General features: G+C 43.2%; 7 protein-coding genes across 12 annotated transcripts in view; 5 read left to right on the forward strand and 2 right to left on the reverse strand.

Annotated features, from left to right (window-relative positions):
• Positions 1-7350, forward strand: part of LOC139320593 (protein FAM47E-like) — a 20971-nt gene extending 13621 nt beyond the window's left edge. The window contains exon 7 of the mRNA XM_070948979.1: positions 6954-7350. Within this exon, the coding sequence (XP_070805080.1) occupies positions 6954-7122 (169 nt within the window). The 3' untranslated portion in view covers positions 7123-7350. The remainder of the gene's footprint in view (positions 1-6953) is intronic.
• Positions 7351-10493: 3143 nt separating this feature from the next.
• JCHAIN (joining chain of multimeric IgA and IgM) lies at positions 10494-25261 on the reverse strand. The gene is made up of 4 exons (XM_070948559.1): positions 25056-25261; positions 13486-13618; positions 12805-12885; positions 10494-11265 (listed from the first exon to the last, which is right to left on the reverse strand). The coding sequence occupies exons 1-4, from the start codon at positions 25117-25119 to the stop codon at positions 11067-11069; spliced, it is 477 nt and encodes a 158-aa protein (XP_070804660.1). The 5' UTR covers positions 25120-25261; the 3' UTR covers positions 10494-11066.
• A 13046-nt stretch (positions 25262-38307) lies between these two features.
• Positions 38308-39965, forward strand: UTP3 (UTP3 small subunit processome component). Its single transcript, XM_070948331.1, has one exon. The coding sequence runs from the start codon at positions 38400-38402 to the stop codon at positions 39888-39890; it is 1491 nt and encodes a 496-aa protein (XP_070804432.1). The 5' UTR covers positions 38308-38399; the 3' UTR covers positions 39891-39965.
• Positions 39966-46522: 6557 nt separating this feature from the next.
• On the forward strand, positions 46523-126957 carry RUFY3 (RUN and FYVE domain containing 3). 6 transcript variants are annotated; one of them, XM_070949039.1, is made up of 19 exons: positions 46879-46899; positions 54343-54427; positions 82103-82276; positions 83712-83829; positions 85745-85846; positions 87703-87826; positions 90508-90569; positions 92951-93016; positions 93115-93184; positions 96101-96193; positions 98007-98090; positions 101871-102038; positions 103919-104016; positions 110796-110915; positions 113520-113643; positions 115827-115903; positions 117581-117608; positions 121864-121932; positions 124845-126957. In XM_070949039.1, exons 2-19 carry the CDS (start codon positions 54406-54408, stop codon positions 124986-124988), a joined length of 1743 nt encoding a protein of 580 aa, XP_070805140.1. In that variant the 5' UTR covers positions 46879-46899; positions 54343-54405; the 3' UTR covers positions 124989-126957. The 6 variants fall into 6 exon arrangements, with proteins under 6 accessions (XP_070805136.1, XP_070805137.1, XP_070805139.1 ...); XM_070949035.1 differs by lacking the exon at positions 54343-54427 and having other exon boundaries at positions 46523-46899; XM_070949036.1 differs by lacking the exons at positions 54343-54427; positions 101871-102038 and having other exon boundaries at positions 46523-46899.
• Positions 126958-131271: 4314 nt separating this feature from the next.
• On the reverse strand, positions 131272-149364 carry GRSF1 (G-rich RNA sequence binding factor 1). The gene is made up of 10 exons (XM_070948230.1): positions 148951-149364; positions 144358-144511; positions 142171-142326; positions 141918-142061; positions 140423-140558; positions 139991-140169; positions 138066-138187; positions 136612-136747; positions 134518-134604; positions 131272-131440 (listed from the first exon to the last, which is right to left on the reverse strand). The coding sequence occupies exons 1-9, from the start codon at positions 149269-149271 to the stop codon at positions 134555-134557; spliced, it is 1398 nt and encodes a 465-aa protein (XP_070804331.1). The 5' UTR covers positions 149272-149364; the 3' UTR covers positions 131272-131440; positions 134518-134554.
• Positions 149365-155538: 6174 nt separating this feature from the next.
• MOB1B (MOB kinase activator 1B) lies at positions 155539-212025 on the forward strand. The gene is made up of 6 exons (XM_070948250.1): positions 155539-155617; positions 195518-195684; positions 201193-201286; positions 202680-202813; positions 204297-204460; positions 207018-212025. The coding sequence occupies exons 1-6, from the start codon at positions 155604-155606 to the stop codon at positions 207093-207095; spliced, it is 651 nt and encodes a 216-aa protein (XP_070804351.1). The 5' UTR covers positions 155539-155603; the 3' UTR covers positions 207096-212025.
• Positions 212026-216919: 4894 nt separating this feature from the next.
• Positions 216920-223531, forward strand: DCK (deoxycytidine kinase). Its single transcript, XM_070949172.1, has 7 exons — positions 216920-216983; positions 219163-219278; positions 219513-219706; positions 221121-221268; positions 221912-222027; positions 222981-223080; positions 223505-223531. Exons 1-7 carry the CDS (start codon positions 216920-216922, stop codon positions 223529-223531), a joined length of 765 nt encoding a protein of 254 aa, XP_070805273.1.
• The last annotated feature ends 4495 nt before the right edge of the window (positions 223532-228026 follow it).

Below are 228026 nucleotides of genomic sequence, written 5' to 3' on the forward strand. Positions count from 1 at the left end.
CAATGTTTCTGAGAAAATCAGTTTGCATAGGTGTGTCACATGTTTTGGCATTATTTAAGTTACATTTGTTTAGGAGTTCAATGATTTTATCTTTCTGAGTAAGTTTGAATCCCCTTTTTGTTTTGTTAATTTGTACACCAAGGTATTTGTTCACTCTACCTAGTGATTTCAATGAGAAGTGTTCGTTTAACTTATTTACAAAGATTTCCCTGCTCTCTTTATGCTTTCCAATATATAATATATCATCCACATAAATTAATACAAATTCAATATGATCATTACTCTTTTTTACAAAGAAACAGTTATCAGCAGTGGTGGCGTTGAAATCCATGGTTTTAAGTACTTTTACCAAACAATCGTACCATCTTTTTCCAGATTGCTTCAATCCGTACAGACTCTTATTTAATAACCAAATTTCGTTCTTATTAGTGTATTGACTGTGTGGTGCTCTTACATATATTTCCTTATCTAATTTTGCGTGTAAGTATGCAGTCTGTATGTCATATTGAAACACGTCTAGATTGAGTGCAGATGCTACTACAAGAGCTGTTTTGACACTCTCTGTTCTCACTGTTGGTGAATATGTGTCAGTATAGTCTTCTGGATATTTTTGTGCATAACCTTGTGCAACTAGTCTGGCCTTGTATAAGGTATTACCTCCTTCTAAATTCTTAATTTTATAAATCCACCTGGTACCCTATAATTGTTTTATCCTTAGGTGCGATTGCAGGTGTGAATACATTTAATCCTTGTAAACTTTCCATCTCTTTTTCCATAGCTAGTTCCCATTTTTCTCTTTCTTCACGGGGAAGTTTCAATACTTCCTCATATGTATTAGGTGTTATTTGTTCTCTATCCATATGCATTATGTAATCTTTGTATTTATTTGGTATTTGGTTTCTATTGTTTCTAATATTTCTTTCAGGTTTGCTATGGTTGTCATGCAAATATCTAGCTTCCTTTTTTGTTAATGTGTCTGTCTTTATTTTATGCTGACTATTTGTCCAAGTTTTGGTTTTGTTCTTACTTTTGTTAATATTTTGAATTTCTGTTGTTCCTTCCTTGCAAGATATATTATCTTTGCTTTTATTAGGAAATATTTCATTAAGGTGCAATTTAGACCAATTTGGCCTGCTCATGGAACACAGCTGTTCTGGATACTATAAATTTGTTATTATTATCAATGAATCTGTACCCTTTGGTTCCAGTTTCGTATCCCATGAATCTTAATCTCCTGGATACGTTTTCTCCCTTTCTCCTCAATTGTTTAGGTATGTGTACGTCTGCAGTAACTCCAAATATGTGCATGTGTGCTAATTTGGGTTTTCTATTGTACATCACCTCATATGGTGTCTTATTCACAATACTGGACCATGTCCTATTTTGAGTGTAATTTGAATAATGTAAGGCTTCTGACCAAAATTGTTTGCCTAAACCAGCATCCTCTAATGTGCATCTAATCATGGTTTGTAGTGTGGAATTCTTTCTCTCTGCAATCCCATTTTGAAATGCAGAAAATGGATTGGACGTGAAATGTAGCATCCCTCTATCCTTTAACCATTGGGAGAATTCTTTAGACATGAATTCACATCCCCTATCTGTCATAATTTGTTTTATTCTAATATTATGTTGTGTTTCTATGCGTTTGTAGAATTCCTTAAATTTCTGAAAGGTTTCATCCTTGTGCTTTAATGTGTAAACAAAACCATAGCGACTGTAATCATCCACTATTGTTAGGAAGTAACGTTTTCTATAGGTAATTGATGGAGTTAATGGACCAACTAAGTCCATATGTACCAAATCAAAAATATTGTTGGTTGATCTGTTAGATTTTTTTGGTCTGGGACTGGTTTTTAGTTTGGTGGATTTACATACTGAGCATTCCAAATAATTTTCACAATTTTTTATTTTGACACCTTCTGCGTGTTCAGTCATTTTTTGTACTACAGGAAAGCTTGCATGTCCTAACTTCCTATGTAAGATGTGAGCACACTCATCATGAATTGGTTTACCTATTTTTGGTTTCTTCTCATTGTGTGTATTTTTGTTATCATGAGTTATTTTACATTCATCATTGTCACTGTTACTAACATTTTCATCATCTGCTTCAATACAATCTTCCATATTTGAATCAATGTTATGTAACCATCTTTCTTTGGTTATCAGATAGGGTAGACCCCCTTTTATCATCACAGTGCCTACATTTGTTTTGTTCTTTTCTATAGTTGCTTTCCCCTTTGAGAAAACTATATTGATGTCAGATTCTCTGCTTAGTTTTATAGCACTCAATATGTTGTGAGGTATTTCTGGGATTAATAATACCCCCTCTATTTTCCCTAAACCAGGCAAGGTCACATTTCCTCTGCCTAATACTTGAACCTTTTCTTGATTAGCTACCTTTATCACAAACTTATCTTCTGTAAATGAAGATAATATACTTTTGTTGTTAGTGGTGTGATTTGTTGCACCAGAATCAATAAGCCAATTATTGTTCTCATCTTGTTGTGTTCTGGTGCTGTCTTGTTTATTTAGCCCATTTAGTGACCCAGATTTTCTCTCTTTTGAATTTTCTCTACCCCCTCTACTTTCTCTGTAATTTGGTGGACTTCTATATTTGTGTCTATCTGTGGAAGATTGTCTGTAATTGTATTTGCTCCTGTATTCTGGCCTATGTCTCTCCCTTGGGACTTTGGGACAGTCTCTTCTACTGTGTTCCCTGGATCCACAATTGTGGCATCTAAAGGCCTCATTATATTTATCTTGGAAGACTACTTTCCTAAAAGATTTGTGTTCTGTTTGGTTACTGAAACGATTTTTTCTTGAATTGTCTTCTGCTATCAATTTGTTAGATAGACTTTCTATTGATAAATATCCCAAATTAATGGTATCTAAGTGTGACATAAAGTTATCCCATGATGGATCAAGTGAATTGATAATAACACTTTTCATTGTTTGATCTGAAATCACTTCCCCCCTCAATTGCAGCTCAGCTCTTATTTTGTTTAGATTTATCAAATGCTCACTTATAGAAACCCCTGGTTTCACTCTAGAAGAAAAGAAATCCTTAGACATTCTTGTGGTTGTGGCTACGCTATCGCTGTGAAATAGATTAAACATGCATTGAATTATTTCTGATACAGTTAGGTTTGGTTTGATGCTATGATACATTGCAGGAGACACGCTAGAAATTATTATGAAAAATGCTCTATGATGTAAACAATCTATTTTTAAAGTCCAAGGTTTTCTTGGAGGACTAGTTATAAAGAATAGTAAATTTTCTTTCATAAAAATAACCTGAAGCTGTTGGTACCACTCTTGTAAATTAATGCCATCAACTCTAAGTTTTGGGAAGTCACTGGGTAAATTCCCTACATTATTCTGTCCATTACTTACAACCTGAGGCAGTCCGTGGTCTCTCAAGTGCAGGAAATTACAGAACGGCATTGGGATGCTTGTAACGAGTCTGCGCGGTTCTCTGGCCAGTTCAAGTCTTTCGGGGCCGTCTACGTAGTTTTGCACATGCGCGTTGCTCATTTCTTCTTTGGCGCCGTTGTGGAAGGTTCTCTCCATTTCAGCTCTCTCGATCCGCTCCTCTTCAGATGAGTCGGTCTCTGGCTCGGTTTTTGGGGCTTTGGTGATGGCGACGGTTCTTCTCTTTCTCTTGTGTGCGCTGGCACTCGATTCTGTCTGCGGTGTAGGACGGAATCGGCATGGCTCTCTGGGCTCGGGTGTCGTCGTTTTCGAAGTCAGGATGGGAGCGTGCAGGTCTTGAGTTGTCGGTTTGATTTCTTGCTTCTTTGTTGATGTCTTGGAAATTTTCAATCTTGGCCCAAAAGCAGCAAAAAGCGTTTTCATTGCTGACTTTACTTGAGACTTTGTTAAATCGTCTTCACTTTCTGATTTTGGTTCATCTGAAGAGTTTGAGACTTCTTTTTCACTTTCTTCGTCTGATAGCGTTTTTCGCGCCAGAAATTTTGAACTGAGCGTTTTGATTGGCTCTGCTTCACTCTCTTTTGAAGTTCGTTGAAAACAAGATGGCTGCCATTCAAAATTTCGCGCGATGTCACATCTTTTCTTTTTTACAACTATTTTCTCAGTAGTCATTTCACTCACAGTTTTTTGATCTTTGGGTTTTTCTTTAATGACGTTTTTCTCTCTCGCTGCTCCGCTGTTTCTCAGCATCTCCTGGAGGTCCGCGATGAGGCTTTCATCATTCTTTTGGCTTTTTAGTATCTTTAATATCTCTGACCTGAGTTCGTTATTTTCTATCTCGATTTCTTCCTGGTCGTTATTTTCACTCATCAGTTCTTCTTCTTCAGTGGTGTATTCTTCGGATTCTCTCGAAATCGCATTAGTGGATTCGTTGATTGTCTCTTGATCAGTTTCTATTTCTTTGCTGTAGGCCCTGGTGTTGGGCCTATCTTTTTTGGACATTTTTAATTACTTATTGAGTCAATTAACCATCCTCTGCTACCAGCTTGTGGCAATATTTTCAGGATCAGACTCAATAAAGATAATAGAAGTTAGAGATTTAAATATATTTCTCTTTAATCATAATAGGCATTCTATATTCGCTGAATATTCAAGATAGAAGCCATGAAAATGGGGAGGATGGCTCCTTATATATACAAGGGGTGGAGCCAGGAATGGGAGTGGTAAATTATGAATACATTAAAGTCCAAAGAATAAGTTAACCCCTGATGTTCCATATATACATTATTTACACATTAGAGAATAAGGCATTTACATCTGACACTTCCTTCCTCCCTCCCTTCCTTCCTTCCTCCCTTCCCTCCTCCTGCTCCTGCTCCCCCTCTTCCTCCCTCCCTCCCTCCCCTTCCTTCCTTCCTCCCTTCCTTCCTTCCTTCCTTCCTTCCTCCCTTCCTTCCTTCCTCCCTTCCCTCCTCCTGCTCCTGCTCCCCCTCTTCCTCCCTCCCCCCCCTCCCCTTCCTTCCTTCCTTCCTTCCTTCCTTCCTTCCTTCCTTCCTTCCTTCCTTCCCTCCTCCTGGCCTGCAGCCCTCAACATCCCTACTCAGATGGTATGTAGGCCAGTGGTGGGTTTCAATTTTTTTTACTACCGGTTCTGTGGGCATGGCTTGGTGGGCGTGGCGTGGCTTGGTGGGCGTGGCGTGGCTTGGTGGGCATGGCTTGGGCGTGGCAGGGGAAGGATACTTTAAAATCTCCATTCCCTCCCCAATCCAGGGGAAGGTTACTGCAAAATCCCCATTTCCTCCTGATCAGCTGGGACTTGGGTGGCAGAGAATAGATGGGGGCGGGGCCAGTCAGAATTTTTACTACCGGTTCTCCGAACTAGTCAAAATGTCCGCTACCGGTTCTCCAGAACTGGTCAGAACCTGCTGAAAACCACCTCTGATTAATCATTCATTTAGGAACCATTTGAAGTTATAGAGGCACTGAAAAATGTGACTTAGGAGTTACAACCATTTTTCACACTTATGACGGTTGCACCATCCCCATGGTCACCTGATTAAAATTCAGACGCTTTGAAACCGTTTCATATTTATGAAGTTGCAATGTTTCGGGGATCCCTTTTGCAACCTTCCGACAAATAAAGTCAAGCCAGATGCACTTAATAACCATGTTACTAACTTAACAGCTGGAGTGATTCACTGGACAACGGTGGCAAGAAAGGTCAGAAAATGGGGCCAAACTCACTTAACAACCGACTTGCTTAGCAACGGAAATTTTGGGCTCCGTTGTGGTCGTAAGTTGAGGACTACCTGTATTGCAGCTTTTGAACAATGCTCCAGAATTTCTGCCTGCTATAATACATAGGATTCTGAATATCAGCTTTTATTTCTAATAGGTTGCTTTCTCAAAATCCCAAGAAATGCTCATTTTTAAAGAAAAGATCTATATACCGTGTTTCCCCGAAAATAAGACCCTGTTTTGAACCCCGAAATAAGCACTTGGCCGTATTTTCGGGAATGTCTTATTATTTTGGGGCGCGTGGAACAAGACGGGGCTCCTCTTGCCATCTTACCTGATTTCCAGCTCTGTCTCCCTAACCCTAACCAGAGGAAATGGCAGGGACCGGCTTATTTTTGGGGAGGGCTTATTTTTTTGGGGGGGGGGTTATTTTTAGCGCATGCACTCAAAAGCCCGAATGGGCATAATTATTATCAGGGAATGTCTTATTTTAGGGGAAACAGTATATATTTTTGGCACTTAAAACTCTATTCTTTTTCCAAGGGGATAAAATTGTGTCCATGTCTCTAAAATTAGTTTGCCTTTTTGTAATAGCAAGTTGCTAAAGTGTAGGTCTTGATAGGGCTACCAGATCTCCTGGAGATTAGGTAATTGCACCTGAAGAGATTCTGCCTGAAAAAAAACCCAGCTGATATTCCCCTTACCAAGCAGGTGACGACCCTGTCACTGCGTTATTTTATTTACCAGCTGAGCTTCTCATTTCTGGACTATCTGACTCTCCGTACCTTGCCAAGAATTGTTATCAAAAGCTACTACGCATGTCCATCCACCCACATTCCTTCACACACTCTTTCCTTTGTTCTCCTGCCAGAGAGGTCCGTCTTGGACCGGCAGGAGACCTCGCTTGCCAAAATGTAACAATTAACTTTTCTTAGTTAGTGAGGTGTTTTATTTTCTTTATAACAAATAAATGAGTTTTATTAGAAATTTTTCCTCGCGTTTCTTTTCAGATTATTGCAACTTGGAATAAGCCTCGATTCATCTCCTCTAAACCAGGGTAATTAGTCCCAGAGCCAAACATGGGATTAATAAATGCCCTGACAGATCCGAATTGTGATAGTCAGAAAAAGTTTATATTCCAGGAACCTGTTGCAGGGGGGACTCTAGACCCTGCAGCCACTTGGAAGCCTCGTGGCCCTTCTATAAAATCAGATTTCTAAAGTCTTTGGGTCAGCAAAAATTGGCTCGCCGAAATCTGTTCCTTTCAACCGTTGAGTGACATTGTATGTTTTGATTCAGTTTTTGCAGCAGATGCTGGAGGAACAAAATGACGTTGAGCCAAAAGTGGGAGGTTTGAAGAACACCAAGGATGAACCCCAGAAATGCAAAGAGCTCAGAGAAGATTATTCAGCAGTGGTGGGAAACAAATACCAAGACCAAAGAATCCAGTGATCACGAGAACGGAAGCCGACCACAGCTCTGTCTACGATGTTATTTGAATAGGAATTCTTTCTAAGGACATGTACCTGGATGAAATTTTCTGAGCAATACCCGGTGGGGATTCCCTACCTAAATCCTTTGCCGCTTTTTGAAACTGGTTGGAATAGAAGTTGCCTTCAAAAGTTGTGGGAGCTTCATCAATGGAAGCTTTCAAGAAGAGATTCGACTGCCACCTGTCAGAAATGGTGTAGGGCCATGATGGCGAACCTATGGCACGCGTGCCACAGGTGGCACATGGAGCCATATCTGTGGACACGCGAGCATTGCCCTAGATCAGCTCCAGCACATATGCGTGCGCCGGCCAGCTGATTTTCTAGCCTTCTGGGTCCACCGGAAGTCAGGAAACAGGCTGTTTCTGGCCTCCAGGGGAGTGGGGAAGGCTGTTTTCACCCTCCCCAGGCTCCGAGAAAGCCTCTGGAGCCTGGGGAGGGCAAAAAATGTGCCTACCGGGCCCACTGTGTCATTGTGTGCCAAAAACAGAGGAACCGCGGGGGGGGATCGCAGGTGCATGCGTGGGGGGAGGGGCACATTGAATTAAGGGTGTGGGCACACTCACGTGCGACCCCCTGCATTCCCCCCACTTTTGGCACGCGATGGCAAAAAGGTTAGCCATCACTGGTGTAGGGGCTCCTTGAGTGGGGTGGATGGGTGGGGTTGGACTAGATGACCTTACCCTTCCAACTCTGTTAATCTGTATTAATCAGAATAAAAGGTGTAGTTGGAATCAACAGACCTGCTTGGTACACCTGGGAAAACCCAACAGTCACCCAACAACAGTTTGAATGTTTTCTTACACCAATTTGTTATTGCTGTCTCTAACCACACCACACACAACTGCTGCTTAGTTGTGTTTCCCCGCCCACAACTGGCAGGAGATCCTGGAGTCTTCAGTCTTATTGCCCCTGAAATATGTCCTTATTGGGCACCCGAAGTGGGTTTGTGCTGCGTTGCTGTCCATTCTGCTTTAACATACAACGTTCTAAAAGTTGTGATTGGAAAAAAATAAAAACATGGATAGTAGAAATAATAGATCAAGAAATTGAATTAGAACCAGAAGTTTTCTTATTAGGCATGATAAATAGGAATATTAGAAAAGACATAAAATATTTGATACTACACATAATTACTGGCTATAGCACAACTGTGGAAAACAGATTGTATGCCAACAGATCAGGAAGTAATTCAAAAAATCTACACATGCGCAGAAATGGATAAATTAACTCTAGAATTAAAAGACAAGGAAGACTCAAAATATTTTATAGTATGGAATAGATGATATAAGTGGATAAACCAAAGGAAAAAAGGGTAAAAATAAGAATTAGGGGAAATGCAAGTAATAATAATAATAATAATAATAATAATAATAATAATAATAATAATAATAATAATAAAAGCACTGTCAGATAGATAGAATAGGTAAATAAGTCACTGTTTGTATATTTGTATATATGTGTTTATATAATCACATGTATTTAGTATGTTAGTGTGGATTGAAACTGTAAATGTTATGAGTGAGAAAATCTGTTTATTTTCTCTTTTTTTCTTGTTAATATTTTTAAATTAAATAAAGTTTGTTTTTTAAAACCCAAAAAAAAAAAAGTTGTGATTGTTGGTTCCCTCTAATAAAATTCTGCCCCTATCCTAACTATGTGAGGCGAGTTTCCAATCCTCCCGACAACCACAAGAAATTTGTAGGGTGGGAGAACAAATGAACAACCAGATGGAAAAGGCTATGGAGACTCTCAGTCCTTCAGGTCATGGTTGTCCCAAAGGAGCTTTTTTCAGGAGGCAACTGGACTTTCTGGGTTTTTTTCTTTGAAGACGTTTCGCTTCTCATCCAGGAAGCTTCTCCAGCTCTAACTGAATCGTTCCCCACCATCCAGTCAGAGCTGAAGAAGCTTCTTGGATGAGAAGTGACACGTCTTCAAAGAAAAACCAGAAAGTCCAGTTGCCTCTTGGACAAGCAACTCTGGGACAATCAGATAGAAAAGAGTGGCTCCCCCAGAAGACCAAGAGAACCTAATTGGATTCACAGGTTCACTGCTGTGGGAGATATCATTCCAAGCAGATTCCTCCATTCCCACCACAATCTTACATTGTCCACATTGGCATCTTAAACTGGAGTAAAGAGGGGGAAAATTTAGGAGCTATAGGTTACAATGAGCACCCAGCTTACCAGGATCAACTCCAAAATATTTTGATGGAGCACTGGCCTTTGAAGAATATTTATTTACTTAATTTCCTGCCTTTATTATTTTATACACAGATACATATACAAAATCAAGGCAATGAACATATCTAATCATTCTTTTTCTTCCTATTTTACCCACAACAACGATTGGGCCGAGAGAGATTGATTGGCCCAAAGACACCCAGCTTCATCTCATGGTTGAGGTGGAACTAGAATTCACAGTCTCCTGGTGATTGGCCCAAAGACACCCAGCTTCATCTCATGGTTGAGGTGGAACTAGAATTCACAGTCTCCTGGTGATTGGCCCAAAGACACCCAGCTGCATTTCATGGTTGAGGTGGAACTAGAATTCACAGTCTCCTGGTGATTGGCCCAAAGACACCCAGCTGCATTTCATGGCTGAGGTAGAACTAGAATTCACAGTCTCCTGGTGACTGGCTCAAAATCCTCCAGCTGCATTTCATGTGTAAGGTAGGGCAAGAACTCACTGTTTCCTGGTGACTGACCCAATGTTACCCAATTGGCTTTCATGTCTAAGATGAGACTAGAACTCGCCAGGGGTAGGATTCAAAAATTTTAGCAACTGGTTCTCTGCCCAGTTGCTGGTCTGGCGTGGCCATGGTGGGCATGGCCTACTCGGCCTCCTGTACCGCGTTTTCACCCACCCCAGGCTCTGGAGGCTTTCCTTGAGCCTCCGGGAGAGCGAAAATGGCCTCCCCCAGGCTCTGGAGGCCCTCTGGAGGCCAACGGGCCTGTTTCTGGATTTCCGGGAGGCCCATTTTTCACCCTCCCAGAACCTCCGCGCGGGCCCTGCATTTACCTGGCATCCAAAATGGGCCGCGTGGAGACTCCTGGGGGGGTGAGGGGCGGGGTGGGCGGGGCCAGCCAGTCCTTGCAACTACAAGATGTAGTTTACAAGATGTAAAATTAGCATCTGATTCGCCTGAACCACTACGAACCGGCTGAATCCCATCCCTGAACTCACCGTCTCCCACTTTCTAGCCTGGCGCCTTAACCGTAGACCAAACTGATTCTTTATGCCGCTTTTATAGCAGTGAGAAATCTAACTCAAAAAGTTGAATTCCAATGAAATGACTATCGCTTTCTTGAAATATTATTTTTATTGATGACATGCAATGAATGAAAAGGGTAAGTACAGAATGCAGATAATAAGAGGAAAGTGGTTTAAATCGGAAGAAGCGTGAGGAAGAAATCAAGGGGGAGCATTCTGCTGATGCAGACGAAAAGATGGACAACTTTTAAATGTTTTTTTCAGCATTCAGAGCAACGGGGGGATGTCTACACCAAAGACTTAAGATGGCTACTCTCTTCCACCCAGGAGGACCGTGCTTCCAAGAGAAAGATCTGAAGTAAGATCCCTCAGGAAATTCTCACAGCAGCCAAGCCAAACTACAATTCCCGGGATCCTTTGGGAGAATATAGAATGTTCATTTGAGCTCTTTCTTCCCCTTCTTAATTGTATAACTTTTTAGTCCATGGATCAATTACAGATGCCCAAAATGGCAGGGAGAAAGGAAGGAGTGGAGGTGGTCCTTGCACATTTGAAGCTTGGGATATGTAACTGCCTCCAGCACCACCCCGAAATGAGATGTGGAAGCAATCACTGGCATAATAAGGGCCAACGGGCATTATCTGTGGTGTAGACATGCTCACAACGCTCAACAAAACACAACAGCTGTGTGGTCTAATCCGGATAGCAGGATTCAGGGGTTAGGGCTGTCTGAATGGTCGACGTTTTCCCCTTGTGGCTGAACAAGGCAGAGGCCGTGTAACACTTATTCCGGTCGTAGGTGTAACAGGGTTCCTGAGGATGACCACATAAAGTGCTTGAGCCGAACGTCACTCCCTTTACGGTTTTCGGGGGGACATTGCATTTGTCACAGCTGGAACAAAAGACGGGAAGAGAAACGTTAAGCCCAGGCGATGAAAAAATATCACGGAAATATCAATCAAGCTTCCCGTCTGTTGCCGAAAGTGCGAAATCATTTTTATAGAATTTCTTTCGCTTGCTAAGCAAATGAAATTCTATAAAAAGCATCTTGCCAGCAGCTCTTGCCTTGGTCTTTATTCATAGGAGAAGAAAGCTTAAATTTGCTCTAGGAGCAGTGGTGGGAGTCAAATAATTTAACAACCGGTTCTCTGCCCTAAAGACTGGCTGGGTGGGTGTGGCCATGGTGGGCGTGGCCAGGGGTGTGTGACAGGCAGAACTTGGCCTCCTGCACCCACCCCCGGGAGCAAAAACAGGCCGTGGGGGGAATGAGCCACCCTCCCGCACCCCATTTGGGCCTAGTAGGCCTCCCTGCAGCCTCCTGGGAGTGAAAATGGGCCATGGGGGGGCTGCGCCACACCCTCCGCACCCCGTGGGTCTCTCACACTTACCTGGGAGCCCAAATGGGGCGCATGGGGACTCCTGGAAGGGGTGGGGAGGGGAGGGGCAGGGCCAGCCAGCAATTTAACTATCGGTTTGCCCAAACCGGTTCAAACCGGCTGAATCCCACCACTATTTAGGAGTATATAGGGAGTCCTTCAGTTAGGACTGCATTTAAGCTCAAAATTTCTGTTGCTAAGCGAGACAGTTGGTCAGTGAGTTTTGCCCCATTGTACAACCTTCCCTGCCACCGTTGTTAAGTGAATCACTCATTTGTTAAATTAGTCACAAGGTTGTTAAGTGAATCTTGACCACGTGACCATGGGGATGCTGCAACGGTCGTGAGTGTGTAACAATAATCATCCTAAGTCACTGTTTTCACTGCTGTTATAGCTTCAAACAGTCACTAAACAAATGGTTGTAAGTCGAGAATTACCCGTATTACCTTCTGATTGGTCAGAAAAAAATGACAGGTAGTCCTCGACTTACGACCTCAAAAATTGAGCCCAAAATTTCTGTCGTTAGGCAAGGAGACATTGGTTGAGTAATTTTTGCTCCATTTTACGACCTTTTTTGCCACAGTTGTTAAGTGAAGCACTGCCGTTGTTAAGTTAGTAATACGGTTGTTAAGTGAACCTGGTTTCCCCATTGACTTTGGTGGCTAGAAGGTCGCAAAAGGGGATCACATGATGCAAGATCCTCTGATATTGCAACTGTCATAAATACGAGTCAGTCGTCAAGCATCTGAATGGAAATCATGTGACCATGGCTTAATAAATAAATAAACAATGAATAAAGGTTTGGGTGATGTTTGAACCACAAATAACAGAAAGTCCCGAAAGGGGCTTTTTTCCCAAAAGGCAACTGGATTTCGTTTTTCCTTGAAGTCATTTCACTTCTCCTCCAAGAAGCTTCTTCGGTTCTTCAGATGAGAAGCAAAACGTCTTCAAGAAAAACCAAAACCCAGCTGCCTTTTTGGAAAAAAAGCACCTTTGGGACAACCGTGACCTGGAGGACTGAGAATCTCCATAGAAAAAAGAAGAGAAAGGCTTACAGCTTGGAGATCTGGTAGACAAATTTCGTTCTCACAGGTGAGGTGGGATCAGAAATGTTCTCCCGGGCGTTGAGGGGAATCCTGTAAAAAAGGACATAATAAAAAAAATTGACTGCATATTAGTTTGGTTGTTCTCATGAAACGCAACAGGAATCTTTATTTGTGTTGTGGTCCGACAGCAGCCTGAGGAGCTGGCAGAGGAGTCGGACAGTGAGGAGGCTGGGGAGGACAATGGGCCAGTCCTGGAGTCTGGGGAAGGCCCGGATGAAGGCTCTGCATCGGAGGCAGAGATGGGGCCAGGGCCATCTGGGAGTTATGCGCGGACTCTGGAGCCCCCAGAGTCGGTACTGGAAACGGTAGAAAAGAGGGCCTCCGAAGCCTGGGGAGGCCATTTTTGCCCTCTCAGAGGCTCAAGGAAAGCCTCCGGAACCCAGGGAGGGCAATCCCCACCCCCGTGATGCAGGAGGCCGACTAGGCCACACCCACCATGGCCACACCTACCCAGCAACCAGGCAGAGAACCCCTTGCTAAAATTTTTGAAGCCCACTCCTGGGTATGGGTGAGCTCAGGTTGTCCCCGCTTGCTCCAGAAGGTCTCTCGTCCTTGCGTGCCTCCATTCCTTTTTTCTGAAGACGTCCTTCAAAAACGCAAAATGCAGCGGGAAGACAAAGCATCACTTACATGATACGGATGTTCCTCTCCAGGACTTTTTCTTCAGGGTTCTCTTTATCTGGGACAAATCTGGATGTCACCTTTACACACTGGCACTTGTTGTCCACCAGAACTTTCTCGTCATCTTCCTCCTGCCAGTAAGCTGAAAACAAATAAACGAATCGCGTTGGAAACGAAGCAAGGAGAGAAGCAAGCTAGAACTAAGGAGAAATTGCATTAGAACAATGAATTGATGGAACGTTGTTGTTTTTTTTCTCCTCCAGAAGTTGTGGGTGCTTCAACAATGGAGGTTTTCAAGAAGAGATTGGACAACCGTTTGTCTGAAATAGTCTAAGGTCTCCTGCTTGAGCTGGGGGTTGGACTAGAAGACCTCTAAGGTCCCTACCAACTCTGCCATTCTGTTATTCAAATGAAGTGCGTCAGTAAGACCGCAAGAAATGAGAACGTTCTTTAATAACGTCTTTTAATCCGGGGTTTGATTTGAATCGCGTGTGTGTCCAACAGTTATGAGACATCAAAGCTGGCTGAAAGAGAAGTTGGCCTATTAATAATATTGAGAAATGCATCTGAAAAGGGCCGGAAGCTAAATTTAGGATAGGTACAAAGGAAACCGAAAACTTTCAAGGTGCATTTTCAGACGCAAGGCAGGATTTTGCAAGCTCATCTTTCGTTGACAAACGAAGGCTTTGAAATTAGCTGAGTCACCTCTTTTTCTCGACGCTTTGTGCAATGCTGGCTGGGTATGTGAATATGGCATCCCCCCCCCAGATGAGCCAATCATATATTAATACATCGTCCAAAGCGAAGCCTCGTCATCTGGAGTTCCAACTTTCATTCCAAATCAACCTTCCCACATTCTAACGGACCCAAAAGGCAGAACCTGCGTAGACTTAATCAGAGACGTTCTCTAGAACAGGGGGTCTCCAACCTTGGCAACTTTCAGACTTGTGGACTTCAACTCCCAGAATTCAACTTCAACTCCCAGAATTCCTCAGCCAGCAAAGCAAAGCTGGCTGAGGAATTCTGGGAGTTGAAGTCCACAAGTCTGAAAGTTGCCAAGGTTGGAGAATCGTGCTCTAGAATCTTCCTCTGTTGAGGCTTCTGAATGCAGAATGCGTGCAGCCTCCTAAAAACTTGTGGGTCGCCTGTAGTTCTAAAGCTGCATTTGATTTGGGGGGGGGGGCTAATTTCATCTTGATGTTGCCCTAATGTCAAACACCCCCCCACCCCCGGTTACATGTAGCTCCTTCCCTGGAAGCTGCTATGTGTGTGAGAAAGAAGGGGAGGGAGGGAGGGAGGAAGAGAGAAAGAGGGAGGGAGGGGAGAGGGAGAAAGAGGACCAAAAGAAAATAGAATTTATTAAAAGAATGGCTGCCCCACAATCAGGCTACCTGCCTGATTCAGCCCTATTTATTGTGTGCCCCCCAACAGGGAGGGAGATGGGGAGGAATGGGAGAGGGAGGGAGGGAGGAAGAGAGAAAGAGAGAGGGAGGGGAGAGGGAGGACCAAAAGAAAATAGAATTTATTAAAAGAATGGCTGACCCACACTCAGGCTTCCTCCCTGATTTAGCCCTATTTAATGTGTGCCCCCCAACAGGGAGGGAGGAGATGGGGGAGGAAGGGGAGAGGGAGGGAGGGAGGGAGGAAGAGAGAAAGAGGAAGGGAGGGGAGAGGAAGAGGGAGAGGGAGGACCAAAAGAAAATATAATTCATTAAAAGAATGGCCGACCCACACTCAGGCTTCCTCCCTGATTTAGCCCTATTTAATGTGTGCCCCCCAACAGGGAGGGAGGAGATGGGGGAGGAAGGGGAGAGGGAGGGAGGGAGGGAGGAAGAGAGAAAGAGGAAGGGAGGAAGGGAGGAAGAGGGAGGGAGGGAGGGACGGAGGACCAAAAGAAAATAGAATTTATTAAAAGAATGGCTGACCCACACTCAGGCTTCCTCCCTGATTTAGCCCTATTTAATGTGTGCCCCCCAACAGGGAGGGAGGGAGATGGGGGAGGAAGGGGAGAGGGAGGGAGAGAGGGAGAGAGAGGGAGGGAAGGGAGAAGGAGGGAGGGAAGGAGAGCACTAAAAGAAAATATAATTTATTAAAAGAATGGCTGCCCCATACCTGATTCAGCCCTATTTAATGTGTGCCCCCCCAACAGGGAGGGAGGGAAGGAGATGGGGGAGGAAGGGGAGAAGAAGGAGAGAGAGGGAGGGAAGAGAGAAAGGGAGGAAGGGAGGAAGAGAAAAAGAGGGAGGGAGGGAGAGGACTAAAGGAAATTATAATTTACTAAAAGAATGGCTGCCCCACACTCAGGCTTCCTGCCTGATTCAGCCCTATTTATTGTGTGCCCCCCAACAGGGAGGGAGGGAGGAAGAGAGAAAGAAAGAGAGAGGGAGGGAGGGAGGAAGAGAGGACTAAAAGAAAACAGAATTTATTAAAAGAATGGCTGCCCTACACTCATTCTTCCTGCCTGGCTCAGCCCTATTTAATGTGTGACCCCCCCAACAGTTTACTTGAGAGGGAGGGAGGGAAATGGAGGTGGTGGGGGGTCAAGACTGACTCACATGAATGAGGCACAATTGAAAAAAGATGAGCTATCTCCATCCTTGACCAGATAGGTCAGTCAAAGGCTGGACTTTCTTAAAAGTTTTTTCCCCCCTCTAAATTGACACGTCTGGTGTGTGTGTGTGTGTGTGTGTGTGTGTGTGTGTGTGTGTTTTCATCTTTTCATTTTTTTCCCCCCCAAGGTCATTAACATCCGTTGGACTTTCTCCTGGGAGATACCATGATGGGGAAACCTTCAACTTGTTGCGTTGACTGTTACTTAGTCCCTATGATACAAAAAAAAAAAGATGCTGAGAGTGCAGAGAAGAGCAACAAAGATGATTAGGAGGCTAAACCACACGATGAAAAATTGAGGGAGCTACATATGCCTATCCAAGGGAAGGATTAGGCTATGATATAGTGGTGGGATTCAGCCAGTTCGCACTTATTCGGGAGAACCGGTTGTTAACTTTCTAAGCAGTTCGGAGAACCGGCTGTTGGAAGAAATCTTATTTTGTTTTTTTTTTTCCCCACTTTACAGGGCTAATCCTGTAAAGAAGGCAGGAAGGAAATGTTCTGGTGTTATTTCTAGCCTAATCCTTATGGCCCTGTTTACCGAAACTGCCTCTCTGCTTAACCCTTATTACATTGTAACAGTGAGTGACGTTGAGTTGGCCACGCCAACACGATCACATGACCAACGAGCCACACCTACCCAGCTGGTCATTAGGGCAGAGAACCGGTTGTTAAATTATTTGTGTTAAGTTGGGTGAATGAGGACGCAGCAAGCCAGAGTAGTTAGTGACAACAGCTCTTTATTATATGGTGAGAATCCAGCAACTGACCAGGGGAGCCAGCTCCCTTTATATACCTTGCAGCTGTGGTGGTCAGCCAATCAGCTGAGGGTCAGTTAATTCAAACTTCCCGCCAAACAAACCTATTTACATAACACTCCTCCCCTCCCAGAAGTCACTTGGGGTGTTATTTGCATACAAAGTCTCTCAGGTGACTAGGGCGTGTACGAGCCCTAGTTGACCTGCGCAGTTCAGTCGGAGGGGCGGCGTCGAGCAGGTCGGAGGGACTTTCTGTTTCTCCCTGCTCCGCCAATGAGGCCTCCGGGACCTCCTCGTGGGCGGCGACTTCTTCGGCTGCTGGGACTACCTCGATGGGGCGGCGCTGGATACCAGAATCCTCAGCTAAGTCCTCCGCTCTATTTGGGCTAGTGGTTTGTGCCTCTGGTTGGTAGTCGTGGTCGGAGATGGGGTCGTCTAATGCCTCGTCTGTGTTTGTGGTTACCCGTTTTCTTAATTGGTCAATGTGTCTGCGCCAAACTCTCCCGTCCCCCATGTCTACCCGGTATGACTTGGGGCCTGTGATTTCTGTGATTGTTCCTGCCTCCCAGAGTGGGCCCTGTCCATAGTTTCTGGCGTGTACCGGTGTTCCTATGGTGAACTCTCTAAGTTTCCTCTCCCCCCCCTTGAATACCTCTGGGGAGTAATTGGGGTTGAGTCTATCTAGTATTCCCCGGAGTTTCCGCCCCATTAATAGTTCGGCCGGGCTTCGGCCTGTGGCTGTACAGGGTGTGGAGTGCTGGGCTAGTAGGAACTTGTCTACCCTTTCCTGCCAGTCCCCGGGGCTTAAGCGTGAAAGGGCCTCCTTTGCTGATCTAACAAATCTCTCAGCCTGTCCGTTACTAGCCGGGTGAAACGGGGCAGAAAGGACGTGTCTGATCCCAAGTCCCGCTAAGTAGCCCTCGAACTGTGTTGCGGTGAACTGTGGCCCGTTATCTGACACTAGGATGTCCGGTAACCCATGTGTGGCGAATAATTGTCTTAGCTCTCTAATGGTTGCGTCGGTGGTAGTGGCCTTCATTAGCTTGATCTCCAACCATTTGGAGAATGCGTCTACGACGACCATGAAGGTCTGTCCATGGAAGGGGCCTGCAAAGTCAATATGTATTCTGGACCAGGGTCCCTGGGGTCTTTCCCACTCTCTCACGGGTGCCGTTGGCGGGTCTGATCTGGACTCTTGGCAGGGCTGGCATTTCCCCACCCACTCGGTAATGTCTGTATCCATGCTGGGCCACCAGACGTAGCTCCTGGCTAGCCCCTTCATTCTTACAATCCCTGGGTGCCCCTCATGCAACAACGTTAGAACCTTTTCCCTTAAGCGTGAAGGAATAACAACCCGATCGCCCCATAGTAAACAACCCCCTTGCATTGTCAACTCGTCCCGTTTTCCCGCGAATGGCTTAAATTCCCCGCTCCCAATCCTTTCCGGCCACCCCCTCATAACCCAACTTGCGACTGTCCGGATCACGTGGTCTTTGGTTGAGGCTCTCGCAACCTCGGCTGATGTGATGGGCCCAGAGTCCAAAACGTCTATCAGCAGGATGGGGATGCCGGGTGTGGGGTCTTCTAAACTGTCGGGTAGTGGGCATTGGCTGAGTGCGTCCGCGTTGCCCATGTCCGCCCCTGGTCAGTGTACCAGGCGATAAGAGTATGCTGCGAGGAAAATGGCCCAGCGTGTCATCCTGGGCGAAAGTGCTGCCGGGGTTGGTCGATCTCCCGCGAGGAGACCCAGGAGCGGTCGATGATCTGTGATCAATTCAAAGTCTCTCCCGAACAAGTACTCGTGGAATTTCTTTACTCCCGAAACGGCGGCTAGGGCCTCTTTGTCGAGCTGGCTGTAATTTCGCTCGGCACTTGATAGGGTTCGGGAGTAGTATGCGATGGGCGCCTCTAGGCCATTCGGGAGTCTGTGGCTCAGGACGGCTCCCACCCCGAACGGGGACGCATCACATGCTAGAACAAGGGGAAGCGTTGCGTTGTACTGTATCAGAAAACTATCGGCTGACAGCAGTTTTTTAATGCCGGCAAATGCCCTGTCTTCAGCCTTCCCCCATTTCCAAGTGGCTTTTTTGGTTAACAGTCTATGTAGGGGTTCTGCCACTGTTGCCTTGTCTTTTAGGAAGATGGCGTAAAAGTTTAATAGTCCCAGGAAGGCCTGTAGCTCTGCCTTGTCTTTGGGGGTGGGTGCTTCTTGGATTGCCCTGATCTTGCTTTCTGTGGGGTGGATGCCGGTGCCATCTACCCTGTACCCTAGGAATTCGACTGAGGGGACTGCGATCATGCATTTGTTGCGTTTTACTCTGAGTCCTGCATTCCTGAATTTCCTTAACACCTCCCTCAGCCTTTCTCTTAGCTGGTGCTCATTGTCGGCAGTGATGAGCACGTCATCGAAATAGGGTACCACCCCGGGGATCCCCTGTAGTAGCCGCTCCATGGTACTTTGGAATAGTCCGGGGGCCACGCTTACTCCGAATTGCAGGCGGGTGCACTTGAAGGCCCCTCTGTGGGTTACGATAGTCTGTGCTTCCGCGGTAGCGCCATCTACTGGCAGCTGCTGGTACGCCTGCGCAAGATCGAGTTTTGCAAAAATCTTGCCGGGGCCTAGGGAATGCAATAGGTGGTGAACGACGGGCACTGGATAGGCGCTCTGCTGTAGGGCCTTATTAATTGTGCATTTATAATCGGCGCATATGCGCACTGACCCGTCCGGCTTGACCGGTGTCACAATTGGGGTCTCCCATTTGGCGTGGTCGACTGGAACGAGCACCCCTTGTCTGATTAATTTGTCCAGTTCAATGTCTATTTTGGGCTTCAGGGCAAATGGTACCCGCCTCGGCTTTAAACGGATGGGTGCAATATTGGGGTCTAGATTAAACGAAATCGGGGTCCCCACATACTTGCCAAGCCTTTCGTCAAACACGTCCTGGAATTCCTGCATCAGGTCTTCCTTCAGGGTGCTTCGAACGTTCCTTACTCCGGTGAATCCCATGCCTAGGGCCCTGAACCAGTCCATGCCCAGGAGGCTGGGGAGGTTGTCGCTGACGATGGTGAGGGGCAGTTTCTCGGTAAACTCCCCGTACTGGACTTGGAACTCGCCTCTGCCTTCGACGGGTATGCGGTTCCCTTGGTAGTCCTTCAGTCTGCGTTGCTGCGGCTGGAGCTGTTGCTTGTGTACGCTGGGGATGACTTTCTTCAGGTTCTCCCATGACATGATGGATATTGGTGATCCCGTGTCTATCTCCATCAGGCACTCCCGTCCCTCGATCTCGACCGTGGTGTAGGTCTTTTCTCCGGGCGAGGTGCAGGTCTGTGCGATGCGTATGGTGTAGGCCCCAGCGTCTTCGAATTTCGCGCCCTTCCGGTTTCCGCCATCCCTGTTGGGCCTTCGGTGTGGCGCCGTCTCGGATTGGGCAGATTGGCCACGTGGTCTGTAGCTCTGGTGTGCCTTCGATCTGCAGACCCTCGCGATGTGGCCCCTCTTTTCGCAGGCACGGCAAACGGCGTCCCTGAACTTACAGTTTTGTCGTGAGTGGGACCCTCCGCAGCTGGCGCATCCGTCTCTGGGCTCCCTCCGGGCTGTGCGGGACTGCTCGGTGCGGTAGACCTCCTCCTCAGACTCCCCCTCGCTCGCGGTGCTCACGGCCTCCCGATGCACTGGCGCCATTTTCTGCGTTGTCTTGGTTAGGTGGGAGCTCTTTAATCTCTCGGCGGCCTTTACTGACGACTCTTGCGCTCTGGCTTCGTCTAGCGCGATGAGTAGGGTCAGGTTTGACCTCGCCAGCAGCCTTCTCTGGAGCCGGCCATCTCTTACTCCGCAAATTAGTTGCTCTAGGAGCATCTCATCGAGGTCTCGGTACTCACATTGGGTTGCGGCCTTATGCAGGGCAGCGACGTACTCGCTGATCGACTCGCCCTCCTGCTGTAGCCGTTGCCGGAATTCATAGCGTTGGACGTACTTCGATGGCGTTGGTGCATAGTGGTCTTTCAGCAGAGTCTGTAGCGTCGACCAGGAAATGTTGTGGACTGAATTCGGCTCCGACAATGCTTCGGCTGTGTCGAAGACCCTTGGCCCGCAGTGGCTCAGGAACAGGGCTTTCTTCCGAACGTCCGGTAGCCCTTGCATGTCGTTTGCCACCATGAAGCACTCGAACCGAGACATGTAGGATCCCCACTTCTCTTCCTTGGGGTCGAAAGGCGCTGGCGGGGTGTAGGCAGACATCGTTTCGGGGATTCTCCTGTGCTCCGCTCGCTCGCCTGGCTGGATTCGGTTGCGGTCTCTGGTCCCTTCTCTGAACGTGGCTTCAGCTCTTTCTATCGAGTGTGGCTTCAGCTCTCCTCTGCTTCTGGCCTCAAGATCCCACCTTCGTCGCCAATGTTAAGTTGGGTGAATGAGGACGCAGCAAGCCAGAGTAGTTAGTGACAACAGCTCTTTATTATATGGTGAGAATCCAGCAACTGACCAGGGGAGCCAGCTCCCTTTATATACCTTGCAGCTGTGGTGGTCAGCCAATCAGCTGAGGGTCAGTTAATTCAAACTTCCCGCCAAACAAACCTATTTACATAACAATTTGAATCCCACCACTGCTATGATATGATAGCAGTGTCCCAATATTTGAGGGGCTGTCCCAGAGAAGAGGGGATTGGCTTATTCTCCAAAGTGCCTGAAGGCAGGACAAGAAGTAACAAGTAGAAGATCACTAAAGAGAGATCCAGCCAACCTAAAACTAAGGAGAAATTTTCTGACGGTGAGAAGAATTAATCAGTGGAACGACTTGACTCTAGAAGTTGTGGGTGCTCCATCACTGGAGATCTTAAGAAGAGATTGAACAGCTATTTGTCCAGAATGGTATAGATAGAATCTCCTGCCATGGGCAACAGGTTGGAGTAGAAAACCTCTAAGGTCCCTTCGAACCCTATTTATTCTATGTTCTAGTTTTCAATTTTGAGGTTTCCAGAATTCCTTTATGTAAAAGGGTGCAGCTCTGTTAACAACTGCATATTTTTCTGTTTCTCCCTTTCGCACAAGGTTGTACAAACATCTGATATCTACCCATCTGCACATTTCTAAAGAGTTTTTGCAAAAAGCAGAAAAATGCATGATGTCAGCGCTTCAACGCTGGCATAGAGAGCAGAGGAGAGAGAGATAAGCTCTGAACTTTTGCCTGCTAAATCCCTTTGAAGTCGGGTTGTCGTGGAAATGAGGAGGGGGGACATTCCTGGGAAATGACGAGACAAGAAGTCTGAAGAATGACTTGGAAGATAGCCAATGAGAAGCAGAGATTTGGGGATCGGAAAGGGAGGGATTGGGGGGCAAAAGGTCAGTCTTGTCCGCATCGAGTCATGATCCGGTGGCTGTGCTCAATTAAAGAAAAGATTTCCTTAAAGATTGGCAGTTTGGAAATTCATTTATTTTGAGATAGCACCAAAGTCTGACACATTTATTATTTCAGGTTTTTTTAGAAAAAAACTGGATTATCAAAAAACTGTTAGGGTTTTTTTTTTTTTTTTTGGTATTCAAAAATCTATAAAATATTCTAAATGAGAGATCATTCTGTAATTGTATTTATGTTGGTTGCAAAGGAAATTGGAACCTTCTTTTTATTTTTTTTCCTTTTGATTCTTTCTTTCTACACTTTCGCTTTTCTTTCTTTTCTTTTTTTTTCTTTACTGTTTCTCCTCTGTGGTTAATTTGTCTTTTATTGTGTTTTGTAAAACTTTAATAAAACAGTTATATTAAAAAAATTAAATGTTCATCCATCTGGGTTGCTTTTCCAATTCCAGCTTCTGCATTTAGTCACCCTTCTAAACTTTTGGGGGGAGTTAAGAAATGCAATGAAGGGTGTTTTTAACAGAAATGAGTTCTAACAGAAGTCTGAAAAAAAGACACATCCACAGGGAGGATGGTAAAATATCGAAAGATATTGAAATTCACAAGGCAAAAGTGATATACTCCACCTGTCTAAGTAAGAAGGAAGGAGAACTTCACAATTTAGGTTATCCCATAAAATCAAACTTAAAAGTTTTGTTAGGATCAAGCATCTTGGGATTGTTATTTTAAAGCATAGCTATGAAAATGTAAGGAATGAAATTTTTTAAACGTACAAAATACCGGAATGCTAATTTTATTGCATTAAAAGTATTTAAATTAGGTGTCAGTCTCCATCTTCCCCCATCACTTTGAATCAGGATAAAATAAAGAATTTGGTTCCACATTTAACAAACAGCAACCTTTTTAAATGCAAGAAATACCAGAGTGCTCATTTTTATTGAATTAGAAGTAGTTAATGAATATTTGTACGTGTACCCTCTTCCTCCCATCACTTTTAAATCAGGATAAAATAATTAATTTTATTCCAACATTTCTTGCTTTTAACAAATAACCGTTATTAATTCCCCAACATTTTAAATGAGGATAAAATAAGCATTTTATTCCAACATTTCTTACTTTTACCAAATAGCAACCAGTAAAACTTTTTAAAATGCAAGAAATGCTGGAATGCTCATTTGGCTGAATTAGTTGATGAATATTTTTATGTGTACCCTTTTCCCCCCATCACTTTTAAATCATGATAAAATAAGTTATTTTATTCCAGAATTTCTTACTTTTAACGAATAGCCATTATTATCCCTACATCACTTTAAAGCAGGATAAAATAAGCATTTTATTCAAGCATTTCTTAATTTAACGAATAATCTTTATTGTGCTCTGTCGGTAATGCAAAGTAAAGTTTTACAACTGAAATTATAAACTCTTAAGATTATAGAAAGTTTCTACAAATTGAGCAGTTTTATCTCTCTCTCTCTCCCCATCATCTATTTATCCATCCATCCATCCATCCATCCATCCATCTATCTATCTATCATCTATCTCTCTATAATATATATCTGTCTATCTGTCTGTCATCTATCGTCTGTCTGTCTATCATCTATTGTCTGTCTATCTATCTATCTATCTATCTATCTATCTATCTATCTATCTATCATCTGTCTATCTATCTATCATTTGTCTATCTATCTGTCATCTACCATCTGTCTGTCTATCATCTATTGTCTATCATCTATCATCTATCTATCATCTATCTATCTATCTATCTATCTATCTATCTATCTATCTATCTATATCTATCTGTCATCTATCATCTGTCTGTCTATCTATCATCTGACTGTCTATCTATCTATCATCTATCATCTGTCTATCTATCATCTATTGTCTGTTTATCTATCTATCTATCAATATCTATCTGTCTGTCTATCTATCTGTCATCTATTGTCTGTCTATTTGTCTATCTAACAATATCTATCTGTCTGTCTATCTATCTGTCATCTATTGTCTGTCTATTTGTCTATCTAACAATATCTATCTGTCTGTCTATCTATCATCTATTGTCTATCTATCTATCTATCTATCTATCTATCTATCTATCTATCTATCATCTATCATCTGTTTGTCTATCTATCTGTCATCTATCATCTGTCTGTCTGTTTATCTATTATCTATTGTCTGTCATCTATCTGTCTATCTATCATTATCTATCATCTGTCTGTCTATCTATTGTCTGTCTGTCTATCCATCTATATCTATCATCTATCTATCTGTCTATCATCTATCTATCATCTGTCTATCTATCTGTCATTTATCATCTGTCTATCTATCTGTCTATCTATCTATCTATCTATCTATCTATCTATCTATCTATCTATCATCTATCTATCATCTATCTATCTGTCTGTCTGTCTGTCTTTCTTTCTTTCTATCAATCATCTATCAATCATCTGTCTGTCATCAATCTATCTATCTATCTATCTATCTATCTATCTATCTATCATCTATCAACACTCCTTATTTGGTAATACAGTTGGAAAAAGATACACACTGTTACTTTTACTAAATTACTGTTAAAAAGTCCCCTATAAACCACACCAAGAGATGAATATGGTATATCAGATAAAGCAATGCCTGTATGTGAGTGTGGGCCCATACACATGCACCCACATCTCTACCTTACAGTATTTTAAACCATCTAGCAAAATATATTAAGCCTCCTATACCAGGATTATTTATTTTTTTAAAAAAGTCTCCTAGGAGACTTATTCAGGGATGGACGTGCCAGTTAAAACAATGGGCAATTTCCCACCCACCCCTGGGCTGCATGAACAATTCTGCAGGGATTTCTCTTGATCAATTTCACTTACCAGTCGCCAGAACTAGACTGCAAAAAATGATCCCAATTCCATAGAACAGCCAAGAAGTTTTCATCTTTAAGTCTTGGGTTCGGGTGTGCTCCCTGCTGTGTGCTCCTCAACAAGGAAGGTGTGTGTGTGTGGAAGTGTTACACACACCAGTTTTTTTTTTCTCCCTGAAAGATCAAAGCTGATTACAGGCGAGATGCACTGAAGGCTGTGAGTAGACACTGTGAAACCACAATCTATGGTCGGTTTACTAATCAAAAAAGAAACCTCCCCGTTCTTTGAAAGCTGGACTAGATGGGAGCGTTTTTTCTTCCCTACTTCATTCAGGTTTTTTATTCATATTGATAGTAGTTTTGAGCATTGAGAGGGACACACATAATATAAATGGCAAAATATGCAACATAAAACGCATGAGGTTAGAAATGAGCTATGAGCAAATTGTGATCCTCTGGGACAGCGGTCAACAACTGGTGGTCCGTGGCCCACTGGTGGTCCATGAGAAAATTTTGGTGGTCCGCAGAAAAATTATTTGCATTTTTTTATATTGCACTAAATCAGGGGTCCTCAGACTACGGCCCCTGGGCCGGATACGTGCAATGAATGTTTGTGTTTATTTATTTATTTATTTATTTATTTATTTATTTATTTATTTATTTATTTATTTATTGGTTTGATTTATATGCCGCCCTTCTCTGGAGACTCAGGGCAGCTTACAATGCGTTAAGCAATAGCCTTCATACTTTTGTATATACCTGCTTAGTAGGTGTTCTTTTTTATACAAAGTCAGCTTATTGCCCCCACAATCCGGGTCCTCATTTTACCTACCTCGAAAGGATGGAAGGCTGAGTCAACCTTGAGCCTGGTGAGATTTGAACTTGCAGTAATTGCAGGCAGCTGGTGTTACTTAACAGCACTTTAGTCTGCTGCGCCACCAAGGCTCTCTGTTGCTGCAGAGAGTCTCCCCCTTTGGGGTCTTTTTGTGTGGGGCAGAAATTCCAACTTGGGATCTGCTTCGGCCTCCTGGTGTGGGGCTTTGGGCGAAGGCTGGAGGGAAGCGCCACTGTTGGCGAAGAGCCAGAGGACCTTGTTCTGACTGAGCATCTCAGCCCGCTGAGCCTCCCGGCGCTGGTCCCTGGCCTTGCACTCCCACAGATGTTCCATCTGCTTGGAAAGCCTATGCTCCTAGTCCTGAGTGAGGTGCTTTTGCTGAGCCTCCTTCTCGGTCAGATCCAATTTGAACTGAGCTGTTTAGCCAACACTTTCTCATGGTGATTGCTTAGCTCCAACAACTGCTTCCTGTTGGGGCCCTAAGGAGCCTGGGCGGACAGGCGAGGAATGGCTGGGAGAGGAGGAGTGAGTAGAGGCCGGCGAAGCGCCCCTCGACATGAGTGACATCGAGTTGGCCACGCCCACCCAGTCACATGACCACCTAGCCACGCCCACCCAGCTGATCATTAGGCAGATCGTATTAGCGGTCCACAGAATTTAAAATTATGAATTTAGTGGTCCCTGAGGTCCAAAAGGTTGGGGACCCCTGCTCTGGGAGAGTGTTTTTCAAACTTGGCAGCTTTAAGAGATGCGGATTTCAACTCCCAGAATTCCCCAGGAGTTGAAATCCACATCTCTTAAAGTTGCCAAGTTTGAAAAATGCTGCTTTTGGAACTCAACAAATTAATGTTGCCTAGTACAGGTAGTCCTCAACTTACAGCAATTCATTTAGTGACCGCTCAAAGTTACAACATCGCTGAAAAAAATGACTTATGACCGTTTTCCATACTTACAACCGTTACAGCATTTCCCATGGTCACATGATCAAAATTCAGAGGCTTGGCAACTGCCTCATAGTTATGACGGCTGCAGTGTTCTGCGGTCATGTGATCCGCTTTTGCGACCTTCTGACCAAGCAAAGTCAATGGGGAAACCCAATTCACTTAACAACCGTGTTACTAACTTAACAAATGCAGCGATTCACTTAACAACTGAGGCAAAAAAAGTCGTAAAGTGGGGCAAACTCCCTTAACAAATGTTTCACTTAGCAACATAGAGTTTGGGCTCAATTGTGGTCGTAACTCGAGGACTATCTGTACTGCTATACTCCCTGGGAATTTAATTTTTTCTGGAATACATACTATCGCTGAGAGACCACTGGGGCATAAATAGAATATCCTAGTAGTTTTCAGCTAATACAAAAAGACAACAATTTCCAATGGGATAGTTAATAATGTCTGTTATAGTTATAGATGGTTCCATTATTCTTTTACAGCAGAAACCACAAACCAATTGTGGTGTCTTAATTTTTTTAAAAAACAACCCTTCATAATGATAAATTGTTATCACGTGAAGGTTTTCTAAATCATTCTCTGCTTCTACAGCCCCTTGTAGAAGGGATGACATGATAGCAGTCAATTCCAATATCTGAGGGGCTGCCACAAAGAAGAAGAGGGAGTCAAGCTGTTCTCTGAAGTACCTGAAGGCAGGACGAGAAGCAATGGATGGAAATTAACCGAGGAGAGAAGTAAAGCTGAAGTAAACCTGACAGTAAAGAGAAATTTTCTGTCAGTGAAAATAAATCAGTAGAACGAGTTGCCTTCAGAGGGTTTTTTGTTTTTTAGAAGAGGTTGGACCACCAGGTATAGGACTCCTGTCTGAACAGGGGGGTGGACTAGAAGACCTCCAAGGTCCCTTCCAACTCTATTAAATGTGTGTGTGTGTGTGTGTGTGTGTGTGTGTGTGTGTGAGAGAGAGAGAGAGAGAGAGAGAGAGAGAGAGAGAGAGAGAGAGAGAGAGAGAGAGAGAGAGTATAAAGTATATACCAGGGGTCTGGCAATCGTAAACACTCAAAGAGCCATTTGGACCCGTTTCCCACAGAAAAGAAAACACCGGGAGCCACAAAAGCCTTCCCGTGTCTGACTATTTCTTGAGCGGCCACAAAACTAGCATGTGTAGTTGAATTAAACATTCTGTTTTCTTCTGAAACTTTTCTTTTCTTGGAGTTATCCGTGGTTGGCCTACCGGGGGTTGAAAAGCTCAATAAATCGCATGCCGGTGGGTGTCGCACATTGGCAGTTGTGATGCATATTTTGAGTGACAGGGAGCCGTAGCAGAGGGGTGAAAGAGCCACATGCGGCTCCAGAGTCGCAGGTTGCTGACCCCTGGTATATACACTCAACATACGTGTATATAAAGTATACACACACAATCTCTGTGTGTGTAGGGGAAGAGACAGGAAAGAGAAAAATGGGGCGGGGGGAAAGATGGCAGTTACAAAGACAAGCTGTGACACAGCTATTCTTGCATTGGCTAGCAAATTCACATGAATCCTGTGGTGAGGGATGCAATGGTTTTATTTTTATTAGAATAAACTGTTGCGGCCGGCACAAAGACAGTAATTTCTAACTAGATTTCAAGCTGCCTTTTTCAATCCTTCAGCTGTACAGTTCGGGGCCTTAACTGCCTCCAAGCACCCACGTAAAAACACCCACTTTCTGACCACAGTTTGATTTCTAAAGAATAAAGTTTCAGTTCCTTTGTTGGTTGTGTAACCACAAAAGACAGGCTATTTTGCCGAGGACGCCCCCAACTGAATTTTCAAACCAAGACTTCGAAGTAATATATTATTAGCATCAGGTGGGATGTCTTGGTCTTTTCTTCGGAAAAGGCCAGCGTAACACAGCTACCCACGACTAACCACAACTGGACTGATGGCCAAATATGGCTTTTTCAGGCTCGTGCCTTGATGTGTATATTTTCCAATGAGACAAACCGAGATGGAAAGATCATTTTATTACAATTTATCAGAATATTTCAGTCAAAAGGGATTCCTCGTTCCAAGAGGGAACCCCAATATTTTGCTTACATCCCCTTTTATAGTTAACATAACAAAGAAATCTGAAAGAGGGAAGTTGATTGGACAGGATAATAGCATACATGTTTATTAAAATGAGGTCTGAAGGGCAGTAGCGGGTTTCAATTAAGGTCACTACTGATTTGCTTGCGGGCGCGGGCATTCTTACACGCGGGCATGCATGCTCGCACACGTGTGTGCATGTGCAGAAGCTTCAACACATGCGCAGAGACGTCTGGCTGGGTGGGCGGAGCCTCTCACTGCTGGCGCTACCAGTTCGCCCAATCCGGGGTGAACCGGTAGCAATCCACCACTGCTGAAGGGGAATAAATTGTAAGGAGAAAGGTTGTTTCGGGTTCACAAAAGAGATAAGCCAGACCCTAATTTGTACTAACAAACTTTTCTTATCAGGAGCTAGTCTCCAGCTTGTTTATCAGTTTAGGAATGTTAAAAGCTAATAAATCTTGAACATCACTTTAAAAGAAAGAATATAAATCAGATTAAAATACAAAATAACTATGTTAGTTAACAAATTATAAAACCCATGTTATTTGCCCCTCAGGATCCAACGTAGTATACAAAGCAAGGCTTAAACCTCAAAGAAAGATATGATTATTATATTTCCACTAGGTTAAAAGCAGCCAAAGGGCAGAGAGGGTGTGACATGGACAGAAACTGCAGATCTTAGGGGAAAAGGAGTTTAAAAAAATATCCTCAACTTACGACCAGAATTGAACCCAAAATTTCGGCTGCTAAGCAAGAGAGTTGTTAAGTGAGTTTGGTCCCATGTTATGACATTTCTTGCTGCCATTGTTAAGTGAATCACTGCGGTTGTTAAATCAGGACCCTGGTTGCTAAGTGAATCCGGCTTCCCCGTTGACTTTGCTCGTCAGAAGGTCGCAAAAAGGGGTCGCATGACCCAGGGACACCGCAATTGTCATAAATATGAGCCAGTGGCCAACCATCTGGATTTTGATCATATGATCATGGGGAGGCTGTCAGAGTTGTGTGTTTAAGGATCAGAAGTCCCTTTTTTCCTCCAGGGTCATTGAATGGTCACTAAATGAATGGTTGTTAAGGCAAGGACAAACTGAAGCGACAAGAAGCTGACAGTCCATGGAGAGTTTACAGGGAGCACAAGTACCGTGTTTCCCTGAAAATAAGACTGGGTTTTATAGTAATTTTTGCTCCAAAAGACGCATTAGGGCTTATTTTCTGGTTAGGTCTTATTTTGGGGGAAATACAGTACTAAATGCATCCATGTGGCTGACAATCTTAAGGTAAAGGTTCCCCTAACACATACTGTATGTGCTAGTCGTTCCCAACTCGTTCCCGTTTCAAAGCCGAAGAGCCAGCGCTGTCCAAAGACGTCTTGGTGGTCATGTGGCCGGCATGACTAAACACCAAAGACGCACAGAACGCTGTTACTTTCCCACCAAAGGTGGTCCCTATTTTTCTACTTGCATTTTTTACCTGCTTTCGAACTGCTAGGTTGGCAGAAGCTGGTACAAGTCACGGGAGCTCACCCCGTTACACGGCAATAGAGATTCGAACCGCTGAACTGCCGACCTTTCGATCGACAAGCTCAGCATCTTGAGCCACCACGTCCCCCCTGACACTCTTAACTGGGGCTTATTTTGGGGGGTAGGACTTATATTATGAGCATCCTGAAAAATCATGCTAGGACTTATTTTCCGGTTGGGTCTTATTTTCGGGGAAACAGGGTAATAATGAATTTCTGAAAACATTAGGAATTCTGGTTGTCATCTGAAGAATGACACGGGGGAGAATTAAGCTTTTCGAAGCAAAGTTCGCCTCTCTGCTAGGTTTAACCAGTCTGAATTTTGTCATTCATATCTGAGCAAAACTGCCCTTTCTCCTCTATGTTTCCATTGGAGCTGGGTGCCTAATACACTTAAATAAATAAATAATAAATGTTTTCCCAAATTAAAGCCACAGTTGACAGATCCTGATTTGTGTATGTGTGTGTGTGTGTGCAATACAGGTCTTGTGCTAGTTACAAAATGCTTGTGGTTTCCTTTCAGGCTAATCTGCTTTTCCAGGAAGCTTCTTATTGCAAGAAATTTGTGCCGGAATAATTTCCGACACCAACTGCGTTACTTGCATCTTTTAAAACAGATCCATCGAGGTTGTATGTCCTCTACATACAATTGTTCATTTAGTGATCAAAATTACAACGGCACTGAAAAAAAGTGACTTATGACCGCTTTCCACACTTACGACCATTGCAGCTGCATCCCTGTAGCCACATGAACAAAATTTGGACACTCGGCAAATGGCTGCACTGCAGGGTTCTGGGTTCTAAAATTTTTACTACCGGTTCTGTGGGCGTGGCTTATTTTGTGGGCATGGTTTGATGGTCATGTGACAATTCTTTAGGATTTAGCAGAGGTACTGGTCTACCAGGTTTTTAACTGCTTGCAGAGCTGTACCGGTCTACCCATTTGTTTTTGGAGGCACCAGTCTACCCATTTGTTTTTTGAGCGCACTGGTCTACCAGCACCCTGCCTTTTAACACTGATCAGCTGTAGGGCGGCCCTTTGAAGCCCCGCGGCAAGAGTTTAAACAGTTTTTTTCCTTCTAGCCGATCAGCTGGGACTCAGAAGGCAGCAATAGATTGGGGGTGGGGCCAAATAAAAGGTAAGAATAACACGGGGGGGGCGGGAGGACCCAGCTCCCGAACAAAGAGAACCGGTTCGGTGACGTCATATTATCACCGCTACTGGCTCGGCTGAACCGGGCTGAACCGGGAGGAACCCACCACTGCTGCACTGGTTCCGTCATCTGACCAATCTTTGTAATCTTCCCAACCGACTTCCGACAAGCAAAATCAATGGGAGAATCCAGATTTGCTTAAGGACTATTTAACAACTGCTGTGATTTGCTTAATGCCTGGGGCAAAAAGGTCGTAAAACGGGGCAAAACTCACTTGACAACTGCCTGGCTTGAACATTGGAAAGTTTGGGTTCAATTGTGTCCGTACGTCGAGGACTATCTGCAAGGCTGGGATTCTACTACTCTGACTCCTAGCTATAAGAATGTTATTTAGTTGTTGACTTGCCATTTTATACAGCTTTTTTGCAAACATTTTCCCAACTCTCCTTGTTTTATTTTTGCCTGGAGGACACTCAGCTCAATTGAATTGTGTTAAAATGTGATAGAAGAGTTAAAATGCGGTATTTGAGATGAAAAGTCTGAATAAATAAGGAAGACAACCCACACACAAAACTTGTGTTCATTTTTGCCTATGTTAATCTCAAGTAAGCCTCAGGAAGTGGCAAGAAACCATTTAGCTTTGTCTTATCTAAATGGGATTGTCTTGGATTAATATTTGGATGGAAAGGCAGGAAGCTATGAACTAGGTGGGAAAGTTTTTTAAAAAATCATACAAGAAAATAATTGCAAACCCTTTGTGTATCGAACAGAATAATAGAATAACAAAGTTGGAAGGGACCTTGGAGGTCTTCTAGTCCAACCCCCTATACATTTTAGACAATTGGTTGTCCAATCCCTTCTTAAAAACTTCCAGCATTGGAGCATTCACAAGTTCTGGAGGCAAGCTGTTCCACTGGTTAATTGTTCTCAATGTCAAAGAAACTGTTATAATAATAATAATAATAATAATAATAATAATAATAATAATAATAATAATAATAATAATAATAATAATAATAATAACTTTATTGTCATTATACATGTATACACAGTATACCCATACAATGAAATTCACTTAACCCCCAAAGACCAGGTCCAACATACATAACAATCCCCAAACACACTCCCACCCACCACAAATTCCCCACCCCTAAACCACCCAAACATCCACACAACAGATCAAGAAATGCTGTCCAACAGCTCACTGATGGTGGCCCTTTAGTTCATTGTGGAGTGCAATTATAGCTCTGGGATAAAAACTATTCAGAAAATGTGTGTGGTCCGAGTTTTAATTGTTCTGTATCTTCTGCCCGAAGGCAAAAGTCCAAAAAGATTGTAAGCAGGATGGGAAGAGTCCCTGAGAATGCTATGCAACTTTCTCAAACAGCGAGATGCGAAGATGTCGTCCAAGGATGGTACCTGGAGTCCGATGATATTCTGGGCAGTTTTAATGATTCTCTGTAGAGCTTTTTTTGTCCGCTACAGAGCTGCTCACATACCATGCAAGAATGCCATATGTCAGGACACTCTCAATGGTGCTGCGATAGTAGGACAGAAGTAGATGGTGAGATAGATTTATCTTTCTGAGCATTCTCAGGAAGTACAGCTTCTTCTGTGCCTTCTTCGCAAGCGTGTTAGCATTCATAGTCCATGAGAGGTCCTTCGAGATATAAATGCCCAGAAATTTAAAACTACCCGCCCTCTCCACTTTCTCACCATTTATGTACAATGGTAAATGTACATCTCTCTTCCTCCTGAAGTCAATTATAAGTTCTTTAGGTTTTTTGGCTATCGAAATGTCCATGTAAATTATCATGTGTGTCTGTGTTCAACCCCCTTTTTGGGGTCTTCTCCAAAGCCTGAGTGTGAATGGCTGTCCTTCCTCCTCACCCACCCTCCCCTTCCAATCCTTCAAGCCACTTGTCACCTGCTTTGCAGTGTCAGTGCCTGAGATTTTATTTATTCAACCAATGGGTTGAAGTCTCTCCCAAAGGAAAGTTGTTTAGCTGAAGGTGAGTGCCAGCTAAAAAAAAACCAACAACCCAGCAAAGTGGTTATCAGATAGAAGCCTTGGCAGGTTTAATAGAATAAGAGAATTGGAAGGGACCTTGGAGGTCTTCTAGTCCAACCCCCTGCTTAGGCAAGGAAACCCTACACCAGTTCAGACAAATGGTTATCCAACATCTTCTTAAAAATTTCAAGTGTTGGAGCATTCACAACTTCTAGAGGCAAGTTGCTCCCCTGATTAATTGTTCTGTCAGGAAATTTCTCCTCAGTTCTAGGCTGCTTCTCTCCTTGATTAGTTTCCACCCATTGCTTCTTCTCCTGCCCTCAGGTGCTTTGGAGAATAGTTTGACTCCCTCTTCTTTGTGGCAGCCCGAGATATTGGAACACTGCTATCATGTCTCCCCTAATCCTTCTTTTCATTAAACTAGACATACCCAGTTCCTGCAAGCATTCTTCATACGTTTTAGCCTCCAGTCCCCTCATCATCTTTGTTGCTCTTCTCTGCACTCTTTCTAGAGTCTCCACATCTTTTTTACATCATGGCGACCAAAACTGAATGCAGTATTCCAAGCGTGGCCTTACCAAGGCATTATAAATTATGCAGGCATTATGTAAATTATCAATAATTCACTTCAATTAAAGCTACTTTACCTTTAAAGTATAATCAGATATAATCAGATTTTTTTTTCTGCTGTATGCCTCCATACAACCATGATAAAACTGCCACGTGGGAATATTTTACACAGCGCCTCTTCTCAATCGACAAAGTGCAGAAAGCCGAAAGAGAGACACACAACAACAGAGGAACAATGAGATGACTCCAAGAGTTGTTGTGGTGGAAAAAGAATGCATCCGATACCCACAAAGTGATATATTAGGCCGAACCCTGGAACCATTGTATGCAAACAGCCCAGGTGGCAGTTTATTTTTAAGAAAACCACAAAACAGGTGCAGCTGCTATAATTGAGGAGGAATTAAGAGTTAAATAAGCCAGGTTTAATAATTGGGACAAAGACTCAAAGCTGTTTAATCTCTCAGAAGAAAGCCATTATTTCACATCAGCTTTCTCATCTTCTTTGAGATATTACAGTAGTGGCCAGAATTGTGGAAACCTTTTGGGAAAAGTGTATTTTCTAAAAACTAGCTAATAACACCACTTTTTTTTTTTTTGTAATGGTAGTACCATAAAATTATATATCAATGGGAAGATAATTTAATCAAGAATGTAATGCAATAACTTTTATGAAGGATTTGCTGTTAAAATAGCAGTTACAGTATAAAGAAGAAAAGTGAAACACTTTTAGAAAAAACAAAATATACAAAAATTATCACCATAGAAAAAACGAGATATACAAAAATGATCACCATGTCAGTTAAGACTTAGTTAGGTAACCTTTAGCATGAATTACAGCCTTACAACGTCTTCCCATGGAGTGAACCAAGTCTTTTAGTTCTGCAGCTGTTATAATGTGAAACCAAGATAGAATGATGGCTTCTATTAACTGGGTTTTATTGCTGGGTCGCTTCTGACTAACAAGTTTTTTAGTCAGCTGCATAGATTTTCAATTGGGTTAAGGTCTGGGCTATTCCCAGGCCATTCCAGCAGTGGAATAGGATTATCTTGAAACTCCAAAAAAAAAGTGGTGTTATTAGCCATCAAAACTCAAAAATACACTTTTCCCAAAAGGTTTCCACAGTTTTGGCCACTATTGTCCATGTATCCATCCTATTTATTTAATGACCAAAGTTACAATGGCACTAAAAGGGGGGGGGGGAACGGGACATGTGGCCATTTTTCAGTTATGACCGTTGTAGCATGTAGCAGCGTTGTAGTTGGTAACTGGCATGTATTTATGACTATCCTGGGGGTCACCATTGGTAAACTTCCCAGCCAGCTCCCTGCATGCAAAATCAACGGGGAAAGTCAAATTTGTTTAACAACCACATGATTCTGTTAACAACTGCAGTACGCTGCTTAACAAGCGTGGCAAAAAAAGGTCATAAAATGAGGCGGAACTCACTTAACAACTGCTTCACTTGGCAATGGAAATTTTGGGCTCGATAGTGGTCATAAGTCAAAGACTATCTGTATGATCATGAGGAAAGGAGAAGAGAGGTTACACAGGCATTGTACCCTTGTGGATTGGCTTGGAGATCAACGCCCTGAGTTTTATCTCTTTGAAAACCTGTAACTGTTTCCATCTCCTGGTAGAAGATAGCAATAGCACTTAAGACTTATATACCGCTTCACAGTGCTTTTACAGCCCTCTCTAGCGGTTTACAGAGTCAGCTTATTATCCCCAACAATCTGGGTCCTCATTTTACCCACCTCGGAAGGATGGAAGGCTGAGTCAACCTTGAGCCGGTCAGAATCGAACTCCTGGAGTGAGCATTGAATTAACCCTGTAGTACTGCATTCTGACCATTGCACCACCATGGCCTCTAGTAAAATTCAACTCCTCACTTCATAAACACAAACAGGGGCATCGTGGTTTATGAGCGAAGCCAAAACTTCATGGTCACAGGGTTTTCATCACACAATTATGACTGTCATCTTGTATTTTAAGATCTCTCCTGCCAGCAGATCACATTGGAGGCAGTTTTCTTGACGACAAGATGGGCATTTGACTTCCCAAGCTACTCTCCATTCTTGGTCTTCCTTGGCGTTCTTGAGTTACTTACAAAGAAAAATGTCGTAATAAATGAATAAAAATACCAGCCATCTTAAATCTTGCATCACGTCCAAGTCGAGGAAAGATCTACCCCAGTTCCCTATGGACACTTATTTGGTGACAGTAAAGTTCAATTACATATTCCTTTGTCTGGCTGCTATTACTAAAGTTTGCAAATCTAAGGAACAGCAATAAAAAGCACGTAGTAGCCATACAGTATAAAAAAATGGACAGTAGAATCCATTGCAGTTGGGTGGCCAATTCTTTTAGATAAGACAGACAGATAGAAAGAGGTTGATAGGCAGATGGTAGATAATGATAAATAGATGACTGACAGAGGTAGCACATAGTAACTATACAGCGTAAGATAGATAGATAGATAGATAGATAGATAGATAGATAGATAGATAGATAGAAAAATAGATAATAGAAGAAGATAGAAAGGTTGATAGATGGTAGATAATAATAGATAGATGAATGGGTGGATGAATGATAGACAGAAAAAGGTTGATAGGTAGATGACTGACAGACATAGACAGACAGAGGTAGATAGGTAGATAATGGTAGATGATAGATGAATAGAATAGAATAGAATAGAATAGAATAGAATAGAATAGAATAGAATAGAATAGAATAGAATAGAATAGAATAGAATTCTTTATTGGCCAAGTGTGATTGGACACACAAGGAATTTGTCTGGCTGCATATGCCTCTCAGTATACATAAAAAGACACAATACATTTGTCAAGAATCATAAGGTACAACACTTAATGATAGTCATAGGGTACAAATAAACAATAGAATCATATTAGGAAACAGTCAATATAAATCGTAAGGATAGAAATAAGGATACGATAGATAGATAGATAGATAGATAGATAGGAGTGGGAAGCCCCCACCTCCCCCACCCAGAAGAATGAAACATTTTTGGAAATATTAAAAGCAGAATATATTTCCCCAAAGGGAGAAATGGAGAAACATGCTGTTAAAGAAAGAAAGCAGACTCAGTCTTTCTCTCCATGTTATTTCCAACTCTTTCTCCCAACTTGGAACTGAACCAGATGGATTTTAGATAGATAGATAGATAGATAGATAGATAGATAGATAGATAGATAGATAGATAGATAGATAGATAGATAGAGATGAGAGAAAATAAATCTAAATACAAATATTGATAGGTAGAGATGATAGGTAGATAGATAGATATAGATGAGAGAGAAAATAATATAAATACAAATTGATTAATATAGAGAGATGATAGATAATAGATAAGGTAATGGATAGATGGATAGATAGATAATGGATAGACAGATATGGATAGATATGAGAGAGAGAAGATAGATATAGATAGATGTGTGCGTGAGACAGACAGACATAGATATGGTATATAATGATAGATGATAGATAAGACAAAGTTTGATAGGTAGATGATAGGAAGGTAGTAGATAGGTAGACAGACAGGTTGATAGATAGGTAAATGGAAGATAATGATAGGTGATTAAAGCAGAAAGAAAAATTAAAATGGAAAACAAAGCCAAAGGCAGGCATCATTAATAATTTGTCGGCCTTCCAGAGGCAGATTTTCCCCAGATGCATAAAAAAGCAATATATTCCTTACAGGTGTGGGCAACTGTGGCCCTTTTACAACCTGTGGACTTCAACTCCCAGAATTCCTGAGACAGACAAGCTGGCTCAGGAATTCTGGGAGTTGAAGTCCACAGGTTGTAAAAGGGCCACAGTTGCTCACCCCTTCAAGGGGGCCAGGAATGGCGGCGGGCAAAAGAGCCAAAAGCCAGAAGGGCTCCACGCTGACGCCACGCCCTTTCATAAAACAGGCTCCCACTCTCTATAGTCTTTTTTTCAAACAGAGCGCCCCAAGCTCTCCACAACCGGAAGCTCAAAACCGCCGGAAGTTAAGCCATGGGAGGGGGAAAGCCAAGATTGGCGTACGGAACAGAGGCGACAAGTAACAGAAGGGTCACCTCTTTCCTTTCCCAGAAACCGGAAGCGGGCTCCGAGTTGGCCTCAACCTCGACCCGGAAGTCGTATCTTGGCCCCGCCGGCGTGACCGTTGCGACCGTTGTGTCACATTTCCCCGGTTTTTTTTCCTCCCCCCCACCTTTATTTTTGAGGGGTTCGGCGGCCATCATGGTGAAGGCACGCCGGAGAATCCCGCCGGCTTTGCGGGCCTCGGCCGGCCGCGAAGAGAAGATAGAGGAGCCGGAGCCGGGGGAGCCGCTCGTGACGGAGGAGGCGGACGACTTCCACGAGCGGCGGCTGGAGGAGGCGGTGCTGGCGGCGCTGGGCAGCGAGGAAGAGGAGGAGGAGGAAGAGGAGGAAGAAGAGGTGCTGGGCCTGCAGCTGTCTGAGAATAGCGAGTCTGAGGAAGAGGGGGACGCGGGGCCTGGTGGTGATGATGATGATGATGATGAAGAGGAGGACGATGAGCCTCTGGACATGGACAGCGACCTGGAAGAGCAGCGGGGCGAAGGCAGATGGGGCTCAGGCCTCCCCAGCGAGCTAGCTTGGGGTGAGAGAAAGAAGCTCTACTATGGCACCGACTACGAGGGGGCAGCCCGCCGTCCCAAAGCCCCCAAGAAGACCAAGGAAGAAGTGGAAGCCGAGGAGCTGGAAGAAGAAGCGGAAGCTCAGGCCATTCAGAGGAGGATGGCGGAGAACTTGGGCGAGGAAGACTACGGCTTGGATCTCCTTCAGGCTTACGCCAGGGCAGCGGAGCCGACGAGCGGGAAAGAATCCGGGCAGAAAATCGCCAAGGACTTGGCGTCCCTTTCTAAAAAAGAGCAGCTGAAATTGCTGAGGAAAGAATCTCCCGAACTGCTGGAGTTGATTCAGGATTTCGAAGCCAAAGTCCTGGAGCTCAGAGATGAACTGGAGCCCCTCGTGCAGATGATGGGGGACGGGGTCATCCCGGAGGGAAAAGGGAGCCAGTATTTGCGAACCAAGTACCACCTCTATCTGAACTACTGCTGCAACATCAGTTTTTACTTGGTGCTGAAAGCGAAAAGGATTCCAATCCACGGCCATCCCGTCATCGAAAGGCTTGTCACTTATAGGAACCTGATCAATGACTTAGCGGTGGTGGACCAAAAACTGTTGCCAGAGGTTCGCCTGCTTCTTAAGGAATTCCGTAGTAACGAGACCGATGGGGTGGAGAACAGGAAGGAGAAGAAGTCCACGCCGTTTGTTAGAAAAACGGTTCATAAAAGGAAAACGAAATCACCAAGCTTTACAAACGATGAGGCTGAAGACGAACTGGCAGATGATTCTGATTTTGATGAGCAAGCTGCATTGGAGTTTTACAAAGAGATGGAAGAGAAGATCATGCTTAAGAAGAAGAGGAAACGAGAAGAAAAAGAAGGCACGAGTCTTCCAGTCGTTGAAGAGGAAGAATCGGATCAAAAGAGAGGAGCAACGTACCAGATGTTGAAAAATAAAGGCCTAACGCCTAGAAGAAAGAAGATTGATCGTAACCCAAGAGTCAAACATCGTGAGAAATTCAGAAAAGCCAAGATCCGTAGAAGGGGACAAGTTCGTGAATTCCGAAGAGAAACGCAAAAATACGCAGGCGAATTGTCTGGCATTCGTGCTGGAGTTAAGAAAAGTATTAAGCTCAAGTGATCCACTGTCTTCCTTCTATTCACCTATTTGCAGACTAGTTGACGTGAACTTAATAAATGTATCTCTTTTTGAGAATTATAAGCTGTATTATTTTTAATAATGGTTCTCACTTCCTGGGTTGTATCCATTACAGGGGTTTGACTTTAATAGACAGGTAGTCTTCAAAGTACTTTTTTAAAAAAACTAACCATTTGAAGTTTCAACAGCACTGGAAAAAGTTGCCAAAAGTCTGAATTTTGATTATTTGATCATGGGAATGCTGCAACAGTTGTATGAAAACCTACCACCATTGCAGCATCAAAATTCAGACACTTAGCAACTGCCTCATATTTATGACGGTTGCAGTGTCCTGGGGTCACATGATCACCTTTTGGGTCCTTGCAAGTAAAGTCAGTGGGGAGGCCAGATTCAGATAACAACTGTGTTACTACCTTGACAGTTGTGGCAAGAAAGGTCGTAAAATGGGTCAAAATTCCCTTAACAACTCTTGCTTAGCAGCAGAGATTTTGGGCTCAATAATAATCGTAAATTGAGAACTATCTGTAGTGCTTAAATGAGCACTAGCTGGGGCACCTCCTTTTCTCAGGGGTGGGTTCTAAATATTTTTACTACCGGTTCTGTGGGTGTGGCTTATTTTGTGGGTGTGGCTTGATGGTCATGTGACAATTCTTTAGGATTTAGCAGAGGTACTGGTCTACCAGGCTTTTAACTGCTTGCAGAGCTGTACTGGTCTACCTATTTGTTTTTGGAGGCACCGGTCTACTCATTTGTTTTTGCAGGCACCGGTCTACCATCAAACTGTCTTTTAACACTGATCAGCTGTAGGTCAGCCCTTTGAAGCCTGGTGGCAAAAGTTTAAACAATTTCTTTTCTTCTAGCCGATCAGCTGGGACTTGGGGGGCACCAATAGATAGGGGGTGGGGCCAAATAAAAGGTAATAACGCGGGGAGGGGGCAGGAGGGCCCAGCTCCCAAACAAAGAGAACCAGTTCGGTGATGTTGTATTGTCACCGCTACCGGCTTGGCGGAACCGGGAGGAACCCACCACTGCCTTTTCTTCAATCATGGTTCATTTGGTTCCTTCCTTTGACCATTGATATTATTTCTGGAATAGAATGTGGCAGGACATAGCAGTGGAGCGGGGAGGTAAATGACAATATAACAGGCATTTGTGGGCAGAGTGTTGTCTCCTTGGTTTACCACTGGATACAACTACAGGTAGTTCTCGACTTACAACAGTTTGTTTAGTAACCGTTCAGTTACCACACTGAAAAAAATGACCTAAGACCTTTTTTTCAGAGTTACCACCTTTGCAGCTATCCCCATGATCACGTGATCAAAATTCAGATGCTCGGCAACTGGTTCATATTTATGACCGTTGCTGTGTCTTAAGGTCACGTGATTCCCTTTTGCGACCTGATAAGCAGTCAGTGGAGAAGCCAGATTCACTTAACAACCAAGTTGCTAACTTTATCAACTGCAGTGATTCCCTCAAACTGAGTCAAGAAAGGTAAAATGGGGCAAAACTCCCTTAACCAATGTCTCACTTAACGACAGGAAATTTGGGCTTAATTATGGTCGTAAGGCAAGGACTATCCATACTGGCCTTGTCAATTCAGGACAACTTTCCAAGTTGTTTCATACTATTGTAACCTTCCATAAAAGTCAAGTCTTCATGGAGTCAAGCTTCACTGTTGGTTACTTCTGATATATATATATACATGTATTTTTCTTGGCCACAGTACAAAAGCAGCTTGCTGATGCCTTCTGTGGGACTTCATAACTACTTTTCAGTCTGATCCTCTGGTTTGATATTGGCTGGTAGTTTCCTAATCCAAGTATTAGTTAAGTACCCCTCTGCTTAGATTTTAACCTAAAAAGTTTAGTCAGATGCTGCCACCTACTGAGAAAACTGTATTGTTACATCACATCTAGTCTTCCCCAAGTCATTTTCAGATGTTAATTTAAACCAATTCCCCGAACCTTCCAGCCAGGATCTGAAGAGTATCAAACATAAACCAGCATAATAGAAGGTAAAAAATTGAGGGAGATTGGTTTGGTTTGGTTGTTATTTTTAGAATATGTTCTTCGTTAAATGGTACCTGTCAGTTCCATTTGCCATACAATAGCAAAGTTACTGAAGAATTTGCAAAACTGGTTATTAAGTTTTGTGGATTCTTATTAGTTTTAACGAAATGGCTCAAAATTGACAAAAAAAAATAAAAAATTAGAAAGCACAGACTCCAGAAACTCTTAAAAATTCAAAGTTAAATTCTGCAAAATTGTACATTACTTTCTCACATTTTGAAAGGAATTTGGCAATCATCTAATCCAACTCCATTTTGTGCAATTACAGCATCGCTAATAGTTGTCCTGGTTTTGTTTAAAACCCTCCTGCAAGCTAGAACCTACCATCTATCATCTGTTCCAATTTCTGAAACTTATTTTTTCTTCTTGGTGCTATTTAATCCATGGAATTAAGAGCATATCGGACATTGGAATATGTCCTGCCATGGGGAAAATCAGCACTTACCAATTGTTAGATAAATATCATTGGACAGAGGTTGGAAAAAATAAAATTTACAATGCGTTATTTACAGAAAAGATCCAGGTGATTTTAAAAAAACGAGCCAAGTAATATTGCTATATAATGGGGAAAGGCAATTACACAGGCTTAAGGATATTGATTTATCTGCCAAGATTTCAGAAACAAGTTTTTTCAGGGGAGTAGAGTGGCATAAAACTTTAAACAGTAAATGAAAAGTGAATTTAAATCCAATAGAATACAAATCTCATTACTTTTTGTAATGACATTAATGGAAATGTAATTGTAAATTCTGACCTGAGAACACAGTGCATGCTTTACTACTCATTAACTACCGGTAACTACTATGAATCTTTACAAATTTACTATGCATTGAATTGAATATTATTTTCATTCATGGAGTAATATTGTTTGCTCAGAATTAAGTATTTCAGAGTTGTTAAAAGCTACGTAAACAGTACTGAACCTGCACAAGGTTATTTGGAAAGATTGCAGTATGTTAATCCTGTTGAGAAAGGTTGCATAAACTAATTAATTTTCCGGTTTGTGTTCATTATTTGTCCTATTTATATTATTGTCCTTGTTTATATCGTTAATTTATTTGCTGCTTCTCTCGCCATAGAGTTGTGGCGGCCCATCTTACAAAGTGACCAAGTGAAGTACAACAATAAAGCCATAAATATAGAAAAACAATAATTGGACTGGACTCCGACTGGGTAGATCCAGTGGGGATGACGGAGGCAGGTCCTGAGAATGTTATCTGGGATGAGTTTGACTCTGTGACCCCTGAGGACGTGGACAGGATTCTGGGTAGACTGAATGCGACCACATGTTTGTTGGACCCGTGCCCCTCCTGGTTAGTGCTGGCTTCCCGGGAGGTGACGCGAGGCTGGCTCCAGGGGATTATAAATGCTTCATTGAGTGAGGGTGTCTTTCCCGCCGCCTTGAAAGAGGCGGTGGTGAGACCTCTCCTCAAGAAGCCTTCCCTGGATCCGGCAATATTGGCTAATTATCGTCCAGTCTCCAACCTTCGCTTTGTTGCGAAGGTTGTTGAGTGTGGTGGCACGACAGTTTCCCCGGTACCTGGATGAAACGACGTATCTAGATCCGTTCCAGTCGGGCTTCAGGCCTGGGTACAGCACGGAAACGGCATTGGTCGCGTTGGTGGATGATCTCTGGAGGGCTCGGGACAGAGGTTGTTCCTCTGTCCTGGTCCTATTAGATCTCTCAGCGGCTTTTGATACCATCGACCATGGTATCATGCTGCACCGGTTGGAAGAGTTGGGGGTGGGAGGCACCGTACTACGGTGGTTCTCCTCCTTTCTCTCCGACCGGTCGCAGTCTGTGTTGACAGGGGGGCAGAGGTCGACCCCGAGGCCCCTTATATGTGGGGTACCACAAGGATCGGTCCTCTCGCCCCTTTTGTTCAACATTTATGTGAAGCCGCTGGGTGAGATCATCCGTGGTTTTGGGGTGGAGTACCATCAGTACGCTGACGACACCCAGCTGTACATCTCCACCCCAGACCACCCCAACGATGCCCTTGAAGTGATGTCCCGGTGCCTGGAGGCCGTACGGATCTGGATGGGGAGAAACAGGCTCAGACTCAACCCATCCAAGACCGAGTGGCTGTGGTTTCCGACGTCCCGATATAGTCAGCTGGTGCCATCGCTGACTATTGGGGGCGAAGCATTGGCCCCCACGGAGAGGGCTCGCAACTTGGGTGTCCTCCTGGATTCACGGCTGTCTTTAGAAGAGCACTTGACGGCCGTGACCGGGAGGATTTTTCATCAGGTTCGCCTGATCCGCCAGTTGCGTCCCTTTCTGGATCGGGACTCGTTACGCACGGTCACTCATGCCCTCGTCACCTCCCGTCTGGACTACTGTAATGCTCTCTACATGGGGCTCCCCTTGAGGAGCGCTCGGAGGCTCCAACTGGCGCAGAGTGCAGCCGCGCGGGTGGTGATGGGAGCGACGTGGCGCTCCCATGTAACGCCCCTCCTGCGCGAGCTGCACTGGCTCCCGGTGGTCTTCCGAGTGCGCTTCAAGGTTTTGGTTATCACCTTTAGAGCGCTCCATGGCTTAGGACCTGGTTATTTACGGGACCGCCTGCTACCACCAATAGCCTCCCACCGACCAGTACGCTCCCATAGAGAGGGGCTCCTCCGGGTGCCGTCGGCCAAACAATGTCGACTGGCGGCCCCCAGGGGGAGAGCCTTCTCTGTGGGGGCACCTACTATCTGGAACGAGCTCCCCCCCGAGATACGGAGGATTCCGGATCTGCGTACCTTCCGTCGCACGCTTAAGACGTTCCTATTCCAGCAAGCCGGCCTGACCTAAACTTCTCCGCTTTTAAATGGGAATTTTAAATTTGGTTTTAAATTATTGGGGTTTTAAATATGGTTCAGCCAAATTTATTTAATTTGTTTTATCTCTATTTTAAATTTTGTACTTTCATGTTTTATTTTTATGGCTGTTCACCGCCCTGAGTCCTTCGGGAGTAGGGCGGTATACAAATTCAATAAATAAATAAAAAATAATAATAAATAAATAAATAAATTAAAAATTAGGCACGAAAACTAGCCAAAAGGCTTTGGGCCAGTTGCTCTGAGCCTCTAGGAAGGAAGCAATGGCAAATCACTTCTGAAAATGATGCCATTTGATAAAATCTGTTGGATGGAAAAGGCTGCTTCGGATCCTTTTAAGACCCTACAATTAATGTTATTTTTTAAAATGTGCAATGTGGAATAGCATAGGCCAACTGAATAACACCACAATGCTGTTAATTGCTTTACTGATATATTTTTTTAAAAAAACTCCTTAAAATCTGAAAAAAACCTATCACCCACACAAACTATAGGGTGAAGAAGAAACAAATGAAATGGAAAATTAATCAAAACCATCCCAAAACCTAAATAAGAATTGTAGCAAAGAAATGCTCCAAGGAAATGAGAAAGAAAATGTCAATGCTACCATCACCTCTGAAAAAAACCTTATTTAGCCACCCAAACTACAGAGCAAAGAGGAAAATAATTTAAAAAGGAACATTAATCCAAACCCAAATAAGAATTATAACACAAAGAGGAGAAAGAAATCCTTCAAGGAAATGAAAATAATAATGATGATGATGATGATGATGATGATGGCAAAATTACCACCACCACGTCTGAGAAAAACGTTATTTCTCCATGCATTTCTAGGGTGAAGAGAAAAAAAATCAAAATGGAAAATGAACTGAAACTACCCCAAAAACCCAAATAAGAATTACAGGCAGTCCTCGACTTACGACCATAATTGAGTGCAGAATTTATATTACTAAGTGAGAAATTTGTTAAGCAAGTTTTGTCCCATTTTATAACTCTTGTCGCCACTTTCATTCGTTAAGCGAATCCCTGCCGTTACTACTACTAACTACTAAATTACTAACACGGTTGTTAAGTGAAGCTGGCTTCCCCATTGACTTTGCTTGTCAGAAGGGTCCCAAAAGGAGATCCCATAACCCGCCACCGTCATAAATATGAGTCAGTTGCCAATTGCCTTAAATTTTGATCCTGTGACCACAGGGGTGCTGCAACGGTGATAGGGTCATAACTCATAAATCACTTTTTTTCAGCGCCATTGTCACTTGGGACGGTCACTAAACGAACTGTTGCAAGTCGAGGACTACCTGTACAGCAAAAGAGAAAGCCATCCCCCAAGAAATTATAGAAAGAAAATGTGGGGCGGGGGAAAAACATCCCACTGCCAAAAAAATGGAAACTAATCCAGGGTGGGGGCAACCCCCCCCCCAAAAAAAAACCCCCAACATCCTCGCCGGACCAGCAAACGAGCCGATCCCCCCTCCCCCCCCCCCCCCCCGTCCCCAGGGATCTACTCAGATCCTGCCAGGCGATCCCGCCTCCTCGGGCTGCGCTCTGCCCCGGGAGCCGCGCCGTGCGCTCCGGGGAGGAGCCGGGACGCGCGCCGAGGAGGCCGGCCGAAGTCGAGGCCGGCGGGGTTGGGGCGGAGCTCGGAGCTCGGGGCCGGGTCAAGGCGAGGCTTTCCCTCCCCTTCTCTCCCCAGGCCGGCTGGGCCCAAGCTGGGTTTGATCCGCGGAGAGGAAGAGGCGGCGGTGGCGACGGGGCGAAGTTGCCTGCTTGGCTCGCCCGTGCGCGCTTGGAGAGGCCGAGGGGTACCCCGCGCTTGGCCGGCATGGAGAGCTCCGGCGGCCGCAGCGCCCAACGCCGAGAAGCCGGCGGGGAAGCGGACGGGGAAGAAGAGGAGGAGGAGGAGGCTCCGCCGCCGGACTCGCCCCCTTTTTTCCTCCTTTACCCCGGCCGGGGAGGAGGCGCCGCCACCGCCGCGCCCGGAGCGCAGCCCCAGAGCGCTTGGCGCGCCGCGCCGCCGGGCCCTTGTGGCGCCCCTTTGCCTGTTCTCCTCAGCTACATCGGGCCGGAGCCTGCCCAACCGCGAACCGGCGGCGCTCGTGAGTAGCGTCCGTCCCCCCCCCCACTTGGCCCGCCGCTCCCCAAAGGGTGGGATCTGGGCTCCCATTATCCCCAGCACGGGGTGGATGTCTGGGTAGAGAGTCTCTGCTGTCAAAGGGTTGATGCCTCTTTCTCGTTGACACACACACACACACACACACACACACACACACACACACACACACACACACACACACACACCAAATCCTTCAAGGGAAGATTCCCTTCCTACTTCTTCCTCAGTGTGTGTTTGTGTGTCTTTGTGTGTGTGTTCTCACCCCTTTTTGGGGGAGTCTTCTCCAAAACCTGGGTGTCACCGGTAACTCTCCATCCCCACTCACTCTCCTTCTGTGTGTGTGTGTGTGTGTGTGTGTGTGTGTGTGTGTGTGTGTGTGTGCACCCCTTTTTTGGGGGTGGTCTTCTCCAAAACCTGAGTTTGAATGGCTACCCTCCATCCCCACTCACCCTTCCTGTGTGTGTATATGTGTGTGTGTAACTGTGTATGTGTGTGTCAATCCCTTTTTTAGGGTCTTCTCCAAAACCTTGGGGTGAAATGGCTGTCCTTCCTCCTCACCCACTATTCCTCTCTGTGTGTATATGTGTGTTTTTTTTTAAATTTGATTTATATGCCGCCCTTCTCCGGAGACTCATGCAGCTTACAGTGCGTTAAGCAATAGCCTTCATACTTTTGTATATTTTTATACAAAGTCAGCTTATTGCCGCCACAAACTGGGTCCTCAATTTACCTACCTTAGAAAGGATGGAAGGCTGAGTCAACCTTGAGCCTGGCGAGATTCGATCTTACTTTAATTGCAGACAGCTGGTGTTAAATTACAGTGCTTAGTCTGGCTCCTTTTTTGGGGGGGGTCTTGTCCAAAGCCTGCTTTGTATGTGTGACTTTGGGTGTATGTGTATACGCACACGTGTGCACCCTTTTTGGGGGGGTCTTATCCAAAGCCTGGGTGTGAATGGCTACCTTCCCTCCTCACTCACGGTCTAATTTATTGTTTATTTATTGGTTCGATTTATATGCCGCCATTTCTCCGGAGACTCAGGGCGGCTTACAATGCGTTAAGCAACAGCCTTCATACTTTTGTATATACCTGCTTAGTAGGGCTTTCGGGCCCCCCCAAGCGGTGTTCCTTTTTATACAAAGTCATCTTATTGCCCCCACAAACCGGGTCCTCATTTTACCTACCTCGAAAGGATGGAAGGCTGAGTCAACCTTGAGCCTGGTGAGATGTCTTGCTGCGTATGTGTGACTTTGTGTGCGTGCATGCATGTGTGCTTGTGCACCAGTGGTGGGATTCAAATAATTTAACAACCGGTTCTCTGCCCTAATGATTTCTTCCAACAACCAGTTCGCCAAACTGCTCAGAAGGTTAGCAACCGGTTCTCCCGAAGTGGTGCGAACTGGCTGAATCCCATCACTGGTGCACACCCTTTTTGGGGAGTCTTCTCCAAAGCCTGGGTGTGAATGGCTGTCCTTCCTTCCTCCCTGCCCACCATCCCTCTCTCTCTGTGTGTGTATATATGTGCGTCACTCTTTATGTGTGTGTGTCTGTGTGTGTTCAACCCTCTTTTTGGGGTCTTCTCCAAAGCTTGGGTGTGAATGGCTGTGTCCTTCCTCCTCACTCCCCCTCCCCTTCCAGGCCTTCAAGCCATTTGTCACCTAATTTGCAGTGTCAGCGCCTGAGGTTTTCTTTATTCAATGGGTTAAAAGGAAGCTCTCTCAAAGGAAGTTGCTTTAGATGAAGGTGGTTGCCAGCTTTTAAAAAAATCCCCCAGCAAAGTGGTTATCAGAGAGAAACCTTGGCAGGTTTAATAGAATAAGGGAATCATGGAATTGGAAGGGACCTTGGAGGTCTTCTAGTCCATCCCCCAGTTCAAGCAAGACCCCCTATATACCAGTTCAGACAATTGGTGGTTGAATCTCTTCTTCAAAACTTCCAGTGTTGGAGCATTCACAACTTCTGGAGGCAGGTTGTTCCACTGAGGAATTGCTCTCGCTGTCAGGAAGTTTCTCTTTAGTTCTAGATTGCTCCTCTCCTTGATTAGTTTCCATCCATTGCTTCTCATCCTGCCTTCAGGTGCTCTGGAGAATCGGTTGACACCCCCCCTCCCTCTTCTGTCTGGCAGCTCCTTAGATATTGGAACACTTATTTGGAAATTGTCCTTCAAAGAAAGTGTCTGAGTTACAACTCTGAGTCTCCGTTGTTGTTGTTGTTGTTGTTATTTGGAAATTGTCCTTCAAAGAAAGTGCCTGAGTTACAACTCTGAGTCTCCGTTGTTGTTGTTGTTGTTCTTGTTCTTGTTGTTTTTTTCCTTTGCGCCAGTTTTCTTCAATCTTTTGGGAGAAAAAGTGGCTGATTTTGGAGAAAAATAGCAATCCAGAACGACTTCTGATGATAGTGGCAGATGCCTTGGCTCGCTGTGTTGTCATTAGGAAGACTAAAGATAGATCCAAGGAGAAGTATAAAGTAAATATCAGCCCTTTCCTTAAATAGAAATGATGATCGTACTGGCTAGTTAACTTTGTGGAGAAGTCTATACTGCTAGGAAAGGTGGAAGGAAAAAGAAGAGGTTAATGAGAAGAAGGACTGAGAGTGACATCATAGCAGTCTTCCAATATTTGAGGGGCTGCCCCAAATAAGAGGTCAACGTATTTTCCAAAGCACTTGAAAGCAGGACAATTAATCAAGGAGAGAAGCAACCTAGAAATAAGGAGTAATTTCCTGACAGTTTTTTTTTTTTTTAATTTTGATTTATATGCCGCCCTTCTCTGGAGACTCAGGGCGGCTTACAATGCGTTAAGCAATAGCCTTCATCCTTTTGTATATTTATTCAAAGTCAGCTTATTGCCCCCACAAACTGGGTCCTCAATTTACCTACCTTCGAAAGGATGGAAGGCTGAGTCAACCTTGAGCCTGGGGAGATTCGAACTTGCAGTAATTGCAGGCAGCTGAATGTTAATAACAGGCTATTAGTCTGCTGCGCCACCAGGCTCACCAGTTAAAACAATCAGTGGAACAACTTGCCTCCAGAAGTTCTGAATGCTCCAACACTGCAAGTTTTAAAGAAGAGATTGGACAGCCATTTGTTTGAACTGGTGTAGGGTTTCCTGCTTAAGCAGGGGGTTAGACTAGAAGACCTCCAAGGACCCTTTTAGCCCGATGACTCTATATGGTGGCTAAGGGTTGACATTGAGATGGTGGAATATAACAGCACCTAGAATACTTTGAAAACATCCACTTTAAACCGAACGTTGGGAAAAAAAAATAGTTTCTCTTTTTGGAATGTAGAAGAAACTTAAAATGTGAATTTGTCTGTGGAATCAAAGTTTCATTTTCTTTATCGATTGGAAAATTCCTCTTTAAGGGGTAAATCAGGCTTTAAAGAAAGAATAGGTAGTCCTTGATTTAGGACTACAGTTGAGCCCAAAATTTCTATTGCTAAGCAAAGCAGTTGTTAAGATGCTCCCCGTTTTATGACCTTTTTTTTTGCTACAGTTGTTAAGCGAAATATGCTGTCATTAAGTGAATCTGGCTTCCTCCCACTGATTTTGCTTGTCAGGAAGCCAACTGGGAAGGTTACAAATGGTGATCATCTGACCCGGGGACAGTGAAACTGGCATAAGTACATGCCAGTTGCTAACTGCTGGAAATTTGATCATGTGACCATACAGCAGTGTTTCTCAACCTTGGAAGCTTGAAGATGGGTGGACTTCAACACCCATCTTCAAGCTACCAAGGTTGAGAAACACTGCCATAGGGGAAGGCAGCAGAGGTCGTAAGTGTGAAAACTGGCCATAAGTCACTTTTTTCAGTGCCGTTGTAAATGACTCCCTAAATGAACGGTCGTAACTGGAGGACGACCTGTAATGACAAACCAGTTCTGTACTACATACCCAAGGAATCAATATGGAAATGTTTGTAAAGTAACTCGGATAGATTCAAAGCGAGTCTTTGCTTAAGAGGAGAATTGACTCTGAAAAAAAATTTTTTTCTATGTTTCTGTAATGTTAATTATCTTTTTCAATTGGTAGAAGGGCGTAGGAGTGTTCCAGGGGTGTGATAGAAACAGAATTTCGCTGTTTTTAATATTAGTAACTGATGGTATTCAGTGTGCAGGAACTTGTTTATAATCTGACCAGGTGTAACTTGTACTGCTTATGATGCATTTAGGACTTTTCAGTACAAAAAAATAGGTTGTTTTTTTTTTGTCCCTTAACAGACTTACGGTACTATCAGTCTCCATAAAACTGATTTTTAATTTGGGGGGATCATTATATAAATTAGTTGGGTTTTTTTTCCTTCTTCTTCTATTCAGCCGTGTCCAATTCTTGGACATTGCCTGGACACGCTTGTGCAGTATTCTTGGCAAGGTTTCTCCAAAATATTTTTCGTTCCTTTCTTCCTATGGTTGAGAGAAAGTGACTAGCGCCTAGCCCAAGGTCACTCAAATGGCATTGGGCCTAATGGAGGACTAGAACTCACAGTCACCTGGTCTCTAGTCTAATGCCTTCACCACTACACCAAATATCTCTCAGTATATTCAATTGAGGGAATCTAATATACAAAATGTTCCTAGATTGTGCTGCTGTTGGGGGGGGGGGGGAAAGGTTATAGATATCATGTAGATTAATTTTTTCCCCTTTTTGTGGATATAGGTAATCCTTGAATTACTATCACAGTTGAGCCCAGAATTTCTGTTGCTGAGCAAGACAGTTGTTAAGCGAGTTTTGTCCTATTTTACAACTTTTCTTGTCACGGTTGTTAAGTTGTTAAGTTAGTAAAAATGGTTGTTAAGTGAGCCTGGCTTCCTCATGGACTTTGCTTGTTAGAAGGATTTTTTTTTTTTTACTTTTCCTTCTGTTAGCTTTTGTGCGTTCTTTTGTCTTAAATAACCAGCGTCGGCAAAAGAAAGCAGGCAGGCTAAAGAATTTTAAGACTTTTATTATAAATGTATTTGTATACGTTTTATTTATACATTTATACAAATTATAAATATAATTATAAGAGGAAGAATAGCAAGAATTAAGAACATTTTTGTTGCTTTCTAAACATACGCTTCCAGATTTAGGTGGTTTCTTCATATTGGGTTCTGTTTGTAGCCAGTGTAAATATTACAAAGTGAATAAAACGTTCCCCCCCCCCCCCAAAAAATCGAACCACTAAAAACAACTTGCTTAAAGTAATAAAAAAACTTTCCGGGGATATAATATTTAAAGGTCTGACATGTCATGTTACTTTTAGGGGTTGAGAGCTCCTAGAGAACAGATTGATATGGAAGAACATGTACTTAGTGGTTGATTGATTTTGTGCCATTATCCAGGTGGTGCTGAATCTTATATAGATAGATCTTACCTTTGGTGGGCTTTAAAAGAATTTAAACAGCAGGATTATCAAGAGACCGGGCTAGAAAGCAGGAGACCATGAGTTCAGGTCCCACATTAGCCATGAAAATCAGCTGGGTGACTTGGGACAATCACCAGGAGACAGTGAATTCTAGTTTCACCTTAGGCACCAAAGCTGATTGGGTAGCTTTGGGCCAATCACCAGACAACAGTGATTTCTAGTCCCCCCCTTAATGCATGAAAGCCAGCTGGGTGACTTTGGGCCAGTCACCAGGAGACTGTGAGTTCTAGTTCCACTTTAGCCATGAAAGCCAGCTGGGTGACTTCGGGCCAGTCGCCAACATACCGTGAGTTCAAGTGGTACCTTTAGGCATGAACTTCACATGGCTGACTTTGAACCAATCACCAGGAGCCAGTGACTTCTAGTCCCGCCTCAGGCATGAAAGTCAGCTGGTTAACTTTGGGCCAATCACCAGGAGACGGTGAGTTCTAGTCCTGCCTTAAGCACGAAATCCAGCTGGGTGACTTTAGGTCGGTCAGCCCAGCCTACCTCACAAGGTTGTTGTTGTGGGGAAAATAAGAGGAGGAAGGTGTGGGATTGGGTATGTTCTTTGCCTTGGGTTGTTTGCAAAAATAATAAAGACGGGATATAAATAAATAATAAATGAGTGGTGCGGTGGCCTAGAGGTGGACCTCTCGCCTCCCAGTCAGGAGGCTGTGAGTTCGATCCTAGGTAGAGGTAGATTATTATTATTTATTTAATTTGTATTCTCCAACAGGACTCAGATATTTCTCTCTCTGGGCACAATGAGAATATATCTGCTGAACAAAACTCCTCATTGGTGACAGGAAGGGCATCTGGCCAGTAAACAGACAGCTCCATTCAGTTGCCCAGCTTTTACCCCGTAAGTGGGGGGTCATTAAAAGATGATGATAATAAATAAATAATAAATAAAAGTAATAAAAAAATGAATCAGTTATCAGTTGATTACGGCTATGTTTGCCTGTGATGCTTGTAGAGACAAACAGATGCACAGTAGAAGCTAACTGGCAGTTGAAATACAAGTTTTACCAGTCGGATATCATGTTGCTCATACGCTTGAAGAGTGAATGAAGCAGCAGGCTAATTTGGACCAACTGTTGGTGAATCAGACATTTATTTTTGTGAAACAGTTTGAGAAACTGAAGGGGAGAGCATATGTGTTCTATCTGAAGTCAAGGAAGGCGCCAAAACAAGAATGAAAACTTGGAAGATCTTAACCGCGCTTCTCTTTCGACATTATCTCCGTTTTGCCACATTGATCCTCCACTATTGTCTAGTATGAAATTGGTAGTTAATTTTATTAATGGGAAACCGTTAAAGTAGCATACAATGGGTAGCAGGTGTGTGGTAGGTTATTAAAAAGAGCCTTGGTGGCGCAGCAGACTAAAGTGCTGTTAAGTAGCACCAGCTGCCTGCAATTATTGCAAGTTCGAATCTCACCAGGCTCAAGGTTGACTCAGCCTTCCATCCTTTCGAGGTAGGTAAAATGATGACCCGGTTTGTGGGGGCAATAAGCTGACTTTGTATAAAAAGGAACACCGCTTGGGGGGGCCCGAAAGCCCTACTAAGCAGGTATATACAAAAGTATGAAGGCTGTTGCTTAACGCATTGTAAGCCGCCCTGAGTCTCCGGAGAAATGGCGGCATATAAATCGAACCAATAAATAAATAAATAAATAAATTTCAGGGGGCTGACTTTGATCATGTCAAAGTCCATGACTACCATCCATCTAGTGTTTACCGATTTTTTTTAAAACCTTACCCAATCCAAGAGCAATTTGTGCCAATAATTTTAATAATGACGAGGAGCCGATGCAAAATGGAAGGGTAGCATGGCTTGATTTTCAAGTTCTGTACAAATTCTATATATAAAGCCTAGATTTGCCCAAAGCATTTTGCTGCCTAAACAGTGCATTAAAGGTAGTCAGGTAGGTTTAAAGTGTTTTGACAGTCCATGTCAAAACTAATGCCCGTAACGTGCTTTTCTGCTTACGAATTAATTTTTTTTGCTACTTTTAAGTACTAGGAAATATTTTCTTTTCAGGGCTTAGCATCTCTAAATCAGGAAACATGAAGCTCTTCACGGCTGGGGTGTTTGAGAGCCGGGATGAATCAAAGATGCAAAATAGGTGGGACAAGATCTTCTCTTTCATGTGTGCAGATCGGTGGATTTCTCCAAGCTTTTCCTTGGAGAAAGATAGGAGACAGATGTTTAAGAGGAAAAGAAAAGAGTGGAACATTAAAGAACAACTGAAGAAGAGAGAGAGTCCCGAGATTGAAGAAAGTGTGAGAAAGAAACTCAAAATAACCCCACCTTGATTTTGTTGAGTATAACAGTTGAAAGGAATCTTGGGAGGTCTTCTCGCCAAACCCACTGCTCAAGCAGGAATCCCTACACCATTCCAGATAAGTGGCTGTCCCATCGTGGTTATCCCATGTTGGATAACCATTTCTCTGAAGTGGTGTAAGGTTTCCTGCTTAAGCAGGGGGTTGGACTAGAAGACCTCCAAGGTCCCTTCCAACTCTGCTATTCTATTCTATTCTATTCCATCTCTTCTTGAAAACCTCCAATTATGGAGCACCTACAACTTCTGGAGGCAAGTCATTCCACTGATGAATTGTTCTAACTGTCAGGAAATTTCTCCTTAGTTCTAGGTTGCTTCTCTTCTTGATAAGTTTCCACCCATTGCTTCTTGTCCTGCACTCAGGTGCTTTGGAGAAGAGCTTGACTTCCTCTTCTTTGTGGGATATTCTGAGATATTCTGTCCTGCTATCCTGTCTCCCCTAGTCAAAGGTATCCTTGATGCTAGATAGCAAAAACTTTGCAATATTTTAGAGCGTGTATGAAAAATTTTATCAGTAATTCGACAGCATAAAAATTACCTCAAGATCAGGACAGAGATGGGCTGCTACGAACCGGTAGTTCCAACCAGCGGCTGGGCCCGCCCCGGCGCTATCCCATCCTATATAGTCGCCATGTTTTTGAAGCCGCCCGTGCGCTCACATTTTCGGTGCTGGGCAAACCGGTTGTTAACATTATGTGACGCCCACTTCTGGATCAGCAGATTGATAGTAGAAGGGGAAGAATGAGGTTTTGATGCAATGTTGTATAAAATCTGCTGTGTAAAAGAACATGAGTTACATATTCTTCGTCTGATGTGTTACAGGGAGAGATACACTGAGGCAAGGACAATTTGCAGTACAAGCAGGGGTGAAATGCTCCCGGTTCGGACCGGATCGCCCGATCCAGTAGTGATGGCGGCAGGTGGTTCAGAGAACCGGTAGCAAAAATCCCTCCCCCCCCTCCATGCCCAGCTGAGCCGCGCAATCAGCAGAGGCTTTTTTAAAATTATTTTTAAAAGCATTTTTTCTACAACCTCTTCGGCCAAAAAAATGCTTTTAAAAGTAAAAAAAAAAAAAAAAAAGCCTCTGATGATCGCGTGGCTCAGCTGGGATCGTCAAAGGCTTTTAAAAGCATTTTTTCTACAGCCTCTTCGGCCAAAGAGGTTGTAGGGAAAAAAATGCCTTTAAAAGCCTCTGGCAATCCCAGCTGAGTTGCCTGATCGTCAGAGGCTTTTAGAAGCATTTTTTTCTGCAACCTCTTAAGGTTGTAGAAAAAAGGCTTTTAAAAGTAAAAAAATAAAAAGTTGGCCACGCCTACCCAGTCACATTACCCCTCACCAAACCACGCCCACAGAACCGGTAGTAACAAATTTTACATTTCACCACTGAGTACAAGTAATCCTCTACTTAACAACAGTTCACTAGCAAGCAGTGAATTTTAGTCCATCCTTAGGCATGAAAGTTGGTGGGTGACTTTGGGCCAATCACTAGGAGTCTGGGAGTTCTAGTCCTGCCTTAGGCATGAAAGCCAGCTGGGTACTTTTGGGCCTATCACTGTCTCTCAGCCCAACCCACCTCACAGAGTCGTCGTCGTGGGGAACATAGGAGGGTGAAGGAGTACTATATATGTTCTCTACCTATAATAAAGGCGGGATAATTAAATAAATAAATAAATAAAATAAAAGAGCCTTGATAGTACAGTGGTCTAAGCACCCTGTTATTAACACAGCTGCCTGCAATTACTGCTGGTTCGAATCTCTCCAAGGCTGAAGGTTGACTCAGCCTTCCATCCTTTCTAAGGTAGGTGAAATGAGGACCCAGTTTGTGGGGGCAATAAGCTGACTTTGTATAAATATACAAAAGTATGAAGGCTATTGCTTAACGCATTGTAAGTCGCCCTGAGTCTCCGGAGAAGGGCGGCATATAAATCAAATTTAAAAAAAAAAAAAAGCAAATTTAAGCCACTCATAAACCTGAGTGGCTCTTCTTCCAGTGAGATTGGAAGTGGATTTGAAACAACAATCAGAATGGTTGTTTTGAAGTGGAAGTGTTTTGAATGCAAAATGTTTTGTACATTTTGCTTGTTGTTGTATGTTGTAATGTTGTAAAGGGATGCGGTGGCTCAGTGGCTAAGACACTGAGCTTATCGATCAAAAGGTCAGCAGTTCAGCGGTGCGAATCCCCTAGTGCCGCGTGACGGGGTGAGCTCCTGTGACTCGTCCCAGCTTCTGCCAACCTAGCAGTTCGAAAGCACTTAAAAAAATGCAAGTAGAAAAATAGGGACCATCTTTGGTGGAAAGGTAAGAGCGTTCCGTGCGCCTTTGGCGTTTAATCATGCCGGCCACTTGACCACGGAGACGTCTTTGGACAGTGCTGGCTCTTCGGCTTTGAAACAGAGATGAGCACTGCCCCCTAGAGTCGGAACGACTAGCACATATGTGCGAGGGGAACCTTTACCTTTACCTTTACTAGTAAGTGTAAAATAAGATGTGAGATAGCAAAGATTGGAGATAGCGCTGAAGAAACCAAACTGAAGCCAAATGAAGTAATACTTTTATGAAATAACAAGCAGTTTCCTTAATTAGATAATAAACATAACATCCAGCTTCTACCACCTGTTTCTAATCCTTGAATACCCTTGTGGAAAGAATGCACTGACGTATTTTTCCCACCTGTATTACCGAATCAGAGGTAAAGAGAAGGAAGAATCAAGGAAAGATTATCTACTCTGAACCAAAATCAGAGCATTGATTTGTTTCTGATATATAATGATTTTAACATATGCTTTGTGTTACACCATTTCTGTGAATGTAATTCCTAGGAAAATTTTTACATCGTAGGAAGCCTCTAGTAAGGAAATTATACTTGCTAGCTCTAATATGTTTGCGGAAATATGATAGTCACCATTCTCTCACTGAATTACTTGGTTATAATTTTTGTGTTAAGAGTCCTTTGATTGTAAACTGTGGGAACTGAACTTACTACAAAAATAAAGCTGGAACCTTAGCATAATTTTGATTTGTGGGGTCTTAACGGCCTGGAAATTGTCTCCTACTTTATAGAAGGTGTGTGGAATTGGATTTATGAAAGATTACAGGTAGTCCTAATTTCTGTTGCTAACTGAGACAGTTGTTAAGTGAATTTTGCTCCATTTTATGACCTTTCTTGACACGGTTGTTAAGTGAATCGCTGCAGTTGTTAACTTAGCAACGTTGTTGTTAAATGAATCTGGTTCCCCCCATTGATTTTGCTTGTCAAGAAGGTCACAAAAGGCGATCACATGACCCCGGGACATTGCAACCGTCATAAATATGAGTCAGTTGCCAAGCGTTTGAATTTTGATCACATGACCATGAGGATGCTGCAATGGTCGTAAGTGTGAAAAATGGTCATAAGTCATTTTTCAGTGCCGTTGTAGCTTTGGTCACTAAATGAATTGTTGTAAGTTGAGAAGTAGCTGCATATTTACTTCAAGCATGTTCTTAATGGCAGATTCAAGCAAGATGTAAGATGACTTTGGAACAGCCGTCTTGTTATCCAGATTAGTCATTTATTCTCTGTATGAAGTGTCTTTCGATCATTCCATATCCATCCATTGATAATTTCTTCTACGGTCATCATATCTCAGTTTTTATGAAAATAATTCCAGATTAAACATAATAAGCAATAACGAGTGTCTCCAGGAACTGGAAATTGAAGTCTCTTTTTCCGTATTATTCTCTTGGGAGGTATATAAATCTGTTTACAGTAGCTGCAAACTGAGGTAAAATTTTACTACAGACTGAGGTTAAAATCATACTACAGAGTGAGGTTAAAATTTTACTACAGACTAAGGTAAAATTTTACTACAGACAGGTTAAAATTTTACTACAGACTGAGGTTAAAATTTTACTACAGACTGAGGTTAAAATTTTACTACAGAAAGGTAAAATTTTATTACAGATTGAGGTTAAAATTTTACTACAGACAGGTCTGTTCTGTTGTACCTGTGATCTTTTCAGACTAATTGGCATTAGCTACAAAATATGTTGTCACCCTCTTTGCAAACATGCTGTGGTTAGAATCGGTCCATTACTCAGCTCGCAAATAATACGTGTATGCCAAGCACTGGGTATTTAGCAAAATCGCTTCTCAATATTTTTTTTCCCCTGAAAAAAAATTGGTGTTAATTAATGTATGCAACGGATGCATTTAGGGGACGACACTCTCCCCATTCAGGAAATGGACCTCTTTGCAAAAGAATAAACGTGTGCTAAAGATGTTTTGAAACTGGTAAACGTGAGGTTGATCCCAAAGGTGTTTTTTTTTTAGGAGGCAATTGGACTTTCTTGTTTTTTTCTTTTGAAGACGTTTCACTTCTCATCCAAGAAGCTTTTTCAGCTCTGACTGGATGGTGGGGAATGGAAGGATTTATACACCTTGCAGACAGCTGGTCATTTGCATCCTTTTAGAGGGTCTTTGAAGCACCTGGAGATTTATCTGTGTCCTCAGGGTCACTTGAGTAGTGAAAATGGTTCCTGTAGTCTGCAATTATTCCTCTGGAAATCCATTCCTACTCCCACACCATTCAAAATTGTATAGCTAAAAGTCTGTAGAAATTCTCAGTCATCCAGGTCATGGCTGTCCCAAAGGTGCTTTTTTCAAGAGGCAACTGGACGTTTTTGTTTTGTTTTGTTTTTTGAAGATGTTTCACTTCTCATCCAAGAAGCTTCTTCAGTTCTGACAGGATGGTGGGGAATGGAAGGATTTATATTCCTTGCAGACAGCTGGTCATCTGCATCCTTTTTGAGGGCCGTTGAAGCACCTGGAGCTTTATCCGTGTCCTCAGGGTCACCTGAGTGGTGCAAATGGTTCCTGTACTCTGCAATTTTTTTCCCTCGGAAATCCATTCCTACTCCCACACCATTCAAAGGGTCTTCATCCCAAATTGTGTAGCTAAAAGGTTGATGGCAAGCATGTTTCTATCCCTTTGTGCCTGGATATGGGTTAGACTAGCCCTGGTTAAGCAGAAGGAGAGATGCTGAGGATGGAATCAGCTGAGTTCTTTCTCCTGCATCTCTAAAGCATCTCGGGAATTGCCTGCCGTACGGCGAGAGCAAGCTGGTCACATGAGTCTGAATTTTCATTTTAGTTCATTAGTCAGCCATTTTGGTCAACACCCTCTCTAACTGCGCACAATCCAATCCTATTATCTTTTCTGAATCTGGGTTGATCGGAAGGGGGCAAGAGAGAGAGAGAGAGAGAAAGAGAGAGAGAGAGCAGCTGTCGATCTGAGTGGATCCTGGATACCTTTCTTCTCTTTGTGGTTATTGTTCTGTTGTTTTGTAATTATTATTTTTTTTTAAAAAAAAGACAAGGGTATTTTTTTGAGATAGCCAAGAGGGCTGGATATATATTTCTTTTCCCTGCACTCCTGATGCAGAGGCCGTGCGTGAAGGGGTTATTCAGGAATAATAGCTCCTAGTTACATCGAGCGTGCGTGCACGGCTGTGCGGCTTTGCAGAAGAAAACCGGAGGAAGGAAAACAGCTGAGAAGGGGGTCTCTTTTCCCCCCCTTCCCCTCTGCCTCGCTTTCCTCAAAGTAGTGCATTGTCTGATCTCCAGCGAATCTTTCCCGCGACGGCGGCCAGCTATTGAATTTTTTTTTCTCTCTCTTCGAGGGGAAGGGTTTTTTTTTTCCTCCCCCTCTTCTTTTTATGGTTTTGTTTTTATTTTTGCTTTGGTTTTATTTTATTTATTTTTTCCCCCCCAAATCGGCTTTATTGTTGTATCAGCTGAGTCATCATGTCCGCGCTGACGCCTCAAAGCGATACGCCGACTCCCACCACAGACAAGATCACCCAAGCTGCCATGGAAACCATCTATCTGTGCAAATTCCGGGTGTCGATGGATGGAGAATGGCTCTGTTTGAGAGAGCTGGATGACATCTCTCTGACGCCTGACCCCGAACCGAGCCAAGAAGGTACGGTTTGCCGCCCCCCCCTCCCCCCGATCTGACAGGCAACCCTGGTTGTTGCAGTGCAAAGCGGTAGGGTTTCCGATATGTGTGCATTCCCACCCGCCAAATGTAACCGTTTTATTATACGTGGAATGACTTTATTTCATTTGAATGTGGTCCATGCTCCGGACTCTGATTTTTTTTTTTTTTAAAAAAAAAAACAGCCTCTTTGTGGAAAACGGAAAGGGTGGTTAAAAGCGAAGGTCAACAGCCAGGAAAAATGGATTATTCTGTTTTTCTAGGCACCTGTGCTCTTTTGCAGCAAAATAACCTGAGGGCTGATCCATCTCTTCTGCACAGGAAAGAAAATTCATCCATATGGAATCTCAGCCGCCTAAAACTACTACTATTATTATTCTTTTTTAGCAAAAGGGTTTAATTTTTTTGTAGAGGACAATGGCCGAAAATAATGTGGTTAGGTGCAATATTACATTATTAATTAATGTGATGTAATGGGGTTAGCTGTAATAATGAGGTTAGGGAACTGGAGGCTAAGACAAAAGAACGGTTGCAGGAACTGGGTATGTCTAGTTTAATGAAAAGAAGGACTAGGGGTGACATGATAAGCAGTGTTCCAATATCTTAGGGGCTGCCACAAAGAAGAAGGGGTCAACCTATTCTCCAAAAAACCTAAAGACAGGCCAAAAAGCAGTGGATGGAAACTAATCAAAGAGAGAAGCAACCTAGAACTAAGGAGAAATTTCCTGACAGTTAGAACAATTAATCAGTGGAACAGCTTCCCTTCAGAAGTTGTGAATGCTCCAACACTGAAAGTTTTTAAGAAGATGTTGGATAACCATTTCTCTGAAGTGGTGTAGGGTCTCCTGCCTAAGCAGGGGGTTGGACTAGAAGACCTCCAAGGTCCCTCCCAACTCTTGTTATTCTGTTATTCTGCTGAAGCAGTTGATCTAAAAAAAAAAATCTACGCCACTTATGGGTTATGAAAGGAATGATATGGTTTAAAATTTAGATGTCGTAAATAGATAACGTGTCATTTGGGACTTCAAGAGAGACTTCATGTCGGTCTGTTTTGACGGGAGAGGAGATAAGTAGGAAATTATAGGGGATACAGGATTATTATTTAGCAAGGGGATGTAGGAAATAAGAGTTGTGAACAGTAAAGGGTATTAGTTAATCTCTGGTTTAAAAGTTTCATTTTAAAAACAGGAAGCACCCAGTGAAGGTGATTTGAATTTCGTTCCCTCTTTAAATCTCTTTTTTATCGCAACATCTTATCATGCCCCAGTGTAATATTCACAGGTGTGGAAGCCACCTGCTGTTTTGACAGTTATCACAATGGGCAACTTTGCGTTACCTGAGCCCATTTCAAAGTGAGGGTGATCTGTATAAAATCCAAAGTTAGCTGAGGCCGCTTCTCCTTCTTTACTTTCACAGAGAAAGTAGCCGATTCATTTTCTTTGTTGATTCGCATCTCTGACCTAGACATATGAAGCACAGGTTCCCTGCCCCATCGGATGTGGCTTTCCCAAAGGTGCTTTTTAAAGAGGCAATCTTTTCTTGAAGACGTTTTGCTTCTCATCCAAGAAGCTTTTTCAGTTCCGACTGAATTGGCAGGGAATGGAAGAGTTTATATTCCTGCAATCATCTGGTCATTAGCACTCTCTCTGAGAGTCATTCGGGCCTCACTTGGAGGTTTATCTGTGCCCTCAGGGTCACCTGAATACAGGTAGTTCTCGACTTACGACCACAATGGAGCCCAACATTTCTGTTGCTAAGTGAAACAGAACGTTCAGTGAATTTTGCCCTATTTTACCACCTTTCTTGCCACAGCGGTTAAGTGAATCACTGCAATTGTTAAGTTGGCAACACGGTTGTTAAGTGAATCTGGCTTTTCCCCATCGACTTTGCTTGCTGGAAGGTCGCAAAAGGGAATCACATCACCCCAAGGACACTTGCGACGGTCATAAATATGAATCAGCTGCTAAGCTTCCAAATTTTGATCACATGATCATAGGGGAAATGTTGCAATGGTCGTAAATGTGAGTCATAAGTCGCTCTTTTCAGTGCCGTGCTAATTTTGAATGGTCACTAAATGGACTGTTCGTAAATCGAGGATTACCTGTATTGCAAAGAGGTGTGGAACTTTCTTGGGACTGCTGAAAGGACTGTGTTGTAAACAGGAGTTAGGTGAGTGTCGTTGAGAAAGGGCTGGTCAATTTTGACCCAGATGGCCTCTTCGACCCCTCTTTCTAACCAGCAGTCCTCTCTGTCCAAAATGTGGACTTTGCTGTCTTCAAAAGAGCGGCCTTTGTTTTCTAAATGCAGATGGACTGCTGAATTTAAATTGAACTGAAAAAAACACCTTTGGGATAACCAAGAGCCTTGGTAGTACAGTGGTCTAAAGCACCCTGTTATTAAGACCAGCTGCCCGCAATTACTGCAGGTTCGAATCTCGCCAAGGCTCAAGGTTGACTCAGCCTTCCATCCTTTCTAAGGTAGGTAAATTGAGGACCCAGATTGTGGGGGCAATAAGATGACTTTGTATAAAAATATACAAAAGAATGAAGGCTATTGCTTAGCGCATTGTAAGCCGCCCTGAGTCTCCGGAGAAGGGCGGCATATAAATCAAATTAAAAAAAAAAAAAAAACCACGACCGAGAATCTCTGATTCTGGCTGAGAACATTTCTGGAAGGTTTTGATTCATCATATAATGGCCATAAATTACAGATTCCTGATAAGAAAGCAGCGTCCTATTTTCCTTGGGGAAGTTTCACACTATAGGAAATCTAATTTTATCGTATGCCCCCCCCCCCCCCCCCGGTTAGGTACTTAGAGCATTAACGCTTTCCCTATATTTGAGGCATCAGGAAATGATTATTCAGTTCTTAACCTGGAAGGCAGATAAGAGGAAGTGGAATGAAAATGAGCAAATGATTTTAATCTGTGGAAACTTTATTTTGCAGGAGATTATCCTGCGCTTAATTTCTGTTTCATTCTTCATTGTTCTATCAGCCCATTGTAATTTTAAACCCTTTTACCGGCGGTATCACCTTGAAAAGGATATACAGGTAGTCCTTGACTTACGACAACAATTGAGCCCAAAATTTCTGTTGGTAAGTGAAATATTTGTTAAGTGAGTTTTGTCCCATTTTACAACGTTTCTTACCACAGTTTAGAATGGAATAATATTTTTTTTTTAGAATAATAACTTTACTGTCACTTTGAATGAGCACTAATCGGCATACATTAAAGTGAAATTTCGTTGCCTACAGCTCATCTGTAATATTCACTACATAATATAACAGAATAAATACATACATACATACATACATACATACATACATACATACATACAGATAAATACAGAATTATGCATATACCCATGAAACTTCTTTAGTTTTGATGAATGGCAGGGAATGGAAGGATTTATATTCCTTGGGGTCATTAGCACTCGCTCTGAGAGTCATTGGGGCCAGTTGGAGGTTTATCTGTGCCCTCAGGGTCACCTCGACTTACGACCACAATGGAGCCCAACATTTCTGTTGCTAAGTGAAACAGAACGTTCAGTGAATTTTGCCCTATTTTACCACCTTTCTTGCCACAGTTGTTAAGTGAATCACTGCAATTGTTAAGTTGGCAACACGGTTGTTAAGTGAATCTGGCTTCCCCATCGACTTTGCTTGTCAGAAGGTCGCAAAAGGTGATCACATGATCCCATATCATAAATGAATCAATTGCCAAGCAATCACATGACCATGGGGGGGTCATATGTGTTGCAATGGTCATAAGCGTGAAAAACGATCATACGTTACTTTTTTTCCAGAGCCGTTGTAACTTTGAACACTCACTAAACAAACTGTTGTAAGTCAAGGACTTACCTGTAATGGAGGTGCCACTTCCTGTTCAACCCAGATCTCCAGCTTGGATGCTTTTTTTTTTTAAAAAAAGGGTTTTATTTATACAAATTTCTTTGAGGTAGGCGGCCTGGCGTTGCTTAATTTCTAATAAATGTAGCATAGGTCCATTGTAAGTTTGAACCGTTTGTTAAGTGACTGGTCATTAAGCAAGGACTATCTATATTGATTTTGCTCAGCAATGAAACATGGAAATTGTATTATTTTCCAATCCTCTTCCACAAGAAATGTGCATTATTTCATTATTTAGGCGGTAGAAAGCCCTATAGGCCTCAGAGTGGTGAATTATTTACCGCTGTGTGATTTGTCAGTAAAAACAGCTAAGAGGTAACAGTAAGTTCACAGAATTTCTAATGCGGCCAGCACAGAGAAAAGCCTCTTATGGAAAACATTGCAAGATGGAAAATCAAAGGCTATTTTAAAACAGTGCAATTTATCTAATACGAACGCTGCTATTTATTTCCTCTTATCCAAACACTTTTATTTTTTAAAATCTTTTTATGGATTGCCAAGCTTATAAGCTTGGGGCTGCTCCTTTAAAAAAAAAAAAAAAAAAAATGTACTGTAGAAGTAGTTTGAGTTCACCTAGGCCAGGAGTGGGCAAATGTGGCCCTTTTATGACCTGTGGACTTCAACTCCCAGAATTCCTAAGCTATCTTGGCTGTCTCAGGTATCCTGGGAGTTGAAGTCCACAGGTTGTAAAAGGGCCACAGTTGCCCACCCCTAACCTAGGCCAGTAATGGCTAACCTTTTTCGGACTGAGTGTCCAAAGTGCACATACAAATATGCGCATGTGTGCTCAAATCCCCAAAATGCAATGCGTGCACGGCCCACCCCCCCGCATGCACCCTGCCCCCTGTGCGGCCCCCCTCATGTGCACCACGCCCACACATGCATGCGCAGCCCCCTGCATATACTCCGCCCCTCGTGTATGTGCAGCAGAGACCCGAAGACCAGCTGGCCAGCGGGAGGTGCGTACGCAGCAGAGCTGAACTGGGGCAATGGCTTGCGTGCCCACAGAAAGGGCACTGCGTGCCACCTCTGACATCATGGACCTAGGCCAAGGGTGTCAAACTCAAGCCTCGCGGATCCGGCCCGCAGGTTTCTTAGATTTGGCAATCCTGGAAACAGTGAAGGACTGTCCCGCGGATTACAGGTAGTCCTCGTCTTACAACAGTTTGCTTAGTGACCGTTCAAAGGTACAACGGCACTGAGAAAAAAATGTGATTTATGACCGTTTTTCACACTTAAGACCTTTGTCGTATCTTCATGATCACATGATCAAAATTCAGATGCTTGGCAACTGGTTCATACTTACGACCTTTGCTGTGTCCCAAGGTCATGTGACCTCCTTTTGCGACCACCTGACAAGCAAACTCAATGGGGGAAGCCAGGTTCACTTGACAACCGTGTTGCTCACTTAACAACTGCAGTGATTCACTTAGCAACAGTGGCAAGAAAGGTCGTAAAATGGGGCAAAATTCACTTGACTCAGGTCTCACTTAACAACAAAAATGTTGGGCTCAATTGTGGTCGTACCTCGTACGTCGAGGACTACCTGAATAAAAAAAACATGTCCATCAAGTTGGATTTGACGGTTGGTGGTGACTTCATGGACTCGACCATCGTTGTCTTCACAACAGATGGAAGTTGCTTGCTAGTGCAGGTAATTCTTGACTTAACAACTTCGATACTTCGAAGTATCAATGGTGCTGAAAAAAATAATGCATGACCATTTTTTACACTTGCAACGGTTGTAGCGTCCCCATTGTCACATGATCAGAATTCAGACTCTAGGCAACAGACTCATGTTTATGATAGTTGCAGTGTCCCTGGGTCCCTTTTGCGATCTTCTGACGAGCAAAGTCAATGGGGAAGCCAGATTGATTTAACATATTTAACAAAAGCACATTCCAGACATATCTCTCTCAAGGCTGTCTCCCAGGGTTATCCACAGCGGCCAGTGGGGAGTGATCTCTACAACCTGCAAAATTGCTCTGTTGGCAAATGTGACTGATGACATACCCTGGGGGAAGGGGGAAACAGGGTCAAGTCTCTGCCGTCAATTACATGGGGTCAGAATTGGCTTCACTTGAAACCATGAAGCTCCTAATAAATAACTGGATTTCGTCTGAAGCTTGGCTCAAGGCTCATGATTTAATTAGGGCATTACTAACTTAACAACTGCCGTGATTCACTTAACAGCTGTGGCGAGAAAGGTCGTAAAACGGGGCAAAACTCACTTAAGAGCAGACTTCCTTAGCAATGGAAATTTTGGGGTCAGTTTTACGTTTGTAGGTTGAGGACTAGCAGTGCAGTGAAATATCTCTTTCTTTCTCTGTAGCTATCCATTCTGATATTTCTCATTCTTAATTCTGACTTTTATCAGTCGCCATTTCATTAAAAATTTCAGGAAAAATCTGGGTGGCTATTGATCAATGAACATTATTTTGACTAGTTTGGAAAACATGCACTTCTATCATTATAAGAGCGATGTAGCCAAGTTATACATCTTTATTTGCAAAGTATGTGGACTAAGCAATATTTATTCTAAATTTCCATTTTTGTATTGTCTGGAAGCTGTTAAAATTGTAATTAGTCTTGCCGTTAAGCAAACACTTGGTTGAAACCAGTATTTATCATAGCAGCTGAAATGATATTGTTTTGGCAGGACAGATACTTCTTCCAACTTTTGTGCAGTTACTTACTGGATTCACACACTGAGCTAAGCCACAATGTCGTTTCTTTGGTTTTGTTTTAGCAAATTAGATGGATTTATTATTAAGGTTTGAAAACCGTTGTGTTTTTTTTTTACCATAATGCATAATCTCAGCTCCTGGGGAGAAAAGCCATGGCAAATCTAGACAGCATACTAAAAAGCAGAGACATCACCCTGCCAACAAAATTGCATATAGTCAAGGCTATGGTTTTCCCAGTTGCAATGTATGGCTGTGAAAATGGGACCATAAGGAAGGCTGAGTGTCAAAAAATGGAGGCCTTTGAACTCTGGTGCTGGAGAAGACTCCTGCGAGTCCCTTGGACTGCAAGGCGATCCAACCGGTCAGTCCTAGAGGAGAGCAACCCTGACTGCTCTTTAGAAGGCCAGATCCTGAAGGTGAAACTCAAATACTTTGGCTACCTAATGAGAAGGAAGGACTCACTGGAGAAGAGCCTGATGCTGGGAAAGATTGAGAGCAAAAGAAGAAGGGGACGGCAGAGAACGAGGTGGCTGGATGGAGTCAATGAAGCAATCGGCGTGAGCTTAAATGGACTCTGGAGGATGGTAGAGGACAGGAAGGCCTGGAGGAACGTTGTCCATGGGGTCGCGATGGGTCGGACACGACTTCGCAACAAACAACAACAACAATAATAAGTTTCTTTTGTTGGATCCATAGATTTTCCATTGGGTTAAGATCTGGGCTATTCCCAGGCCATTCCAGCAGTGGAATAGGATTCTCTTGAAACTCCCCCCCAAAAAGTAGTGTTATTAGCCATCAAACCTCAAAAATACACTTTTCCCAAAAGGTTTCCACAATTTTGGCCACTACTGTAATATCCATGCCTCAAAGGTCATAAAATCGGGTGTTGCTCGCTTAACAACTGCCTTGCTTCGTCCCAGAAATTCTGGTCGTAAGTCGAGGACTACCTGTCTTTATTAGCGGATGACTAAACCCCATATTAAAAACATTTGATGCCTATTCAGCAGAGTTGAAAATGTACAGGCAGCACAGTTAAATTTTAGAAGCCAGAAAAAAGTGATTGTGTAATGTTTTTAAATGGTCAGAGGGCAAAATGACACTTCCTGAGGCAAATAAAAACAGGAATTTGGGCCCAGCGCTGAACAAATGTCTGTTTCTGATATAATTGTAAGTTCATGCACGTGTACCGATAAGATTATTCATTTTTTTCTGAGGGAGGAAGCCGGAGTGGGTTTAAGTGTTTAATCATTTTTCCTATACAGGTAATCCTCGATTTACAACTACAATTGAGCCCCCAAATTTATGTCGTTAAATGTGAGACATTTGCCCCATTTTACAACCTTTCTTGCCACAGTTGTTAAGTGAATCATCGCAGTTAATTAGTTAGTAACACTGTTGTTAAGTGAATCTGCCTTCCCCATTGACGTTGCTTGTCAAAAGGCCTCAAAAGGGGATCATATGACCTCGGGACACAGCAACGGTCATAAGTATGAGTCAGTTGCCAAGCCTCTGAACTTTTGATCACATGACCCTGGGGAATGCTACAAAGGTCGTAAGTGTCAAAAATGGTCATAAGTCTCTTTTTTTTCCGGTGCCGTTGTAAATTTGAACGGTCACTAAGCAACCTTCGTAAGTCGGGGGCTGCCTGTACTAAGGAAGAAACTCTTCCCACAAGTCGTTTTGGCTACTTAATTGAGTTTGAATTAGGATCCCAGAAAGGAAAAAAATGGATTATCCCAGTAATTTTAATGTATAAATGCCTCCAGAAGTTGTGAATGCTCCAACACTGGAAGTTTTTAAGAAGATGTTGGATAGCCATTTGTCTGAAGTGGTGTAAGGTTTCCTGCCTAAGCAGGGGGTTGGACTAGAAGACCTCCAAGATCCCTTCCAACTCTTCTCTTCTCTTCTCTTCTCTTCTCTTCTCTTCTCTTCTCTTCTCTTCTCTTCTCTTCTCTTCTCTTCTCTTCTCTTCTCTTCTCTTCTCTTCTCTCCTCTCCTCTCCTCTCCTCTCCTCTCCTCTCCTCTCCCCTCCCCTCCCCTCCCCTCCCCTCCCCCTCCCCCTCCCCCTCCCTTCCCTTCTCCCCTCTCCTTTCCCCTCCCCTCCTCCATTCCATTCTCAATAGATTCTCTCTCCTCTCCTCTCCTCTCCTCTGCCCTCCCCTTCCCTTCCCTTCCCTTCCCTATATTCTATTCTATTCTATTCTATTCTATTCTATTCTATTCTATTCTATTCTATTCTATTCTATTCTATTCTATTCTATTCTATTCTATTCCATTCCATTCCATTCCATTCCATATTTTCTACTCCACTCCACTCCATTCTATTCCATATTTTCTATTCTACTCTACTCTACTCTACTCTACTCTACTCTACTCTACTCTATTCTGTAAATGGTTCTTAGATGATTCACCATCACTAAGATGGTGAATTATGGGTAATTTATATATTCCTGTCTTTTTGGCCATTTTCATTTCGATTGAACCAGTCTAGTATAAGATAGTCCATAGGTGGGTCATATTCATTTCGTGGTGCTGTACAGGTAGTTTTATGACAATAGCTGGGACCAGAAAATTATAGGTAGTCCTTGACTTACAACAGTTTGTTTAGTGACCGTTCGAAGCTACAGTGGCATTGAAAAAAGTGACTTATGACTGTTTCTCACACTTACGACCATTGCCGCATCCCCATGATCAAAACTCAGACGCTCGGCAACCGACTCATATTTATGACGGTTGCAATGTCCCGAGGTCATGGGATTCCCCCCCCCCTTTTGTGAAATTCTGACCAGCAAGAGTCAACCGGGAAGCCAGATTCACTCAACAACCATGTTACTAACTGAACGACTGCAGTATTCACTGGAGAACACAAGAAGTTGTAAAATGGGGGAAAATAAATTAAAAGAAACGTCTTATTTTTTATTTATTTTATTTTATAGTTGGATTTATATACCGCCCTACTCTCGAAGGTCTCACGTATCAACAGAAATTTTGGGCTCAGTTAGGGTTGTAAGTCGAGGACTGCCTGCAGTTTAAATCAAGGGGTCTCCAACCTTGGCAATTTTAAGACTTGTGGACTTCAACTTCCAGAATTCCTCAGCCAGCAAAGCTGGCTGAGGAATTCTGGGAATTGAAGTCCACAAGTCTTAAAATTGCCAAGGTTGGAGATCTCTGGTTAAATGATGCGGTTTTTTACAGAATTATTTTTTTGCCGTGGTCATTAAATGAGACATCATGGGAGCATGATTAGCAACTTCCTCTCCTCTACATTGACTTTGCTTCTCGGGAGCCAGTTGGGAAGGTTTCGAATAGCGACGGTGTGATTCCGGGATATTGCAATCATCATAAATACGTGCTGTTTGCAGGTGTGATTATCAGGTGATCATAGGGATGCTGCAACGGTTGTAAGTATGAGGACCGGCTGTAAGGTACAGGCAGTCCTCGACTTATAACAGTTCATTTAGTGACCGTTCAAAGGTACAACGGCCCTGAAAAATGTTATTTACGACCGTTTTTCACACTTACGACTTTTGCAGCATCCCCTTGTTCATGTGATCAAAATTCAGATGCTTAATAACTGATTCACACTTACGACCATTGCAGTGTATCGTGATCCCGTTTTGCGACCTTCTGACAAGCAAAGCCAATGGGGAAAGCCGGATTCACTTAACGGCCTTATCAACTTCAGTGATTCCTTTTAACAACGGTGGCATGAAAAGTGATAAAATGGGGCGGAACCCACTGAACACACGTCTCATTTAAGAACAGAATTTTTGGGCTCAATTGTGGTCGTAAGTCGAGGATTGCCTGTACTGTTGTTGTTTTTTTAGTGCTGTCATAATTTTGAATGGTCGCTAATTGAATGGTCCTAAGTCGAGAACTACAAGCACAGGTTGTCCTCGACTTGCAACAGTTCATTTAGTGGACTGTTCAAAGTCACAGCAGCATTGACATAAGTGACTAACGACCGTTTTTCACAGTTACGACCGCTGCAGCGTCTCCATGGTCATGTGATCAATATTTGGACGCCTGGCAACTGACTCATATTTATGACCGTTCCAGTGTCTCAGGGTCTGACAAGCAAAGTCAATGGGGAAGCCAGATTTATTTATTTATTTATTTGATTTGATTTGATTTCTATACCGCCCTACTCCTGAAGGACTCAGGGCGGTGCACAGCCAAACAATAAAACACATACATACAAAATTTAAAAGTAGAATAAAATCAAATTAAATAATTTTGGCCCCGACAAATTTAAAACCCCAAACTTTTAAAACCAATTTAAAATTGAATGTATAAAATACTAAAAGATATTTGAAAATTAAAAATCTTTTATAAAAGAGGGAGAAAATTAGGCCAGGCCCGCCTGGTGAAATAATAAGGTCTTTAAAGCGCGGCGGAAGGTGCGCAGATCCGGGATCCTCCGTATCTCTGGGGGGAGCTCGTTCCAGATAGTAGGTGCCCCCACAGAGAAGGCTCTCCCCCTGGGGTCCGCCAGTCGGCATTGTTTGGCTGACGGCACCCGGAGGAGCCCCTCTCTATGGGAGCGTACCGGCCGGTGGGAGGCTATTGGTGGTAGTAGGCGGTCCCGCAAGTACCCAGGTCCTAAGCCATGGAGCGCTTTAAAGGTGGTAACCAAATTCACTTAACAACCATGTTACTAACTTAACAACTTCAATGATTCACTTAACAACTGTGACAAGAAAGGTCATAAAATTCACTTAATCAATTTTTCCCTTTGCAACAGAAACTTTGGTCTCAATTGTGGTCGTACATTAAGGACTACCTATAATGAACATGGTGCTGTGTATATCTGTGGTATCATTTGTGCACCAATGGCTTCTTTTAGCAGAGAGATAATTATACCAGAAAATATTCTTTTTCTTTTATATTGAGGCCTCCAATAATTCTTTAGAAAGTAGTTTTGGAAACTGGTACAGGAGTGGCCAAAATTGCGGAAACCTTTTGGGAAAAGTGTATTTTCTAAAAACTAGCTAATAACACCACTTTTTTTTGGAGTAGAACCATAAAATGATATATCAATGGAAAAATAATTTAATCAAGAATGTAATGCAATCGCTTTTATGAAGGATTTGCTATTAGAATAGCAGTTACAGTATAAAGAAGAAAAGTGAAACACGTAGAAAAAACGGTATAGACAAAAATTATCACCATAGAAAAATCGAGATATACAAAAATTATCACTGTGTCAGTTAATACTTAGTTGGGTAGCCTTTAGCATGAATGACGGCCTTATGACGTCTTCCCATGGAGTGAACCAAGTCTTTTAGTTCTGCAGCTGTCATAATGTGAAACCAAGATTGAATGATGGCTTCTATTAACTGGGTTTTATTGCTGGGTCGCTTCTGACTAACAAGTTTCTTTAGTCGGCTCCTTAGATTTTCCATTGGGTGAAGGTCTGGGCTATTCCCAGGCCATTCCAGCAGTGGAATAGGATTATCTTGAAACTCCCAAAAAAAAAAAGTGGTGTTATTAGCCATTAAACCTCAAAAATACACTTTCCCCAAAAGTTTCCACAATTTTGCCCACTATTGTATATAAACATCTTAAAAAGTTGTATCCCATAAACAAGGCAGGTTACAAATTCGCCTTAAATCTCCTCCTTAAAAGTAATTTAAAACTTAATACACTTAATTATTTTTTTTTTTATTTTTTTTTTGACTCGGTTAAAAAAAAAATCGTTCTTTCCGGTCTCTTTAATGCTCTGTGTTACTGTGCAATACCGTAATTAAAAATACTTGTAAGACTTTCAACCTTAGATAATTCCAGTGTGTTTCCCGTATAGCAACCTCCCTTCTCTGTCGTTCGTTTCCTTACCTTGATTTTTCCCCCCCCCTCTCAAGTCTTTTCTTTGTATCATGGCTTCCATGACATTTTTTTTCCCTTTCTTTTCCCTTTTTTTGCTGTTTGCAAAGACTCTTGGGAGGATTTGACAGATTTGGTGGAGCAATTGCGCGATGATACAGAAGGTGCGTGCCACACCAACATGTGCTCTTCTTCACATTCCATTTGCCATAGCTTTTGTCGTCTTTTGAGCTGGGTCACACGCTGCTTTCCAGGGCTTGTCACTGGAGGGTCCATGCACATCTGCACCCATCTTGTTCTGCGTTTTCCCCGGTTAAAAACACGCATTTTCTCTTGATGTAGTCCGTGTCCATTGCATTCTTAATATGCACCCATACCTCCATTTATTTATTTCATTTCTCGGCTACTGTCGGTCACCATCGGAAGGAGCACATCCTTCATTTCCATTTAACAATAAATTTTAATAACCTTTAACAATAAATAAATAGAAATAAAATCCGTTCTGTACGTTGACGCTACATACTGTTTAATTAATTTAATTTAATTAATTCAATTTATATGCCGCCCCTCTCCGAAGATTCAGGGCGGCTCTAAAGGTTCTCCTCTAAAGGTTAATATATGCAGGTAGTTCTCGACTTACGACCACAATTTGATAAGTGAGTTTTGTCCCATTTTACGACCTTTCTTGCCATGGTTGTTAAGTGAACCACTGCAGCTGTTAAGTTAGCAACACGGTTGTTAAGTGAATCTGGCTTCCCTTTTGTTAGAAGGTCGCCAAAGAGGATCACATGACGCCGGGACACGGCAACCGTTGCCAACTGTCCAAATTTTGATCCCATGTTCATGGGGAATGTTGCAATGTCCGTAAGTGTGAAAAACGGTCATAAGTCACTTATTTCAGTGCTGTTATAACTTAGAACGGTCATAAAATGAATGGTTGTAAGTTGAGGTCTGCCTGCATACCAGAACTTCAGAAGCTGAATTCTCTATTTTACTTCGCTAGAAATATACAGATAGTTCTTGATTTACAATCATCCATTTGGAGACCGTTCGAAGCGCTGGGAAAAAGTGACTTACGACCAGTTCTCGCACTTATGACTGTTGCAAGATCGCCACAGTCCTGTGATCAAAATCCAGGAACTTGACATCTGGCATGTACTTAGGATCGCTTGGGAAGCCAGATTCACTTAATAACTCCGGTGATTTGCGTAACAATTGTGACCAAAAGGGTCATAAAATCGGGCTTGCCTCCCTTAACAACCACATCGATTAAGAACGGAAATTCTGATGCCAGTTGTGCTCGTAAGTTGAGGACTGTAACCTGTTCTCCAAAAAGAAAGTAGATCAGTCCCTAAACATCCAGAACCAAATCCTTAAAAACAGTGTTAAATATATAAATAACGGATACAGCCCATGCACCTGTCAACAGATAATAAAACAGCTTTCTAAATCTGATCATATCTGGACTGGAGCAAATAAATCTTTTAAGTCTTCAAAAAAATCCACCAGAAAAGAATCCCGGAATATTTTCTGAGAGGGTATGTCAGCGGTACATTTATTTAAGGTTCAAGGATTCATTAAATGGTATATGTCGTAAACCTTTTGCCACCTTATTTATATCCTTCATTCTTGACTGTTTTCTCTTTCATTATACGAAAGGTGTTAAAATCCTTTGACAGATGTTTGCTGCCTCACCCATGCACTTGTTTGCTTAGTTTCTTCTGTTCATTTCTTGCAGCAGATGAAATGTTTACTGCCACACCCATAAATAATAAATAAAGAGTTGGAAGGGACCTTGGAGGTCTTCTAGTCCAACCTCCTGCTTAAGCAGGAGACCCTATCCGGTTTCAGATAAATGGCTGTCCAGTCAGTTAAACATGGCTACCTCCAACTCGTATCTCAAGATTTTTGCCTTCGTCCTGTCCTTTTGGCGCATGACTTCAACCTATTTGGTGTATGTACTGAGTGCATATAGACAATTGTGAATATTCAGGATTGCTATAAGGAGAACGGCTGTAAGGGGGGAAAAAGAGTAAGAGCCTTGATAGTGCAGTGGTTTAGTGCACCCTGTTATTAACACAGCTGCCTGCAATTACTGCAGGGTTCGAATCTCGCCAAGGCTCAAGGTTGACTCAGCCTTCCATCCTTTCTAAGGTAGGTAAATTGAGGACCCAGTTGTGGGGGCAATAAGCTGACTTTGTATAAAATATACAAAAGTATGAAGGCTATTGCTGAGCACATTGTAAGCCGCCCTGAGTCTTCGGAGAAGGGCGGCATATAAATCAAATTAAAAAAAAAAAAAACCAGCGACATTTAAGAAACGTACAGGAAGTTATATTAGACATTCAGAGAAATGATTGCTTTTATAAGTGAATGAGGAAAAAACTGAGTGTGTTATCTGGCATTCCTAGGCTGCATTAACCGACGGATAGAATCAAGATCGTGTGAAGGCTTAAAACCACTTTATAACGCCTTGATAAGACCACATTTGGAATATTGCATCCAATTCTGGTCACCATGATATAAAAAAAGACGTTGAGATTCTAGAAAAGTGTGCAGAGAAGAACAATAAAGATGATTAGGAGACTGGAGGCTAAAACCAGGGGTGAAATGCTACCCGTTTGGGCCGGTTCGCCCGAACCAGTAGTAAAAAATGCTACCGGTTCCCCGAACTGGTAGTAAAAAAATGCTTTAAAAAGTTTTTTTAAAAAAAGTTCCAACGATCATGCATCGCATAGCTGATCTTTGGAACTTTTTTTTTTTTTTTACTTTTAAAGCATTTTTTTACTACCAGTTCTCCAGAATCGGTAGTTAAAAATGCTTTAAAAAGTAAAAAACAAAAGTTCCAATGATCGTGCGGCACAGCTGATTGTTGCACAGCTGATCTTCTGAACTTTTCTTTTTACTTTTTAAGCATCTTTTAAACTACCGGTTCCCTCCCCCCCTATTCTTCTACTTACCTTTGCAGACTCAGAAAAGGCTTCTTAGCGCCTGTGGTGCGCATGCACACAAAGCATGAGTTATGCACGCAAAGCACGCATGCGCACGCAAAGCAAACCGGTAGCAGACTTCAGAGCATTTCACCCCTGGCTAAAACATACAAAGAACGGTTGCCAAGAATTGGGTATAGTACTAGCTAGTTAACTTTGAGGGGAAGTCTATAATGCTAGGAAAGGTGGAAGGAAAAAGAAGAGGTTAATGAAAAGAAGGACTAGGGGTGACATGATAGCAGTGTTTATTTTTTATTTTTTATTTTTTTTATTTCAAATTTATATACCGCCCTTCTCCCTGAGGACTCAGGGCGGTGTACAGCCAGATAAAAACATATAATACAAACATTAAAAACAATTAAAAGAAATATCTCGTGTTTGGCCCCAAATTTAAAAAGACAAAACCAATTAAAATTATTAAAAGAATTTGTTAAGCCAGCCCGGCTTGCTGAAATAAGAAAGTTTTAAGGGCACGGCGGAAGGCACCGAGGTCTTGGATTCTCCTTATCTCTGGGGGCAGCTGATTCCAGAGGGTAGGTGCCCCCACAGAGAAAGCCCTCCCCCTGGAGGGTCACCAGCCTACATTGTTTGGCTGATGGCACCCCGAGGAGGCCCTCTCTGTGGGAGCATACGGGTCGATGGGAGGTCGTCGGTGGCAGCAGGTGGTCTCGAAGGTAACTAGGTCCTATGCCATGGAGCGCTTTAAAGGTGGTAACCAACACCTTGAAGCGCACCCGGAAGACCACTGGGAGCCAGTGCAGCTCACGTAGGAGCGGTGTTATGTGGGAGCGCCATGCAGCTCCCGTAACTACCTGTGCGGCCGCATTCTGGACCAGGTGGAGCCTCCGGGTGCTCTTCAAGGGGAGCCCCATATAGAGAGCGTTACAGTAGTGTTCCCATATCTAAGGGGCTGCCACAAAGAAGAGGGAGTCAAGCTATTCTCCAAAGCACCTGAGGGTAGGACAACAAGCAATGGCTGGAGACTAATCAAGGAGAGAAGCAACCTAGAACTAAGGAGAAATTTCCTGACAGCGAGAACAATTAATCAGCGGAACAACTTCACTCCAGAAATTGTGGGTGCTCCAACACTGGAGGTTTTTAAGAAGAGATTGGACAACCATCTGTCTAAAATGGTATATGGTCTCCAGGTGGTAGGACTGGAAGACCTCCAAGGTCTCTTCCAGCTCTTTTATTCTGTTAAACCTGCCCAGCAGAAAAAGCTTCTCTCCAATAACCAGTTTGCTGTTTTTTTAGCTGGCACCCACCTTCAGCTAAAACAGCCTGGTTTAGAAGACTTCCAAAGTCCGTTCCAACTCTGTTCTTCGTTTTGTAACTTGCAGTGCTTACTCACCCTGTGTACGTACCAATGGTGGTTAGCAAGATCACAGTTAAGCTTCACAAACTGTTGGCATCTTATAATAATACATGGAATAATCAAGTAACTAACCCTTAGCCAGCTCCTGCCAAAGCAGTAGGCTCAAATGTGATTGGCTGATTTGTGGTTGCATGTGTGATGTAAACGCAGCCTGTGTGTGATATGCCACAATTCATTGTGGAAAGGATGTAAACAAATGAAACAGCATCTGGTTGCAGTTGGGGAATTTTTTGTGCCGCACAATTCTAGGCAAGGAAACAGAAATGGATAAGAGTCTTGACGTTACAACAGAAAACTGTAAGCTTTCGGGTTTCGTGGATTTATAGTTTGGAATGCAGTAGAGTAGCTTTTGTGCATTTCCTCATTTCCCATGTTTACACCGGATAGGTCTGGCTTCAAAAGATAATTCGTTATCCGTGATACACTAAAGCTTTCTCTAACACCTTCTAATTTAATTGCGACATGTGACAAGTATGTTGTCCCACTGGGATGATCGAAATACAAAAAATGTGAAAAAATGGACATGATTTTACTTCTATTTCAGCATTTCATCTGTTACTAAATTTGAGACTATGTTGTTGTGGCCCACCAGCCGCCAACAGAGCTGGCAGCAGATTTGGACAGTGAGGAGGTTGGGGAGGAACGTGGGCCAGTCCTGGAGTCTGGGGAAGGCTCGGATGAGGGCTCTGAGTCGGAGGCAGAGTGGAGGCCAAGGCCATCTGGTAGTTCTTTGCTGCCTCCGGAGTGTCCGGAGTCTGACATCAACGAGGGAGAAGAACAGCTTGAGCCTGTTACCAGTGTGCGCATGCGCAGAGCTGCCAGGAGACAGGAACAATTAAGGAAACAGGGTTGACTTGGGAGTAAGGCTTGGAGATGATTGGCCCCTCCCATAAGACATAAAAGAGAAGCGAATGAGATGTGAGCTTTTGCAGGAAACAATTAGTTCATCGGGCCGATTCAAGATTTGAAACTTCTGTTTGTGACTCTGTGCCAAGTTTGGCCTTGCCCTGCACCTGGAAATTAGCTCTTTGGCAGCGTTCCACATGAGATAGGTGGGTGTTGATAACCTTCCTCTGAAAGACTGTTTATCAAGCCTTGCGGACTGTAAATGAAAATAATTTACAGCCGTATGAATGAAAGAGGTTTGCCGGGATTAAGTTTGTGCTGTTTAATTTCTAAGGAAGCTTATGTCAAAACATATGTATTTGCCAAGATGTGACTAGTTCTAGTTTAAGAGACAGTAATAGATTTGGACGTCCTAAAAGTGCTTTTTGCAAAAGGCAACTGGACTTTCTTGGGGGTTTCCACACACACCCCCCACTTTGAAAACATTTCCCTTCTCATGCAAGTTAGAACCGAAGAAGTTCCTTGGTTGAGAAACGAAACATTTTCAAAGGGGAAAAAAAAAAAGCAAGAGAGACCAGTTGCTTTTTGGAAAAGCTCCTTTTTGGAACAAGCAAGGCCTGGATATATGGGAATCTCCATAGACATCATGGATTTGGAATTCTTTGGAAGGTACGGGAGCAAAAATAAAGCCTCCGTCCAGTGGTGAAATCTAAAATTTGTTACTACCGGTTCTGTGGGTGTGGCTTGGTGGGGAGGGGGGTAATGTGACTGGGTGGGTATGGCCAACTTCTTTTTTTTTACTTTTAAAACCATTTTTTCTACAACCTCTTCGGCTGAAGAGGTAAAAAAATGCTTTTAAAAGCCTCTGACCATCAGGCAACTCAGCTGGGATCGTCAGAGCCTTTTAAAAGCATTTTTTCTACAACCTCTTTGGCTGTTTTGTAGATAGGCTGTCCCAATCTTTCTCAATGGGCACCAAATATCTTATTTGGGGGAGGGAGATTGAGTCTGCTTTCTGTCGTTTAAGAAAAACATGTTTCTTCACTTTTTTTTTTTTTTTAAATTATTTATTTCTTTACAACAAAATATTTACTCACACACAGATCGTGACGGGAGCTTTACAGAATATATTAACTTCAGTCAAGATATACAAATAAAAAATAAAATCTACACTAACCTTATCCTTTTTTTATTCTATTATTCAACCAAGTATACCATTGGTCCCAGCATTGAAAATATACGTTTCTCCACTTCTCATTTAGGAAAATATAATATTCTGCCTTTTTTAAAAAAATATCCCTCAAAATATTTCATTCTTCTAGGAGAGGGGAGTGCTAACTTTCTACAGGATTAGTAAAAAAAATTATCTGTATTCTTTTGGAAACAAACTCATTTCCTTAGAAGCAGTTCCTGGATTTGTCTTCATACCAGTTTTCTGGGGAGGGAAGAATTCTGTTTAGTGAGGAAATATTTCATTGATTCGCCTATTTATTCTACAGATCTTTAAACTCAAATTCTGGGGCCTTCTGTTTTGTCATGCAAGTCAGCTTTAAAACTTTTAAAAGAACTGTGCAATGCCCCATGCCCACTTCCACATGGCTGTGGGCGAATCGATAGAAACCCACCACTGGCTGGCTGGGGAATTTGGGGGCATTGAAGTTCACAATTGCCAATCTTGGATGCTGTGTTGTCTACAGAGATTCTGCCAACACAACCTGCTCCGAGTATAAAGCAAGCGTTATGCAGCTTGATTAAATCTCCTTTTGATTTGTGCTTGATTTGCAATGCAAATAATCATTCTTAGAGGAAGAAGAATTTATTGAATTAGGCAACCACGTTCCTTCAGTTTCGGTGTTTCCATTACAGAATTGTCAATATCAGTCCCTTGTTTTAATTGCAACCCACATTGTCTTGGTAAATAGGTTTGCAAATTAGGATTAGCGGGAGACTTAATAATAATAATGTTTAGTGGGGTTGTGCAGCGGTAAAGATTGAAGAGCCAAAAGATGATTCAGACCATGTTTAACAAACAGCATGTTTCTATTGAAGTGTTTCTCAAACTTGGTAATTTTAAAATGTACGGATTTCAACTCCCAGAATTAAGATGTGCAGATTTCAACTCCCGGAATTAAGTCCCAAAGATGCTTTTTTTTTTTTTTTTCAAGAGGCAACTGGACTTTTTGGTTTTTCTTTCTTCAGAGCTGAAGAAGCTTCTTGGATGAGAAGCAAAACGCCTTCAAAGAAAAAAACCAGAAAGTCCAGTTGCCTCTTGAAAGAAAAGCACCTTTGGAATCCACCAGGACCTGGATGACTGAGAATCTCCATAGACTCGCAGAATTAAGATGTGTGGACTTCAACTCCCAGAATTCCACAGCCAGCAAGGGTTGTATTTACAAAGGTTGCAGGGTCCTGGATTCTGGAATTGCCATTCACAATTTTCTTAGGGAACGTCTGATAAGTAAAGCCAGTGGGAGAAGCCAGATTCGCTTAACGACCATGTGATCCACTTAACAACTGCAGTGATTGCCTTAACAACCATGGCAAAAAGGTCGTAAAACGGGATGGGACTCACTTAACAGCTGCCTAGCTTAGCAATGGAAAATTTTGGGCTCCATTGTGGTCGTAAGTCGAGGACTATCAGTATATATAGTATGTCTTCTACCACCTGGGTGGAAATTTGGAGGACTTGGTCAAATTCAGTTTTTTGGGAAGCCTGCCTTAAAGTTTTGCCTGTTTTCTGCAAGGATTATTTTTAACTTTCACCATTCTTGAACTATTTCTTGGTAGATATGACCATTGTCATTCTTAATGATAAGGTAAAGGTAAAGGTTCCCCCGCATATATGTGTTAGTCGTTCCTGACTCTAGGGGGCGGTGCTCATCCCCGTTTCAAAGCCGAAGAGCCAGCGCTGTCCAAAGACGTCTCCGTGGTCATGTGGCCGGCATGACTAAACACCAAAGGCGCACGGAACGCTGTTACTTTCCCATCAAAGGTGGTCCCTATTTTTCTACTTGCATTTTGTACATGCTTTCAAACTGCTAGGTTGGCAGAAGCTGGGACAAGTAACAGGAGCTCACTCCGTTACACAGTGCTAGGGATTCGAACCGCTGAACTGCCGACCTTTCGATCAACAAGCTCAGCATCTTAGCCACTGAGCCACTGTGGTTTTTTATATTTTTTTATATTATTTTTTATATTAATGATAACAATACAATAAATACTCCGTATTTTTCGGAGTATAAGACATACCGGAGTATAAGACACACCTTAGTTTTTGGGGAGGAAAATAAGAAAAAAGCTGATTGGTGGGTGGATGGCTTCCTGGAATACCCCCACTCAGCTGTTTCCAGAGGTGAATTTTAGCAACAGGTTCATCGGCTGTGAGCCCTTGCCTTGCTTTTTTTTTCTGCCTCTGTAAATTCTGAAACCTGGTTTCAGAAAAAACTTTTTTTTCTGCCTCTGAAAGCCTCCAAAACAGAGCTTCAAAAAAAAAGAGCTTTTTTTTCTGAAGCTTCTTTAAGAGGCTTTTTTCAGCTTCTGAAATCTCCATTTGCGAAGCTGGGCGGGACTACATTCGGAGTATAAGACGCACCCAGATTTTCACCCTCTTTTTTGGGAGGGGGGGAAAGGTCCTTATACTCTGAAAAATACAGTATACAATATTCTTTATATTAATGTTCCATCAAGTCAGTCCCAATGCTTTAGCGATCACATTAGATAGACTTTTTCTACTATGATCTGGCCTAACCTGCTCCTTTAGCTCTTACAGCTGTTATCTCTGTGTTTTCTTAAGTGTTTTTTCAGTCGTCTGAAATTACGATCTTATTAAATCGTGTATGTATGTTCTCTTGCAGATCCCAACTATGTCATGGCCAATGAACGCATGAATCTGATGAATATGGCAAAATTAAGCATAAAGGGCTTGATCGAATCCGCTCTAAATCTTGGGAGAACCTTGGACTCCGACTATGCACCTCTTCAGCAGTTCTTTGTAGTCATGGAGCACTGTCTTAAACATGGCTTAAAAGGTGGGTGTAGATTGACAGAAGATCTCCTCTAGGGATTGTATCCACATTCTTAAACCGGAATAAACTAGTAGATAGGGCAGTATGCTTTGTTTTCTAAGACTTTTTCGTAGGTAAAATACTGATTAACACAGAGAGTCTCCAAACTTGGCAACTTTCAGACTTTTGGACTTCAACCCCCAGAATTCCTCAGCCAGCTATGCAAGAATACAAAATGCACAGGTACAGTATATGTGGTACCTCGCTCAATAGAAGCAACTGTGAGAGGGATCTTGGAGTCCTAGTGGACAACCATTTAGATATGAGCCAGCCGTGTGCAGCAGCTGCCAAAAAAGCCAACACAGTTTTAGGCAGCATTAACAGGGGGATAGAATCAAGATCATGGGAATTGTTAATACCACTTTGTAATGCCTTGGTAAGGCCACACTTGGAATACTGCATCCAGTTTTGGTCGCCAGGATGTAAAAAAAGATGTTGAGACTCTTGAAAGAGTGCAGAGAAGAGCAACAAAGATGATTAGGGGACTGGAGGCTAAAACATTTAAAATGGTTGCAGGAACTGGGTGGGTATGTCTAATTTAATGAAAAGAAGGACTAGAGAAGACATGATAGCAGTGTTCCAATATCTCAGGGGCTGCCACAAAGAAGAGGGAGTCAAACTATTCTCCAAAGCACCTGAGGGCAGGACAAGAAGCAATGGGTGGAAACTAATCAAGGAGAGAAGCAACTTAGAACTAAGGAGAAATTTCCTGACAAAACAATTAATCAGTGGAACAACTTGCCTCCAGAAGTTGTGAATGCTCCAACCCTGGAAGTTTTTAAGAAGAGGTTGGATAACCATTTGTCTGAAGTGGTGTAGGGTTTCCTGCCTAAGCAGGGGGTTGGACTAGAAGACCTCCAAGGTCCCTTCCAACAATGTTATTCTATTCTATTCTAATTCTGGGAGCCAAAGTCCGCAAGTCTTATAAAGTTGCCAAATTTGGAGACTCCTGACTTAAAGGGATAGTCCATTTTCATCATTAAAGTCCATAAGTGTTTATATTTTTTCATTTCTTGGTAGTGGGCAGTTTTCCCACACATATAGTAGACCTCATTTCCAGATTTTCTCTGAATACATCTTCATATCCAAACATCCAGAACTTAATTCAATGGTCTACCCCAGTAGGATAAGAATCATAAGCCTACAAAATCAATGTATTGATTTATGGAATCAACTGAAACATTTAATGTATACTTTCAAACGGAACAAGGCGGGAACATCGTTAAATGAATGGGGGAAGAACCGAACTTTTAAATCAATTTTGGATTAAGATACAGTATTGAGAGTTTTTGAAACGTAGTGTTTGAATTTCTAACTCAATGCCACTGTTCCAAATGACTTTGAAATGCCAGTTCTGATATTAGAAACAAACAAACAAACAAAAAATGTTTTCGTTTAGCCAAGAAGACTTTTCTGGGTCAAAATAAGTCATTTTGGGGACCTCTGGAATTGGTAGAGAAGTTTGTTCCTGAAGCTGGAGAAATCACAGCAAGCGTTAAAGATCTGCCAGGGCTAAAGTAAGTGTTCGCTTCTTCTATTCTTTCCATAAGATGCTGGTCAGTTTTTTCTCAAAAATTCTGTAAAGCAGCAACACTATTCATTAAAGACTCATTCGGGAGTCCATAAAATCTCCATTTTGGAATGGAATGCAATGGAGTGGAGTGGAGTGGAATGGAATGGAATGGAATGGAATAGAATGGAATAGAATAGAATAGAATAGAATAGAATAGAATAGAATAGAATAGAATAGAATAGAATAGAATAGAATAGAATAGAATAGGAGTAGAGTAGAGTAGAGTAGAGTAGAGTAGAGTAGAGTAGAGTAGAGTAGAGTAGAGTAGAGTAGAGTAGAAGAATAGAAGAGTGGAGTGGAGAGTGGAGTGGAGTGGAATGGAATGGAATGGAATGGAATAGTAGTAGAGCAGAGCAGAGTAGAAGAATAGAAGAGTGGAGTGGAATGGAATGGAATGGAATAGGGAGTAGAGTAGAGTACAGTAGAGTACAGTAGAGTAGAGTAGAGTAGAAGAATAGAAGAGTGGAGTGGAGAGTGGAGTGGAATGGAATGGAATGGAATGGAATGGAATGGAATAGAATAATAGAATAGAATGGAATAGAATAATAGAATAGAATAGAATAGAATAGGAGTAGAGTAGAGTAGAGTAGAGTAGAGTAGAGTAGAAGAATAGAAGAGTGGAGTGGAGAGTGGAGTGGAGTGGAATGGAATGGAATGGAATGGAATAGGAGTAGAGCAGAGCAGAGTAGAAGAATAGAAGAGTGGAGTGGAATGGAATGGAATGGAATAGGGAGTAGAGTAGAGTACAGTAGAGTACAGTAGAGTACAGTAGAGTAGAGTAGAAGAATAGAAGAGTGGAGTGGAGAGGAGTGGAGTGGAATGGAATGGAATGGAATGGAATGGAATGGAATGGAATGGAATGGAATAGAATAGAATAGAATAGAATAGAATAGAATAGAATAGAATAGAATAGAATAGAATAGAATAGAATAGAATAGAATAGAATAGAATAGAATAGAATAGAATAGAATAGAATTCTTTATGGACCAAGTGTGATTGGACACCCAAGGAATTTGTCTTGGTGATATACTCTCAGTGAAAAAGCACTTTTGGATATTCATCTACTTGCATTTGCATGCTTTCAAACTGCTAAATTGGCAGAAGCTAGGTCAAGTAATGGGAGCTCAATCCATCCTGCAGTACTTAGGTCTCAAACTGCCAGCCTTCCAGTCGACAAGCCTAGCGTCTTAACCACACAGCCACTGCTAACTGATTCTTAATCAAGTTATAACAGTACAATTGGAAAAACGCTTCAAATAAAGTTTACATTCAAGTCCGTTTTTCACCCTGTGTATTGGGACACCGCTCCGCTCTTCTCGGCCACCACAACCCCTCTTGTATTTAGGTTAGTCTAATTGGGGGAGTTTTTCTAATTGGGAGGGACGCAGTGGCTCAGTGGCTAAAACGCTGAGCTTGTCGATCGAAAGATCGGCAGTTCAGCGGTTCGAATCCCTAGTGCCACTTAACGGGGTTAGCTCCCCTTACTTGTCCCAACTTCTGCCAACCTAGCAGTTCGAAAGCACGTAAAAAATGCCAGTAGAAAAATAGGGACCACCTTTGGTGGGAAAGGAACAGTGTTCCGTGCGCCTTTGGGGTTGAGTCATGTCGGCCATATGACCACGGAGACGTCTTCGGACAGCGCTGGCTCTTCAGCTTTGAAACGGAGATGAGCACCACCCCCTAGAGTCGGGAGCGACTAGCACATACGTGTGAGAGGAACCTTTACCTTTAGTTTAATTGGAGCGGGGGGAAATAGTCACCCACTTTTATTGTTTTATTTTGTGTGCAGAATTTGGCATTTAGATGACCTGCCACCTTATGTGTAACAACATGTATCATTTATCTTTGGGACGTGGTAGGACTCCTGTGGGAAGGGGAAGAGCCTGGCTGCGCCTGGCGTTGATGCAGAAGAAACTTTCAGAGTACATGAAAGCCTTGATAAACAGAAGGGAAATTCTCAGGTGAGAACCCGGCTCATTCTTGAATGGAAATCCTCCTGTGTGACATAAATCAGATGCTGTCTTTAAGCAGTCTTTTTTTTATTATTATTATTTATTTTTATATGCCTCCCTTCTCCGGAGACTCAGGGCGGCTTACAGTGTGTTAAGCAATAGCCTTCTTACTTTTGTATATTTTATACAAAGTCAGCTTATTGCCCCCACAAACTGGGTCCTCATTTTACCCACCTTAGAAAGGATGGAAGGCTGAGTCGATCTTGAGCCTGGTGAGAATTGAACTCGCAGTAATTGCAGGCAGCTGGATGTTAAATGCTGCCTTAGTAGGAGGCATTAGCCTCCTACGCCACTCAGGCTCCTTTTTATACCACATATTGTTACTTTCACTGGTCTAAGATTTTTAAAAGGAGGAAATTTAAAAATGTCCCTTTTGGGGACTTGTTAGAATACATCATTTTATTTATTTTTTTATTTTTATCATACTTATATGCCACCCTTCTCCTGAAGGACTCAGGGCGGCTCACAACAATAAAACAACAAAACAGTAAAATGAATACTAAAATAATCCAATTAAAATCCCCAAATGGTTAAAATTAAAACTTCCAACAGATCAGGAGATTTGTTGAAAAAGCCACATCTTCAGGTCACCGCGGAAAGAGCGGAGGTTGGGGACCGTCCAGAGCCCAGTGGGTAACTCGTTCCAGAGGGTCGGTGCGGCCACAGAGAACGCCCTCATCCTGGGTGCCAACAGGCGACATTGTCTAGCTGATGGCACCCGGAGGAGGGCGGTCCTATGTGAGCGCACTGGGCGGTGGGAGGCCGGTAGGAGCTCATGGTGGTCATGTCAGGAGCAAGCAACCATAGCCTTTCATAAGTAACCAAAGCCAGTAGCTTTATTGTTTACTACCTACCGTATTTTTCGGACTATAAAACGCACTGGAGTATAAGACGCACCTTAGTTTTTGGGAAGGAAAATAAGAAAAAAGCTGATTGGTGGGTGGATCGGCCTCCTGGAATACCCCCAATCAGCTGTTCCCAGAGGTGAATTTTAGCAACAGTTTTGTTGGTTGTGAGCTCTGCGCCTTGCTTTTTTATTCAGCCTCTGAAACCTCACTTTAAGAGGCTTTTTTCAGCTTCTGAAACCTCTGTTTCAGAGGCTGGGCAGGGCTACATTCGGTGTATAAGACGCACCCAAATTTTCACCCTCTTTTAGGGTGGGAAAGGACGCGCCTTATACTCCGAAAAATACAGTATGTTACAAGAATCTTCCTACACAGCTTGCCTTTCCCTGGGAACGGCCAGATAAGCTTACCCTCTATTCTGGAGGGTGTCAAGCTTATGCCGTTTGCAACCATGCAATGATTCTAAGCTTGGCCCTCACTTGACTCCTCCTTCCAGCCTAACTGGCAGTTGCCAGGTAAGATGTTACCTTAACAGCTCTTTGGTCCTTGGTTAGGACTTGAACTGTTAAGTTTTTACCAGTCCCAGATTATGAATCAAATTGAAGATTAAACCTTAAATAATAATAATAATAATAACAACAACAACATGTAACAGTGATACCCATTGTCACTGGGGCACTTGGTACCATGTCCAAGAATTTTATAAGATACACGAACAAATTGCAGCTTCCTGCAATAACACTAGCGGAACTGCAAAAAACTGCACTACTCGGAACATTGTACATCTTAAGAAGGTATTTGGTTGATACCTAGGATGCTGGCAGCAACCTGTATCAACCATTAGCACCAGTCAATGGTATTTGTGATGCATTTTTGAATGTTCAGTTAACTGAGTTTCATGTTTAATGAATAAAAGAGATAATAATAATGTAACCATCTATATTTCAATATGTTTTGCAGTGAATTTTATGAAGCAAATGCCCTCATGATGGAGGAAGAGGGTGCTATAATCGCTGGACTTTTAGTGGGCCTCAATGTCATTGATGCAAATTTTTGCATGAAGGGAGAAGACTTGGATTCTCAGGTGCCGGATCTTGTGTTTACATATAAGTGGGGAGTTACTGTAGCGTGTAGATAACAAATAGCCTTCTTGCCGTTGGGCTATTGAATGCTGAGCGTGTGTCAGGGAAATGCACAGCAGATGTTTAGGTAAAAGTCAGAGACACTAACAGAAACTTGTAGTCTTTGTCATCATCCAGAAAGAACAAACACAAGATAGTCAAGAACACAGGAACATCGTGAGGTAAATTAAACAGTACAGGTAGTCCTCGACTTACAACCATAATTAAGCCGAAAATTTGTATTGTTAAGGGAAACACTTATTAAGTGAGTTTTGCCCCAATTCAACGACCTTTCTTGCCACAGTTGTTAAATGAATCACTGCAGTTGATAAGTTAGTAACCCCGGTTGTTAAGCTAATCCGGCTTCCCCCATTGACTTTGCTTGTCGCAGAACGTGATCACATGACCTTGGGACGCAGTGATGGTCATAAGTATGAACCAGTCGCCAAGCGTCTGAATTTGGATCACATGATCGTGGGTATGCTGCAAAGGTCATAACTGTGAAAAATGGTCGTAAGGCACATTTTTTTCAGTGCCGTTGTAACTTTGAACGGTCACTAAGCGAACTGTTGTAAGTTGAGGACTACCTGCATACAAGAACACACAGTTGTCATGTGAAGAGAAAAAGACGGGAAAAGATGGGAAGAGAAAAAGACGGGGGGAAAGGGAAACGCCCCCTTTCTGCTTACAGCAACCAATGATAGCATAGATTGCCTCATGCATGAATCAACACGCCCTAACCCAGTAATGGCGAATCTATGGCACGCGTGCTCGAAGTGGCACGCAGTGCCATGTCGCCTGGCACACACAACATTGCCCGTTCCTCTTCCGGGTTTCTTGCGTGCATGCGCACACGATCAGCTGGCCTTTGTGCGTGTGGCAGTGCCAGAAACCGGAAGAGCTGGTCTTCCATTTTCCGGTATGAGGATGTGCGCCGCCCAGCTGATCTGCGCGTGCATATGCGTGGCAATAACCGGAAGACTTGCTGGGAAACCGGAAGTACCTTATCTGGCATGCGCATGCTCCTTGGGCAGCTCCTCTTCATGGTCGCGGCCCTGACAAGGGTGCATGCGCAAAGTGCTCCCTTTTCGGCACTTGGTTCGCCATCATTGCTCTAACCGATCAATGACAACTGTGTGTTCTGGCCTATTGTACACTTTACTGTCCCGGCTACTACATTTAGTATCCTAATAGCATGCCAAGTCAAATGTGACTTTACTAAGTGGGCAGGGAATTCTGGGAAATGAAGTCTAAGGTGTTAAGGATGAGAAATACTGCTCTGTTACAAGGAAGAGAACCTTGGCAGGTGGGACTGAGGAGAAATTTTTGAGTCCAGAACGGGAAGCAACTGAGGCAGATACCCCCCTAATTGACTGAACTATAGCTAGTCCTCAGCTTACAACAATTTCATTTAGTGACCATTGAAAGTTACAACAGCACTGAAAAAAGTGACTTACAACCGGTTTTCACATTTAGTCACGTGGCCACATGATCGAAATTCAAATATTGGGCAATATTTACGCCGGTTGCAGCTTCCCCGGGGGGGTCACGTGATTTCCCTTTTTTGTGACCTTCTCATGAGCAAAGTCAATGGGGAAGCCAGATTCACTTTTAATAACCGTGTTTAAACACTGAAGTGATTTGCTTAATAACTGTGGAAAGAAAGGTCACAAAATGGGGCGACATTCATTTAACAGCTGTCTCGCTTAGCAGCGGAAATGTTGTGCTCCCCTGTGGTCGTAATTCGAGGATTACCTGCATAAAGAGGAGGACTTGGACAGTTTTTGTTCTGTCCCCCTTCCTCACACAGGCAAACGTAATACCAAGCACGCCTGCCAATATTTTATTAGGTAAACAGATTAGAATTCTTGGCAGACCAAGGTTTTGGCCGCAAACTGCCGAATGCCTGCCGAGACTGTTTTCACTCCCATAAAGCAGAAGAGGACTTATCTTCAGTCCGTTCCAGGAGCAACAAATTATCCACGAGACAAGAGTTCAGTCAATGTTCAGTCCAAAATATATCCAAGCCGAATTTCAGAGATCACGATGTGACTTTCAGGGTTTAACTTTGTCCTTCACAAAGCCTGAAGAGCAATCCCACTCACATTTTATTCCTGGTGGGGCATGGCTCCGTGACTCAGCTCAATCTCTGGCCCTCCCACGCCTCTTCCGTTGCTGCGCACGCTTCTCCCTCCGATGCTGCCTGGGATCAAGCCAGGATTCATCATCCCCGCTCCCTATCAATTGGTGCTCCGATATGCCTTCCTCCTGGCACATCCCAGGCTGTTCCTCCTGGCCTTTGGATGGAACCTGAGGCATTGCCAGAAAGGAGGGTCCTGGAGAGGGAGGCAGTTCCTCCCCATCACCTTCTGAGTCCTCTTCCTCTGTTAGGACAGGCTCGGGAGTCGGGGACACAACAGTTTTGTGACTATAGAGGTCATCTCAATAAAAATAAATCCAGCCTTTCTGTGGAATTGATTTCTTGGCCTGGCCTGCTTATAATCAATCTTGCGAGTCTGATTGTGCCGTGACTAAACATGCCTGGATGAATCACACAGTTAATAACTTAAGAGTGTAAGAAAAATAAAATGGGAAAAAAAAGTTGCATGTGTCGGACATGAAGTATTGTTGTCTTCTCTCGTAGGTTGGCGTTATTGATTTTTCAATGTATTTGAAGGATGGCAGCAGCAGTAAAGGCAGTGAAGGGTAAGTCCTTGGGTTCCTATCCAGAATCCGTATTTTAGACCCTGCTCTGAAGCTCTGTTGTTACAAGAGAACTTTGTCAATTTTACACCTTCGTTTTTTTCCCTATTTTTTTGTCACCCAAACCTGCAATGCAATGTTGGGTTGCTACCGGTTCTCTCCGGATCTTGCGAACTGGTAGTAGTGGCGGCGGGAGGCTCCGCCCACCCGCTTGGGCGTCATCACGGACACTCTGCGCATGTGCAGAAGCAGGGGTGAAATGTAAAATTTGTTAGTACCGGTTCTGTGGGCGTGGCTTTGTGGGGAGCAATAATGTGACTGGGTGGGCGTGGCCAACTTTTTTTTTAACTTTTCAAAGCATTTTTTTCTAATGCTTTATTATTTATTTATTTATTTATTTATTTATTTATTTATTTATTCATTCATTCATTCATTCATTCATTCATTCATTCATTCATTCGACTTATATGCTGCCCTATCTCACAATGGACTCAGGGCGGCTCACAACAATAAAACACAAGCCACAATAAAAATAAAGACTAAAATCTAAAAAATTTAAAATTAACCCATTAAAACCCTTAAAACCCCTTAAAACCCCGTCATCAGACCAGGTCAAGGGATTTGAAAAGCCAAGTTTTTAATTCCCGGCGGAATTAAAGCTTGAAAAGCTTCTGCCGATCAGGCAACTCAGCTGGGATCGTCAGAGACTTTTCAAAGCATTTTTTTTACCACCTCTTCGGCCAAGAGGTTGCAGAAAAAAATGCTTTCAAAAGCCTCTGACGATCCCAGCTGAGCTGCGCGATCATCAGAGGCTTTTTTAAAAAAACTTTTAAAAGCATTTTTTCGTCAGAAGAGGTTGTAGAAAAAATGCTTTTAAAAGTTTTTTTTTTTAAAAAAAAGCCTCTGATGATCGTGCGGCTCAGCTGGGCATGGTGGTAGTGGGGGGGGCGCAGGGATTTTTGCTACCGGTTCTCCGAACCATCCGCCACCATCGCTACCGGATTGGGCGATCCAGTCTGAACCGGGAGCATTTCACCCCTGCACGGAAGCTTCACACTACCGGTTCGCACCTGTAGCGAAGGTAAGTGGAACCTACCCCTGCTGCAATGCCAGATTTAGTACAATGTTGTAATGATGTCTAGAGTTACAGGTAGTCCTCAACTTAGAACAAGTTCACTTAGTGCAGAGGTGGGTTTCACATAATTTTACCACTGGTTTGCCACTTGCACGCACGCGTACAACTTAGAAAATGTAGCTAAATAGGACACCATAGGGATGGGCGGGGAGGCGAGTTTAAGAAAGCTAGTTTGGCTTAGAGTTACTTGTCTGCTTTATAGATCTGTCATTTCAGCACCCACTTTTTAATTTGTTCTTCCATAGTTAAAAAAACAAAATTTAAGAAATAAAAATAAACTGACAGTCGTCGCTCGTTTTTATAGGTTCACTTTTATCTCTGTGAAACAGCAGCTTCTGGAGCAGGGATGTTTAAGTATGTGTGATTTTGTCAGAGATGGCAGCTGGGAGTATTAAATCATCACATATAAAAAGGGTGGGATTTCTTAATCACCTTCTTGATTTTTTTTGACTTTTCCTGCAATCAGCCTGGATGAATGTTGTTGACTTGTCAGTTCAGACTAGTGGTGAAATCCAATTTTTTTTACTACTGGTTTTGTGGGCGTGGCTTAATGGGTGTGGTGTGGCTTGGTGGGCGTGGCAGGTGAAGGATACTGCAAAATCCCCATTCTCTCCTCACTCCTGGGGGAAGGCTATTGCAAAATCTCCATTCCCACCCCACTCCAGGGGAAGAATACTACAAATTCTCCATTCCCACCCTACTCCAGGGGAAGGATATTGCAAAATCTCCATTCCCACCCCACTCGGGGGCCAGCCAGAGGCGGCATTTGCCGGTTCTCCGAACTACTCAAAATTTTCGCTACCGGTTCCCCAGAACCTGTTAGAACCTGCTGGATTTTACCCCTGGTTCAGACATTATGCAAATATATAATTATGACAAGCGGCAATTTGTTTCTTTCACATTACGGTTTCTAATTCTTTTCAAGCAATCATTTATTTATTCTTTTAATTCTAGGTTTATAGCACATGTCAATTCAGACCATATTATGCCTTAAAACCTTAATCGTTGCTTTAATGTAGTATGAATTTTCAAACAACTGTCAGTTGAATTGATGACAGTTCTTATTTTGTTATCATGTCAGAAAAAAAAAATTGATGTCTGCTTTTCTAGGGGCCAACTAATTAATCTGTATTAATTAATGATTTTTTTTCATCAATGCAATCAACAATCTTTTTCCTAAACATATTGCTTTGCTCTGCTTAATATTTCTCTCTGTGCATGGTTAATACTCACTGTGCCCTATTTTCAGCGATGGTCAAATTACTGCAATTCTGGATCAGAAAAATTACGTAGAAGAACTCAATAGACATTTAAGGTAAAGAGGTAAATCTTCTGTAGAAAATTTGGTCAATTTGCGTTGAATTCTTAAGTTCCATAGAATTATTTCATGTCTTTTTTCTTTTTATTGGACAGTGCTACAGTCAACAACTTGCAGGCAAAGGTCGATGCTTTGGAAAAATCTAACACTAAACTAACTGAGGAGGTAGGTAGAAATGAAAGAAATGTGAGGATAAAATTAACAGAAACAACAATCAGGCTTTAGAAGCCTGAGTGGCGTAGAAGGCTAATGCCTCCTACTAAGGCAGCATTTAACATCCACCTGCCTGCAATTACTGCGAGTTCAATTCTCACCAGGCTCAAGGTCGACTCAGCCTTCCATCCTTTCTAAGGTGGGTAAAATGAGGACCCGGTTTGTGGGGGCAATAAGCTGACTTTGTATAAATATAGAAAAGTATGAAGGCTATTGCTTAACACATTGTAAGCCGCCCTGAGTCTCCGGAGAAAGGCGGCATATAAAAATAAATAAATAAACATTAGGATACATTCATAAATTAGATTTAGCTTCTAGATTAAGTAATATCCCAGTCTGGTTCATGCATATCCCAAAACAAATTCCAAATGCAAGAGATGCCAGATGAATTAATATTATGGGATGGAAATCTATCTGGGCTAGAGCACAGATGTCTAATAGAGAGTTACTCTATTGTGGAATTCTGCAAAGAATATTCTTTATTAGACAAGTGTAATTGGACATGCAAGGAATTTGTCTCCGGTGTGTAAGATCTCTGTGTACTGCTAAATGTCTATGGAGATTCTCAGTCATCCAGGTCATGGGTGTCCCAAAGGTGCTTTTTCAAGAGGCAACTGGACTTTTTGGTTTTTCTTTGAAGACGTTTTTCACTTCTCATCTATCTATCAAGAAGCTTCTTCAGCTCTTCAGATGAGAAGCGAAAAAGAAAAACCAGAAAGTCCAGTTACCTGTTGAAAAAGCCCCTTTGGGATCTCGATGTACATACAAACAACATGATAAATCATAAGATACCAATAGGAGAAGATAATAGGAAAGAGGAGAAGTAAAACACCTACTACATTGTTAGATATCCATAGAATAGAATAGAATAGAATAGAATAGAATAGAATAGAATAGAATAGAATAGAATAGAATAGAATAGAATAGAAAATATGGAATGGAATGGAATAGAATAGAATAGAATAGAATAGAATAGAATAGAATAGAATAGAATAGAATAGAAAATATGGAATGGAATAGAATGGAATAGAATAGAATAGAATAGAATAGAATAGAATAGAATAGAATAGAATAGAATAGAATAGAATAGAATAGAAAATATGGAATGGAATGGAATGGAATGGAATGGAATAGAATAGAAAATATGGAATGGAATGGAATGGAATGGAATGGAATGGAATAGAATAGAATAGAATAGAATAGAATAGAATAGAATAGAATAGAATAGAATAGAATAGAATAGAAAATATGGAATGGAATAGAATGGAATAGAATAGAATAGAATAGAATAGAATAGAATAGAATAGAATAGAATAGAATAGAATAGAATAGAATAGAATAGAATAGAATAGAATAGAAAATATGGAATGGAATGGAATGGAATGGAATGGAATAGAATAGAAAATATGGAATGGAATGGAATGGAATGGAATGGAATAGAATAGAATAGAATAGAATAGAATAGAATAGAATAGAATAGAATAGAAAATATGGAATGGAAGAGAAGAGAAGAGGAGAAGAGAAGAGAAGAGAAGAGAAGAGAAGAGAAGAGAAGAGAAGAGAAGAGAAGAGAAGAGAAGAGAAGAGAAAATATGGAATGGAATGGAAAATATGGAATGGAATAGAATAGAATAGAATAGAATAGAATAGAATAGAATAGAATAGAATAGAATAGAATAGAATAGAAAATATGGAATGGAATGGAATGGAATGGAATGGAATGGAATGGAATAGAAAATAGAATAGAATAGAATAGAATAGAATAGAATAGAATAGAATAGAATAGAATAGAATAGAATAGAATAGAATAGAATAGAATTCTTTATTGGCCAAGTGTGATTGGACACACAAGGAATTTGTCTTGGTGCATAAAAGAAAAGATACTTAAGAATTAAGTGTTCAGCAAAGTGATGGCACGAGGGAAAAAACTGCCTTATTGTTTTGGCATGCAATGCCCTATAATTGCATCCTGAGAAGAGGAGTTGAAACAATTTATGTCCAGGATGTTGGGGGTCTGCAGATATTTTGTCAGCCCTCCTTCTGGTTCATGCACTATACGGGTCCTCAATGGAAAGGCAGGCTGGTTGCAATTTTTTTCCCCTGCAGTTAACAACTATCCATTAGTGCAGAGCACTAACAAGTACTGATGGCCAAAATTGTGGAAACCTTTTGGGAAAAGTGTATTTTCTAAAACTAGCGAATAACACCACATTTTTTTGGAGTAGTACCATAAAATTATATATCCATGGAACGATAATTTAATCAGGAATGTAATGCAATAACTTTTATGAAGGATTTGCTATTAGAATAGCAGTTACAGTATAAAGAAGAAAAGTGAAACATGTAGAAAAAACGAGATAAACAAAAATTATCACCATAGAAAAAACGAGAGATACAAAAATTATCACTGTGTCAGTTAATACTTAGTTGGATAACTTTTAGCATGAATGACGGCCTTACAAGGTCTTCCCATGGAGTGAACCAAGTCTTTTAGTTCTGCAGCTGTTATTATGTGAAACGAAGATTGAATGATAGCTTCTATTAACTGGGTTTGATTGCTGGGTCGCTTCTGGCTAACAGGTTTTTTTTTAGTCTGCTCCATAGATTTTCAATTGGGTTAAGGTCTGGGCTATTCCCAGGCCATTCCATCAGTGGAATAGGATGATCTTGAAACTCCAAAAAAAAAGTGGTGTTATTAGCCATTAAACCTCAAAAATACACTTTCCCCAAAAGGTTCTCACAATTTTGGACACTACTGTACTGTATATGGAGCTGCAGGTGGATTTGTAGCCCCCAACTCCAAATTATTTGAAAGTGACAATCATAGTAGATTTTGCCTTTTCATTTGTGTTCTTGTGTTTAACGCAGCTTGCCGTCGCCAACAACAGAATTATAACACTGCAAGAAGAAATGGAGCGAGTCAAAGAGGAGAGTTCATACATTTTGGAATCCAACCGAAAGGTCAGGATTTATGCACACGTTACATACATAGCAACTGAGGATTGTTTTCACATTCACGTATGCTTCTGTAACATGGTTCATTGATAAGACCTCTTTATTGGCAGTAGTGGCGAATATCTGTAGCTCGGGTGTAGGATGAGGGTGAAGGTTGGTTCTCTAAGCTTGTGGGTTGGTTTCCGAACATTTCGTTACCAGGCTCGGTAATATCTTCACTGAAGTTTAGGGGATGTCAGTGTCGGTGTTCTTTTGTTTTAAGGACTTCAGGTGTGGGTGTGTCAAGTGAGGTTCTTGTGAGGGGTCAGATGTGAGTCATCAGTTAATCTTGTAAGGGATCTTGTGATAAGGAGATTACCTCAGGGTCATTGGGAGGCGAACTGCTGTTGAGGGGAATTGTGTGGGTTGGTTGTCTGTGGTTGGCTTCACAGGTTTTTTTTGTTGTTGTTTTATTTATATGCCGCCCTTCTCCGGAGACTCAGGGCGGCTTACAATGCGTTAAGCAATAGCCTTCATACTTTTGTATATATTTATACAAAGTCAGCTTAATGCCCCCACAAACTGGGTCCTCATTTAACCTACCTTAGAAAGGGTGGAAGGCTGAGTCAACCTTGAGCCTGGTAAGATTCGAACCTGCAGAAATTGCAGGCAGCTATATTAATTACAGGGTGCATTAAACCACTGTACTACCAAGGCTCCTCAGTTGATTTTTGATTCTGAGGGGTTCATAGCAGTGGTGAAATCCAAATTTTTTTTACTACCGGTTCTGTGGGCGTGGCTTGGTGGGCATGGCAAGGGAAGGATACTGCAAAATCTCCATTCCCACCCCACTGCAGGGGAAGGATACTGCAAAATCCCCATTCCCACCCCACTCCAGGGGAAGGATACTGCAAAATCCCCATTCCCTCCCCACTCCTGGGGGAAGGATATTGCAAAAACTCCATTCCCATCCCATTCTGGGGCCAGTCAGAGGTGGTATTTGCCAGTTCTCCGAACTACTCAAAATTTCCGCTACCAGTTGTCCAAACTGCTCAAAACTTCCACTACTGGTTCTCCAGAACCTGTCAGAACCTGATGGATTTCACCCCTGGTTCATAGGCTGGTTATAGGTCAGTGTCTGTGCCTGGCACTCCACAAACAATTCCATCAACAGATGGACAACCAAACTGCCATCTCTTAAGTGGTGCAGCCATGTGATGTCGCACTTTACAGCCAAATCACTTTTCTGACGGAAGTTCTGATCCCAATTTCACTATAGTTAAGCGAGGATGACAGATAACACAAAACATAAGCAGAAAGCGGAAGAGTGACTGAAAATAAAGAGATCCTATCAAATGAGCCATGTTACAGATTCTGTCACTCTTTCTCTCAGCCCAACTCATCACCTCATAGGGTTGTTGTTGTTGTGGGGAAAATAAGAGGAAGGGAGGATATTAGGTAAGTTCAGTGCCTTGAGTTATTTGTAAATATAATAAAGGTGGGATTTAAAAAGTCCAAAGAAAAGAAATTGTTAGCTTTGGGGGTTAATGTGAAGATTCTCAGAGAGTCTTCATATTGTCACACATTTGGTGTTAACTGAGAGGATTCTGGCATTTTTACAACATGTTCTCTTCCCCAGCCAGTACATTGCAGGTACATTGGGGGACAGAACAATTATTAACTTTGTGCTTAGAAGAGACAGCACTAATCTCCGTCATTTATTTATTATTTGTTTATTAAATGTACATGCTGTCCATTTCACCATCAAGTGATTCTGGACGTCATCTCTGTGACTTATCCTCTTTCCCTTCTCTTGGCTTGATTGACATCTTAATTATAGGTAAATAAGCAAGATCGAACTGCAGATGGGCATGCCCTCACCGAAGCTAGGAAACAGCTGAAAGAGGAAACGCAATTAAGACTGGTAAGGTAGTTAACAGGTGAAGAGAAGCTAGGGCAGAATTACAACTCCTTGTAAGTTCAGCCCAGCATAGTCAGGGTACAGGGATCCTGGAATTTGGAATTCATCAATGTCACAAAAATCAAAAGTATCCATTTTCTGGCTTTAATGTTTAATGTCCATTTATCAGAAAAACAGTCTCGGGTTTCATTACCTATTGGTATGTTCCCAGAGAATAGGAAAATGAGGAAAAATGTGCCCATGTCCCATTTATCTACCAGGCCAAAGGTTTCTAGGCAGAAGAAGAAGATCATGGCTTTAAAATCTAAGGGACTGGTTTGGACAAAACTCAGCAGCACTTTTTCGTGCGGCTGCTGATAAAAATAGGATCGCCAACATGACCACTGACGTCCGATGATGAATATGGCACAAGAAAAAGAAAGGTGTCACAATAGATATAGGTGGTCCTCAATTTAAAACTGGTCGCTTAGCGACTGTTCAAAGTTACAATAGACTCCCCTCCCCCCAAACTTATGATCTGTTCTGAGGTTCCGACAATCCCTGCTCCCCACTGATAAACCCATGTCTTCAGTACTTTTTGGAAAAGCAACAAGGAGGTGATAGATAGATGATAGATAGATAGATGATAGATAGATAGATAGATAGATAGATAGATAGATAGATAGATAGATAGATAGATGATAAATAGATAGATAAGGGATGGAGATGATAGATAGATAGATAGATAGATAGATAGATAGATAGATAGATAGATAGATAGATAGATAGATAATGGATGGAGATGATAGATACAGTCAGGTCCAGAAATATTGGGACATCAACACAATTCTAACATCTTTGGCTCTATACACCACCACAATGGAGTTGGAATGAAACAAACACAATGTGCTTTAACTGCAGACTGTCAGCTTTAATTTAAGGGTATGTACATCCAACTCAGGTGAACGGTATAGGACTTACAGCAGTTTGCATATGTGCCTCCCACTTGTTAAGGGACCAAAAGTAATGGGACAGAATAATAATCATAAATCAAACTTTCCCTTCTTAATACTTGGTTGCAAATCCTTTGCAGTCAATCACAGCCTGAAGTCTAGAACGCATAGACATCACCAGACGCTGGGTTTCATCCCTGGTGATGCTCTGCCAGGCCTCTACTGCAACTGTCTTCAGTTCCTGCTTGTTCTTGGGGCATTTTCCTTTCAGTTTTGTCTTCAGCAAGTGAAATGCATGCTCAATGGGATTCAGGTCAGGTGATTGACTTGGCCATTGCATAACATTCCACTTCTGTCCCTTCAAAAACTCTTTGGTTGCTTTTGCAGTATGCTTTGGGTCATTGTCCATCTGCACTGTGAAGCGCTGTCCAATGAGTTCTGCAGCATTTGGCTGAATGTGAGCAGATAATATTGCCCAAAACACTTCAGAATTCATCCTGCTGCTTTTGTCAGCAGTCACATCAATAAATACAAGAGAACCAGTTCCATTGGCAGCCATACATGCCCACGCCATGACACTACCACCATCATGCTTCACTGATGAGGTGGTATGCTTAGGATCATGAGCAGTTCCTTTCCTTCTCCATACTCTTCTCTTCCCATCACTCTGGTACAAGTTGATCTTGGTCTCATCTGTCCATAGGATCTTGTTCCAGAACTGTGAAGGCTTTGTTAGATGTTGTTTGGCAAACTCTAATCTGGCCTTCCTGTTTTTGAGGCTCACCAATGGTTTACATCTTGTGGTGAACCCTCTGTATTCACTCTGGTGAAGTCTTCTCTTGATTGTTGGCTTTGACACACATACACCTACCTCCTGGAGAGTGTTCTTGATCTGGCCAACTGTTGTGAAGGGTGTTTTCTTCACCAGGGAAAGAATTCTTCGGTCATCCACCACACTTGTTTTCCATGGTCTCCCGGGTCTTTTGGTGTTGCTGAGCTCACCAGTGCATTCCTTCTTTTTGAGAATGTTTCAAACAGTTGTTTTGGCCACGCCTAATGTTCTTGCTATCTCTCTGATGGGTTTGTTTTGTTTCTTCAGCCTAATGATGGCTTGCTTCACTGATAGTGACAGCTCTTTGGATCTCATCTTGAGAGTTGACAGCAACAGATTCCAAATGCAAATAGCACACTTGAAATGAACTCTGGGCCTTTTATCTGCATATTGTAATTGGGGTAATGAGGGAATATCACACACCTGGCCATGGAACAGTTGAGAAGCCAATTGTCCCATTACTTTTGGTCCCTTAAAAAGTGGGAGGCACATATACAAACTGCTGTAAGTCCTACACCATTCACCTGAGTTGGATGTACATACCCTCAAATTAAAGCTGACAGTCTGCAGTTAACGCACATTGTGTTTGTTTCATTCCAACTCCATTGTGGTGGTGTATAGAGCCAAATATGTTAGAATTGTGTCGATGTCCCAATATTTCTGGACCTGACTGTAGATGATAGATAGATAGATAGATAGTTAGATAGATAGATAGATAGATAGATAGATAGATAGATAGATAGATAGATAATAGATAAATAGATAATGGATAGAGATGGTAGGTAGGTGGGTAGGTAGATAGATGATAGATAGATAGATAGATAGATAGATAGATAGATAGATAGATAGATAAATAGATAAATAGATAAATAGATAATGGATAGAGATGGTAGGTAGGTAGGTAGGTAGGTAGGTAGATAGATGATAGATAGATAGATAGATAGATAGATAGATAGATAGATAGATAGATAGATAGATAGATAATGGATGGAGATGATAGATAGATAGATAGATAGATAGATAGATAGATAGATAGATAGATAGATAGATAGATAGATAGATAGATAATGGATGGAGATGATAGATAGATAGACAGACAGACAGACAGATAGATAGATAGATAATGGATAGAGATGATAGACAGACAGACAGACAGACAGATAGATAATGGATGGAGATGATAGGTAGGTAAGTAGGTAGGTAGATAGGTAGTAGATAGATAGATAGATAGATAGATAGAGGATGAAGATAATTGGTAGGTAAGTAGGTAGATAGATAGGGAGGGAGGGAGAGAGAAGGGGAGAGAGAGAGACAGAAGGGGAGAGAGAGGGGGAGGGAGTGGGGGGGGAGAGAGAGAAAAATGTCCATGGAGATTCTCAGTCATCCAGATCATGGTTGTCCCAAAGGTGCTTTTTTTCAAGAGGCAACTGGACTTTCTGGTTTTTTCTTTTCTCTGGTTTTACCTTGTTGCTTTTCCAAATTGGTGTTTGTATGTACGTGTACGTGTATGCATGTATGCATATGTGTACACCCACACACACAAAGGTTCAGAATGATTCTAATATCAGGAAAAGAGTTGAACATCATTTTCTCACATTGAACGCCTTTGCAAAGAAAATACCTCAGAAAATGTGACCTGCTTGTGAAAAAGTGTGAACTGCTTGTAAAAAATGACCCCATTTATTAAGACGTGAAGCTTTTTACATGCCAGTTTCCACTCTCTCAGTTTTAAATATTGGTTTGATGCCCCGGTATGTTCATGCCATAATACCTTTTATCATTGTCAGTGTTGGAAAAGGCCTGCTCTGACTTTCCTTGTAGATAGCTAAGCTTTCCCCTCTCTTAGAGTCAGCACGGAGAATTCATATGTTCCTCCATCTTCTGCAGGAACGGAAAAGGTCACACTTCCCCCGTAGCTACCATTTCTTGAATTGTAGTGATTTCTGATTGTGGGGGAAAGAGTCTTTCAGACCTTCAGGCCCTCACCTGTCACGTCTGTATGTGCGTGCCTGCTTTTAGGATGTGGAAAAAGAGCTTGAAATGCAGATCGGAATGAGACAGGAGATGGAGCTGGCTATGAAGATGCTGGAAAAAGACGTTTGCGAGAAGCAGGATGCTCTTGTGGTGCTCAGGCAACAGCTAGATGATCTCAGGGCCCTAAAACTTGAACTTTCTTTCAAGCTGCAGGTAAAACAACAGGAATGGGTTAGTTGCAGGGCCCTGCCTCATCCTCTTCGCTTCCATATGGGAGAAATGGAGGTCATGGACAAGGGAGAATAAGATGGCTTACCGTATTTTCCGGAGTATAAGACGCTCCGGACTATAAGACTCACCTACCTTTTGGGGGGAGGAAAACAAGAAAAAAAACCCTGCCTCTGCCTCCCAGCAATTTGCCTCCTTGCAGCAAACAGCAAAGAGCCTGCTTTAGTTTCATTTTCAGCACAGCCTGATTAGCACAAGAAAAAAAAAATCTGCCTCCCAGCAATTTGCCTCCTTGCAGCAAACAGCGGAGGCCTGCGCAGCTATAGGCAATGGCAATCCCCGCAGCCTGAAACAGCTGAGGGTCGGGACCGACAATCAGCTGCTTGTGCTTATCAGACTGTACTGAAGCTGAAACAGGCTGTTTGCTGTTTGCTGCAAGGAGGTAAATTGCTGGGAGGCAGAGGCCAAAGGGTGGGGGCCGGTGGGTGGGCGGGGCTACATTCGGTGTATAAGACACACCCACATTTTTATCCTCTTTTGGGGGGGGAAAGTGTGTCATACTCGGAAAAATACGGTAGTTAGAAAGCTTGCCATCACTACAACTCTTTACTCTTTTTCTTTTGGTTGATGTGATTAAAGAATATGGAGCAGCCTAATCCACGTGGGGTAAGATGGCTCCTTAGAGACAGAAGAATTTCTGCAATTTCTCCACACAGGGCTGGTTTAAGCATGAAGTAAACACTCTCTTAATCCTGGGTTGAAAGCCGAGAGAGTTTGCAAACTGTCTCCGTTGCAAATTCCACTTTCCCCCTCATCGTTAGAAGCAAGAAAAATGGGGATACGCATATTCAATTGTTTTCCTTCTGTCATCTGAAACCAATATTACCAATGGCACATTTTGCAAAATAATCTTCGGGCCTCTAAAAGGTTTGACTGGTTTTCATGATCTAAAGCAGCCCGCTGAATAGGTTGTAAAACAAAATGCTTTTAAAAGTAAAAAAAAAAAAAGGCTCTTACAATCACAGCTGTGGCACATGATCCTCAGAGCCTTTTTTTTTACTTTTAAAAACAGCAGGAAGTAATGACACCTGAGCAGGTGGGAGGAGCCTCGCGCCGCCATTGCTACCAGTTCTCCGAACCACCTGCCACAATCACTACCAGATCGCCCAATCTGGTCCGAACCGGGAGCATTTCATCCCTGGTTCTCACTGTCAGAAAATTCCTCCTCATTTGTAGGTTGAATCTCTCCTTGGTCAGTTTCCATCCATTATTCCTTGTCTGGCCTTCACGTGCTTTGGAAAATAGTTTGACCCCCTTCCTCTCTGTGGCAGCCCCTCAAGTATTGGAAGACTGCTATCATGTCTCCCGTGGTCTTTCTCTTCACTAGACTAGCCATGCCCAGTTCCTGAAACCGTTCTTTGTATGTTTTAGCTTCCAGTCCTCTAATCATCCTGGTTGCTCTTCTCTGCACTTTTTCTAGAGTCTCAACATCTTTTTTATAGTGTGGTGACCAAAACTGGATGCAGTACTCTAGGTGTGGTCTTACTAAGGCTTTATAGAGTGGTATTAGCACCTCACTTGATCTTGATTGTATCCCTTTGTTAATGCAATTTAGGATTGCGTTGGCTTTTTTGGCTGCCTCCGCACACTGCTGGCTCATATTCAGCTGGTTGTCCACTAAGACTCCGAGAGCCATCTCACAATTACATCTAGAGGCATTAAATCAGATGAGATGGGCCTACAGCACTGCAAAATAAATGCAAATAATTTGCACATGGTGATTGTTGCTCCTGTATTAAATGTGACCTCATAACCTTTAAAGATAAGTAAACATAGTTTTATTGCTCTCTCTGGTTTTTTTTAAGAGTTCAGACCTGGGAATGAAACAGAAGAGTGAATTGAACAGCCGTTTGGAGGAGAAGACCAGTCAAATGGCCGCTACAATTAAACTGCTTGAACAGAGGTAAAACATGAAACCGGTTTATCCAAGCAAGCTATTATGTTGATTTATATTCATCCTTTTGTTCATCCTTGGTGTTCTGTCCCCAACCCCACGCATACACACCAACAGATGTTCAGGAGTTAAAGACCAAACCAGCCGGCAAAATCCTTTTCCTTATGATAACGGAACTTGGCAACAACCTAGTGGCTGCCTGCCAAGAGTTTATTATTTACAAAGAGGAGAGATAACTTCTCCCCACTTCTGATACATTAAAGGAAAGCAGCTCAATAATTACAATCAAGTACAGAGATAATCCAGTCTTAAAGCAAAAGTCCGGCAATGCAGAATGGTGTGGAAGCTTTCAGCTTTGTTCGTCACAAGGTTTGACTGGCCACCACGCTCCCTTTTATATCCTCTGGGGTGTGGTCCAGTGACTCAGCCTAATCTCGGGCACGCCCTTTCTTCTGTTGCGCACGCTTATCTCTGCGACGCTGGCGTGGGTCCAGCCAAGACTCATTACCCTCATCACTGTCCATCTGTGGCTGCGTGGACGTGCTTGGCCCCGGCCCTATCTCTTGCCCTTCGGCGGACACCGAAGGCATTGCCAGAGAGGAGGGTCCTGGAGAGGGAGGACTTGCCAACTCCTCCCCTTCACTCTCGGAGTCCTCTCCTGACGATGACACAGGCTCCGGTAACGGAGCCACAACACGGGTTACATGAAAATAGCACTTAGGTTTTCTAAACTTGTTTCTTGCACGTGTCTTGTTTTCTGTGGCAGAAAACTTGGGAAATATTGAGCTGCGTGTTATATACCCTGTTTCCCCGAAAATATGACATCCCTTGATAATAAGCCCAATCGGGCTTTTGAGCGCATGCGCTAAAATAAGCCTCCCCCCCGAAAATAAGCCCTCCCCAAAAATATTTAAACACAGAGCTGGAAATCAGGTAAGACAGCAAGAGGAGCCCCATCTTGCTCCACGCGCCCCAAAATAATAAGACCTCCCCGAAAATAAGGCCAAGTGCTTATTTCGGGGTTCAAAAAAATATAAGACAGGGTCTTATTTTCAGGGAAACACGGTAATAGCACTGATAGAACTTCAGCCCAGCTTTTTCCCAGAATTCCAAGTCACAAAAAGGTTGTGGATAAGTAAATCACTTGGATTCCGCAAAAATCCACAGCTGCTTTAGAGAGCAGCAAAGAGCTGGATGTTTTTGTAACTCTCTACTGCCATCTACAGGTACCCTCTTAAATCTTATGTGCACAGTAAGTTTTGGCAACAAGAAAATCGGAAAAGTCAGGATGTAATTGTATGTTCTCCATTTCCTTATAGACTGAGATCTAATTGCTATAATGTGCTATGAAATGGATGCATAACGGGGTTTATTCAATATTCCACCGATAATTGGCATCACACACCATGGCAGGCCATAACCATCATTTACAATCCATGATGGTTGGGTTCTATGGCATGCTAAGATCACCTAGCACAGTGATGGCTAACCTTTTTGCCATCGCGTGCCACGAAGGGGGGGGGGCAGGGAAGGTTCGCACGTACATGTGCTCACACCCATAATTCTATGCGCCCTGCCCCACGCATGCACATGCAACTCTCCCTCCCCACCCGCCTCTCCTGGCATGCGATGGCCCGGTAGGCCCGTTTTCCTCTCTCACCTGGCTCCAGATCCTCTCTATGCATCTGGGGAGGGCGAAAACAGCCTTCCCCACCTCCTCGGAGGCCCTCCAGAGGCCCAAAATGGCCCATTTCCCAACTTCTGGTTGGAAGTGACGTTTTTTGCTGTAGCCAGCCGAGTCTCTGGAGCCAGGTGAGAAAGAAAAATGGGCCTTCCCCACCCATCCTCCGGAGGCAGGAAACAGCCTGTCTCCCTACTTCTGGTGGGCCCAGAAAGCCCAAAAATTAGCTGGCATGCCCACTGATATGGCTACGTGTGCCACCTGTGACACGCGTGCCATAGGTTTGCCATCATGGACCTAGCATATCGCATTGTGGCTTAATGAGATGTTTGAGTTGGACCACATAAATTAAATGCTTGCAATTTGAGAAAACATTTGACAGTTCAGGTAGTCCTCGACTTAAACAACCACAATCGAGCCCCAAATTTCTGTTGCTAAGCGAGAAAGTTGTTAAGTGAGTTTCGGCCTGTTTTACGACTTTTCTTGCCACATTTGTTAAGTGAGTCACTTAAAGTAGTAACCCGGTTGTTAAGTGAATCTGGCTTCCCCATTGACTTTGCTTGTCAGAAGGTCGCAAAAGGGGATTATGTAACCGTGGGACTCTGCAACCGTCATAAATATGAATCAGTTGCCAAGCGTCTGAATTTTGATCATGTGACAATGGGGATGCTGCAGTAGTCATGTATGAAAAACGGTCGTAAGTCGTTTTTTCCAGTGCCATTGTAACTTCAAATGGTCACTAAACAGAAAAGGTTGTAAGTCGAGGACTACCTGCAAAGGATTCTGAAACATATACATCGCTCTTCGACTTTGAAAATACGTAACTTTATTTGAGGTATGTGTTAATGGGCCTTCTTACGAAATGAAGATCAAGAGGTAATTATATTTCAGCTGTGTTTATTTAAAGTACTGTAATACATAACCTCTGATATCTGTTCGATTAATTGGTATTCTTTTTTATTACGTATTTTCTCTACTCCAACCCCCATTTTCCACATATCATTTTTATTTCCTTCCCCCGCCTTAACAGCGAAAAGGATTTGGTGAAACAGGCAAAAACCTTAAATAGCGCAGCAAACAAATTAATTCAGAAGCCTCACTAGACATTTTAATTTTGGGCAGCCGATCGCATCGCAACTCTGACATCAAAAGCTCCGTTCACGAGCGAAGAGCAAAAACAAAAAAATCGAGAATTTAGATGTCAGATTTACATGTTGTCACAAAAGTTGACGTGGAATTTGATGGGATTTTTTTTTTTTTTTTAAAAGGTTTTATTCAGAAATAGAAAAATTAAACTTCTGGCTTTCCTTTCCCCCCTGTTAACGCTTAAAAACTTTATTAAAATAGGAGCAATTCGATCAGCGTGTACTCCAGAAAGAAGATAAGATAAAATCTGATTTGTGACTATGTACATGCAATTGTATACTAGACATTTTTTTTTTCCTTTTAGCCTTTACTACATGATATAGAAAAGTATAGCAATGTTCCTTCCTCGCCCCAAATGTTCAACTCCAAAGGAAGAAATTCTTGGTTTCCCTGTTGTGAAGTAGGTGGAGGGGGTGAAAAAACAGGCAGAGAAGTTTGGGAGCCTGTAGGAAACCACGGTTTTTGTAGATGTGGTGTCCCCCACTTGATCCTAAACGGGACAGACACACACCAGGGTTAGAAGTTGCTTTTTCGGAACATTTGGCCGTTATTCACCAAAAGCTTATCTGCACTGCAAAATTTTCTACCTGAGACTTAGTTGGCTCGGGATGTTTTGTAAATTGAAATTGATTTGAAAGGCTGGGGGGGGGTGTTGGGGCTGCAAAGCACCTTCCCTTAAGCGGGATATTCCCATTCCCAGGAATAAAATCCCCTCCAACTGAAGCCGGTTGAAAATTATTGGAGAGAACCGGAGAGATGGAGTCAATTCCATCTGGACTCGCCGTTGCTTGCCTTTTCTTTTGCTCGGCTTGCAGTTGAGAACACTTCCCTCGTCCCGCTCTCTTTTGCGACAATTTCCTTTTTAAGGCTACCTATCGATCCATCCGAACGACCAAAATCCTTTTTGTTTGATGTAGCCGGTGGGCAGATGGGTATTTAAGGAATAATTCAGAAGACTCCCTCTCCCCCACCCCCCGAGTTCAGACGATGCAAATCACATTAATTTTCATTGCTCAAGAGTTGTAATCGGAATTTTTTTTTTTTTAGCAATCCGAGGAGGACGGGCTAAGATAACAAGGCCAGCTGGCACAGGCCACTTTCATAACAGGGGAAATGATTTATTCGTCCCCCTTTAGGTGACATGGATGCAAAATCTAGCTGTTAGCTATTTTTTAAATTGGTAAAAACCCTTATTTCCCTCTGCATTGACTTCTACCTCTGCCTTTTCTCTCTAAAAATATAGTGATCCTCATTTCCTGGTTGACCTTTATAATACGTGTGTCTTGCCTTCCCTTGCTCTTTTAGAAAAGACTGAATCATTGTCTCTTTCATATATATATATATATATATATATATATATATATATATATATATATATATATATAAAAGATAAACAGAATCGGTAGTGTTTTATTGCAAATCACTCTTTGACTAAAAGCAACTACAGTGAAAAATAATTTTGGCCATCATTTAAAGCTATCTCTGGCCACTATTAACATTTGCTTCGGAGTGATCTTAATCAAAAAGGGATTTGCTAGGAATTGTAGCAAAAGAGCATCTAAGCCTTAGAAAGTCTACTAAAACACCATGCTGTAACCCAACAGTGTATTTTTCTTTTCTTTTCCTAATTCTGATGAAATCCAAGGTGATTGTAAGAGAGTGTGTGGAGAATTATCAACATTTTTCAAACTATCCAAACTATTTCCCACCCACCCCCATCTTTAATAGTTGTTCTGCAACCAAGTGCCCTCCAAATGTTTCTCCAGCATTCCTAGGAGATACTTTGGGCTTTATTGGTTGAGGATTTAGGGAAGCATAAAACCTTGCACACATCCCTATTTAATGGGGGGGGGGGGGTCTTCTTCTAAGTTCCCATTAGGATTGAAATAGTTTCATCCTATATAAATCACCTCTGCTTGCTCCAGGAAAATGGGAACATGCAAAAAAAAAAAAAAAAAGATAGGAATATAGACAGACAGGCCTTAGATAGACAATGCCCTCCTGTATCATTTTCTCCTCTCTGCTCTGTAAAACAGGCTGCTTGCCCTTCTCTTTTGTGTAGGCTATTTTCCTCCGGCTTTTGCAACCAATTGGGAATTAACTCCTAGGTTTGTTGTTCTTCACTCACTGTGTGAGAGACGATCCTCACAAGGGGCTCAGGTCCCGCTCGATTCCAGCGGGAGCAGAGAAGGTCACCTTTGCAGAATTTCTCTAGGGTAGAAATTATCCCACTGGTGCAGTAGTGGTTTCAAAACTTCTCGCTACCGATTCTCTCATGTGCGTGCAATGCTTCTGCACATGTGCAGAAGCATCTGGGCGGGTGGGCGGAATCTCCCGCCGCCACCGCTACAGGTTCACCCGATCCAGGGCGAACTGGTAGCCACCCACCACTGCACTGATGCTTCTCGCCCTTGTGACAAAGGTTGAGCTTTGATGGGCCAATGGGCACCTCTTTACCCCCGCCAACCCTCAGGGATGGGATTGAAAAATTTTAGCAACCGGTTCTCTGCCCGGTTGCTGGAGGGGGGGATGTGGCCTACTCGGCCTCTTGCACCACGGCGGAGGGGGGGCGTTTTTTTCCCTCCCCAGGCTCCGGAGGCTGTCCTCAAGGCTCCGGGAGGGTGAAAACAGCCTCCCCAGGCTCTGGAGGCCCTCCAGAGGCTGGAAAGGGTCCCATTTCCAGACTTCTGGTAGACCTGTTTTTCACCCTCCCCAGGCTCCAGAGGCTTTCCTTGAGCCTCTGGGAGGGTGAAAACGGCCTCCCCCAGGCACCAGAGGCCCTCTGGAGGCCGGAAATGGTCGCACTTCCAGTACTTCCGGGAGGCCCATTTTTCGCCCTCCCAGAGCCTCTGCATGGGCTCTGCACTTAACTTGCATCCAAAATGGGCCACTTGGAGACTTCTGGGTGGGGAGGAGCAGGGTGGGCGGGGTCAGCCAGTCCTTGCAACTACCGGTTCGGCGAACCAGATGTAAAATTAGCATCCAGTTTACTCGAACCGGTCCAAACCGGTTGAATCCCACCCCTGCAACCGATGCCTCAAGTCCCTCTGCAGCGGCCAACCGACCATTAATAAAAGGCCAGTTTGAACGTACAGGTGGCCCACCTGGAACAGATCTCTCTGTTTTCCACCCAGAGATAGTTCCTAAGAATCCCCTCTCGAGTATTTGGAAGGTCCTACCTTGGCGATGGTGCCACTTGGCGGACTGACTTCTTGAGCCCGTTTCAGAAGGGGAAAGGCAGGCGTGGTCCTTATTTTGGAAGAACGATTCGTTCTACCTGACCACCATCCGGTGAAGCTTTCACCTTACGTATTTGCCCCCCCCCTCTCCCCAGTTGGTGGATTTCAAGTAGCCAAAAATCAGTTTGTGTGTTGTGATAGTATCCTTTGCCCCCTTTCTTCTCGTTGAGCAGCCCCCCCCCCCCGAAATAGTCTGGGAACCCTAAAACGAACAGCCCACAACTTTGCCTTCGATCTGGGACCCTCGCGTGCTTCCCCCGATGTAACAGTTGTGAATGAGGCTAGACAAATGCACTAATAACCTAGATACCCCTTGACGCAAGTTCCAGTTGTATAATAAAGCTGCAGTGTAACGTAACAAAGAACCCACAAAGACCTTTTCACATTACCCTGTACTTGAGATTTGCTTTGACTATGGATAAATAAAAGTGATGTTTTATGTTTATCATCTAATGACTGTAAACTGTAGTAATAGAATAAAAAAAAATGGAAAAGAGACATGCTCCTTCTGCCTGGTTCACCTCAGCCATTGTTTAATTTTTTATTTTTTTTTAGTCCTTCGTTAGACTTCGTTTCTCGTCCCCGCCCTCCTTCTCGTTCCCACGCTCATCCCTCTCATCGCTCAATTCTGCCCTTTCCTTTTATTTATGGTTTCAATTTGGTCTTCCCCCCCCTACCATAGCTTTTGTTTTTTATCACAAGTTCATATGGCTCATACCCAGATTGCAGCTGTCCGAGCGGGAGCGCCAGTCTCTGCAGGAGGACAATCGGCTCTTCAAGGAGGAATTTGGGGACAAGATCAACAGCCTTCAAGTCGAAGTGGAGCAACTTACAAAGCAGCGGTGAAGAGAGAACTGTTTCCCTTCCTCTGGGTATCTTTTGGTTGGTGGGAGTTTTCCGTCTGGATGGACTAGGTCAGGGGTCGGCAACTTGTGGCTCTGGAGCCGCATGTGGCTCTTTCATCCCTCTGCTGCAGCTCCCTTTTGCTGGTCGGCTCCACAATTGATCGGGCTTTCGGTTAGGACAGTTAGAGGAAAAAGGATGCCATGCTAGGAGGAGACTATGGTGGGGGAATCGGACTTCCGGTCAGTAGAGGAAAAAGGATGCTGCACTAGGAGGAGACTATGATGGGGGAACAGGACTTCCGGTCGGCTCCAGAATTGAACGGGGGTTTCCGGTTAGGACCTTTGTGACTCTTTGAGTGTTTAAGGTTGCCGACCCCTGCACTAGGTGCTCCTTGAGCTTGACTCAAATCCAGGAAGTACCAAGGAGAAACCATATACTAATCAACACTGGCAAGGCAAGCTATTGTATATAAATAGGGAACAACAAACCCCACTCCTAGCACTGTTGATGTTACCTAGTTTGGTGATGAAACGTCTATAAGCAAACAACCAAGCTCATAGAGGACTGAGGATCCCACTAGATGCCACTGTTTGAGATGGTCAGACAAAGTTGGGGAATGTTGGAGGACTCATCAGAATAAAAATGAAATGGAAATAAATTAAGCATACAGATCATACTTTTGCGGTGCATTTGCTTCTCATTAATAGTGATCCTGCATAGAGCGGCATGGTGGCCTAAAGGTGGAGCTCTCGCCTAATAATCAGGAGGCTGTGAGTTCGACCCTATGTAGCGGCAGATATTTCTGTCTTTGGGCTCAGTTAGTTATTGTCTGCTGTGAACTCTGTGTAGGTGTCAGGAAGGGCATCCAGCCAGTAAACACTCAAGCTCCATTCGGTTGCCCCAATTCCACTCCGATGCAAGGGGTTAAAGGGGGAAAAAAAGTGATCCTGCGTACTTCAATTTTATTTTATTTTTATTTGTTTCAAGGCCTATATAAATTGAATATCACAATCTGCCGCTGGGTGGTTTACAATGCAAATTAAAAACAAATATTATTAAACTGAAATAAGCGAACGAATACATACCGTTGAATGAAATTTACTACAGTGGCACGCTGCAGGGGACGTTGCAAAATAAATCCACAGTTAAATATGAAATGGCAGAATTTTATAATTACAGTCCTTTATCAGTCTACCAGCATTGGGCCTCAATGAAATCAGTGGGATTAATTCTCAAGTAAGCAGATTGTATGTTGGATTTCTACCTAAGGCCATCGGTGTATTGTGTGATAGATGGGAGTGGAATAGCTCAGTGCTGAATCATGCTTAATCCTTAGGGATTGAGGGGTCCTTAGGTTTTAAAACTGCTCCCCAAAACAGGCAGAAGCCTGGTGAAAATTCTGGGAGTTGAAATCCACAAGTCTTAAAGCTGCCCAGTTTGGAAACCCCTGCCTTAAAGCATCATTCATCATATCTCTTTTAGCTTGACTGAAAGCCTGAAAAAAGCCATACGGTCATTAACAAATAGCAGAGAGATGATATAAAGTCAAATGGACAACAATATTGATTTTAAAACTTAGTGGTTGTGTCCTGGCATTGTTCAAATTACTCTTCTGTTGTTGTTCAAATTAAAATTGTCATTTATAAAAAAAAAAGATACCCTATTTTTTGGAGTATAAGACGCACCTTTCCCCCCCCCTAAAAATGTAGCCCCACCCACCCACTGGCCCACACCCTATGGCCTCTGCCTCCCAGCAATTTACCTCCTTGCAGCAAGCAGCAAGAAGAAACAGCTCATTTCAGCTTCAGCAGAGCCTAATTAGCACAAGTTGATTGTCCCTTGGATCGGCCTCCCGACTCTCAGCTGTTTCAGGCTGCAGGGATTGCCATGGCCTATTGCTGCGTGGGCCTCTGCTGCTTGCTGCAAGGAGGTAAATTGCTGGGAGCAGAATTTTTTTTCTTGTGCTAATCAAGCTATGCTGAAAACGAAAATGAAAGTAAAGCAGGCTGTTTGCTGTTTGCTGCAAGGAGGCAAAATTGCTGGGAGGCAGAGGCAGATTTCTTTTTTTCTTTTCCTCAAAAAAAGTAGGTGTCAGGTTTCGATATCGTCTCAAATAAATTGCATTTCCCAAACAAATAATCTTTGATGAAATCTTTCATTTATTAAGCATGACAATCTGCCCCCGATTATGTCGAAGCCAACACTGACTTCCTGACCCCAAACCTTCCCTTTCCGTTCCCCAATTCTCTGCGTCTCATTGGCCATCTTCCAAATCACTCTCCCCATATCTACTACTTCAGCTCCCAGGAATGTCCCCACTCCCAACCCATCTCCTAGGGGATATTATCTTCAGGGAAAATAACTAGGTGAAAAGTCAAGCGTCCTCTTGCCAGCTGCCCCCCTCTTCTCCTCCTTATGTCAGCACTGGAACGAACGTAGTTTGAAATGCTGACAGTAGGTGTGTCTTATAGTCCGGAGTGTCTTATACTCCAAAAAATATGGTAGTTCTAAAAGGAAATGGTGGGAACCAGTTTACTTTTGGGTGTGCCTGTGTGTGCATTTTATATTGAACATATTTTCTCCTCCTTTTGTTACTTCAGAGGCCAGCTTGAAGTTGAATTGAGACGAGAACGGGAACAGTGGCTGCATTTGCCTCACGGAGTCCCAGATAACAAAAGCTTGTTCAGCCTTAACAAAGGCATTCAGAAGACAGGATCAAAGCTAGTAATAATTCTTGTTTGTCGCTTCTATAGCTCACTGGCTTAATGTTGCTTCTTTTTTAAACTGGGTGCTTAGCATAGTGTTTATTAATTGTGGCTAGGATTCTGGCTGCTGTCAGTCAATATGCAAATATCCTATTACGGAAATCTGTGGGATAGAGCAGGGATCTCCAACCTTGGCAACTTGAAGACTTGTGGACTTCAACTCTCAGAGTTCCTCAGCCAGCAAAGCTGGCTGAGGAATTCTGGGAGTTAAAGTCCACAAGTCTTCAAATTGCCAAGGTTGGAGATCCCTGGGATAGAGTGTCAAAAAAGTAAAATGACAGCCATACTGTAGGAGGTGATCAGGTTGAGCCCGAGGGAGGAATCGAATGTGTCATAAGTCACAAGTCCCTGCACGCCCGGAAGAGATCCAAATCCAGCCCACCTTGAATTTCTTTCTTATCTCCCGCTCATTTCCCTTGACTGTTAGTTGGCCAGATTCTTGTAGAGAGTTTCAGCTTGCAATAAATCTTTACGCTCATTTGAACTGCCCGAATCTCCTGGTTTCCCCGGCGCTTGACACATACAAATTTAATGGTGGGCATATAAGTTGAATATATAAATAAATTAAAATATCCATGCTGATTGAAGCCCTGCCCCTTGTTTACAAGTAACACACATGGCACACTTCAAACAGAGATGGCTGGCTTTTCCCAAGCGAAGTCAATGACGAAGATTGCAAGAGGATCCTGTATGTCAGGGGTGTCAAACTCAAGACCCACAGGCCGGATCTGGCCCACAGGGGATCTGGCCCCCCAGCCCTGCCCAGGTTACCACAGATGCCTCCATGAGTGCCATCAAGCTGACCACACCACCCTGGCCATGCACCCCCTCCCCCCGGCCCCCTGAGGTCAAACACAACCCTGATGCAGCCCTCAATGAAATCTAGTTTGACTCTCCTGCCATATGTCGTTCACACATCTATGGCTTTTTATCCTAAGAAGCCTGAGTACAGAGTAGCACAGTGATGGCTAACCTTTTTTTTGGTTTCATGTCGAAAATGTGCGTGACTGCACCCATAATGCAATGCACGCGCCCCCCTCTATGCTCCCCCCACCCCCCTGTGCATGCGTGCGCAACCCCCACACTCCATCCACCACACATGCGCACATGACCCCCCCCGGGCATGCATGCACATCTCCCGCATGTGCCCCGCTCCCCCATGCATGTGCAGCAGAGACCCGAAAATCAGCTGGCCGGCAGGAGTTGCACGCCCCTGCGGGGTAGAGCTGAGCTGGGTGACGGCTTGCGTACCCGCAGAGAGGGCTCCCTGTGCCACCTGTGGCATGCATGCCATAAGGTCGCCATCATGGGAGTAGCAGATCCCAGAGCCTGCCCCTGCTCGCGCATACCCTCCCCCATCCATGAGCAGCCACCCTGTCCCTGTCCCAGCACAACAGCAACTTACCCAGCCACTGGCCTGCTTGACAAATTGCCTGGGCCTTGCAACTTCCTGCTGGCTTCCCCAGTGATTTGTTGGAAGCCAGTAGGAAATCTCAAGGTGATCCCTCAATTAACCACCCATGACTCTTGCTTAACAACAGCAATGGGGACTGCCCATATTGCCATCATTCAGCAATAGGCTCTTGTGATGTTACACATTACACTTAGCAACAGAAATTCTGGATCCAGTTACCATGGTTAAGCAAGAACTACCTGCAAAACTACCTGTGTCAGAATACACCCGTATCACGGAAGGTAATGCGTAGGCAGGCAATTCCGATCCTCCACTTCTCATTCTGATCTTTTAACTGATCTCTGACTTGGTAGTGGTAGGGGGCTCCATTATTCTCGATAGGGAAACTGCTTAGGAGCCATGGTGGTGCAGTGGTTAGAATGCAATACTGCAGGTTAATTCTGCCCGCTGCCAGGAGTTCGATCCTGACTGGCTCAAGGCTGACTCAGCCTTCCATCCTTCTGAGGTCCGTAAAATGAGGACCCAGATTGTTGGAGGCAATATGCTGATCTTGTAAATTGTACAGCACTACGGAGTCTTAAGTCTAAGCACTATTGCTATTGCTATTATGGAAAAGTAATTCCATAATGAAAGGTTTCCACCCCTTGTTTTTAAGGTAGCATATTCAAAATAAAGAATGATTTGGGTTATTCTGCTTTGGTTCTTCAATATATTCCTTGCTTCGATAGGATTCAAGCGACAGGCACCTAGAAGGAGATTCCCAATCGAGAACATCAGCGAAAGAGAATACAGTGCTTTCAAGCAGGTATGGATTAAATCCCAAATCACAGACTTTGGCTTTTTTAAAACAAGCAAACAAATATAAAGATGGTGCTTATAAGTCATAAGTCATTTTGGAAGCCTTTTTGTGATTCCTGGGGCTGAGTGTGTGTGGATAGATTTATTTAGATATATAGATATATAGATATATAGATATATAGATATAGATAGATAGATAGATATAGATATATAGATTAGATATAGATATATAGATATATAGATATATAGATATAGATATAGATATGGATATAGGTATACACTTCTCAAAAAAATAAAGGGAAGACAAGCAGAAGACATCCAAGATCTGAATGAATGAAATAGCCTTATTAAATACTTTGTTCGTTACATACAGTTGTTTTGTGTTCTCTTTAGTTGTTTGAGCAGTGTATAAACTACTGTATGTAAAGAACAAAGTATTTAATAAAGCTATTTCATTCATTCAGATCTCGGATGTCTTCTGCTTGTGTTCCCTTTATTTTTTTGAGCAGTATAGATATATAGATTAGATTTAGATATATAGATATAGATATATAGATATAGATATATAGATATAGATTATAGATACAGATATATAGATATAGATATATAGATATATAGATATAGATATATAGATTAGATATAGATATATAGATATATATATAGATATAGTTATAGATATATAGATAAGATATAGATATATATAGATATAGATTAGATATAGATATATACCCTGTATTTCCCTGAAAAAAAGACCTTTTCTTATATTTTTTGAACCCTGAAATAAGCGCTTGGCCTTATTTTCAGGGAGGTCTTATTATTTTGGGGCACGTGGAGCAACATGGGGCTCCTCTTGCTGTGTTACCTGATTTCCAGCTCTGTCTCCCGAACCCTAACCAGAGGAAATGGTGGGGACCGGCTGGGCATGCATTTAATTATTTTTGGGGAGGGCTTATTTCCAGGGGGGGGCTTAGTTCATGCACTCAAAAGCCAGATTGGGTTTATTATCAGGGGATCGGGGGGGGGTGTATATATACACATACACACAACACACACATATATATACACACACACACACACATATATATATATATATGAAACCTTATCACACGTTTGCTACAGAGCATTCTTAGTGTATCGTTCCAATTTAAATAGGTTCCACTAAGAAGACCTGGATGGCCTGCTACTCTTTAGCTAGGCCTCTTTAATTCTAGATATTAATTAATGACTGTAATTGAGGCCAGAATTGTGATCATAAATTATCTGGTTGTCTTGACCATGACCAATTTTTAAGATCTTTTTTGTGTAGGTCGGTAAGCCAATACTGCGGTCATTGTCTACAATAGCCATTTCTTATCAGAAACCAGAAGTAAATACTGCTTTCCAGCAAAAAAAACCCCGTAAAATGTCGGTCACATGACTGGGGCGTTGCAAATGGTCATAAATGAGGGTGGTTCCTGAAGAGCTCCCACCCCAAAAAATGCAGGTCTATGATGGGGGGAAGGGCTGTCAAATCGTTGAATCTGGATTATAAGAAGTCATGGGTAGTCTGTCATAACTTCAAAAAGTTGCTAAGCAGCCGGTCATAAATCAAGGACCACCCGTAGGATTCCAGAAATCAGCACATACTTAACACCTGGTTTTTTTGCAAGATGGAGATGAAGTAAATCAATATCTTATATTGCAGCGTGTTTCCTGACCTGCAAGACGAGCAGGTAAGTAACTGGTTTTATGAATTCTGGGAAAGTAGCTGGATATTTTCACACGCACACACCCACCAGTTAGACTGGTTTGAACTTTGAAATTTCAGCCACTGTAAATGTGGCGATGATGTCTCAAAGGCGCTTTTTTCTCTCTCCAAAAGGCAACTGGAGTGAGTTTTTTTTTTCCTTGAGGAAGAAGAAGAAGACGTTTCGCTTCTCATCCAAGCAGCTTCATCAGTTCTGATGGAGAGGGGGGGATGTAAGGATAATTATTGACAGTACCTGGATCTGAGACTGGGTGGCGGGAGGGAATGGAAGGATTGTATTTCTTTGCAGTCATCTGGTTGTTAACACTCTGAGAGCTCTTGAGGCCACTTGGGGGGTTCATGTGTGCCCTCATTGCACTCTGATTCAGCTGAGCCTGATTAACCCCCAAGTGACCTCAAGAGCTCTCAGGGAGAGTGCTAACGATCAGATCACTGCAAAGAAATACAATCCTTCCATTTTCTCTCACTATCTGTTGTGGTCCGCCTGCGGCTTGCGGAGCTGGCAGCAGAGTCGGACAGTGAGGAGGTTGAGGAGGAACATGGGCCAGTCCTGGAGTCTGGGGAAGGCTCGGATGAGGACTCTGCATCGGAGGCAGAGAAAGGGCCATCTGGGAAGTACGTGCTGCCTCCGGAGCCTCCAGAGTCAGACCTCAGCGAGGCAAAGGAACAGGGGTAGCTTGTTCCCAGTGCGCGCATGCGCAGAGCTGCCAGAAGGCAAGAACGGTTAAAACAAAAGGCCCCTCCCATAAGACTTAAAAGAGGAGCAAAGGTACATGAGCCCTTTGCAGGAAGCAACATTGTTAATTCTGTGCAGTTTAAAGCCTGAAGCTCTGTTTGATTCTGGACTCCGTGTGGCTTTGCCAATTGGGTCTTTGGAGATAAAGGTGGATGATTATCAGCCTTATCGCGAAGGACTCTTTACAACTATTTGGGACTCATCTGTGAATGAACAGAATTCACAGCCGTTGAAATTAAAAGAGGTTTTTGGGGACTACTCGTGTGTTTTACTGACTCAGGAACAGGGGTGAAATGCTCCCGGTTCAGACCGGATCGCTCGATCCGGTAGCGATGGAGGCTGGTGGTTCGGAGAACCGGTAGCAAAAATCCCTGAAAACCCCCCCCCCCCATTGCCCAGCTAAGCCGCGCAATCATCAGAGGCTTTTTTTTATTTTTAAAAGCATTTTTTTCTACAACCTCTTTGGCCGAAAAAATGCTTTTAAAAGTAAAAAAAAAAAAAAGCCTCTGATGATCGTGCGGCTCAGCTGGGATCATCAGAGGCTTTTAAAAGCATTTTTTCTACAACCTCTTCGGCCGAAGAGGTTATAGAAAAAAATGTTTTTAAAAGGGAAAAAAAAAGCCTCTGCCGATCAGGGCAAGTCAGCTGGGATCGTCAGAGGCTTTAAAAGCGTTTTATTTATTTATTTATTTATTTATTAATCAAATTTCTATACCGCCCTACTCCCGAAGGACTCAGGGCGGTGAACAGCCAAGATAAAATACAGACAATACAAATATTAAAAATCCCTTAAAATTATTAAATATTTCGGCCGAAACACAGATTAAAACACCCAATTTATAAAATCACGAATTAAAAAATTTAAAATTTAAGAATTTAAAAGAGGGGAGTTTTCAGCCGAAGAGGTTGCAGAAAAAATGATTTTAAAAGTAAAGGAAAAAAAAAAGTTGGCCACGCCCACTCAGTCATGTTACCCCCCCTCCCCACCAAGCCACGCCCACAGAACCGGTAGTAACAAATTTTACATTTCACCACTGCTCAGGAAGCTTAAATCAGATCACTATCCTATCAGAATCTATCCTTCCATCCCCCCCACAATCATCCAGTCTCAACTGTCAGTAACTATCCTTCAGCCACCACCCCGGCCATCAAAACCGATGAAGCTTCTTGGATGAGAAGTGAAATGTTTTCTTCTTCTTCCTCATGGAGAAAAAAACCCAGTCCAGTTGCCTTTTGAAGGTGGGGAAAAAAAGCACCTTTGAGATAACTATGACCTGGATCAGGGATCTCCAAGCTTGGCAACTTTTAAGACTTGTGGACTTCAACTCCCAGAATTCCTCAGCCAGCTTTGCTGGCTGAGGAATTCTGGGAGTTGAAGTCCACAAGTCTTAAAAGTTGCCAAGCTTGGAGACCCCCTGATCTGGATGACTGAGAATCTTCACTGACAGGTGTGAAGGTGTTTTTTCCGAGAGTTCACTGTGTACGGTCCCATTATTCAAGATTTAATTCCTAGCCTGTTGGTACGCCTGAAATGCGTTATCTAAACTGTGTCTTAGGGTGTAGAGTTCTGATCTGGGGGCTCATAAGAATTAATCAGGAAAAGCTATTGGATGCTTTTCGGGTGCTCGTTTCCCCAAATCCTTATTCTGTTGGTATTAAACGTATCCAGTTGCTTTTCACGTGGCATTGCATATGAAGTCAGAACGTGAAGATGGGTACTTAATTAGCAACTCTGAACCTCTGATACTAGAGAGAGAGAGAAAATATGAGTAGCAGAAAGCTCTCGGAGAGAGTACTAACGACCAGATGACTGTTAAGAAATGGATAATTCCTTGTGTGTCCACTCACGCTTGGCCAATAAAGAATTCTGTTCTGTTCTGTTCTGTTCTGTTCTGTTCTGTTCTGTTCTGTTCTGTTCTGTTCTGTTCTGTTGTTTTGTTCTGTTCTGTTCTACCCTACCCTACCCTACCCTACCATACCCAAATTATATTCCATTCCATTCCATATTTTCTATTCTATTTCTATTTCTATTTCATTCCATTCCTTCCATTCTATTCCATATTTTCTATTCTATTTCTTCCATTCCATTCTATTCCATTCCATTCCATTCCATATTTTCTATTCTATTCTATTCTATTCTATTCTATTCTATTCTATTCTATTCTATTCTATTCTATTCTATTCTATTCCATTCCATTCCATTCCATTCCATTCCATTCCATTCCATTCCATATTTTCTACTCCACTCCATTCTATTCCATATTTTCTATTCTACTCTACTCTACTCTACTCTACTCTACTCTATTCTGTAAATGGTTCTTAGATGATTCACCATCACTAAGATGGTGAATTATGGGTAATTTATATATTCCTGTCTTTTTGGCCATTTTCATTTCGATTGAACCAATCTAGTATAAGGTAGTCCATAGGTGGGTCATATTCATTTCGTGGTGCTGTACAGGTAGTTTTATGACAATAGCTGGGACCAGAAAATTATAGGTAGTCCTTGACTTACAACAGTTCGTTTAGTGAGCGTTTGAATTTACAGTGGCATTGAAAAAAGTGACTTATGACTGTTTCATATTTCCATATTTTCTATTCTATTTCTATTTCTATTTCTATTTCTATTTCTTTCTATTTCTATTCCTTTCATTCCATTCCATTCCATTCCATTCCACTCCATTCCATATTTTTTCTATTCTATTCTATTCTATTCTATTCTATTCTATTCTATTCTATTCTATTCTATTCTTTTATTTTCTATTTCTATTATTTCTATTAATATTTCTATTATTTCTATTCCATTCCATTCCAAAGCTGGGTTGTGTTTGCATTCTGGGATGAGTGATGTTGACAGAATGCAGGTAGTCCTCAACTTACAACCACAGTTGAGGCCAAAATTTCCATTGCTAAGCAAGACGGTTTGTTCGGTGAGTTTTGCCCCATTTTATGACTTTTCTCGCTACCGTTAAGCGAATCACTGCAGGTGTTCAGTTAGTGACACGGTTGTTAAGTGAATCTGGCTTCCCCATTGACTTTGCTTGTCGGGAGGTCACAAAAGGTGATCCCATGGCTGCGGGACACTTGCAACCGTCATAAATATGAACCAGTTGCCAAGCGTCTAAAATTTTGATCACATGTCCATGGGGATGTGGCAACGGACGTAACTGTGAAAAACGGTCATAAGTCGCTTTTTAAAGGGCCGTTGTCACTTCAAATGGTCATCAAACAAGTTGTTGTATATCGAGGACTGCCTGTATTTTTGGCAGGTTTTTTTGAGTTTAAAATTTGGCTTATGTTGAAGACCTTTGACTGCAGTTATTACGAGTCTTTTTGGGATGTGTCCAGCGCAGAACTGAAAGGGGGAATGTTGCCCGTTTGAACGGAAAGGCTTTGTAGCTAAGGCCAAGTGGCTCATTCAGGAGAATAATGGAAGCGCTGACCCCAAATAGGCATAAACGAGATGCATTTTCCATGTTTTTAGGACCAAGCTCCTGACAAGTCCAAACCCTGCCAACTCTGTCAAGAAGAAAGTACTCGGAGCAAAAGAAAGGTAATTCAGCATCTGCACCTCCATAACTGTCTGGTTTGGCTCTGCAACCACACAGACTTCAATGCCTTCCATTGAGGGCCTGTATACTGCACGAGTGTTCTGCCCCAGCTATGGACCCCAAAGAACGCAGCACACACAAAGTCTGTACAAAACTTAGTTTACTAAAATAACTCAGTCTTTCTCAAACAAAGGCTGTTAATAAACTTTCTTACAGCCTACAAGAAACCAAAGAATAAATAATCATAATCTTACTATGGTTGGCAGAAAGCCCAGAAGCAATTTGCGGAGAATCCAAACGCGAAGGAGAGTGAACTAAAGTTGTTCCCTACAACTTGCTTCAGTCGGCATTCCTCCTTAAATAGGCTAAGGGAGTGGCTAATTAGCCCCAAGCCTTACCCTCGAGGAGACCTCTTCCTGAGGAGCCACTCCTGCCTTTTGGCAGCTCTGCGCGCCCAAGCATCAAGAAGAGGCTCCTCCTCTTCGTCCTCTTCACTTAAGGGAGCTTCTGGAGGTTCTGAAGGCCCTGGCTGAATCCCCGCCTCTGGCACCACATCTTCTCCAGCCTCCTCATTGTCTGACTCGAGTGCCAGCTGCACAGGCTGCTGGCGCAGCACCACACCAGCCTCCTCGTTGTCAGAATCAGCTACAATCTGCACAGGCCGCTGACGGGCCACAACGACGAGTCAAAAGGAAGGCTGTGAAAATATTTTCAGATCCCTCACATCCTGGGCATAAACTGTTTCAACTCCCACCCTCAAAATGACGCTATAGGGCACTGCACACCAGAACAACTAGACACAAGGACAGTTTTTTTCCCCCATGCCATCACTCTGCTAAACAACTAATTCCCACAACACTGTCAAACTATTCATTAAGTCTGCATTACTGTTACTATTAATCTTCTCATCGTTCCTATCACCCATCTCCTCCCACTTATGACTATAACCTTGTTGCTTGTATCTTTATATTGTTTTATTCAGTTTTCTAGTATGATTTGATTGCTTATTTAGTATTCTAAGACTATCACTAAGTGTTGTATCTTATGATTCTTGATGAATGCTTTTTTTTTTTAATGTACACTGAGAGCTTATGCACCCAAGACAAATTCCTTGTGTGTCCAATCACACTTGGCCAATAAAGACTTCTCTTCACCTGGGTAACTGTTTTAAAGCCCTACCTGGCACGAGGCCGGGCTCCCTACGGAACCAGACTCCATCCATTAAAGAATTCCAACTCTGCCCTAAAGGCAGTCCTCAACTTAATGACCACAATGGAGCTTAATATTTCTGTTGATAAGCAAGGCAGTTATGAAAGTGAGTTTTGCCCCATTTTACAGACTTTTCTGCCGCAGCTGTTAAGCGAAATACTGCAGTGCTTAAGTGAATCGTGTGGTCATTAAATGAATCCGGCTTCCCCCATTGACTTTGTCTGTTGTAAGCCGGCCGGGACAGTCACGAATAGCAATCTTATGTCCCTGGGACACTGCAACGAAACGAGAGCCGTATGCAACGAAATGTCATTTGAACGTATGCCGATGAGTCTACATTCCAAGTGACAATGAAGTCATTCTAAGTCTTAAGTCTTAACCAGAATAAATATATTGTCAGGCACCAAGTAATGCACCCATTACAAATCGAACTCCGAGGCATTGCTTTTCCTCAAAGAACAAATTTATTTAGATACACCATCTTGGCACTCCTGGTGAAAAGCCAGTACTGAAGTTCCCGGGCTTTTCACCCCAATATAATTTCAGTTTCTCAAGTTTCCAAAACAATCTGTCACGTTGTCCAACCAAGATGAGAGCTGGTTGCTTGGCGACGTCTCTCGTCCTCCTTCGGTCAGTCAGCCGTTGGAATGTGTGCCTGACTCATCGGCTAGTTACCATATTTTTCAGACTATAAGACGCACCGGAGTATAAAACGCACCAAGATTTTGAAGAGGAAAACAAGGGAAAAAATAGTTTTTGTCCTCGGCGCGTGCGGTTTTTGCCCTCCCCAGCCCCCAGGAGCACTGTGCAGGCCTCCCAAACCCTCTGTGCAAACCCTGTTTTTGCGAAAAATGGGCCCATTTTTGGCCTCCCACCCCCCCACCCCCATGTGTTGCATTTTTGCTCTCCCCAGCCCCCAGGAGCACTCTGCAGGCCTCCCAAGCCCTCTGTGCATCCCTTTTTTTAAAATATATATATGCCGCCCTTCTCCGGAGACTCAGGGCGGCTTACAATGCGTTAAGCAATAGCCTTCATCCTTTTGTATATTTATTCAAAGTCAGCTTATTGCCCCCACAATCCGGGTCCTCATTTTACCTACCTTAGAAAGGATGGAAGGCTGAGTCAACCTTGAGCTTGGTGAGATTTGAACTTACAGTAATTGCAGGCAGCTGGATGTTAATAACAGTGCTTTAGTGCTTTAGTCTGCTGCGCCACCAGGGCGCAGGGTTTTTGAGGAAAACGGGCCTGTTTTTGGCAAAAACGGGACACCGGGGCAGGGTTTTGGGAGACCAAAAATGGATGTATTCGGTGTATAAGACGCAGCAACATTTCCACCCTCTTTTTTGGGGGGGAAAAAGTGTGTTTTATACGCCAAAAAGTACAGTATGCTGTTTTGACTGAAGGCTCCATCCTCCTCCAGCTCCAAACTGTGTCAAACTGAATTAACATTGGAGCACCCCAGGATACAAACAATCCGACATCCAAATAATATTCAGGCTTGACATATATGCTGGTTGCTAAGCAATCGATCATGGGGGGGGGAATGCTGCAATGGTCGTGTTTGGGAAGTCCCTTTTTCCAGTGCCAATTGTTAAGTTTGAATGGTCGTTAAATGAATGGCTTATAAATCGAGGACTACCTGCCGTTGAGCGAACTGGAATTCTCACGTGTTTCATTGCTGTTTCTCCCCCCCCCCCCTTTTCAGAACATCTGCAAGAACTGCGGAGGCGTCTTCTGTGAAGACTGCTCAGCAAATGAACTACCTCTCCCCTCGAGCATCAAGCCGGAACGGGTGTGCAATCTTTGCCACAAGCACTTAATACAGCAATATTCTGCCAGCCCTTCCTAGGACGCAAAAAGTGTGACCGTGCTTTCTATTAGCCCCACCCCTTTCCCTTGAAACGAGCTTGCTTCCGGTCGATCTCGGAAAACGCTATTTCCGGAAGAACGTTTTTTTTTTTTTTTTTTTTCCTGCTTCTGCGGAAACAAAAAAAATGAATGTGGAACGGTCGTCGGTGGTCGACAATCAGTCGTGTCGTTTCGAAGCTTTTGCGTTGACTGCACCTTGAAGAGTTTCTCCCACCGCCTCCCTCATAGCAGATCGGGGAATTTCTCCTTCGTGGGTCTCCCGTTAGAAAGAAACAAAATTACCGGACTCTCGAGTTTGAGATAGGACAGCTTTTTTGTCAAAGAAGAAAAAAAAAAAACAACTGGCTATTGATCGACTCGAAGCGCGATAGAAAATAGGAATTGGGACTTTTCTAGGGGTGTCAACTATGCAGAAGTCACAATAGGAGCTATGAGGTCTCCCACTCTGAGGATACAGGCATTGTTTTCTGTAGAACAGGGGTGTGTCCAACCTTGGCAACTTTTAAGACCTGTGGACTTCAATTCCCAGAATTCCCCAGCCAGCCATAATGGCTGGCTGGGGAATTCTGGGAGTTGAAGTCCACAGGTCTTAAAAGTTGCCAAGGTTGGATAACCTTGCTGTAGATCAAGGGTGTCAAACTGGATTTCTTCAAGGGCTGGATCAGCATTGTAGTTCTCCTCCACGGGCCGGCTGGGGGGAGACGGGCCAGATATCTCCTGCTGCACCCTGCCTGCCAAAACGGGGTGCAGGGGAGCCCCGTGCGCCTCGTTTTCCACATGCGGCTCCCGCACACCCCTTTTTGGCCGACAGAGTGCAGCAGGAGGCTGTCCAGGCTGAAAATGGGTTGCATGGGGGGGCCGCATGCAGCCCCCCTCCCATGCCCTGTTTTGGCCAGCATAGTGCTGCAGCAGGCCGTCCAGGCTTCCAGAAGCACCACAGGCCACAGTCCTTTGCTATTTTCAGGCCGGCCCTGTGGGCCAGATTTAAGTATCCTACAGGCCGGATCCAGCCCACGGATGAGTTTGGCACCTCTGCTGTAGATGAACTGAGTTATGTTTCACAAATGGGCCTGTCTAAGCCTTAAGTCAAACACTAATTGACTAATTGTTATTGTTTTTTTTAAAGAGGACTTCTGGAATTCTAAGGGCTGCTTAAAGAAAGACTTGCCTTTACAAAGTCTTTAAAAAGATGGAATGTGGTTAGACTGCTATTCTGCATTTACTTTTTTGCTGAGGTTTGGCATACAAATAATTCAGCAAAAATAGTCCTTTTGAATTTCCCAGGGAATATTTTCAGCAGCTTTTTTTTTTTTTTTCAGATTACCAAGGTTAGCGACTTAAAAACCATCGTAAATTTGGGTGACCTATAAAAACCATCCATTCTTAAATCTTGAAATGGGAGTCTCTTGAAATAGAAGGGTGGTGTGGTGGCCTAGTGGTGAAGGTGCTTGCCTCCCTCTTGGAAGGTTGAGCGTTCAATCCTAAGTAGCGGCAGATGTTTTCTTTCTTAGGACGCAAGGGGAAAAAAAAAATCTCCTGTGAACTCCACCGGCATTGGGAAGGGCATCTGGCCAGTAAATTCTCAACTACATCCAGTCGCCAGGACCTCACCTTGAATCAAGGGACTACGGGGCTATTAAAAAAAATAGTAACTTGAACCCTTAATATAAACATGAATGAGATAGTAAGACTATGTAGGCAGTACAATTCATTTGAATTCAATTTAAATTCAGTTTAATTTAGATGCATATGATTTTTTAAATCTATTATTTAAGGATATTCTGAAAGCAGGGTAGCAAGTTATGGAATGTATTGTGACATTTAGTGGAGACTGTTGCTTAACAAAGAGAAATCTTAACAGTGGCGACTATTGTGCAGTTCCAAATTGTTTCATCCTTTGTACAGATGTTTTACTAGAACTGGACATTAAAATGAGGCCACAGAATGTATTTGAATCTGTTGTTTATTTGCCTGAATAATGCACTTCTTACTGACCATTTGTTAAGCCTTGCCAAAAAAGTAAGGGCAGGTATTTAATTTCACTTTGAGATGGACAGGCACACTGAAGATCTCTCAGTGCAATAATTTTCACCCATTTAATTTAATGATTAAGGCACCAAGCTAGAAGCCAGGTTAATGTGAGTTCTAGTCCCGCCTTAAGGCGTGAAAGCCGGCTGGATGACTTTGAGCCAATCGCCAGTTGACTTGTGAATTCTAATCCCGCCTTAGGCATGAAAGCCGGTTGACTTTGGGCCAATCACTAGTTGACTGTTAGTTCTAGTCCCGCCTTAGACATGAAAGCGGCCTTGATGACTTTGGGCCAATCACCAGTGGGCTGCGAGTTCTAGCCCCTCCTTAGGCATGAAAGCCGGCTGATTTTGGGCCAATCACCAGTCGAATGAGTTCTAGTCCTGCCTTAGGCATGAAAGCTGGTTGGGCGACTTTGGGCCAGTCACACTCTCAGCCCAATTCGCTGCACAGGGTTGTTGTTGGGGGTGGAAAATAGGAAGACGTGCGTGTTCACCGCCTTGAGTTATTTATATTAAAAAGGGCAGGATATAAATAAATCACTGCTCAGGCTGCTTCTGGGGAAGAAAATGTGTGAAACTGGTGTTCCTACAAGGAGAAGAAAACCTAACACTAGTAGGTTAACCTCACACACATCCTCCTTTGGAGATGAAGCCATTCTGCAATCTGATTTTTTAACACCATGAAGAGTTCTGTAAAGCAGGTAAAGGTAAAGGTTCCCCTCGCACGTATGTGCTAGTTGTTCCTGACTCTAGGGGGCGGTGCTCATCTCCGTTTCAAAGCCGAAGAGCCAGCGCTGTCCAAAGACGTCTTCATAGTCAAGCGGCCGGCATGACTCAACGCCAAAGGCGCACAGAACGCTGTTACCTTCCCACCAAAGGTGGTCCCTATTTTTCTACTTGCATTTTTTTACGTGCTTTCGAACTGCTAGGTTGGCAGAAGCTGGGACAAAGTAACGGGAGCTCACCCTGTTATGCAGCATTAGGGATTCGAACCGCTGAACTGCCGACCTTTCGATCAACAAGCTCAGAGTCTTCGCCACTGAACTACCGCGTCCCTGTTTCTGTAAAGCAACAGCCCTGTAAAAGGTCCATCTTTTTGAGGGATTTTAACGCTCACTTTCCATATTATCTGAAGTGCTGGCTTTATACCTTTTTTAAAGAGGGACGTGTAAAGAAATAAAACTTGACCCACTGATCTATTTTTGACCTTTGTTTTTTTGGGGAAATGGCTAAAAAAAATATGCCCCTCGGTTGTGGAGATGCTCAGAGTTGCGCATGGGGGTCTACGGGTTGCCTGTCCTTAGATCAAACTTAAGTTTTGGGTTTGATTTTCTGCATTTCTGCGTTTGTGGCCCGATTACAAGTATCCTCACTCAGATGTCTGACCGTTGAATGGGCTTGCACTGCTTGAGAAAGTGGCTTTGAAGAACTGTCAAAACAAGGTAAGGAACCCTGAAGCACCACAATTCCTATAAGGAAATGAGTCTATTTCAGGGGTGTGAAACTCTGGCCCATGGGGTGCTTAGATCTGGCCTGCGGGGCCACCCTGGAAACAGCAAGGGACCGGCCCACAATGCCTCTGGCAGTGAAAGCGGAGCTCATTTTCGCTGGCAGAGGGCTGCAGGAGGCCGTTGCAGCCGAAAACAGGGCCTGTGGGGGGGGGGCGGGTTGCATGTGCCCCCCCCATTTCCCGGGCTCCCTTTTCGCTGGCAGAGGGCTAGCAAAACAAAATAAAAACAACAGGAGAAACGTTTCCCCTTTTGCATTTGAGCATGCAAGATGGGACAGGAAAGGAGAAAGGGAAAGAGGAAAGACAAAGAAAAAGGGAAAATGGGAAGAGAGCAAGAAAGGAAAAAAGGAAGATTATGAGAGTGAGGGTCGGTCTCAGGGAAGTCCTGCCTTAGCACTTGGCCACCACAGGTGACCCCAACATAAGTGACATCGAGCTGGCCACGCCCACAGGCCATGCCTACCCCAGCCAGTACGCCCCCCCTCCCCCCCAGTTCAAACACAATCCTGATGCGGCCCTCAATGAAATCAAGTTTGCCACTCCTGCTCTATTTGGTGTACAGATAACTTACAACTGGCCACTTAACAACTGCTTGAAATTACTACAGGCCAGTAGAACTCATGGTCATCATAAAATGGTGTGCCCCACGCAGACAAGAAATACACCCTTTGGTCACAAAATTGCATGTTGTGTGCTTGGCAACTGGCTGTCCTTTCTCTGACCAGTTGCAGTGGTCTTGCAGTCACATGTCCACGATTTCAAATGATTTCTGGCAAAAGAAAACAAAAGCGCCCATTCAGACTGGGTTCACACAACCGGGGCATTTGCTCAATAACCAGATTCACTCATTGGACTGCCGCAAAAAATGTGAAATGTGGCAGGAGTCATGGGGATTCTCGGGATTCTACTTGATCCGAGTTAATCATCATGGCAATAAAAGTTAGAATCATTAGAGTTCATTACGAGAGAATCCATAAAAACCACTTAATTCTGTCCAGACTCTTATGCAAGAGTCTGAAGAAAATACATAAAAGAGTCCATTTCAGAATCTGGCCAGTTGGTTAAAATGTAAAATCTGAAATGGAGGCTAGGGATTTTAATTTTTCTGTATAGTTTGTTGTAGTTCTTTGCAACACTTAACTGGGAATTAGTAGTAGACGTACAGGGCTTTTATATCAAACATAAGGTTGCCGGGGTAATTTTGTTAATAAAACTCACAGATAGCAAAACTGGATGATTGGGGGAGATCGACGTTCAGCTCCTATTTAGGAAGGCAGAATTTTTTAGCTGTGGCCAGGGGAACCTAAGCAATCCAGTTTCTATCCAGTCCAGGGATCCCCAAACTTGGCGACTTTAAGACTTGCGGATGTCAAGCCCCAGAATTCCTCAGCCTCACCGGTTGAAGTTGGTCCACAAGTCTTAAAGTGGTCAAGTTTGGAGATCCCTGGTCCGGTCCCTTCTGCTATTATGTCACTCCTGATATCCCACCACTACAATCTTATCAAAATTTAGGAAGGAAATTGTTCATTCGTGATCACCTAGGCCTCATCCCCATCTCTTTGTACGATACCTGCTAATGGGGAAGTTCCCTGGCCTCAACCTAAACAATTTGGAGAGCGAAACTTAAATGTGGAAGTTCAAGGGTGGGAAAGGAAGTATTCCTATTGCCCAGGAATATTCAAGACTTTTCGAGATGAGTAGGGTTTTATTGCAGCCACTAGAGCAGGGGTCTCCAACCTTGGCAACTTTAAGACTTGTGGACTTCAACTCCCAGAATTCCCCAGCCTCACTGGCTGGCTGGGGAATTCTGGGAATTGAAGTCCACTGGTCTGAAAGGCTGGACATCCCCCGATATAAGATACTTTCAGTATTGAAAGAGGCTGAGGAACTCTGGGAGTTGAAGTCCACAAGTCTTAAAGTTGCCAAGGTTGGAGACCCCTGCACTAGCTAGGATGCCAAATATGCCTACAAAAGCATAGCATATAAATCAAGCTTCTTAATCCTATTACAATATAGAACCGGTGTCTAACTTTGGTAACTTTCAAACTTGGGACTTCAACTCCCAGAATTCCCTAGCCTCACTGGCTGGCTGGGGAATTCTGGGAATTGAAGTCCACTGGTCTGAAAGGCTGGACATCCCCCGATATAAGATACTTTCATAATCACATTCTTTCATGCGTAGAGTTCAGGGGTGTCAAAGTGGCGGCCTGCGGGCCAGATGCGTCACGCACAGGCCATGCCCACCCCAGCTCTGTGAATGGGAAAAACGTCGCAAAATGTCACGTGACAGCAATATGATGTGGTGAGTTTTGACACCCGTGGTATAGTTTTCATCCATATGGTGTCTGGTTAACATTTCCTCCAAGTTCCTATCTCAAAGCCCTCGATGTCAGCACGTCAAGATGCATTTATCCTAGACAGCCTGAAAACCTGACACTCATGCTAAGTTTCACACACAAAATTATTCATATCCTCAAATGTACCACGGCTGAGCAGGTACATGGCCACCATTTCCTGCAGTTGTTCTCTCTCCTCTCGCTCTCTCTCTCTGCTGGAGGATGACTGGACCCTTTAATGATCGAGCTGGCTTTGTTAGCCAGATGTTCTGAAATGAAAGGCGATTTCCATCTGCACCAGTGATGGTCAGAATGGACAACCAAAGCCGCTGTGGACCCTTCTCAGCTTGGTTCCCAACCAACCAGGAAATGTACTGTAGCAATATGTTAAGTAGAGTTCAACTTTAATGTTGGTTTACGTAAAACAGAGCCTGCACAACCATTTTGTAAGGATTTCAGACACAGCCACTGGAGTTTCTTTGAAAGGCAATTCGGGGGCGACGGGGATTAATAGTCCAGCTCTAGGAACGTGCAGATGAAAAGCATCTTAGCTTATCTGTTGAGAAAGAGAACAGAAGCAAATAAACAGAGAGGAACACTGGCCTATTTCCAGAGGTGGGATTCACATAATTTAACAACCGGTTTGCCCAGAATGGAAAATGTGAGTTGTGCGTGCCTTGAGCACTGCATCAAAAACATGTTAATTCGCTCGCATGCTCCATCCGTGTATGCATGCAGCATCAAAAAAAACAGCGATATAGGACGGGATTGTGCCTGGGCGGGCCCACCTGCAGGTTGCAACTATTGGTTCGCCCGAATCATTCCGAAACAGCTGAATCCCACCTCTACCTATTTCCCTACCTTAGGATAAGAAGTCAAGAATGCCAGTCAAATGACATTCATCAAGGAGTATCAAGCAATCTTTGTTTGAGGATTCTGAACTACAGGTATTGCCTGGTATAACTTTCCTGTTCTTTGCACAAATTGATAAAATAAGTATAGGTAGGCCTCGACTTACGACCATAATTGAGCCCAAAATATCTGTTGTTGAGTGAGACGTTTGTTAAGTTTTGGCCCCATTTTACAACTTTTCTTGCTAGAGTTGTTAAGTGAATCATTGCAAGTGTTAAGTTAGTTACGCTTGTTAACTTTGCTTGTCAGAAGGTCGCAAAAGAGGATCACATGACCCAGGGACATTGCAACCGTCATAAATATGAGTCAGTTGCCAAGTGTCTGAATTTTGATCACGTGACCAGGGAGATGCTGCAATGGTCGTAAGTGTGAAAACTGGTCATAAGTCACTTTTTTCAGTGCCGTTGTAACTTCAAACAGTCATTAAACGTAAGTCGAGGACTACCTGTACAGTTAGATAATAATGACTTACTGCAATGTGTAACTTTAGTCAATAGACTCAAACCACATAGTTCCCAGTAAAATAAATGAAGTAAATTTGGTCCTGACTTAACAATTACCATAATTTTCAAAGTATAAGACACTCCGGACTATAAGACGCACCTACCTTTTTTGGGGACAAAAACAAGAAAAAAAAAAATCTGCCTCCCAGCAATTTGCCTCCTTGCAGCAAACAGCAGAGGCCTGCACAGCAATAGGCAATGGCAATCCCTGCAGCCTAAAACAGCTGAGGGACAGGAGGCCGATCCAACCTACAATCAACTGCTTGTGCTAATCAGGCTGTGCTGAAGCTGAACTGGGCTGTTTGCTGCAAGGAGGAAAATTGCTGGGAGGCAGAGGCCAAAGGGTGGGGGCCGCTGGATGGGCAGAGCTTCGGTGTATAAGACGCACCCAAATTTTAACTCTCTTTTAGGGGGGAAAAAGGTGCGTCTTATACTCCGAAAAATGTGGTACTTAAATAGAACAAAGCTCAGATAACAGCCTGGATTCGAGACTGAGTTTCAAAGAATTGAAATTACCGTAAATGATACGAGAATGAAGCTGCACGAAATAAATTGGGGGGGGAGCCTAATTCTCTCCCAGGTTTAATGACTGCAAAAACCTGAATAAGTAGCAGTTTAAAGGTGATTGCAGGGACATAAATGTGAATAGATAGGTTTGCACAGAACCACTGATTAGAGAAGGGGTCTCCAACCAGAATTCTGGGAGTTGAAGTCCACAAGTCTTAAAGTTGCCAAGGTTGGAGACCCCTAGATTAGAGAACAACAGGAACATAAAATATTGATCCCAGTGAACAGGCTCATTTCATAGAAAACCTGTCTGCTATGCTGCCCAATTGTTAGCCGATTTCTTATGTCCATTTCAAAAATTAAAACAATTTAAAAAGTAAGTCCTAAAAAAAAAAAAAAACCCAGTATGTTCCTTTTGGTCCAAACAATTTTTAGTGTGAAATTGGTCACTGAGAAGTCACATTTATGGAGAATTCAGTTACCCAACACAACGGCCAATTACGATGGCACACTTTCTCCCAGAAAAAGCAGGCCTGTTAAGATCTTGCCTCTCCAATGTTCCCAAGAAAGCAGGACTCTTGAAACTGCAGTGGTTCCAAAAGGAGCTTTTATTGAAAGGTTTGTGATGACAAGAGGTCTAGGCAAGAACTGAAGCTTCTTACTTAAAACCAGCTATTTAAAGCAATGCTAACCAAACCCCTACCACACTACATCATTGCAGGGAAACGGAAACAGAGACTTCATATAGATTAGCACAGTAATGCAGGAAACAGAAACTTCATATACAGATCACTCCATTCCTCCTCCCCCCGCCCTTCCTCCTACCAAAATACCAGCATCCCTGTAGAAATATCTGGGACCTGACAATGCCTCTGCATATCAGGAATTAATAGCAGGAAAAAGTTATCACCTTCAAAGCTGCCTTGGGCTCTTCTCGTTAACATTTTTATTGAGTTATAAGATAAAAGAAGCAACTTAGAACTTGAGAAATTTCCTGACAGTTAGAACAATTCATCAGTGGAACAACTTGCCTCCAGAAGTTGTGAATGCTCCAACACTGGAAGTTTTTAAGATGATGTTGGATAACCATTTGTCTGAAGTGATGTAGGGTTTCCTGTGTAAGCAGGGGGTTGGACTAGAAGACCTCCAAGGTCCCTTCCAACTCTGTTATTCTATTCTATTCTGTTGTTCTGTTCTATTATTCTATTCTATTTCTATTCTCTAAAATAAGATACAAAATATGAAAAAAAATAGGAGAAAGGGGGAAGGAAGGAGGAAAGAAAAGTGAGGAAAAATTAGGAAAAAGCAGCATTGACTTCTGACTTTCTCTCTTGCAGTAAAATAGGGCACTGACATCAAATCACAACTTTTTGTTTTTTCATAGTAACATAAAGTAGCCATATTTCTATAAGGATCTATCAGTCTAATCGGTAAAACCCAAAATCAAAGTTTCATTCTTTTCCACTTCAAGCGCAAAGTTCAGAAGCCGTCTCCATGTGGAAACAAAAGCATTTGTATTCTTTTCTTTAATCAAAATAGTCAATTTTGCCATTTCAGCCCACTCCCATCAGCTTCTGCAACCATTCGCCCATGGTTCTTCCCAAAGGTATCTGAATGGGCTGGTTTGACAAAAATGCTAACTGCCGCAAAATTCAGACATTCCTCAACGAGGCACGCATACCTTTAACCACAAATTTGTCGATGAACTCACCTAAACTTTGGGAAATATACCACTATCGTAGGCTGCTCTATTTTCTGCTTGGTGATGTATTCAGAAATAATTCAATATAACTATGCTCTGCAAAATGAAAGAAAATTAAATGTCAGGCATGAAGAATCAGGACCATTGGTAAGGCTGCAGCAAAAGAGGATTTTATTCAAGCCAACATACAAGAATCTGGCCAACTAAAGTTCAACACTAACTTTAGTAAATTGGTGCCAATTTACAAGCAGAATTCAGCCCACAATTTCCATTGCTAAGCAAGACTGTAGTTAAGTGAGTTTTGCCCCATTTTACAACCCTTCTTGCAAGAGTCGCTAAGTAAATGACTGCAGTTATTTAGGAACACGATTGTGAAGTGAATCTGGCTTCTCTATTGATTTTGCTTGCCAGGTCAGGACACTGCAAGTGCCATAAGCACATGTCATTGCCAAGCGTCCTAATTTTGATCATGTGACCATGGAGATGCTGCAAGGGTCATGTGAAAAATGGTCATCAGGTTTTTTTTAGTAGTATTGTAACCTCGAACGATCACTAAATGGAAGGTTGTACGTCAAGGACTACCTGTATGAGTCAACAGCATTCAGGAGGGGTTGGGACTTGGGAGCGCTTGTGGGAACGCAATGACTCTAAACTGATGATGTGTTTAACTCTGCCCTCCCAACTCTCCCAGCAATTCTCCTACAATAAATGGAAAATTAATCTGAAGCAATCTTTTTTTTAAAAAAAAAAAAATTTTGATTTATATGCCGCCCTTCTCCGGAGACTCAGGGCGGCTTACAATGCGTTAAGCAATAGCCTTCATACTTTTGTATATTTATACAAAGTCAGCTTATTGCCCCCACAAACTGGGTCCTCATTTCACCTACCTTAGAAAGGATGGAAGGCTGAGTCAACTTTGAGCCTTGGAGAGATTCGAACCAGCAGAAAATTGCAGGCAGCTGTGTTAATAACAGGGTGCGTATACCACTGTACTATCAAGGCTCTTATGTGCTATGTGCTATGACAGTGATGGCAAACCTTTTCGGCACCAAGTGCTGAAAAGAGAGAGTGCGCGCACGGGCTTGTTTGGGCTGCAACCCGGAAAAGGAGCTGCCCAGGGTACTGTTGTGGCCCACCAGTGGCCTGTGCGGATTGTGGCTGATCCTGACGACGAGGAGGCTGGTGTGGGGTCGCGCCAGCAGCCTGTGCAGCCGGTGCTCGAGTCGGACAGCGAGGAGGCTGAAGAGGATGTGGTGCCAGAGGCAGAGACTCATCCAGGGCCTTCAGAACCTCCAGAGGCTCCTTCAAGTGAAGAGAGTGAAGTGGAGGAGCCTCTTCTCAATGCTCGAGCACGCAGGGCTGCCAAAAGGCAGGAGTGGCTACTCAGGAGGAGGTCTCCTCGAAAGTAAGGCTTGGGGCTAATTGGCCACTCCCTTAGCCTATTTAAGTTCACACACAGCTGGCAAATGTTGCTGGAAACAACGTTTGGTCCCAGGCAGAGCATTTTGAGAGTCAGTTTTTTGTTACAACTTGGTTTCTGGGCTGATTGCCAACCCTTGTTGGACTTTGTTTAATCTCTGTAATTCATAGCAGGCTGATAAGGACATTTGTGGTTAAAGCCTGCATTTTGAAAGGGGTCTGTTCGTATTAAATGGAGTTTTTGGAGCTGTGTGTGTGTGCTACACTTCTTGGGACCCGTAGTTGGGGCAGAACAGGCACATGTGCGCGACTGAAAATGAACTTCTCGTTTCCGGCGCACACAACTATCAGCTGGCTGGCACGCATTCTCACGCAGGAAAACGGAAGAACAGCTCTTCCAGTTTCCGGCACTGCTGCACGCAAAAAGGCCAGCTGATTATCACGAGCGCATGTGCCAGAAACCCAGAAGGGGAATAGGCAATACCAAGCGTGCCAGGCAAAATGGCTCCGCGTACCACTTCGGGCATGCGTGCCATAGGTTCACCATCCCAATGCTATGACTTAACACCCGCCTTTAGGAAATCCATCTTCCTGAACATTGGTTTAATTCAAAAATCTGCAGCGCTGCCCGCCACTGCTTTTCGAACCCCACAAACCTGTGAAAAATTCACAAGAGATACTTACGGACTTTAAAGTTGTTCTTGGCCATGGCGGCAACTGCGTCTGTGTGCGTTTCAAAATGTACATCTGCTTCTCCAGTCGCATGGCCGCATGAATTATATTCCATTGTGATCCTCACAGGCTTTAAGGGAGCAAAAAACTTAAAAAAGAGAGAGAACAAAAAACAAGAGGGGGACAAGTCAGATTTTGATTAATCCGATTATGAAATCATGTCAGAACGTTAGAAGCGGAGATTGAATACAAACTGATGCAATGTACTTCCATATTTATAATTGATACTGGTAGTCCTCGACTTACGAGGATCACAGCTGAGCTCAAAAGTTCCATTGCTAAGCGAGACAGTTGTTAAATGAGTTTTGCCCCACTTTACCACCTTCCTTGCTACAGTTATTAAGTGAATCACTGCAGCTGTTAAGTTAGTATCACGGCTGTTAAGTGAATCTGGCTTCCCCATGGACTTTGCTTGTCAGAAGGTCACAAAAGTTTATCACATGATTCTCGGAACATTGAAACTGTCATAAATACATGCCAGTTGCCAAGTATCTGAATTTGGATCATGTGACTGTAGAGATGCTGCAATAGTCGTAAGTGTGAAAAACTGTCATAATTTTTTTTTTATTTTTTTAGTGCCGCTGTACTTTCGAATGGCCGCTAAACAAAGGTGAGAACTACCGGTAATGTAAATGCTAAAGCATTATCGCTCAATTTCTCAGGCAAACAATTGTAATTAATGCTGTCATGTACTTATCTTTTTTTCTTGTGGTAAAATGCTTTTTTAAAGAATTTCAAAGAAATGCATTCCAGCCAGTGGTTTGTACAACTAGTTTCGTGTTAATCTGATCTGTTTGCAAGTTGCAGTGCCCGAGTAAGACGTTTGAAATCCAGGCTGAAGGCAGGCTTTTTTCTACCCACAGCAGCTCAAGGATGTTTATTTATTTATTATTTATTATATTTCTATACCGCCTTTCTCCCGTAGGACTCAAGGCGGTGTACAGTCAAGAAAAATATAGATACACAAACATCATAAAATTGCTAATTAAAATTATTATTATAACATAGTTTCACCCAAATAAATAGAACCTAAAATTAGATAACATTTTAAAAACATTCACATGTTCATATGTTTAGCCCCGCCTGTTGGAACATCAGGGTTTTGAGGGCACGGCGGAAAGCACGGAGATCAGGGATATTTAGTATCTCCGGGGGCAGTTCATTCCAAAGGGTTGGAGCCCCCACAGAGAAGGCCCTCCCCCTGGGAGTCACCAGTCGGCATAATTTGACTGACGGTACCCTGAGTAGTCCCTCCCTGTGAGAACGAACTGGTCGGTGGGAGGCTATTGGTGGCAAAAGACTGTCTCGTAGGTACCCAGGCCCTAAGCCATGGAGCGCTTTAAAGGTGATAACTAACACCTTTTGAAACTGTTTGAAACAGCCTTACCCCACCCCCCCAAACATACCTGGATGATATCTTGCGCTGTGGCTTGAAAAGGCATTCCTCTCAGGTGGACAAAGTAAGGGGCAGAGAAGCTTCCCGATTCAGCTGCCTCCTGAGGCTTTTCAAATACTTGCTTGTAAGCCTCTGTGGAATCAAGCAGAACAAATATTCGCAAATTATAGTTATGTGCCGTTCAATTTTTTTTATACTTCTGGAGACCATAAAAAAAGAAAAAAAGAAAAAAAGATAATGGTATGATTGAGCATGTCCAGAGATGGGTGACAAAAATGGTGGAAAGTCTGAAGGCACGGGTGGGCCGCTGGGGGTTCGGGAGAACCTCTAGCTAAGATTCTGTGCAGTTCGGAGGACCCCCAAATCCCACTCTTGGCTGGCCCCTCCCACCCCACCCCTCCCTTCCTAGGAATTCCCACGCGGCCTGTTTTGGATGCAGGTAAGTGCAGGGCGTGTGCGGAGGCTCAGGGAGGGTGAAAAACAGGCCTAGCAGAAGTTTGGGGAGGCTGGAAACCGGCCCGATTCCGAACTCCAGAGGACCTCCGGAGCCTGAGGCGGCCATTTTTGCCCTCCCAGAGGCTCAAGGAAAGCCTCCGGAGCCCGGGGAGGGCAAAAGCCCCCCCCTAGCCGTGGTACAGGAGGCTGACTACGCCACGCCCACCCAGCAACCGGGCAGAGAACCCCTTGCTAAAATTTTTGAAGCCCACCCTTCTGAAGGGGTATCAGGAGAGATTGGAGGTGTACACCCTGGAGGACAGAAAGGGAAGGGGGAGGGGCGTGATTGAAACTTTCAAATGTATTCAGGGTGTGAGTAAAGTTCTAGAAGGCAGTATTTTCCATATTAAGCCAAAATCAAGAACCTAGGGACATCAACTCAAACTGACAGGAGGGAAGTTCAAAAGCAATGTTAGAAAGTATGACTTCATAAAAAAGAGTAGTGAAAACTTGGAACCAACTTCCAGGCAAGGTAGTGGGTCGATTGTCAGTAACTTGAGTTTAAACACGTTTGGAATAAACACATGTCTATCATCCGACAAAAATTAAAAGAGAGAACATCACAGTGCCCTGGGATTTTGGAATTCAAGCAGACAGGCCCCTGCCACATAACACCCCAGACTTAACAATTATCAGTAAGAAAGACAAAAAAATCTGGATAGGGGATGTCTCCAGTACCTGAAGACAACGGAAAAGAAAGAATTGAAAATGATAACAAAATATAAAGACCTGCAAACAGAAATAGAACTATTGTGACCAAAGAAAAGAAATAGTAAATAGGTGCCTTGGGGGCAATCCCAAAACAACTGCAGCATCACTTGAAAACCATTAGCATTGACCGATTCACCATCAGTCAATTGCAAAAGGCAGCTTTACTAAGAACAGCTTACATCTTGTGGCGATACCTCTAACACCATCAAACAACCACATCTGCCTATCCCAGATCCTCCGGAAGTGCTCGATAGGTAGACAAAAATGGCCAAATCCAGTCTGCACATGAACTGTCTGACTGTGCGATGAACCATAAATAAGTAAATACCCTGTTTCCCCAAAAATAAGACATCCCCTAATAAGCCCAATTGGGCTTTTGAGTGCATGCGCTAAAATAAGCCTCCCCCTGAAAATAAGCCCTCTCCAAAAATATTTAAACACAGAGCTGGAAATCAGGTAAGACTGCACGAAGAGCCCCATCTTGCTCCATGCGCCCCAAAATAATAAGACCTCCCCGAAAATAAGGCTAAGTGCTTATTTCCAGGTTCAAAAAAAATATAAGACAGGGTCTTATTTTCGGGGAAACATGGTAAATAAAAATGAAAACTAATCCCCCCCCCCCCCAAAATGGGGCAGACTTGATGGACCACTGGATCATTTTCCTGCCGTCCGTTTTTTTAAAAAATGTTTCTGGGAAGCTGACTTCGAACAAATATGACGTACGCTCACCGCTTCTGCTTTCATTTTCATACACCGGACTGGGCTTCGAGACCTCGCTCAACTTGCTTTCTTCAAAAATGTTTTCAGAACACGGTTTTGGCACCGTAGACGTCATCATCTTCTTATATCGGAAAAAGTCGTTATGTGTTCGAATTGCACTTTTCTGGCTCGGGAATATTTCTATGTAGCTAGAAAGTTTTTGAAGAGAGAGAGAGTTAGGCCATGATTATTATCAAAGCAGCTTTTTTAATATAGAAAAGCTCAGTTCAAACACCAAAACTTTCAGTATGCATCACACGCACACAAAAAAAACCCCAAAACACCCTGCCCACCCTAGAGTCAATGCCCATTAAAAATAAAACCCAAAGCCATTTGCCTGGTGTGCAAGCACTCATTCCCTCATAAAAGTCGCCCCCCCCGGCCTTTCCGTGATTTTCCTACCGGTTCCCAATTTCTTCCTTATGCTTCAACAAAGCTTTATTAGCCATTTCCGGTGTGGCGAACTGTACAAACGCCTCTCCCGTTTTCCTTCTTCCGTCGTGGTCAAAGACGAATACTATGTCTTGTATAGTCAAACCTGAGAGAGAAGACATTTTGCAGCATGTCAATATAATCACCCTGGTCCTCCGAAAACGTGCCTTGCAATTTCTAGGTAAGAGAAATAAAATGTGCAGACCCTCTCTTAAATATAACACTTCGCGGGTCGATGTATTTCGTCCCCGGATGATCAAACCTTTAAATGTGGAGCTGGGCACAGACGTTAGGGTGCAAGCCTATGTGATAGCCTAAATTATTGTCTTAGAAAAACTAAAAGCAATTCATTGCTTCTGAGGAACCATCTCAGCTCAATGGGATAGGCCCTTTCCACCTGCGCCAGCAGATGGATCAGGCTACAACTCTGTTGGTTAAGGAATTTTGGCCAGCAGGTTCCAGAAGAGCCTTTTCTGCCGTGGTTGCTGCCCTTTGGAACATCCTGCCCCTCCCTGAGATGAGATCTGCAGCCACCCTTTGTGACCTGCTGAAAGGGGCTGAAGACCTAACTCTGCCAATTGGCCTGGAGCCCCAACAGTCTGAGTGTTCTGACCCAGCTCCCCAAACACGACAAACCCTCTGAAGTTAAATCAACGATTCCTTTATTAGGAGCGCCAGCAGCCCCGGAAAAAAAATTCTCTCTCAATGCAGGCTAACAAGTCCTTCCGGCAGGGAGATGAATAGTTGTCTGCCACATCTATTCATCTCTGCCCCCTGCCTTGTATCCCCAGAGCTAGGGTGGGACTTTGCTAGCAGCGGTGGTTCTTCCTTCACAAGGACTGGCCCACGGATTTCCACTGCTCTCCTCTCCTCCGCCTTCTGCGAATCTGCGCATCAGGCACAGGACCCAGCTGTTCCTCCTCTTCCTCTTCAGCCACCTCCAGACCTGAAGGCTGTTGACTCTCCATCTGAGGGCTGACGGATGGCCCAAGCTCCGCCTTGCTCTCTCTGCAGCTCCACTCCCTCTTCCCCCTCAGAGCTCTCAGGTTGCCTTGATGCTAACCCTGACTCCCATGCCTCCTCCTCCTCCTCTGATTCGGTTGCTGGAGGGCCGGGGTGCCATTAATCTGGAGGTGGTTAGCAGATTAAGACAAGGCTCTACCTCCCCCCATGTTCCTCTTTCTCCCTTCCTCCTCCTCATTTCATTGGGGGTTAGACTAGAAGACCTCCAAGATCCCTTCCAACTCTGTTATTCTATTCTATTCTATTCTATTCTATTCTATTCTATTCTATTCTATTCTATTCTATTCTATTCTATTCTATTCTATTCTATTCTATTCTATTCTATTCTATTCTTCTATTCTATTCTATTCTATTCATCCAAAGACAACTCCATAATCCAATGCACACACATCCACAGACAGACAGACAGACAAGAGAGAATTGAGGCTCCAGGCCGCGTCACCTGAAAAGAACTCCGTTACATCTACTTCCGTGGAACGGTAGGGCAGACCTCGCAGTCGTACCACCCCATCATTGTTTACAGGCGCTGAACGGAACTTCAGGCTCCTCATTAGGGTATCAACATCCTTATTACGTATTTCAAAAACTGTTGGGAAGTCCAAGAACACAAAAAGAAAGGGGGGGAAAATGGTGAATATATTTAGAAATAGATACCAGTCAGGCAAAGGATTTTGGGGTCATTTTGCAAGAAGTACCTTCCACATAGCGCTGGCCCAGATATTTCCGGTGTTTGTTCAAGGCGTTCATCACATCATGTTCTGATTCAAGTTCAACTATCGCATCTCCTCTGCGCTTGCCATCTCGGTACAGGAGGAAATGGATGCCTTCCACACCGTTTCGGATCTTGCTCCCTAGAAAGTTAGCAAGTTTATCGATGACGAGACACAAGACAACTTTCTTTCTCCCCCTCCCTAGATAAGATGAATAAACTGGAATGTATTTGAATGTTTTGCATTTGGTATTCCCCAGCCCCAGCTTCAAAACTTCTGTAATCTTGTCAGTATTTCAAGACCCAGCTTGGTCTAGTGCAGAGGTCGGCAACTTTAAACACTCAAAGAGCCACAAAGGCCCTAACCGGAAGCCCCCCATTCAATTCTGGAGCCAACCGGAAGTCCAGATTCCCCCACCATAGAGTCTCCTTCTAGCGCAGCATCCTTTTTCCTCTACCTATTCTAACCAAAAGCCCTATCAATCGTGGAGCTGACTGGCGACAGGGAGCCGCAGCAGAGGAATGAAAGAGCCACATGCGACTCCAGAGCTGCAGGTTGCCAACCCCTGGTCTAGTGGTGAAAGCACCGGGGCTAGATCCTGAAAAACTCTTTTGAGTTCTAATCCCACTCATGAATGCCAGCTGGATGACTTTGGGCCAATTACCAGGAGACGATGAGTTCTAATCTTGCCTTAAAATGAAAGTCAGCTACGTGACTTGGGATCAATCACTAGATGATGATGAATTCTAGTCCCACCTTAGCCATGAAAGCCACCTGGGTGACTTTGAGCCAATCACCAGGAGTTGATGAATTCTAGTCCGACCTTAGGCCTGAAAGCTGGCTGGATGACCTTGGGCCAGTCACTGTCTCTTCAGGCCAACTCATCTCACAACGTTATTATGAGGAAAACAGGAGAAGGAAGATGTGTTGGAATATTAACTGCCTTGAATTATTTATAAAAATAATAAAGATGGAATATAAATATTGCAGCATAATTTTAGCCAAAACATGCTATTTTTTCTTTAAAATGTAGGTATGTGTCTAGTATAAACACACTAATACATTTTTTTTAGGTGATTATTTTCAGTCTCTAACTTGTGGAACAGCCTCAAATTCAACCACCGCTAAAACCGCAAATTGGGTTGAGGAATACTTTTTATATTTTGTCCCCCTCTGCTTGCAACTGTAGCTTTTTTAATAACATATCCCTTTAATCTTGGCTGTGGCCTTGTTTTTTTCCAAGGTGCTGCCTTCTTCAGCTATAGTTACTCTATAATTGTCGGGAAACTCCCAATCAAACAGTGAGGAGGAGTCAAGTGGGGAAATAGCCTTGAGTCCTTGCACAGCTTCAGGAGGCATAAACCTGATCCCTCATAAATTCCATTAAACCTTATCTGATTGTTCCCAAGGCAAGCAGTCTGAAGAAACGTGTAAGATAGGCAGAACGCAATAAAGTACTGTATTTTTCAGAGTATAAGACGCACCTTTTCCGCCCCTAAAAGGGGGTGAAAATTTAGGTGCGTCTTATACACCGAATGTAACCCCGTCCACCCACTGGCCCTTTGGCTTCTGCTTCCCAGCAGTTACCTCCTTGCAGCAAACAGCAAGAAGAAACAGCTCCTTTCAGCTTCAGCACAGCCTAATTAGCACAAGTTGATTGGATCCGCCTCCCGACTCTCAGCTGTTTTGTGCGGGCCTCTGCACAAAGGAGCAGATTTTTTTTTCCTTATGCTAATCAAGCTATGCTGAAAACGGAAATGAAAGTAAAGCAGGCTGTTTGCTGTTTGCTGCAACAAGGCAAAATTGCTGGGAGGCAGAGAGATTTCTTTTTCTTGTTTTCCTCACCAAAAAGGGTAGGTGCGTCTTATAGTCCGGTGCATCTTATACTCCAAAAAATACGGTACCTGACTTGGACCTTGGACATGAGTGGATCTGGTTGCTTGCACCTGACAGTAACCCAAGGATTCCCTACTGGTCTCCTTCCAAATAATAACCAAATCCAATCCTGTTTAACTTTCCACGGCCAGCCCAAAACAGACATCAGCTGCAATGTCACAAAATATACCCTGAACATCACAAAATATATGCGAAGCATAACACAATATGTTTTATGCCCATGAGGTGGTGGCCTTCAGTGGCTAGACATTGGTCTGATTAGGACAATGAAGTTACCTGAAAAAAAGTTGAGAACATCTTCCTCAGTGCAGTCATATGGCAAACCTTGGGCCCGAATCAGATGCACTTCCCTCTGCCCTTCTGCTTCTTCCGCAGAGATTTCGTATTCTGGGGGAAAGTGATATCCCTCTTGATAAGACGACTCGGGATCCTGCAGAGAGACAGGAATTTTTTAAAAAAATCTTGTAACTGTATTTTGGGGCCTGGCAAAATGATAACAGTTCCTCTGGAAGCTGCAGAAGCTGAAAAGTAATGAAGTGTTAATATTAATTTTTTTTTAGAAAGGCTCAAGGCCTTTCCATGTTGAGGGATTTCACAGGAGTTTAATATTCTCACACGGACATCTTGAAAAATCTGAGGGATATCAAAAGGATAGTTCTACTGCCTTTCTTGTAATATGATTATTATTAGCAATCAATTAATCACAAAGACACACAATGAATTCCAGTCATAAGATTGGCGACTGCACGTGAGTCCCTAGGTGTGTTACAACATATGAGAAACAGGAATCTTGAGACACAGGCAGAAGCCTAAGGATGGATGCTACAAAGCAGAAAAAGTTTACTCTGGAGAAATAAAACCAGTTCCGTAATATTTTGCAGCAACCTCAGTTTAAACAAGCTATGAGTTTAGTGGATTGCCCAGGATCCATTTGTTTAATCAGTGTACCTGGCTGTTTTCATATGGCCTTGAGAAACAGGTCTTCAGTACTATATAGATAACCTGCAACTTACAAGAAAATATACTCAGGATCAAGATAAAAAGAGTTAGGAGGAACTTTGCCAACCTAGTATGCTATAGAGCAAGGGTGTCAAACTCAAGGCTTAGATTTGGCCTGTAGGCCCAACCCTGGAAACAGCAAAGGACCAGCCCGCGGTATCTCTCCAGTGAAAACGGAGCTTGGAAAGGCCATGCGCGGCTCACTCAGGCTCCCTTTTCGGCCACGACGGCCTCCTGCAGCCCTCTGCCAGCGAAAATTGGCTGGGAGGGGGGCTGCACATGGCCTCGCCGAGCAACATTTTCCCTGGCAGAGGGCTCCAGGAGGCTGAAAAAGGAGCCTCGATGAATGATTTCGAGCTGGCCACGCCCCCCACCCCTTGAGGTCAAACACAATCCTGATGCAGCCCTCAATGAAAGGATTGCTATAGAGGATTTATACTCCCAGAGCTGTCGGTTTGGAATTCTAAGAGTTTTAGTGTAACTCACTTGAATGTTACCATGAAGCTGGGGAAATACTAATTGGAAAGATGAAAGTTTCTCACGAATGAAGGCCAGTTTCTATTTTAGCTATTTACATAATTTGCAATGCACAAAAATGAACATTATTATGTCTGCGCATACTGTATTACAGATTCGATTGGAAGAAGTATTTTCAGAACTCACAGGAGGGCAAATGCAGTAGCCATTTGTGACTCATTGAAACAGCTATATCTATTTCCAGAACTCCCACCTTGGAAACAGATACAACAGATACTTAATGAGATAGCAACATGTGCTGAAACATTTCTTTACAATCAAATCTGCAACACCGCACAACTCCAATGATTCTATTTTGTGGCATTTATCTTAAACGTGAGCAAGCTGATCCACTCTCAAAGAAAGTCAGGCTTCCTTTTATTTGCCTTTCCTGCTATATACAGAATTCAAACTGTCAGCCTTATCCCAGGATCTCATGGTAAAAAAAAAAAAATGCTCCTAAACATTATCCAGATAAATCACACGTTGCATGTCTCCTCACAGCAGTTTTATTTTGTATATCAATAATATAGAATTGCATTATGAGCCTTAATGCATGTGTATATGTACATGTGTGCATGTATGTACATGCACACACACACACACACACACACAAACACACAAGTATTGAGGAATAGTAGATTGTCACCCTGCCACTGCTTCTCAGGATGACCCAGAGAGAAAAACAAATGGCAAGTCCTAAAATTCCAAACTCCTTTTTATGTCAATAATGTAGAATTGAATTGAATTGAATTGAATTGGATTAATTAGATTAGATTAGAATAGAATTCTTTATTGGCCAAGTGTGATTAGACACACAAGGAATTTGTCTTTGGCACCTTAGTGCACCTATATGTGTGTGTAAGGGTGTCTATGGGTGTATCCCAGGGGTGGGTTCTACTTACCTTTACTACCGGTTTGCAATGGGGCTGTGTGCATGCAAGTGCAGAAGCTTCTGCACATGCGCAGAACCATTTTGGTGACATTGGGGTTGATGGGCGGAGCCTCCCACCGGTTTTACTACCAATTCTATAGAACTGGTGCGAACCGGGGGCAACCCACCACTGGTGTATCCTCAAAATTATTGTTGAGGTATCCTCAAAAAAAAAATAAAAAAAAAATCAACAGTATTCAGGAATAATGCTTCTCAAGATGACCAAGAGAGAAAACCAATAGGCAGGCCCTAAAATTCAAAATCCTTGTGTGTGTCAATAATGCAGAATTGTATTATGCACCTTAATACTCCTGTGTGTGTGTATATATATGTGTGTATGGGTGTGCATACACACACACAAATCAACAGTATTCAGGAATACTAGATTGTCACCCTGCCAAGATGACCCAGAGAGAGAAACCAGAGGCAGGTCACAGAACTCCATAGTTGTTTTAAGCTACAGCCACAGGTTTCCTGAAGGCCTCAAGGGCATTTGAGTTACCCATTCTGCCACAAGTTGCCAAAGTCAGCTAGGAAAAAAAAAAGTGCTACAAACACGAACTTCAGCATCTGCTCAGCGAAGTCTGGAAAAAACCCTCAAAGCAAAGGGGGGGGGGAGAGAAGAGCTGCCAGGATCTTCAGAAGTATTGCAAGAAGAGGGGCTGGGAATGCTTTTTTTTTTTTTTTTTTTACACTCTCAAATTATTCTGCAAAGAGATTGCTGGGGATGGTCCTAATGCCACAAGCCCCCCGCTCCCCTTGTGGGATCAACCCAAGGAGAAAAGGGATCCACTCAGCCATGTGGGGGCCAAGGATACAATGTTGAAATAATAGGAAACATTAGCTCTGGTTTTAGATTTTGGTAGGGTTTGCTCTGCAAGCTTGTTTCAATGTAGTTTCTGAACGTTTCATTACCAGACTAGGTAACATCATCAAAAGAATTTTCTTGTCTTATCCCTCTTTAGCTTATAAATAGGCATTTATAAAGTAAGGAGAATAGGATGAGAAAACAGACATTTATAAAGTAAGGACAAGAAAATAGACATTTATAAGGTGGTAAGAATAGGACAATAGTCATTTATAAGGTAAAGATACTAGGACAAGAAAATTGATATTTATAAGGTAAGGAGAACAGGACAAAAATAGGTATTTATAAGGTAGGGAGAACAGGACAAGAAGGTAGATATTTTATAAGGTAAGGAGAACGGGACAAGAAAATGGACATTTATAAGGTAAGGACAAAAGAACAAGAAAATAGACATTTATAAGGTAAAGAGAATAGGACAAGAAAATGGATATTTATAAGGTAAGGAGAATAGAAAAAGAATGGACATTTATAAGGTAAGGAGAATAGAAAAAGAATGGACATTTATAAGGTAAGGAGAATAGAAAAAGAATGGACATTTATAAGGTAAGGAGAACAGGACAAGAAAATGGATATTTATAAGGTAAGGAGAATAGAAAAAGAAAATAGACATTTGTAAGGTAAGGAGAATAGAAAAAGAATGGACATTTATAAGGTAAGGACAACAGGACAAGAAAATGGATATTTATAAGGTAAGGAGAATAGAAAAAGAAAATAGACATTTGTAAGTTAAGGAGAACAGGACAAGAAAATGGATATTTATAAGGTTAAGGAGAATAAAGAATGGACATTTATAAGGTAGGGAGAATAGAACAAGAAAACAGTCATTTATAATGTAAGCATAATAGAAAAAGAAAATAGACATTTGTAAGTTAAGGAGAAATCAGAGAAGAAAATGGATATTTATAAGGTAAGGAGAACAGGACAAGAAAATGGATATTTATAAGGTAAGGAGAATAGAAAAAGAAAATAGACATTTGTAAGTTAAGGAGAACAGGACAAGAAAATGGATATTTATAAACTAAGGAGAAATAAGACAAGAAAATGAACATTTATAAGGTAAGGAGAATAGAAAAAAGAAAATAGACCTTTGTAAGCTTAAGGAGGGGCAGCACAAGAAAAACCCAGCTGATGATGTTACCTAGTCTGGTAAAGAAACGTTCAGAGGAAACGTTCAATTGAAACAAACTGGGAGAGCAACACCGCCGCCCCCTCAAAAAAAGGACACAACGTTGCCAGCCTTTTCTCCTTTCGAAAGAAGGGAAAGGAAAGAAGGAAGGAAGGAAGGAGTCCGAATAGGCGAAGATGAAAGGGGTGGGTGGGGGGAGGGGGGGGAAAGGAGAGAGTGGGGGGAGGGGGGCTTCGTCCCGCATGACCTTCAACCCGCAGCGGCGGTCTCCAGGAGGCCCGAGGTTGGGGATGAGGGGCTTTGTAGTCCAAGGAACCTCCTTGGCGGGGTGAGAGGGGGTACAAAAAAAGGGGAGGTGGGAGAAAAAGAGAGAGAGAGACCTTCTGCCCCTCCCCCTTCCCCTCACCGGCACCCTCCGAGGCCTACCTGGCTGTAGCATCGGCCCGCGAGAGGCGGGGTTAGCAAAGACCCCCGCCAAGAGCCGAAGCCGGGCACCGGCCCGGCCGAGCTGGCGACCCCGCGGCTCTGCGTGGCTGCCCCGAGCAAGAGCAGGAGGCGTCGGCGGCCCCAAAGGCCCAAAGCGCCCGCCTGAGGCGACGCCGGCGTCGAAGAGGAGGAGGAGGAGGAAGAAGAAGAAGAGGTAGGCCTCAGCGGCGGCAGGCAAACCGCGCCGGTGTGGCGGCAAGTGCTGTAATGACAGCCGCAGCCGCGGAGCAGCGCGCCCAGCACCCAGCGAGTCCCGGCCATGGGAGAGCGAGGCTTCGTCGACGTCGTGGCAACCACCCCGGCCGAGCTAGGCCTTCCGGCGCACGCGCGCGCGCCGGGGCCTTCCGCCGGGGAGGGGAGGGGGAGGAGAAAGAGAGAGAGAGAGAGAGGGAGAAGAGACGACGGGCTGCGCGTGCGCGGTGGGGAGCGGAGGCCCCGCCCTCCCCTGGCACGTGGGCTCGGGTGGATGGTCCGTGCGCCTGCGCGGGAAGCCGCAATTATTTTCCCCATCACCACCCAGATCTAAAAAAAAAAAAACAAAAAAAAACAAACGGTCATGTTTAGGACGGTTGCAGTGCAGGAGGTTGTGCGAACCAGCTTTTGCAACTTTTTATTTTTTTTTTTAATTTTGATTGATATGCCGCCCTTCTCCGGAGACTCAGGGCGGCTTACAATGCGTTAAGCAATAGCCTTCATACTTTTGTATATTTATGCAAAGTCAGCTTATTGCCCCCACAAGCTGGGTCCTCAATTTACCTACCTTAGAAAGGATGGAAGGCTGAGTCAACCTTGAGCCTGGTGAGATTCGAACTTACTTTAATTGAAGACAGCTGGTGTTAAATTACAGTGCTTTAGTCTACAGACCTATCCAGGCTCTAGACTAAAGCAAAAGTCAATGGGGGGGGGGGAGCTAGTTTCGCTTAATAACTGCAGGGATCCGCTTAAGAGTGGTGGCCATTAAGAGGAGGCAACACGTATTGAACGACTGTCTCATTTAGCAACAGAAAATTTTTGTTTAGGAGCCTGGATAGCTCTGCAGACTAACCACTGTAATTTAACACCAGCTGTCTGCAATTAAAGTAAGTTTGAATCTTGCCAGGCTCAAGGTTGACTCAGCCTTCCATCCTTTCTAAGGTAGGTAAATTGAGGACCCAGTTTGTGGGGGCAATAAGCTGACTTTGTATAAAAAAATATACAAAAGTATGAAGGTTATTGCTTAACGCACTGTAAGCCGCCCTGAGTCTCCGGAGAAGGGCGGCATATAAATCAATTCTTTTTAAAAAAATTGCTATGCGAGTGATTATAGGGCAGCTGCTTGGAAAAAAGTGCCGAAGGATTGTTTTGGAAACTGAAAAGCCTGCCCAGTTCCTCTTTTCAATTTTTGTCTGTGTGTAGAGCAGGGGTCAGCAACCTGTGGCTCTGGAGCCGCATGTGGCTCTTTCACCCCTCTGCTGTGGCTCCCTCTCAAAATATGCGTCACAACTGCCAATGCGAGACACCTGCCGGCATGCGATTTATTGAGCTCTTCAACCCCCGGTAGGCCAACCATGGATAAATCCAAGAAAAGAAAAGTTTCAGAAGAAAACAGAACGTTTAATTCAACTACATATGCTAGTTTTGTGGCCGCTCAAGAAATAGTCAGGCACCGGGAGGGTTTTGTGGCTCCCGGTGTTTTCTTTTCTGTGGGAAATGGGTCCAAATGGCTCTTTGAGTGTTTTAAGGTTGCAGACCTCCCTGCGTGGAGGAATGTTCTTTCTTTCCTGGAGAGTAAACCATATGAAGAACAGCTGCAGATTTTGGGTTTGGCTAGTCTAAAGAAAAGAATTAGGGGTGACATGATAGCGGTCTTCCAGTATTTGCGAGGCTGCCGCAAAGAAGGTCAAATTATTCTCCAAAGCACCGGAAGGCAGGACAAGAAACAATGGTTGGAAACTAATCAAAGAGAGAAGCAACCTGGAATTGAGGTGAAACTTCCTAACATTGAGGACAATTAACCAGTGGAAATCGTGGGTGCCCCATCACTGAGGTTTTCACTTGTCTGAAATGGCATAGGGTCTTGCTTGAGTAGGGGGCTGGACTTAAAAGACCTCCAAGATCCCTTCCAGCTCTATTCTATTCTAATTATGGGGTCCTCAATGGCGATCATAAGTCGAAGACTATGTGTATGTTCGTTCTCCAGGGTTCACGAATACAGAGCACATTTATGGCAAAGGGGTGGGGAGGGGGGCTCTTAAAGTCCCGGGCTAGCCTTGCCAGCCTTCCCCAGAAAGATCCAGAGTCAAAATGTTTTCCAAACTTTGGCAACTTTTTAAGATGTGCAGCTTTCGACTCTTTAGAATTCCCTAGCCATCATATGAGTGGAAGTCTTTACATCGTAGTTGCAGAGATTGAGAGAGATGGAACTGGAGTTTAGCTGTGGCTTATGGTTTAGTGAATCAGGCCTGTAACATGCAAGTTATGACCACAGCTGAGCCCCAAATTTCTCAGTTTTGCCCTATTTTACAACCTGTTAAACCTACAAGTTGTTAAATGAATCAGTGCTGCTGTTGTTAGTAACATGACTGTTAAGTGGCTTCCCCGTTGATCTTTGGGGGAGGGGGTTTGCAAAAGGTGATCACATGACCCCGGGATACTGCAACCATCCTAAATACTGGTACATGCCATTTGCCAAGCATCCAAATTTTGATCATGTGACCACGAGGCTGCAAAGTCATATGGGTAAAAAAATGCTCATAAGTCACTTTCATTGCCGTTGTAATTTCAAACGGTCACTAAATGAAGAGTTGTAAGTCAGGGACTTACCTGTATATGGGTATTGTATGATTTTTACATCTCGCTACCTTCTTTAGTACATCAGAATGCTTCCTTCCCCCCGTGAGCGGGGCTGGTCTTATTAGGGTACAAAGAGAGAACAGGATAATTGTCTTGAATTTCTAGCCGCCTCTACATAGGGAGATCTTTAAAAGAGATCAATGATGATATGGAGGACGTCTCAACAAATCTTTGTCAAGAGGACTGTTGAAATGTTGAACTGGCTTTGATCAGTGTTAGGGATCTGATGTGGATTTGTAAGTTGAAAGACTTAGACTTAGAATAACTTTATTGTCACTTTGAATGTACACTAATCGGCACACATTAAAATGAAATTTCGTTTCATACAGCTCTCAAAGGGTCTCCACCTCTAAAATACACCACCTAAAAATGTCAAAATAAATATAAAATTATCAGTGGTGAAATCCAAATTTTTTTACTACTGGTTCTGTGGGCATGGCTTGGTAGACATGGCTTGGTGGGCATGGTATGGCTTGGTGAGCGTGGCAGGGGAAGGATACTGCAAAACCTCCATTCCCTCCCCACTCCTGGGGCCAGCCAGAGGTGGTATTTGCTGGTTCTCCAAGCTACTCAAAATTTCCACTACCGGTTCTTCAGAACCTGTCAGAACCTGCTGGATTTCACCCCTGAAAATTATGCATATACCCACATATATTATATGACACAGAGAAACAACACAGTCTGGTTCAGATGTATACATGTACATGACGAGAAAAACGAACCTTGCAAGTTTACCAGATGGATGGCATGGGGAACAAAGCTATTAAAGAGGATCTGGTAGTCCTGCTATACGGTAGATACTTCGAAACCTCCTCCCAGATGGGAACAACAGAAACAGACCGGGAAATGGGTGTGTAGAGTCTCTAACAATGCTTCAAGCTCTAAGCACCATAGTGTTTATAAGTAGTATCCTGAATAACAGGAAGCGAGCTTCCTATAATCTCTGCTGTCCTCACCATTCTCTGTAGGGACCTTCTATCTGAGGTGCTGCTGCCACCTGACCTGCATAAGGAGAACATCCTGTGGATCATGAGTATTTTCTTTCCAAAGGGTCTTGTACATCCTTAGAAGTAGCAGATGAATCTGGGGAAGGGCAGTGGACTATTGGTTCTGGATTCTTAGCAATGGCAAAAGGGCATCATCTGTGGTTGTTCCACAACGAAACACCTTCTCCCCCAGGTGTTTTACTTGGGTGGGCCATGAAGAACATCTGAAGCAAGCCAACCATAGGTTGGAATGCATTACACCAACCATCTGACCATGGGGATTATTATTTATTTACTTGTATCCCACCTTTTTATTATTTTTACAAACAATTCGAGGCAGCAAACATACCCAACATGCCTTCCTCCTATTTTATCCCCCAACAACACTGTGAGATGAGTTGGACCCGTACAGCCAGAGGCAAATGATGAAACATGGCATCATCACACAAATGCTGCAGTTTACCTACTTGCGTCACCCATGTGTACTCAAGTACGTCGTGAAATTACACCATGTGCATGTCACACGGGATTGCTGTGGACACGACTACATAAAACAATGACCTCTCGAAAGGTCATAACGTTTATTATTTATTGATTTATTTAGAAAATTTATATGGCTGCTTGATTCATTTATTTATTTATTGGTTCAATTTATATGCCGCCCTTCTCCAGAGACTCAGGGCGGCTTACAATGCGTTAAGCAATAGCCTTCATACTTTTGTATATACCTATTTAGTAGGGCTTTCGGACCCCCCCCCCCAAGCGGTGTTCTTTTTTATACCAAGTCAGTTTACTGCCCCCACAATCCGGGTCCTCATTTTACCTACCTTGGAAGGATGGAAGGCTGAGTCAACCTTGAGCCTGGTGAGATTTGAACTCACAGTAATTGCAGGCGGCTGGCAGCTAAGTTCTACTTAACAGCACTTTAGTCTGCTGCGCCACCAAGGCTCATGACTCCAGGTAGCTTATAGAAGTAAAACCAAAATACAAAATCCGATGAATATCTACCACCCTGACAACAACAATCAAGCAAACCACCGGAGCAATTCTTCTAGGTGTTGCAAAGTTGGTCTAATGGGTAAGGCACCATGAAAGCTAGCTGGGTGACTCTGGGCCAATCATCAGGAAACAGTCAGTTCTAGTCCCCCCTTAGGCATGGCCTGAAAGCTGGCTGGGTGACTTTTGGCCCCAGTCCCCCCCCCGCCTCTCTCTCTCTCAGCGCAGCCCACCTCACAAGGTGGTTGTGAGGGAAAAATAGGAAGGAGTACAATGTACGTTCACCATGTTTATTTATAAAAATAAATTTATATTTCATTTATAAAAATAAAGACAGGAGATGACAGATAGATAGACAGGCAGACAGACCTAGATATAGATAAGATAGACAGATGGTAGATGGTAGATGATAGAGAAAGATAGAGATGATAGATAATTATAAAAATAAAGGCAGGAGATGACAGATAGATAGATAGACAGGCAGACAGACAGACCTAGATATAGATAAGATAGACAGATGGTAGATGGTAGATGATAGAGAAAGATAGAGATGATAGATAATAGATAATGATAAAGGTTGATAGGTAGATGAGAGAGAGAGAGAGAGAGAGAGAGAGAGATTGATGGATAGATGAATAGATAAAAGATGATTGATGGATGATAGAGGTTGATAGGTGGATAATGATAAATAAGATAAGTAGGTAGATGATAGAGATAGATATTGATGGATAGATGAATAGATAAAAAGATGATAAATGGATGATAGAGGTTGATAGGTAGATAACAATAAATAAGATGGTAGATAGACAGACAGACAGATAGATGGTAGATAATGATGGATGACTAGATAAAAAGAGATGATAGATGGATGATAGGTAGATGATAAATAAGATGGTAGGTAGATAGGTGATAGATAGGTGATAGACAGACAGATATTGGGTAGATGAATAGAGAAAAAGATGATAAATGGATGATAGAGGTTGATAGGTAGATAATGATAAATAAGATGGTAGGTAGATACAGACAGATATTGATAGAAGGTAGATAATGATGGATGAATAGAGAAAAAGATGATGGATGATAGAAGTTAATAGGTAGATAATGATAAATAAGATGGCAGGTAGGTAGGTAGGTAGGTAGGTAGGTAGGTAGGTAGGTAGGTAGATAGATAGATAGATAGATAGATAGATAGATAGATAGATAGATGAGAAATAAACAGATGATAGAAGATTAGAGATAGATAGAATGAGATAGATAGATAGATAGATAGATAGATAGATAGATAGATAGATAGATAGATTGTTGATAATGAGAGAGAGAGGGAGAGATATGATAGATGATAGACAGATGTAAACAGATAAGTAGATAAGATAAGGAGAGAGAGAGAGATGGCAGGCAGGCACCTGTTGAATAGCACCTGCAGCCAGGAAAGCCCGAGAGGCGCAGAGGAATAATAATAAAAAAAAGAGGACCCTCCATCGGCCGCAAGGCAGGCAAACCCTCTCCCTGCCCGTCGGACAGGCTCCAGGCGCGTCGGACTACAACTCCCATGGTGCCCACCCTTGCCTGTCTGCCTGCCTGCTAAGGGCGGGAGCAGGCCTGCCAGGGGAGGCGCGGCCAGCAGAGGCGGCTCCGGACGGCGGAGGCCCTCCTGCTAGCTCGCCCGCCTTCCCTCCGCCTCCCCTTCCTCCTCCTCTTTCGCCCGCCGCGGCCGCCTGCCATTGGGAGCCGCGCCGAGGCAGCCGCTCTTGCTCCGCCGCCGCCGCCGCCGCCGCCATCATGAGCTTCTTGTTGTAAGTGCCCGAGAGACGCGTCCGGCGGCGGAATCGCCTCAGGCTCCGTCGGCCTCGCCGGGCGGGGAACAACCGGCGGCCTGGCCCGGCCTCGGCCTCGGGTGGAAGGCAGCCTCGACGAGCCTCCGCCCGTGGTCGAGGGAAGCGGGAGGGTTTCTGGGCAGAACCGGCCGGAGAGGCTCTTCTCCTCGGCCCGTTTGTGGCTCTTTCCCATCCGGCTGGCTTCCCTGGCTGGCCTCGGCCCGGTCCTCCCTCCCCTTTTTCCTTCCTTCCTTCCTTCCTTCCTTCCTTCCTTCCTTCCTTCCTCCCCTTCCTTCCTTCCTTCCTTCCTTCCTCCCTCCCTTCCTTCCTTCCTTCCTCCCTTCCTTCCTTCCTTCCTTCTTTCCTTCCTTTCCTTCCTTCTTTCCTTCCTTCCTTCCTTCCTCCCTTTCTCCCTCCCTTTCTCCTTCCCTTCCTTCTTTCCTTCCTACCTTCTTTCCTTCCTTCCTTTCTCCCTCCCTTCTTTCCTTCCTTCCCTCCTCCTCCCATCTTCCTTTCTCCCCCCTCCTCCCCCCTCCTCCCCCCTGTTCCTTCCTCCCTTCCTCCCTTCCTCCCTTTCTTCCTACCTCCCCTTCCTTCCTTCCTTCCTTTCCTTCCTTCCTTCCTTCTTTCCTTCCTTCCTTCCTTCCTCCCTTTCTCCCTCCCTTTCTCCTTCCCTTCCTTCTTTCCTTCCTACCTTCTTTCCTTCCTTCTTTCCTTCCCCTTCCTTCCTTCCTTCCTTCCTTTCTCCCTCCCTTCTTTCCTTCCTTCCTTCCCTCCTCCTCCCATCTTCCTTTCTCCCCCCTCCTCCCCCCTGTTCCTTCCTCCCTTCCTCCCTTCCTCCCTTTCTTCCTACCTCCCCTTCCTTCCTTCCTTCCTTCCTTCCTTCCTTCCTTCCTTCCTTTCCTTCCTTCCTTCCTTCTTTCCTTCCTTCCTTCCTCCCTTTCTCCCTCCCTTTCTCCTTCCCTTCCTTCTTTCCTTCCTTCTTTCCTACCTACCTACCTTCCTTCTTTCCTTCCTACCTCCCTCCCCTTCCTTCCTTCCTTCCTTTCTCCCTCCCTTTTTTGCTTCCTTCCTTCCTCCCTCCCTCCCTCCCCTTCCTTCCTTCTTTTCTTCCTCCCTTCCCCCCTCCTTCCTTCCTTCTTTCTCCTTCCTTCCTTCCTGCCTCCCTCCTCCCTCCCTCCCTTCCTTCCTTCTTCCCTTCTCCTCCTGCCCTCCCTCCGTCCCTTCAAGGCCATCCACTTCTTCCCATCCAGCTCCTGGAGGGGAAAAAGTGCTTTTTATAAAAGATATATTATTTATTTTGGGGGGTGGATGGGAAGCAGAAGGAAGTGGGGTCCCTTTGGCTGGCCTTTCTCTCTCTTCTTCTCCCCCCCCCAGTGAATGAACCTCCATTGAGAGGGCTAGGATATTGGGGAGGGGGCTCGCCTGAGTGGGAGGGGATTCAGAGATCCCTACGTGGGGAAAGAGGGCTCTGGGATGGATGAGTTGCCTTCCTCCCCACCCGCACACCCCCCCATGTCTGCTTTGAAAAAAGTTTAAAGTGGGTTTTTTCCTCCTTTCCTAGAAAGCCACTCCAATAAAATTTGGGTGGGTGGGTGGGAGAAGATCGTCCTTGTTTGGGGGTGGGTGATTTTCTGTGATCCATAGGGTAGCGGGTGTGGAAGTGAGGTGCATGTGTTAAAGTGTCTTGTGTCAACGAGTTGGGTAGCCGATAAATCTAAATAAATGAACTCCTTGCTGTTAAATTGGGGCAGAATAATGGGGGCTTTCAGGACCACCCCCCTTATGTCTGCTTCCCTCTGTTCCCCCCTCCCCATCACCACTCAACAGCAGCTGGGTGGCTCCCCAGGGGTCTCCTTTTGCAGCCATAAAATGGGATGACACCCCCCTCCTACCCTTGTCAAGGGAATGCAGGGGTCCTGTAATCAATCATCCTTTCTTTTGCAGGAGTCTTTTCAGACATCCTGGTGGGTTTGGTTTTTTTTCTTTTCAGATGGAGGAAATGCCCAATTTAGACACATTTTGTGTACGTGTGTATTGTTTGGGGGGGGGGGGTTGCCTTTTGAGATCCAGATTGACAGCTTAACCCAGTTGGGGCTGTGATATGGAGATGGCCTTCCTCTTCCTTTTACAGACTTGGCCCTGTGTGGTTGTGTTGTTCCGGGTTTTTCTTAATGATCTTTGACAAAAAAAAAAAAAATTCTGGCTTGTAGCGAGAAGCAGATTTATCAGCTAAAAATGAAAATCCTTTAAAAAATATGGTATCTAAATTTAGAAAGGCGGTGGTGTGGTTCTTAACAGCTCACTTTCTAGAATATCTAGAGGAAATGCATCGAGCGGCTTTTCTTTACGGTAATAGAATTTTACCGTTCTCAGAATTTTTGCATTTTGTTTCAGATTGCAATGGAATTGCAGATTTTTTTTTAAAAAAAATCTCTTTGGACAGAAATTTTACAACTGTGCTAATAAAAACGACGTCCCTCCTACTTCCATTATTGACCATTTGAGGAATGCTGAGAGTACATAATACATCTATTAAAGGCTGTTGCATCCCTTACAGAGTTGTGAGGGGTTATATATGTTGCCTTGAACTTGTGCATAAATCTTTTAACAATAAATAACAGTCCTTACTAAATTCTCCTGATGTTAACTTTTGAGGAAGCAGCATCTATAAGTATGAGTTTACTCCCAAAATGGCACACAAGTAATAATATATGAATTTCATTAAACCCATGGAATAATAAATATAGCGGGGTATCCTTATTTATTAAATCAATTTTTCTAACTATGTCTAGCATTGGTATCAGATCCAAAATTTGAAAAGTTGGCTCTATTAATTGAGAGAAGGTTTTATGCCAAAATAGTCATGACTAGGAACATACGTATGTACAGCCTACGGGGTTTTTTTTTTTTCCATTTGGTTTTCTGGTTCAAAAACAGAAACTAAATCTCTACAGGAGTGGAGACATTGTAATTGTGATAAAATACATCAGTTAAATGAATTACCACTGGAAGGGTAAATGCCAAGGGATATCCTGGGGGGGCTTCAACGCTAAACAATTCATATAGCACTTTATTGAAGAAGACTAATTTGGTGAAAACTGATGATAAGATGACCAGGGAGATCGTGTTGAACTCTAATTATCTGTTGCTATTGTTGGAAGAAATATCCTTCTGGGTTCTGCTCCAAGCAGGGAAAAAGACACTGGAAACATGGAGACTGCTTGGAAAGATGGTTTAATGGTGGACAGGATCACATGGCTTGAGTTCCTGAACAGAAAAGGGCAGATACAGCGAGTTTTCGGATTTTATGCTCTCTCTGGCTTTGAACTTCCTGGGGCCCAGAAAGAGTATCCTGATTGGTTGTCAGACTTCCGGGGGGGGGGGTCTTAGCTAGCCTTGCTGGCTGATGTAATCTTCCCAGGTGCCATGTGGGTAGTTTCTGTCTAGATGGGTCCCGTTGCCTTGCAAATGAGATTCATTGACAAAGATTGAATTTCTGCCTCTGGCCCATTAACAAAAGGGTGGGGGCAGGAAGGTGGGAGCTGCTTTGTCTTTAAAAATATGCTTCTCCATTTCTCATACAGGGAAACATAATATTCTGCCTTTTTAATATTTCCCAAAATATTTCACTCTTCCAGGAAAGGGGTGGGTGCTAACCTCCTACACTATCCTGGCTAGTTGTGAGAACTGAAATATTGCAGTCTAACCACATTTGAGGGACGCGGTGGCTCAGTGGCTAAGATGCTGAGCTTGTTATCGAAAGGTCAGCAGTTCAATGATTCGAATCCCTGGTGCCGCGTAACGGGGTGAGCTCCCGTTACTTGTCCCAGCTTCTGCAAACCTAGCAGTTCGAAAGCATGTAAAAAATGCCAGTAGGAAAATAGGGACCTCCTTTGATGGGAAGGTAAGAGCATTCCATGCGCCTTTGGTGTTGAGTCATGCCGGCCACATGACCACGGAGACGTCTTTGGACAGTGTTGGCTCTTCGGCTTTGAAACGGAGATGAGCACCGCGCCCTAGAGTAGGGAACTACTAGCACATACGTGTGAGGGGAACCTTTACCTAACCACATTTGATTGCTGCAAGCTGAAAAAATATAACTTGTGCAACTGAAGTGAGTTTACAGGAGTTCTTGACTTGGCACCATTCGTTTTGTGACAATTTGAAGTTACAACTGTATTTTAAAATGTGACATGTGGTTCTTGCACTTACGACTGTTGCAGAGTCCCCACAGGCACGTGATTAAAATTTAGGACAGTTGCAGCATCCTGGGGTCAGATGTTTACCTTCCAACCTTCCCAGCCGGCTTCCAATAATAAGCAAAGTCAGTAGGGAAAGCTCGATTCGCTTAACAACCATATGTTTCACTGAACAACTGCTGTGATGTGCTTAGCAACCAATGGCAAAAATGGTCGTAAAATTGGGTGCGAGTCACTTAAGAATCACCTTGATTACAACGGCAATTCTGATCCCAATTGTAAGTCATTTGTTGAGGACTACAGGTAGTCCTCGACTTACGACTACAACTGAGCCCTGAATTTCTAAGTGAGACAGTTATTAAATGGATTTTGTCCCATTTTATGAACTTTCTTGCCACAGCGAATCATGGCAGTGGTTAAGTTATTAACACGCTTGTTAAGTGAATCTGGCTTTCCCCCTTGATTTTGCTTATCAGAAGGCCGCAAAAGGGGATCGCATGACCCCGGATCACTGCGAACGTCGCAAATATGAGTCGGTTGCCAAGCATCCGAATTTTGATCACGTGACCACAGGGATGCTGCCATGGTAATAAATATGAAAAACAGTCAAAAGCCCGTTTTCCCAGTGCCGTTGTAACTTGGAACGGTCACTAAATGACCTGTTGTAAGTCGAGGACTACCTGTAGTGTATATTGATCCCCTTTTTTAATATCGTGCTATAAAACACAACCAGACTATACTCCGGCATGTGCAGATCGATTGCTTTTAAAACTGTTGTTCTGAGACAGGGAAGGGCATGCCAAACCCTTCACTCTGTGCTGGGGATTAGTATTATTTCCCTATTGTTTTATTTTCTTCTTCTTGTGCCATATTTTATTTTTTTTAATTATTGGGGTTTTTAAATTATTGGGGTTTTTAAATTTGTTCAGCCAAATTATTTAATTCCTTTTATTTTATTTTAAATTTTGTATTTATATGTTTTATTCTATGGCTGTTCACTGCCCTGAGTCCTTCGGGAGTAGGGCGGTATATAAATTCAGTTAGTATAGTAGTAGTAGTAGTAGTATAATCCATCACCGGACGTTGGCAATCATGTTGGCGATCCTATTTTTATCAGCAGCCGCACGAAAAAGTGCTGCTGAGTTTTGTCCAAACCGGTTCCTTAGATTTTGAAGCCATGATCTTCTTCTTCTGCCTGGACCTTGTTTGCCTTCAATCTTTCCCTGGAGGATTAAGTGAGGGATGCCGTATTTTTCCGGGTGTCGCATCACATGTCCGAAATAGTCTTAACTTTCGCTTTTTAATGGTTTTGATGATTTCCCTTGGCTTTCCCAGGCGTCTTTTCACCTCTTCATTTCTGATTTTGTCAACCCAGTTTATATGTAACGGCCGCCTGTAAATCCACATTTCAAATGCTTCCAGTCTCTTCAAGTGGCTTTTATGTCAGAGGCCCAACTCTCAACTCCGTAGAACAGGATAGAAAAGATGTAATATCTGACAGACATTGTTTTATTTTGGCTTGTTTCTCTGGTGTGGACCCTTGCTCAAATCCAGCAAGGGTCCACACCAGTGGCGGGTTCCTCCCGGTTCCGCTGAGCCGGTAGCGGTGACGATATGACATCACCAAACCGGTTCTGCCCCCCCCACTCCCCGCGTTATTCTTACCTTTTATTTGGCCCCACCCCCAATCTATTCACTGCCTCCCGAGTCCCAGCTGATTGGCTAGAAGAAAAAAAACTGTTTAAAGTCTTGCTGAGGGGCTTCAAAGGGCCGCCCTACAGCTGATCAGTGGTAAAAGGCAGTGTGGTAGTAGACTGGTGCCTCCAAAAACAAATGAGTAGACCGGTGCCTGCAAAAATACATGAGTAGACCAGTGCCTGCAAAAATACATGAGTAGACCAGTGCCTGCAAAAATACATGAGTAGACCAGTGCCTGCAAAAATAAATGGGTAGACCGGTACAGCTCTGCAAGCAGTTAAAAGCCTGGTAGACCAGTACCTCTGCTAAATCCTAAAGAATTGTCACATGACCATCAAGCCACGCCCACAAAATAAGCCACGCCCAAAGAACCGGTAGTAAAAAAAATTTAGAACCCACCCCGGTCCACACCAGAGAAACAAGCCAAGATCAGGTGGATGAAAGCAACCTGGTGAACTAAGCCCCTCCCCTTATCCACCTGGGATGAAATGGCAGCCATGTTGAAAAGGAGTGGAGCTTGTAGCCTAGGGCTGCTATGCTGCTTTTTACCCTCCCGATTAAAAAAAAAAAAAACCCCAGCAAAATGGATATATAGGCACTTCCTTTTGGCCCCTTAAGTCTCAACACCTTGGAAATTGTGAGAAACCTTTTGACGTCTTGGGACTGACAATGGAAATGTAATCAGCAGATAAATCTGGAATTAAGAATGAGGAATGCAGCTTACTTTGTTTTGGGCTCTTAACAAACAGGAGATGCAAACATGCAATTCTTTCTTGTTTTTTGTATTAAATTCAGGTGTTTTAAGTTAATTTCTGCTGTGGCAATTGGAGTCGGTGCTGGAAATCAAACCTCCTGAAATAACAGAGAAAAAGCTGAGTTTCTAATCCCGTTTTCCAGAGTTTTTGTGGTTATAGGAAGGTTGAGAGGAGAACAGGAATCCACGTATTTTAGACAAATCACGGCATATGGCATATATACAGTTTATTTCTTCTCTGGATAAACTCTGGAGTTGGTCTGGCGGTGGTTGTACACCAGTATTGGGGTTGTGTGCTGATAAGATTCTGGATTGTTAGACAGTCCTGAATCTTTCATTGGAAATTTGAGACCGAATCTTCAAGTTGGCGGTTTTTTTTTTTTAAAGAACAAATTGCTGCATAGTGACAAAAACCTACCCTACAATTCCCAGGAAGATGTTAAAGATAGTTCTTGTGGGCGTAGCATATGGCAACACACCACTGCTTTTATTTGAATTATTTAAATTGCCTAAGAAAAAATGCCTGGGGAGGGGGCGGCATGCTCTTGAAATTTTATTTTCTCAGTTTCCTATTGATTTAGCTTAATTAGAATTTCAATTACATAAGTGCCCCCATAAAAAATTGCCAGCAGAATTGTTTATTTGCAAAAAAAATAATCATGTTTAAAAACTAAAGTATGCTTGTTATCCAACGTTTTTGCTTTCACAGCATGAGTGTTGTTTTATGTCTTAAGCGATTGTAATTGTTCTATTTTAAGGAAATGAAACCCCTCAGCATTTTCAAACAATCCGTTCGAGATCTTATCCCTAATTCTTTTTCTAGATTTCATCGACCGAAATAGTTTGCATAATAGAATTTAGAAACTGTGCCCTATGTCGCAGAAGGATAAGTGTGTGTGTGTGTGTATCAAATTTATATTTGCTGATAAAGAAATATAAATTTGGTATAAAATGGTTTGTCGTGAATGCGACTACTTGAGGGTTCCTGGATTGGAGCTGAAAGGCAAAAGGGAAGCAGTATGCTCCCTCCCATATTGGGGTAGACCAGGTGCTTTGATAGAAAAACACTATATATATATATATATATATATATATATATATATATATATATGTCTTTGGTTATTCGGGTTTTCTCCCACGTAAAATTGGAAGTGTCTTGGCGATGTTTCGACGAAGTCTCATTCGTCATCTTCAGGCTGGTGTTTTCGGCTTTGTGCTTCTAGGAGCAATGTGTGATCGCAGCTGTTTCTTCCCTTTAACTGCCAGTGGGGGTGTGAACTGATGGGAGCTTGGCTGTGTTCTGATTGGGTGGAGGTGTGTTCTGATTGGTTGGGGGCTTGGCTGTACTCTGATTGGATTTTAAAATTGGATTTTTCCAATTTTACGCGGGAGAAAACCCGAATAACAAACACCCGCGAAAACCTCAGAAAACAAATACACACGCACGCATGCACACAAAATTTTTAGGCAGTAACTGCAAAACTCAACATTGAATTAGTCCAGATTTATCACCTGGTAAGACTTGCACATTATCCTAAATTCATAAAAATCCAGGAATGCTTCTTTCCCTCTAGCTAAGAATAAATCTATTCAGTGGGTTTTCTATATATATACGAAATATGGTTTAAAAAAACTCCTTTCATATGTGTTGATATAACAGCAGCTTCTTGCATGGCTTCTGAAAAAAGAAATCATGGCAGCATCAATAAACAAACAACAAGCCAAGTATATGATAGCACTCTTATCAGTTGTAACTTTATGATCTGGACAAAGAGCAGAGAAAGGTTCTAACAGTTTCTACCGATCAAAGAAATAAATATTGCATAAAATGCATTGGTTAATCACATTTAGCAGTACTTTTGTAGATCTTATTCCCTGATGTCTTCCTTACCATTGAGAACATCAGAATGAAGGATTTTAATGACAAATTCACTGGCTGCTTACTTTCTAAGTTAAAAACCCTCCGATGGCAAATATAGAGAAATATGAAGCGTACTTGGCAAGTAACCTAAGACACATCTGATTTATCAACAATATTTTTTGGGGGAAAAAACAAAACCAAATTTTGTGTTTGTGATACCCATATTTATTATGAGAGAGTCAGTCTGTTTGTAGTAGTTAAGCAAGGAGACTGGGAGTTCTAGTTCCTGTTTTAGGCATGAAAGCTGTCTCAATGACTCTGAGTCGATCACTAGGAGATTGTGAGTTCTAGTCCTGCCTCAGCCATGAGAGCCAGCTTGGTGATTTAGGGCTAATCCCTCTCTCTCAGCCCAATTTACTTTACAGGGTTGTTGTTGTTGTGGGGAAACAGGAAGAGGAAGGAGTAATAGGCATGTTTAATGCCTTGAATTATTTATAAAACTATATTTATTAAATGATAGTTTGCTTTGAAGCAACGATGGGCAGCTTACATCATAAAGGCTGGATTTTTAAAAAAAAATCTGCAATCTGAAAACTATGATTCACTCAACCCACTTTTCTGAGTTTGTTCGATACTGTGAAAGAGGAATTTAATTAATTAAGTTGATCTAATTAAATAGTAAATGGAGTTATTCACACGGTTTTAATTAGAGCTTGGCAATAAATCACAACTTTCCAGTTTTTTTTTTAATAAATATTTTTATTGTACTTATTTATTGAAAATGTTTTTATTTTCTTTATAATACATCACATTTCCAGTTTTGCAACGACAGTGTACTGGCTGTATCCAATCCTTTTTAATTATACACTCTGATTATAACCAATATTCTCTTAATCATACATTTATAGTCTTTTCTAAATGCACAATATTGTACGTCAGAGTTATAAGCATTATTTTCATAATTGTACCATAACATTCTATATATTTATTTATCTCTCTCTCTCCCCTCTCTACTTCCTTCTCCTCCCTTTTCCTCTTCTCCTCTCCCCTCTCCTCTCTTCTTTCCAAGGTTTGGCTTTATAGAAATTGGCAAAGGTTCTTTGACATATCTGGCTAGATTAGCATCTTTATCACAGATAAAAAATGGAAGCTTTAAGCTGAACGGGTTGCTCTGGATGGTCAAGAAATCAGAGGTTTTTATAAATATGACATTCCAGAGTTTAAACTCTTTTCTTCTGAAGGCTGGGGCAGTCCTGCTGAGCTTCTGTGTGTGCTAACATCTCAAAATAAGAACCACACCGTGCATTTTTTTGATAGCTGTCTAAGCTGCCTAGCCAAAATAACTTCTCACTGCTTGGAGCTATGTTGCATTTTTAGAACAACTGTCCTATCTAACACATCTCTGAGAAAGGGAAGGGCTTATTTGGGTGTTCATGTTATGACTACAAAGTACACACAGAAGTCCCTGAATCAAGCTAATAGGATGCCTGCCAGACATTACTTACAATAAACAAGGTCAGGTTGGAAGTTTGGAGATCTGCTTACTCTTGTTTATCTTGAGAAAAAAAATATTTCCTACCAAGGCCAAGACCAATTTTTTTGAGGTATAAGACATTTACCATGTTCCTTAAACTCTTTGATTTGGAACAGAAAGAAAGTTTCCTGCAAAATCAAGACTTAGTCAATCGTAACATTCAGTTTAGTGGTTACCTCTTTCCTACAGTTTTAAAATCCAAAGAACAACGGTAATTCTCATGTTGATGTGATGAGAGCTAATGAAGTAGTATGGTTAAGATGTTGGAATTGGACCAGGAAGCTTAAATTCAACCCATGGAAAGTTGCTGGGTGATTTGGCTTAGAGATTCAACCCAACTAACTTCAGGTAGTTGGTATTGTTGTTGTTGTTGTTAATTGTGAAGTTGTGTCCGACCCATTGCAACCCCATGGACAATGTTCCTCCAGGCCTTCCTGTCCTCTACCATCCCCCGGAGTCCATTTAAGCTCACGCCTACTGCTTTAGTGACTCCATCCAGCCACCTCGTTCTCTGCTGTCCCCTTCTTCTTTTGCCCTCCATCGTTCCCAGCATTAGGCTCTTCTCCAGCGAGTCCTTCCTTCTCATTAGGTGGCCAAGATATTCTTGGGCTAATACAAAGAGTGATCTTCCTGAAAGTCATTTCAGGCTCCTGGAAAAAATCCATCCATCCATCCATGACACTTTTTATTTTATTATTATTGAATTTCTATACCGCCCTTCTCCCTGAGGACTCAGGGCGGTGTACAGCCAGAATTAAAAAACATGCAGGACAAATATTAAAAAACAATTAAAAGATATATGTCTTCTGGAATTTTCTTTGTGAATGTATGTATGAACCTCAAGGAACCTATTCTGGTAACTTTTCAGTTTGTATCAATACCAGCAGTCTTGGATATAGATAGTCCCCGACTTAACAACCTTTCATTTAGTGACTGAAGTTGCAACTGTCAACCCTGAAGCGAATCTGTCTGAGGCCATCTTTATGGCCTCTGGATGGGAGGAAAATAGATAGTTGGGGGTTTGTAGCCAAAACAGAAAGTTTTCCAGTGGGAACCAAGGACGTTTCAACAGGTGGCTGGAAGGAAGAGGAGGAGGAGGAGAGTAACCAAGCAACCAGCCAGTACCTCTATTGGACAATGTGACCGGTGACTTGTGGGAAAGGGGGAACTTTCACTTTTAATCAGGTGAAAACCGCCGAATCTTTCAGAGTTGGTTTTCACCACTTGTGCCAATATGATGTATCCAATAAATGTGTTCTTTGAGGAATCTACCTGCCTCAGAGTTCTGCTTTCTATGGATGCATTACTTTGAACGCTGACAACAACGGCACTGAAAAAGTGACTTATGACCGTTTTTCACACTTAACCATTGCAGCATCCCCGTGGTCACGTGATCAACATTCAAACCCTTGGCAACTGGTTCCTATTTATGACGGTTGCATTGTTCTGGAATCCTGTGATCCCCTTTTGTGACTCTCTGACAAGCCACGTCAACGGGGAAGCCAGATTCACTTAACTACGTTACTTGACAACTGCGGTGCTTCACTTAACCACTGTTGCAATAAAATGGGGCTTAACTCACTGAACTAGTGTCTCGCTTAGCAACAGAGATTTTGGGCTCGGTGGTGCTCCTAAGTCGAGAACTTCCTGTATTTATGTTCCTATATTGCAGGGGTGAAATGCTTCTGGTTTGGACCGGTTCACCCGATCTGGTAGCGATGGCGGCAGATGGTTCTGTAGCAAAAATCCCTCCCCCCCCAATGCCCAGCTGAGCCATGCAATCATCAGAGGCTTTTTTTTATTTTTAAAAGCATTTTCTCTACAACCTCTTCGGCCAAAAAAATGCTTTTAAAAGTAAAAAAAAAAAGCCTCTGACAATCGCGCGGCTCAGCTGGGATCGTCTGAGGCTTTTAAAAGCATTTTTTTTTTTTGCAACCTCTTCGGCCGAAGAGGTTGTAGAAAAAATGGTTTTAAAAGAAAAAATAGCCTCTGACGATCGCGCGGCTCAGCTGGGATCATCAGAGGCTTTTAAAAGCATTTTTTTTTTCAACCTCTTCGGCCGAAGAGGAGGTTGAAAAAATGGTTTTAAAAGAAAAAAAAAAGCCTCTGACGATCAGGCAACTCAGCTGGGATCGTCAGAGCCTATTAAAAACTTTTTTTCTACAACCTCTTCAACCGAAGAGGTTGTAGAAAAAAATGGTTTTAAAAGTTTTTTTTTTTAAGTTGGCCACGCCCACCCAGTCACATTACCCCCCACCAAGCCACGCCCACTGAACCGGTAATAACAAATTTTACATTTCACCACTGCTATATTGTCAGACCAGCCAGCAAATCAACTCCAGAGGAAAACGAAACTTCCTTTTTTTGAGATTGGTGATGCTAACACAACCTTGCAAGTCTGATTGTGCGGTATCTCCTCCCTCTTGTATTCCAGTGAATCAGGGCTGAGGCCAGCCATTTCCGAATGTTACCTCATCGCTCTAGACTTAAAACATTTTTCAGTCCCTTTTTGCTTAACGAACAGTTAGTTCCTGCACATTTTTTGCCAAGTCATCGTCCTTATTCTCTTACAGTATATATTGGATGGGAAAACGGTTATTCTTTGTTAGGCTTTTAATGTAATCATTAAACCGCAGCGAATATCAGCAATGAAGTGACAGCTGATAAGATTATTTTCCGCGTGGGGAAAAGAGCCAAGTTAGGGCTGGGCATCTTCTTTGTGATAAAAACTCAGACTTTGTGGAATCCAAGTTTTCTTGAATACACTGACATGGCCACCAGCACCACTCTACTCCCCCTTTCCAAATCCCTGGAATAGCAATCTCCATTCTCCAAATAAAAAGAAATTCTGCCTGAACTTTCACAAGAATGATGGAGTTGTGGCAACTGGCATAAGACGGATACAGGGTACAGCTGTCAAATTCTTTGCTGACGTTTCCCATAACTGACATTTTTTTTGTATTAGCTTTAGAAAGTTAAATATTTGGCTTGGAGTTGGAAGATTCAGAAATTCAGAAAATGAAAATGAAGCATTAACACGTTTCTACTCACTGATTTACTCACATCATGCGGATGATACCACTCTTAATAGCAGAAAGAGAAGAGGAACTAAAGAGCCTCTTGATGCGGGTGAAGGAGGAGAGTGCAAAAGTTGGCTTGAAACTCAACATTAAGAAAACTAAGATCATGGCATCCGGCCCTCTCAATTCCTGGCAAATAGATGGGGAAGAAATGGAGGTAGCGACAGATTTTATTTTTCTGGGCTCCAAGATCACCGCAGATGGGGACTGCAGCCAAGAAATTAAAAGACGCTTGCTCCTGGGGAGGAAAGCTAGACAGCATACTAAAAAGCTGAGACATCACCCTGCCAACAAAAGTGCATATAGTCAAGGCTATGGTTTTCCCAGTTGCAATGTATGGCTGTAAAAGTTGAACCATAAGGAAGGCTGAGCGCCAAAGAATGGAGGCCTTTGAACTCTGGTGCTGGAGAAGACTCCTGCGAGTCCCTTGGACTGCAAGGCGATCCAACTGGTCAGTCCTAGAGGAGATCAACCCTGACTGCTCTTTAGAAGGCCAGATCCTGAAGAGGAAACTCAAAATACTTGGTGGCTGGATGGAGTCACCGAAGCAGTCAGCGTGAGCTTAAATGGACTCCAGAGGATGGTAGAGGACAGGAAGGCCTGGAGGAACGTTGTCCATGGGGTCGCGATGGGTCGGACACAACTTCACGACTAACAACAACAACAACAACTCACTGATCAGATTTCTTACATTTGTAGACCTAATGCTGTAATCTGGGTATGCTTTTCATAGCCCTTCAAATGAGCCGTGTGTTTCTGTTTTTAAGAAAAGAGTGGCCATTTAAGACAAGAGTGTTTTTATTATTGTGAGCCGCCCTGAGTCCATTGGGAGATAGGGCGGCATATAAGCCGAATAAAATAAATAAATAAGCATTTGTCTGAAACATTATAAGGTTTCCTGCTTGAGCAGGGGGCTGGACTAGAAGACCTCCGAGGTCCCTTCCAACTGTGTAATTCTGTTACGTTATTCTGTTTTTGAATCACGCAAAGCTCACGGGCAGAACAATGGTTCCCTGTCAACTGTAATTAACTGTCATTCATTTATTTAATAAATTTAGATAGCTGCCCACTTTCCAGAAGGACTTCTGAGTAATGAACAGATAAAATCACACTACACTAAAAAAAAGATTGTTTTAAACAATAAACATGGTTACAGCCCTGATAAAATTCACATTCGTCCATCCATCATTCCATGCCAGCTCCTTCAGTATCCTGGCTCCAGTACCTGAAGGGAAAGCTACTTATTCGTGCTAATCTCTTTACTCTGTGCTTGCTGAGAATAGGTTACCCATCTTCAGTTTGTTAAAGGGGCTGGGTATTTAACATGTGTGTGTGTGTGTGTGTGTGTGTGTGTTGACTCAGTGGTTAAAGACCCTGAGTTTGTCAGCTTTCCAGCTGACAACCAGAGTTTGAGACCCAAGCGCCACACAACGGGATGAGCTCCAGTCCTTGCCCCAGCTCCGTCCCACCTAGCAGATTGAAAGCGTGCAAATGTAAGTAGATAAATAGGTACCACTTTGGTAGGAAGGTGTAACAGTGTTTTGTGTGCCTCATGCTGGCCATATGACCACGGAAGCATCTTCAACCAACGCTGGCTCCCTCAGCTAAGAAAAGGAGATGAGCACCACCTCCTAGAGTCAGATATGTCTAGACAGGGGTAACCTTTACTTTTACCTTTATTTAACCATGATCCTGACCTTTAAAATGGCTTGGGATCTTGGTTATAGAGCAGGGATGGAAAACTATAGCCCTTTTATGACCTGTGGACTTCAACTCCCAGAATTCCATGCTGGCTCAAGCATTCTGGGAGTTGAAGTCCACAAGTCATAAAGGGGCCAAAGATCCCCTACCTCTGTTATATAGGATTCTTGGTTAAGGTTAACAACACATGGTGATCATGGAAAACTGAATTTGAAGTTGATTGCCGCATCAACGTTTAAATCTTCCTGCTTCCCATATTTATAAATTATTTTATTTATTGTTACAGCTTGTAATGAGACCAGTACAGTCCTTGAATGGAGAACTCTTTATCGGTGGCTGCTACCCATAATGACAACAGTCCAAGCCCATATTTGGGAACAATATTTCTGATTATAAAATAGCATCGATAATCAGGAGAACTGTTGTTCTTGGAAGCTTATAAGAGACTGCCTGATTAGAATTGATGATTTTTTGTTGTTGTTGTTGTTCTAATTTGGCAAGACTCTTCTCGTGATGAAACTTGGCATGTGTTGAAATAACCAGTTGCGTAGCTAGTTAATGTGTCCATGTTGGTAGGAAAATGAATTTCAATTTAATGTGGGCCATATTTACTTCTAAGCCAGTGTTTCTCAACCTTGGAAGCTTGAAGATGGGTGGACTTCAACTCCCAGAATCCCCCAGCCAGCGCTGCTGGCTGGAGGATTCTGGGAGTTGAAGTCCACCCATCTTCAAGCTACCAAGGTTGAGCAATGCAAAGCAGGAAATTTTATGCTGCCGTCACATCACACAATAGGATTGTCTTAAATAATAATCTAGTAAAAATTCACATCTAAGAGTCCACTGTGTTATAAAGTTGAAATAATTCACCTGCAATTTGAGCTGCTTCTTTTAGCAAAGGATATCCACTTAACAGAATTGTCAGTTATTTTGGTGATTATCTGCTTACTCTCTGCGTCTATGGGTTTTGTGGAATAGGAATAAAATCAGTTTATTTTTCATTAGCATAGGTGTAGTGCAACTGGAACGATGAAGGGAGAGGTTGACAACTGTACAGAGAACTTCAGTATTGGGGATCTGAGAGGGTTGTGAGAGATTAAAGCAAATTGTGTTTTTAGTGTATCGTATATACCCGTGACGGCGAACCTATGGCATGCGTGCCATAGGTGGCACGCGGAGCCATATATGTGCTCACGCGAGCGTTGCCCTAGCTCAGCTCCAGTGCGCATGCACATGTCAGCCAGCTGATTTTTGGACCTTCCGGGCCCACCGGAAGTCAGGAAACGGACCATTTCCGGCCTCTGGAGGGCCTCTCAGGGCCGGGGGGGGGGAGGCCGTTTTCGCCCTCCTGAGGCTCTTAAAAAGCCTTTGGAGCCTGGGGAGAGCAAAAAACAGGCTTTCCGCTTCCACCGGAAGTCAGGAAACTGGCTGTTTTTGGCCTCCAGAGGCCCTCCAGGGGGTGGGGAAGGCTGTTTTCACCCTCCCCAGATTCCTAGAAAGCCTCTAGAGCCTGGGGAGGGTGAAAAATGGGCCTACCTGGCCCACCGTGCCATCACATGTCAAAAGCAGGGAGAGCGCGTGGGGGGGGTCGTGGGCACATGCGCGGGGAGGCAGGGCACATTGAATTATGGGTGTGGGCACACACGCGCACGGCCCCACTGCACTCCCCCCGCTTTTGGCACACGTCGGCAAAAAGGTTAGCCATCACTGGTGTATACTATATACCAGTGATGGCGAACCTTTTTGGCACCAAGTGCTGAAAAGGACGTGCAGAAATGTTGCTCACATGTGCGCACACTCGTCGGGGTCGTGCTCCGGAAAAGCTGAACTTCCGGGTTCTGGCGCACATGCGCACCTGACAATCAGCTGGCTGGCGCGCATATGCACACTGCTTTTTGGCAGTGCCACGTGCATGAAGGACAGCTGATAGTCACGTGCACATGCGCACCAGAAACCCAGAACACAAACAGGCAAGGCCGCACATGCCGGGCGACATGGCTCGCGTGCCACTTTGGGCACGCATGCCGTAGCTTCGCCATCACGGCTATACACATTATAGTATAATGTATATAATATAGTATATAATGTAGTATAGTTTGGAGTAGTTTACAGGCGGTCCTCGATTTGCGCGCCACAATTGAGCCAAAGTTTCTGTCGTTAAGTGGGACATTTGTTAAGTTAGTTTTGCCCCATTTTACGAACTTTCTTGCCACAGTTGTTGAGTGAATCACTGCAGTTGATTAGTTAATAACCCGGTTGTTAAGTCAATAGCCTTGGTAGTACAGGGGTTTAAGGCACCCTGTTATTAAGCTGGTTATTAAGACCAGCTGCCTGCAATTACTGCAGGGTTCGAATCTCGCCAAGGCTCAAGGTTGACTCAGCCTTCCATCCTTTCTAAGGTAGGTAAATTGAGGACCCAGTTGTGGGGGCAATAAGCTGACTTTGTATAAATATATACAAAAGGATGAAGGTTATTGCTGAGCACATTGTAAGCCGCCCTGAGTCTTCGGAGAAGGGCGGCATATAAATCAAATAAAAAAAAAAAAAATCTGGCTTCCCCATTGACTTTACTTGTCAGAAGGTCGCAAAAGGGGATCATGGGTCATAAATATGAACCATTTGCCAAGCATCTGAGTTTTGATCACGTGGCCATGGGGATGCTGCAAAGGTCGTAACTCTGAAAAACGGTCATAAGTCACTTTTCTCAGTGCCGTTGTAACTTTGAACGGCCACTAAACGGACTGTTCTAAGCCGAGGACGACCTGTATAAGTATTTAAACTGATTTATCGATGTGGTCGTCTACAAAGGCCTTCAGTGACAGTGTACTCGTCTGCTTAAATTTCTGTGCCAGACAAGACAGCAGATTGTGTCCATCTGCAATTTGCCCGTCTTCACCCAGTATCCCAATCATATCAGCAGTGGACATCTGGAAACCTGACTTCTTTAGTTAAAAAAATAAAAAATAACCACGACCACTTCCTCTGTTCTTAGGAAAGCTTCTAGAAGTTGTTTTTTTTTTTTAAAGGATGCAATGCTGTACTATATATTTCAATATGAAGAATTGAAGGGTAGTAATAGGGGATTACTGAGCGGTGGCTCAGTGGCTAAGACACTGAGCTCGTCGATCGAAAGGTCGGCAGTTCAGCGGTTCGAATCCCTAGCGCCGCATAACGGGGTGAGCTCCCGTTGCTTGTCCCAGCTTCTGCCAACCTAGCAGTTTGAAAGCACGTAAAAAATGCAAGTAGAAAAATAGGGACCACCTTTGGTGGGAAGGGAACAGCGTTCCGTGCGCCTTTGGTGGTGAGTCATGCCGGCCACATGACCACGGAGACGTCTTCGGACATCTTCTCTTCGGCTTTGAAATGGAGATGAGCACTGCCCCCTAGAGTCGGGAACGACTAGCACGTGCGAGGGGAACCTTTACTTTTTTAATAGCATAAGTTGCATAAAATTACCTGTTAAATATTTTTAATATAGCCCTTCCTGTACAGAGAAAGGCACATAATGATCTAAATAAAGATTGATGCTTGAAGACTTGAGGTGCTGGGCGCATTTATTCGCAAGAAGGATTGAGGGCTATGGAAAAGCGAGATGTGGTTTCTGTAGTTTTATTCTGTTCTCTCTAGCTACACGTGGAGAATAAAGGAACATTGAACGTTTAATGCATTAAGCGTAGCTTTTTGCACGTCTATCATGCACAGTATTCCACTTCAGTTTTGTTTTTTTTTAAAAAAAAACAAATTCACATTTCCGTTTAGATGACTTCTGTAGCCACATTATGTGAACATCTCAATTTGCAGTCTTCCCTTTTTAGTTCCTTCTCAACTCTGTCAATCGCCATTTTCAGGGTTTCCTTCTGAAAGGCTGATTTCATTTCATTTCACTGCTGCTTTTTTTTTTAACAGGAAACCAGCATCTGTTTCTCAGGTTCTCTTTTATGCCAAGATAAGAATACATCTTTTCCGATCGCAGTACATTCAGAGTTTACTGTTACAGTCCTGGATTTAACTTGGGTGATTAACTTAACAGCTGGCTTACCCATGAAAAGATCCAGCGGCGTTTAACTTTACAAGAAGCAATCTTAAGTAATCCAGTGGCAAAGTTATAAAACAGATTTCTTGCTCTTTGAATGGATCTGTATCTCATGGCCTCCGTTTACAGTTGTAAATACACTGACTGGGGAATTAAGTGCAGATAAACACAGGGAGATTTTAAGTCTGTTTATGCAGTCGTAAAATTCTGCAGTTAGTATATGTTTCTGGAAAGTGTCCTGAGTAATTTTTATTTGACTCCTTAGTTCCTTGCATCGCTTGGACTTTGAAACAATTTCTGTTGTTTTCTGTTTAAAATGTGTGAGTGTAGACATCTTCGTTAGCCTTTCTCCCCATTCCTTTTGTCTGTGATTCCTTCCTTCCTTCCTTCCTTCCTCTGTCTTAGCTGTATTGTTTGGTCTACTTCCTTCCCGTAAATGTTTTCTGTCTTGATTCCATCCTTGCATTGAAATTTCTTCCGAAAGCTTCCCTTCAATCTCCTCCAGTTTTATCCTGTTTGAATTGGTAGTCAACACCAAATGAATTGTGAAGCATCGCAGTTGTAATTTACTAAGGGGTTTTCAGCATAAATTGTGACATGTTTATTCAACCGAGCAGCAGTGGTATATCTCTGTTTGGTCATCCAACATAGATAATCGAGTATCCATGCTGTACAGGGAGAGAATGCGAATTGTGCAAAGCAGGGTGGATTTGATTTAAATCAAGTTGATTTAAATCACAATTTAAATCATGATTTAAATCACTAGTAAAAAGGCTTGATTTAAATCAACTCGATTTAAATCATAATTGTTAAAGAGCAACTGTCATCTCTGCTACTCCTTTGACCCACTGTTGACTCACCGATAGTCCCAGTGTTGCAGACTATACAGCCTCATGCTACATAACTAAGCTCCATTTCATGCTGAATAAACTAAATTATTTATGTATCTTAAATAGAAAACTATCTTATGATAGATTTTTACCCCAAAAGTTTTTTATTAAAATAAATTCGATAAAAATCAAAAAAATCCGATTTAAATTAAAAAAATGCAATTTTTTTGATTTTTTAAAAAAAATCATTGATTTTTATCCACCCTGGTACAAAGTAAAAATATTGTGGTGTTCACTTTGTGCTGGCCTATGAGACACTTAGAAAAGCTAGGGAGATGTAAAGGCTTACTACTTCCCTTTGCTCTCTTGTTTTGCCTACCCAGACATCATTCAGAGTTTCCCAGGGACTGCCTGCCGTTAAGTCTTTTGGATGCCTCAAGACTCTTCAAGGAGATATAAAAGGGATTGTATTGTGAATTAACATCCTAACTTATTTATTTTTATTTACTAATCAAACTTATATGGCTGGAAGTGACTTTCGGCGACGTACAACAGCCCAGCAAAACCAGTAAATAAATAACCCTAACTCGGATTTACAATAGAATAGAATAGAATAGAATTTTTTATTGGCCAAGTATGATTGGACACACAAGGAATTTGTCTTGGTGCATCTGCTCTCAGTATACATAAAAGAAAAGATACGTTCATCAAGAATTGTAAGGTACAACACTTAATGATGGTCATAGGGTACAAATAAGCAATCAGGAAACAATATCAATATAAATCGTAAGGATACAAGCAACAAAGTTAGTCATACAGTCATAAGTGGGAGGAGATGGGTGGTGGGAACGATGAGAAGATTAATAGTAGTGCAGACTTAGTGAATAGTTTGACAGAGTTGAGGGAATTATTTGTTTAGCAGAGTGATGGCGTTCGGGAAAAAACTGTTCATGTGTCTAGTTCTAGTGCTCTATAGCATCGTTTTGAGGGTAGGAGTTGAAACAGTTTAAGTCCAGGATGCGAGGGGTCTGTAGATATTTTCACAGCCCTCTTTTTGACTCGTGCAGTATACAGGTCCTCAATGGAAGGCAGGTTGGTAGCCATTGTTTTTTCTGCAGTTCTAATGATCCTCTGAAGTCTGGGTCTGTCTTGTTGGGTTGCAGAACCAAACCAGACAGTTATGGAGGTGCAGATGACAGACTCAATAATTCCTCTGTAGAACTGGATCAGCAGCTCCTTGGGCAGTTTGAGCTTTCTGAGTTGGTGCAGAAAGAACATTCTTTGTTGTGCTTTTTTGATGACGTTTTTGATGTTAGCTGTCCATTTTAGATGGACAACAGTTTGTCTAGTGACCGTTGGAAGTTCCAACATCACTGAAAAAAGTGACCGAAGACTGTTTTTCACACTTACAACCATTACAACATCCTTGTTGTCTTGTGATCGTATTGTCTGGATCAGTTTGCTTACATAATAGTACTTTTCCAGTTCCTAATTTCTACCTCTATTATGCCAACCACTGATAAAACAAGTCCTATGTTTGAAAATAATTCTGTATCTTCTTTTTCTTTTATCTTTAATGCCAACCTGTCCATTTCTGCACATAGTGTTTCTTAAACCCTCACTTTGCTTTTTGGATTGATTTGATCAAGCTCTCATTATCCAGTTATTTTTCCTGTACGGGTTTTATATATATATATATATATATAAAATAGGTGATCCCCTGCCATAAAGCTGCTTGCTCTTTGGATTGAAATTTTAAGACCGCCGTGCATTACACGGAACAGCTGAGAGAAAAATCAGTAATTTCTCTGGATTTTCTTCAATTCTGCTGTTGGGTGTTATTTGCATCAGTGTAGGGCAAACATTCCTCCGTTCCAAAACAGAAGTTCAGCCAGTCCTTTTCATTAAGTTTGTAAGGAAGCTTTCGGTGTTGTGTTATTACATCCAACAATTATTTCACGAGGCATCTGATCCTTCAGTGTTGTTTTAGCCTTTGCAACCACATACCAATATACTGTACACGCTATGATCTCGTTTACCAACTTTATGGACAAATGCACTCTTTTATTTCCTGTCCTTTTTAAATGGATTTTGTGCTTTTTCTTTTTCTTGTTCTTTCAGGGATGTAATTGTGGCTCAGCAATCGGATCGTGTGATTTTGAAATGTGTTGAGTTTGTCAGTTTAATCAGAAAGGCTGAGGTTAGAAAGTCTCCAAAATCTACTATTGCAACATACCAACATTATTGGGCTTGCATTCTTTTTTGCTTTTTCCTTAGTTTTTGTTTTTTTTTTTTAATTTGATTTATATGCCGCCCTTCTCCGGAGACTCAGGGCGGCTTACAGTGCGTTAAGCAATAGCCTTCATACTTTTGTATATTTATACAAAGTCAGGTTATTGCCCCCACAAACTGGGTCCTCAATTTACCTACCTTAGAAAGAATGGAAGGCTGAGTCGACCTTGAGCCTGGCAAGATTTGAACTTACTTTAATTACAGACAGCTGGTGTTAAATTACAGTGCTTTTGTCTGCAGAGCTATCCAGGCTCCTATTTTTACGTCATTCATTTGCTCCTCCTTTTCTGGATAGGCACAAAATCTACATTCCCCCCCCCTCTTTTTTGGGTCTACTAATTTAAAATAGAATAGAGCTGGAAGGGACCTTGGAGGTCTTCTAGTCCAGCTCCCTGCTCAAGCAGGAGAACCTATATCCGTGATGGTGAACCTATGGCACGCGTGCCAGAGGTGGCACGCAGAACCCTCTCTGTGGGCACACGCGGTGTCACCAGCTATTCTTCTGGTTTCCATCGCACACATGAGCGCTGGCCAGCTGGTCTTCGTGGGCACCAGAATCTGGCCTGAAAATAACCAAAACCAGCCAAAAAACAGGCTGTTTTGGGGCCATTTTTGAGGCCGTTTTTGAGGCTGTTTTCAGGATGTTTTTCGGGCCGTTTTTCAGCCTTTGGGGGCAATTTTTGGGGTGTTTTCAGGATGATTTTCAGGGCATTTTTCAGCCGTTTTGGGGCCATTTTGAGGCATTTTCAGGGCATTTTTCGGGCCAGTTTTCAGCTGGTTTTGAGCCATTTTTCAGGGTGTTTTTTCAGCCTTTGGGGGCCATTTTTCAGGGTGTTTTCAGGGTGTTTTTGGGCTGTTTCAGGGCATTTTTCAGCTGTTTTGGGGCCATTTTGGGAGCGTTTTCAGGGTGTTCTTTGGGCCAGTTTTCAGCCAGTTTTGAACCATTTTTCAGGGTGTTTTCAGGACGTTTTTCGGGATGTTTTTCAGCCTTTGGGGGCCATTTTTCAGGGTGTTTTCAGGGCGTTTTTGGGCTGTTTCAGTGCATTTTTCAGCCGTTTTTGGGCCATTTTGGGAGCGTTTTCAGGGTGTTTTTGGGGCCAGTTTTCAGCCGGTTTTGAGCCATTTTCCTGTGCGCTGCTCCCACTATCCAAGCATGGGTTAATACTTCAGTATTTGGCAACAACTGAGTGAAAGAACAGAAGGCTCTTCCCCTTTCCGGCCCCCTAGCCACGCCTCTGTTCCCATGATCCCCCAGTCTTCACTCAGTTGCTGGCAACTACTGCAGTGTTTTGTTGGAGCTCCACAGGTTTCAGAGAAGGTACTGTGTTTCTGTGGGATTTGCTCCTTCCTTCCTTTCTATAAATTCTCTCTTATAGTTTGGCTCTTCTCTCTTCTAAGCGTTTAGGCATTTTTTTGTGTTTATTTTGAATAGTTGCTTTTCGCGCCCCTTTTGCCTGGCGCTTCGGCGCGAGGTTCTTTTGTTCAACCAGCTGGTGGGGGGGGAGCGGAGCTTCGCAGCCGATTCAACTGCCGGCGGGCTCCTTAATCCTTCGGAAGCTTCCTCCCACGTGCGGGCGGCCGCTAGTAATTAGCGCACCTCCAGCTGGCCGGCGGGCTCGGATTCCCTCACCCTTGATCGAGGCAAGCCCGGAGAGCGATAAGGGGATAGCGGACGGCTTCGCGCTCATCAGCTGGGCGGCGGGTTCGGAAACTCCGGCCGCCCACGCATCGCCGCTCAAACCGCTTGCCGCCAAACCATCTGCCGGGCGCTAGCGCAAAAGGGAGAGAGCGCCAGACGCCGAAACAGCCTTCCTCTGCAAGGGGAATCGCGCGGCACCTGGTCGGACCCTCGGGCCGCCAGTATAAGACCGTCGCCAGAGTCGGGCACAGGGGAGCCACGTGCCAGCGCCATATTGGTGGACCTGCGGGCCGCCATCTTGGACAGACTCTCCAGCCGGCATCCTCAGTGACCTGCAAGCCGGCGGCAGACCCCCCCCCCCACGCCTGAAAGGGGTCGAGCATCTTCCTCCTCTACCACCTGAGGAGAAGATTTTGCACCTTTTGGACTCTCGTGAAGAGAGTTGTCCGCAGTTGGCGCAGTGCAAGATTAGGGGGTCTGCCCAACGGTCTCAAGCCTCAGCCATGTCTCACTCCCCCCCATCCTCAGACATGGAATTGGAGCTTAGCCCCCCCCACAAGAGCAGTAAAGGGGGAAAGAAGAAATCAAAGAAGAGGCATACGAGCGCCACCAGCAGAGCTGCTTCTGAAGGAGACTTGCCCTTTCAGGACAGGGATGCGCTAAGGAGGCACAACGCGCTCGAGAGACAGTGGGAGAGGGCTCAGAGGGCGCTGGCAGAGACACCATCCAGGGAGCCCACATCCGTGGAGCAAGTGCGTGCGCCCCCCAGAGCCGCGGAGTTGGGGATCTCATCTGTATCCGACATTGCAGTAACCCCAAGAACTCCAGAGGTGCTCAGGTCTGTTCACAGCACACCCCGCCTGGAGACAGGCAGAGGGCTCGCAGCGCAAACCTCACCGACTCTCCTTCCTGCAGGCCATCATCGGGCCACGGAAACAACGGGCCCATCGCCAAGAGCTGAGCCGCAGCCCCAAGTGGGGGCCGGAATGGCTTCCCCTCTGGATTTCCAGGCCATGTTTTCGGCCGCACTCTCATCGTTCTTCAGCGCAACCTTGCAGCAGTCGGCTCAGGCTCCAGTCCAAGCCGCTCCAAGCCAGTCGCGACGCCAACAGCCCCAACCCCAGCCTCTCCTTGGACGAGGTCAGGAGTCTTCCTCAGAGGAATCTGACCAGGCAGAGGAAGGGCCTGAGGAGATGGAACTATCAGAGGATGAGGGCCTAGCGCCTGACACACCGGCGTTTACAGGCCTCTTCCGCCCGGCCCTATTCAAGTCCTTGCTCCACAAGGCACGTCTCACAACCAATCTTGGAGTGCCAGGGGACGTCACTCCCGCCACCCCACCGACAGCGGGCCCTCATGACGCGCTTTTCAACTCATCAAAGCCGCAGAAGGACTATATCCCGTGCCCTCAGCTGTTTACGGAGGTCATTCAGAATCCCTGGGGACAACCAGCCTCCCTGGCCACGCCCAGCAACCTGGACAAAAAGCTCTACTGCGCAGCCCCAGAGTTAGAGGACCTCCTAACGCTCCCTACAGTTGACCAACCTGTGGCAGCATTGTCTTCTGGTTCCCTCATTTCCACCGATCCTCTGGACTCTCTCAAGGCAGAGGAGAAGAGGATGGAGGGGGCCTTCCGGAAGGCACATCAGGCGGCGGGCTGGGCAATCAGAGCCGCCACAGCTACCTCCTTCTTCAACCGAGCGTCGCTTATTTGGCTCCGGCACCTGCAGGACAGACTTCCTCCTGGGGACACCAGGCTCCAGCAGGATATAAACAAGATAATAGCCGCTACCGAATACTCTGCTGACAGCTCACTGAACGCAGCCAAATTTGCTTCAAGGACTCTAGCTTCAACTCTTTCGGCTAGAAGACTCTTCTGGCTCCGGCCCTGGAAGGCCGAATTTAAAGCAAAATGGAAATTGGCGGCCGCACCTTACAAAGCCCCAGAGCTCTTTGGTGCCGCGCTGGAGCCGTTATTAGTGGAGGGGAAGGATAAGAGAAAGATCCTCCCATCGACTTACCGCCGTCAGGAACGCCGGTACTCTCCTTACCCACTACAACAGCCCTTTCGTACCAGCGCGGGACCCAGGGGGTCCTCTTCTCATCGTCCCCACTATCAGGGAGGAGATAGGTTCCAGGACCGGCAGCAGTTCCGAGACCGAGGGCGAAACCAGCAACCGAGGCGCAACTTCCGTGGTGCTGGGTCAAAGCCAGCCAAACGAGGGAAATGACTCCAGATTCACAGGCCCCATAGGAGGAAGGCTCATTCACTTCCACCAGCAATGGGCCAAATCAACCTCGGACTCCTGGGTAAGGCGTACGACTGGTTCGGGACTTTCTATCGAATTCTCCGGTCAGCCGCCCCATCGGTTTGTCCGCTGTCCAATGCCTCACTCTGCAGAACAACGGAACTTAATGTCACAGGAGATAGAACACCTCCTGGAAGTCAAGGCCATCGAAGCAGTGCCGCACGCCCAGAGGGGTTCTGGGTTCTATTCAACCCTCTTCCTAGTACCCAAGAACTCGGGGGGCTGGAGGGGCATACTAAACCTAAAGCGGCTAAACCTGTCGGTTCAATACCACAGGTTCAAAATGCACTCCCTAAAGTCCATCCTAGCGGGGGTGAGACGGGGCGACCTGCTCCAATTGGTCGACCTCCGGGAGGCCTATCTTCACGTGCCCATTCACCCGGGGCACAGGCAGTTCCTGAGATTCGAATTCGCGGGAACACATTACCAGTACCGGGCGATGCCATTCGGACTTTCGTCAGCCCCCCGCACCTTTACCAAACTGGTGGCGGTGGTAGCGGCCAGGCTTCGAACCATCCCGATCCGGTTGCTCTGCTACCTGGACGACATTCTGATCCTGTCCTCCACCCGGGATCAGGCCACCGAGGACATGAGGAGAGTCTTGCAGGTCTTCCAGGATCACGGCTTCACCATAAACTTCGAAAAGAGCCATCTGCAGCCCACCACCAGGCTACTTCATCTGGGGGCACTGATAGACTCAGCCAACGGTCAGGTTTACCTATCACCGGACAGAGTTCAGAGCATCCGTACTCTGATACTACAGATCCTGTCGAAGAGGAGAGTTGCCCTAATCCATCTTTCTTGCCTTCTCGGAAAGATGGTATCCTGCTTCGGCATCGTTCCGTGGGCACGCAGACATTCGAGACCTCTGCAGTGGTTTTTGCTCCCTTTCCAGCGGGCAGGCAGGGCCAACTCCAAACGGGCAGTACTCCTCACCCCTCAGGTCCGCCAGTCCCTCAGGTGGTGGACATCGCCTTCGCTTCTCAAGGGGTCCAGTTTCCTAGAGCCGGACCGACTGATCATCACCACCGACGCAAGTCTTCGAGGGTGGGGAGCCCACCTCCACAACCTGGTGGCACAGGGACAGTGGTCCCGGCGGGAGAGTCAGTGCAGCATCAATCTTCTGGAACTTCGGGCGATCAAACTGGCCCTTCGGGAGTTCCATTCGACAGTGCGAGGACATCACGTTCTGATCCTGACCGACAACATCTCGGCCAAAGCGCACGTCAACAGGGAGGGGGGCACAAGGTCCCGCACCCTGATGCGAGAGGCCGCCGATCTCTTCAACTGGGCAGAGAATCATCTTCTTTCGATCAGGGCGGATCACATCTCGGGGGCATCCAATGTCAGAGCAGACTGGCTCAGCAGAGAGACCATAGACCAAGCAGAATGGCAGCTCCATCCACAACTGTTCCGGGAGCTTGCCTCACGCTTCGGGAGCCCGGAGGTGGATCTCTTTGCAACCCCGGCCAACGCTCAGCTTCCCCGTTTCGTGTCGCGCTACCCGACACCTCTGGCAGAAGACCACGACGCGTTGCGCTGCAGGTGGCCCAAGGGTCTCCTGTACGCGTTCCCACCACTGCCTCTAATTCCCCGCCTCATCCGAAAACTGCTATCGGAGAAGGCCGACCTGCTCCTGGTAGCCCCGAACTGGCCCCGGAGGCCGTGGTACGCCGACCTAGTGGCGCTCTCCGTGGACCAACCGTGGGTGATCCCACCACGGCGGCTCGTCCTTCGCCAGGGGGAGGTCACGCACCCAGAGCCCCAGTGGCTGCAATTAGCCGTCTGGCATTTGAACGCGTCATCCTGAAAAAGGACAACCTACCAGATGAGGTCGTGGCCACCATCCAAGCAGCTAGACGTCCGTCTACGACCCGCATTTACGAGGCGTCTTGGCAGGCGTTCTGTCGCTGGAGTACCCGACAACACACCGACCCGACATCTGCTGAGGTGCGTGACATCCTGCAATTTCTTCAAGCTGGCCTTGACAGGGGTCTGGCCCCCGCAACCTTACGAAGGCAGACAGCTGCCCTATCAACGGTCATCACTTGCCCCCCGTACCAGTCTCTCGCGCACCACCCGCGCATCAAGGGGTTCCTACATGGGGCCACAAACATTCGACCTCCGGCAGTGCATCGCTACCCATCATGGGACTTGACTCTGGTTCTGCGGGCACTGACTGGACCCCCCTTCGAACCGCTAAACTCAGCCTCTCTCAAGTACCTCTCATTTAAGGTGACCTTCTTGCTGGCAATCACCTCGGCGAGAAGAGTCTCAGAGATAGCGGCCCTCTCAGTCCGCAAGGACTTATGCATATTTCGGGAATCCACGGTGACGCTACGCCTCGACCCGGCTTTCATCCCGAAGGTCAACTCGTGGTTCCATCGGGCCCAGGAACTCATCCTGCCGGATTTCTGTCCCTCACCCCGAGATGCTAGGGAGGAGAGGTGGCACACGTTGGACGTCCGACGGGCTATCCGCATCTACATCCGTCGGACCAAGCCTTTTCGCCGGTCCGAGGGTCTCCTGGTCTCCTTTAGTCCGAGGTCCATGGGTCAGAAGGTATCACCAGCTACGGTCAGCAGATGGATTAAGTCCTGCATCGCTATGGCCTACGAGTCAAGCTCCAAACCGGCACCGGGCAGAATCCTCCCCCACTCTACCCGCAGTGCGGCCACGTCGGCGGCCTGGGCTACTCAAGCTTCGGTAGCGGACATCTGCAGGGCAGTGACCTGGTCGTCCCTCACGCCGTTCATTCGCCACTACAAGATCGATGTGTACAACTCCGCTGAGGCGGCGTTTGGCCGCAGAGTTCTTCAGAAAGTGGTGTCGGAGGACAACGATGGAGACAGTCAGCCTCCCGCCCAGGGGATTTGAGCTTGGGTATATCCCATGCTTGGATAGTGGGAGCAGCGCACAGGAAAATGGACGTTGTCTTACCTGAACGTCCTTTTTCTGGGCGCTGCGTACACTATCCATAACCCTCCCTCTGGGGCTGACTGCTCACCTGGTGACTGTTGGTCTCTTTCGTTCCTGTTATCAAGTTGGTTAATAAAGTTGAGTTGGTTAAGGTTACTCTTAGTGGACTCCTTGTTAGCTGCGCCTTTCGTTCAGACTGGGGGATCATGGGAACAGAGGCGTGGCTAGGGGGCCGGAAAGGGGAAGAGCCTTCTGTTCTTTCACTCAGTTGTTGCCAAATACTGAAGTATTAACCCATGCTTGGATAGTGTACGCAGCGCCCAGAAAAAGGACGTTCAGGTAAGACAACGTCCATTTTTCGGGGTGTTTTCAGGACGTTTTTCGGGATGTTTTTCTGCCTTTGGGGGCCATTTTTCAGGGCGTTTTGGGGCTGTTTCAGGGCATTTTTCAGCTGTTTTTGGGCCATTTTGGGAGCGTTTTCAGGGTGTTTTTTGGGCCGGTTTTGGGCCAGTTTTCAGGGTGCTTTTTGGGCTGTTTTCAGGACCTTTTTTGGGCCAAAAACAGCCCAGAAAACAGCCTGAAAACAGGCATGCGCACCCCGGCCAGCTGGTCTTCAGGTTTCCGGTGCTCTGATGTGCGTGAAGACCAGCTGGCTGGCACTCCAGCACGAGCACACATACATGCGCATGCACGCACATTCCAGTTTGGGTACTTGGTGCTGTAAAGGTTCGCCATCACTGACCTATAGCATTTCAGATAAGTGACTGTCTAGTAACTCATCTGTTCTTAAAAACCTCCAGTGATGGAGCACCCACAATACCTGGTGGCAAGCTGTTCCACTGGTTAATTGTCCTCCCTGTTAGGAAGTTTCTCCTTAATTCCAGGTTGCTTCCCTCCTTGATTAGTTTCCATCAATTGTTTCTTGTCCTGCCCTCTGGTGCTTTGGAGAATAATTTGACACCCCCCCCCTTCTTTGTGGCAGCCCCTCAAATACTGGAATACTGCTATTGTGTCACCCCCCTAATTCTTTTTTTAGACTAGTCAATTTTCATGCTAATAATTCCCATACAGTATATCTAGGCCGATCTGTCTATATGGCATGTGTCAAAGCTGATGAATGATTTTGTGTTAATACGGTAAGCTTAAAATCTGTATCTTGATTGTTTATTTTGCGGCATTCGTTTTTGCATTTGTACTTTTCATCTCCGCACACCGCCTGCCATTTCTCAGATGGCTTATCTGAGGCCTTTGCCTCCTTTTAGCACGTGGTTTGTGTCTGGGGATGTGCGTGTGTCATGTATCCGTGCAGCTCCTGTTTTTCCAACTTTACCATGAGCCACGTTGCTCAACAACGTTTCTTCATGACGTTAATGCAGCAGTGACTTACACCTCTTTCCAATCTTCGTTTATCCTATAAAAGAGAAATAGTTTTTTGCTAAATTTCACTCTTCCAGGTCTTCGGCAGAGTCCCCTGTTCTCCCAACTTGTTGTACACAACCTCCTAGCTTTAATGACCATATGGTCTAGCGGTTAAGGCACCCAGAAAACCAGGAAAGTACGAGTTCTAGTCCTGCCTTAGACGTTAAAATAAACAGCTGGGTGACTTTGGGCCAATCACCAGGAGACTGAGTTCTAGTCTTCCCTTCAGCATGAAAGCCGGCTGGGTGACTTTGGTCCTTTTGCTAGGAGACTGTGAGTTCTAGTCCTGCCTTAGGCATGAAAACCGGTTGGGTGATTTTGGTCCTTTTGCTAGGAGACTGTGAGTTCTAGTCCTGCCTTAGGCATGAAAGCCGGCTGGGTTATTTTGGTCCTTTTGCTAGGAGACTGTGAGTTCTAGTCCTGCCTTAGGCAAGAAAGCCAGCTGGGTTATTTTGGTCCTTTTGCTAGGAGTCTGTGAGTTCTAGTCCTGCCTTAGGCAAGAAAGCCGGCTGGGTGACTTTGGTCCTTTTGCTAGGAGTCTGTGAGTTCTAGTCCTGCCTTAGGCAAGAAAGCCAGCTGGGTGATTTTGGTCCTTTTGCTAGGAGTCTGTGATTTCTAGTCCTGCCTTAGGCAAGAAAGCCAGCAGGGTGACTTTGGTCCTTTTGCTAGGAGACTGTGAGTTCTAGTCCTGCCTTAGGCATGAAAACCGGTTGGGTGACTTTGGTCCATTTGCTAGGAGTCTGTGAGTTCTAGTCCTGCCTTAGGCAAGAAAGCCGGCTGGGTGACTTTGGTCCTTTTGCTAGGAGTCTGTGAGTTCTAGTCCTGCCTTAGGCAAGAAAGCCAGCAGGGTGACTTTGGTCCTTTTGCTAGGAGACTGTGAGTTCTAGTCCTGCCTTAGGCATGAAAACCGGTTGGGTGACTTTGGTCCTTTTGCTAGGAGACTGTGAGTTCTAGTCCTGCCTTAGGCATGAAAACTGGTTGGGTGACTTTGGTCCATTTGCTAGGAGTCTCTGAGTTCTAGTCCTGCCTTAGGCATGAAAGCCGGCTGGGTGATTTTGGTCCTTTTTCTAGGAGACTGTGAGTTCTAGTCCTGCCTTAGGCAAGAAAGCCAGCAGGATGACTTTGGTCCATTTGCTAGGAGTCTGTGAGTTCTAGTCCTGCCTTAGGCAAGAAAGCCAGCAGGATGACTTTGGTCCATTTGCTAGGAGTCTGTGAGTTCTACTCCTGCCTTAGGCATGAAAACCGGTTGGGTGACTTTGGTCCTTTTGCTAGGAGTCTGTGAGTTCTAGTCCTGCCTTAGGCATGAAAACTGGTTGGGTGACTTTGGTCCATTTGCTAGGAGTCTGTGAGTTCTAGTCCTGCCTTAGGCATGAAAGCCAGCAGGGTGACTTTGGTCCTTTTGCTAGGAGTCTGTGAGTTCTAGTCCTGCCTTAGGCATGAAAGCCGGCTGGGTGATTTTGATCCTTTTGCTAGGAGACTGTGAGTTCTAGTCCTGCCTTAGGCATGAAAGCCGGCTGGGTGATTTTGATCCTTTTGCTAGGAGACTGTGAGTTCTAGTCCTGCCTTAGGCATGAAAGCCGGCTGGGTGATTTTGATCCTTTTGCTAGGAGACTGTGAGTTCTAGTCCTGCCTTAGGCATGAAAGCTGGCTGGATTGATCTTGTTGCTGGGAAAATAGGAAGTAGAAGGACTATTGAGCTATTTATAAAAGTAATAAAAGCTATACAAAAATGACCATTTTAAAAAATAAACTATTTGAGGGAAACCTAAATCTTTTTAGGGGAAGTATGGTATAATAAATAATGAGGTTGTTATATAATCTATGGATGACACTGAGAAAGTATGCGGTCAGCTTTTTTCCCCCCCGAGTGGATTAATTAAATTTTCTGGCAGAGGATGCCAGGCAGACAAATAACATATTTTCTATAACGTTTACCAATTCACGTAATTCACTGCTGTAATAGTCAGCAGCTTAGAGAATTTTAAAAAGGGATTTTGACAGATTCATTATGAACCATTTTCTGGGCTGTTTTTCCAAGTTGTCTAAATAAAATCGTATTTTATCTTGTTTCTCTTTGATTTTTTTTTAAAAGAGAGGTTTGCAGCAATAGATGAAATAATTACTACTTACTAAACTCACTTTCCTTATCTTGGATGTTCTCCAGATGTTTCCATTTTAATGGCCAGATATCTCAGCATTAATTCTGGGAGTTGAAGTCAGCATATCTGGATAATTGCTTAGATTTAAGGCTGAATTCACTGGGCCTTAAAGGTACAGCGGCGTAGAATTCCAGGCGTAAGATCTTCATTATTTAGTTTCATTATTTAGCTGAATATGAGTGACAAAGTAACAGGGTGGATTTGATTTAAATCGAGTTGATTTAAATCACAATTTAAATCATGATTTAAATCACTAGTAAAAAGACTTGATTTAAACCAACTTGATTTAAATCATAATTTTTAAAGAGCAACTGTCATCTCTGCTACTCCTTTGACCCTCTGTTGACTCACCGATGGTCCCAGTGTTGCAGAATATACAGCCTTGTGCTACATAACTAAGCTCCATTTCATGCTGAATAAACTAAATTATTTATGTATCTTAAATAGAAATCTATCTTACGATAGATTTTTACCCCAAAAGTTTTTTATTAAAATAAATTTGATAAAAATCAAAAAAAATCCAATTTAAATCAAAAAAATCCAAATTAAATCAAAAAAATCTGATTTTTTTTTTTAAAAAAAAATCATTGATTTTTATCCACCCTGCAAAGTAATAAGGAAACTACATGGTCACCGATATGTGAATTTTCATAATTGAGATTTAAATAAAATTCTGAGTGTCTTTTTTTTCTTTAACCTATTTTAGTTTTGGAAGCTGAATAGTCCGGAAGTATCAGCTGCTAAATACATACACAAACTTTCTGCTGAAAAAAATGTCTTCTCCTCATGCTTTGCTTCTAAAGTGTCAGCCAAAAACTGGAAGTAAGGTTTTGAACATGTCATTTAGGAAGGAAGACTAAAGCAGTGGGGAGGTGCAGTTCCTGCTCTCTATATGGTAAAAGAGGAAGTAGACAACATTGCTTTAACAAACATTTTGGAGCTTTAAAAAATGTCGAAGGGCCCCTGCATTCGTCATAAGGATGTTTCAGCAGCAATGAGATTTAAAACTGACACTTCCTTGAAGGTTTGGCCTCTATTAAAAACTAGAAATAAGACACCCCACTTGAAATAAATCTTCATTTCTTACTTGCATAAGAAAGGATATAGATGGGGGATGGGCTTCAAAAATTTTAGCAAGGGGTTCTCTGCCCGGTTGCTGGGTGGGCGTGGCCATGGTGGGCATGGCCTAGTCGGCCTCCTGCACCATGGCGGGGGGGGGGTGTTTTGCCTTTCCCGGGATCCGGAGATTTTCTTTGAGCCTCCAGGAGGGCAAAAACGGCCTCCCCAGGCTCCGGAGGCCCTTTGCAGGTCAGAAATGAGCCCGTTTCCGGCCTTCCCGAATTTCCAGTAGGCCCGTTTTTTGCCCTCCCCGAGCCTCCACGCGCGCCCTTCACTTACCTGAATCCAAAACAGGCCGCGTGGGGACTCCTGGGAGGGAGGAGGGGCAGGGGGGCAGCCAGGAGTGGGATTTGGGGGCTTTCCAAACTGCACAGAATTTTAGCTAGAGGTTCTCCCGAACCCCTGTGAACTCCCAGCACCTCACCCCTGGGTATAGAAATATAATGACTCTATACATTGGACAGATCATTCTAAAACACATTTTCTGTGTAGAATTATAGGACGTAAAACCTGCCTATACAGGTAGCCCTCGACATACGACCACAGTTCAGTTCAGAATGAATGTTGCTGTGTGAGAAATTTGTTAAGTGAGTTTTGCCCCATTTTATGACTTTTCAGTGAATCCCTGCAGTTGTTAAATTAGTAACACGGTTGTTAAGTCAATCTGGCTTCCCCGTTGACCTTGCTTGTCAGAAGGTTGCAAAGGGGGATGACATGACCCCAAAACACGGTCATAAATATGAGTTAGTTCAAACACATATCACCAATAAAATTCTATACAAACAATTTAATGTTTGAACCTATACGTTGATATGGCCTATAGGCTAATTTTCTCTCCCTCTCTCTCCCTCTCTCTCCCTCTCTCTCTCTCTCTCTCTCTCTCTCTCTCTCTCTCTCTCTCTCTCTCTCTCTCTCTCTGTGTGTGTGTGTTGTTGTTGTTGTCAGGCATCCAAATGTAAATTACGTGACCCTGGGGATGCTGCAATAGTCATAAGTGTGAAAAACGGTCATAACTCACTTTTTTCAGTGCTGTCGTAACTTTGAATGGTCACTAAATGAACTTTTTGTAAGCCGAGGACTAGCTATAGTTGTTTTCTTTCAGAAACGATTTGGACATACCTATTTAACCAGCATTTATGGGGTTGGCACCCCTTAAACATTCAGAATAAGATTATATCTCAGAATGCCTATTACAATGCTTTGTAATAGGCATTCTGAGTAGTGATGAAATCCAAATTTTTTTACTACCAGTTCTGTGGGCGTGGCTTGGTGGGTGTGGCAGGGGAAGATCTCCATTCCCTCCCCACTTCTGGGGAAAGGATATTGCAAAATCTCCATTCTCGATTGCTGGTTCTCCGAACTACTCAAAATTTCCGCTACCGGTTCTCCAGAACCTGTCAGAATCTGCTGGATTTCACCCCTAATTCTGAGATATAACAGGACTCTTAACCCATCCAAATTTTTCAAGCTTTACAAAAGGCCAACTGGGTTGGAGCCAGAGGTGGATTTCAGCAGGTTCTGACCAGTTCTGGAGAACCGGTAGTGGAAATTTTGAGTAGTTCGGAGAACTGGTAGTAAAAATTCTGACTGGCCCCGCTCCCATCTATTCTCTGCCTCCCAAGTCCCAGCTAATCGGGAGGAAATGGGGATTTTGCAGTAATCTTCCCCTGGATTAGAGAGGGAATGGAGATTTCACAGTATCCTTCCCCTGCCACGCCCATCACAACACGCCCACCAAGCCACGCCACACCCACAGAAACAGTAGTAAAAAATTTTGAAACCTACGACTGTTTGGAGCCTTCTAAACTTCAGAGAAAAATATTACATAGAGCAGGGGGCCACTGCAGAAAAGGCCCATCTTCTAGTCCCCATTAGCCAACGTTCTTTGACTGACAGGATGTACAGCATGCCCAATCTGCTAGATTGAATTGGATAGGTAAAGAGCCCAGGGGTGAAATGCTACTGGTTCACTCTGGTTCGGGCGAACCAGTAGCGATAAAAACTATCGGTTCGCTTGAATCGTTGGGGGAAAAAAGCTACAATCACCTGTGCCGCGCAGTTTAGCTTTGCTAGGAAACAGGATTTCCTGCTTTCTAACGAAGCTACACCGCGTGCCACAGCTGATCCCCCCCCTCGCTGTTCTACTTACCTTCCCCAGCCTCCTTTTGGTGTGCACTTCACATGCGCGCATACTGCGCGTTTGGTGTGCATGCGCAGCCAGCAAACCGGTAGCAAACCGGTTCAGATTTCACCACTGGTAGAGACTCTTGGAAAAAGGCAGTCCCTCGGGTACCCGAATCCCAAGGCATATAGCTCTTTCAAGGTGACAGCCATCACTAAAACCGAATTAATATCGTCTCCTTGGAGCTTGGACAAGCAGCTACTTGGACCGAGTATCCTTAAAGCAATTAAGGATTGTGTAATGGCTTTTAGAATGTAAAATATAGGTCAGAAGGATTGGGGGAGAAGGGATCTCTCTTCTTTTGCCCTCTAATACATTCTCAGTTTGTAGCCTCATCCCTAATACCTAGAGGAGAGTCGCAAAGGTGATTTTTTTTCAAGAGGCAATTGGACTTTCTGGGTTTTTGTTTCTTTGAAGACGTTTCGCTTCTCATCCAAGAAGCTTCTTCAGGCTGGATGGTGGAGAAATGGAAGGATTTATATTCCTTGCAGACATTTTATTTATTTATTTATTTATTTATTTATTTATTTAATTAATTAATTAATTAATTAATTAATTAATTTGTATACCGGCCTTCTCCCAGAGGGGACTCAGGGCGGTGAACAGCCAAAATTAAAAAAACATACAAATACAAAAGTTAAGATAATTAAAAAAGAATTAAATCATTAGCTTCCCAATTTAAAACCCCCAAATCCTTGAAATTTAAAATCCCAATTAAAAAACCATTTAGGCTAGGCCGGCTTGGTGGAATAAAAACGTCTTCAGGGCTTTACGGAAGATCCGGAGGTCCGGGATCAATCGTATTCCAGGAGGCAGCTCGTTCCACAGGGCGGGTGCCCCCACAGAGAAGTCTCTCCCCCTGGGGGCCGCCAGCCGACATTGCCTGACCGACGGCACCCTGAGGAGGCCCTCTCTGTGAGAGCGTATTGGCCGGTGGGAGGTTATCGGTAGCAGCAGGCGGTCTCGCAAATATCCTGGCCCTAAGCCATGGAGCGCTTTAAAGATGAGAACCAACACCTTAAAGCGCACCCGGAAGACCACCAGGAGCCAATGCAGCTCGCGCAGGAGAGGTGTTACGTGGGAGCGCCACGTTGCTCCCAAAATCACCCACGCGGCCGCACTCTGCACTCTGCTCCTCAAGGGGAGCCCCATGTAGAGAGCGTTGCAGTAGTCCAGGCATGACGTGACCAGGGCATGAGTGACCGTGCACAAGGAGTCCCGATCCAGAAAGGGGCGCACATCTGGTCATTTGCATCCTTTTAGGGAGTCCTTGAGGCCTCCTGGAGGTTTATCTGTGCCATCAGGGTCACCTGAGTAGTGCAAATGGATATGGAGCCGCCTTGGAACTGTTGAAAGGACTGGGTTGAAAGGACCGGAGATAGATGATGTCTTTCATTGAGAAGTTGGAGCTGTGCCTTTTCTGCAGGACGTTTTCTCCCCTGTGTCCCTTCAGTATTGAGCAGAAGCTGTTGGGGATGCATCTCAAACTGAAGCGCGGATCAGGGGGTGCTATTCAGCAGGTTCTGACAGGTTCTGGAGAACCGGTAGCGGAAATTTTGAGTAGTTCGGAGAACCGGCAAATACTACCTCTGGCTGGCCCCAGAGTGGGGTGGGAATGGGGATTTTGCAATATCCTTCCCTCAGGAGTGGGGAGGGAATGAGGATTTTGCAGTATCCTTTCCCTGCCATGCCCACCAAGCCACACCACACCATGCCCACAGAACTGGTAGTAAAAAAAAAAAATGAGTTCCACCACTGGCACAGATCGTTCCTGTAATCTGCAATTTTTCTGGAAATTTGTTCATACTCCCGCACCATTCGAAGGGTGTGCATCCCAAGCTCAATGTCTATGGAGATTCTCAATCATCCTCAGTCTGAAAAAAAAAAAAAAAAAAAACATGACCTGGATGACTGAGAATCTCCATAGACACCTAGAGGAAAGCTTTTTTTTTTCCCCACTGCAAAATCAGGTGCATGGGACGATCTGAGTTTAAACAGCAGCAAAGGATCAAGCCTGAAATCTTTTCCATTTGCGAGGTTGCTCAGTATTAATTATCTGTTGAGTTGGGACCAGATATTTTGGATGATTGGAAGAAGTGCCCTGTAAGCGCAATAAATAATTTCCCATATTTTATGCATCGCAAAAATAAGATCATTGCTTTAACTTGCCTTTGATATTTCTTGCCAATACATAACTTTGGCCGTCATCGGTTTCAAGCTGACTTGCGTTTTGTTTTTGCACCTGTTCAAAACGAAGGGTACTTCTATGTAAAGGTTTATGCAGCATAAATTTAATAAGGATAAGTTATAACCGGAGATGGGTTTCAGCAGGTTCCGACCAGTTCTGGAGAACCGGTAGCGGAAATTTTGAGTAGTTCAGAGAACCGGTAGTAAAAATTCTGACTGGCCTAACCCCCATCTATTCTCTGCCTCCCGAGTCCCAGCTGATTGGGAGGGAATGGAGATTTTGCAATATCCTTCCCCTGGAGTGGGGTGGGAATGGAGATTTCACAGTATCCTTCCTCTGCCACGCCCACCAAGCCACGCCCACCAAGCCACACCCACAGAACTGGTAGTAAAAAAATTTGAAACCCACCACTGCTTATAAATTTTAAATTTGTAATTGGTTTTAACTGGGTTATTTTAAATTGATGGCCAAAACTATTTAATGTTTTTAAACTGCTTTTAAATTTTATATGTTGTGTTTTTTACCGTGGCTGTTCACCGCCCTGAGTCCTGTTAGAGAAGGGCAGTATACAAATTAAATAAATAATAATAATAATAATAATAATAATAATAATAATAACTCAGTAACATTTTTGGGGGGCAAGTATCAACTCCTAAAATAATTTTATTGTTGTATTAGAAAATGTCCTATCTAAGCTAATTTTGATGGTGGAGCTCTTAGAACAGATGCTTGGGCCGCATCCGGCCTGCTGGATGCTTAGATCTGGCCCTCAGGGTCACTCTGGAAACGGGGAAGGACCACCCTGTGGTGCCTCTGCTAGCGAAAACAGAGCTCGGGAGGGCTGCATCCAGGGGTTTCAAACTCGATTTCATTGAGGGACGCAACAGGATTGTGTTTGATTTCGGGGAGGGGGGACCGGGGAGGGCGTGGCCAGCTTGATGTCACTCATCAAGGCCCCGTTTTTGGCCATGATGGCCTCCTGTAGCCCCCTGCCAGCAAAAACGGAGCTTAGGAGGAGCCGCCCGTGAGTCCTCCTGAGCTTCTTTTTTGCTGGCAGAGGGCTGCAGGAGGCCGTTGTGGCCGAAAACGGGGCTTCAATGAGTGACGTCAAGCTGGCCACACCCCCCTGGCCACACCCATCCCCCCATGCTCTCCTAGTCCTCCAAGGTCAAACACAATCCTGATGCCTCTCTCAATGAAATTGAGTCTGACACCCGTGCCTTAGAACGCTTTCCGCTATTTGGGGCTATTTTGATTCTTCTGCCCGTTATGTTTTGTTAATCGTTATTTTTGTCTGTTTTAATACTGTATGCTGCCTAGAGTTGTTTCCAAATTACAGGCAGTCTTCAATTTGCAACCATTCGTGGAGTGACCATTCAGAGTTACTACAGCACTGAAAAAAGTGACCAGTTTTCACACTTAACGACCATTGCAGCATCCCCATGGTCAAGCAATCAAAATTTTGGCTTCCAACCAGCGAAGTCAATAGGAGGAGCCAGATTCGCTGAATGACCACATGATTCGCTTAACAACTGCAGTGGTTTGCTTAACAGCTGCGACCAAAAAAGGTCGCAAAATGGGGCTAAACTCAAGTTAACGACTGGCTAGCTAAACAATCAAAATTTTGGGGTCAGTTGTGGTTGTAAGTTAAGACCGCCTGCATGTGTTTTCGGTCAACAAAATACTGCCATCTCAGAACATTGAGGCCTTGAGGGGATTTGACAATCTTACAGATGATTGTTTTAATCATTTTTTTAAGTTTAATTTAATCGGGAGGGTTGTGGATGCCATCTGGGTTGGATGCAACAATGCTGACCTCCGAGAGACATTAATCCTATTTAATGTAACTCTTCATATTGCTTGTGAAGCAATAAACCAAGAATGTGTGAAAATAGAAATGATTTCCCGGCTTCTAGTGCTCAGCGTCTTTTTTGAAGCCAAAATATCCTTCTCCTTTTTGCAGTGGTAGCCGCTCTTCTAAAACTTTTAAACCAAAGAAGAACATTCCGGAAGGCTCCCACCAATATGAGCTGCTGAAACACGCAGAGGCGACTCTTGGAAGTGGCAACTTACGGATGGCTGTTATGTTGCCCGAAGGCGAAGATCTAAACGAATGGGTTGCCGTGAACAGTAAGGAGAATCTGCTTTGGTTCTGTATATGTTTTCAAGCACTGATCCATGAGGAAAAAAACATCTTATTTTGTCTTTAATATAATCCATTCCTCCTGGAATTGGTCAACTGAGACATACTATTTAGTAGGAAGTACAGGAAGTCCTCGACTTACAACAGTTCATTTAGTGGCCATTCCAGGGGTAGGATTCTACCGGTTCGGACCAGTTCGGGCGAACCTGTAGCTCCGACAATCAGCTGTGAGCGAACCGGTTCGCTCCAACAATCAGCACTTTACTTACCTTTATATCCTTTGTTTGAAGCCCAGCTGATCGGCGGGGTAAAGCGGATTGCCGCGCCTCAGCTGTTTTACTCACCGGGGCTGAGTAGAAGGTAAATTTTAGCGCTTAATTCAAATGCACCACATGCACGCTCAGCAAACCAGTTATTACACCGGTTGAATCCCACCACTGGCCGCCTTTCGAAGTTACAACGGCACTGGAAAAAAAGTGACTTATGACTGCTTTTCACACTTAACGACCGTTGCATCATCCCCGGGGGTCACGTGATTTACATTTGGATGTTTTGACAACCGACTCAGGTGGATGACGGTGGCAGTGTCGTTAAGTGTGAAAAACGGTCATAAAGTCACTTCTTTTCAGTGCCGCTGTAACTTTGAACGGTCCCTAAACAAAGTGTTGTAAGTCTCGAGGGCTACCTGTGTTTTACAATATTTGTAAATCCCTCATCGTCATGAATCTGGATGACGAACAACCCAAGAGACTGTAATGGAATAAAAGCGCCACAGCAGAAAGCAGTTGGTTAGAAGACAGTTAAACGAAAACAGGAAGCTAAAAACTTAAGGCTGTTCGGGTGGCCTTAAACCCCAGAAATATTGCCCTGCTTTGAATTCACGGCAGGACAGTTTGATAAGACAAATTTGTGCAGCAAAAACATTAAACTTCACCTCCTTTCTGAACTCTGCTGGAAACAAAGCTGGCTTAAGAAGCGGTCGTCTGGATTCAATCTGTTCCTTGGTTTTGGCAGCAATGTCAGCCAGATGTTCTGTCTGGGTGTTACCATGGTTCCTGATTTAGTTATTTTTAGCCGAAATGTACCAAAGAAAAACACAATAAACAGATCTAATATTAATAATATACTGATTCTACAGGTTTTTTTTTTAAAAAAAGGAATGAATACTAATGTCTATTCATTTAAATAAAACTAAAAAAAGGCCCGTGTAATAACATAATAACATAATGTATGTAATAACATAATTTCCCAGTTGATGAATTCCCCTCCGTTTCCCCCCTTCCTACTCATGCTTTTAAAGCAAGAATTAGTTACATTTCTGTTTGTGGACATGTGGTCTCTGTTTACTCGTTTCCACCTGGTTTACTAGTCTCACAAAAAGACTGCAGGCAGTTTTACCATTCTTGCTTTCCTCTTCAGCTATTCAACTTTCAATGAGTAGCCCATCTTTTTTTTTTTTTTAATTTGATTTATATGCCGCCCTTCTCCGGAGAGTCAGGGCGGCTTATATTGCGTTAAGCAATAGCCTTCATACTTTTATATATTTTTTACAAAGTCAGCTTATTGCCCCCACAACTGGGTCCTCAATTTACCTACCTTAGAAAGGATGGAAGGCTGAGTCGACCTTGAGCCTGGCAAGATTCGAACTTACTAATTGCAGACAGCTGGAGTTAAATTACAATGCATTAGTCTGCTGAGCTATCCAGGCTCAGTTCTTCATAATTGTTTTAAGGCAAATGGGTAAATTCCATGAGTGAAAACCTTGAAGTCACTTTGAGTTTTGTTCCGATATACTGGAACAACTCTGGTCAGGTTTGCCTCTTTCCCTCTTCCATCATCATCATCATCATCATCATCAGATTGATGAAAGGAAAAAGAAAAGACTATTCCACCATACATTTGTCATCTCTTTTACTTTAAAAAAAAAATTAAGGGTTATCACTACAGCTAGTCCTGGACTTACAACTGTTTGTTAGTGGCTGTTCAAAGTTTACAGTGGCGCCGGAAAAAAGTGATTTTCACACTTACGACTGTTGCAGCATCCCCATAGTCATGGGATTCAAATTTGAACGCTTGGCAACTGGTTCGTATTGATGACGGTTGCAGTGTCCCGGGGTTGTGTGATCCCTTTTTGCCACCTTCTGATCAGCAAAGTCAAAGGAGGAAGCCAGATTCGTTTATCAACCGTGTCACTAACTGAACAACTACAGTGATCCACTCGACAACTGTGGCAAGAAAGGTTGCAAAGTGGGGCAAAACTCACTTAACATGTATCTTCGCTTAACAACAGACATGTTGGGCTCAAATGTGGTCGTAAGTCGAGAAGTACCTGTATCTGATTTTTCCACACAATTCACCAGTTCTCCCTGGCCAGCCATGCCTTCTGGTTTTATATGGGAAGAGAAGGGCAGGCAGCTGAGCAGGAATAGCCCTGGAAGTCAGGGATCGGCGATTGCAAGGATATCTGTGTGTCCCCAATAACACACCCTGGCCAGTTGGAGTGGAGGCGTTTGCGGCCGGATTGCATAGCCCCGCCTTGCACTGGAAGGGGTTGGAAGTCATCAATTTCAATACCTGTTCTGCCCCAGCTACGGACCCCAAAGAACGCAGCACACACAAACTCTATACAAAGCTTACTTTACTCAAATAACTCAGTCTTTATCAACCAAAGGCTGTTAATAAACTGTCTTAACAGCCTACCAGAATTCTAAGATAAGGTAATCACAGTCTTACTAGAGTTGGCAGAAAGCCCAGAAGCAATTTTGCAGAGAATCCAGACGCGAAGGAGAGTGAACTAAAGTTGTTCCCTACAGTTTGCTGCAAGTGGCGTTCCTCCTTAAATAGGCTAAGGGAGTGGCCAATTAGCCCCAAGCCTTACTCTCGAGGAGACCTCCTCCTGAGGAGCCACTCCTGCCTTTTGGCAGCTCTGCGCACCTGTGCATTGAGAAGAGGCTCCTCCTCTTCGTCCTCTTCACTTAAAGGAGCTTCTGGAGGTTCTGCAGGCCCTGGCTGAATCCCTGCTTCTGGCACCACATCTTCTCCAGCCTCCTCACTGTCCGACTCCAGCGCCAGCTGCACAGGCTGCTGGCGCAGCACCACACCAGCCTCCTCGTTGTCGGAATCAGCTACAATCTGCACAGGCTGCTGACGGGTCACAACAATACCCTTCACAACTGTGGCAAGAAAGGTCGTAAAATGGAGCAAAACTCTCTCCCTCAGCAGCCGGAATGTTAGACTCAATTGTGGTCGTATGTCGAGGACTACCTGTATACACGAATCAAGGTTACAAGGACATCGTGTCTTCTGGACTAATACGCAAAAGTTCTATTCTGCACACTGAAGTTTTGAAGGCTGTTGTTGGAACACATCCTGTCCTCCTCACAGAAGGGTGTGCATGGAATTACCTCAGTGTATCCAGAATTTGCGATTCCCTGGTGTCTAGAGAGGAAATGTTTTATCTTCTCTGAGGCAAAGACATGAATGAGGAGCAGTCTCTCTCTCTCTCTTAACGTTCATATCAACGATGAAGAACAATTTTAAGATATACGGTGATTCCTCAAAAATAAGACCAGATCTTATATTATTTTTTGCTCCAAAAGAGACATTAGAGCTTATTTTCTGGTTAGGTCTTATTTTGGGGAAAATATGGTACTAATTGTGTACCGTACTAATTGTGTCTGTCTGTCTGATGATTTTAACGGGGGCTTATTTTTGGGGTAGGGCTTATATTACAAGCATCTTGAAAAATCATGCTAGGGTTTATTTTCTGGTTGGGTCTTATTTTCGGGGAAACAAGTTGTTATGCAGCTTACTAGTCCACGTAAACATGGCTGCTGGGAAAAACAGGGAAAGGACGGCCAGAGAGACTCCTGTCATTTTTATTTTTTTTAAAAAAAGAAATACATCGTTTTTTTAATAGGCAATGACAATGCTATTTGAGTGCTGGCCGTACAAGTGCAGAATCTTTTTGGAGAGGCCGGTCATTTGGGATATTCAGCTCCTCTTTTCATTTTGGTTTGAGTTCAGTCAAGACGGAAATAAATAATCTGGATTGCAGGAACTTGATTCGTAGGAACCTTCCTTGAAGAAAGTGCGAGTTTTGCTAAATAAATAATCTGACTAGTAGATTAATGGCGGCAGCATTGAAAGGGTCCGGCTTTGTTTTCCCAGAGAGCCACCGGTTGTGGGAGGCTACATATGTCTCTCAGGACAGATGTTTCTGCAGCCAAATTAAAACAAAACAAAGACGTTTTGGTTGCCAAGATCGGTTTTCAAATAGAAGTCTGCAAACAACTTGAAAGAGCTAATTCACAGATACTGTCAACGTGAAAAGAACAAACTTCATGATTGCAGGCTAGAATATTATCGTTGCTGTTTTCAAGGACATCGTTTTTTCCTAGCAAATGGGAATTTAAACAAAAAAATAGATACTCGGTTAACGCATTCATTGATGCAAGCCTCCTGTTTTGCACAGTTTTGTAAGCACCAGTTCTGCCGAAAAAGAAAACTGGAAAATTTGCAAGAGCCGAACGAGGGCAAGCCACTCTATTTAATATCAATAGCTTTCTGCTTGAATGATAGAGGAGATGGTCGAAAGCGTGAAGGATTTCTGGCTCTGTTAGAAAGGATTTGCTCAGCCAATGTGAATTCAATCAGAACTTTGGGTCTTTCATGTCCAAAGAAAACATTCATTCCAACGGGCTTCATTAATTTGTCTTTGGTTTGTTAGCTTCTTGGGGAGATGCAACCACAACCTGAATTATATGCCAGCAAAAATACACTTATTGGATAGAGCTGCAGGGCCTGCTTCGAATTGTTTTTAATTCTCCTCTGCTCCCAAAAAAAAACTTTTCAGAGCACAGAACTCATACACCGTGTTTCCCCAAAAATAAGACCTCACCCGAAAATAAACCCTCCCCTGAATATAAGTCCTTCCCCAAAAATAAGCCCTCCCCAAAAAATATTTAAATGCATGCCCAGCCGGTCCCCGCCATTTCCTCTGGTTGGGGTTAGGGAGACAGAGCTGGAAATCAGGTAAGACAGCAATAGGAGCCCCATCTTGCTCCACGCGCCCCAAAATAATAAGACCTCCCCGAAAATAAAGCCAAGCGCTTATTTCAGGGTTCAAAAAAATATAAGACAGGGTCTTATTTTCGGGAAAACGGTAGTTACCACAAATCAACCAATGTGAGGGGAAGGGAGTTCATAGGCAAGACTGGAATTTTGGAGAGATCTGTTACGGGCACTTTTATTTTAAGCAAATCTCATTTTTGTACTCGCAATCGTGTGAGTCATTCTATCTCGATTCTTGAGCCTTTCTTTAAAAAAAAAAAAAAACATTGGATGTATTTCTGACGACCGGTTTCCTGTGGAATCTGTGGCCATCAATGTTGCTAAAAAAGACAGAACGCGTCTTTTGGTTTGCAGAGGGATTTCCCCCCTAATAGTTGCTTGCTAAATGGAATGTGTGTGTTTTTTCTTTCTTTCTTTGACAGCTGTGGACTTTTTTAACCAGATCAACATGCTTTATGGGACAATTACGGACTTCTGCACAGAGGAGAGCTGTCCAGTGATGTCTGCCGGGCCAAAGTAAGAACGTCAGCCATGCTTACAAACTAGGAGAAACCAAATATCAGCCTTTTCCCATTTTATCATTGAAAATACTCTAATCTAGAAAACAATTTTGTGTTTCTCATGGTTACCTCTTAAAAGACTGTGAAGCCTGGAATTTTTTTTTGTCTCCAGAAGTGATGTGTATGTCGGGCAGGGGGGTTGTTCTATATTTGTGTACTATATTGTGTAGTCTTCCTGACATTTGCTGGGAGTGGGTGGGATGGAACAAGACACTTTGTGCCAAGAACGGCACCCAGCCTTCCATCTCTTTGAGAGAGCAACTTATTCTTATCTTAAAAGGGAGAAAAGTCCTATTGGCCGTGTTTGGGGGCCACCCCAAATCAAACACTCATATCCAAGCCCCCCCCCCAAAAGCATGACAATGTAAATGGGAGGGAACTATGGCCCCTTTATGACTTGTGGACTTCAGCTCCCAGAATTCTCCAGTCAGCCATTTCAAGACTCGCAGGCTTCAACTCCCAGAATTCCTGAGCCAGCCATGGTTGACTCAGGAATTCTGGGAGTTGAAGTTCACAAGACTTGAAATGACTGACTGGAGAATTCTGGGAGCTGAAGTCCACAAGTCATAAAGGGGCCATAGTTCCCCACCCCTGAGGTAAATGGAGACCTTTTACTTTTACTTTACCTTATTTTGGATTTATATACCGCCCTACTCCCGAAGGACTCAGGGCGGTGAACAGCCAAAGGATAAAACACACATAATACAAAATTTAAAAAACAATATAAAAACACATTAAATAATTTGGCCGACACAGATTAAAACACCCTCATTGTTTTAAAACAAATTTAAAATTAACAATTAAAAGGAAGTTAGGCCAGGCCAGCCTGAAATATGAAATAAAAAGGTCTTGAGAGCACGGCGGAAAGTGCGTAAATCCGGGATCCTCCGTATCTCCGGGGGGAGCTCGTTCCAAATGTCAGGTATCCCCACAGAGAAGGCTCTCCCCCTGGGGGCCGGCAGTCGACACTCACCGACGGCACCCTGAGGAGCCCCTCTCTATGGGAGCATACTGGCCGGTGAGAGGCTACTGGTGGCTGAAGGCGGTCTCGTAAGTACCCAGGTCCTAAGCCATGGAGCGCTCTAAAGGTGGTAACCAAGACCTTGAGGCGTACCCGGAAGACCACCGGGAGCCAGTGCAGCTCGCACAGGAAAGGTGTTACATGGGAACGCCACGTAGCTCCCATAACCACCAGCGCAGCCGCATTCTGGACCAGTTGGAGCCTCCGGGTGCTCCTCAAGGGGAGCCCCATGTAGAGAGCATTACAGTAGTCCAGGCGGGAAGTGACGAGGGCATGAGTGACCTATGGTTATTTGAAAGGAACCTATTTCACTTTCCTTCCATTCCAGATATGAATATCATTGGGCAGATGGGACAAACATCAAGAAGCCAATAAAGTGCTCGGCACCAAAGTACATCGATTACCTTATGACTTGGGTTCAGGATCAGCTGGACGATGAGACGCTGTTTCCATCCAAAATAGGTAACTCTGAAATGAGGGCTTAGGCACTACGCTAGCTTAAAAGTGGGGTGGTCATTTATGTTATTTCTGAAAGTACGGAAGGAAACAAAAACATCAGGCAGGGGGGAAAAATACAAACTTCTGAAGAATACAGAATAACAAGAGTTGGAAGGGACCTTGGAGGTCTTCTAGTCCAACCCTCTGCTCAAGCAGGAGACCCTATACCACTTCAGACAAGTGGTTGTCCAATCTTTTCCTAAAAACCTCCAGTGTTGCAGCATTCACAACCTCTAGAGGCAAATCGTTCCACTGATGAATTGTTCTGACTGTCAGGAAATTCCTGCTTAGTTCTAAGTTGCTTCTCTCCTTGATTAGTTTCCATCCATTGCTTCTTGTCCTGCCTTCAGGTGCTTTGGAGAACAGGTTGGGCCCCTTTTCTTTGTGGCAACACCTTAGATTATGGGTGTCAAACTCAAGGTCTGGGGATCCGGCCCATGGGGTGCTTAGATCTGACCCATGGGGCCACCCTGGAAACAGTGAAGGACCAGCCGGTCACATGACATCACAGAGTTTCACAGGGAGGGGGGGAAACAGGGTCATAATTGGAGCGTAAATTACTTACATAGGGTCAGAGCTGGCTTCAGAGACTCATGATTTAATTATGACAGTGAATGTACCAAGTCTTTTCACACCAACTTCAAAGGTTTCTCCCCTAAATGGCCTGTGATCATCCAGTCCAAAGGTGTCTGAATCATGGAAACTGGACCAAATTTAGTTAATCTGAGACTTTTTGTTGCTCATCCAAGCAACTTCACCAATCAGAGCAAAATTACTTAGGCGGTGAGTCAGAGACTCGTTGGAACGTACCAACTTCAGGGGTTTTCTCCCCAAAATGTCTCACAATATGTCAATGAAGACTCAAATCATCCAGGCCAAAAGTGAATCATGGCAATTGGACCAATCTTGGTTAATCTGAGACGTTTCGTTGCTCAGCCAAGCAGCTTTGAATGCCTTTGAGAATTCCCAGGGATCTATGCTAATTGGAGAATTCTGAGAATTGTTTTCTCAGTGTACCAGGTTGAAGAAGAATTTGTCCATTTCATTCAGGTCAGACACTTAAATAAATCTGCTGGATACTGTGCTTCCCTCAAAATAAGACCGGGTCTTATATTAATTTTTGCTCCAAAAGATGCATTATGGCTGATTTTCCGCTTAGGTCTTATTTTGGGGGGAAATACAGTACTAAGCTCCTCCGTCTGCTGACGATCTTAACTGGGGCTTATTTTGGGGGTAGGGCTTATATTACGAGCATCCTGAAAAATCATGCTAGGCCTTATTTTCCGGTTGGGTCTTATTTTCGGGGAAACGGGGTAGTTTAAATATTTTTTTTCTGGGACAAACCTTGGACAGTGCTTTTCCAATGAGCCTGGCCCTCACATTCCTGTAAAAGAGGGCAACTGTTTGGGGTAGAATCGGCATGATTTCCCTTTTGCTTGATTTCTAGGTGTTCCCTTCCCAAAGAATTTCATGTCGGTAGCTAAGACCATCTTGAAGCGTCTCTTCAGAGTTTATGCTCACATATACCACCAGCACTTTGATCCGGTGATCCAGCTTCAAGAAGAAGCTCATCTCAACACGTCCTTCAAGCACTTTATCTTTTTTGTTCAGGTAAACAAAACACAGCAATTCAATGGCTGTGGTTTAATTTTGTAGGTACAAAATGATTCTTGGAGCTTTCTGCCATCTTAAGGGGAAAACTCTGTCACTGCGTTTTTGTATTTACCAGATGAGTTCTGACAGAAACATCTTGGAATTTTCAGTCACTTAAAAACAATTTACCAGAACCTTGACTTTGTTGCTGTGCCACACTCGCATCACCTTAATTATTTAAATTCTGTGCCGCAGAATCGGGCACTTCTAAAAAAAAATGCAGATCTAAAATTGGTAAAAGTAAAGGTTTCCCTCACACATATGTGCTAGTTGTTCCTGACTCTAGGGGGCGGTGCTCATCTCCGTTTCAAAGCCGAAGAGCCAGCGCTGTCTGAAGACGTCTCCGTGGTCATGTGGCTGGCATGACTCAACGCCAAAGGCGTACAGAACGCTGTTTCCTTCCCACCAAAGGTGGTCCCTATTTTTCTACTTGCATTTTTTATGTGCTTTCAAACTGCTAGGTAGGCAGAAGCTGGGACAAGTAACAGGAGCTCACCCCGTTACGCAGCTCTAGGGATTTGAACTGCTGAACTGCAGACCTTTCGATCGACAAGCTCAGCATCTTAGTCACTGAGCCACCCCATCCCTAAAATAAAATACGTATATGCATAAAGATAATGAAAGCAGGAAGTGATAATGCTGCAGTAATAATCAGTCTTATTTCATCAACCATGGGATGAGAATTGAATTTGCAGTTCCACAACAGAAGTTGAAATGTTTAGGATTTGACATATGGAAACATCCATCTTGCGAATACAAAATGTTTTGTTAGTAGAACATCAAACCGAGAATGAACCTAAATACCAGATGCTCCACATATTGTAAAATATAATGTAATACAACGAGACAGTGTTGATAGTTTACAATTGCACATTTCTGCTTATAGTGGCAGGATGGATTAGATTTAAATCATTACTTAGAAAACTCAGTTTAATTATTAAAATTATAATTCATTCCTTCAGGAACATTCTATAGTATATAATACAATTTTTAAACATTTCTGGCAGTATTTGCTACTTCTTTTTCATCAGTTTTTCCCTCTTTGGTATTGATATTTATAGCATGCATTTTAATTCTGCTGTTTGATTTATCGCCACTGTTCCCCTGCAGATCTTTGAAATATTAAAACTGCATTTATTCAGAACTTGGCACATTTTCTTCTCAAAATTCACCAATAGTTGTTCTATAATTATCATTCCCTGCTGTGTAACATGCAACGATCACAACGTATGGATTTCTAGTTTCATGTACAATGACAACAGACTAAATTACATCCATTTATATTTTCTAACATGTATTTTAGCTCTTTCATTTGTAATTTAAAAATTGTACCTTGACTTTTCTGCATATAAAACTTCTGTTCCCTAAGATGAAACTACCCCATTCAGAGTTAATACATCCTTCCCTTTTCCCTTCATAGACACACAGCAGATCTTTTATTTGTAAATTCATACAGTTTTGGGAGCTTCATCATTGGAAGCTTTCAAGAAGAGACTGGACTGCCCTCTGTCAGAAATGGTGTAGGGTCTCCTGCTTGGGCCCCCCTTACCACGCTGTTAATCTGTTATATGTTTTATATTCCCAAACTCAGTCATTTCAGTGCTGAGGTTGTCACCATAATGGGACCATGGACAGTGACCTCTGTTGCCCATCATGCCTTGAACAATTGAGTCTTTCACTTAACTTTTTTTTTTAGATAGATAACCTTTTTTGCCACTTTTTTCTGTGAACACAATGGCACACGTTAAAGAATGAAATTTTGATGCCCGCTGTCAAAAGGAAAATAAATATATACCCATATATGCATACCCATACCCATATGTGTGTATGTGTGGTGCAGTGGCCTAGAGGTGGAGCTCTCGCCTCACAATCAGGAGGCTGTGAGTTCGATCCTAGGTAGAGGCAGATATTTCCCTCTCTGGGCGCACTGAGAATATATCTGCTGAAAAACAACAACTCCTAATTGGCGACAGGAAAGACATTCAGCCAGTAACCACTCAGCTCCATTCAGTTGCCCAGACTCCAACCCGCATGGGATTATGGGATCGTTAAAAGAGGATGATAATGACACACATCCTCATCATCATCTGGGCAACTGAATGGAGCTGAGTGGTTACTGGCCAGATGCCCTTCCTGTCACCAATGCGGAGTTATACGTTATGTTATGTTATGTTATGTTATGTTATGTTATGTTATGTTATGTTATGTTATGTTAATTATATTAATTATATCATATCATATACATACACACATAATAAATATACACAACATACATATCCATGCTTGTGTATCTCCATGAGGTAAATTCTGGTTATCTGTGCATGCCGCAAGAGATGGGTAAAGTACATTCCTAAGAAGCATGACTTTCTGTAGAAAGTTCATTTCTTTCTTCCCAGGGAGGCCTGTTTTTTTCCTCCCTAATCTCCCCCATAAACTGATTTTTGCTTTCAGTGATGTTAATATTTTTCCCTTAAGCATCCGATTGAGACGCTGCTTTTGTTTCTTCCTCCCACAGGAATTTAACCTTATAGACAGACGAGAACTTGCTCCACTCCAAGAACTGATTGAAAAACTCACTTCCAAGGACAGATAAGCAGAAAATGAAATGGTGGAAATCCAGTTGGTTTTCTTTAAAGCAGGCATGTGGGGTTTTTAGGGATTTGGGCTGAAATTCTCTGCGCACTTAAAAGTTCCACGGGACTTTAACTCCCGAGTAAGTGTGTGGAGGAGGTTTGCAACCTTACATTTGTTTGTTTTTAGAAAGGAAAGGAAACTTCTGTTTTAATTCAGGCAACCTAGATCCATTCTCTGTGCTTTTTATTTGTGAAACAAACCTCTTTCACTTAGTGAGATATATATATATATACACACACACACACACACAGTAAATGGTTTTCTGTTCTTGTTCATTGTTAATGTTGATTTTTAGCAGATTGTTGTGTGTTAATAAAGGAAAAAAGACATGCTTGTTGGGGAAATGTGACATTGCTAGTTGGAAAATGCAGGATTGCCAGTCGTACAACGTTCTCAGAAGGTCCTTTAAAAGAGACTTAATCTTCTCTAAGTGCCTTGGTAGATTCTCTTCTGAGGCACAAAGCACATACAAAGAACATTGCTGGAAACAGAAAACACAAATAGCTACCCAGGACATTTATTAAGACTTGTTATATGTAATTAATCAGTGCAAACCTTTTCTAAAAGCCATAATGTCTGTCAGTGATCTCCAATCTTTTAAAGAGAAAGCAATGACTTTATAGAAGTGAACATAAGTTAGGGAAGAGAAGTCAGCGAGTGGCTCACTTTATTTTTTTATTTTTTTTTAATAACCTACTGAGGTATCCACCTGGTACATCTTCGATATTGTAGGGGGCCAAGAATAATTCTGGGTACACCACTTTTCCACAATTTACATTCTGCCAAGATTTGAACTCATTTTGATCGGAAAGTCGGATTATTTTTTTTTTCTCAAATCTGTGCTTTTATCAAACTGAACCCTAAACTTTCCCGCCCTTTAAATCAAGAGTCCCACAGTGGCTTCACAACAAAATAAAAGGGAAGTAGTTTCCAAGGAACAGTAATATTAATAAATCCACCGTAGTTCTTTTTAAAATGGGGATAGAACAACACTGATCTTTCAACTTAAGAGAAATTGTCTCAGTCTACTTATCATGGAGTATACTTATCATTTCATGCCTTCTAAATCCGTAGCCCCTTTATAATCTCAGTTGTACAAGGAAACGCTATAAAGGAAAGCATTTATCTCTTGTAACATGATACAAAGTACAGTGATATTTTGGGATTTTTAGTGGGTGGGCATTTAAAGATAACTTAATTGGAGACACACTAATTTTGATAAAAAAAAAATTGCAAAGTTGTTTTGCTTATTTTCCTCTCTCTTCCTATCCTTTATCATCGAATATTTAGAATTTGGGATAATTCCTGCGGAGGAATTAAAAAATGAGAAGCCTATTTCTGATTTCGTGACTTAAGATCATCAGCTATTGTTCTAAATGCCAGGGCAGCTGAAACTCACCAGTGGTTTGAGCATTAAATCCAAAATCTCCCATTTTTAAAATTTTTCGGAATGTCATACATTTTGTCTGCTTTGCCACCGTTTCCATGGATTGACTGACACACAAATTACTCCACGTATCCTTAAATCCTAATCTTGAAGCTCACTTCTCAGATTATCATTAGGATTAGCTACAAATCACATGAACATGTGCTATGTGACAATATAATAATATCTAAAGCCCATTATTGATACCTTAAAGTCTAATATACACAACAGTTTCTCATAGTTTTTTTTTATTATATCTTTGAGATTATATACATACCTTTTAAGAACTGAATTGATAAAAGGCATACAGGATGTTCTTTCCCTGAGAAGTAGACAATTAAAATTAGTCACATGAGGAAAAACGAAACAAATTACTATTACATCGTCTAGCTATACTCTTGTCCCTTATAACCTGATAGCCATTAATAACAATAGTTCTTCCTATGGATCTACTAAAAAAAGTGAGTGTGGTAATCAAAATCTTGGCAATGTTTCATAACCAGGTTTGATCTTGGTGTTCGTAACACGTTTTGTCAATATTTGATTTTAGAAGTCAAGATTCCCAGTCCCAATTTCTGAATCTCAAATTTGAAAGTTTGAATTGCTAACTGAAAACTTTTTTGTTCACAGTTGGGATGTTGAAAACAGTTTAGAGGTTGGGACCGTTATGAGCCATTTTAAATATCCCCAACCTCCATCTGGCAATTTTAACCACTCCTAAAAGATATCTGTTAAAAATAAGAGGGGAAATTTCAAGATCTTTGGATCTTGAAATGAATAAGACTTCAGAATGTTTAATTAGAATCAATATAGCTTGGCCATAATAATCATCTCCCATCATTTTAGTCTTTAAAATTTAAGGGACTTACTGGAAACAATGATGACAAATATAGATTCCATTCATTGCTAATTTCCTTCTTGGATGATAAACACTTGGAGATCATTGACTAAGAGTGCTGTTGGGTCAACTCTTATTGCATTGAAGACTGAAAAATTGACAATATCAGGACCGTGATTATTCTGAATTTGATCAGCACTATAGAAGCTTTTAGTGGGATTGCTCCGACGGTCTTAAAAATTCTTTATTGTTTAAAAGTGTGTTGTGATACAAACAGAAAGAGTTTCCTTGATCTTTCAGTTGAATACAGGTATTGAAAACTGAACACTGTAGTTATTATTAAAAAAAAGAAAGTCACAGTCTGGAATCTAGCCTTTTCATTTAAAAGGACAGCATGGTAGAAATCATAGATACCTTTTTGATACCAAACATAAGGCAGAAACTTATTATTAAATTTTTTTTCCTTATGGCCAGCCGTTTAACAAACACTGTGTTCCTTCCATGGAGAAGGAATAGCCTTAAAATGTCAGAACTGGCTTCATTCTCTGTCTCACCTGTCAGTGTTCTCTCTTGTCTTGGTTACCCACCTGCACAGGTAACAAACCTTAATTAGATGAGGTTGCAAGTTCCTTAAAACCAGCTGTGTTGTGTTTTCTTGAGCCAGTGGATTGATTTAATCCAGAGAATTGATGTTGGTGGGAGAAAGGTTTTTATCATCCTGGCCTCTAGAAATTATAAGCCTAACTTCACACATCCATGTCAGGGATGCGTGCTAATTGTGCAAGGATAAAAGTACCTTATTTTTTGTCCAGCAGTAGTAAAGTGGGCTTTAAAGAGAGAACCTTCAAAAAGAAAATCCCCCCTTTTTCAACCGCTTGCCAACATTTCTTTAACAGCTTACTATGCAAGAGAGAATTTTGAATATTCACTGGTAATCTTATAGAACCAGAGGCTCCATTAAGAATTTAGAGTTGACACCACTCTCTCAAACTTATCCCATAGGCAAAAAGCTAATGCTGCTATAGACTGGTCTTATTTTTATTTTTATTTTTAATTCCCATGTCTGAAAGCCTTTTCTTAGATTTCCATATAAAGATTATTTTTCTGAGGGGGGAGGGGTGCGAAGTGTGTGTGCCTGTGTGTGTGTTGATTTATCTGGGAAATAATTTAAGACATGTATTCTTTCCCCAAATATTAAAGTGTAAGTGAAATGCCAGAATTCCTATTTTAAAAGTGTAATATGACATCGGACCTGCCAGTTTTTTTCAACCGCAATGCTCTCATATTACTTGATGCATTTTATGCAGGGAAGGGGTGGGGGGATAAATTTCATTTCTTAATAGGCAAAAAAAAAAAAAAAATTCCTAAAACTGCATTTCTAGAACCACTAGCCACGTTAGAGGTATATTTCCATTTATGTCTATTGCACATGTGTGTTTCCTTTTTAAAACATAATTCTCTCCTGCGGTAGCAGAATAACTCCAGTTTCAAGATGCTTTATTTTGCTTTATTTTCTTTCCCAAGAGCACTGTCCTTTCAATAGTTTTTTCATAGATTAATGTATTTTTAGGGAAAATTAATTTTTTATAGCCACTAAACTGTACTCATTATTTTTGTACACTTATTACTAGGTTATTTGGAACACAAATCTTTTGAAATGTCATTTGGTTCCATTTTTGAATTTACTCACTGATGTTGTGTTGCTAAATATTGTCACGAGAATCAATGCTTTCAAATACGTAGCGAGGGGGAAAACAGATTTGAGAAGAAACTATTGCTGGTCCCTTCCGGTACCTAGATAGATCTACTCAGGTCCTTCTTCATGCAGCATATTAGAAAAACATAGGAACAATTTTTTTCTGTGCTCTCTTGGTGAAGAGTGGAGAAAGATCCCAGGAAAACTAGCCATTCCTTTAATTATAGCCTTTGAAAAGGATCTATTGTAGCAATTGCTTCTTTGTCCGATCGAAAGAATCTACAACCAGCAGAATCAACCCGAAGCTTTTCTGAACTTGCATCTCTCTGGACAACTGAAAATTTGAACAGATTTGTGGAGACGCGGAAAGTTTTTGGTTAACATTCCAAGTTTCCACCGAGGAAACGTAAATTACGTGGGCAAAATCCTGCAGCTTTGGAAAAGCCATTTGACTCTGCTGATGAAATTAAGGGAGTTCCTGTGTGCTAGAATTTATGCTGCATTAGGGATGGAAATTTGACCTTCCTCAATTGACACCCTCTCTATTAAAAGAAAAAAAATAGGTAGCTACTTATCAGAGAGGAAAAGCTGGACACACACACACAAAATCATTTAAAAATTAAAAAATGCAACGTAATCTGTACTGTAAGCAAACTGTGCCAATATATTACTTCAGTTTGTAGTCACTTAAATCAGTACTTGTTCTACCTGAAAAATGGCTTTTTAATGAAAAAAATGATAAAAATAAATAAATAAAAGTTGGATGTCTGAAATTCTGCAACACATATATTGGAAAAGATGTAAATAATGTATACATATTGTTGTAAGTGATGGGATGAAAAAAAAAACTATATAAATTCTAGGCTTTTTCAGTAAGGAAAATGGATGCTGTTTATAAGAAGAAAAATAAATAGCTATGTTTGACACGACTGCTTTTTTTCTCCCCCTTCTCATATTTATAGTTTTTAATAGATGAGATTCATATGTCTCTGTACATTGTGCACATCTGATCATTCCTCGATAGGTGTACTGCGGTCGCCTCACATGGATTTGTTACCTGTTTGTACTGCGAGCAAGACAAATGGCAATAAAATGAACCCATGTCCATCCAGTTCCTTCACTCAGGTTACCCAAAGATTGATGAAGTTTTTATATAAGGGGTAAGGCTACTGGAAAGGAGGTTGTGTGGTTGCTTTTGGCTAAACATAATAGACCCGTACTAGACTGGTGCGGTGACCTAGAGGTGGAGCTCTCACCTTACAACCAGGAGGCTGTGAGTTCGATCCTAGGTAGAGGCAGATATTTCTCTCTCTGGGCACATTGAGAATTCAGTGGTGGGATTCAGCTGGTTCTGTCCGGATCGTGCGAACTGGTAGTGATGACTGCAGGAGGCTCCGCCCACCTGCCCAGATGTAATGCTCGACTGCTGCGCATGCACAGAAGGCCGTGTACATGCATAGAGGTGGCACGTGCGCTCACATTTGCGAACCGGTAGGCAAGGTAAGTGAATCCCACCTCTGGAATATATCTGCTGAATATAACTCCGTATTGGTGACAGGCAAGGCATCTGGCCAGTAAACACTCAGCTCCATTCAGTTGTCCAGACTCCACCCCGCAAGGGATTATGGGGTCGTTAAAAGATGATGATGAAGAAGATAACAGGCCCGTACTTGAACCTCATTCATTTTGGATAACGATTGGATTCTTTTTATCCAGTATACATGGAATACTTTAACTTTTGATTTGGAACCAGATTTCAATAACATTTAGAATAAAAGTTTTGGTAGAATTCCTCATTATCCTTCCATGATGATGATGATGATTCTTGCCCCAGCTACTTCTACCTGGATTAAACAGCCCCATTTACATGATACAATACAAGAATCAACACTTTTTGGGTTGAATCTGGACCACTCCAAATTCAAGACATTTTACATATTTCTAGTATGTTGTGGTGTATCCCAGGGGTGAAATCCAGCAGGTTCTGACAGATTCTGGAGAACTGGTAATGGAAATTTTGAGTAGTTTGAAGAACCGGTAGCGGAAATTTTGAGTAGTTCGGAGAACCGGCAAATACCACCTCTGGCTGGTCCCAACGTGGGGTGGGAATGGGGATTTTGCAGTATCCTTCTCCTGGAGTGGGGTGGAAATGGTGATCTTGCAGTATCCTTCCCCTGCCACACCTACCAAGCCACGCCTACCAAGCCACACCACGTCCACAGAACCCGTAGTAAAAAAAATTTGAATTTCACCACTGGTGTGTCCTCAGGCCTGGGAAGGTGGATGATAGAGTTGACTGCATGACTACATTAAAGAACCCTAAACCTTCCCCAAATCATTTGCTAAGGGGGACACACACACACACAAACCCTGTTAATTACAAGTACTCCTCGACTTAACCATCATTCATTTAGTGATTGTTCGAATTACAATTGCACTGAAACAAACTTTGTGACCATTTTCCACACTTAATGGCTGTTGTAGCATCCTCGTGAACACGTAATCAACATTTGGACACATGGCAACTGGTTCATATTAATGACGGTTGCAGTGTCCCAGGGTCATGTGATATCACCTTTGAAACCATCTGTCAAAGGGGAAGCCAGGCTCACTTAACAACTGTTTTTACTAACTTAACAACGGTAGCGATTCACTTAACAATTATGGAAGAAAAATCGCAACATGGGGAAATCTCACTTAACAACTGTCTTGCTTAGCAATGGAAATTTGGGGCTCAATTCTGGTTGTAAATTGAGAACTACTTTTATGTGCCATCATCATGGCAAATTTCACAGAGGGAAGTACGCCTCCATAATCGTTCAGGTAAAAGTATCAGTTCATCTATTCTAGAGAAAAATAAATTTGATCCTCCTACTTACCCCTTTCCACTTCTCTCTTCATTCAAGTTGCAGTTTTCCTTATTTGATTTTTATTCTGCCTTTATTACTTTATAAATGCTTTGGTCAGGACAAGATGGATTCCTGGATTATTATGATGATGATTGGTTGTGCAGCCAGTCAGATTAGATTTGGCATTTTTGTCCATCTCTTGAGTTTGAGAAGGATTTGGGATAGGTAGATATTTATATTTTTCAACATATTTCTCCGGTAATATTGCAAACTAGTGCATACAAAACCTTTGCTAGACCAATTCTCAAATACAGCTCATCTGCCTGGAACCCGCACTATTATCGGACATTAATACAATTGAGCGAGTCCAGAGGTATTTCATGAGAAGAGTCCTCCACTACTCTGCTCGCAACAAAATACCTTATGCCACCAGGCTTGAAATTTTGGGCTTAGAAAATTTAGAACTACACCGCCTTCAGTCCGACCTAAGCGTAGTACACAAAATTATCTGCTACAACATCCTGTCAATGACTACTTCAGCTTCATCCGCAATAATACACAAGCACACAATAGATACAAACTTAAGGTAAACCGCTCCAAACTCGATTGCAGAAAATACGACTTCAGCAACAGAGTGGTCAATGCCTGGAATGCACTACCTGACTCTGTGGTTTCCCCAAACCCCCAAAACTTTAACCTTAGACTGTCTACTGTTGACCTCACCCCATTCCTAAGAGGTATGTAAAGGGCATGCATAAGCCGCACAAATGTGTCTACCGTCCCTATCCTGTCCCCATTTATTCATATCCTTATCCTGTATTCATAATCATGTTTATCTGTTACCTTACACGTATTTGACAAATAAAATAAAATAAACATGCTGGTTGGGGAATTCTGGGAGTTGATGTCCCCCCATCTTAAAGTTGCCACCATTGAGAAACACTGGAGATATTGTTTGATAAAATCAAAGGTGTTATTACAGGGTGCTGTTATTTCCTCCACTATCCCAGTCTGAGGCTTTAATAATACTGCTTAGCAAGACAGAGGAGGGATACTACATTCCCCACCAGTGATATCTCCAATAATGACCAGTTTGGAACCCTGATGAGGTTGGCTAGGAGACAAACTCAACTCAAACCCAGTTTCTCTGCAACATTCTCATGCTGAAGGAAGCCAGCATCTGTTGTGGCCCGCTAGCGGCCTGCGCGGATCATGGCTGATCCCGATGAAGAGGAGGCTGGTGTGATGTCGCACCAGCAGCCTGCACAGCCAGCACTCACGTCGGACAGTGAGGAGGCTGAAGAGGATGTGGTGCCAGAGGCAGAGACTCAGCCAGGGCCTTCAGAACCTCCAGAGGTTCCTTCAAGTGGAGAGAGCGAAATGGAGGAGCCTCTCCTCAATGCTCGAGCATGCAGGGCTGCCAAAAGGCCGGAGTGGCTACTCAGGAGGAGGAGGTCTACTTGAGAGTAGGGCTTGAGGATAATTGGCCACTCCCTTAGCCTATTTAAGTCGCACACAGCTAGTGCTTTCTTGCTGGAAACAACTCTTATTTATAATCAGAGTATTTTGGTTTATCATATCTTGCTTTCTGGGCTGGTTGCCAACCTTTGCCGGTTTTATTTATTCTTGCTACTTAATAAATTTGATAAGGACCGTTGGTGTGTGTCAATATCCTCGGAAATCCGGAGCTGGGGCAGAACAGCATCACACTCCCCGAGACAGAATTTTTTCAACCTTGGCATCTTTTGGGAATGTTGAAGTCTATAGATATTTAAAATTGCCCTGGGAAGTCTATGAATTGCATTGACATGAGTTGGTCCATGGACTTGGTGGAAACAAAAACACACACTATATTTGCAGTTTCTCCTTTGCAGTGGATGCAAAGATTTGTTCTTTAAATAAATTTAATTAATTTTCTATTAATTACGTTTCTTAGTGCTTAATAAATGTGTTGTCTGGGTATTTAATTTGCTTAACAATACAGATTCCCTTCTTACTCTCCAGCCCTTTTTCCTAACCACTGGTAAAATAAGTTTCAAGTTTGATAATATTCTGTGTTTTGTTTGTTTGATTTTCAGTATAAGTCTGTCCATTTCTGCACAGATAATCTTAATTATCTCTTCATCTTGAGATGTTTCATCTTTCCAATATAATCCTCACTGCTGTTAAAACATGTAATACTAAATACATACTTATCTTTATCATTTTTTTCTGATATCATCCTTAATAAAATCTACATGTTTCCCTATTATCTTTTCTAGACATCTGTGTATTTTTGCCCAAATTTTTTTTTGTTTTATTTTGCTTTAGCACAAGTCCACCACAAATGATAAAATGTGCCCGTCTTTTGATTACAGTACATAGACACAAAGTTAACTAGATATAATAATGATTTAAAAAAGAAAAACATCTTTGTTTTGCAGGGAATTAATTTTGTCCGGGATGGAAAGGGTGTCTGTTGCCAAGCAACCGCATGAAAACTGATCGATCGATGCGCTCGGAGCTCCCACTGCCTCCCTTTCCGGCTGAATCCGTTTTTTCGGCGTTCGATTAAACTTCCCTTTTTCTCTTAAAGCCGGCATCGGCGCCTGGCTGGCGAGTCCCCACCGGGCAACGTTTGGGCTCTTTACTGCTAAACCGCGCTCTAAGCTTAGACGGGGAGGGCGTTCGCGTTTACACTTCACCTTTTCTGTCCCTCTCGGGCCCCTGTAGGGGAGCCACCCAGGTAGCGTGACAATTAAGGCTCAAGCGGGGTTGGGGGGGTGTCACGCGCGGAAACTGGGCCACTTGGGTGGAGCTTTTCGCGTGACGTCACTGGGCGGCGCCAGATTCGAACGCCGGCGGGGAGGATAAGCGGCGTTTAGCGTTAGAACCCGCGAAGTGCGTTCCCGCGCTTTTCTTTTTTTGTCCTTCCTGCGCTGCCGTTTCTTTCTGAGGTAAAAGAGCTCCGTTTGGTTACCGGCCGGCCGTTTCCATGGCAACCCCACCTAAGCGAAGCCGGAGCGGCGTGAAGAAGATCGCCATCGAGGGCAATATAGGTAAGCCCTGAGGGGGTTGGGGGGGGGGGGTCGCAGTGTTCCAGTATTTGAGGGGCTGCCACAGAGGGGGGAGGGGGATTCAAGCTATTTTCCAAAAGAACCTGAAGGCCAGGCAAGGAATAATGACCAAGGAGAGAGATTCAACCTGGAAATAAGGAATTTTATTCTGTAAAACGAGGACTACCTGTATCAATTAAAGTAGCCGAATTCAGTTGATGGGTATGTTTATTTGTGCAGTGGTGCATTTTATTATTAATTTTTATTTATTAAAGTTATACAGCCAACCTACTCATACAGAGGTGACTTCAGGTGGCTTTACAACATTAAAAAAATCCGCCGTATAATAAACGCCCCTACCTAGACACACACACACACACACACACAATTTAAATATTGGAGCACAATTCAAAGATGAGCCTTGGTGGCGCAGCAGACTAAAGTGCTGTTAAGTAGCACCAGCTGCCTGCAATTACTGCGAGTTCAAATCTCACCAGGCTCAAGGTTGACTCAGCCTTCCATCCTTCCGAGGTAGGTAAAATGAGGACCCGGATTGTGGGGGCAATAAGCTGACTTTGTATAAAAAAGAACACCGTTTAGGGGGCCCCCAAAAGCCCTACTAAGCAGGTATATACAAAACTATGAAGGCTATTGCTTAACGCATTGTAAGCCGCCCAGAGTCTCCGGAGAAGGGGGGCATATAAAGTGAACCAATAAATAAATAAATTAATAAATAAATAAATAAATAATAAATAAATAAATATAGAAACACAATTTAAAGATTGGAACAAGATAAGATCAGCCAAAGAATAATGGCAAAAATGGTTAAAAACAAAAGTATTAATCAGCCTAAATCAGCTGGACAAGCATCATTCATTTTCCTAAGGGTATCAGTACAAGCTTGATTATGAATGTCAAGGTTTGGGAAATGTTAAAATGGGACTATTTTGTATTCAGGTAGTCCTCAACTTATGACCACAGTTGAGCCTAACATTTATGTTAAGTGAGACAAGTGAATTTTGCCCCCCTTTTAGAACCTTTCTTGCCGGTTGTTAAGTGAATCACTGCAGTTGTTAAGTTAATAATACGGTTGTTAAGTAAATCTGGCTTCCACGGTTGACTTTGCTTGTCAGAAGGTCACAAAAGGGGATCACATGACCTTGGGACAGAGCAACGGTCAAAAATATGCATCAGATGCCAAGCATCTGAATTTTGATCACGTGACCATGAGGATGCTGTAATGGTTATAAGTGTGAAAAGCAATTGTAAATCACTTTTTTTCAGTGCCATTGTAACTGAACGGTACCTAAACGAATTGTTGTAAGTCAAGGACTACCTATATTTTGTATATACAGTATAAATATCTAGTCTCCTGGGTACTAAACAAAGGCTAATTTCTGATGCTGTCCTCTGCTGCAGCCCCTGCCCTTTTGAATAGCTTTTCTTTAGAGTTTATCACATTTTTAATCCCATTATAGAGTGGGTTCAAACCCATTTTAGAATGGCCTTGAACCAGTTGGGCTTTAAAAAGCTAGTTATGTGCTCATGACTAGACGCCATAACTAGGCTCAGTGGCTAAGACGCTGAGCTTGTCGATCGAAAGGTCGAAAGTTCAGGGTTCGAATCCCTAGTGCTGCATAATGGGGTGAGCTCCCGTTATTTGTCCGAGTCTCTGCCAACCTAGCAGTTCGAAAGCACGTAAAAAAATGCAAGTAGAAAAATAGGGACCACCTTTGGTGGGAAGGTAACAGTGTTCTGTGAGCCTTTGGCATTCAGTCATGCCAGCCACATGACCACGGAGACATCTTCAGACAGCATTGGCTCTTCAGCTTTGAAACGGAGATGAGCAACGCCCCCAGAGTCAGGAACGACTAGCACATATGTGCAAGGGAACCTTTACCTTTTACTTTTATGTGCTCAGGCATAGGGCTCCAAATGTATTAAGGGCCCCATTTCTTGGCTTTACTGACAATTATAACAACTTTCTTGGCTGCTGTATATATTTATTTTGTAAGGTTTTTAACTCCTTTAGAATTCTTCGCCATCCCGGAGTTACTTGGTTCGAGGTGGCTGCCTATAGAAATTAAATCAATAAACTATTCCTTTTTCAAACTGGTATAGCGATTTCTAAAGATAAGCCCAGAATCTTAACTGGTTTGATGAGTATCTTCTCTTCCTTTAGCCGCAGGCAAATCTACCTTTGTGAATATTCTCAAAAAAGCCCGAGAGGAATGGGAAGTTGTTCCAGAGCCGGTGGGAAAATGGTGCAACATTCAAGACCGCCACGATGATTGTGAGGTATGATAAATAGCAATTCTATGGAATTGGCCATCATAAGAAATAAATTTTTGAAACAAAACCAAGGAGGGACAAGATACCGCATGCTGCTAGGTTCCCTGTTAGAGAAGTTTTATGACACGGATAGGCAACTCTCAAATGGAAGAGTGTGTCCAGAATTCGAGAACATGTAAATCTATCATTAAAGCCAAGCCAATGTTAATTCTCACATAATTTTTACGAATGTTTAAACAGGAGCTGACAGCCTCACAAAAGAGTGGTGGAAATCTCCTTCAGATGATGTATGAGAAGCCGGAGCGATGGTCCTTTACTTTTCAAGCCTACGCCTGTCTGAGCAGAATCCGGGCTCAGCTCAAATCCCTTGAAGGGAAACTAAAAGAAGCAGAGAACGCTGTGGTTTTCTTTGAACGATCAGTTTATAGTGACAGGTAACCTGTCTGATTCTTGATAACTGTCTTCTTATGTCACCTCCCCTCAGTTTTGCATCTCATCCACATCCTTTCAAACTGAAAAGCTTTCCTCTTTCCAATCATAGGATTGGTTTTTTGATACTAGTTTGGGTTAAAACAATTCAGATACGTGAAGTTCAACTTCCAGCTTTCTTAGCAATGGCCATTTTAACGGGGGGATTCTGGGAGATGAATTCTAAAGAGTACATACATACTTTGGGAAAGGCTGGGCTATGGCTAGACTATAGAAGAGAGAGAAAATATTGAGGGTATAGTCTAGGATGGGCTTCTGTCTTATTTCTTTTTCTATAGCAGGGGTGTCAAATTCAAGGCCCGGGGGCCAAATCCAGGGCCACCCTGGAAACAGCAAAGGACCAGCCTGTGATGCCTCTGCCAGCGAAAACAGAGCTTGGGAGTGCCGCATGCAGGCCTCCCTAAGTCCATTTTTGCTGGCAGTGGGTTGCAGGAGGCCATTGTAGCCAAAAACAGCTAATGAGGGCCGCAGGTGGCACCCCCAGGCTCCATTTTCACTGGCAGAGGGTTGCAGGAGGCCGTTGCAGCCGGAAACAGATCTCGGGAGCCCACTTTCGCTGGCAGAGTGCTCAGGCCGCTATAGGCACCCCCGACATGAGTGATGTCGAACTGGCCACACCCACCCCGGTCCCCCAAGGTCAAGCACAACCCTGATGTGGCCCTCAATGAAATCAAGTTTGACACCTCTGGTCTATAGAGAAGGCAGTATGCACAAAATATATATTTAGCCTGTATGCATATGCAGGCAGTCCTTGGTTTACAACCACAATTGAGCCCTGTGCTTAGCAAGACGTTTATTAAGTGAGTTTTGCCCCATTTTACGACCTTTCTTGCCACAGTTGTTAAATGTAGTTATTAAGTTAGTCACGCAGTTGTTAAGTGAACCTGGCTTCCTTCTTGAGTTTGCTTGTCAGAAGGTCGCAAAAGGTGATCACATGACCCCGGGACACTGCAACCGTCATAAATACAAGTCAATCTGAATTTTGATTATCTGACCGTGGGGATGCTTCATCAGTCGTAAGTGTGAAAAACGGTATCAAATCACCTTTTTCAGTGACGCTTTAACTTTGAGTGGTCACTAACTGAACTGTTGTCCATCAAGGACTACCTGTATAAACTAATTTCAAGTAGCTACCCTTGAATGTTCATGCAGTTGCCAGATCTTAGCTAGGATCCTGTTTTTATAGCAGTTTATTTATTCTATTAATTTATATAACCATCCATCTCATAATTGCAACTGGCAGTGAGAATGATTTTGTTTTGAGGAACTGTATTTTGTTCCAGGTTCCAAAATAAAATGTTTTCCCATCTTAGGATAATTGAAGCTAAATTGAATTATTATTATTATTTTTTTTGAAAGGTACATCTTTGCATCCAATTTATATGAATCTGAGTGCATGAACGAAACAGAGTGGACAATTTATCAAGACTGGCACAGTTGGATGAATCAGCAGTTTGGATCAAGCCTTGAACTGGATGGCATTATTTATCTCCGAGCTACTCCTGAAGTAAGAAACAAAGCTTTATGAATACACTGGACATTAGAGCAGGGGTCCCCTACCAGTGTTGGGATTCCAATTTTTTTACTACCGGTTCTGTGGGCGTGGCTTGGTGGACGTGGCAGGGAAAGGATACTGTAAAATCTCCATTCCCACCCCACTCCAGGGGAAGGATACTGCAAAATCCCCATTTCCTCCCGATCAGCTGGGACTTGGGAGGCAGAGAATAGATGGGGGTGGGGCCAGCCAGACGTGGTATTTGCCAGTTCTACGAATTACTCAAAATTTCCGCTACCGGTTCTCCAGAACCTGCTGAAACCAGCACCGGTCCACGGCATGCCAGCAACTGGGCTGCGCAAAGAAGCGAAGCCCCATCCCATCCATGGGATGCAGGCAGCATGTGAAACCCTGCCCCCTCCAATCTGCGGACAAATCTCTCTTCACAGAACCGGTCCTTGGTACCCAAAAAGTTGAGGGCTGCTGTATTAGAGTACAATCCTTTGCAGACTTTTGGTTCTTACCTCATTAATTTTAAAAATATGACACCGATCTTTTAAGTTGTCGCTTTTTTTCTGTCAGAAAAAGGCATTTTGCTTTATTTCAGTTTTGCCTGAAAATCCTACTCCATTCTTGCCTTTTTTTTTTTTTTTAGAAATGCTTGGATAGGATTTACATCCGTGGAAGGGATGAGGAGCAAGGCATTCCTATGGAATATCTGGAGAAACTCCATTACAAACATGAAAACTGGCTCCAGCATAGGACATTACGGTATTTTATTTCCCTGATTTTCTATAGAGATTCTCAGTCATCCAAGTCATGGTCTTTCCAAAGGTGCTTTTTTCAAAAAGCAACTGGATTTTCTTTGTTTTTTTCTTGAAGACACTTCACGTAATGTCCAGAAACTGAAGAAGCTTCTTGGATGAAAAGCAAAATGTCTTCAAGGAAAAACCAACCTTTGGGACTATTTCCCTGATTGTTCCTGCTACATCTATCCAGTGGCATTCTCACAAAAGTGTTTCGCTTTGAGAGATCAACCAATCTGTCCTTTGAACAGAGATGACATTGGGCCCTAAGCAAATATGGAGGCTATCACTGGAAATTGTGTCTTCCCCGGTGAACTAGGGATTTGGGTGGTCCAATCTCAGGATAACAGGGTTGGAAGGGACCTTGAAGGTCTTCTAGTCCAACCCCCTTCTCAGGCAGGAAACCCTACGCCAGGCCTGTCAAACTGGTGTCCCACAGGCCAGATGCATCATGCATAGGCCACACCCACCCCAGTTCTCCAAAGGCAAAAACCATCACAATGTCACATGATGCGATTGAGTTTGACACCCATGCCCTACACTATTTGAGACAAACGGTTGTCCACTTTATAGCCACATGAATTTGTTAGATAAATAGATAAATAACCACTAGCTGAAATATTTGAGCCAGTGGAAATCGTTAGAGACTTTCTATTTCTAAAAATATATCTATTTTCATTACTGACTAATTTTAAAAGCTCTTTTATGGCTCTTTAATACCGTAATTAGTGTGGCCATTAGGAATTATAGTCCTGGACAATTCTGGCTTTTAAAGACATATTAGCAAAGCGGTGTAGGATTCAAGGTATAATGGAGCTTGCTTCAGAACAGGTGTTATAGGATTTCTGCATATTTCTGAATGAAATTCTTTACCTTTCTTAGGTTTCCAATTCACATTGCAGTTTTTGTTATTTACAGGACAGAGTTTGAATACTTGCAAAAGGTACCCGTTCTAACCCTGGATGTAAATGAAGATTTCAAAGGCAACAGAGACAAACATGAAAATATGATTGAGAAGGTAAAACTTACCAAAGAGGACTACTTTATATGTTTCCAAGTGACTCTGTTAATAATCAAGAGCTCTGTCCTTCAATGTGTCTATTGAAATCTGCATATCCAGCTAGGGAATTCTGGGAGTTCAGTCTTAAAGTTGCTAAGTTTGACAAACACTGCTTTAGGGCATTGTTCATACACTGTCATAAGATACCAATTGGCATAATATCCTTAAACTCAACCACTAATTAAGCAAGTACCCTTAATAAGTGCTTCTGACAGCAGACTCATCTAACAAACCAAGGGTAAATTAAGATCAGATAAATTTTCTGGTTACCATATTTATAGATCCTTAACTATGTGCATATTCAGAATATTCTCAGAACTCAGATCCCACTTTTATTTAGCTGGTCTATTAAACTGCTACTTTCACTCTTTTTATTTTGCAGGTCCAAGAATTTTTAAGTACGTTATAGCATTTCCAGAAGTCTTAACTGAAGCCGAGTGTTTCCCAACCATTTGGATCAGTGATTCATTTTATCAATGCTTGACTTTGCTTAACCAGGTTCAACTATATTGGGCAGTTAAATATTGCTACGAGCTGGTTTTCTGTTTGCTGGGTGTCCAGGTTCCTTAGGTGAATGAAGTCTTCGCTGGGCATGAACATTTGTTGCCAAAAACAACTGAAGAGAGGACTTGCTGTAACAACCATAACATTCTTTTTATAGCATGAATGAAATAGCCAAATCTACTGATGTCTCTGTAATTAGCCAAACTTGGAAGATACGTCAAATTTCATCACATACATTTTAATCATCTATATTCCTGCCGGATGATATAGGGCAGCAACTCCTTCCCTAATATGCTGAAGATAAAAAGGTTTCCAAGCTTGCATTTTACCCTCAATTATATATTTAAGTAACAAGCAAATTTTTGTAGCTTGATGTAAGTTAGCAAAAAGGCTGTCATAGATGGATCGTAGGTAACCGGAAACAGGTTATTCTAAAGCAGAAGCATTTCCCTTGACTGTGGATACAATTGACGGGTAAACGGTGAAAGCAGCCGGTCATTCTTTTCTGCATGTGTTGTGATGTTGCATACATATTCAAAAGAGTACAGTTTGCATTGCGGTGGTCTAGCATTACTTGGGTCAGGTGGCTAAATTTTTTTGGTCCTGAATCCACCTGTGTTCTCAAGGCAATCCCCTCAGTTTTCTAGCATAGGCTATTGACTTCTTCCTGTAGAATAAAATGCCCGAAGTAAAACATTTATGACTTCTCGGATTCAAACTTGCTCTTTCCTTCATTTGGAAAGTCATGGCTAAGCTATGCATCAAAGTTACAGGCGTGCCAAACAGAATCACCCAGGTAAATCAGGACTATCAATGACTTCTGCATCGTCCAAAATGTGTGTTTTATTTAATGTTCTCTGCATTAGATTGATCTAAGGCAGGGGTGTCCAACCTTGCAACTTTGGCTGGCTGGGGAATTCTGGGAGTTGAAATCCACAGAAAGTTGAAAGGTTGGACACCCCTCTGGACTAAGGCGTAACTGGCTGCAGCCGATTTGTATTTAGCTGCTTGCTTGCTTCATGTTTTATCGATTTTAAGGTACTGCTAAATATTCCACTTAAACTTGGGAGTTGTTCTCTTAAAACACTTGGACCCATTTTATATTGTCATACGAATACTGGAAAGGAACTTCAGGAGTAACTGTGGTTTAACTTATTAATCTCTTTTACCATTTCACTTTTTAAAACTGCAACGCATCAAAATGTGTAGCCCCGTGAAATGGATTTATTCTTACAGGGGTGTCTAGGTATAGTCAAAACGAGTCCATGTTTTTAGCCTCCAAAGATGTACGATGTTTGATCATCTTGGAAACTTTTTTGCTGAAATAAAGGTTGAAAATATCGCATTTCTGTATCATTCATTGTATCAATAAATCTTAATCATGTGTCGATATAATTCTTAGGCTCCAGGCTGGATTTTTGCTGCTTTTTCTTTTTAAAAATGCTAAAATCACAGAACTTTAAAAAAAAAAAGAAATTTAGGGATATTTTTTAGAATATATTCCAGAATATATACTGAAGCTTCAAACATTGTTGGCTCAGACATTTATAGAATAAAAAAAGTGTTCAAGCTAGAGCAGCAGTCAGAGTTTTCTGCCAGGTCTACCCACGGCAGCTGGTCTGTGCATAAAATAGCTGTATCACCCAGCAACAGTGCCCATCTACCTCCTACTGAGCCCATAAGCATTCTTTGTATTCATTGTTGCCATTCAAACTGGTTTTACTATCTGCAAAAAGTCCTTAAAAGCGTATCGGTTGCAAAAAGCATGGATTAAGGAGACCCACCCAGAGCTAGAAAAATCAACCCAATACCTGATTTTAAAAAATCATCATCTCAGTACCTTACCCAGGTGTGCCTGGTGTATTTCCAAAACAGCCTTTGCATTTCTTGATAAATACTTGATAGAGCTTCAAGGGAATGGTGGGCATAGATAACAGGTGTGAACTCGGTCCCAATGTCCCAATCATGATTCCAAGACAGTGTGGATTGGTTGATTTTGGTTTAGCAACTAATGAATCCATACCAAGGTTTATGGAAGGATTACAGGGAGTTTAGGACCACAGCTGAGCCCACAATTTCTGTTGCTAAGCAAGACAGTTGTTAAGTGAGTTCTGCCCCGTTTTACAACCTTTCCTGCCACAGTTGTCGAGTGAAACAATCACTGCAGTTAGTAATACGGTTGTGAAGTGAATCTGGTTTCCCCATTGACTTTGCTTTTGTCAGAAGGTCACAAATGTTGATCACATGACCCCAGGACACTGCAACCGTCATACATGTGAGCCAGTTAACCAAACATCTGAATATTGATCACATGACCAGGGGGATGCTGCAACGGTCATAAGTGAAAAATGAGCATAATTCACTTTTTTTCTGTGCCGATGTAACTTCAAACGGTCACTAAATGAATGGTTGTAAGTCAAGGACGACCTGAATGAAAATAATTTGGAAGTGCTTTGGACTTCACATGAACTCCGTCTGCCCTTGTAACTTCGATCGGTCACAAAATGAATTGTAGGTCAAAGACTACCTGTATTCATAAATAACTACTGTTTTTTTTAAAAAAAATATCTAAAATAGAATAGAATTCCTTTATTGGAACAGTGTGGATACACAAGGAATTTGTCTTTGGTGCATACGCTCTCAGTGTACATAAAAGATTTCCTCGCACAAGCACGAAGCTGAAGACACCAGCCTGAAGATGACGAGTGGGACCTCGTCGAAACGTTGCCAGGATACTCTCAATCTTGATAGTACAGTGGTTTGGTGCACCCTGTCATTAACACAGCTGCCTGCAATTTCTGCTGGTTCGAAACTCTCCAAGGCTCAAGGTTGACTCAGCCTTCCATCCTTTCTAAGGTAGGTGAAATGAGGACCCAGTTTGTGGGGGCAATAAGCTGACTTTGTATAAAATATACAAAAGAATGAAGGCTGTTGCTTAACGCATTGTAAGCCGCCCTGAGTCTCCGGAGAAGGGCGGCATATAAATCAAATTAAAAAAAAAAAAAAAATCTTACACGGGAAAAGACCCGAATACACCAAAACTTGCAAAAGAAAAGATACATTCATCAAGAATCATAAAGTACAACACTTAATGATAGCCTTAGGGAACAAATAAGCAATCAGGAAACAATATCAATATAAATCATAAGGATACAAGCAACAAAGTTACAGTCATACAGTCATAAGTGGGTGGAGATGGGTGGTGGGAACGATGAGAAGATTAATAGTAGTGCAGACTTAGTGAATAGTTTGACAGTGTTGAGGGAATTATTTGTTTAGCAGAGTGATGGCGTTGGGGAAAAAACTGTCCTTGTGTCTAGTTGTTCTGGTGTGCAGTGCTCTATAGCGTCGTTTTGAGGGTAGGAGTTTAAGCAGTTTATGTCCAGGATGTGAGGGGTCTGTAGATATTTTCACAGCCCTCTTTTTGACTCGTGCAGTATACAGGTCCTCCATGGAAGGCAGGTTGGTAGTCATTATTTTTTTCTGCAGTTCTAATGATCCTCTAAAGTCTTGTTGGGTTGCAGAACCAAACCAGACAGTTATGGAGGTGCAGATGACAGACTCAATCATTCCTTTGTAGAACTGGATCAGCAGCTCCTTGGGCAGTTTGAGCTTCCTGAGTTGGCGCAGAAAGAACATTCTTTGTTCTTTCTGCGCCATTCTCTACAAGTTTTTGGGGTGTTTTGCCAGCAGGAAATTTGCAGTTATTTCCAAATCATGGCCAGAACGAGCTGCTTGTTGAGAGTTATAAATTCTATTGGGTTATAAAAAGGTCCACCGTTGGGAAACCTTCCTCCAGTTCTTTCACTGTCTGTGACACAACCGCTGTGTCAGGGTCCCGCGTGCTTCTTGGCAGGACCCGCAAAGAATTCCCTAAAACTAACTTGAGCCTGTCAAACCACAGCGTCACAACGGGCCCACAACCGCTTGGGAAAATGTATTGCTGTGCCACAGGGGGCCGCTGCCGGCTCGCTCTTCGCCAAGCGGGATTTTAAACCTGCTGTAGCCAAATCAAGAGAGGTCAACTCTTTTCCTTCGCCTCCGACCCACCCGCATTAAGTACTTTGTAAACGGCCTTCTGAATTGGCAAGGACTGGAAGAAAGCCGGAAGGATTTAAACAGAAATATGGTCTATATGCTGGGAATTCTCTGGCAATCTTTCGACTTCCCAGCTGTTCAGCTTTGCGGTGAGATGGAAATGCTTAGATAACGCTAATCCTGCCTGAGAATTATCTTCCAGGCAAAATGTATCGGGCCCCCATCCAAACAGCTGGCCTAGTCCTATTTCTCCACAGGTTATCAAGCAAGAACAGTAACCACGATTATTAATATAATTAATAGAGGCACTCAGTCGTGGTAAGTCATAGAGTCCTGAGTCCTGTTGGAGAAGGGCGGTATAC

Source organism: Pituophis catenifer, unplaced genomic scaffold, assembly GCF_029215685.1.
Source record: "Pituophis catenifer annectens isolate HBS135680 unplaced genomic scaffold, rPitCat1.0.hap2 SCAF_8, whole genome shotgun sequence".
NCBI classification, from domain to species: domain Eukaryota; kingdom Metazoa; phylum Chordata; class Lepidosauria; order Squamata; family Colubridae; genus Pituophis; species Pituophis catenifer.

Bases quoted from the DNA above. Each gene is read 5' to 3' on its own strand.
- JCHAIN (XM_070948559.1), bottom strand. From the start codon at position 25,119: ATGAAAACTTCTTGGCTGTTCTATGGAATTGGGATCATTTTTTGCAGT. The intron at 13,619-25,055 runs GTAAGTGAAATT...ATTTGTTTTCAG, and splicing joins CAGTCTAGTTCTGGCGACTG to CTTACTGGCAGGAGGAAGAT. The intron at 11,266-12,804 runs GTAAGCCTTTCT...CTTTTGTTCCAG, and splicing joins GTCTACCAGATCTCCAAGCT to CTGTGACAAATGCAATGTCC.
- UTP3 (XM_070948331.1), top strand. From the start codon at position 38,400: ATGGTGAAGGCACGCCGGAGAATCCCGCCGGCTTTGCGGGCCTCGGCC.
- RUFY3 (XM_070949035.1), top strand. From the start codon at position 46,626: ATGGAGAGCTCCGGCGGCCGCAGCGCCCAACGCCGAGAAGCCGGCGGG. The intron at 113,644-115,826 runs GTAATAATTCTT...TTGCTTCGATAG, and splicing joins AGAAGACAGGATCAAAGCTA to GATTCAAGCGACAGGCACCT. The intron at 121,933-124,844 runs GTAATTCAGCAT...CCCCCTTTTCAG, and splicing joins GTACTCGGAGCAAAAGAAAG to AACATCTGCAAGAACTGCGG.
- GRSF1 (XM_070948230.1), bottom strand. From the start codon at position 149,271: ATGGCCGGGACTCGCTGGGTGCTGGGCGCGCTGCTCCGCGGCTGCGGC. The intron at 144,512-148,950 runs GTAGGCCTCGGA...GTCTCTCTGCAG, and splicing joins CGGGCCGATGCTACAGCCAG to GATCCCGAGTCGTCTTATCA. The intron at 134,605-136,611 runs GTAAGTATCTCT...TTCATTTTGCAG, and splicing joins CAAGAACAACTTTAAAGTCC to AGCATAGTTATATTGAATTA.
- MOB1B (XM_070948250.1), top strand. The intron at 201,287-202,679 runs GTAAGAACGTCA...CTTCCATTCCAG, and splicing joins GTGATGTCTGCCGGGCCAAA to ATATGAATATCATTGGGCAG. The intron at 204,461-207,017 runs GTAAACAAAACA...TTCCTCCCACAG, and splicing joins ACTTTATCTTTTTTGTTCAG to GAATTTAACCTTATAGACAG.
- DCK (XM_070949172.1), top strand. From the start codon at position 216,920: ATGGCAACCCCACCTAAGCGAAGCCGGAGCGGCGTGAAGAAGATCGCC. The intron at 219,707-221,120 runs GTAACCTGTCTG...TTTTTTTGAAAG, and splicing joins CGATCAGTTTATAGTGACAG to GTACATCTTTGCATCCAATT. The intron at 223,081-223,504 runs GTAAAACTTACC...TTTATTTTGCAG, and splicing joins ATGAAAATATGATTGAGAAG to GTCCAAGAATTTTTAAGTAC.